At 40.0% G+C, this 241924-nt stretch overlaps 12 protein-coding genes and 1 non-coding gene across 20 annotated transcripts; 6 read left to right on the top strand and 7 right to left on the bottom strand.

Moving 5' to 3' along the window:
* Positions 1-8774: 8774 nt before the first annotated feature.
* On the top strand, positions 8775-93643 carry LOC146568566 (zinc finger protein 385B-like). Of its 2 annotated transcripts, XM_085284667.1 has the most exons (9): positions 8775-8902; positions 45671-45946; positions 79502-79656; positions 81754-81861; positions 87595-87778; positions 90475-90846; positions 90955-91163; positions 91349-91447; positions 91726-93643. In XM_085284667.1, exons 1-9 carry the CDS (start codon positions 8860-8862, stop codon positions 91954-91956), a joined length of 1677 nt encoding a protein of 558 aa, XP_085140793.1. In that variant the 5' UTR covers positions 8775-8859; the 3' UTR covers positions 91957-93643. The 2 variants fall into 2 exon arrangements, with proteins under 2 accessions (XP_085140793.1, XP_085140794.1); XM_085284668.1 differs by lacking the exons at positions 8775-8902; positions 45671-45946 and adding an exon at positions 58876-59354.
* Positions 93644-94825: 1182 nt separating this feature from the next.
* LOC146568565 (dnaJ homolog subfamily C member 7-like) lies at positions 94826-105677 on the top strand. Its single transcript, XM_085284666.1, has 14 exons — positions 94826-94957; positions 97922-98010; positions 98420-98544; positions 98654-98767; positions 98894-98968; positions 100017-100135; positions 100218-100371; positions 101080-101244; positions 101382-101473; positions 101568-101641; positions 101729-101875; positions 102156-102311; positions 104231-104305; positions 104392-105677. The coding sequence occupies exons 1-14, from the start codon at positions 94887-94889 to the stop codon at positions 104427-104429; spliced, it is 1494 nt and encodes a 497-aa protein (XP_085140792.1). The 5' UTR covers positions 94826-94886; the 3' UTR covers positions 104430-105677.
* A 673-nt stretch (positions 105678-106350) lies between these two features.
* aclyb (ATP citrate lyase b) lies at positions 106351-123642 on the top strand. Of its 4 annotated transcripts, XM_085284662.1 has the most exons (31): positions 106354-106503; positions 107038-107150; positions 108047-108228; positions 108779-108901; positions 109709-109771; positions 111060-111250; positions 111842-111921; positions 112095-112225; positions 112424-112542; positions 112733-112869; positions 113161-113222; positions 113679-113796; positions 113932-114086; positions 114527-114620; positions 114866-114922; positions 115535-115564; positions 116499-116640; positions 117477-117645; positions 117728-117832; positions 118472-118668; positions 118807-118888; positions 118979-119089; positions 119184-119311; positions 119401-119494; positions 119589-119743; positions 119825-119975; positions 120153-120296; positions 120453-120566; positions 121328-121410; positions 122228-122304; positions 122386-123642. In XM_085284662.1, the coding sequence occupies exons 3-31, from the start codon at positions 108070-108072 to the stop codon at positions 122478-122480; spliced, it is 3366 nt and encodes a 1121-aa protein (XP_085140788.1). In that variant the 5' UTR covers positions 106354-106503; positions 107038-107150; positions 108047-108069; the 3' UTR covers positions 122481-123642. The 4 variants fall into 4 exon arrangements, with proteins under 4 accessions (XP_085140787.1, XP_085140789.1, XP_085140790.1 ...); XM_085284661.1 differs by lacking the exon at positions 107038-107150 and having other exon boundaries at positions 106351-106503; XM_085284663.1 differs by lacking the exons at positions 107038-107150; positions 114866-114922 and having other exon boundaries at positions 106351-106503.
* A 1162-nt stretch (positions 123643-124804) lies between these two features.
* On the top strand, positions 124805-131291 carry klhl11 (kelch-like family member 11). Its single transcript, XM_085284660.1, has 2 exons — positions 124805-126551; positions 128628-131291. Exons 1-2 carry the CDS (start codon positions 125992-125994, stop codon positions 130210-130212), a joined length of 2145 nt encoding a protein of 714 aa, XP_085140786.1. The 5' UTR covers positions 124805-125991; the 3' UTR covers positions 130213-131291.
* On the bottom strand, positions 127705-127787 carry trnal-cag (transfer RNA leucine (anticodon CAG)). The gene has a single exon. It is a non-coding gene; the product is annotated as a tRNA-Leu (tRNA).
* A 1272-nt stretch (positions 131292-132563) lies between the features above and the next one.
* LOC146568561 (7-methylguanosine phosphate-specific 5'-nucleotidase-like) lies at positions 132564-140365 on the top strand. The gene is made up of 11 exons (XM_085284659.1): positions 132564-132745; positions 134133-134207; positions 134445-134543; positions 135112-135181; positions 135298-135344; positions 135451-135536; positions 135686-135775; positions 136162-136324; positions 138879-139079; positions 139165-139253; positions 140127-140365. The coding sequence occupies exons 1-11, from the start codon at positions 132743-132745 to the stop codon at positions 140362-140364; spliced, it is 1161 nt and encodes a 386-aa protein (XP_085140785.1). The 5' UTR covers positions 132564-132742; the 3' UTR covers position 140365.
* A 498-nt stretch (positions 140366-140863) lies between these two features.
* Positions 140864-146461, bottom strand: fkbp10b (FKBP prolyl isomerase 10b). The gene is made up of 10 exons (XM_085284657.1): positions 146265-146461; positions 145867-146012; positions 144485-144674; positions 144104-144249; positions 143555-143744; positions 143272-143417; positions 142784-142973; positions 142534-142676; positions 142268-142431; positions 140864-141333 (listed from the first exon to the last, which is right to left on the bottom strand). Exons 1-10 carry the CDS (start codon positions 146459-146461, stop codon positions 141139-141141), a joined length of 1707 nt encoding a protein of 568 aa, XP_085140783.1. The 3' UTR covers positions 140864-141138.
* Positions 146462-148007: 1546 nt separating this feature from the next.
* On the top strand, positions 148008-151903 carry LOC146568559 (cartilage-associated protein-like). The gene is made up of 7 exons (XM_085284658.1): positions 148008-148492; positions 148889-149038; positions 149672-149843; positions 150049-150177; positions 150274-150419; positions 150506-150589; positions 150796-151903. Exons 1-7 carry the CDS (start codon positions 148031-148033, stop codon positions 150940-150942), a joined length of 1290 nt encoding a protein of 429 aa, XP_085140784.1. The 5' UTR covers positions 148008-148030; the 3' UTR covers positions 150943-151903.
* On the bottom strand, positions 151730-183804 carry adam11 (ADAM metallopeptidase domain 11). Of its 4 annotated transcripts, XM_085284654.1 has the most exons (27): positions 183412-183799; positions 183108-183259; positions 178325-178401; positions 177832-177898; positions 171338-171420; positions 166502-166559; positions 164411-164474; positions 163642-163781; positions 162517-162591; positions 162336-162407; positions 159807-159973; positions 159645-159729; positions 159462-159552; positions 159102-159153; positions 158872-158971; positions 158641-158712; positions 158417-158509; positions 157949-158029; positions 157812-157862; positions 157655-157718; positions 157375-157480; positions 157139-157258; positions 156776-156944; positions 156545-156659; positions 155584-155674; positions 154484-154501; positions 153613-153758 (listed from the first exon to the last, which is right to left on the bottom strand). In XM_085284654.1, exons 1-27 carry the CDS (start codon positions 183467-183469, stop codon positions 153743-153745), a joined length of 2337 nt encoding a protein of 778 aa, XP_085140780.1. In that variant the 5' UTR covers positions 183470-183799; the 3' UTR covers positions 153613-153742. The 4 variants fall into 4 exon arrangements, with proteins under 4 accessions (XP_085140778.1, XP_085140780.1, XP_085140779.1 ...); XM_085284652.1 differs by lacking the exon at positions 155584-155674 and having other exon boundaries at positions 151730-153758; positions 183412-183804; XM_085284653.1 differs by having other exon boundaries at positions 153616-154501.
* Positions 183805-184338: 534 nt separating this feature from the next.
* On the bottom strand, positions 184339-191024 carry dbf4b (DBF4B-CDC7 kinase regulatory subunit). The gene is made up of 12 exons (XM_085284651.1): positions 190574-191024; positions 190058-190252; positions 189432-189605; positions 189168-189218; positions 189000-189069; positions 188536-188600; positions 188306-188345; positions 188168-188213; positions 187191-187322; positions 186849-186990; positions 186607-186734; positions 184339-186516 (listed from the first exon to the last, which is right to left on the bottom strand). Exons 1-12 carry the CDS (start codon positions 190691-190693, stop codon positions 185091-185093), a joined length of 2589 nt encoding a protein of 862 aa, XP_085140777.1. The 5' UTR covers positions 190694-191024; the 3' UTR covers positions 184339-185090.
* A 522-nt stretch (positions 191025-191546) lies between these two features.
* Positions 191547-203415, bottom strand: LOC146568556 (gap junction gamma-1 protein-like). The gene is made up of 4 exons (XM_085284650.1): positions 203319-203415; positions 203157-203219; positions 202317-202397; positions 191547-194078 (listed from the first exon to the last, which is right to left on the bottom strand). Exon 4 carries the CDS (start codon positions 194024-194026, stop codon positions 192662-192664), a length of 1365 nt encoding a protein of 454 aa, XP_085140776.1. The 5' UTR covers positions 194027-194078; positions 202317-202397; positions 203157-203219; positions 203319-203415; the 3' UTR covers positions 191547-192661.
* Positions 203416-211466: 8051 nt separating this feature from the next.
* LOC146568555 (putative phosphatase phospho1) lies at positions 211467-216147 on the bottom strand. Its single transcript, XM_085284649.1, has 2 exons — positions 216027-216147; positions 211467-214410 (listed from the first exon to the last, which is right to left on the bottom strand). Exons 1-2 carry the CDS (start codon positions 216037-216039, stop codon positions 213623-213625), a joined length of 801 nt encoding a protein of 266 aa, XP_085140775.1. The 5' UTR covers positions 216040-216147; the 3' UTR covers positions 211467-213622.
* Positions 216148-224286: 8139 nt separating this feature from the next.
* Positions 224287-239735, bottom strand: LOC146568554 (NADPH-dependent quinone oxidoreductase VAT1-like). The gene is made up of 6 exons (XM_085284647.1): positions 239025-239735; positions 233481-233688; positions 229232-229402; positions 228994-229083; positions 226469-226707; positions 224287-224693 (listed from the first exon to the last, which is right to left on the bottom strand). The coding sequence occupies exons 1-6, from the start codon at positions 239526-239528 to the stop codon at positions 224511-224513; spliced, it is 1395 nt and encodes a 464-aa protein (XP_085140773.1). The 5' UTR covers positions 239529-239735; the 3' UTR covers positions 224287-224510.
* Positions 239736-241924: the final 2189 nt, after the last annotated feature.

The following is a 241924-nucleotide window of genomic DNA, read 5'->3' as shown; positions in this document are numbered from 1 at the left end:
GAAGGATTATATTTCTCGACTGGCCTGGGAATGCAGGTGGACACGGAGAGGGAGATCTGGGCTTGTTTGATCTGGGCTTGTTTGCTTAGTCTGCTGCCCCTGTGACCTGGCCCTGGATAGGCAGAAGAAACTGGATTGTTTTTTATTTTTAACAAATTTACAAGAATCTCAAGCAAACTTTTTCTGTTTTGTAATTATGGGGTATTGTATGTAGAATTTCGAGGTGAAACATTTATTTAATCCACTTTGGAATAAGGTTTTAAAAAAGCATATGCAGTATACTTTTTCAAAACAAATATAAAAACCTCCTCATGGGCCACATTTTGCAATGCAAAGAGAGTTTTAAAAATGATTAGAAGTCTAAAAAATACACCTGTAAAAACTTCACCACAGACATGGCATAGTAAAGATTTCTGAACACTAGATGGCAGCATTGCACTTAAAAAAAAGCTAAACTATCTTTAAACAATCAGAATTAAAGAACTATTGTTAAAATCGATTCAATATTAACGTAATATTTCTTGCAGAGCTACTAAGTTTACATGAAGGAAAGGATGAACTCTCACCTGCTGTTCACAAGGTGAAGAAATTTGCCATTGTCTGCATTTGTCTGCATATTATACAGTATATATATCGGCCATGCAAAAAGCCATTAATGGCAAAGTGAGGAAAAGTCTGTCCTGCAGAGGAAGGGCACAGTATTGGTCTGCTTTAGCTGTGTTCACCTCTTTACTCCACAGCTACTTCAAAGCTTTGGGTTAATGCTGCAGTTCACTTTGTTGTTATGATTTCTGCCCTTTAACAGGGGGTGCCTAGTGCTCTTTGAGGTTTTAAAACTATTAGCAAAATATAGATGCAGTAAATGGAACAAGCAGGTCAGAACATATGACACTATAATATCTGATAAAATAAATTTTTTTGTTATTTTTATTTTATCCCAAAAAAGTACTGTCATAGTCTAGAGCCAATATGTACTAAAGCATTGACTGAAATGTTGTGTTCAGTTGCTGTCAGCTGAGCACAACACAGATTTTTTGTTTTTGTTTTTTTAGCTGTAGAGTTTTGATTCTTGAATTCGAAGCTTTTATTTTGATAGGACAGTAGAAAGGAAAATCGGGGGAGAGTGAGGAGGAATGACACACAGGAAATGGTCCAGGACACATTTGAACCAGCCCATTCAGCATTTGGGTTACCTGCTCAATCAAGTGAACAATAGCAGTCTACCAATTCAGCTGTACCATACCAACTTTCTTCATGAAGCACTTTAAAAACAGTTACAGGAGATTAACAAAAAGTGCTGTACACAAAAATCAACAAATACACTGAAAACAATGGTAAGTAAAAGCACCAATAAAAACAACTACAATGCAATAAACGCAAGTCAGAACAATATCTCATGCTGGGTCAAAGGCCAAATCAGTATAATTGAGTTTTAAAATGACTTTTTTAAATGGACAATGTAGGGGACTGTCTAGCATGCAAAGGTAACTCAGACAGTATTGCAGGGGTAAAGCAGCTCAGAGGTAAGGTGGGGTAAGATCATTTCAGGATTTAAAAACAACAAGTGAAGCCAGAATAGGTGTATAATTATAATAAAATGCATCCTTTATCAGGTAAATATTTTGAGGGCACTGGCTAGCAGGTGACTTTGTTGGTTTGTAGCTAATTATCTATTATTAAAATATATTTTAATAATTCCTGCATTTTTTCTGCTGTCACCTTTTCAGTTTTTCTAATTATCTTCTAAATATCCTTCTGTCAGCACAGAAATTGTGACGATGGCATCTTTGTTGTCCTCTCACACAACGTTAAACTACAGCTATGTAAAGAATTGTATTGTAAAGTGTCTTTTTTGTTCCCTGACCTGCTATTGTGGTTTTGATGCCAGTGAGAACCTTACATAAAATGTACTTTCAAGCTCGTGTGCACACACACACACACACACACACACGCAGTCGTGCACTCGCCTCAGCATTTCTGCCAAAAGCAGGCGTCTGCTCTGTTCACAGTAAATGATTTCTCATTTGTTGAGCTGTCAGTCAAGATGTGTCTGTCAAAAAAGAAACTAATTTCATGCTCGGCCTCTGTGAATCATAATGGCCTGAGAGCCGGGCTGAAATTGACTGTGTTTATAGGAGGAGATTCACAGAATAAAGGAAATGTGCCCTGAAAATAAATTCCCCCCCTCGTATCTGTTATGTTTGCACAACAAATGAAAACAGGTAATGTGTCCAAAAAGGTGTGGTTGTCATAACAACATTTTTTGGTAGGTTTCCCCCCCACCCCCCCACCCCTTTTTTTTTAAAATAATAAAAAAAAAAACAGTGCCCCAAATCTATAGCAGAGCCCAGCTTAAAAAATACAGAAAACATTCACTCTGATGGATCCCCTCTATCTCCGTGGACAGAGAGAAATGTCATTAAATACCAAGGGCACGGGGATGTGGTATCTGGACTGCATTCTGTGGTGAGGTTTGAGATTTTAGGTGATAGCGATAGTGCGTGTGATGTGCTACAATAATTGTGTCTTATCTAAAATGGAGCATCTAGCTGTGTTGCCACTGGAAAGGATGCTAGTGAGGAGATGACTTAGGAAAGCACAGAAAATGCCCTATAATAGGGTGATTTTTAAATGATCTTTGTGTTGCATTATTTAACATGCTGAACATTCACATTTTCTCAGTAACACCCATGTATTTTTAGATTACTGCTTTCAAAGTATAAATACAACAATTTCAGTTGGGCATTTGATTCCTTATCAGCTAGGAGCTGTGTCTCCCCAATGGTTCCCAACCAAAAAGTAAAGTGTAAATGTAAAGTGCCTTATTTCTTTGTATGTCTAAAACAATCAAGATATACAGTGGTATTTTGTGAGTTCAGGCTGGTGGTTTAGATTGATTTTGTTCCATTTGGATAGAAGCAGGTTAGCTGTTTCACCCTGGTTGTAGTCATTATGCTAAGCTTTGCTAATGGCATGCTGGCTGTAGCTTCAGCCAAGGGACGACCTCCAGGGCTGAAAAATGAAGCCAGTGTGGGAGTGAAAAATCTGAAACTTCCTCTAATGGCCACTTCTCTGCTGGAGTAAGTCCTCATAGAGTCCAGTGTTAAAATGCCCAGCATTACAATGTAAAAAATAAGAATAAAATAAAAACAATTCTGGACAGTGTGGAATTTTTATATTACTCAAGCATTCAAATGGGCTTTAAGAGACCTAAATTTATAGTGGTTAGTTCAGGGCGTTTACATGGCACATGGGTAAAATTTTATAATCTAAAAGAGCATAAAGCAGGAGTGGGCAATTAACTACCTAAATAAATAAATAAACTGTAAAAATAAATGTACATGCTTTTGAAAATGCATCTCAAACTTCAATGCTAGTATATCTTTGGTGGCTAGCGTGTTGAGCCGCCATTGTGGTTACAAAAAAGGGGGGAAAGAGTCAGTTGGAGTGAACGGAGATGAGGGGACTCTTCCGTTCAATGGTTCTGGCTATGACAAGCAAGAATTAACTTTCCTTTTAAGTTAACAGTAAATTATGACTTGCTAACCGTCGTGGTGGGCCTGATCTCTGATAACAATGAGACGGCCTACCTGAAGGAGATTAGGAATCTGGAGAACTGGTGCCAGAGGAACAACCTCCTTCTAAACGTTAGTAAGACAAAGGAGCTGATAGTGGACTTCAGCACTAAGCAGGAGAGGAACTACCAGACCCCGTCATCAACGAGTGCCCAGTGGAGAGAGTGGACAGCTTCAAATACCTCGGAGTTCACATCACGCAGGACCTGTCATGGTCCTGTCACATCAACACCGTGGTGAAAAAGGCCCGTCAGCGTCTCTACCACCTCAGACGCTTGAGAGACTTCCAACTGCCCTCCAAGGTGCTCAGGAACTTTTATTCGTGCACCATAGAGAACATCCTGACGGGAAACATCTTAACCTGGTTTGGGAACAGCACCATGCAGGACAGACGAGCTCTACAGAGGGTTGTGCGGTCAGCTCCGAGCTCCCTGACCTGCACTCAATCTACAGCAGGCGGTGCTGGACCAAAGCCAGGAAGATGGTGAAGGACCTCAGCCATCCCAACAACAGACTGTTCTCTCTGTTGAGGTCAGGAAAGCGATTCCGCTCCCTGAAGACCAACACAGAGAGACTGAGGAGGAGCTTCTTCCCGCAGGTGATACGGTCTCTCAATCACACCACCACACAGTCCTGACCCACACATATAGTTCTTACACACACACTGGACATTCTGGACATTGTTTTCACTTCATCACTTAAATCACTTTAAGCATATTTGCACTGCACAAGACATAATGTCGATTGCACAACACTGGTCACTATATTCTTCATTTCCAGTTAATACTTGTACAGCTGCTGTTATTGTGTATATATTTATTTATTTATATTTCTTCATACATTCTTATATAGTTCTATACTGTGTATTGTGTATTTTGTTGTACAGTTATTTTATTTTCAACTTTAATTTATATATTTTATCTTATTCTTTCCCAGTTAAATTTACCCTTCATTCTAATTTGTGTTGTACAGTTATTTCATTTTTAACCTTAATTTATATTTCATTCCTTCCTAGTTAAATTTACCCTTTTTAATTTTTCATATTTATTTCCTATCTTATTCATAGCCTTTTCCTTTTTTTTTTTCTTTAGGTCATGAGCAGTTGTCCAAGCATTTCACTGCATATCGTACTGTGTATGACTGTGTACGTGACAAATAAAATTTGAATTTGATTTGAATTTGAACCAAGCTAGTCCATAATAGCATTAGCTAACAGCTAATCGATTTTACCTTTTTCTTCAAATATGGTCTTAAATAGGCTACTAAAAAAATAATAATAATAATCTTGAAATCAATGGATGACATCACTTATCTAAATTGGATATATATGGTTAAATAGCCTTAATAGTAATTATTTCCTTTTAATAGATCATCCTCACAATTCTCCAGGGATCAGGAGGACAAAGGAAGACGGTATAAAAACATATTGATGCACATATTCTTGGTTCACATTTCTATACCGAGACCTTCAAATCTTCACAACATTGTCTGTGGTGTTTCCATTAACCATGAAATCAACATACTAACTTTTGTATTACTCCAGCAGTGAATATCTTGTCTTCTCTTTTGCACTCCTTCAGTAAATCATCACCATCAAGACTCAAGTGGACTTCAAGGCAGTGTGTACAAGAAAAAACGGTCACAAGTCGCAGCCACATGCAGTCATCGGGTGGGTAAGATTTGCTCCTCTTACCCAGAATGCACCCTGATCTAATTTTTGATTGGACTCTTTTCTAAAAGGATTTCACCATCTTTCATTCTCAGTTTAAATGCTCCAATCTCTCCCTGAAAATGTTTATGTATGATGTGGGAGAGGAGTGAAGCCATGCCTATTAAATTAGCACTGGGACATACATGTCTTTAATGCCTAGATAGGAGGTTTTCAAAGTAAAAGAAGAAAATACAGTAAGTCAAAGTCAAAGAAATGCTTATAATCAAGTGAACTAAATTAATTTCTTCTGATATACATTTTTTTTAAAGTAAATATATACTGCATGTGAAGTAGCTTTACACTGAAGCCAAGTTTGAAATGACCAGCTTAAGCCTAAATCTCCAAAATAAATAAATAAATAAATAAAAAGATTAAGATAAGATTTTAAATGAATAGAGCAAAAACCACAAGGGGGAATTGTACATAATAATTCTAAGTTTGGATAATATTGGCTACCCTCCAGCTCAAAGTAAACTCAATACCCACTCTCCTTCCTTTTGTGGGTCATAGTTTTACACACACACCCCAGCACACATTCAAATAGGCCATTAATCTATTTGAAAGCGTGATGGATCCTTTCATACTTTTGTAAGATATCAGCAGTGACGATCTCATAAAAAGTCATTTAAGAAGACTCATGTCTTTTTCATTTGTCTCACATTTGTCACATAGTTTACATTTATAGCTGGCTTCAGGCCAACAGCTGACATGAATTCATGTTTGAATTCATATTTTCAGTAAGTCACATGCAAAGACAAAAAAAAAAATCACTTACATGGTTGGAAAAATGATCAAAACGCTACTTGCTGCAGCTGCAGCATTGGATTAATAACTAGACCTGCTGAGTGTCAAATTGAGTCAGAGGGTGGATATTGTTGTCACGCTCAAATACTCCTCACCGCTGAGGGTTACACTGTGAACTGCAGCCTTTATGTGACTCGAGCCTTCACAATGATGCCATTCTTTTCAATCGCATTTTCCCTCCCATCTTTTTTAAACCAACTACTCACGTCTGTCAATTCCAATATTTCAATGAGACTTTAAAGTCAAAAGTCAAAGTCGAGTTTTTCTTTTTAAACGCATTGCCATGGTGACCAGGTTCAGCCAAAACATGTGGCTGCGACTTGTGGCCGGTTTTTCTCTGTGATTCTGGACGCAGCAGAATAAAAATGTCCTTTAATGAAAGCACTCAAGATAATGATGGAGCTGAGCACTGGCATTAACTTTGATGCTGGGAGCATGTTGATTGGGCTTGAGCTTCATGGAAATCGAGGACCTGAATATAACTTTCTTGTAATCCAACAGGAGGCTGTGTATTGTTTTCCTTTGTATTTGCACGCAGATATGAAGACACGAGAAGCATGATATCTTACACCCTTGTTTCTGCGTCTATGTGCATCAAGCACATGTGCTTCTTTATTTTTAGAGCGGCTGACTTGCGCTGGGGTCAAGCAGGGTGTCAAAGGACTTCAGTGAGAAGGACATACCTCGAACTCCAAGTATGTTTCCAGCATGCATCCATCACCCTCCAGCTGACAGCTGATGCGAACGCACACAGCGAGGACGGCCACAGCGCACGAAGGCATGTGCCTGTGTCACTATATGCTCAAATTCATCTGCAGGGATCTGCTTTTGAACAAAGCCCAACTATGTTAATGAAAGGGTCTACAGGGGGTAAGATTGGGGGATGATGCCTGATGATAGGCCCTGCTGCACACAGAGGTAGTGATGATTTGACATGTCAGAGGGTTACAAGATTTTCCTTTGACCTCTCAAACATTTAATCTTATTATAAGTGGCCATTATGTGGAAGCAGGTTTTTTAATAGAAGTGTTTATGGAAATACATTATCGTTGTTTCAAGGCTGTAAAAACACCAGCAGGTGTCTCAGTGTTGCAAAATATGACTTTTCTCTTTTAATTTCATCATACCGAAGCTGCCTTTAGGTAAAATGCACAACATTGAATTGATTTGTCTTTTATGTATGTTGTGCCAAATCACAAAAGCAGTCTTTATGGTAGTTTCTACTGGCATTGGCTTTATACTGTAAGGTAAGAAAACCCCAACAATCAGGAGACCCCATATAAGCAAGCACTTAGCAACTGTGGGAAGGAAAAACTCAATTTTACAGGAAGAAACCCCAGAAGAACCACACTCAGGGAGGTGCAGCCATCTGTTACAACTGGTTGGAGAGTAAGACATACTCATTCATTGCAGCCTTGAACTTTGACCTTCTTTTCTGCTCTACATATAGATGACACAGGCTTGAGGGTTAGCATGATCTCCAAAGTATGCTTGGTTGCATGTTACAAATTTCAATGCAATACAATAGGATATGGTCATGTTTTAACATGCTGCTTTTGAGTGCAGTATATTCGGATATGGTAAATCGTTTTGTGTATTGAAAGTCCATCTTTATTTTAAATGTCCTCAATGATGATATAAGATCTTTTATGAGTGCACTTCTGTATGACAGTCACACCGGCCTCTGTGAAAATAAAACAAATTAACTTGTAAAAGCAATTTGCAATGCAGAAAATACCACACTAATGAGACATTTCATTAGTTTTATTGTCTGCTGTTATTTCCACTTTTATAGAGCAAAGTCTCTGTCACGATTTAAAAGTTACATTTTTGACTACACACTATGATGTAGGCCACATGTATAAGACTATTGTATTTACATTTTATATATAAAGAAGGTGCTTATTCATGTAAATACAATTAATGAACATAACCAACTATTTCTACTACTCTGATATGATTCATAAATCCAACTAAAAGCTCAGGATATGCCCCCTATAAGCTCTTCTCTCTCAGTACACCATTAATCACAACCACTGGACAGGTTACCAGACTTCTGTTAAATAATAAAACAATGCAAATACAGCTGTTGGCCCCAAGTTTTGTTATGTAACTGTATACTGCTATAATGTAAGGGTTGTCTAATTGTCCTATGAAGACACATTAAACATCAAGTGTATAGTGTATTACTATGGTGTACCTTCTCTTATGGTTGTCTGATGTAAGCGTTACAGTTGTGCACATGTATTTGCTGATGTTTATGTTTACATTTGATTTATTCTTGACTTTGTATCTTGTAGGACAACTTGAGGAAAGTTTTTGTTGTGGTTGTGTAAAAAGATGGCTATACTGAGTTTGTTTGAATAAGGCCCTATTAAATAAAATCTGTTATCAGCCAATCAGTTAAGCTAATCAGTCACAGAGTAGAATAAGTAGAAATGTCTGGGGAAAAAAACGCTCTACACTTTCATTGAAATTCTTTGGGTTGCTTCATAAAGTAATAAGAGTAGCCCGCTCTTATTAACATTTTACATTTCAAACAGTCCCGTGCCACTGCTGCTCCAACCCTGTTTTCACGTCGACTGATTTCATTTGGCCCTTTTTTCTTTTCCCTCACATCCTCGCGCGCAGTGATTCGGTATCTCTGTCGCGCAGGCGGCGGTGCCACAGCGCGCGCGCATTACCCTCGTGGTTTTATCTTTTCTGGACTCGGTCGCGGGACTGAAACGCCTGCTGCTGAGCTCGCGCTGTAATCTGTGACAGCTGGAAATGGACAGTAGCGACGCAGGAGCTGTGCAACCGTCTTACACAGGTAGGAATGTTGTTTAAATGTTGTATTCCGAGGCTGTTTGTGTGTGAACGTCGCTTTGGACACCTGCGGACTGCGCTTTCATGTCGACTAAATGTTTCTACAGTGTCTTTCTTTTGCGTTTGATAGAAATGCATTTGCTATTTTTTCTATTTAAAATTATAGTAAGTAAGTAAGTAAGTAAGTAAGTAAGTAGTAGTTAAAACATTCTATATCAATTTAAAAAACATGGATATTTTATTTCTTTTCCTGGTGGATAAGGGTTCCAGTTTTGTGTTTGGTTTGTCGGTGTGTATGAAAAAGTGCTAGTATTTGACAAAAAAAATCATGTTCTAACTTTTAAAATCTGAGTGTTTTGGAGGCACAAATATCACATGTATTAATTGTCGTTGGTTATAGTAGTTGCCTTAGTCATATTTAAGAAGAAATAATATCCTGACACATACCTGGTGGTGTTGATGGAGGTCAGAGGCATACCTGGGTTTGTGAATGAAGTTATTTAAACCCTGGAGCTCAGGGATTTTTTTTAGGCATTTCGAGTGTCTCAGTGCACATCGCTGAATCCCTGTGTGTGTGTTTCATACCGTAGTTGTGTGTGTGCAGACCCTTAAGGATGTCGGCCACTATTCTGTGGAATAATTTTAACATTAAATGAAGATGTATATGAAAGAAAAAAGAGTCAACCCCATATGCGTCTTTTCTTCCTATGCCCTATGGCTATCCTATATTTGGAGCTAACCCAAATATGCTTTCTCTTTTCAAACTTTTTTATTTTAGTACTAGCAGGTGTAGTGCAGGTGGTCCTGGCTCAATCATCTTTGAATAAGACTGAACCCCAAATCTAAAATCTCCATCTGTTAGTATATGTGGAGGGGCCAAAAACGCAAATCACTGTGGATGAAAGGTTCTGGAAAATACATGTGTTGTATTGTTTTCCCAAGATGAAAATTGAATTCGCTGATTACTGGCTGTTTTCTCAATCAGTGGACTCATTTTTTCTTGTGTGAAATACAAAAAAAACTAGTTTTCAAAATGCCATTTGCTGTTTTTTGTTTTTCATCCAAAGCATTATCACAAGTGGCGAATATTCATCTGCAGCTGACACCAAAACAGATGATTTTTATTTATTTATTTTTGAGTACTCCCTGTTAAATTTAGGGTCTAATCAAACGATAAACTTGCTGGCTCTATACTGACACGTGTGTGTGCTCATCGTGTCATTTACTGTGTTGAAACCTCAGCTGTGCTGCTTGAGGTTCACTTCAGTCTTCCTATAGATGTGAGCGTCTCACTCCATCATTACCGTGAGTGCGGCCCTGGCATACTCAGCTGCTGCTCAATTCAAGCAGAGTAGACACACTTAAACACCCAGCACTGGCCACATCATCTCGTTCTGCATCCTCTTTCAGTGACCTTGCGCGCCTCCGTCCCCCTCTGCGTCAGCTTCAAACATAAATGGCTCCAAATGACGCTGCATCCCTGCCAAGCTCTGGCGAGGAGATGCTCTTTCCAACTGCATGGAAGCCAGTCATTTTCGCTGTGAACAAAAGGTCCTTGATTCATCAAATCCCACACCTTCTACTGCCCGCTCCCCTGAGTGATGCTGTAATTTTCACTAGCACTCCTCCGGTGTGAGGCTGGTAGAGTTTCTTTTTTTTAAACTTTTTTTTAACACCAAGTGCGATTCTGTTGGGTTCTTAGGTGTGTATACAGCTGGGCCAGACTCGCTCTCTCCAGTCTCAGCATGAAAGCAGTCATTTAGCTAAATTTGTATGTAGGTTAGTTCATCCAGAGACAAACTCAGTGCACATTATGTTAAATATACATGTGGGAAATGGACTGGCAGCAGTTTCTAATGACAAGCAGTACTTACAGTACAGAAAGGCAAAAGGGTAATTGTTATTCGATTTCTTTTAGAAAAGAAGAAAGTCTGAAATTATCATAAGGGTAATTTCAGTAATGAGGAGCAAAGGTAATGAGAAGTTTGGTAAGTTAGCAGCTTTTAAGACAATTCAACATATTATGGTGCAAGGCCTCCCAATGCAAAAGCCATTTGTGGAAGAGGGGAAAAGTGTTTTGCACAATAAATGTGGTAAGCTTGGAGAGAAGAGCTGCTCTTTAATTCACCTTTTGTTTGTCTTATATGATGGTAAACTCAATAATTTGGAGTTTTGGATCTTAATTGCTTAATTGAAATAATAATAAAAAGCTATTAATAAATAATTGAACTCATTATAAGCTAATTTTAACAAAACAACATGTGCAACTAGGGACAAATGCTGCTCTATGAATTTAATAGATGGGGTAAAGATTTTTTAGATTCCCACAGAATCTTCATTTCTTTGGTCTCTACCTGCACTGGCACCTCATCACTAGTGCATGTTTCCCCCTCGCTTCTTCAGGTTCAGATTAGCACCCCGTCTGTATATTCAAACCCAAGAGCATCTACCGAGACACCACATCTCTCACCATCCTGCACGGTGGAGAAAGGTCACATTCACAGATTGCTACCATTCCAAACATTGGTGATGAAGTTGAGTGACCAGCTTATCTCCCTACCCCCTTCTTTAACTTTTTCTCCTACCTCGGAGCTTTCTCTTCTGTACTTTGGCATTTGGCCGGCGCCATCTGTCTCAGTAAAAACCATCAGCTGTGAAATTGAGAATAATCATGTGGAACGAGATTGGGATGGGAGCAGCTTGAGCTCCAGCCCTTAGCTGTCAATGGACTCATGGCTCCTGCTGATAAAGTCCAACAAAGATTGAACACTCATCTACAAATCATTCTTTGTTGATATGTTGGCAATATTGCTTTTCTTTTTTCTTCCCGTTGGTGTGACAGAAGATTTTTTTAATGCAGGGAGACGCCACTCTCGGGCCTTTAGAGTCAGGGTGGTAAAATGAACAGTGTTTTTCCCTGTGCTGTAAACAGAGATTGATGAGATATCCCATTGGTACTCCTGAATACTATACAGCTGCCATGGGGTGTGGCTTTCCTAATGTGTTTTATGACTAATGGCTTTGACAGCCAACTGACAGGCAGAGCTCGCTGCCTTTATTTGAAGAGCCTCTGGAGCCTGAGAGTTAAAATGCAAATAAAGTAGGAGAAGACACTAGCATCAACATGAAACAGTTCCTCGTACACTCTAATGAAATGCATTAAAGCATATAAAAATGACTGGTGAGTAGCTACAACAGAGGTACTGTCAGAATACGGTGATGTGTAATTCCACAGTCTGGACTGAGAAACATCAGTCATCACAGAATATTTATAGTATAAAGTACATAAAAGAGCTTTTCAGAGAAAAAAAAAAGTTAGGAGTATTGTGTTGATATTATTAACATGTCACCAAACTCCTTGTAAGGATAATGCGGTAAGAATATGACTCATAAAACCTTTTTGTTTTAATTAAATTATTTCAGTGCTTCTGACAATTTTTCCCCAATGAAACTAAATAATTAGGGCGTCAGGTCTATTTAAGAAACAAACATGGTTTCTTATTTTGACAATAAACATTAAGATAAAAAAAAAAATCCAAAATAATAACAAACAGACAAAGGTTAAATTGTCAATGCGAGAATTTTAATTTCAAAACATTTCAGCCATAGACAGTATAAATATGGATGACATCATTCACTGATTGTGGAGTGAGCATTCTGAAGCCTCAGCGTTAGCATGTTGACTATTTCAAGTTGTCAGCTATTGCTAACTAGTGTAGCTGGCAGGCTGCGGTCATAACTGACTGCATGGGTGCAATGCAGGGAGGTGTTGTGTGAAGCTGTGTGTCAACTGGAGGACAAGAAGACAGGACTGTTGGTATCAATACTACTGTAAGTCAATACCTAATGAGATAGTATTTTTTTTATTGCTACCAATTATTACCAATTGCTATCACAGTAACAAGTTTTTTAGCCTACTCTGTACATTGTCCAAATCTTGTAAAATATTTAAATAAACAAACAGAACCTTATTATTAGTCTAATTAAATAAGTAATTAATAAAAAGTAGGATACAATGTCACCATTACATTATGCTTTTGTTCAGAAGAGGTGCAAATAATGATTGGTTTTGTTAATAATCTTTTCAGATTTTCTCAGTAACGCTTAGAAAATAAAAAAAATTTGAAAAACTATTAATAATAACGAAATTAAACAACTGTTTTTTTAAAGCAGTTTTTTCTGTGAACTACATCTTAAGGATGTTTATAATTAAAGGGAGTATACATCAAATTGAAAGGTGAGTATTGTAGTAACATCATATAGTTTTTGCTGCTTTTGTTTGGAATTGCTTAAGAAAATTAAAACGGGGAGTACTAATGTGGAGAAAAGCGCTGTATGCAGTCCACATTGCCAAAGCCACAACACTATAGTCTATCAGCTGTGTGGCAGCCATTTTCTGCCCTGGATTTCATTGTTGCAGCGGCTGCTTGTGGTGTTAACACACATTCTCCCTGCAGATGTCCAATAGCAGCATGAAAAAAGACTGCAAATGTTTAAACAAAACACTTCTGTCTTCATTCGGTGTGACTAATCGCATAGAAAAAAAACCCTCTGTGAAGCATCGGTAATAATTTGAAATGGACTGTCGCTGAAATGACTAACCACAGTTATCGTCAAAACGAAGCTTCCACTAGCAAATTGCAGGTGCAGTCTACACCTTATCACAATAGACTCACAATAGATTGCTCTTCCCAACCCCCAACCCCCCTCCCATCCGAGCCTGCTTTTCCTCAGACCCTCCGAAATGGATTTCTGCTTAAATCTCCCATCAAAGACGTAATGGCTCTTTGGCTGTGTCATTACAAATCAGATGACAGTCTCCTTCACAGACTGGCAGCTTAAACCTGCCTCTGGACTGATAACAGTGATCTTTATTTGGCTGCTCAGAGGTGAAGACAGGGCAGAGCCACCTCCCCGATTGTCGAGCGAACCCCATAACAAATTTCTATCTGGGTGAAAATGCAGTCCTTCAGAGCTTGTACAAAATGTCAAAACACCCACAAATGATCGATAGAAGGCACATTATGACAACAAGGTGGTCAATACTCTTGTGATAAACTGAAAGCTGAAAAAAGATAAACCCTGTGCTTACGATGAAGTCAAATGGTCGGTTGGTTACATCTTAAATTGTTTGCAGCTCATATAGAGCATTACCACATGTATACTATGGTATGCATTTTCTTGCATGTGGCTGGATCATCTGCTTCCCTGGTGTTTAAAAAAAATTGAATCGCTGTCAGAAACATTCACTGAAAAACAAGGTGCAAACTTTCCTCTTTTTCACATGGAGCAGGCTAGTTTTTAACAAAAATGCCTCCTGTCATCATGTCATGTAATCACATGGCAAGGTGTACACAGAAAGTGTGAATAGTGATTTCTTAGCGTCCCCTCCTTGTTTTTGAAAGCAAACACGCTGCTGCCGCAGTGCTTAAAAAATGTTCTTTGAGCAATTTTGCCTCCACATGCACCTTTTATTTCCATTTAAAAACACAAACATGTGTTTCTACACGCAAACGGAGCCAAATGTTAAACCAGCTCAGATGGATAGTAGCTCCTCGAGTCCCCTTCATCTGGACAGAGGGATGCACAGACATATTAAGGGCTGTGTGGGAAGTTGAATTTTCGCACGGCCCATTACCTCTCCATTCCCCTGTGGCTGCATTGCAGGTACAGATTCAGCACAGCAAGAAGCTGTGTGAAAACGCTTTTCTTTGTGTGTGTGTGTGTGTGTGTGTGTGTGTGTGCTTTGTGTATATGTGGGTGTTTACGCCCACATGTGTGTGATGACAGAGAAATTATTCTTCATAATGGGCTGAAGGTCATTCACAAGAAAGACTGGTCTCCATGTTTGAATAATTTTGCACCATTTAATCCATAAAAGGTTACACTTGGTCATGTTGCCGATCGTCACATAAAATTCATCAGGATGTGGCCTTCAGTTGACTTTTTACTAAAACTGTGTGGATTTTGGTTACATTTTATTTATATAATGCTAGATCACAACAAGAGTCAGATTTTTTGTTTTCAGTACCGATATTGGTATAGTCCAGTTTTTAGTGTCATGGTTTAATTCAGAGTTAATAATCTGTTGAATTAACAGTAAATGACAAAAATTTATATTTAATCTAACTGCAGCTAGCTGTGTTATGTTGCAGTTGCAGGTTAGACCTGAGATTTGAAGTTTAAGACAGTGTATTGATTGGGTAGTTTTCAGGTTTACTGGAATTGGCTGTGGCTAAGTTGGCCTGTGGCACACAAATCATTCACAAATATTTTGCAGAGCTAATTCCCAAGGTTCCCAAGTTCCTGCCTGAATTGAATGACAACATGAAACAAACCTTGAGTTTATGTGTTGGTGTGTGTCCTTGTGGGGGAGCACATTTGTTGATGAAATACAAATGTTACTGACTACTCCTACGTGCAGAGCAGTGTCGTTGGTTTGTCTTCTTATACTGTAGTTCTCAGAACTAAACCCCAGTTACCAGTGTGGGAAATTGAACTTAAAGAATAAACATGAAATGCATTTTCTCCTTTTGTGTTTCTTACTTACATCACGTTTTGTGTGTGTGTGTGTCTACGTGTGTGTTTTTGTCACTACACTGTAAGCTGGGATAATTACTAAAGGCACCATCTGACCAAACAGCTTGATTTTAGGTATTGTCATGTCTAAGATTCTCTATAGTTCAGCTCAGAATCGACTACATTTTTGCTGTCATACATTCTCTGCAGTCCCTCTGTGCTGTTTTACTGTATGTGTGTGTGTGTGTGTGTGTGTGTGTGTGTGTGTGTGTGTGTGTGTGTGTGTGGCAGTGAATGGACAGAGCGAAGACAATGTTAGATGAGCTGACAACAAATCGTTATGTTACTGTAAGTGCAATTAAAGCTGCTGATAGTAGTGAAGCTAGTCCTGGCCAGAGCACTTGGAGCCCTCCTGCTGATAATGTTACAAGCGCACCCCCCCTCTTACATGCACAGGGGGACATGACTTGATCCAACACTCCTCCTGGCATTACAAGGCCAATATTGGTAGGGTTAGATGCAAGAGTAAACACTCTGTACAACCTTGTAGCACTCAATCAGACTCAATTTTTATGGTAAATTGAACTGTTTTTTATGGTGCTTTTCTAATCTTACTAACTACTTAGAGTGCTTTTACAATACAAACCACCTTCACTCATACAAACACATTTATAAAGGCTTTCTCTATCAAGCACAGACACAGTTATGGACCTCTAAGGGGCAAATTGTGACTCACTATCTTGCCTAAGGAAACTTGGACATGCGGACTATACGAGTTGGGATCAAACCATGCTGTATCTCTGAATGTATTTGTATGGAATGACCAAACTAAGCAAAACACAATAAAGAGAAAAAGCAGATAAGGAAAATTGCCACCGTTGTTCTAGCTTTGGCCTGTCCAGATCCTCAACGCAGTCTGCAGATGTGTTTTTAGTCTAGTTGGTACATTTATCCTTTCTATAGGAATGCACGAGGACAGCCTCTGCTCTATACAGCCTGACAAAATATAGGCTTTGAATAATCGTGTTAATGAGAAAATGCCCCGGCCTTACAACTCTTGTAGTTGTAGTAGATTCAGTCGGAAAATAAAGCTGATGAAATTTTTGCCAAGGAGGTAGCACTTCATCCATTTGAAACATTTTCGGTCTTTGCTGTTTCTCCTGAGATCAAAGGGCTTTTGCTTCTCGCCTGACTTGTCATGCAGCTTCTTATACTAGGGCTGCTCGATTATGGCAAAAATGATAATCACGATTATTTTCACTGAAATTGAGATCACGATTATTTGACGATATTTATTTAACCCTTTAAGACCTACTATAGAACCAAGTCCACCAGAGCTTATATATTTTTTTTTTACATGCTGTAGTGCCATTTGTGGGAGCATTTCAAGTTGCTATACATCAATACAACTGTTATAGCCCATATTTTAATAATATGTATGCATTAAGTCCATAGTAATTACATAAATTGCAAAAAAGTGCAATAAACTACAAAAAAAATTGAAAATCGCTTTTGTTTTGTTTACATATATTTCTACTTGGAGAAATTTAAGAGGCTTATCCCTCAAAACTTTAAATACAATAAAGTTGCAAAAAATAGTTTACAACAACAGGAAATTTATTTTGAGTGTCTTCATAGTTTTATTTTGGAGATACAGCAATTTTTATATACTGCAGGAAAAACAAAAAACAATCCTATGATGCAGATTTGCAAAGAAAACAGCATGTGCATCATTTCACTGTGGGAAGTGTTACGAACAGCTGATGGATCGGCAAAGCGTGTTTCTGGAATATTATGTTTTTGTTGCTGCAAGCGCTTTTTATGCAATTTTTGCAAAGCTATATGTGGAACGAAACCGTGACCGAGGACAAGCTGATGGCATCAGATGTAAGTACAACTCCTCCGGTTTCATATGCAAAACAAATTATTGCGCTAGCTTACACGGTTCAGGTTCTACAGGGATTTAAAAATAGTTACGCAAAACGGAGCGTGCTGCTCTGACCGGCTTTAAAGGGTTAACAATAACTTTAAAAAAATAATATAAAATAGTGTGCAACACCACTGAAGTTTTTTTTTTTTAAACTCTCTTTTCAACCAACGGCAGTCACTCTCCAAATAACTTCTGCTTAGCTTTCCGAGCTTCCCTCGGGTCCTCTTAATCAGCGGTCTCCAACCTTTTTTGCGCCACGGACCAGTTTATGCCCGACAATATTTTCACGGACCGGCCTTTAAGGTGTCGCGGATAAATTAGGGAGGGGCTAATAATCGGCTCAGTCATTTTTAATGATCGTTGAAAGCCCAGATCGTAATCGTGATTAAAATTCGATTAATTGAGCAGCCCTATCTTATACTGAAATAATTTTGCTCTTTGTTCCTCTATTAAATGCCGTGTTATATTCTCTCCAATGGCTATTGCTACTGTGCACAAAAGACCACTCAAGCAGCCAAAATTAAATGGCCGTTAATTGAAAGAGCCATTATGGCATGTCTCTGCTGCTCGGGCTGTCTGGTTTCAATCATGACTGAATCATAGAGAGTTGATAGTGAAGCTCTTGGGCTGTTATGTCTACTAAGTTATGATCATTAGGCTCATGTGACTCAATTTCATGATGATAAATTACTCTTGTTTACAGGTTTTATGGAGTGAATAGTAGAGGAAGAATGCTTTGCACTCTACTGCTCAATCTCATGTGGAGAATTTAGCTCAGGTGACAGATGAATATTTCAGAGTAACAGCTGATGAACATGTTTCATAACGTAAGTGGTCACAGTTACATGGTCAAGGCAATTTTTTGAAAATTATTTGGTTGCAGTGATCAGTTCAGAGTCATTTATGAAAAAGAAATCTGTAATTTAGCTTGAATTATCTTCTATAATTAATAAAGTAGCAACTAATAGGTAACGTGTTGCGTGCTCAGTCTTAACAAATACAACACAAACTGCATATGGGAGCAGGCACAGACTGGATACATTAAACCACCAAAATTACCTGCCTTTTCAGTGACACATATACGCATGGACAACTTAGCCAAATGAGTAGATGTAAGAGTGTATGCCTGACAATGCAACTGTGTTGGGGGTTTTCTCACTGACCTTTCTTACATTAATGAAAATAACATCAAGCAAACCTACTCAGTGTGGTCTCCTAGTTAGGACTGAGCAAAAATGCAATGTTTCATAAATACTTCAGCATTATTTCATTGGGTTTTAGAGGTAGGTGAACACCTTTACCTCAACTGGCTTACGCCTCTTAGACTTTTCGTAAACATAATTTTTTAGACCAAACTTGTGAGACTTTTAAAGTTCTATAAAATGAGAAAAGTGAGATCTAATGGTGCAAAGGGTTAAGCCCATAGCTGTCATCTGGAATGATGGCATTACAATCACATGTGAATCCAAAACAGTGACTTGTTCTTAGCTCCTATTCTTTTTGTTTTTCTGTATGGTTTTTCTCACTTTGAGTAGATTTCCCCTACTGGGCTCATCACATTATATGAGCAACATACTAAGCCGCATACAGATAACAACTACAGGAGTTCTCGGCACACAGTTTTTATGCTGATGTTAATGCCAGAGGAGGTGCTGCAATTACTGAGTCAGCAGAGGCAAGGCAAGGCAAGTTTATTTATATAGCACAATTCAACAACAAGGTGATTCAAAGTGCTTTACAGAGACATTAAAAAACAAAAACAAATAAAAAGCATGATTTAAAATTGATTAAAAAACAGTAGATAAAATCAGAACAGTAGATAAAATCAGAACAGTAGATAAAATCAGTAGTTAAAATGTAAGTTTTGAAATTTAAGCTTAAAAGTGTGGATTTGGTGCTTTATTCAAATGCAGCTGAGAATAGGTGAGTCTTCAACCTGGATTTAAATAAACTGAGTGTTTCAGCTGATCTGAGGCTTTCTGGGAGTTTGTTCCAGATATAAGGAGCATAAAAGCTGAATGCAGCTTCTCCGTGTCTGGTTCTGACTCTGGGAACTGATAAAAAACCGGATCCAGATGACCTGAGGGATCTGGATGGTTCATACTGGGTCAGGAGGTCACTGATGTATTTTGGTCCTAAACCATTCAGAGCTATCTATCAAGTCTATCCTTTGACAGACAGGCAGCCACTGTAAAGACCTCAGAGCTGGACTGATGTGGTCCACTTTTTTGGTTTTAGTGAGGACTCGAGCAGCAGAGTTCTGAATTCACGCACGATGCCCCTCAGAAACTTGGCAGTCTGTAACTTTACGTGGTCTCGCACTTAGCTGTGTTGCTTTGTGTCTTAAACACTTAAATTCTGTAATAATACCATTTATGATTGATCAGAAATATATTTTTTCCCATGTTGCAACAGTCACACCCTACACTACCACACTCGTATTCAGTGAGCTCTGAAGATCCACTCATTTTTTTTCACTAATGTTTGTAATGACAGACTGCATGGCTAAGTAGCGCGGATCAAAACACCTGAATTCAAATATTAAGAGGTGTGGCCCAATACTTTTTGTCAGCAGGTGAAATCTGCAGATGATATCAGAACATTCAGGGCTAAGCCCTGGGGCAGAACTGCCACATTTGTAAATGTAGCTTATTCTAGTAATCATAATCCTCTGGTAAGCACAATTATTGACTTATTCATCAATTAAAGCCATGAATGACATTGTGTTTGCTATATTGTATCAGCCTATTTAGAGAATGTGATTAAAACTAGATTTAGCTAGCTGGTTTATTTGTCAGAATGAACAAGTCTAGACGAGTTTCCTAACCAGACAGCATTAATGGGATAACAGGATCATTCAGCGAATCAAACCCATTTTACCTAGGGAGTGCTTCTAATTAAAAGTCAATCCAATTTGGTCTGTCAGGCTTCCAGCATGAGTCAACACAGATAGTAACTTGGAGGATGGATGATTAGAGCAGAAAGGGAACAGTGATCTTATCTGCAGTCATCTGTCAACATTGGACAGTGGGCTCTAGAAATTAAACACTGCTCAATTCCTGCAGTCTGCGTTTAGATTTACATCATCCATTCTAGCCGATGACTCAAGGTTATTTAACCTAAAGTTTGGCTGGATAGTTATTTATGCAGGTAGCTATTTTGTTCATTTATTTTGATGGTGGTTATGGATTCGCCAGTCAAATCTGATAAAAGCAACTTCAAAAGTTTGGTAATTTTTACCCTAAAAGAAAGTTTTAAAAAGCCACCAACCACCATCTTTGCTTTGCTGAAATTAGTCTTATAGAATCTCTGATATTACAAATTATTTACATTATAAACTCTAATTTGCTACTTCTGTGCCAACTGCTGCACATTTGATTAGCACTTGGATTTTTTTTTATCCATCTTATTTTATGTTCATTTTTTGTAAGTTATAACATACAGGCTATTTAATAATAGTTTAAATTAAATGCCTATGACATTCAGATCTACTTTGAGTTAAATGATGACCTAGCTTTGTCCTTGAATTTTTTTCGAGAGTGCATGTGTGAGGTCAAGCAATGGCTCCTGGCAAATACTCTTATCCTCAATGATAAGAAAACTGAAATTGTGGTCTTTGGCAGTAACGCTCTCCGTGCCAAACTTCGTGATGCTTTTGGTTTTCTCACTAGTTCCTTTTCCGACACTATTAGGAATCTGGGCGTGTTACTTGACAGCTCTTTTAAACTTGATAAACAAGTGTCTGCTGTTGTTAGATCCAGTTTTTACCAACTCCGCCTTATTTCTAAGGCCAGGCAGTATATCCCACATAAAGACCTGGAAAAGCTCATCCATGCCTTTGTAACTTCGAGACTGGATTACTGCAATTCACTCTATTTTGGTCTCCACTCTGCCCTCCTTCATAGATTACAGACAGTCCAAAATGCTGCTGCACGCATTCTAACCAAAACTAGGAAGTTTGCCCACATTACTCCCGTCCTAGCTGATTTGCACTGGTTGCCTGTGAAATACCGTATCCAATTTAAAATTCTGCTGTTTACTTTTAAAATCACTAACAACATAGCACCGAGCTATCTTAAGGAACTCCTAGGCTCATATGTTCCTGCTAGGGCTTTAAGATCATCCTCACAGTTACTGTTGGTGCAGCCTAGATCTCGGCTGAAGTCTAGAGGTGATCGAGCGTTTGCTCTGGCTGCACCAGAGTTGTGGAACAACCTTCCGATTGGCATCCGGGCGTCTGACTCTATTCAATCTTTTAAATCACGGCTCAAAGCGTATTTGTTTAATCTTGCTTTTTCTACCGGTTAAATGCTGGCCTTGTTTGCAGTGATTTATTCTATTAATTTTCCTATCATGCTTTTATTTGCGCTGTGCATGTCATATCGCCATTGTGTTTTGATGGCATAGTTATATTGTGCTATAGTTATGTGCTATAGTTATACTTTTTTCTATTGGTGGGTTTTTCCTGTGAACATAATTTTACACTTTTATTTTTTGTTTTTATGACTTTGATTATACTTGTGTTAATTTGTTTTATGTTAAGCACTTTGGCATGCCGTTGGTTTTTAAATGTGCTCTATAAATAAAGATTGTTGTTGTTGTTGTTGTTGTAAATTTACAATATGAGATGATTGTAGAGATAATTCTTTGTCAACCATAAGTGCTAATGTGCGCATTTTAAATATCTCCTGTATATTTTGAATCAGCAGTTGTTACACAGGGGTCTCACGATCGACTCCACTCAGTGTATATTTATCAACTTATGGGCCAGACATGGGCTAGACAAATGAAACGGAAAACCACCCTGAAAACATCTTAGTCATCCTCATTAGTCATCCATACATCCCTCCTCCCACCCTCTGCTATCACTCCACATGGAAAGCATATGTCACTCCTACGAATGGAAGTATTTTATTTGCTTGGCAGGCGATCAGTTAGCATAAACATTTTTTTAAATGTTTGCTCAAGTTCTAAAAGCACTGAGTCTGTAACTTGGAGCCAAAGATAAAAAGATAGAAATAAGGTGCATGTGTCTATGATTTTTAATGTTCTTAGTCGCAGCTTCGGCCTGCATTACCATTGTTGTGAGAAATTCCTGGAACACAAAGTGAAAACTGTTCAGGGGTCTTTTCCAAATGTAAACTTGTGAAAAGTTAATTTAATTTTGCTCTTCCCCAAGTCGCTTTTTGTTACTTTTAATCCTACACCTCTATCCTAGTTTATTTTCAGAATTTAAAATGTGAAAGTAATAATCCAGCCAGCTTCAACCTACAGATCAAAACACACATTTGGCATGCCAAACCGATTCCTGGAGGAGTTGAGCTAAGTTGGAAATCTAAGTTAAAGGTGAAATGGTTACTTAAAGACTAGATACACTTGTAGGGCAGAGTGTTGTAAAGCCTGAAGGCAGATTGAATCTTTGAAGACAGTGTATCAGACATTGAAACCTTTAAATGATTGAAGACAGTTCCTCCTCCTCCATGAAGACTGCACGGGTTATAGAAAAGTGCTTTTAATTTTAGACTCCAAAAACATTTGCTGGAGTCAGAAAAAACAAAAAGGCTACCAGCTGAAACTGGCCACAGACATTTTATTCTCTAAGCCTCCCGAATATCTCCCTTAAATCAGGCAAAACTGCAGGAGCTTGCCATTGGCTGCTGCAAGACTCAGCAACTGGGATCTGTGTATCCAGAGCTTAATAACGAAAGTAAATGATACGTTGAGGAAAAGTGTCGCCCGTCAGTCCTGTTATAAAACATCCACAGCATCTTTAGTCAAGTACAGTACTTATGATACTGATCTCACACATTTCATATAAAATAAGAGCTCATAAAATCTTTTGGATTCACTTGCAGTAAGTAAGCGTGCAGGTTTTTTTTGGGGTTTTTTTTATATCGGAGATACATTCATCTTGGCTGCACTGCTAAGCAAGTTAGCCAAGTGTTATGCAGAAAAAAACACAGTGATGTCGGCATTCCATTAATATCTTCCAACAATTCTTTATAAATTCCCACTTTGTTGGCATCGTGCAGTAGGCGCCCATGGTTAAACATATCTAAAACTGTTAACGAGAATTTAGGTCAAGTCTTGTTTTGAGTGTGAAGGGAAGGAAGAGGCGGATTTACAGTTGACTGCAGGCCAATCCCTTCCAACAGCCCACATCTAACACAGTTGTCCAAACTAATCTATCTCTTTATAATCAGCAGTTCCTCTCCACATTTTACTGGATGCCTCTCAATCTGCCAAAAATAAGCGGTTAAATATATGGTGACATGTTAGTTAGTAAATGTCAACTCGTCAAAATTATTTTAATTTAGCATCAGATTTTAACCTGAAGCATTTTAAAGATTCTTTTTGAGTTCATGCAGTCTTATAAAATATGCTTATTATTTATTATATCTGGATTTAGTGGTTTGTGTGTAGGAACTGTACCAAGTAGCATCATATTTGGAAAAAAATACATAACAAAAACAAAATAGTTTAACTCTTTAAAGTCGGAACCATGAAACAATTGCCAGAAAAATATTGAAACTTATTGTTTCAAAATGCTGTGTTTATTGAACCTGTAATTAATGTTAATTTGCACTATATTTGCTACATCTGGTGTGTTCTTTAAAAATGTATTATGCAAATCATTTAGCTTTTTCAGGTGCAGAAGTCTCAAAAACTCACAAAAAGGGATACAAATATCATCAAATATGACGCATTTGGCTTTAAAGGGTTAAAGGAATATTCTGTATTGTTTCTATTGAGAATAAGAAGAACAATAACATCATCTCACCTGTAATCTTATTGCCCTATACATTAAATGTAATTATGATTAGGTCTGCGTTTAACTTTTTCAGTCAAAACTGAGATATAGAATTTTAATTCTCACACTTTATAAGATAAAAAGGACTTCATGTTTCTTCTGTTCCCTGTCCAAAGTAAAGAGTGTGTTATCAAGTCTTACATCCAGCTCTCTTCATGAAAGCTGTTCCTCTCAGAAACTAAACAACCATAAACAGTATTTTAAAAACACCTCATGAATTGTTTAATTTACTTGGTACATTTTCATCATGATTTGAATGCTGCAACATATTTTTGCATCAAATGTTTTGACTCATTGGATTGTTACCAAGTTCTAATTTTGTACTTAAAAAAAAAAAATCCCTGTTTGCAGTGCGACTGCATTTTCTGTACTCTGCCTTCGTGGTCAGGTCACATTTGCTTTGGTGCCTACAGTAGCCTTGGGGCTCTCCCAGATGGCCCATGACAGATGCCCACAATTGCTGTTGCCCTTGGTTGAAGAGCGGTCCCTCCCCCAGATTTAAAAAAAAAAAAAAAAAAAAAAAGTTATTCCTAAGTTCCCAAACATCACAGTTTTCCCATTTGGCTTACCCTGCTTTTACTCATGATTTACTTCCCATTATATTCTGTCATTTACTGTCTGCTGCCCTTATTTTTATTTAAATAGCTCTGTTTGTTTGACCTCCCATTTAGGGTTTCACATCTCCTCTCCTCTCCTCTCACTGCACCATTCTTTGTCCTTAACTTAATCCCATGTCCTCTGCTGCTTTTTCATAGAATACCTGAATGCATACGAAACATGTCAATGAGATTTTTATATCCATTATTGTTGCTCATGATTATGTACATACCAAAAACATTTTTAACCTTTCATGCAGATGTGGCAATAAATGACCTGATAAATCTCTGCAACAAAGTAATACTAATGCTTTATACACTGGGTTGCATTATATGGTTAAGCTGTAACATTTTGCTTTACATATATATTTCTAGTAAGTTTTTCGTCAGATCCATATACTCAAATGTAGCTCCAAAAGCCGTTAATGGATAAAACAAAATAATACACAAAACAGTGAATACATTTGGGGTCTGAAAGCACCAAAAAGGCAACAATAAAGTAGGAAAATGACTCACAATAGTTTAACACTTTGCCGCTATCAGGAATTTAACTGGTAAAATCATAAAACAAATGTACATCTGCTGGATTACTATTGTTGGGAACAAGCATCCCATTTGTTCTCTTATCCATATTTGGCCAGGAACACATCGTCACTCTATCAATTATGTTTCCTGGAAGTATTACCGGTGTTGACATTAACTCTGTCTAAAATCTAAGATGAACAGACTAAAAGGAGAGAGGAATAAAGGAAAAACTCAGTGGTACCCACAGCCGATTCCTCTCCACTGTCTTTTTTTCAATGAACACCTTGATCTGTTTTCCCTTTACAAGCTCAACTTAGCTTAGGCCTCTGTCACACAGGCCTAGACCCAAGTTGGGGACAGCATGGCAACCTGTGGTCACTAGGAATGTGCAAACCCAACCAGTTTTGATGCCTGGAGATGTGCAATTAGTTGCAAAGATGGTACTACACCAAAACCCTCATTGTCATTGCTTTGTTTGTTAGCAGATTGGCACACTTGCCTGGAGTTTGCATGAAAGATCCTGACTTATCTGCAAACACTTGCCAACTACTGGCTGAGTGTTGACACTTGAAAAGCTGGACAGAAATGTAAAATATTTGCCTTGAAAGTAGAATTTATGCCTTAATGCTGAAACCAACATGCTGCAAAAGGCACAGTTGTTTCTTTACTGGTCATTTGGCCAGTGGTTGCCAAGTGGTTGGCAACTGGCCTCATGGCTCGTGCGACTGGGGCCTAAGACAGCTACTGTCATATCTTTATGACACACCCTCTATAACCTGTAGATCTGTTCAAAGGGCAGATCTGCAGATATCTTGTAGGTGATGGAAGAAAGATGTAGAGTCTACATTTAAGTTAATAGTAAATGTATTGAAAGATACAATAAACTTGTGTACTACCTTGAGGACAAAACACTGTAACTGTGAAATATAGTAGGGCACATGGAAAAGAATACATTTTTCTGTGCTAATTGGGTTCTCTGGCCCGTCACAGTTTCTCCGTATTACAGGAAACACACACACACGCGCGCGCGCACACACACACACACACACTGACTGCCTGGCCATGTACTGGTAAGCACTTCAGTTTGAGAGACTCCACCTGGGCGACAGAGATTACATTTTGTCATTCCTGGCTGTGGCCTACCTCAGCAGTATTTGCACAGAGCACAAATGATCTTTGTGTGAATGTGTCAAGGCTGAAGGAAGATTAAGTGCAAGGACGGGGATTTGTTGTAATAGGCATGGGCACTGGGTCCCTCCGATTATGGAAATCTTTAAGAGTTTGTGCCAAGATGTGGATTATATTTACATTGCTTCTGTTTCCCTCCCACAAAGTAAACGTATTTAAGAAAATTGGCAAAATGCTAAAAATTTAAACAGTGCAGTATTCAAAAATTATTAAAGTTTAAAACAGTTACATTTTTATGATGGATATGTTATAAATCAAATAACCAAAAAGTCAGTAATAACAGACTTCCAAATCTTGTTCTACCATACTGAGAACAGGATCTTTGCTTTCCAGTGAGCTACTTTTCTAAAGTTCACAGGTCACAGAAGGACACCTGCTCGCTTGCACGATTCTTTAGTAAAGTGTTGACATAGTGTCTATGTCACTGCATAGACAGTTGCCCACACCTCATCAATCAAATCCGTCGTGTATGGAAGTTAAAACAGGCAGAAGTGTGATATGATTAGGCTGAGCATGTTGAGTGTCCAGCAGTAGTGTGTTTTTATTTTTCTGGTGGGTAAATAATGCACGATTTAGGTGATTGAGAAGCTAAATTGGCTACAGATGAGGATGTGTGTCATCCTTCTGACTGAACAAGTAACCAGTAAATGTAGAGATTGATTACATTACCTATTGCATAACTTCTCACATACCCACAACCACAATTTCACTTTGTAATCCAATACTAAAACCATACCAGATTATCTTAATTTAATGGCTTACGGCACAGAAAAAGCTAAGGAAAAAAAAAGACATTTCCAAGCAACTACAGCTATTTCTTTTCTTCTTTTTTTCACAGTTATGCTCTGGAACCTGTAAGGTTTGTCTTCAACAGCTCCGTGCAAAAGATCCAAGGGTTTTTATATCAGCAGCATTTTTACAGAGAATGTGGATACCATTGCTATATCTGCGACTATTGCAGATATTCAATCCAAACAGATTTTTTTTAAAGAGAGCTGCAAGATCAAGGATTTGCCACAGCTTGTGAGTTACTTTGAATTAGGAGAGGAGACTGAAAACCTGACGACTCTACTTTTGTAGGCCTAGTCATTTATGTTCTTTGTAAATCTGAATGCTTTCTAAGAACGAGCAGTGGGCAGCTCCTATTGTGACGATATAGAAAATGACCTCACAGCTCAGTTGATGTGTGACCCAATAACTATTTCCCTGAAGATTTTGTGGTGTTGATTGTTAGTTTCAAATCTTGTATTTTTGTTTTGTTTTGTTATGTTTGTTTTTTTTTTAAGAAAAGTGCTTAAAATAAGGTATGCTTTGGGGCGACCAATACCATATGGTGTGCAGTGTTCCTCAGTCAGATACATATGTAACTCATCCTGTCCAGTTTCAAAATGCCAGAATGGAAATGATAAAAATATTAATCTCGAGGCTTTGAAGCTTTTTTTTTTATACCCCTGTCCTTTATGCCCCAGTTTATCAGTGACTCATTATTTTCACTAACCGTAAACATTTTAGTAAATTTTATGAGTCAGAGTCCACTCAAGGAGAACATTTCAACAGTGGAAAATTAAGTACTGACCCCAGATCTAAACATTTTTTTAGTGTTCTCTAGATGCTACTGCACTATACTGGATGATGTGACCGATTCGTAGATTTCAAGAAACAATAGAGTCACACACAAAGGGTTGTTCATCTGGACGTAGCGTTTTCAGTGGCAGAAATGTTTTGTCACTCATCTAAATAACCCAAAATGTGATGTCCACATAGCTGGACGCCAGGTCCTAGGAGGTTAATATGCAAATTGTCATGACCATTGATCAACAACCACTGATCAAACCCCATTGATCAAAGACCAATGATCAGTGATCACAGAATCACGCCACCAACTCAATACACATTACCAAATATTTATTACATTATTTTTGTAAGTCTGTATCAGTGGTGTAAAGGGGTGCATTGATGAGTTGGCAAGGGTATGTCAGAAACAAATTATGATAACTAAAAAACAAAAACAAATGGGGATGCTGTGACAAAGAGATGAAGCAAAGGTACGATTTAAATGGCTCTGTAGAACACTGGCCGGTCTTTTGCATTTCCTACAATTTCCTGTATAGACAGGTAACCACAACACAAAGTACACCCACACACAGCAAACCCTGCAACAAGGCCTGGGATAAAATTTTGTTGATAAAAATAAATGAAGCACAATTTTCAACATTTTCTGCCCAGCATTACTTCTGTTTATATAAAATCATGTTTTGTTTTGTTTTGTTTTTTTTAAAGGAAAAAGCTCATGTGTTTTAAATTCTCCATGAAGGAATATCTCCTGATCTGTTGGCTTTGTTATTAAACCCGTAACAGTGTGCTATGCTGAGACGAAATTTAATATACTACAGTATGTGGATGATAATGCTTTAAAGTTTATACATTTTTGTTGTTGACCATCTTATGAATTTAAGATGTGTTAAATCTTAAATTCATAAGATTTAGATAGTTAGTTGAATTGGCCATGTCTTCAAATGCGGTGCAATACTTGGATAAAGAGATGGCATGCCGGGCTGTCTAGTCACTTGGAGCCTCTGAATACATCAGTGAAGGTGACAGCTGATTGGCTCATATCTCTTCGTGGCAGTGTTTCACTGTGAGAAACACTAGACAGACAACTCTGATTACATTTAACACATAACGTGTGTGTGTGTGTGTGTGTATAATTCTTATCTTGTGGGGACATAAATACATTTATATTTACACTGTGGGGACCCACCTTCCTTGAAGGAAGTCGTCATCAATCATTAAGTTTTTGTGCAGACTTGCAACAAAGGTTAGAATAAGGTAAAAGATGCATTTTGGATTGGTTTTTGGTGAACCTTCTGTAAGTCAGTGTAATGTCCTCTAAAATTATGGCTGAGTGCAAGTTTGTGTGTCTGTGTGCGTGTGTGTGTGCGCGTGTGTGTGCGTGTGTGTGTGTGTGCGTGCGTGCGTGCGTGCGTGTGTGTGTGTGTGTGTGTGTGTGTGAGTGAGTGAGTATATCCTCAGATACCAGTGGTCTAATTAAAGAGCTGGCATGTCAGAAACCTGCTCTGCCTCTTTGTTTAACACTGAACCTAATCTCGCACCACAGACAGTAGCATGTGGGCGCATGTGTATGTGTGTGTGGTCCTTGCTGTGAGGTGTGAACAAGATCGATGCCAAACACGTACATTTGTTGGGAATCTGGCAAAGCCGCCTTAGAGAAGCATGTGTTTTTATTTGTTTCTATTTAATTCTCTCTGACTTTATAGTTTGACTACGTCTAATGATGCTGTTATATTCATTAATACTTCATACTTCATAAATACTTACCCATCCATCAGTTTTCTTCCCCTTATCCAATTCAGGGTCATGGAGTGGCTAGCACCTATACCAGCTGTCACAGGGCAACAGACAGTGTAAACGCTGGTCCAGGCTTTATTCCATTACTATTATTTCACACTCTATTGATACCCAGAAAAGTAGTTAATGTTATTTTGATATCGCAGCAGAAAATGGTGCTGATAGACTGCTCTCAGTTTCAATCTGGGACTGTGAGGGGAAAAAATGTCATACTGTTAAACATTGTCTAACATAACAGATGAGCAAGACTGATGGCAGTGTATGCTGCTTAGCTTCTGCACTGACATTATGATTTCATTATTACCTGCTGCCCACTACCTTAACCCTTGTGTGGTGTTCGTATTTTTGTTACTCAGCCAGTGTTCATGGGTCTGGTGGACCCGCTAGAGTTTTGGCTTTCCAAATTAACACTATCAAACAATTTTATGTTAAATTACTCAACAGATGTTTACTTCATCCCAATTACAAGACATATGAACTAGAGATGGACCGATCCGATATTACGTATCGGTATCGGTCCGATACTGACCTAAATTACTGGATCGGATATCGGAGAAAAATAAAAAATGTAATCCGATCCATTAAATATCACGAAAGCACCTCACAAAACTTGCAACACGCCGTAACTCACCTCAGAACGTTAGCAGTCGGAGCAGTATGCATCACGTGATAGAGCAGCTGTGGCATGCCGGACCTGTCGGTGGTCTGGATAGCATGTGGAGCTTCGCTAGCAACCTGGCATTTCATCTCCGACAAAGTTATCCCCGAGAGAAGTAAAGCAAGTGTGTAAGTCCATCTCTGAATGTTTGTAAAGCATTCCCACGTTAAGCTTAACAAGCGACTGCCTCTCGCTCTCCGGCTGCTACTTCAATCGTGAAACTGATCAGCTGATCGGCTTTTCTGTCGCGACTCCGTCTCTCTTGTTTGTTTTTGGCCCACTTTGCACCAGAAAGAGGAAACCAGCGGCTGAACAACAGCAGAACGTTTAAGCTTGATAAGCTGTTGTTAGAATTTATTTAATATTTCTTTCTACACCAGGATCTTTTTCTACGCAGCTGACGGCTGTAACTGTGCAGGGGCGGATCTAGCAAAGTTTAGCCAGGGGGGCCGATAGGGCATGAACAGGGAAAAGGGGGCACAAAGACATACTTTTCTTTCTTATTCTCATTTAAAATGTCGAGCTTTTAATAAATAATTATCTGACACCCAAAGTTTTAATTTGATGTAAAATGAATAGAAGTCAATTACTGTATATAGTGACTATTAAGTCTAATATATACACCCTAGTAAGCTATAGTACTTTTTACTTTGGGAAGGTACCATCTGTGCAGTCTGCAATTTTGTTGAAGAAAGATGTTGAATCTATTTAATATTTCTTGAAAAATAATTGATTTCTGTGCATTTTTTTTCACACTGCATCAAATTAAGGTTGATTACGTCGATTAAGCATCATGAGGTGGCGCGTGAGGGGTGGTTCTCTATTTTTTATTTATGTTGTTGCTGGGAGTTGGAACCCTGTTAGTTAGGTTGCTTAATATTTACGCTAAGTACTCTTTAAAATACCAGAATAGGGAGGATGGTGTAGGTTTAAGTTTATTAGATTGATCAGTATTGCTGAACTATGAAATATTTTTTTTGTATACAGGTATAACAGAATAGCTTTAGTGTAGTTGTTGTTTTAAACTTGAGTATGAACTTGCAGACTTGCAAAATGCAGCAAGATATTTTAAAAAACAGTTTTGTTGATTAAAAAACACTATATCGGATTCATATCGGTATCGGCAGATATCCAAATTTATGATATCGGTATCGGTATCGGACATAAAAAAGTGGTATCGTGCCATCTCTAATATGAACAGCAAACATGGTTAATTTTTTCCCTTTACCTTTGTTAGATCACATTTATGAATTAATGTGCTTCTCGTTTTTCTTTTATATAAAATGTTATAAATAAATCAGTTATAATCAAGTGGAGTGAGTGGAAAGACACAACACATTTACACGTGAAAAAATAATTAATTGTTTAATTTTTCTTTTGAAAAAAACTGAACACGGGTCTCACAGACCCGAACACCATACAAGGGTTAATAATAGCATATGGCTAATGTGATTATCAGATAATTGCTAATATATAAATAACTAATAATAATGTTTGTGCAAGTCAGATTACAACGCTTATGATAACCTTTTTAATACTAAAATGTTGAAACGGGAGCTTTACTGACTGCTCATAATTGCTCTTAACCTTCCTGCCTTCTTGGGACCTTTTTGTGCCACTGCTATGTGTTAAATGGCTGCCATTTCCACTGTGTTCAGTGGAATATAACCAAACTTGCCACAGGATAGTTTTTACCTGTCAATGTTAATATTCCAGTGTGAATTCCTTAAATCAGCCTAAAATGGCTGAGCAGCAGAAATCCCCACACCCATCACCCTGGGGACCATTTTCTGCCCATTGACTTCCATTATAAATGCTATTTTTCAACCCCAAATTATCATCATATGATTTTATTTTTTCTTCTTTTCTTGGATGTCAATGAAGACTCAGGGCCTTGAAGTTTTAATTTTTAAATTGCAAAAAAAATGCAAAAAAATAATGGCAGGTCAAAATGTATGTTGGTGCCAATCTTTGGTCCATCTAAAGGCCTACTTATAATGACAATCACATATTACTTCAACTGGTTTTTTGTGGAAATATTTAGTTTCGTTTTTTGGTTTTTGGGGCTTATAACACAGGGCGCTCATGTAATAACACTGGGATTTGAAGGGTTAAAACAACGAAAATATAATTAAAACTTTACATGAATATTTCAGGGAGAAGTAGTTTTACAAGGTTGGCTAATTTAAAGTGGAATAAGATATGGATATATGGTCTTTTTATGGCGTGGCTGAGAATGGTCCCTAGGGTGATGGGTGTGAGTTTTTTAAAGGATGGCAGGAGGGTTAAGAGTGGAGTGTCAATCCTTTAGACACTTGGGCAAGTTTGTTATTCTACTGTTCAGCTGCTAGTGTGGGTGCGCGGCTGTGTTTAGCTGCCAGTGAGGGGAGGGGCTGTGTTCAGCTAAAGCTGGGCATACACTGTGCAATTTTCTTATTCAGCTCCTGCTCAAACTGTACGATTGAATCTCAGGGGTGAGAAGTTCATAGGTCACGATCCAGGGTCTCACACTATACAGGCCTCACAAAATTATTATACTGATAATTTTGTGAGGCCACATCGAGCTTGCCAAAGTTCTACAAGTTGTGCCTCCATCGCTTGTGTCCAGATCACACGCTGCACTTCCATGCTACTCCATCTTTCTACTTCCATTTCTGTTTGAGTGTGCGCTTTGTGAGAGGCTGCGTTGACACCCTCACGACGGCCGACAGGATTTCAAACAGGTTTGATTTTCTTGCGACCATACAATTGATGATTGGGAGCTGGTCGTGAAGTGTTAATCGCTTCTCGTTACCCCATGTATACTACACGATGCACGACATAGATTAAGGCGAAACTTGGGCCGATCCCCAAAACGGTCGCACAACTGAAAAATCTCCTCAAAATGGGCCAAAAATCGCACAGTGTATGCCCAGCTTAACAGAGAGGGGAGGGGCAGTGTACCTGTCTATGTGCAGCAGTACTGTGTGAAGCTGTGGAGGCAAAGATAGCACTGTTGGTATCAATTCAATTTTAAATAAGTATCCAATATTTATTTATTTATTTTTTTGTGCAACCTTATGTTGGACAGACCGCAGTTCTGTTGCATTAGCATTCACATCTATGGCCAATTTAGAATCACCCATTAACCTAAAATTCATGTCTTTGGACTGTGGGAGAACCATAGCTGAGAACCCACATGCACAGGCAACACATGTGAAGACACAGAAACATAGAAAGGTCCCAGTCAGGATTAGAAACCAAAAAACTTTGAAACATTTGTATATTTTGTTAATAATCAGACTTCACATGCGGTACACTAAAATATTTTGTGTTGCATCAAAATTTGGGTGGGAACAACACTGTCAATTACACTTAACCTGAGTCTTAGTAAGTAAGTATCTTCCTGTAAAAATAATAAGTTAAATGTTTGATGATGATTTTTGAAGTCAACAGATTTTATTCAGATGATATATATTGTTTAAATCTATTCTTATAATTTACTGCGTGTCATCTCCTGCCAAGAGTAGGGAAACGGTATGATGAGGTAACCATTTTTCTGTAAGTTAAACTGAAACCAAAATTTGGAAAAATTTAAATTTCGAATTCATATTACAACCAAAATACTACATTTATATTTTTATCCACACAAAAAAAGTTTATGGCTTCATTTTGGTTGAAGTGCGATAAGAGATCCGTTCCAGTTTTATTACATCATAGTTGTCCCCAGTAGAACATTATATTTTACAGTTTTAATGTTGCGTACAGCAATATGCACGTGCTCATCATCAGTGTCCCAAGTTCCCAGTACCAGCTGAGTCTAAAGGGAAATGTAGAGACTAAAAATATGCATCCTACTAACAGCTCCCACTCACTTACCTAACAGAGTGAATCACTGCATTATATGAGTGGAACATTTGCAAATGACCTTGTCACAGAGATCTGACACATACCACTCATGCTCTGGGATTATGTACGCCAACACAGTTGTGTCTGTATGGCATACATACATACATACATATGGTAAATGGTGTGTACACTTTGCTGGTGTTTCTTTGTGTGCGATGCCCACTGTGTTTTTTCAGTGGTGTGTTTGTGTAACTTCACTGCATTTAAACTTTGAGTCTACCAGGTGAGTCATGTATATCTTTAGACTCCTTTCTTAATAAAGACCTCACTGTCAAGGTTTGTTATATTTTATGATAAATGTATCATTTTATTAACCTTTTTAACTTTTATTCTAATCGCAAACCTTAACTAATTTGTTAGTTGACTTGTGATAGAGTTGTATTGTTGATTGTCATTTATGCTTAGAAACATTTACTCATTTATGCTTAGAAATATTTAACCATAGATGCTTAGAAGTGTATAATCAATTGTGTAGTGATAAGTTGTGTGATCTTTAACAGGCTACAGAGGCCTGGTGTGCATTCCACACTGGGAGCATGGGAAAGTTCGTACCTTGTTTAATTGTTATGGTAGGATTAACGTAGTTACATTTGTTTTAGTTTAAGTGCTTTTTGTGTATAAATGAACTGCTAGACTTCCTTACTGTGTTATCTAGGATGAGGGGGGGTCTACCCTCTTCCTGACCAAGGATGTTTGCTTGTGTGCTTTTATGACCCTTTGATCAGCAGTAACACACACACACACACACACACACACACACACACACACACACACACACACACACACACACACACACACACACACACGGTACTCTTTGTGTATGTAGACGTCATATGTTAATGAACCTATGCATATTCATGTAACCTCAATAAAAGGACAGTGATACGGGAGAACGGACGAGAGCAACTGGGGCCAAGCGAAGGAACGGCGTTTGTCCGGTTCTCTCCCGTGCACGAGTAACATGAAGCTTGCCTACTTCGTGTCTTGCTTTGCGGTGTAATTATATTGCCTTCAACGTTCCAGCGAATAGGTTTATGCTACAAACCCATCAACTTGTAATTGGTTCAGCTTTGACATAAACTGATATACTGACTACAAGTAGTTATAATTTATTAGATCCCTTACTTTACCATCATACTGAGGTCAGTTAGTTCATCCTTCGTCTTCATCTACTTACCATAAACAAAATTTAAAATACCTTTTTTTTTTTTTAACTTACTCTCCCTACCTTGGTCTCAAATCAGTTGGTTAAGATTAGATTGGGGAATTGGTTTAATATATAAAAATAAATACAAATATTGACTTAGAGGGAGGGGTAATCGAGCTAAAACTACTCGCTTCAGGCAGGTGAACTAAGGGACAATGTAAGTAAAATAAGCAGTTTGAACCATCAGTCATTGAAAGGTACTCTATTAGAATCCTACAAAAAAATACACAGAGCTGAAAATCAGCATGATAACTTCCCTTTAGTCTGTCTAGACAGTAAGCAAATCCTGGTCCTCAGCATCATGTCCTTTAATGCACCTTTAATGCCCATAGTACAAAGCAATTACCACACAAGGACCACAATACAGTTAACAGTTTCATTCCTCTATTAAACAGTTAGTATTATATAAATGCAATTCTGAAAAGACTGCACTGGTTCCTGAGTTTAGGTTTTGAGGTTCAGCTTACAAAAAACAGTTGCCAGCTTCCTTCCACAGACTTCAACAGCACTGAATTAAAATACTGATCCCACTATTTTTGACTCAGTATCTCAGTTTTCTCTTTATCTTTTGGGGCACAAACTGGAACCAGAAGATGGACTTTCAGTGTCAGAGTTGTAAGATGTAAGGGGAAACTGGCTGAAAGTGGTGACCAATCATAAAATTTCCCCATTGTACCAAAGCTGAGGTAATGTTGTTTTGTAATCTGATGTATCCAGATTCAGCACAGTGATCAATAGATTGCATGCAATCAACGGCTCCCCTCTGACTCCAGCTGGATTCTGAGTGTGGGTTACATTTGGTTTCTCACTCCTCGTTCAGAAAGTCCTCTCTAAATCTTTCATCCTCAGTCTCAAAGCTACAGTTTGCTGGAAGGTATGCAAAGATATGGTAGCTCAGTCATCCGTGAGTGTAGCTCACTAGAGCTATCATAGCAAAATAAAATCACTACATATTTCTTTGAGCAAATAAAAACCAGACCTCTGATAATAGATGTGTCTGTGGTTTGCAAGAATAAATAATTGACAGCCTCTCAATGTTGCATTATCCATGCTATTTAAGCATATGTTGCATGAACATTTCTACCAATTTATTTTAATACATTCAACAGGAAAATCCTGCTGCTTTCCAACGCTTTAGTGTTTGTGGTTGCATTTGTTTTTAATTCTTATTTATTTTATTATTACCTCTTGATTCAGTCCAGCTGATACCAATTCCAAACTGGATTCAGATTCATGAAAATCCCATTCCTACCTCCAGCTCTTGGAAAAATTTACTGTGTTGCTCATGCTTTTTCATGTGCTTTTCTGCAGAATGTGGGTTTTTACCAATTTTTTTTTTTTTTGGCCTTTTCAGCACAAATTACAGCATAATTGACCTGCACTTTGTGTGGAAATGGTTCAAAGTCATATTCACACAGGATGAGCATGGTTGCCTAGCGACACAACTGTAATTGTAGTCCCTCTGTTATTCATTTACTTAATATTTATTCTGAGTGTCAGGACTGAAAAAATGTGTCTGATGGTAGAAGTAAGTTATGTGAAAGCTGTGTAGCTCTGGAGGCTTCACAGGGTACAGTACACACCCCTGAAAATGATTCTCTCATCAGATATATTGTATGTAGTGATTATTAGAAACATCATATTCCGCCACGGTCCAATTTTTCCATTGCAGGCCAAGTGCTTCGTCTGCTGACGTCTGCTTTTGATGTAATGGAACAGTGACAGGTGCTGCAGTGAGAGAAGGCATCTTGGCATCAGTGTCTGGTTTAATGCCATTTTTAAAGAGCATATGCATGCACCAAAACATCCCATTCACAGCTGCCTTGCGTAAAATAGCTAAAGGCCTTTGTCCACCTCTCAACACATCTCGGTTAGGTTGCTTATTCCAAGAAGTTTCCTTGATCGCAGACTAAAAAGAGTGCCCAGAAGTTCAGGAGGATTAGCTGCCTGGAGGGGTGTTGCATTTGTTCTGTCTTAATGTTTAAAGGCCAGTCTAAATAGGGGACTTAGTTCCCTGGAAGATATTCCTATGCCACCTTGTAGTTCTATGCGATTATTATAGATTTAGCTGTATATTGACAGATATGTGGAGGATACAGTCGAGGAATAAAAGCATATCACCACATAGCCTTTATAATGTAATAGATATACAGCATAATTGCAGGGAATTAAGTGCAGCTTTATAGAGAGAATAGCCACGCTATACAGTGACACACTGGGAAAACACGCTGTTATAACACACATGCTGATGATGAACTCTTTTAAAAAAATTAAACATTAGTCAAAATGAAAAATTGTTCTCTGCAAGCTAACTGAAAAGCCCTCATTTGTCAGAGCTCAGTAATAAACATGTTCACCCCTGGTGTGAAACAACGGCACATCATACAGACGGAGAGAGCAGCTTGAGGGAAACAGGCTTAACAGGTTGCCAGTTTTATAGCAGTCTGTCAGCTCGGGATCCACCTGGCCGGAGTTTGTACAAATGCTGCTGTTAGCTTTTAGGCTCTGTGTAACACCCCACAAAGCCCCTTTAACCTTTCAGAAGCACTGATACGATACTATATTTTCCATAAAAAATAAGTCAAATATACTAAAATTGTGTCTTACGTATACTTTTAGCACTCTTTTGGATTTGTCACAAATAAGAGCTTCAAGCAGGGACTTGTAAAGAGCCATTTACATGTCAGGTTGAAATGAATGATCCCTCGTTTATGTAGGCACCCATGTGGAGAACGTTACATTGCAGCTACAAGTGTGTCCCTTGATGGAGTAGTTTATGAACCTGACAGGTCATTTCCATGCAGCTGTCTCAGGCCATAAAACAAAGACACTAAGCATGAGTGTTAGACAAAGGGATGCAGGGGAACTATTTTTTATATGTGGTCTATTGATTGAGTGGTGACAGAAGTCATTAGGTGGAATTCTTTAACAACAGTCAGGCATGACAGCAATGTAGTATTTAATATTTGAGATTATGTTTTTTAAGTTAGCTAAGCAAAGTTGTTCCGGGTGGCCACATCAAGTCAGGGTCAAACGAATAAAACATTCATCCATTAATATTCTTAACTGCTTACTCAGGATGCAGTTGTTGTGGTCAGAGGTTTATATACACCCATGTGTCACCCATTGTCCTGTTGAAACACCCAGCTGTGTTCAAGTTTTAACCATTTAGCTTTTGATTTTAGGTAAATGTGAAGAATGTATTGGTGGTCCTCCTCCTTCATTATTCCATCAGATTTGTGCAGTGTACCAGTGTCATTGGCAGCAAAACAGCCTCAGAGCATGATGGTACCACCACCATGATTGACAACTGGCACACTCTTCTCAGGTTTGAAAGCCTCAGCATTACTCATTCAAACATACCTCATCCCATTGTGGCAACAGCATCTCAATGTTTGTCTCGTCTGACCATAAAACCTTTATCCAAAAGGTATTTGGCTTGTCCATGTGGGCAGCTGCAAATTTCGGTTGAGCTTGAAGGTGTCGATTTTGGAGCAGAGGCTTTTTTTTTTATTGGTCAGCGTCCTCTTGGGCCATGGCAAAGTATAACTCATTTTACTGTGAACAGTAATGCTGGTGTTCCTGCAGTTTCCAGTTTATGACCATCTTGAGCTTTGGTGGTTCCTAGATTGTTTCTGAACATCCTAACCACGTTCCTCTCATCTGAGGGTGACAGTTTGTGTCCTCTTTCATAACTTAGCAAAATGGTGCCACATCCAAATAACTTGTACTTTCATAACATTATTTGAACAGATGTTTAGAAATTGCCCATTAAGCTTCTGGAATGACCTTGCCAAAGCCCTCACCTCAGCCCTTTTAAAATCTCTGGACTATTGGTCCTTGCCAGAAAACCAGCCGATTTAAATGAACTTGTGACAAGAACAGTCGTCTAATATTCAGCTATAATTGTGCCAGAAAGTTGATGGTGTCTACCAAGAAGGGACATGTAACCAATTATTAGTTTGGATGTATATATGTGAGCCTGTATATGTACGTTTGTGGATCTGAAAAAAATGAAGACGCAGATGGTGAAGCAGGTGATGAATGATAAATGGAAAAACAACTCTCAGTATTGAGAAAGCTAAAATGAGCTAAAAATCAGGAGAATACAGGCTAAGAGAAAATACAATAGCCTGGGTTACCAACAGTTACTTCATTTATTTCCCTCTTTCAGAGTATTGGTTAGAACACAAAAATGAAGGCCCTTTTTTTTTTTTTTTTTAACCTCAGGGACATTTGAGGTCCTAATAACTTCAAACTGCAGCTTGCAGCTATTTAGCATCAACTTAAGAGTATAAAATGGCTTTTATGATCAGCCATGACATTAAAACCACTGACAGGTGAGATGGATAATGTTGAACATCTCATTATAATGCAGTATTCCCGCCAATGAGGATGGTGCTCCCTTCTATGCGTCAAAAAGTACTTGGGAGTTGTTCAGGGAACAAAGTGCACAAACCACTGACCTGACCTCCAAACTTCCCAGACTCCAACCTGACCAAGCAGCCATGAGATCTGACCCCACATTTCACAGAGACCACTGGAAACCCTCTGGACCTGCTGCCAATATCCTGGTGCCAGACACCACAGGACACCCCCAGAGGTCCTGTATCCACGCCCTGGCAGGTCCGATAGCCGTTTTATTATTTCGTTTTTAATGGTGTGGCTGATCGGTGTGTATTCTTGGCTTCTATTAAATCCTCATCCTGGAACAACAACCAAGCAAGCTGATGAGTGCTGGTATGTAAAGAGCTGTTGGGGGAGATAGTTTACACTGCTAAAAGGATAACAGATACTATGATCATAGATAAAAGGACTAAGTTTCGGGTGCTTAAACTCCTCTCAGGGTACAGTGATACTCTAAGATGATGCTATTGGCTCCCTGGGACTTATCAGTAGCTTCTAGAGTACTACCGGAAAGTCAGCCCCAAGTGTCCAAGTGCTTAAAAATATGTTAAGAAGCCTAATAAATATGGCTATTTATTGCTATGCCAGAATGGGAAAGAAATTTCTTTATGATTTCTATTTATAATGTTACGTTGACTTTTATCATCACACCTCCCACTCATTTAAATCTGTTCTTAAATCACAGGGTCTCAGCCATAGTGTGGATTTTTAAGTAAATGTCAACATAACTTAGTAATAGACATAATACATATAATCTATGTAGTGGATCCAAATGAACATCTACAGGACAGTGAACTTTGCATCCTTTTTACAGCTCCATCATGAAAGGGCAGGAAATCCAACACGTTTTATTTGGCTCAGAAGTTTTAATCTTTTAGCAGTAGTGGAGTTTTGCTAAATCACATCATAGCACATCATAAATGTCTTTTATTATTTTTAGAGTAAATATTATGGAAAGTGATGTGATGCAATGTTGTTTAGTGCTCTGACATTAATTAATGTTGTAATGTCATAGAAATGTATGCAACAATCGTATCCCTGTTGAAGGGACGCTATTCTGTTTTCTATGCTAAGACCAACTATTACAGTCTTTATTAATTCACTAATCAGATAAGAATTTGTAAAAGTAGTCTGCTGAGTTTGTAAACTTTCTATAAAATAGGTTTTAAATCAGTTGTCCCAATTGTTTGTTCTTTCATGAATCATAAAGGACTTAGAGTGAGTGAAAGGTGATTCAATTGTAGAATGAATCATTTATACGTGATGTTGTAATAATAGCTACCACATGTATCTAATCAGGCCCACAGGTGTAACAACTCTATGACAGAACCCGAGGCAGATATTTCGGGTTTACCATCTAAGATTCTGTCTTTGTCTCTCTGTAACACAGAGACAAGTGGAACAGATAATATCATATAACAATAATCAATACCAATATAATCATCCCAGCTTTTGACCAGAACTACAGACAATAACTGCAGTCAGAGGTTGGGGGAAGAGACATATTTATTTGACCTTATGCTATAAACACTCGTTTTCATCTTTAGCTAGCATAACTACCACAAGCCCAAAACAGATTAATCCATGTTAAAGGAGCCCGCTAACCACAGGTGCTCACAGATTGACTGGATGAAACTGTATAAAAAACAAAACAAAAAACCCAACCACACTGTTGAATGAACAATTTACAGAATTCTTCATCTAACACTCATTTCCAACTGACCAGCTTCTAGATGTGTCACATACACATATATATGGCAGTAGTCATATTTACAGTATAGAAGCTGTAACAGTGTTTCAGTACTTTACAAAAACTTGCACATACTACTACTACGTCATCTTTCGTGCACTTGGCAAAGTCACTGTCCTTTCTCTCCTTGCTATGTTTGCTAAAAACTAATTTAAAATGCTCATTTACCGATACTCTCTGATAAACTGTTGCACTGTTGACCGTCAGAAAGTACAAGTAATGTATGGAAACATGCCTTTTTCAATCACAACTTTCCAAGAGGTGCCTTTTCTTGCACCAATTTTTGCACTTAACACTCAGTTCATAAGGAAAATAAAGCTGGACTTCTAGGATTTAATGTAACACATCAGACGTACATTCTGTATGAGGGGTCATCTGATGCTCTGGGATGTTGTCCCAACTGTCCCATTCCAAGTTACATCTTTGATGGGGCTTAACCACATCGCCAGAAATTAGTATTTTATGGTAAATAGCAGCTCAAAGTTTTTATGTTGGGTTGCCACTTTCAGCTGCAGGTGCCACAGCTTGTGCTGTGGAGCACTGGTCACTTCAGCCATTTGGTCCCCAGTAGAAGACTGGGCTGTTTGTAGCTGCCATCTCTGGTGCCAGACAGGCAGAGCAGCCCAAACTCAAGTGCCAGCAGGAACCAGCAGCTGCTGGCCGGCAGGCAACCTGTTCAAAGTTGTTTGTTTTAATGGGGCTGTTGGTGCTAAGTCCAGCTGACCACATCAAGTTGAGTAAGAGGAACTGCTAATGTAGTTCCAGGGTCCTGGAGGGTAAAAACACAGACTAGTGGCATCAGTGTACACTATTAGACATTAGCAAACATGAGCATCTGAGCCATGCTTGACTTGGAATAAATATGTGTCAGTACTTTAAACCAGCAGTTTGAATAGCATTCCCATTCAGCTTTTTGGTAAATGACCCTCTAGGGGACTGTAATTTATGAATCTTTTGTATGACCTTTTGTATATATTAGGAAGGAGTATGAAAAATGTTAGAGTTCACTTTAAATGTTGTTTGTTTTTAGACAACTCATTTATCATTACTGACACTAAGTGTACCATTGTAAATGTGCTGTGGTTAGCTCAGCAGCCTAAAGAAGTAGCAAAGTGACTTCTGGCGCTTGCGTTTTGCTTTTAATTCCTGTATTTGACAAAACAAAACCATTAAAGTGACTTAGCTGGTGCAGCCCTCCCCCGGACTGACCGCGTCAATTGTCGTCATGTCAGTACTGACTTTCAAGGTGAAACTAACATCTGAGCGCTTATCCAGCAGCACTCAGAACAGTAGAGACATATTGTACCTCAGACACGCAGAGAACAGCAACTATGTACCTGAGGTTAGGTGAAAGCAAACAAGTACTACATCATGACATTTTTAACGTGATGCATTTAGTGTTATAAACAAATAGACATTTAAAAAAGCTGAATAATTAAATAAAATCTATATGTAGAGTTTCCATTTTATAAATCACTTTTTGGGGGGAAGAGTCATTCTAGTGTCTCACTTTGCACAGTTCAATTTTAGTCCCCACCTAAATTTCTGGATCTAAAATTAAAGGACTGAAAGTGGGAAATTTAAATATTTGGCTGTGCCAATTATGCAGGGTGGGTTTTTTTAGTTTTTAGTTTTTTTTTCCCAGAACAAGCTTTTTTCTTTGTTTATCTTTATGTCCATTATTTGCATCTCTGTATTTTATGGCTTTTTAGCCCATCAAGCAGCAGCAGGAGGTCTGATTGGCCTGCTGCTTTTTGGCAGGAGTCTGGTCCTGTCAGCACACTGGTGAATTATTATTCAAACTGCTCTAAAATGCTATGAAGGGGTTGTTCTCAGTCCCTCTGTTTTAATTTATGCACATACCTTTTTCAATTTGAAATGTCCTTCTGTCTTTTGCAGGCGAGTAAAGTAAAACCAGAGTAAAACACAATTACTGGACAATTCAGCAAAGCCAGGACTTATTTTGAAATACATAGTTTAACACTTAAAATATGAAACCAACAAGAATAAGAATAATCATTATCATGTTTTCTTTTGCATGAATTTTTTTGTTCTTTATTATTAAAAAATATTACCTCTGTATTGTTTATGCTATGATCTTTTTTTTCTTTTTCTTTTTTTGGAAGTAATCCAAGTGCTGTGGTTAGTTGAGCTCAAAGAAGTAGTAAACTGACTTCTGGTGCTTTTACTTTCCTTTTAATTCCTGTATTGGTAAATAAAATGCCCTTACAGTGAGTTAGCTGGTGCATCCTCTGATGACTCTTATTTTAATTACTCCTATTGTCGTCATATCAGTGCTGATTTTCAAGGTGAAAACAAGAGTCTGAGCACTTATCCAGCAGCACTCAGAGCAGAATAGTTCATCATTTTTACTAAAAAATAATCTTTGTTTAGTTTATATTCATATGTTATGCTCTCTTTTTTTGGAATAACTTAAGTCCTTCACCAGATTTGCAGAGTTGGGAGGTATACACTTAACCTAATGCAAAGTGCTGCTGCTGTATAAACAAAAGCAAAACAATTGTTTGGCTACGTTATAGTCACTGTAAGTAGATACTGTATCATATAAGCAGACATTAAGAAGAAAGGAAGCATTTCTCTGATTAATTTCTCCATTACAACACCAGCAGACAAGAGCAGATAGATTTATTCTATAGTTTTTTATATATATATATATATGTATGTCCTTCATCAACCCTATGACGAATAGGGCTGTTTCCGATTACCATGTCAGTTAGGATGAAAATTTCCCTCAGAAGTCTAAATCAAGCTTCAGACTGACTTCAGAGGGTCAGAGTGTTTGGAACAGTTTTGCATAACAAACTGTGTAAAATATACATATAAATGCATATTTTGTTGTGAGGAGGGAGAAATAAAACACTTTAACAGCCTGGCCAGAAATCACACGGCATTCCTGTTCTACATGTTCCCTTTTTTAAAATCAGTCTGTACGTGCCGTTTAGCGATTGTAATGGCACTGAGTGTAACGCTTTCTATGTTTTAATCGTGTTTTGAGACACTTTATTCTAGTCACCGTCTTCACCAGTTACTCATGTGCCAGCCCGTTGTCACACTTTTATTCAAATAATTGCGGTGATGGGCTGCAGCTTTGAAGTCCGTGTTGCTGGTTGGAAACTGATGACTTCCACTCAACGCATTTCCATTCCACTTTCATGTTGTCAAGTTGAATTTTTAGTGGGGCAGCTACCATTTTTATTGCAAATGGTAGCTGCCTTGGGGGGTGGGGTAGATTCAGGCAAGGCAGCGGATAAAATGCCTGACATCACGAGGGCTTAATTGATGCCATTAACATATGAACAGAGGCAAAACAAAGAATTCACTCAGGCTTTGGGTGACATTTCCACATTCATAGCATGGCTTGTGTTTAGCTGCAGCTTGATTTATGCTGTCAGTCTGTCATAATCGCTAAGCCATTACAGGTATTAGGGCTGCGTGCTCTCACAAAGCAGCATGTCGCTTTGTGTTTCCCCTGGGAATCTGCTTTTATTATCTGATAAATAGAGAGATGTTGGAACAAGATACTTATCTACGGAGTGTTTTGAGTCCTTTAATGCGATGTCAAAGATTTTTAACACATGCATCTGTTCATATTGACAAATTGTACAAAGGATGTAGATAAGTCCAAGTGAAAAGTGTCCTTTGTAAGCTGGAAAAATCCCTTTGTGCATTTAAGAATCAACCAGTACAATAGCAATGCACATAAAATTGCATAAAACTGAAAAAGATCACTAGTCATCTCCTCTGATGAAGTCATGCTGCTCTGTTGCCCCCCTGTGGAGGCTTGTACAACATACACATAAAAAGAAAAATATTTAAGCATTTCACATTCAGACAATTGTTTCTAATTTATATAAGTCATTACCTCTTTTGATTAATTACCTCAAATCTTTATTCTATTGCCAGATATGAAGCGTCCAAAAACCAGTGACTGGATGGAGAGCAGCCCTCCTCCGAAGAGCCATGAGGGACAGGAGGAGGAAGAAGACGAAGAAGACGAAGAAGAGAGGAGGATGGGGGCTGGGCTCAAGGCCAAACGGGAGCGGCGACAGGGCAGCGGCAGTGCCACTGTGTGTCAGGTGTGCAACATACAGCTGAACTCCAGTGCCCAGGCACAGATCCACTACAGAGGGAAGACTCATCAGAGAAGACTCCGCCGACTGGCAAAAGCTGTCAGTGCAGGTAGGAAAGATTCAAGACTCGAAGAAAACACTGACATGTCCTTTTTGAGGCCATTACAGAATATCTAAATTTCACATTTGAAAAGCAAATATCTACCCAGCTCGGTATTTGAATGGTAAATTGTAAGGGCCCAGCCTTTTCAGTTTAAAAGTTAGCTCAGACTTTTATACATCAGCATTTCAGTGTTTAGCTTCAAAAATGGGCTCATGCAGCTCACACAGGTTGTCTCCACAGCAATAGACCACAACAGAGATTCTAACTTTGTCATAGCAGGAAAGCCACAGGTTCGGCTAATGAAATGAATGATGACTTTATTACATTTAATGGTCCCAGCAAGCCATGCCAGTGGGACATCATGCAGAAAACCACAGCCCTGGAACTGGAGCACCTAAATAGGACAGAGCCATCAACAGTTTCAGTTACACTTGAGGTTGTTTTTTTTGTTTTTCAATGACAGGTTGAAATGTGCTTTATTTTTTTATTTATTTTTTTTAAAAAGGGTAATTTCACAATTGTGAGAAAGTGACTGAAAATTTTGATTAAAGAGGATAATAATGGATTGCATTTATATAGCGCTTTTCGAGAACCTCAAAGCGCTGTACAATTCCACTATTCATTCACTCTCACATTCACACACTGGTGGAGGCAAGCTGCAGTTGTAGCCACAGCTGCCCTGGGGCAGACTGACAGAAGCAAGGCTGCCATATCGCACCATCGGCCCCTCTGGCCAACACCAGTAGGTGAAGTCTCTTGCCCAAGGACACAACGACCGAGGCTGTCCAAGCTGGGGCTCGAACCGGCAACCTTCCGATTGCAGGACGAACTGCCAACTCTTGAGCCACGCTCGCCCTTAGCGCCCTTAGGATTAGCATGTAGACGCTGCAAAACTATGAAAAACTGAGTGAAAATCTCATATCTTCCACCTGCACGACAAACTCTTTTAAATTTATTACACTTTGATCACCAACTGTTAAACAAAAACAGTAAAGAAAATCATTTTTTAATCCATTTTTACTGCAAGGCTGTTGTATTTCCAGTGATTATTTTCTTTCAATCAGATCTCCCAGTGTAGTGCGTCTGGCTAACAGAAAAGAAGACACGGCTTAGTTTGTGAGTCTTATGCATTGTTTTTCTTTGACAAGTATCTGCTAACACGATACTGTTGCATCTCCTGGCATAATAAGTTTGATATAGTTTTCTTTCTTTTGCAGTTCATTGCTAATTATGAGGTTTTGAGCTACTCTGATGTTCAGCATCTTTTCCATAAAAGTTGCTCTGTTTGGTGCTTTGTGGTTAATGTTCACATCTGCAAACCATGAGCTGCTTTGCATTGAGAAATATATTTATTATTCCAGTGGAGCTCCCCACCATTTCCAAGTATTTTCTCCACACCTGTTTTGATGAAGGGCCATTAATCACCTTCACTCACCAACACCTGTGTCACTCTGCTGCGCTGACCAGCTTGATCAATCAGTACTCAGCCTCTAATGAACAACTGGCCAATAAAATGACGCTTTTATATGTTGATTTATGAGACTCGTTCTGGCTGGTGGCATGTCACACACATTTAACTGTACCAGTCTAATACAGAATATTAAATTTAAAAAAATTATATCCATTGTTCCATCAGAACGGTATTGACTTTTTCTATATCAGATAATAGCCTCTGCAGGTCATCATTCATACTTAAGAGTGTGTGACTGATCCAGTGCAAAAGGTGATTATGAAACATTTCTTGGCCTCTTCTATTTTCTGTAGTTTCTTTTTCTTTACTTTCCAGTGTCCAGAAACAAACTATTATTTCCTGATTCACTCAGGAATCAGTTAAACCTCCAACTTGGTTGCTTAACAGCCTCTGACGTGACTTGTATGATAAGGACTTGGGACAAGTGCCTTTCCTCAGTGTTTGTCTTCTGCTCCCAGAGTTGAACAACACTGTGTAATATTAGCTTAAAAACTGAGTGCACTAATCATTATTGTCAACAAATGACTGGTTCAGAACACACAGGCTGCACATAAGGACAATAAACAATGAAATGTTGTGACTTTAGGTATATCTTTTTGAGGGACAACTGCAGCAAGAACATAAACTAAGGTTAGCCAGCTTGCTGCTAAGCTAGGTATCAAGCATCTTATCTAGCAATTTTCATTACTAGCAAAGTCAGTTTTATTAAAGGCCCCAGTCTCACAGACCTAGAGACTGGTTAGTGATCATCCGTAAAAGTGTTTATTCCAGGACTGGCCTGCAAATCATTTTTGGAAGTTGCTGGGTGATATTGGTCACAAAAAAGGTGCTAAGCTAAAAACCTTGCAGTTGTTTGCTATGTTTTCTGATGGAAAGAAACACTTGCAAACAACTCACAAGGTGGCAGTGAAAGTGTGAAGAGTACGATGCAAACCAGCAACAGAGACTGCCAACTTTCAAAGTAAAAGTTGCAACTTTGAAAAAGTTGGGCATGTTGGTTACAATGGGAAGGCACAACTTTTACTGTGAAGACAAATATTCCAGTTTATGTGACACTTTTTCCAGACAACCAGAGGTTGCCAGGATATCGCCAGTCATAGTATGCATTTGTGACTGAGGCCTAAAAAAGCCCAACTGGCCAAGCAGCTATCAGGGGGAAATGGACTTAATGTCAGCAGGGCGTTCAGTTATCGTTGATTTTTTTTTTTTTTTGGATTCAGATTTGATTCTGAGCTCTCTTTCTTCTGACTAATGTTGCCTAATGTTCACCGTCCTGCTAACACTGAAGAACTGCAACTCAATTCATTCATTCAACATCATCTTACTTGCTACGGTTTAACTACACAACGTGTATCTGGTGAAGTGGTTGCTTTGTTGGATTATCAAACAGGGATGTCTGTCTGGCCAAAACTTATGAAGGATTCAAATTTGGCCCAGTGGATAGTTTTGCACAGTGTAGAATTTTTGGGATTTGCAGATTAAAGATACATTTAACTTTGATATTGTTTACTATGACAGATGATGAATGCTGAGTCATTATTGGTAAATGTTTTGTGCTTTTCCTGTAAAGATAAATCAACTATTTTAAAACGTGAACAAGAGGCTTGTTTGTGGTGCACTATTAGATGTGGTTTGTCGTTTTGTCACAACCATCTCATCCACTAATTGATGGATAAGATGAGAGTCACTCATCAGTCCCTCCGGGTAGAGGCCCTCTCGATTTTTCACAAGGGGCACAGGCTGATTTCACACCTGCCATGTTTGAACGACTTAAATGAACCCCACAGCATCTGACCTCATTTTGTTTGAGCTGCTGTGAATTGAGCAGTAAACAGCGAACAGTTTCTCCACCTAAAATTATTTATGAAACTGTTTATTTAGGACAAATCTGCAGGATCTTTTAATGTTTTAAGTTGAACTTAAACCATTAAAAGATCCTGCAGATTAAAATATATAGCAATTAATGTCTTCCATTGCCAATTTTCCCCTCAGATAATTGATATTGTATGGTCAATAAAATGTCTGAAAACAATTAAAAAATGCAATCTGTATTCAAAAGGCATCGTCTCCAACTGCTTTGCAATGTCCAGTGAACCAAGTTATATTTAATGTATCCTCAGAAGACAAGGAAAAGCAAAAATGTTTGTATTTAAAATGCTACAAGCAAAATATATGAACAATAACGAACACAAAAAATCCATCATAAGAATAGTTGATATTCTGTGGATGAAACAACTGATCATTGGAGTTTTACTACAAAATAAATGTGGCACATGCACATACCTTAAAAATAATAGCAAAAAAGAATAGTGAAAAATTAGTGAAGCAATAAAAATTCAACCCCATAAAGGGATTTGTATGATCTCTCTCACACACCTGTGTCAGGAAGCCATTCTCTCTGTTGCCTTTCCTGCAGAAAAGAGGAGAAAAAGAGGACGGTCTGAGTCAATTAAGGTGACTGTTACTATAATTCGGTCTGCACTGCAATGAAACCAACCTAATAATACCCGTTCCCTTCTCGCAGCTGAACTGTCTTTGCCTTTATTTAGCTTCATGAAGCGATTTGCTCAAATGAAAAGAGATTTTAATCGGGTGTTTCTCACTGGGGGCCGTTTGAAAAGGGAACAGAGCAAAGCACTTTCCACTTGCTACACTGAACTACAGGACAACGGTGGACTCGTTTCAATTCAAGGTTATCGTTTTAGGATTTCCGATATAACGTGTGTGCTGGTGAGATATAAGTCCCTTCAGACAGGCTCATTATGTTAATCTGACAGCAATTTACATGTCGGCCTCAAGCAAAAATATGCACAATGGTCAGTTTGAGGTGTTGTGACAGTCTTACCAGGTCAGGTTAAATGTGAAGGAAGAGAAAACTGTGGGCATCTTGTGCTATTAGTTATTACTTCTTATGCATCATATCTGTTAAATACACCAGCAAAACTGAGGAAAGGTGCTGCAGAGCATTGATCTTGTTATATCAGATCTGTCTGTCCCCCCACCACGATGTTGCCATAAAGGACCAAGGGCGTTCAGTTTCTGTTTGCATATTTTCAAGCCAGCTGTGGGGACGAATCAGCAAAGGTTCCCCAAAACACTTTAAATGCAGCATGTGAATCCTGACTTTACAGGGATTGTGCACTGTTGGATATTTAAAGAAAAAAAACCATGCAGCATAGACAGAACATCCTGAAATTGAATAGAAAATTGATTTGTACATTTAAGATGTGGAAGGAAGCATTTCTGCTACAAAGGTTTGTCTGTGTTTAGAGGTAAATGGTACAAAACAGCGTTTATACTGCTCTTTAAAATTTCGACATGAATTATTCTGCTTTATTGCTTTCACACACAGCTCACAGAGTTTGGTGCTTGATCACTTTGGTTGTTCAAAAAGTTTCTCTCATTTTCTCCCCACTGTCATTTTTTGTCATTTTATCTTTGTTGAGAAAAACAAGAATAAAAGAATTCAAACTATGTTCAGTTTATCTGCCTCATGTTTATAGTTGCAGATGGAGGCAGGAATGGTCAGGTACAGACCAAAACAACCACAACGAGACCCTTTGACTTTGTTTATGATGACAACTTGATTTAACCCTGATCTGAATCAACTATGTGGTGTTTCTGGAATATTGTAGCGTACCAAACTATAGCCACTAGCAGCTGTTAGGAGTAAACGCTCCATCTTATCCACTAGACTGGAGCACAGCACCTTCTTCTTGTATTTACTTTTGTTGTCCCACCTCCGAGACATGATTTACAATGATGCATTTTGGTTCTGCTGTTTGGAGTTTTCTCTGTTAAAAGAAACCAAACCACAGGAAGAAGCTACAAGTTTACAATATCAACAACTGATTTGGGCTGGATTAAATTAACTCTAGTCCTGAAAACAAACCCAAAAGACACCCTAAGTCAGAAATCTAAAAGAAAAACACATAAAAAATGTATGTGCACTGGCTCATATATTACCTGTATATAAATGTCACTTCTGTGTGTAAGCTAAATTGCACCTTTTGCTAAAAAGTTACTGTTTCAAACTGTACATGGATTTCTAGTCTAATTTATTAAAAATCTTTTCAAGTATATGTGTTTAAAGCAAAGACAAATGATTTTCAGAGTTTTTCAGAGACGTGACCTCCAACATTTCCTGCACCGTTTATAACAATTTAGCCAGTGAAAGGAAAGATGAAGCTTTTTGTCTTCCATGAGCAAAATTTCCCCTCACTAATGGAAAATCTCTAATTTTCTCAGACGGGGCTCCACTGGGGATTGACTTGGCTTAATGCTTTTCTGAAGGTTGAATTATTCCTGTTATTGTATACCAACATATGTTAGAGACACCATCACAATAAATACAGGGAGTATCGTCTATATTTACTACACACAGTCTGCTGAAACAAGCTTTATCACCTGCAGTTTTTCACGGTTTTTTTCAGATGTCACTTGATCTGTCGTAAGCTACTATTCGCCACGCCGTGAAAGCCTGGACAGGCAGCAGGGGAGGGGGGCATTTTGGCTTGGTTTTTGACTCGGTGTCTGGCAGATGAAGCATCACAACCCTCAGGGACTGATAGTGTTAGAGGAGACACCTGTTTTACAGTATTCCCAATAGCTTTGAGGTTCCAAACCCGAATAAAACAAGTGAGTAGTTTCCTGTTTGATATTCTAGATGGTAGTAGATTGGTGTGTTTGCGAATGCATGAGTCATTTTTCTGCATGTGTTGAATAGTCAGTGAATATATCTGAATAAATGAAATTCAATATAAGGCATGCTGAATTTGTGTTATTTGAACAACTGTCACTATTTCAGATAGCTTGGATTGATAAATAAGTATAAGCTAGTAATTAAATGGTATTATAGAAATTACAACCTGTGTATGTGGTGAGCTTTGCTGTTTTGTAAACCTTTTGTTTCTCTCCCCTGCTTCCCCCCAAACCCTTTCCAAGTCTATGATTTCCATAAGTAACGTGGCATGTCAGTCACACACACTGAGACCATAAATAGAGGCATACACAGCCAATGTTCAGTAGGTCCATGGCGAGCTGAAAGCATAATGCGCGTAGCCGACATACGATCATTGTGCTCGAGGCCGTCTCCCTGCACTTTCATTTGAATGCTGCAGCCTGAAATCAAGTGTAAAACTGTCAGGATTTGTCAGTGTTGTGCTTCCACGCCACACTTATTTGAGTGGACAAGGAGCCAGCAAGGAGCACACGGGGCAGACACAAGCTCTGTGTGTGTGGTTGTAATACTCATGTTGTGGGGACATAGATCTGTTCACACACTGACATTGTGATGACCCAGAGACAAAAAGCAGGACATCGTAATGTTTTCATTAACCCGAAGACTGAAGATTTGATTCAAGGCTAGCTATAGTTTTGGGTAGACAGGTAGTGGTTATGGTCAGGTTTAGAGTAAGTCTATAGGACATGAATGCAAGCCACTGAGGTGGTGTGTGTGTGTGTGTGTGTGTGTGTGTGTGTGTGTGTGTGTGTGTGTGTGTGTGTGTTTGTTTTAACACTTGTGTAACACTGGAGGCCACAGTTTCAGGCTAGAGACTGTGAGAATAATCGTGTTTATCTGAAGTGATTGTGGTGACTGCTGAATGAATAACAATGCAGTGTGTACAAGCCATTGTGTTGCTTCTGCAAACATTCAGTAGAGTCAGATTTTCACTGAAACGACGCCCCTCTGTCCAACTTAAATCACTCAGTGGCCAAACTTAAGGCTAATGCATACTCTCTAAAGAGGGATTAATATTTAAAATCACAGTAAAACATCCCAGCAACATGGATAGTTCTTACAGCCTATTGAAAGCTGTTATAGGTACCTAGAGTGGGATGGAATTTGCAGTGCCATATTCAAAGGTACTGTTACAAGTATTATTTCATTTATTGCTGCAGAGGTACTATATAGGTTGGTGTAGTAAAAGTTGCAATATTATTAAGAGATGTAATGAAAGAAAAGGCACTTGAGGACAAGTTCAAGTAGAGACAGGACGTATTATGCAGACATAAACAGACTTTAGAAGTGTGAAATAGAATAGGAGATAAAAATAAGCTCAGCTAGACGAAAGGCAGATTTAACCGAAGAACGAAAACTACTATTCACCAGTGTCGACAGTGGTAACGCCAAGATTGGGCTGTGGCTGATACAGCGCAACTCAAAAGAACCATTTGAGGTAAATATCGCATAGAAAGCATATAAAGTGCTTCATTCAAGCTATAAGAATCGCAGCGGAGCATGACAGAGCAGCGCTGGATTCAGCTCTGCTCTACAGTGTGTCAATAGAGTAATCATCAGAAGATTAGGCAGGAAAATTAGCCAGCTATTCGTTGAGCAATAATCTATCCCACCTGCTCATTAAAATAAACACTGAATCTCAAATAGTTTAAATCAGCGCTGAGTGGAGAAAGAGCTGCACCATCAATATGCTAAGTGAGCATCTCGACTTCTCAAGCAGAGTTTTAAGTCGTTTTGGAAAACTGGGGTGTTTTTTGTAATGGATCAAAATATGCAAATGAATTATACCTTTGCATAATTATATTGAAATACAGTACATTTGCATGGCTACAATTTATTATCCCTCATATCGTCATTTACCCCGTCTCAATTTTCTGAAGAAATTTGCATTAACTCATGCTTAATTTTTTTCTGTCTTTCAAATTAATAACTTTATTTGTAAAGCAGTTAAACATGGCTTTGCTCAGTTCGCCAGGGTGTTCGCTGCAATAGTATTTGTTATGGTAAGTCAAACGAAGTAGCATGTGGTGGCTAATGTTAGCAAATGTTGATGTGTCGATTTTAGATGAGATTCGATTTTTAGATTTGGCTGCGGAGCTGTTTGTGTAGTGTTGTGAAGCAGCGTCCTGTCACACACACACAAGTGCAGGGATGTCAACTCATACAGCCTACCTTTATCTTAAGTGTGACCAACCAATAAAACTCCCCTTTCTGTCAGTGTAAAAAAAATAACTTTACATTTACTCCATGAGATATTTTAATGTAAGAAAAGAAGTGTCACGGCTGCCGAGGCGAGCCGTGTGGATTTAGAAGGAGGACCCAAGATGCAGGCAGTGGATGAGATACCGGCAGAGGTGGGACCAAGTCATTGTTTTGCAAGTCTCAAGTAAGTCTCAAGTCTTTATCCTCAAGTCTCAAGTCAAGTCTCAAGTAATGTCAGGCAAGTCAGAGTCGAGTCTCAAGTCACTGGTGTAAAAGTCCGAGTCAAGTCACAAGTCTGAAACTTTGAATTTCAAGTCCTTTCGAGTCTTTAAAAAAAAAAACGAAAAAATAATGTTGCAGTTATGCTAAATGTAAATATTAGACCATGTAATTTTTTAATCTGTGTTTTTCTCAACACATGACAAAATAGTGAACTTAGAAAATATACACAAATTGTGAAATTGCACCTCTTTAAAATGCAGCTCAATTAAACCTAGCTCCAAGAATAATTTTCACCGACAGTTCTGAGATAAGCTGCATGTTATTCTTGGATGCGGTTGTAGGACCGGCCTTAAAATCGCATGACAAAAATATCATACACATTAAAAAAAACTGCATCACCAACGTAGCCTGGAAAACATTTGCTAGTTAGATGAAGTCAGCTATCTCATCGTAGCATATTTATATGCACATTTATAATCATACGGTTCTTGGAGTGAGTGCATACACTCATGAAGTTTAGTAACTTCAGGTCACTGCAACAAGCCCAGGTACAGTTTACCGACGGATGGGTGCAGGACCTTGAAATGCACCGTGTAGAACGAAAGACCATCGTACGTATCATAAGTTTACCAGTCTCACAAATCGTCATCATAAATACACATTCATTAACCGTTTATTAATAGGACCTTTGAGCTCAACGGTAATTAATTAGTAGTGGAAATAATTTCTGGTACCCATCACAGAAATGTAGCAGTGACAATAATACTGTATGCTGTAATCGTACTGGGCAATTAGTGATACAAAAAACCTGTTTTATCCTGTGAATAAAAGTATATGTTTTTGTCAGTGTACCATAATAACAGAAGCGAAACGCAATATTGTGTCAGGACAATTCACTATTTATGCACAATAAACAAAGGAGCATAGCGCGACCATTTCTGTTCAGTGCCAGACTTGCTTGTAACCTATATCACCAATTATGTTATGAAAGTGACGTATTAAGTACTAAAAGACACTGACCTTCGTGTAAATGCTTGGAGCAGACTAACCTGTGAGCTGGAGTGTTCTGGGACGTTATATTTGATCTTTGAATGGCTGCAATCCAGACCATCCGTCGTGTCTTTGTTACTTTGGAAACACGGCTCGAACAATTTCTCTTCAACGACGTAATCCGATAACAACCGATCTCTTTACCCGTCGGCTTCCCGTGGCTGTCATGCGACCGGCTATTGCAGTTAATAATACAACGGCTTCTTGACATTTTTGTGTTTCTTTTTATCGCTGTGTGACTGATTTTAATTGAAAGCCTGCGTGCGCTAGTACCGCTTGCCACGAGTTCCCAGAATCCTTTGCGGTTCTACCCGTGAATGACGTCACATTTTCAATCTCTATATAATATGCATGTTAAATTTTATATTTGGGGTAAAATATCAAGTCTTTTCAAGTAAACCGGTTCAAGTCCAATTCAAGTCCCAAGTCATTGGTGTAAAAGTCCAAGTCAAGTCACAAGTCTTAGAACATTTTTTCAAGTCAAGTCTAAAGTCATAAAATTAATGACTCGAGTCTGACTCGAGTCCAAGTCATGTGACTCGAGTCCACACCTCTGGATACCGGTGGTTTTATTTACAGAGGTGTAGTGGCAAACAAACAGTGGGGCATAACAAACAACTAAAGACACCTAAACTGGGAGAACTAAAAATAACAGACCTGGGAGCATATGACAACGGATGATGAATAGCAGAGAGACGCAGACGAGGAACAGGACACCGTGGACCACAGGGTCACAGACTGACACGGAGGAACACAGACGAACCAGCAACAGGCAGGAGAACACACAGGGCTTAAATACACACACCAGTAATCAGGGGATGAGAGACAGGAGGGCAACACAGCTGGGAGGAATCTGGGCTGACGGGACAGGGGAAACGTAAACTGATCACACTCACATACGACACGGACCTTCACAATAAAACAGGAAACTCAGATACATGGAACCAGACAAGACATTGAACTAAACAGACAGATTCACAAACAGATGGGGAGACACCATAGACAGACAGATACAGACGCAGACTCAGAGGCAGATCGAAAATAACACAGAACTTAAACAATCATCATCTAGAAAATGATAACAAACTAAAAGCGCTGGGTCACCGACCCAGGACCATGACAAGAAGTGTCATTTCAGCAGGACGTCACAGTTTTTGTACATTATAAAAACAAAATGCTGTTGTAGTAAATTAAAGAAACCCGTCAGCATGACTCTTTGGGCTCAAGTTGTAAGAAATAAATGTGTAAAATTACAGAAAAAGCTCTGGCTTGTGGTTATTATAAAACCGAACATTTTTGTTAATTCACAGAAACCTCCCTTTTTTCTTTTGCTCTGAAATTAATGTAAAAATTTGTAAATACTGTAAACTCTAATAAATTTCGATCTATTCAACAGTGAAAATAAAACGACAGCAACTTTTCTGTCATCACTTAATTACATTGGTTTAGTATGAGTGGCTATGGGGGAGGTCTGTATCATTAGGAAAAGCTGCAAACTTGTTCAAATGCAGTTGAAAGTCCAAAGTATATGCTGTCCTTCATATTTTTCAAAGGAGTCCAATGGCCCAGATTGGTGTTTTTGCTGGGTCAATTTTGGTCCTCAGGCCTTATGTTTGACAACCCTGCTCTAGCGCAACGTTATAGTATCAGATGCAGTAGATACATGTGTAAAAGCTGATTAAGAACACTTAAAAAAAAAAAAAGTAGAAAATTGTAACACAAGGTGGTTTGAATGCTTCTGAAGCATGTTTGAGCTAGGGCTGGGTATCGTCACTGATTTCTAGAATCGATTCAATTCCGATTCACAAGGCCCCGAATCGATTCGATCCACGATTCGATTTAATTCGATTCGATTTAAATCTGGGAAATTTTGACAGTCAGAAATATTATAATTCAGATCAGTACATTTACATATTTTTGTATCAATAAAAAGGAAGCTGACACACGCAAGACTTTATCACAGGTGTGAGCATCACAGCAGAGGCCTTTGTGTCAAAGTAGCTGAGGATAAAACACAGAAAAACATGAAGGTGATTTTCCTGGCCTGGGATTTTATAAAAATATTCTGCAGTACATCAAAAACGAAAGAAAACCATTAATCAACATATGAACATCACCTCTGAAGTTACAGCGGTTTTATTACAGACACAGCGTTTTGCATTTTGAATAATTTTAAAAAGTTTAAATTTGTTCAGTATTGAACAGCAGAAATGAGGTTTTCTTTTCGGAAGAATGTAAAAGGGAAAAAACAGCGGCCGACAGCCTGTAAACAACAGTAGACTTGTGCGTAACAAGCAAGCGAATAATGAAGAAAGGGAAACTGTTCTTGAAGTACAGAGAGAGAGCTGTGCATCGCAGTGGAAGCAAAACAGTAAAAGTCTGAGTGAATTCATGACGATGTTTATGTGAAGCGTTTGGATCTTCTTTTGCTGCTGGTTCGGTCAATATTGTTTGGAGAGAGATCAAACTAACAGCTTTAGAATCGGCGCATAAAGGGCGTGCACACAAAGCGCAGACCCGCCGACAGATCAGAGTCAGCGAGCTGTCGGCTTTCAGCCCCGACTGTGAGAAAAGCGACATCTAACTGATTCTGATCCGCGGGTCCCGCTGTGTGTTTAAGTCTTTGTGCAGAATCCGTGTTCCTGCTCTCATTTACTGTCTTAACTGTTTGGTGGTTCTTGAAATTTTGTGAGATTTCACCTGAGATTCTGGCATTTTGGGCAAAATAAATTTATATTAAAAAATCGACTCAGGATTTTAATGAATCGATTTTACGTTATCCAAGCCAGAATCGATTTTAATCGATGAATCGATTATAAGAACCCACCCCTAGTTTGAGCTGAGCTCGGCTGTTTAATTATGATTATAATGAGTATGTGCTGCGTGAACTCTGTGTTTAATTGAATCCTCTCCACGTACAACCTCTTGGAAATGTAAAGCTAGAGTGAAGGACTAATTTACTCTGATAAACCGGACTGCACTCTGCACATAAACACTGTATCATCTGGATATGGATGCACATTTTAAAAATATTTTACCCACAATGGTAACTTACGAACAACATAGCAGGGCTGCATTTTAAGCAGACTGAAAAGGACCAATGATAAATGACGCCTATTGTTGTCAAGTAATGCCAGGAAGGAAACTGCCTTTGAGTGCCCTTAAGGGAGCATGCAGGTGTGAACCTTGAATAGAAAACGCTGCTGAGAAGAAGAAGAAGAAGCAAGGAAAGGGGGGAGATGTGGGAAGTTCATGTTGTTAACAGCCAGTCCTCTCCCAGCTCCCCCATCTCTCTCTCTCCCCTCTTTCGCTCTCCCTTACATACTCATACTGGTAAAAGAATACACACTTGCTCTTCAGACACTCTCAGCCTCCTTTCTTTCTCCTCCGCTCCTCAATCTGCCTCGCTTCTGTCTCTCCTTTCGTCTCATAAAGGGCAGCGCGATCAGCAGAGCATGACACTTTTAATTGAAGCACACATGTGCCGTGCTTTCGCTGCGGCACTTTGGATCATAGCCAAGACGTGTCACTGACTGCGAAAGGATCGTCACGATCAAAGTGGAGAGAAGAAAGATACAGTAAAGAGACGGAGAAAATTATCTGCGACTTTGTTGGGGTTTTTTTGGACAACTTCTGTGATGGGAGATCAGCCAGCAGGAGAAGCCTGAATCAAGAGCAGAAGAAAGTGGCAAACAGAGGAAGCTTAAAACACGTGGAGATGCTGTTAGGTAAGGCTGTTACTTTTAAGATTCGTGCCAATACTCCTAATTTGTGGGAAAGTAACTGAGGACTTATCTTTTTTCTTTTGTGCCTCCATTTGCCTAAATGCATGCGAGCGCTCTGCTGTCAATGTGTGTTTTACAACAATGACTTCACATCACAGCTCAAGGGCAGGCTCGGTCTCCTGCCTACCATCTGCCCTCATTCAGTTCCTCTGCATCCAAAATGAGTCCCCGGCCTGTTTGTTTTCATAATTGACCCCTTTTGATGGAGCCAAGTGTGGAGTTCAGACCAATACAAACCTGCCGTTCCCAGATGTGTCAAGTCATTTTAAAGCCACACAAGAACATTGCTGATATCACGGTGCAGATTGCTGGCAATTATGTCTTTGCGTCCCCAGGGAAATATGCCCAGATTAGCTTGCATAATTGGAGCCTGTTAAAGATAAAGGCAGTGTGGGGATTTTTAGTCATTTGTGTTTGGGGTTTTTGTTTTTTGTTTAGATAAGGCATCAAATTTATTGCATTTAAAGTATTTGAATTCAGGATCTGTTTGGTGCGATGTTAAAGTCCATCTGATTTACCATCTGATTTTTAAGTAGGCAGAGGAACTTACCTTCTCACGTTTTACTTGACCTGTTAATAAATGTGTTTATTTTTTTTAATCTACCTTAGAGCTTATTATTTCAGTTAAAACCAAATTGATTTGCAAGTCTGTCTGCGACACGAGGCTCACTCATTTGTGGGTTTCCCCGCAGCACAGAATGCCAACACAGTCCTTCACAAACTGTTTATTTTAACGCACACACTTGCAACACATTCACAGAGCTGCCGCTTTACAAGCCCAGCTCTGCACAAGCTTTCTTAGCAGTCCCCTTTCTCCATGCCGAATTCTCCCTTTGCCGTGTTGTGCACTCCTGTTACTGTCCCCCCACACCCCAGCATTCTGCTAAAATAAAGAGAGAGGAAGTGATTAACCCATGCACAATAGGTGCACCATTCACCCCAATTGACAATGCCTTCTGAGCCATCAGCTCCACCTCTTCCATCTGTACCCCTTACTACTTTTCTCTTGGTTATTTCTGGGCAGTTTGAGGTAGTTTACACTATTTTCTCACAAGTAACATAACTCATTTCCTGCCTTTTGTGTTTATAATAGCTTTCTTATCAGGATGAGACATAATTCTTTAGCCAATAGAATTACCAGGAAGGCTACGTTTAAAATTATGTGTATCCACGTATTTTGGAATTTCTGCAGCTTATGGATACACACAACTCCGTGGATGAAAATGCAGAGCATGTCTATGTGGTTGCTTTAGGCTCTTTCGCCTTTAAACAGCAGATTAAGGGGATCAAAGGGAAACAGCTGAAGAGACGATAACTATGAGAGTTTTGCCTGGTGGCCATACTGCATCTGTTCTTGCCTCTCCACCACTTGTCAAAAGCTCAGATTTGAGCTTGCAGTGACATCCTGTATGTGTAAATCTGATCTCTGTGCACCATTACATCAGTCTGATACAAAATCCTAGAATAAAATTTTTGAATTTTTCTCAGCTTTCAATTTTATGATTATTACTTTTCTCTGAGAGTAGTAGAATATATATAGAATATAAAATAATCATTTTATCATTGCAATAAGAACTTGTGTAATAAATATACAAATGCAATGAGTAAATTTTTTTTTAACTTTTTACCTTTTAAATAAAGAGGATTCTACTGATACATCCAGCAAGCTTCACCCTGACCATCGTTATGATTTTAGAGGATCCAACATCCGACTGATACAATCTCATGTTTAAAACCTTCATGGAAAAAATAACATAGTGTGAGCTCAATAGCTAATATGTACAATTCAATATTTGGTTATTTAGTGCGCATCATATCATAAATGCTAAACTGAACAATATTTTCACACATTAAGATTTTATTGATTTCCCTTAGGCAGGATTGACATACTCTATATGGACAGACGTACTGGGCCACTTACAGATTACAACTGCAGGAACTGTTGAGCCATGGAAGTCCAGGCACACAATTTTTGTGCTGATGTAAATACCAGAGTGGGTTTCCTGTGGTTTCTAAACAATAGTTTAGTCATAATACCACTTAGAGTTGATTGTGGAATATCTAAGAGGGAAGAAATGTCATGATCTCACTTGTTGCAGCTGTGGCATCTATTACAATACCGCACTCAACTTCAGTGAGATCTTTACAGAAGTGTTTACAAAGGCAGATTTCATGGCTAGCTTCTTTATTTTATACAACTGTGGTAATGTGGCTGAAAACACCTGAATTAAATGGGTAAGTTATGACCTATATCGTCTACTTATGGTATCACCCTGCAACAATCCAGTGCAATAGCACTGGTCCTTGTTTCATACCATATAATGCAGTTGTTCACATACTTCTTATAGTAGAAAACATAAGACAATCAACTAATGAGCTACTCAGGTCATGCAATAAAAAGGCTGATAAATCTTTGGTAGAATTAGGGGTGCACATTGCACATACCAGTTTATATTATTGCACTGCCAGAAAGTAGTCCTGTGACAGTGAAACTATTGTATTATTAGGTTTGTCCCCTACATAAAGTGTTGGAACACAATAATCAAAGTGAGAAAAGAGTCCCTGTGGTGTTTAGTCTGCACCTGAGAGCAATGACTGTTTTGCTGCATGTGCTGAAAAGTTTCTTGAGCATCTTCCCATTAGACTCACCTCCACCAGCTCCCAGAACAGAACTTGGGATCCTAATCAGTTTAAGTCTGGGGTTTGCTGCCTTTACCCTGCTGATGCAACTCAAAAAGACCACGCTCACAACCCCACTGTGTCACATGCTGTTGAAGGACCTTTATCAGTAAATGGAGTCGATTCTGCTTCTTTTTGAATCAGTGTCTGTCTCCAAGTACGTCTCCTCCCAGCTTAACTTTATACAGCCAACAATTGCTGTGTCTTCACAGAATTACTGCAAATATAACAACTGTGATCATTCCTTGATGCTCGACACACACACAGTGAAAAGGAAGGGCGTTAAAGCAGGCCCCTGCGGTGCTGCTCACTGTGCTGTCAGAAGGGCACCTCTGCAGCCGGACGTACTGTGCTCTACCCTCAAGGAAATTTGGAATCAAGGCTAAAAGTATAGCACCCACCTTCATGTCTGAGCTTTATAAGAAGTCAGATGGTATTTGAAGTATTGTAGAAGTTGCAAAATTTGACACTCGCAGTATTGCCTGCCACACGTTTTTGTTTTTAATGTACTCTTAATTTGATCTGTTATTGTATATTTTACACATGTTGGTATGGGATATTGTATTTGTTTTAACTGTTATATACTTATGTGGCATGTGTATTTTGACTTTTGTCGCCATGATGCCAGGTCTTTCTTGGAAATGAGATTTTTAATCTCAATGAGATTTTTTTTACCTGGATAAATAAAGGACTAATAAATTCAGATGGTGAATGATGCTCAGCCATAGCCTTGTAGTCATAGAGGGTGGAGAGATTCTTTAATTCTTTAAGCCCGGTTAGTTCTGATATTTTATTGTCTCAATTAAAATGGTTAAATATGTTTATTAATAAAGTTTTTTTTATGTGTAGAGTAGTTTGGCTACAAGCTACCATGATGCAAATTGGACTGCTCTACGTCTGCACAGCTAAAGAAGTTTCTCACTTCACCTTTCCTTTTAATCACTGGAACAGAGAAATTCCCATTCATGCAAATTAAGCGTGATTTTACGACGCATCATATTAGCTACGAGACATTAATCTGTGTTCTGTGTGGGTGGCGAGATTCAAAATAAGCTAGTCAGTGTTTCTTTATGTTACAGGAAAAAGTTTCTCAGTATGTTTGCAAAGCTCGGCGTTCGGGAGTCAGTTTAAAGGGATCATTAATTTTCCTGTTGGGGGACATATTCAGAATCCAGCAGTGATAATGACCTATTATTATAATCGAAGGGTAATGAGTATGGAACAGTAAGGTTTTAACTGCAGTATAGATTGTCTTAGAGAACAAATTTAATTAGTCTACTGTACTGACTTGATACCTTTTGCCATTGAGAGCATTTTAATTTGCTGTAGCTGATTCACAGCAATATTTGAAGCACTGTTTAGAGCATAAACAGCTTGATTTTTATATTTTTATATTTTGATTTCTTTGATTTTACTTTTATGTGTGTGAAAAAACTCTGCCAAATCATATGTAGCACATGAAAGCAGTTTTAGACATGGTCAGGATGGTGTGCTGAAGTTCAAACTGGCATAATTTGGCATGGTTGTGGGTGCCACACAGGCTGGTTTGAGTGTCTCAGGATCTGTTGATCTACTGGGATGTCCCTACACAAACGTCTCTCAGGCACAGAGGCTGCTCTAAGATAAAATATCCATTGAGCTGTGGTTCTCTGGGTAAAAATGCCTTGTCAGAGGACAATGGCCAGACTACTTGAGCTGATAAAAGGGCAGCCTTAAGTTGAAGAACCACTCGTTACAACCCAGGTGTACAGAAGAGCATCTCTGAATGCACAACATGTTGAACGTTGAGGCAGATGAGCTACAGCAACAGAAGAAGAGCACATCTGTGCCACTCCTGTCAGCTGAGAACAGTAAACCGAGGCTATAATTCACATGGGCTCACCAAAATTGGAAAGTAGAAGATTTGAGAAACACTGCCTTGTCTGAGTGTTGACTTCTGTTGCGTTATTCAGATGGTAGTGTCACAATTGGGCATTAACAAGAAAGGATTTGATCCTTCCTGCTTTGTATCAACAGTTCAGGGTGGTGGTGTTGTGATGATGTGGAGGATATTTTCTTTAGGGCACCTGTCACTATTCTTCTTTGTTTTCTTTTGCCTGACCTTGTTTGAGTCAGTTAAATTTGGTTCAAGAGGAATACAGTGTAGTATTCATCCTAATGTTTTCAGGGTTAAATTGGAATCTGTGTGTTACACAGAATAAAAAAAAAAGTGTTCTGCTTTAGTAACAGTGCATGCGTGTTATTTTGCATGTGGTCACACTGGATCTGTTTTTCTGTTGTTACTAAAGAATCTTGCCACGTAAATGTGGCAGGTTGTCTAAATCTGTGTCAACTTCTGCATGCGTGTACATTTCATGTTTTGGAGGGGCAAAGCATGAAATGGACACGGTGGATCGGCGTGTTTATTACACGCTTTGTCGTGATACTGGGTTAGCTAAATCACAGGCTGGTGCAGTAAAAAAAAACAAAAAACTGGCACGCATCTAATATAATATAATATTGAACTTTTAGCTGTACATGAAGAAGCTTAGGGTGACTCACATCCTGCATCATCAGGAGGGCAATTTTTTCCAGATGTATCCTGGGAATGGTGCTGCATGCCAAGACCAACTACATTAAGGCATTTTAATGGCTTAGGCACATGCCACGGATTTCTGTCATATTCTGGATTTGCCAAAAAGTCATGCACCCTCAGGATATCTGCTTCTGCAACCAGGCTGTGAGAAGGGGACGTGTGCGACACACATCACAGGACTCCTGAAGGCCTTCTACTGCATTACATCACCTGCTGCGTGACTCCTGTGATTCAAGTAAAATCATATTTTTTAATTTTTTCAAATAATTACCTTCAGATTAAAAGTGACATTTAAATCCCATAGAGTGTGTGTGTGTGTGTGTGTGTGTGTGTGTGTGTGTGTGTGTGTGTGTGTGTGTTATCAGAAATAGCATGAGTGACGCAGGAACTGTTTTCTAACCGTCGGCTACCAATACATCAGAGAGGCTTGAGAGTGATTAATCATGTTCTTTTGATTTGAGCCTATTCTTGTGTAATCTAAGGAACATTTTTTATTGCTGTCAGCTTTATTGAAAATTCACTGGAAACGATTACTGCTTACCTACGTAATTTCTATTGGAACTACACCAACTACAGATTACTGGTTACTGCCCGTCTTCAGACAGTCAACAGACAAAACATGACAGCGATTCCTGGGTTTTCCATTTTATTTTTTTATCTGCATTTATTGGGTTATATTTAAATAGAAGTATTTACAAAATATGGATTTTTTTTGTGTGAAAAATGAGTGAAATTTAATGAGTTCTACATTTTGGTTATGCTGCCCCTATGAATAGAAACAGGTTATCTGAGGGTCTCTGGTACTGTCTGACATGACATAATTGGTAGTGTAACAGCTGGGCCTACTCCAAACAAGGACCCATGGGTTGGTGAATAAACATATAACTAATTGGTGAAGGGGAACAGGTGTGAAAGGCACCACAGGTGAAACTGATCAGGCGGTAAGCAGTTAACAAGAGAAACCTCCAAAGCAAGTAAAACTAACAACAATCGACAAGAGCCAAAGATTACAAAATTTATCAGGAATTAACCAAAACAAAACAGCAATCCAGTAATTATGTTTGTTTTGTTTTGTTCCTTTAGCCAGTTTTAGTTTCCCTTTATTTGACACGATAGTATAGAGCAGGGGTGGGACATCAGTGTTCCCTATTGATCGTTTATTGGCATGCAACACTAAGTTGAACTCAGTTCTGCTCAATATTCATTTTATCTATTTATAAACTGCTACTGGTAAGAACTGACATTTCTATTTTGTCCAATTTCAGCCCGGCCTTTCCAAGCATGCATTTAGCATTTAGCTTGAACTGTCATACACGCTTTCATTCAGCGCATCGCAGCCAACTCCTCCATAATCTCAAACTCTTTTGCTATCCCACTTAAAGAGATTAGTAACTGGGGTGTGTCATGCACATCACAGCTTTCATCCAGGGACATATCCCCAAATGCTTCTTTTCTTTCAGGGCAGAGTCCAGCAAGCACTGTTTGATAAACTCCTGATCAGAGAAATGCTTACTGTTTTTTGTGATTTTTGTGGGAAATAACAAATCTGGTCTTTACTGTGTTTTACTGTGTCTTGGATGTGTAAAGCTTGAAAAAGTCTTTGTTTTTTTGCACCGTTGTTAGCAAAGATTCAGATGTCCCACTCTGCATCAGTTAAATTCTTGTGTTACTCTGCGTGTTTAGTTTCATAAAAGCGATTCAAATTGTAATCCTTAAATGCAGCATTCTGCTCTTTAAAAACTATGTGCACCACTTTACCTGTGACCAGTAAATGAATGAAATTTGTGATTTCCCATTGACGCACAGGCCAGTTGTGAACAACCAATGGGCTACTTTGGCTCCAAATCTGTTATAGAGAGTAGACATGCACCAGGAGCAGGGGCAAGGTGGACACACCAGAAATGGTCTCAGTGGGGCTCAAACTGAGGCCCCCCTGCCGTAACCATAGCGGTCCCCAACCCCTGGTCCACGGACCCATGCCGCTCCGTGAGTCGTTTGGTACCGGGCTGCGAGAGTTGAGGCTCAGGTGTGAAATTTTTGGTTTTCAGGGTTTTTATGGTTAACTCTGTTTCCCTGGGTCTTTTCCCGTGTTGTAGTTGTGTGTCTTATTTTGAAAGAAATATTTAAGCGTTACCATAGCGACCAGAGAGCATTAAGGGGCAGAGAGGAGGGTGTTACTCTTAATGTTGTTGGTGCATTTCAGGAGGACGCTGCTAATAAAGTTACACAATTACACAGTGAATTCGCGTTTATTATTATATTTACAAAATACCACTGTTTTTGTCTTGGTTGTATCATTTTATTTTTTGTATTTATCCACGACACCTTAAAGGCCTGTCAGTGAAAATATTGTTTGACATTAAACCGGTCTGTGGCGCAAAAAAGGTTGGGGACCGCTGCCGTAGCCTTTTGGTTTCCTACTCCTGTTTTTGCTCAGGCCGTGTGCTGGTGCTATTGGTCTACATTCATGTTTACGTGGGTGGTATGTTCACATGCACCCGTTTTTTTTTTTTTTTTTTTCCCCAGCAGAATATTGGGTTATTTACTTCACCAAACAATGGGTCTACTTTTGTTGCTGATTTGCATAATTTGATATTTGTTGTAGCTTGAAAATATTAATGAAATTCTGAATGCAATATTTACAATTTAAGGCCTTTTTTAAATTTAATTTGTGGTGGATATTCATGCTCCAACAAGGACAATTGATTAGTGGTACTGTATCACAGCTGTTTGGTTTTCATTTACTGGCAAAGTCTGGTATTCTGCCAAATCAAGAAATGCAGACAGTCGGTCTCAGAGTTATCCAGCACTCTGAAGCTAAATAACAATGCACTCTGTTTTCTTCTCTGTTGTCCGTGACTCTTGAGGACATTTGCATTAATACACCTTCCGTGCCCTCAACACAGCAGTTGGTATTATGTGGTTATGCCTTTGTCTGAGACCTACATAAACTCTAAGGAAATATATTTTAATTATTTTTAAACTACTGCTTGGGTGTGAAACTAGAACAACCTTTTCTACCACCCACTGGCTACTGCTCATGTCTGGTTGCTGTCTGAAGACATTTTCTGTTTGTCTGTCATTGGGTTTTTTTTAAACACTTCATTTAAAGATACAGCACACATGAGCGCACAGTAGCAAGTGAACACACATACACACACTCCAGGCATTTTGTCAGCAAAATGGATTAACGTTTTGGTATTTTGCTGAAATGCTGACAGGAATGAAAATATTGTGTCTCCAGTTCTGACAACGTGCCTTGGAAATCAAGCAGTGAAATGCAAAACTTGCTAAAATATGCAGCTGCCAGGAGACATGACATTGCCCACAAAAAAAGGTTGACTGCAAATTAAGATACTCTCTATCTGAATTCATGTAATAAACTGGTACAATTTGTGCATGATTAGGTCAACTGCAGTGAAATGTAGTGGGGGAAAAAAAGCATCACATTGTTTTGAAGCATCAAGTTGAGCTGAGAAGCAGCCATGTAACCTTCATAGGGATAGGCCGCAACTCCCCTTCATAGATATTCTATTAATGAAGTCGGGTACAACATAAAAGGAGGGGCTGGATTAGAGACTGGTAGCAAAGCTGTCTGCAAGTCAAAGCAGTATGAATAGTGGACCCCAAATGAGAGTCATCCACACATTCACACACTGGTGATGGCAAGCTACATTGTAGCCACAGCTGTCCTGGGGCGCACTGACAGAGGCGAGGCTGCCAGACACTGGCGCCACCGGGCCCTCTGACCACCACCAGTAGGCAACGGGTGAAGTGTCTTGCCCAAGGACACAACAACTGAGACTGTCGGAGCCGGGGCTCGAACCGGCAACTTACTGATTACAAGACGAACTGCCAGCTCTTGAGCCACGATCGTCCCATGTTTATATTTTTTACCTCAGCCACTGTGCATGTGTGTTATTTAGTGTTACTGAGCTGCAGCCCAGGAGGTAGAGCAGGTCATCTACTGTTCAGAAGGTTGCCGATTCAATCCCTGGTTCCTCTAGTCTCTATGCCAAAGTATCAATGGGCACGATACTGAATCATAGATTCCCCCCTGATGTGAATGTTGGATACAAAAAGTGCTTGTATGAATGGGTGCTTTGAGAGCTCAAAGAGAGTAGAAAAGTGCTAAGAACCAGTCCATTTATTCACTGGACCTGAGCTAGATAAATTTCAGTAAAAATCATAAAATGGTGGCTTTGTAAAAGTTTTGGCAGGTAGTTTTCACATTCTCTCATTTTTCAGCTGTTCTTATGTGTAGCATTACATATGGATCTTTTGCAAAGTGGTAAAATACTACAGAAGTACTGTAAATGTGTATTTTGAGCATTTGTTTTTAGCTTTCACGTAAGCAGATTTGCTCTCTTGTTTTTGTGTTTTGGGAAGGCTAAAGAAAATACATCAACCTTTACATTGCCAACTGAAGAAAGCCAAAGCTTGTCTGCTGCAGTTATCAAGTTGTGACTCTACAATGACTGTTTAGTTGCAGGGACTCATTTTCTGTGACAGTTAACTTTGCAGCATTGTTGTAAACCTATTTCCTTTTAATTAAAATAAACAGCAAAACCATAAAAAATATTACAATAGATCTGTAATAAATTCAGCTGCCGTCTTTAATGCAACATTGATGAAGATCTCTCGAAGTTAGATTGTCCTCTCTGAAGCCACTAAGGCATCAGCCTTCAGACTCACTCCATCAGGCAGACACCCACATTTACTGCAGCTCAGAGAGGAGCATCGAGATAGAAAGCTGCTAATTACTAAGTTCATGAGGCGGATAAAGCTGCGCGCAGGCTTTAAATATCAATAAGTATGTGCTACACATTTGCTAACTGCTATTCAGCTGGTCTGATTGGACGGAAGCTTATCTCAATTCAAGCAGATGGTGGCAGTTTATTTGATAATGATGTGCAGAATGCATTGTAAAGGGCAGAGGGTCAGTGAAGGAAACAAAACACACTGAGCAGCCCTGATAGTGCAATCATGTTAATTTCCCTGTAGATTAGCTTTATCTCCTGGTGCCTGTTTATCTTTCGTGGTTATTTTGTAGAATACATCATTTAAACAAAGTCTGTGACGTAAAGATAGCAATTCAAATAATCTGTCACCAAAAATTAAACCTGTAATAGTCAAAATAATACCCACAATTCACCAGAGACCCTGATTAGTTATATGTTGCTGTAGTATTAACATTATACCAAATAAGATGCAAAAAATCTCAGGAAGTGAATCAGCTTCAGTTAAGTTGTCTGATGAAATTTGCTTGCTGGTTTGCTGCTTTGTGGATTAAAAGGTTAAAAAGGTTATGGAGACATTCTTTTTCTTTTTTCTTTTCCACATGCGGATTTTACATGCTGTTGAAGCTTCCACAACGGTATCCTGTGATTTTCCTTTGACCAGAGGACACTAGTCCCGAATTTCACCTTGAACAAATTCAATAAGAGTTTACGGACCCTGGGGTGAAAATGGGCCCACAGTGGTTTAGCTGAAAGTAGGACAGATTACCACGGGGAGCCTGATCTGGGTTGGATGGTGCCCTGCAGGTAGAAACTCACATGAAGCCGCTGGCTCTGCCAGCTGCGTCTGTATGACTTTAAATAGACGTTGACAGCCAGCAGGAGAACTTGCCTGTTGGCTGCCAGTTGTGGCCTAAATGTACTTTGTCACAATAAAGATGATTTATTTAAAAACCACACAGAGCATGGCGGGGGCAGTATTTCAAGCCATCATGGAAATTAGGCCTTCACTTTCCACTTTTTGTTTCCAGCGGCGAGAGCTTAACGGAGCTGTCAATGGCAGTCCTAATGGATGCTAATTCATCCTCCAGAGCTCATCATAAATACCGAGCTCTCTGCCCGTTGTGTAAGCAACGAATGGCATCATCATTACTGCAAAAGCGCAGTGCACTAACCACTTCTGTTTTATGACTCAGAAAAGCTGTGTGCTTCGTGCCATTATGGACTGGAAAACATACCATTCAATTTTCATTATTTGACAATATGTTTTGCAGGCTTGCAGCAAACCTATCAACAGAGGATACTTTTTTTTTTTTTGCCTTTTTAGCTACACATTCCTAATCCTGCCTTTTTGATTAAACTAATGTAATGACAGAGTTAACTCAAAGATTAATGTTAAGTATAGGAAATGTCTGTGATTTTAAGATCCCACCATATAGAATATGAAGCACAGCTGTGACTGTAATGTTTGATTATATGTATAAAAGGGGCCATAGTGATATAGTTAATTATGCTCAAAGATTTTGTGTTACACAGGAGATGGTGGTCACCATAAAAGTGTTTTAAGTACATTCATTTAAATTTAATATGTTTGCAAATGCTCATGTTATGGTGTCAAACACTCTGCATAACAACGTACAAAGTGTTGTTATATATGTTATAAATGTTATATTATTTTAAATTATTAACTGAAGCACATTAAGTAGTGCGCCTGTCATCCTGCTCAACAGTGTGTTAAAATTTAACTCGGGTAATTCAGATTTATGATGTGGCGAGGTACCGATGTCTGGAACAGGTATTTGGAAAAAAATGAGGAAACGTGTAAATTGCAGGAGAGATCAGGCCAAAAGACACAGATGTATCAATTTAAAACAGACAAATAACAGATGTGCAGCAGAAACTCACTCCTTGTACCAGTTCAGAAAGTGGACCTGAACGCAGAATATGAGTCAGAAATGTGTAGCCATTTTTTTCTTGTTTATTTTTTTTTAAGAGAATAAAGATGAGATAAAATTTCAAGCTCACCTTTAAAAAAAAAAAATTCTCTGTGTTTTTTTTTCTGTTTACAGACACAACTATGTTAATATGGATGATGTGTTAGGAACAAAAAGATAACAGAAATAAAAATTATCATCCCACAGCGGGCTGAATTCAAAGACACCCCAAAAACCATAGTGAAAAAATGATGTGCAAGGCTACTCACAATGGTACTTAATAGTTTGTATGGCCCCCACGTGTTTGTATGTATGCCTGAAAAGTCTGAGATGCAACCTGATGGTGTTGGACAAAGCGAAACATAAAGTCCCAGAGGTGGATTTAGGTGGATTTAGGTCAGGCGAGCGTGGGACACACTGCACCAGGGAAAGGTTTGACAATGGGCCCAAGAATTTCATACCAATTCCTAATGGCAGCCAGGGTGCTGTTGTTTAGCCTGTAGAGGTCAGTCCATGCTACCTGTAGTGACACTGACCCTAGCTAAATGCATAACTAGTGAAAAAACAACAATTTCTTTTCAAAAATGTAGGTGTTTTGGAAACTGGAAGTGCAAAGCAAAAGATGGATCTATCTGAGAAACTAAGTGAGACTGCACTCTCATATGGTAGTGAATTCTAGGAAGCCCCAATCTAAATCTCAGTTTTCCTCCATTTTGGCTCTAATTGGGGTCATAATTAACAAAAACAACATTGTTTCATTCAATAATCTATAACTCTATAATTTGTATAATCTAGCAACTGAGATCTTAAATTCAAACGTAGATTAAAAGAACAGTGGGTTAATTTTCCTATAGACTTAGGTAGTTGGCCCTACTCTTCAAACAAAAAAGACTATTCCACTACTAGGATAGGACATACAAAGAATAAAGCTACACAAAGAAAGTGTTTACCACAAGAAGACACAAAATGATCCAGCAGACACAAACACCGAGGGGAAAATGGACAAAGGAAACACAAAGAAAATAGGAGGGAGGAGATCTTACAATAATAAGAATAAGAATGAGAACAACAACAAATTCCTGAAAACCACGGCAATGCTCAGTTCAAAAATATCTCCAATTGAATTTTCAGATAAATGAAGGGATTGAGTGAGATTTTCAGAGCTAAGACAAATGACTATTCTGTTTAGCTTTTAAAATGTTTACATTTTTGAGATGCATAGTACTTGATAATTGTTTAAACACCACAGCTGCATACTGTAAACTACATTTATCCAACTTAGAAATAATAAAGATCACCAAGAAAGCCAATCTGATTCATCATGACCCCATTAATTTAAGGGGTGAAGATGACTTTAAGCTCATACCTGCAAGCTGACGTCAGGACAGTTCAAGTTTAAATTTTCAGCAGTTTATTCCAGTTTTCATACCTCTTTAGATTCAGCTCACAACAATGACTCTGGTCTCCCTAACCAAATCAGATGAAAACAGTCTAAAAGCCTCCATAATCCATTAAATGTAGTTTGAGAGTGGTAAAACAAAGAAATCTGTGCTTTTTGAATTAAATGTTGCTAAATTAGGAAACAGCCCTAATTCAGCCGTTAATGTCACAAACCATTAATGGCACGCAGAGAAGGGATGTTTTTTTTTTTTTTGGTGTCAGGAATGAGAGCGTGCCTGCACTCCACCATGTTGGTTCAGAGTGAACACAGAGAGTCTGGCTCAGACAGATAATCCCAGGAAATGCGTTTGCCATGAAAAGAGCAAAGAAGCCTTTCCTCTGATGCTTTTACTGTGATTTGCCTCTATGGAAGTCTCTCACCCCTTCCCCCTTTTCCTCCACTCTTCATGAAAAGATGCCATTCCCCCCCCTCTGTGATTGCTGTGATATTGAGTCACCCAGAGACTAATCTTGGAAATAATAGAGATTAAGCTTTTCCTCGTTTTTTTTCTTACCGTGCTGTAATTTCTTCAGCTCATAATCTTTTATCCTGTCTCAGTATGGGTTGGTTGGCTGCTGTGACCTACACTTTTAGCTTTCCTGCATAGAAAAAGAATGTGAATGCTGATTAGCGAGCAGGGATTGGTTCATTTCGAAAGGTGGATTTACATTTATAGTATCAAGAAAGGAGTGAACAATACTTGTGTCAGTGTTGAGCTTTGAATTTCTCCACATGCTGCAGTGTATGTGTGCACAAGGCTATAGGAGTGAGGCCCTTCATTTAAGGATTTAATTTGGGGAAAGGAGAAATGCATACCAAGATGCTGCCCGACTCCCAAGAACAATGCTGGGCTGTTTGATGCAACAACTGCTGCTGTCATTAGATGATATGCACTCACCCAAGAAGCATTTTAACTAACCACAATGATAGGAAAAGGGTTTAAATGAGGGAAAATGTTCTTTTGAGTGTTGCAAATGAAGCAAGTTAGTTATCAAATTTGACCAAAATGTTCTAGTAACACTCGAAAAGCTGTGAAGAGCAATATCGTCACTTTATTTCACTCCATTCATGTGTAAACACAAAGATGGCTCATTTGTTTTCTGCCTTGCATGTTCCCGATGCTCTTGGCCAATAAGATGCCAATCCTCTATGGTCCTCTTTATGCCTAGAATTGCAAAAGCATGAGGAAAATACACAGGGGAAGCTCATAAAGCTTGTCTGCATACATGCTGCTGATCAGCTTTCATTTGAATGAATTCAATTTTTACTCAGTATATCCATGATCAAGTTTAAGGGTATATTCCCCTTACTCATAGGTGTGATAAAATAATTTAATCATGTTTTTTGGTTTATGTAAAATCTTTTGAAAGCTTTCCTGTGGTGTTTGTCCAGGCAGACAGTACCACCCTCTTCCATTCTGTCAAACAATTCAATTTAATTTAGTTTTATTTATATAGGACCAAATCAGTCATCTCAAGATTTATATTGTAACAGTAACAGTATATTGTAACAGTAATAGGGAGAAAACCTCAACAATCAGACGACCCCCAGTGAGCAACCACTAGGTGAGAAGGAAAAACTCCCTTTTAACAGGAAGAGACCTCCAGCAGAAACAGGTGCAGGGAGGGGGCGGCTATCTGCTATGACCCGTTGAAAGTGAAGAGGGGGTGCCAGAATTTAATAATAACAAATGATTTAAAGCAAAGTGGTGTATGAACACAGAAACGGTGAAAAGAAAGATTCCTGAAAATCAGAATCTGAATATTTTGTTAATCCCAAGGGGAAATTGCTACATAATAGCCTCCAAATTTAAATATGACCGATAGAAAAAAATATGTTAGAAAACGGTAGTATAAATATGAAACCCAGAAAAATATCAACTGTAATATTTTGAAATAAAAACTGCAAAACTGTATAAAGTTAAGCAATTTTATTTGCAAAACATACAAGATAATGTAAATGAAAATAATTCAGGTGTCAGTCTGTAATCATGACTGGAGGACTTTTAGAGTTTGACAGCTACACGGTATCCTGTGGCTTCGTGGTGGCATGAGTCTTCTGCTTAATGTGCTCACAGCACAGCATGGAGATGTTGTGAAGGGTTTTCCAATATTGTCTGCAAGCTCCACCCCCAGTATGTCACTGGCCTTTTGTTGAGTTTGTCAAGTCTGTTGGTGTCTGCTGCCCCAGCACACCACAGCATAGAAATACTGGCCACCAGAGACTCCTGCGAATCCTCAGGAGCTGGCAGATTATTAAGTATCTCGGCAGCCTCAGAAAGAGACCCCTATGCCCCTGCTTGTACAGGGCTTCTGTGCTTTTTATGAAGGCCAGTTTATTGCCCATGTGAACACTGAGGTATTTGTAATCCTCTACTGTCTCCACACAGACCCCATGAATGGAAATAGGTGTCACTGGTGTTCTGGTCCACCTCATCCTCACAACCAGTTAACAACAAGGTCATCAGTGCAATAACTGCACATCTTAAAATCTGCTAATAAGTTGTATGTTCTTCAGACCAGAAATGCAGACTTTGGGGTCGATCTCGAGTCTGGCTACCTGGTTTGTAAAACACAGAGCTGATAGGGTTTTAAAAAAAATGCTGTTTAGATATCAAAAGACTTATTTTGTATCATGTAAGGGATATATGAATATTAATAGCATATTAGTGCCAATGTAAACATAGTCACTGGTAATGATGCTTTAACTGTGTTTATTAGAAGTGTTTCATAAACTAAATTCTTCTCTGCCCAACCTAATTACACAGTAATTGAGTTCACGAGTTTAGGGTTGTAATTTTAAAGTTACGGTGTTTTATTTCTTAACGCTTACAGAGCCATACTGTTTAACACATTCCCATTATGACCGGATGAAACAATGTGAACATGGCATTCGTTTGTTTTGTCCAGTCTGCCAGAGTGAATCTTTTGAGATGCTCTCTGGACGTAAATGAGATGGGTAATTTTGAAACAGACAGGTCCCGTCAAAAGCACGTTCTTCTTGTCGGCAGATGTTGTACAGATTCTCACAGCTGATGGCAGTTTCTAGCTTGTTCAGCACCAAACGCAGTTAATTAAACGTCTCGCCCTGATGTGTTTTGTGAATATATGCATAGGAGATTAATAAGATCAATTACAGATTTGTGTAGGAGAGGGAATCGTTGTCCCCAAAAGTCATACTGACAGGGAGATTAAGCACATCAGTCTACTGGAGGGGGGGAAAGGGTCTGTCCTCTGCCTGTGATTGCCTGTTACTGTTCTTCTTTCGCTCTCTCATTTGTTGCTACTTTGTCATTCACTCTCAATACGGTGTTAATTCAGTTCAAATCACTTTATTGACACCAGTGACACAAACAGTCCTGGTGGAGCATGTAAATGAATTTGGAATTAGAAAACAAAAGTGTGTGTTTTATGCATGCATGATATTCAGGGAGATTAGCACATTAAAATCGCAGGATCAAGTAAATAGTGACAATCAGCTCTAATCACTCCTTATTTCAAATTCTAATTCCAACAAATACCTGGCGCAGTGGAGTGGCTGCAAAGCATCAAATAAACAGAGGGTGTGGTTGGTGGTCGTTGTCAAATTTTATGTTCGTTTGTTGGCTTATTGTTGATTTTTTATTTTATTTTTTTTATTGCTAATTCAGTGCTAATTTGTGCTGCACCTCTATATTTGTCTCAACACGTGGAGTCATTTGGTAGCCAAGACTTGCTATTCTCTGCATCTTTACTGAGTTTATTGTGTTCACTTCTCTTTATGTTTATCAGTTTCAGTTTGTTTAGTTGTGTTTCTGTCCAGCTTGATATTGCATAAGCATCTGAGTACCTCAGTAGCTGCTGATAAGATGTGGGAATTTAATCTTTAAGCAATGTGGTTATCATTTTCATTTCAACTTCATCCAGGCGGGGTCCCCCTTGACAGGTCGCCATTGTGTTACAGGGCTAACACAGAGAAACCATTCACATTCACACCTGTGGGCAATTTTCAGATTAATCATCAATTAATCTAACTGTGTGTCTTTGGACGGTGGAAGTTAGAGTAACTGGCCAGATGGTGGATTCAAACCCAGGATATTTATGCTGTAAGGCGACAGTGCTGCCCCATTTTTAATTTTATTTGTTATTATGATAATAATTTCAGTTTGATGCTTCAAGAGGGGAAAAAAGTTGAGATTTTCTCAACTTTAAGGCAAACAATTGAAGCAACTACCAATGAGAATGAAGGACAATATTGATTGACATGTGATGGGGCAGTAAATACATTAGTGTTATTTAATGAGCCATACAACTCTTCATTAGCAGCCAAGCAGCATGTGATGACTGGATTGCCTTCTGTGTGAACGCAGTTTATCAAATGGGTACAAATATGCACATCATTTCATGCTCTGCTAAGATCATGAACAAAGACAGTGTTTACATTGTCACTGTGAGCAGCTGACTTTTTAATTTGATAGGTGGTACCTGCACTACATGACACACCAACATAAGCAAGAATTATTGTCATTATTGGAGTATTGTTGCATTGTTGCAACACCCGCCAGCCATCGAAATTTGCAAATAAATGTTCTGATAGTTTTGTTTGGTTTGTTTTGGGGACTGGAAACTTTGTGGTTTCTGTGATCTGTTTGAAGTCTGAGTTTGAGTGAACAGTCATGTTTGAGCTGGCTTTGGCTGAAAAGGGTAAAAAGTCTGTATGGTGAGCGAAACAGAGATTGCCAAATTGATATGATCTGAGAACGATTTAGTTGAGATTGCGCGGTCTCTAACTAGGCACCGATTATCCAGCGCACAAAAGATTTCCATGAAGTCTTAATATGTTTTTACATTTGCAGATCCTGTTGTGTGCAGCACTAGCTGGCCCATTTTATCATGCTTCTGTTACTGTCCAGTCTTCATAGAAACTACTGCTTCCACAGTACCACAGAACAAGTACAGTGCATTATTAGAATTATAGTATCATCTTGGGCCTCAAGGATTTCTTCATGAGACCTCCCTGCAGCATGCAGTGTATGTGCAAGCATGAACTTTACTCTTTCACGTGTTTATAGCCTTCATTACTTTCCTATAAAGTATCTAATTATATCCAAACAAATTCTGGCAGGTTTCTTTACTTTAACATTTTCACAGTAAGAAGAAGGTGCCCCGAGGCTTTTGCAGTGGCAGGCAATGATAAAATAAGACAGGCTGTGGTGTCCACTGCTTCTTTATTTTCTGCCGTCTTCATTAAACACTTGGGCACCTGTGCAGGACAATAAATCACTCCCTAAACTCTCTTTACATGCCTACTAAAAGCTTTCCTTCTGCAGTATTAGTCATATCATTTCTTTTCACATATCATTCTCCAGTTTGTTTCTCTTTCCAGTCTCCCCTTTGGTTTCCTCTGCTCTTCTCAAATACTTTAGAAAATAGGACCAGATTAGTAAAAGCATGCTAATGCTCAAGGACTCTCAAACCGCCTCATCCCCAGAGATAAATCCTGAAATTTAGACTTAAAAGAAGCAGAAAATTGAGGAAAATTGCCTTCTGGTTGCTAAGCTTTTACTGAAATATAACATCATTAAACTCCAACATTATGATTGCATCTATTTAGAGAAAATGTTTAGGTGTTTATGAATAAGAAATTTTAAGGAAGTTTCTTTTGGCGTTATGTCACAACAGTCACTCACATTACATTTTATATAATTGCCATTTATTTAATTCCTTTCTTCAGATTCTCTGTCATTCAAAAAGTTATGCTTAATATGTGTTATCATCATGTGCTGGAGATAAGCCTAATGTACATTATATTTTACTTTATCTTCTCTAAATCCATAATTAGTCATTTCTCTTAATCCTCCATCCTCAGTCGTGCAGGTTGATCATTTTCAGTCCTACACAGGCAAAGCTCTCCTTTTTTCTTACGCTATATATAAAAATATTGTGTTTTTAATTTTGCCTTTTTTAAACCTCTTTGTCAATAACATGGTTTATTTTCATCACAGGGTAAAGTTTCTGTAACAAAGTTCTGAAGCCAGTTTTATATTACATTCTAATATTTTACACACAACCTTTTTAGCCGAACAACCTCCGGACTTTCCATACACAGCCACGACAAACGATCTGTAATCACCATGCTTATGTAAGAAACTGTGGCTATTAATGCGAACACACTAATGTTACTCTGGGGCTAGACAAAGGTCACTGCCATGTTGCTCTTTAAAGAATGTGCAGTCTTAAAGCATTTAGGCCAACTACAGTTAAGTGTGTTGAGACAAGAGGTCACGTGGAAGGAGATTTTAAAGCAGAAAGTGCTGGTGAAATTCCAGTGAGATGTAAAGTAATGTATGCATAAGATGGTGAACGTGTACATCAAACCTCATTACGATTCTTTTTCTCTGTATGTTGACTGAGCTGTTTGCTTGTTCAGACAAAGAACCGAGACAATCACAGATACTAAAGGGCAAAGACATTTGTCAGGATAAACTATAGACTTGTAAAGCAGGAAAAGGCCACACAAAGCATTTCATCATTTGTCCCTCACTATTACTAAAGTCATTAAAGCTTTACCGAGTGAATCATTCACTGTGGATAAGCGTCTCAGTCTCAGATATGTGCTAAAATCACTCTTTATCCTAGTTTGTGTAGAACGATGTGCAGCTTTGGGGGCCTAAAATGAAAAAGGCTGAAATAGAAATTTGTGTCTTTTCAGAATTTATTCTGATTTAATCATCCCTGCTTTAGGAGCACTATCCCAGAACCAAGTCCACCCTCTCTTGGGCTCCCTGCCCATGCCAGGTCGATCCCTTCAGCAGCACACTCATGCCCAGCTGGAGCACTTCTTGCCGCTCAGGGTCAACGGCTCCTCGCCGCTTAGCCTCTTCCCCAATTTTAACACGGTAAGAACCCATTCTGCTTTTCTCTCTTACATGTATCACATACTGCAACTTTGGCTCCTTGACCATTTACATCTTTAGGTTTATCATTTACCATGCATTTGTTATAGAAACAGTCATTAGTCACAGTTTGCACATTATATTTTATGATGTTGTAGACAGTGCTGGACATATGCTTATTTGCCTTCTTGCCAAAAGTTGCCTGTACACCACCACAGTGGATTTGAAATCACTATGTGATTGAAGTGCAAGCTTTAAGCTTTAGCTCAACGAGGTTAACAAAAAAAAACTGAAATCATTTTCAGGAATCGACTCAAACGAATATTTAAATATAAAGATTATTTTGAATATTTAAATGATAATCCCCGCAGTTAATGACTGCATGAAGTCTAGAACCCCTGGACATCATCAAAGGCTTTTCTCTTCTCATCACTGCAAGTTTCTACAAGGTGCAAGTTAATTTTGATTTTATATAACCGAAATAATCATTTTTACAACTGTGCGGGCTCTTTTAGAGAATTTTGGAATAAGTCTAATCCGACCAGTGCTCTGCACCTTGCTGTAAACCCTCTGTATGTCCATTCTTGCCTTTTTGCTGTCTTCTGTGGTCTTTCTGATTTTGGTTCTTCAGCCTAATGATGATGATGGCCTCCCTTATTTACACTGATATCAATTTGAGCCTTATATTAAAAATGACTATTTAAAGCTATAAAATACAAATTCAGTACTTTGAATCAACTTCAGATATTGTGTTTGTTTTATTTGTTACTAAATAACAACGGGACAGGCCTCACATGAGTATGAAGCTGCTTGCTGGGCAATTGTAAGATTATTTTTAAGGTTCTGAAAATGTTGGACTATTTATAAAAAGTTAATGCTAAATTTTTGTAAAAACCCTTTGAAATAACGGTGAGAGTCTGCACTTCAGCCACACTGAAATCATGTATACAGAAGCACTACAGAAAATGTTTTTTCTTTTTTGGATCTAACTTTAGGTGGATTTAATATCTTTGCTGCAGACAAATAAAAGGGATGAACTTTTATGTAATTATTCACAAGAAAGTGAAAAAGTGTATTTTTTCTACAAGGTCTGAATATAACTTTTATACTTTAAGTAAAAGTCTGCAAAAATTTAGAAACTCAGGACAGCCACTTGTGATGTCAGCATACAGGAAAAAAGCACCAAAATTAAGATGAACAAATACATTCGGATGATTTTTTATTTACCATGTTATCATTTTCTATGTGAAATACTTAACATTTTTTAACAGTTTAAACAGTTATGTGAAAGCTCATGTCATCATCAGGTCAAATCATCAAACATAACTCAGAATTCTAACTGAATTTTGCTTGAGCTTCACAGCCACGTTATACTTTATTTTTAACTTGCAATCATAAACATACATGAGAAATTCCAAATATAAAACCTCTGTCTGGCACATAAAACACGTGTTTTTTGGGGGCGGCTTTTATAGTCACAGCTTAAACCTGTAATGAGTAAAGTCTGAGGAAAGTGCTAAATGTATCAGGCAGGTGGGAGGCTGGATAAATATTCATCTCTGACAACTAAAGCTAAAAATATGGCTGAAATATCACAGCTTTACTGTGGGGATTAAAAACATGCTTATATTCAGCTCGTATTTAGAAAAATATACACAGTTTGCTGCCTTTACATAATTTACACAGAATGTTAAAAACAGACTTACAGCTCTTTCTATCAGAAATCTACGTTTATCACACGCGGCACAGTATTTTTTTCAATCACAGGAGGACGCTAAGCAAAAATCTACAACCTTATTTAATCAAAGTAATCAGCAAAATCAGCACTGATTCATAGTTAATCTGAAATACGGAGGTAGAAATGTGGGTAGTTATTTTGTACATCTGTGCAGATTTAAATCCTTGTTAAAGGAACACATTTTAACAACAAATAAATATGCTCCATTTTGCAAATAAGATCATTAGGAATGCCACCTTTTAAAGGAAATATGCAAAAACATATTTATTTATATTTAATTATTGCACATACAAAACAAAATCTCAGGTCCTGGATTATAAAATTCAATAATTTGGTGTATATGTGTATGTTTCACCTTATAGATGGACCCAGTGCAGAAGGCAGTGATCAACCACACTTTTGGCATGACTCCACCCAAGAAAAAACCCATTATCTCCTGTAACATCTGCCACCTGCGCTTCAACTCTACTGTAAGTGCTGTAACTCTACTTTTCCTCGATGTCACAAAGGAAAGTTTGTTAGCATCTAGAATGCAACCTTAAAATAACCTGAAATCATCTCTCGTGCACCACAAGAAGATAGAAAATCTCCTCTGACCACATAGCTGGAGGTTTTTTTAGCCATTAAAGATAGTAAATCATATAATTTTTTGCAGCACGAAAATACATTTATGCCCATAGCTTTTCCAAACACTCCTCTGAAGTTCTTCTTTTTACCATTTTTTGCAGTCAACACAACATCTACATATTTTCAAATAATGTAATATTTTTTGCATCCCAAAAATGATCTTATTCCTGCCTATCTGTCTTATCACTCTGCTTGTTACATTTCTATCCTCTCTATTTTCAAATCACAGGCCACTTTAAAGGAAACCAGTCTGCTAGTTCTATTGCCTTTTATTCCTTATCACATTTTATTCATATTCATTTGACTCCAATGCCTATGGAGTTCATTTATACATATTTGCATTTATATTGTTAAGCGGTAACAGGGAGAATGACAATGACTCTGCTTTTTTGTGAAACTTTAAAGAAGCAGGACACTGGTCCAGGCTGATTATCCTACTACTCTTGCTTCCTAATCTCCTTTTTCTGTCTCTGCTCTTTACTTTTGGGTGCACAGTGATGGAATCTGTTTTCTAGCTAACAGGCTCTCTCCTCCCTTTGTGGTACCTGCAGCTGTGCTGAGAGTGCTGGTTGACCCAGGAGTTGGATGCCAGGTTGCAGGCAGGTACCGGATCCCAACAGGGGGCAGAACAGTCCAGCAGGAATTTGCACTTCACAATTAAAGAGAAAGTCCAGAATAGCTGTGTAGCACTTTTTATGCTCATTGTTTGTGTAGTGCTTAAAAAAGTTACAGCTGAATAATTTTTTGCAGTTTTACATCCTACTTTTCATGCTGGACACACAGCTTCAACTTGCCATCGGAAAATGGGATTTAGCCACACCCAGTTATGCTGGTTAAACTGTTATTTTTACTTGCAGTTGAATTTCTATTGTTTTACTGATTAGATGTTGCAGTAAATTGATAACATCTGCTAAGCTTTGTAGCTTTTCATTACCTGTGCACGTCTTAGCATCTTTTAGCCCATTGTTTTGGTTTTCTAGCATTTTGGATTGCTCTTAACAGTTTCATATTGTTTTTTTCATACAATAACCTTTTTTAGTTAACAAAGAGGCTTAAAGGTCAAGATCTGCAACTAGCTTGTGGACATGGCGGTGTATTCAAATGCTAGAGCGCTTTCTCAGGAGTTGGTGGAGAGAATTCAGTGTCTTATGGTTCCTATGTCCTTCTTTTGCACACATTTCATGGTAAGGTCTTGCTAGTAGAGCGGCTTTTTAGCACTAATGAGGATGTGAATGTATCCCTAATGGGAAGCTCAAGCAGTTTGTCCAGTATGAAGTCAAATAAGGATGACTGTGAAAGTAAAACCTTTGTGGGATTGGTGTAAAAATTCCAGATTATTCCTTTAAAGCTGCTGAACTCACTAAAAAGCATGAAGGTCTGACAGATCAGCAGATCATATATGATATGACCTAATTTTTCTGCTCCGTAGACAGTTGCTTGTTGTGTGTGAAGAGCATCACTGATGTGACAAATGCATAAAGCAGCTTGAATGAAGGTCATCGGTCTCCTTCAGGTGTCTCTAACTGAAGATCTTGGTCTTGCAGTCCTGGGATTCTTATTCCATGCGTTTTTCTTTCAACGATGCTATGGTGGAACATGGTGAACTCATACTACACTGGCATGCCAGATAGTATGGCAGTATGCAGATGACAGCAGAGTCGTCCGCCTGACTCAGTGGAAAATCACGCTGAATGGTTGGTGTGCACTGACATTCAACGTAGCCAAAGGGCTTGTATACCCTTTGCTCAGCCCTCCATTCCCAACCACACACTTTGACCCATGGTGCCACCCTTTCTGTTTGTGTAGGAGTCCAAGCTTTATGCAAAGTGTTGACAGGGAGACCTCTACCCCACCACTCTATGCACAATCTGTGCTCACCTAAAGATCATGTCTGCGCACTATGAATTTGAATGTGCATTAGCAAGGGATGTACAGTGTGTGCCTTGAAACTGGTATGGATAATTTGAGCAATTACAAATTATCTAACAGCCTTGTGTGAAGCCAGATACTTGAAGTCTTGTCTCACTGATTCTCCGTTCTTTAGGAAGTGCACTCGTGTCTTTCTTATACAGAAAGGCACTGGGGTTGCAAAAAAATATGTGCTCTTAAAGGATAAGTGTGGTTATGTCATCATATTTTTCTTATTGTTATATAAGTCAATGCCATGAAAAGAACAAAACCATTAAAGGTTATTTAACTCCAATATCTCAGCACTGACCCATGCAGTTTCATTCTGTCCTTTTTAGAAAAGGTTACTTAAACAGCTTTTATTTTATAGAGTCTATTTTTATTTGTTGTATTAGGTATATTGTATTTAAAACACATGGTATGCATACATAAAGAGAGAAAAAAGGATTTTATGTCTCATATTATCATTTACTCATCTAAATGCCAACTTTTAGTATATTCTTATGCAGTATAATTATAAGAATTAAGTATGAATCATGTAACTATTATGCTGCATGAGGAAAATGGCAAATGCAGACATTTAACCTGTTGAAAGCCTACTAGAAGTAACCCTTGAAGCTCTTCTCTGAACTGAGAGGTTTCGGTCATATTTCAGGCCTGCTTAAGGAACAAAATGACTCCATTTGCATCAGAAGTTAGTGAGGGTGGTCCCTGCCTATGCAGCTACCCTTGGAAAAACCCAAGAAACTATTCTAACTGTGGTCAAACCATGTCTTTATTGATATACAGTGGGGCAAAAAAGTATTTAGTCAGCCACCGATTGTGCAAGTTCCCCCACTTAAAATGATGACAGAGGTCAGTAATTTGCACCAGAGGTACACTTCAACTGTGAGAGACAGAATGTGAAAAAAAAATCCATGAATTCACATGGTAGGATTTGTAAAGAATTTATTCGTAAATCAGGGTGGAAAATAAGTATTTGGTCACCTCAAACAAGGAAAATCTCTGGCTCTCACAGACCTGTAACGTCTTCTGTAAGAAGCTTTTCTGTCCCCCACTCGTTACCTGTATGAATGGCACCTGTTTGAACTCATCATCTGTATAAAAGACACCTGTCCACAGCTTCAAACAGTCAGACTCCAAACTCCGCCATGGCCAAGACCAAAGAGCTTTCGAAGGACACCAGGAAAAGTATTGTAGACCTGCACCAGACTGGGAAGAGTGAATCTACAATAGGCAAGCAGCTTGGTGTGAAAAAATCAACTGTGGGAGCAATCATCAGAAAATGGAAGACATACAAGACCACTGATAATCTCCCTCGATCTGGGGCTCCACGCAAGATCTCATCCTGTGGGGTCAAAATGATCATGAGAACGGTGAGCAAAGATCCCAGAACCACACGGGGGGACCTGGTGAATGACCTGCAGAGAGCTGGGACCAAAGTAACAAAGGTCACCATCAGTAACACACTACAACGGCAGGGAATCAAATCCCGCAGTGCCAGACGTGTTCCTTGCTGAAGCCAGTGGATGTCCAGGCCCGTCTGAAGTTTGCCAGAGAGCACATGGATGATACAGCAGAGGATTGGGAGAATGTCATGTGGTCAGATGAAACCAAAGTAGAACTTTTTGGTATAAACTCAACTCGTCGTGTTTGGAGGAAGAAGAATACTGAGTTGCATCCCAAGAACACCATACCTACTGTGAAGCATGGGGGTGGAAACATCATGCTATGGGGCTGTTTTTCTGCCAAGGGGACAGGACGACTGATCCGTGTTAAGGACAGAATGAATGGGGCCATGTATCGTGAGATTTTGAGCCAAAACCTCCTTCCATCAGTGAGAACTTTGAAGATGAAACGAGGCTGGGTCTTCCAACATGGCAATGATCCAAAACACACCGCCCGGGCAACAAAGGAGTGGCTCCGTAAGAAGCATTTGAAAGTCCTGGAGTGGCCTAGCCAGTCTCCAGACCTCAACCCCATAGAAAATCTGTGGCGGGAGTTGAAAGTCCATGTTGCTCGGCGACAGCCCCAAAACATCACTGCTCTCGAGAAGATCTGCATGGAGGAATGGGCCAAAATACCAGCTACTGTGTGTGCAAACCTGGTAAAGACCTATAGTAAACGTTTGACCTCTGTTATTGCCAACAAAGGTTATGTTACAAAGTATTGAGTTGTATTTTTGTTATTGACCAAATACTTATTTTCCACCCTGATTTACGAATAAATTCTTTACAAATCCTACCATGTGAATTCATGGATTTTTTTTTTTCACATTCTGTCTCTCACAGTTGAAGTGTACCTCTGGTGCAAATTAATGACCTCTGTCATCATTTTAGGTGGGGGAACTTGCACAATCGGTGGCTGACTAAATACTTTTTTGCCCCACTGTATACTCAAGTGTCAACACATGGGAAAAGGGGAGGTCGTCAAATGTCATCTTTATCAGGGGAAGAGGTAACAATTAAATCACATAATTATTCCGTTCATTTTCTTCCACTTATTCAATTCAAGGTTGTTGGCTGAGGGGATGAAGGGGTGAGCCTGTCCCACCTGTCATGTGACCAAAGGCAGGTACACCCTGGACAGGTCCCTAGTCTATCAAAGGGCTAAATTAAATTACACGTTTTTAATTTGACATGTCAAGAAAAGTATCGGCTGTCACCAACTTATCCTTTGAGTACTGCTTGTTCTGTATTCATGATGTTTTGGATTGTTTGGTTAAGTTGCTGAAGCAATATTTTGCCAACTAATCTTTGGTAATTTACCATCATATATATATTTCACAATCTATGTAAATGACTCACAGTTAAATTCATAAATAAATAAAATCGAACGAAGTTTCTTTTGTCTCTATTCAAAAAATAAAGTTTGCAAATCAGTCGTCATGGAGATGGCTTGGTTATAAAAGATGTCATGTAAATATTCAGCAGGACACCTATATAAGATTTATTGTATTTATTAATGAAATAATTAGCAAAATTGTTTTTTTTCCCTTTATTTTGTTTCCTAAAGATAATTCTTGTATATTAAATACTAAAATTTAATGTTGTTTGGACGTACAAGTTTTTTTATCCTGCTTCGGCTGTTTTCACTGTTGGTATACTCTGACATGAAGCTGGAAGCAGATCTTCTTCCGTAGAGCTTTGTCTACAGATATCCAGAGTCATATGGGGATCACACATATCTGCATGTGTCTGCTGTCTCGTTGCCACAAATGTGTTTTCTCTTACAGAGGGAGGCACAGAGGTCATTTTGTGTCACAGTGTAACGGACACGGGCCATTTTGTGTCAGAACGAATCAGTGGAAAGATGAGCCAGTGAGCTCAGAGGATGCTCATGAGATGCCATTAGTCCAACTGATGCTCATTTGTGCATCATCATGACAATGATGATTATCAAAATGGTGATGTGATTCTCCCTCAGAGTCAAATGCTTAAACGCATATTTTTTCCCCTAAATTTATAAGAGCATGTGAAGTCAAAGCAGTGGAACAGATGGAACTATTACAGTTTACTGATTTCGTGCTGTCCTTCACTAATTTAATCAGTCATTCTGTGCATATACTCTACGCTGACTTTCCCCTTTGCTTGTTTTGCCCTTGTGTGAACATTCCTCTGTGTGTGTGTGTGTTTGCGTGCGCCTCTGTGTGTATGTGTGATTGCTAGACCCAGGCAGAGGCCCACTACAAAGGTCACAAGCATGCTCGCAAGCTAAAGGCCTTGGAGACCCAGAGGAATCGGCAGAAGAACGGACAGAGTCAATCAATATCAAGCAAAGACAGAGATAGGGACAAGGGTGTGATGGGAGGAGTAACTGGGCCAACAGACTCGCAATCGAAAGACAAAACAGGTATACATTTTTCTTTTCTAAAGCCAGTCCTCTTGCCACGCTCTGAGTAATTAGATGTAATTGGGGAGACGTAAGCACTAAGGCTTGGTAGCTGCCACTCAGCTGGTTAATTACCAGCTATTACCTGTCCTACTATCATTGGATCCGTCAGACAGGTAATTACTCCCATCAAGCTAAGACATTCGGCAAGATGAGGAGCCTTAAAGCACCTCAGCAGAGATTCCATCTACAGAGAGATGTGGTAGTGTTACTGTCAGCTTTTTATTCAACAGTGATACAAGTCCCACATCCAAGTTCCTTATTCCTGTTATTTAATGAGGTGCTGTCACTTTGGACATGTCAAACAGTGTAGAAAATTATGGAAAATCGGTCAGAAGTACGGGTAATATTTGCCCACGAGTATTCTTTTCAAAATCAAACAATGGTCTGGATGTAGCCAGCAGTGGTGGCTAATGGATGTAGCAAAGAATAGCATAGCAGGGTTTCATTTCTTTCCAGCTGCTTTTTTTTTTTTTTAAGATTTACTGCATAGATGGTAGAATTGAAATGTGTCTTTCAGAAAATATTTTTTTTTGTTTTGTTTTGTTTTGTTTTGTTTTTCATATTTTTGCACTGAAAATGGGTTCTGATCTGATTAATTAACTTATTTGTGCTTCAGTAGATCTTGGAGTTCTTCAATGAGAAGGCCAGCAGAAATCATTACCAATTGATCTTTTTTTCCCCCTGTTAATTTTTCACTTATTTCTTCAATGAAATCCACAGACCACAAATCCCCAGAAAAAATATGGGGACATTAGTGCTTACCATTACTGACCCATGTCCTTTCCATACTGTTAACTTTATAGCTATTGGCTGTATAGTTGCATTAACAGCAAAGACTAATGACTTTGCTATTTGCTTTTTTACTTCTTTCTAGTCATTAGTCACTCAACTTCTCATTCTTCCTGACTAAAAACTCACCATCTTTTTTTCTCTCCTCTGTCGGTTTTCCTTTTCATTACTGATCCTCTCTCTTCCATTTTCTTCCAGCGCCTATCAATTTCCCTCTAACCACATAATGATAAGCTTGTTACATTCGGTGGTTGCCATGGTTGTTGATTGATGGTGACAGAGGGAGCTTCGGCAGAGAGAGCGAACGAATGACAGCGAGACGCAGGGACAAAGGAAGAATGATTGAGATGGCAGGGGGGAAAAGCAGAAAAGATATGAAAATTAAAGAGAGATGAGTGTAATATAAGTATAATAGCAGGATTATATGAAAGGATGAGAACAAAGAAAAAGTTGCACAGGGAGGTCAGGGCCTGGTTCTTTTCTAAAGAAATAACTTAAGTCAAGAAAATGCATTATTCATACTTTGACTGTGAAGAAATCATGTTTCATGTAAATCAAATAATTCTGTAAGTTTAAAAATTACACGAGGTGTGGCCATAAATGCATAAATAAATTTACAAAAACATCTAAAATGTATTTGAAATTTAAAAACAGTGAGTCTAAGCATGAAACCCTCATGAAAATGGGATTTTAGTGATACCTTTACAGACTGGTCTCAGTCTGTAGCTTAATCTGCTGCATTTAGTCTCTTATATTACAATAAAAATATATCTTAGCATTTGCATTCTTTGTAATTAGTGGTAATATACTCTATTTTTCATACCCCCCAGAAAAAGTCTGGACTTTCTGTTAACTGTCTGTTTAAAATCAGATTAACATTCAATTAACATTGGATCAAGTTTAATTTAACATTACAGTATGTGTTATCTTATAATTATTTTGCTACTTCTATGTAAAATTGATGGTCATAATGAGAAACCAACAGAGACGAGAGAGTAATCACCTGCCCCTGCGTGATAGCAGTGCAGCTCTTTGAAACATTTTGACTTCTGGCATCAAAAAGGGGATTGACCCCTCATTTATCCTTTCAGCATCTCAGTTTACAGCTTTATGGACTCTATAGGAAAGTATTAGTGCCAAACAACAAAAGATGTGCTGCAGAGAAGAACTTACATTTTCCTCTATAAAATACATTATGCTTGTGGTCTAAACCAGTATTATTTTCATTTGCATGCAACCTTGAGGCCTTTGGGAACAATTATGTGATGCTTTCACTGATAGGAACTTGAATATAAGAATCAGCGCCAGTATTTCTGGTTTTCATGTTTCTGAATTTTGGGGTGTACAAAATCCACTGTAGTCCTACAGCAGTTTGCTGGATAATTGCAGAACTCACATTTGTATTCTCATAACAAGGTCAGCAGTTGTCGCCTGGCAGTTTGGCCCAAATATTAATTTAAATAGTGTGACATAAGTCAGGGAATTGTATTTAGTCAAAATGCTACTGTACTTCCATTTGTATCATTAATGCATAATGAAGGGGTGAATCTACATAATAATATTCACCCCTTTGCCGTTCTTAACTTCCCCTTCAGTCACCTTGTCGTGGTACCTTGACTGCTCTCAACGGATTGTTTTTGCCACATTAGGCAGCTGTAGCCTCGTAATTAATGACTCTCCACTGGAAAGCAAATTAGATTCTAGTATTTCCTTAAAAAGGCTAGTTTGGTCAGTATACCCATGATGAAAGGCTTTCTTCTTATGTTTATGTTCATTTTGTATAACCTGTGCAGCACTTTGGTGAATTAAAGTTGTTTAAAATGTGCTATAAAAATAAGCCTTGGCACGACTTGATGTGTTAACAGGCCCAGTCACGTCATCCACTTCTGCACAGCAGCAAATGGAAATCAGCAAAGGGAGCTCACTGGCTGCCACTCCCTCTTCACAAACTTCATCCACGGACTGTTCGTTGCTAGCCTCTCCTCACCTATCCCCCCATGTTTCCCCGGGCTCTCAGTCTTCTGACCTTCCCTCAAACGTTCCACATGTGGAAGGGTGCAGCTCAGCCACCAGTTCAGCACCACAGTCTGAGCCTCAGGGAAGCTCCACAGGAGGCGAGGAGGAAACAGTGAAGGTGGAAGAGGTTAAAGAGTCCAAGAGCAACAAAAAACATCTCCACTGCCCTACATGCAAAGTGACGGTCAATTCTAGCTCCCAGCTGGAGGCTCATTGTAGCGGTAGGTAGTTCATCTCTTTGTTTTTTGCCCTTTCAATCTTTTTATTCTTTATTAATAATATTATTTAACATTCTGTTCTTCCGGTCTGATTGGTACTGATTGAATCAGGCTCTAAGCACAAGCAGATGCTGGACGGTCAGAATACCAGCCAGCCACAACGTAGGGTCAAGATGACATCATCATCCAGACCCACCTGTCGAATTAAGCAGCGAATGGGCAGCAAAGCCAGACCAGCAAGACCAGTTGGTGTAAACAATCAGCCTTTTCACTGTGAACTGTGCCAAGTGTCTGTCAACTCAGAGTCACAGCTGAAACAGGTACGAATGCTTATCCTACTATTTTACTTTGCTAATTTTACTGCTGCATAAACCACCTGTCAATGTCCAAATGCTAAAAATGCAGGATGACTACTCTTTATACTCTACAAGGTAACTCTTTGGGAGTTTGTGTGAGCTGTCTTGACAAAATGACTTTATTCCTTCCTTTCTGTCCTTTTTTTTAGCACATGAACAGCAGGAGACACAAAGAGCGTTTGGCTGGGAAGCCTGTCAAGGCGAAGTTCACCCCCTATAATAAACTACAGCCCAGTGCTGTCTTAGCGGTGAGAATTTCTCTCTCACACAGACACATACAGACACACACACACATTTGTCCACTTTTATTTTTGTCTAAATCACAGATGGCCATCCAAGATCACTTACAGCACAAACAAAACATACACAAACTTGTCAGATGCAAATTAAGTGCTGTCTCTTGCACCTGTCAGCATTTTTTGCAACAATGCTGACATGTGCATTTAACTCTGAGCATCACTGTGTGTAAGTACAGCTTTACAGATGCTTGTTCAGGCTGAACACTTTTTCTTGTCTTTGATTTCAGACTAAACTGGCCCTACAGAAGCAGCTATCCAAGGCCCTGCCACCGGGCTTCCTGACCAGCCCCCTTAATCCAGCTGCCCTGTGCGCCATGGCGTCTGGACCGTTGGCACTACGGCTGCCACCGGGCCCTACAGCCATAATCCAGGGTCCCCTGATCAGCCCCACGCTCTTCAGGCCTGCCCCAGGACCGCTGAGGGCCACACATGCTCCTATTATCTTCTCTCCTTACTAGCAGGGAGCATGATGCTGAAGGACCAACAGCAGAGCTGACCTAACCTAGCCAAAACTGGGAGAAAAGATTAAACTGGTCTTCTGAGAACAAATCACAGCCCCCTCTGAGTGACAAGGACACTACACAGAGAGAGTGGGGACAACATATTATGTCAAGTTTGCCAAGTCATAAGAGCAAAAGGCACAATCCCCTGGTGTGGATTGAGATTTTGGCGCTGACTGACCAGCGTCTCATACTTAAAAATGGAAGGACCATTGCTCAGCTGTCTCCTGTCAGCAAACTGTTGAGTGCATGTTCCCCGGGGTCTGGACCCCTCTGGAAGCCATAAGAATAAGCATCCTCTAGTTTTATTTATAAAATGATAAGAAACTAATACACTAGGGTGTTTAAGTGTTACACAGTGTTTGTTGCCAAAAAAATTCTTTAATTTTGGGAAGTTGTACTCTGGGAGAAGAAGAAAAACACTTTATCTTTGCTTAAGTTTTCATAACTAAATCTGAAACTCCCAGGAAAACTGTTGATTTCCATATGCCAACATATGACAAAAAAAGTGCAGATCTGTAACTTGTCAGGCTGAGACGACGACAATGACGACAACGAACCCTGACAAATGTTACAATTTTACAGCCATCAACAAATACAAAATGCCTTTTTTTTATAATTTATTTGATACTGAAGGTTGTAAGAGTGCTGTGCTTGAAAGCATTTTACATGGAAAGTGTGCACTACTACCGTCCATGTCTTACCATTATACATCAGAGCAAAGGATCAAGGGAATGTTTCTTTAATTGAAACTCTGTTCTGGCCATACTAGAAGAATAAATCTTCATAACACTGACAAATACCAATAGTTTAAAAGTTCTAAACCAGTTAACCACCATCCTTTGAATATACACATAAGTGTTACAAGTGTTTGACACGTCGGTCTTTACTGTGCGACCCTCAATCATAGATTGGCTCCCTAAATTGGAACTCGGTAATCCAAAACTCTGATGACAGGAGCCACTATGATGCATGTTTTTTAGGAGAATTTTAGATGGCTTCATAGACATTAACACTTAAAGTCCCCAGAATTACGGTAGCGGGTATAAGCACTATTTAAACATAAATGGTTTAAAACACACTATAATGTAGTTGTATTTAGATATAAGAGTGTTTTGTTTTAACAATAGTGCAGTGTATTTGTAATAATCAAAAATCAAAATTAGAAATCTTGATAAATACAATCCATTGAACAACACACTCCTTATATCTAGCAACTTATCTAATGTTTTTTTTTATGCTGCCTTAGAAAAGCTAAAGAAGGGGACTTCAAGTATTTCCAGTGAATTAACAAACTGTAGCAGCTTGATGCTGTTTGTGCAATATGAACAGATGGATGGATGTGTGTTATTCATCATATCAAAAGGCTTTATCCACAAGTTTTTAAAGTGTCTTTAACATTATATTATAATTATTATTTATAGAGTGTATTTAAAAGAAAAACAGTGTCCTCTCATTATAGAAATCTCTATCCTACATGGCTGTGCTGAATCACCCTAAACAATATGTATTTTTAAGTGTCACCCAATACAATTAATGACTAGTGTAACTGTGCATCAATTGCAATAATGTAAATTATTATGTGGTAAAAAAAAATGTTGATACTGTATTCTATATGAACTTATAAATAGCCCTGGTTTTTAAACCGTTGTTCTTGTGTTTTCTTTACAGGCAAACAAGTGTCTTTTTCTTCTTTTTATAATTTCATAGTGGATACATGTCATAAAATAACACAGTCGATTGATACAAAACGGGGTTCAGAATTATTGTATTTATAATCAAATAAAATGAATGTGTCATATGACATGAGTCTACGGGTTGTAGAAGAAATTACACATGTGGTGAATTATTGACCACTGAGGATTTGAAATATTTTTACCAGATTAAGTCGCAGCTGATCTGTTCCTTGTGCCTGTATTTTAATAGCTTAGTGCCCTCTAGTGGTGGGCAAAAAAGTATAAAATAGTGTAACCTAAGAGTACACAGATGTTGGTACCTTTTTTTGACATAGATTGGTTTAAAAAAGATTACAAAGAACTGTGGCTATCGGGATTTTTATAATGATGGCATATAATATTTAGAAACGACATCTAATTACTGGTGCAATAAAGTATTTACAGTCATTCTTGTTACCTAGACCTTATAGTCTGGAATAAATGCTATTGTTTGCATATTGAGCACTTTCATAAGCAGATTTATAAGATAGGAAAATCCATATCCACACGTACAGTTGTGGGTTATTTTATCTGGAAAAGTCTGCATGCTCCCGGGTGAACACAAAGAAATAAATTAATAAGTAAAATACAAGTGAAGGTATATAGATGATTTGAAGGTTTAAAGCTAACAGCATCATATTACTGGTTAATTTATTTTTATTTTTATTTTCTTTTTTTACTTTTGGTAACATAAAAAGACTATTTTACTTTTAGTATTGCCAGAAAATAACCTACATTTAGACACATTGATATGTATGAATGTTTTTTCGGCACTTCCTAGGAATATTAACGAGCCCACTCCTGGAAAGTGTGTAGGGATGTGTATATATTGTAAATACAAATAAGAGAATTAACACTGATAACAGCAGGGAAGCAAATAATGAAGTTATGAAACCTAGAATAGGACGTGCCTATATACATCCTTCAAAATAAAAGTCCAAACCACCAATCGCACCGAATTCTCATAAATCTATAACATTTTGTTCATGAAATAAATGGACATCATTACTACTACTACTGCTACAGACACGTATCCCGCTATAAGAACTAATAAAACCTCGTGTTGTACATTTTACTGTTTTCTTTTCTTTTTATGGTGACCTATTTTTTTAATTGACACAAATAGCCATTTCCGGAAATTACGTCAATTCACAGCAGTATTTTCCAGAAAAAATGGCAGCTGTTGACATCGACGTGCCGGTAGAAACAGAGCCACAAATCTGCAACCAGGAGGACCTTGAACGGTAAAAGTATACCTACTCGTCGGGTTTCACTGTGATGCGTGTGTGGAGTGAAAATAACCCGAGTGATATTAGCCGGTTAGCTGACAGAGCTCGGAAACATCAGTTCGGTCACCCCGGAGCCAAGCTAACCGTGCTAGCTTAACGCGACAGCGTTCTTAAATCTTGCTTTTTAGAAATTTCGGGTATTTGCTTTGTTATTGTTTGGGGAATTTACATTAAAAATAAAATTGTGAACTCAAATTAGACAGCCGGGCAGCTCGCCAGATTGTTCGTTAAGAGAACAAAACAAAACCAGGTGAACTGGCGTGCTTTGCCATGGTCAATGTGAGGTATCCGATAATTCACGTGCGCCTAACCCCTTTGGGCGTCATTGAGCTGTATGTCAATATGTGTTTAAGTCTCATCCTTAAAGCATCTTATTTATTGCACACTAGCAGTTCCAGCTTTCATATTCGAGAAACTTCCATAACAGACTGTCAGGTATGATCAGCAAAAGCCTTCATAACCTTAATTTGAAGTGATTACTTGTTTTCAATACTTTCCCGAGAGGTTTCATGCCATTTTACTGTATTCAAACGGTAACGAGACTATGCCGAAGGTTCTGCACCTAAAGGGAATCGAGCATGAGCGCCTCGCACCCTCAGCTCACCCGGGTGAATCGCATCGGAAACGAGTCATCAACGTGCGCTTTGCACGCAAACATGTTTTTTTTTTTTGGTCTCCTTTCGTGCAAGCGGCCTTTGTTGCATTTCCGCTTAAATACACCGTAACGCACCTGCGTGGGATAATAAAAGTACTGTTAGGTGTTATACCTTGTCTGGCTTACGTAACGATGGACTTGAAAGATTAAAATGTAGGATTGAGTGAGACCTGGATTAATCGTACCGTAAATGTAAAATGTGACTTCAGTGTGCGGGAGGAAATTATTTTCAGGATTGTAATAGAAATATTTTTGACCTGTTTTTAAGTTGGGTTTCTTTAACTAAAACTTGTAACGCATTATTGTTATCAAATGGTCACAAGAGGAAGCTCCGTGGACTTTATATCGAACACAGTAAAGCCACCTGATTCCCTTAATGATTTGCGGGCATATTAATGAGCAAAGTCACTCCGCAAAGCCTAATTTTGCTTTAGTAGAATTATCCTAATATTAAAGTTTGATAGGAAGAAAACCGATTGGGCAAGTAATCCTTGGAAAATCATTTATAACTCTTGTGGCTAAAAAAGTTAAACAAAAAAATAACTAACTGTTGCCCATCGTGTCTTTTTCAGAAATCTAAAATTAATTATTTGGAATTTCAAAATCGGGGATCAAAGTAACCAAAATATTTGGAGCAGTGAAAAAGAGTGCTGGAAGGGTGGAGCAGTGACAACAAAATGGTAGTGAGACAGTGATGATGTGTGGTTTGGAGGCGGTGGCACAAACAAAAGAAAGGAGGCAAACTTAAAGCTGGCAAGATTTTCACTGAGAATGATCAGAATGTACAGGAATGAGTACACAGGGACAGTTTAGGTTGAGCGATTTGAAGTTAGACACCAGGTTTATTCACGTAATTTAAAATTTTGAGTTGATTCCATTTTCACTGTTAAACTGCAAAAATCCATAGCTCAATTGAAATGGATCAAATTATTCCATTGTTGTTGTATGCCTCCAAGCTTCTTTTTTTTTTCCTCACAATTGCAAAACTGTGACGTCAAACTCGGAAAGAATTCAAGCTTTTTCTACATTGTGTAGACTCAGAGATAATACAACTTTTATGTTTTCCCTATATACAGACCATTGTCCAAAAATAAATCAAGAAATCCATTTAAAAAGTAGGTTCTATAAATATCTATATGGTCTTATTAGTATCCATCGCTATGTTGGACTGTTGTTCACAGTTAAGGCATGCAGGTTTTCACAGGAAGATAGAAACGCCACAGGTAGAACTTAAACATAACTCTGGTTTGGTGGGATCCTGGCTTTAACACATCACATACTTCTAAAGAATTTTTTATATTTCATGAAGACATTTAATGGCTTTGCATTATTTCTTTTTTAAAATATAATGCTATCCTTTTTCTAAATGAAGAATAGAATACAGATAATTGATTTTATTTTGAATTTACACCAAATAAGAATTCTCATTTGTGTTTGTTCACTTTAAGTGAAACAACAAACTGCAGACACTATCACTTAAAAAAAAAAGACTAAACCCTAACCCCTAACTTAAAAATAATATAGTAACTATAGCAGGCCGTTTGAAAGTAATTATTAGTTTCTGATTCCTCATGAAACCTAGTTCATTCAGGTATGTGTGATTTGTGGTTGATCCACTTGTGAGTCACCTGGACTTGTTTCATCTCAGTTAAAGTGGTTTAATATTGTTTGCTTGAGTTTGTTGCATGTTGGGTTTTTTGTGTCTGCATTCTTAGGTGTGGCTAACAAGTGTCGCAACAGCACCCACATTTACTGTATCGGAAAAGTACTTTTATTGTACCTGGGTACATTTTGGGCTACATAAAAACTGCTACATTAAGTCATACATGAGAATCAGTATTGAGTTCTCCTTTAACACTTGGCACTTATGAAAAGACTGCAGCCGGTGAATTTCATGGCTATGTTTAGTACTTGAGCTATCAGTAGTCAGGACTGTATGTACCCAGATCTGCTGTCCTAGTTCTAGGTGAAGCACAGTCGAGTCCTTGTGGACACTTTGCAGGCTGGAAATTCCCTGAAAAGTGAAAACTGGTACTAGAAGTATCACTGTTTTATAGTCAAGGTCATTCATTCAGTTACAGTCAGGAATTTCAGCCATCAGTGGAAACTACAATAAAAAGGTTTATAGGGGGGTTCGGGGGGACAGTAGTTTGTTTAAACGCTTCCTGTATATCTCCACCTTCAAGGGGGAAATTAAGTGGTTTATTAGTTTTCTGGTTTATTGAGTAGTTTTAATTAATTATGTCTTTTTCTCCACTCTCCAGTCTGGCTGAAAGTTTCAAAGAGCAAGGCAATGCATACTACAGCAAGAAGGATTACTCTCAGGCTTTCAACTATTACACCAAGGCCATTGGTGAGTATACTCGGTGGCTTGATTTTAAGTTGTCACATTGTTGACTCTAAACACCCAACGACGCCCACTCGACATTTCTTCATACTTTGCTGTTGAGAAATGCTGCCAGTGAACAGTCCCAGTAAAGGCCTGCGGTACAGTCATGCACTGATTGTTGGCACATGATTTTAGTTTGGCAGTGGCTGATTCAGCTGCACACCATCCTGTAATCATATAAGTTGGGACAAAAGAAAAACAAAAAATGGGGAAGTCAGAGTTTACCTTCTTATTTTTATTTTCTGATGATGCTGAAACACTCCAGTTGTCAGTGATGGCAAGCCCAGATGTTGGTCTCTGATATGCACCTGTATCATTTTGTTTTTGTCACATAAATGATTCTTTTTTTTCTTTTCTTTTTTTAAATCTGAAGATGCATGCCCCAAAAATGCCAGTTATTATGGGAACAGGGCAGCCACCCTCATGATGCTCTGCCGCTTTCGGGAGGCTCTAGAAGATTCCCAGCAGGCTGTGCGTCTGGATGACTGTTTCATGAAGGTGAGTTTGAACTGCTTGTGACATATCGAACATCACTTGTATTGTCCGCTTCGCACATCATGCAGTGCACGGTAATGATGTTCTGAGAAATGTCCGTTCCATCTCATAGGGGCATCTACGTGAGGGCAAGTGCCACCTGTCTTTGGGAAATGCCATGGCAGCCAATCGCTGCTTTCAGAAGGTTTTGGAACTGGAGCCGAGCAATAGAGAGGCCCAGCAGGAGGTGGGAAGCTTTAATCATTTTATTTAATTACTATATAAAAACAAGCATTGAGTAGGATCACATGCTGAGCTAAATATTTGAGTGAATCCATTGGTTAGTAATTATTGTTGTTTTTATTAATTTTAGAAAAATAATGCAGCAACACTGTTGGAATATCAGCGGATGGCAGATTTTGGCTTTGAAAAGCGGGATTTCAGAAAGGTAATTTATGCACTTTCTCTTGTTTTTTAGCATTCTTGTAAATTATAAATTGAGTTTTGTTTGCCACTGTATGAGTGTGTGGTTGTCACCAAAACATAAATATGCTGGAAAAGGATTTTGTCATATGTCTGTGTGATTAGATAAAATTTTAGCGTTTACATGTTGGACTTTGCTATTACTCATATTTATATGAAAAGTACAATTTTGACATTAAATGATTATGAAAACAAGAAAATGGGCTCTCATCACAAAGCCTGTGCGTGCGTGTGAGTTTGTGTAAATCCTTTCCTTTTCAGCTCTCCCTAAACACTCAAACTCACTCGCTGTTGAGTACAATATGATTCTAACAGAAAGCCTTCAGGCAACAAAATCTTTGTAGAAGAAACAACTGTCACAGTTTCTGAGGTGAACCTGTGGAAGTATTAACAGTTGCCTCTGTCTCTAGATTACTCAGTGTCACATGCAGACTGATATCGGTGGAATGCGACAATTGGCTGGCGACTCCGGCTAGCTACCTTGCTGGTCGCTGAGGCACGCAAGTCTGCTGCCGCCGGGCCCCTCTCTACGTTCCCATCTCCACTGCAGAAATCCCGCGGTGGTGGCAAGCCAGCAGGGACCGGCAGTTGCACTTGCGAGATGTGCTATAGTGCCAAATCTCAGAGTCAGAGCCTAACTCCGACCGGATGAACCTGCGTCCTCCACCACCTCCACATCGCTTTGTTTTTATTCATTTATTAGATTTTTTTCATATAAATTTTAAAGTTAAAGAAAATCCCTCAGTCTTAAAGTTAAATAACTTGTTTCTTCAGGTAATTAAATCAAATATTGAGCAAAAGAAATTGCTGTTTTTTTTGTTTTCTTTTTTATTTGCCATAATGTTAGCTTATTACAAAGACAACAGCCACTGCGCGCTGTGATGGATGGTGACCTATCCAGTGGATGCATGGATTGTTAGTTTTCACAAAGCTCCAAATATTTCAGTTTTTCCAGTTTCTGAATGTAATATGGGGGTATAACTGTGTAGTATTTGGTTGTGGCCCTGATTCAGGTGGTGTACTGCATGGACCGGGCCTTAGCTTTGGCTTCTGCCTGCCACCGCTTCAAAATCCTCAAAGCAGAATGTCTCGCTCTGCTTGGACGCTATCCAGAAGCTCAGTCTGTAGCAAGGTAAGAGCAGCTGTGATGGACAGTCATTATTTTTTATTCCACTTCTTTGTGCCATTCTTTAAAGCCAGCCTTTTCTTTACAGTGACATCCTGCGAATGGATTCTACAAATGCAGACGCGCTGTACGTTCGAGGCCTGTGTCTTTATTATGAGGACTGCATCGATAAAGCGGTGCAGTTCTTTGTCCAGGCTCTGAAAATGGCACCTGACCATGAAAAAGCCCGACTGGCCTGCAGGGTAAGATTGTTGATAATGCCACCTACAACTCAATGTTTGCAAGTTCTTTTTGTATTGAAGTTCCACAGTTGCAAACTAAGAATGCAAGACAAAGTTAGAGAGGCAAGCTGAGATGGTCTGGACTTGTGCAGAGGAGGTATACCGGATAAAGGATGTTGCCAGGCAGGAGGAAAAAGGGAAGACCTCAGTGGAAGCTTGTGATTGTAGTGAAGGGGGACAACCAGATGGTTGATGTGACAGAGTAGGATGCTAGTCATAGGGTGAGATGGAGGCAGATGATCAAAAGAAGATGATTGATTAAATTCAAGGAGCTTTGCTTTAAGGTAAAACACCATATGACCTTTTTCAAGGTCCTTCTAAATGGGTCCCCATATTTCTTTCTATGTGTGTACAAGCACAAATGTTGTTGACACTATAGACACTTCAGGTGATTATTTTGCAGTCATTTGTGACAAGATAAGCAACCTTGGCCGTGTGTTTACACGGCAGAAGAACAAGGGTACAGAGTAAAGTAGTCGGTGCTAAATTTAAAATATAATCCAAAAATCAGCTTTCAAAGGATGAAAAATGATCTGAGATGTTTTTAGACTTCAAGTTTGCACACAATATGTTTTGAAAAAAACATTGAAAATACAAATAGATTAAAGGATTTTTAAGAATGTTAAAACAAAAGGCCTGAAAAGTATCGGTGCCTTCTTTGCTCACCAGAATGCCAAAGCATTAAAAGCTAAGAAGGAGGAAGGAAACCAGGCGTTTAAGAACAACAACTATGAAGCTGCCTATCAGCTTTACACCGAGGCACTCGCAATAGACCCCAACAACATTAAGACCAACGCTAAACTCTACTGCAACAGAGCCACAGCAGGAGCAAAGGTAAAAGCTTGTTTCATTATACCACAGTTTCCTCTCGTTGTTAGCTATAATTTGCTTAATATTAGTAATCGTAGTATTCTGGGTCTTCTGGTTCTTTGTATCCTGTCAGCTCACTGTCATTATCTCTTCATCAACAGCTGAAGAAAGTTGATCAAGCCATTGAAGACTGTACCAGTGCAATCAAACTAGATGACACTTACATCAAGGCATACTTAAGAAGAGCTCAGTGGTATGTTACAGGCATTCTGAGTCAGTTTTCCATGCTTTGTGTGTTTCGTTGTTCAGCATTGTAAAGTTTGTGTCTGACCTTGTGTTACCTGTAGCTACATGGACACAGAGCAATATGAAGAGGCCGTACGGGACTATGAAAAAGTTTATCAGACAGAGAAAACCTCAGGTGAGCTGCTCTCCTTGTTTTCCTAAGCTCTGATTGAATTTAATGTTCAGCTTTTCTCACATGACTTGCATTTCTCTTTCCCTCCAGATCACAAGCAAATGCTGAAGAAGGCACAGATGGAGCTGAAGAAGAGCAAAAGGAAAGATTACTACAAGGTGCTCGGGGTCGGGAAGAATGCTACTGAGGACGAGATCAAGAAAGCGTATCGCAAACGAGCCCTCATGCATCACCCAGGTAGCTGTCCTAGTCTTTCCACACAGTTCACACTAGTACAGCTCACAGTAATCAGGGCTCTGCCTAGAGTATTGGTCAGATTTAAGTGCAGTGTGCACACAGTAGGTCAAGGCCTACCAATGACAAGACAACGCATCACTTTTTCTCTGTGCTTTACACATTACAATAACCAGTGAATTAGGTTAGGATCATGAGCCAGCTGAGCTACAACATCACTTAACAGTTGAGTCTAACTTATCTCGAGGATTTATTATAGACAACCGTTGAAATTGTCTTGCAGACCGTCACAGTTCAGCAACACCAGAGGTGCAAAAGGAGGAGGAAAAGAAATTCAAAGAAGTGGGTGAGGCCTTCACTGTCCTCTCCGACCCGAAGAAGAAGGTCCGCTATGACAACGGGCACGACCTGGAGGATGACGGCTGTTTTGATGGCGGAGGTACATTTATATTCCCTCTGTGCTCTATCGGCTTTTGAAACGGGTGCATCTAAAGAGAAGAGTAACCCAGAAGATATTTTGACCTGTCATAGTGGGAAATAGCAGTGGCTTTGTCATTTATTATAGGGCATTTGTTTGTACTTGGGTAATTAATAAGACCAATAGATCTTTTAGACCTAGTAGGAAACCCAGGAGATCATGATTGTCTGAACGATGGTCGTGTTTACATTTGAAAAAGGGCAAAAACCTTTTTAAGGGTTTTGGGTTTTCTGTAGACTTCATATATGATTATTGCCCAGTTTTACATGAGAAAGTTCCAAGATTTTTTGGGATCTCATTTAAATTAAACACTGAGACATGTCAACACAGAAAAAAAGTACAAAGTACAATTTAATTTCCATAATTTAGTTTCTAGAAACTCATTCCATGTTTCCATGCAGCAAGTCCCCGTGTCCCTGACTTGCTGTCAAACTGTCAAGACCTAATGGGACGCTTTAACAGAACACGGGCAAATTTTCATACATTATTAACCATTTTCTGCAATGTCAGTTAAAATGTCTGCTTGTGTAAGAAGGCCTTTTATAATGTGGCATCCCATGACAGTCCCTACAAAATCAAGTGTCAGTCGCCTTTAGGTGATGGGACTGAGTGATATGGCTAAAAAAAACAAAAACTTTGTATCTCAAAACTAATATCTGTGTGCCTAAGAGAAACTATAATATATACTACAAAATAAAATCGTTAAGTTTATTGTTAAAGTTTTACTACTAATTTTTATCATAAAAACCTTGTTTCTCAACTAAAATGAACAAAATATTTAAATAATTAAAAGAAATGGTGTAAAATATGTGAGAAGATGTGCAGAGACGGTGGAGTGCTGGCGAAGTCCCTTGGCTTTGTTGGCCGTTGTTATTGGAAGTGAATGACATACTCTCCATCGCCAGTTTATAAGAAGCTGCAGCTATCAGCAGTGATTGAGTCGCTGAAATCAGCCGCAAAGCAGCAGTAAAGTAGTAAAGCTGATTGGTCCAACTCACGCAAAAATTTTCAACCTTTTCTCCTCCAGAAAAGGAAATAAGATGCATTTATAGCCAAAATGCAGACAATTACAACATGTACGTGCTAATCCACATAGAAACTATGAATCAGCTTTTACAAACACGGTTATTATATATATCTTCCACCTCAAATAGGTTCCACTGTTTCTAAGTCTCATCTTAGAGCATCACTGTATGTGATTAGAAAGCTGTGATCCAGAAAGCTGGCTGTAAAGTTTCAGAAGATATTAATTGTTTTGAATATTTCTCACAGAATACAACAAAGAGCAACATACCTTGTGAAAAAAGCAGAAGTCCAATTCATACTGTGACGTACACGATTTATCAGCAGGCTGAAATTACTGGCTGATACTGGCTAATTGCTGATCAGCTGGTATCACATATATAACAGCTGAGATGGAAGAAACCCTTTGACAAGGTTAGGAGTGTTGATGTTGCAGTTTGTCCACCAGAGGGCGCTTTGCAACTTCAAAAGAGCAACAACCAGCTGATCAAAGTAGAACTAAACAAGTAAATGTTTGGGAATTTTTTTGCATTGTGTGTCTGAAAAGGAAAAATATTGGCTGATATCTGATTTTTAAATCGACAAATATCTGTACTGTTCTAATACTGGTTTGCCAGTATGAGGCTGTACATTTAAGTCCAGTTATCTGTTACAGATTGGACCTGTACTAAAAAAAAAAATAAATAATAATTTTAAAAAACCCAAAAAAAAAAAACACTTGTAGTTCCTGTTTCTCTTTAAATTATATGTGCAATATATCACATAAATTGTTTTCCTTCCTGTATTTCCATTCTTTTCCCATCTTTGGCTTCCTTTTATCCTCCATGTTAACCTTGCTCTACTTCCTGTTTCTACAGATTTTGATGCAAACAACATCTTCAGGGCTTTCTTTGGTGGCCACAGTGGAGGATTCACTTTCGATTCCAGCCCAGGTACGTTTTCTCTTCACTCCATGGTTTTTATATATACATAGGTTTATTGAACACTAACTGAATATTTGTTTTGTGATTTATTACAGACTCTGGACCTGGAAATTTCTTTTTCCAGTTTGGCTAAAGCAGTGGAGCATACACTGGACAAAGTCAAGTCGGACCCACAGTCACCTCATGATGCTCATACTTATGAGTGTCCTGTTAAAATCTCACTTAAAAAAAATCTTCTTTTGAAATACCGCATACATTCCTAAATTAACTCCCTTGCATTGATGCTCAGCCTTTGAGAAGGATTCAAACATTGATGAAGTCTTTAAAAAGTCTTTTAGATGCAGTTTGCATCAGCTGGGCAGAGCTTGTCTCTATTGCCAAAATTGACATTTATGTTCTATGAAATTTCATGTTGTTAAACTGCCTCAGTCTCTATGAAGGGGATGAACAGTGAGGACATACTGGCCATCATGTCTTGATTATTTTGAGAAGCGTAACGATGCATACGTGTTTAAAGTTCTCCTTGGACTGCACGTCTCTAGTGGAAGAGCTGATGTTCTGTGGAAGTTCAGTGACAAATCTGACCTCAGGACAGCCTGTTAATGACAACGCTGTTCTCTTATGAGTGTGCGTCCAGATTTTACCGGCTCTCTTGCCAAATACAGAATCCAGTTGCAGGGTTTTTATTTCCTCTCCATTCTTCATTGTATATTTGACTCGAATGTAAAACATTATGTGTCCACACATTGTCCTTCAGTCTTCCCTGAGTCTATTTATATTTATTGTACTGTATATCCTAAAGTGTATGCAGCAAAATCCCAGTGATGTTCGTCTTCCTTTGTTTGTAAATGTTTTTGACCCCATCCTTTTCACTCATTTTTCACCTGTCTGAAACGGACCCACATAGGAATACATCCACACTTTGTTTTTGTTTTGTTCTTTTCAAAGCAACTTCACAAACGTTATCCACATGTTGCACTGCCCCATTCAAATTCAAGTGGTGCCTTACTAGAATCAGTGAAGCGTCCTAAATAAATCCACATACTAGTTCAAAAAAAAAAGGCAGATGTTACACTTGTATAGCAATTTTTTGGTTTTATGATAATCTGGAGGAAAATCTTTTCATCTTGGACCTGTGTCATCAGTCACACTTTGCTGTCATTCATCCATTCATCAGTACAACCCTTCCCCTACTTGTTCCACCTGTTTAAAGGGGCACTGATAGCTTCCACTGTTAACTGTTCTGTCACTGATGTGTACATTACGTTTAAAAACTTGCTACGGTATTAACAAGACCTTTTTTTTTTTTTTTTTTTTTTCTTCCTTTTTTTTGGACTTTTCTTTTTTAACTGGTAAAATAAAGGCTTGTCTTTTACTGTAATGAGTTTTGTCTTTGACTTTGTTCCTGATGATTACTTTTAAAAGACAGGATATCATCTTGTCCAGCAGGTATATGTAATCACTTTGATCACTTACAGATTCATATCACACTGCATATGAATAACGATTCACTGCGAAAATGACTTTGTTTACAACTCTGGTTTCACTGAGTGCTGAAGTGAAGCTCTGAAAAAAGGAGTGGTGTTAAGAAAGTTCCTCTTTCTTTTATAAGTTTCACAGGGACTTCTTTTTATAACGATCTATAAAAATTGGAGACATTCAAGCTTGTTGAAAGCTCCTCGGCACATTTTAAATCAAATAACCAGCTATAGAATGACTCGAATAAAACCCCCTTTTGGGTTTTTCTTTGTAAACTTTAACCAACGTGCTTTTCACCTTTGTTATTGATTTCAGACTTCCCTGGTAACTCCAAAGGAAGTAATTTTTAAAATCAATATTTATAAATATTGGCAAATTCTGATTTTTTTTACTATAACTATTTGTAGTGCAGGACCTAAAATAAGAGTTGTTTAAAGAGAAGCGGGGAGGGGGCGTCAATAACATTTTCTAGGTTGGCCAATTTTTAAAAAAATTTTTTTTTTAACAATGCCTTGGTCGTGACTGACGTCACCACGTGACCTGTTTTAAGCCAATCAGGCACTCGTAGAGACGTGTAATCGGTCGCCAGATTATGGTTCGACAGGAGCGGAGTGAGGTGGCAGGGACTGGCAGCAGTTGACTCCGGTATAATAAGAGCTGGCTGTTTAGCTGTGTCATTTTTTGGCCTGGACACGATCCTTCAAGAAGGTGTGATTGTCACTGACAAGGTAACAGCTTTCACTCAGCTACTTTCTACTCCAGCGTTAGCCAGCTCTTCTTTGTAGCCTTTAACTGGCAAGTGTCCGCACCAATGCGAGGCTACAGCAGTTAGCCGTAGTGTTAGTCTTCAGGGTAGCGGATGTGAGATGATGTGAGGGCTGTCTGCCAAAACTGCAGCAAAGTGCTAGCTCGGCAGAGCAAGAACAAGTATGGTCTTTATTGAAATTTTGCCCAATTGTTTTGCTTGAAAACAGCATATCTGAAGTGATGTGCTTTACTTTTTCAGTGATAAAAGCAAGCTAGCTTATCCTTGCATCATCCGCAGAGAGGGAGCATCCTCCTGTTTTATTCCTTATCGTGAAGGTTTTCGTACTGCATTTATTTCTTCTCTCCCGGAAGTTCTTTCTCTATTTACCCAGAGTGAGCTAGCTAAAGTTGTTGTCAGGCTTGCCTGGCTGGCTGGTTCAGGAGTGGGTGTGGTGGCTGCAACAGGAGCTTCATTCATAGGATAAGTGATGCTAACCCCTGAGTTCGTCTGACAGCAGCTGTGTCTGAAGCAGCACCCAACCCCCCTTGGTTGCCACTCTAACAGCTGCCATCAGGTCCAGCTTCTTCATCCCACAAGCCTGGACAGCACAACTAATTGCACGGCAAGGTAGCTTCATATAATACACTGGACCGGTGGATTAATCTGGCTAAATTCTGGACATCCGTCTCTAAAAGTGGAAGGATAGCCTGCTGTGATGAAGCTGTTAGATTTCTTGATTTCTCTAAGCGCTGCCCCTCCTTAGGTTACCAGAAGCTCAAATATAAACCACCATAAAATGTTATCAGTGACCCGGAGGTAGAGGCGATAAGATCCACGTAATCAAGGCTCATTACTGCTCATTACAACTTTGCTTGGTTGGTGGGTGACTTGGTAAATGTACAATTTTTAGGCTTATTAATGCATTTCTTTTTTATACACCATAGTGTGCTGCATCTTATTATACTGAACTTTAGGCTATGAACCCAAAAAAACAGTCACCTAAATATTCATGATTGTGTATATTTGTGGTGAGGCAAAGTTGGTTGAGCACGCCCAACAACTTCCTGGGATGTTAAAACAGGAATGACAAGGTCATCAGTGCAGGCTGTTGTGATAATCCGTCACGTGTTTACTGTAAGATTGAGAAACGAGTTTGACTGAGAGCTTGTTTAGTATTTGGTTTATATACATTTTTGATTTTCTAATAACTTGGTTCTCTACTTTTGTGTTTAACTGCACTTAATCTGCAAAATAAGTCTTTTTAGATGTGTGCATACAGAATTTGACACTTATCATGGGCATGAAGGTCATGGGCTTTTAATGGTTTATTTGAACTGCTCCTTCTCCACAGTGGAATTGTTTCTTTATTGACATACACCCCTACCAATATTTGGCTAAATGTCCTTTTGCAAGTTTTACCTAAACACTTTTGGTATCCATCAAAATGCACCTGTGCATTGTTTTAATTTTTAACTTAAGTTTGGACTCTATTCCCAGTTATCAGTTTTCGTCCTTTCCCAAAGGTCCTGCTCTATCCAGCGCTGCCATGTCGGCGAAGGCCATCTCAGAGCAGACAGGGAAAGAGCTGTTGTATAAGAACATCTGCACCTCGGCGGCCGTGCAGAACCGTTTCCATTATGCTAGTGTAACAGCTGAGACTGACTGGGCCCGCCTCACACAGGACCATTCATGGCTGCTGACAGAGGTAAGACTGTTTTTGTCCAGCTCATGAAGCCTGATTACAACCTTCAAAAGTTAATTTACCTACATGTGCTGTATTATAACAATCAGAGTGATTTGCATAGACTGTATAAAAGATGCACACAGCTTTCAGGTCTGAAAGGTGAAGCCATTTTGCACTGCCTTTAATGGTCACCAGGGACACATTAAAAACAATGCAGGTTTTAGACATTTTGCTATCACAGATTACAAAAGATTTAAAGTCCTAACCCTCGTTCTCAGTGTTTCAAAACAGGACTTTCACTCCAACCAGTGGGTTGTGTCACATCAATCTTTTATAGTATCAGTGGTGACTGACTGGACACATCTGAAATGTGTCTGAACCTTTGCTGTGCCCATGTGTCAGTGCAACAACATGTCTGGCTCATGCGCTTCCTGTTTCGGCAGTTGATTGGCTCTCTCACAGCAGGGCTGGGAAACCCTACCCATCTTTATTGTTTCTACCATAGTCATACCACACTATCATACCAAAAAAAAACCCCACGTGTGTCCTGTTTCTTTGCTCATCCCAAAAGAGGCTGGTGGTGAAGCCAGATCAACTGATAAAGCGGCGCGGGAAGCTCGGCCTAGTGGGCATCAACAAGGACCTGCAGGGCGTCCGGGAGTGGCTCAAAGACCACCTAATGAAGGAGACAACTGTGAGTTAACTGTACTCTCTCTTAGTGAGCATAAAACCCAGCCATGACTGTCTTTGTGGCAATAAAGCAAATCCACGTGCTGCAGTAGTTGGAACCACGAGAAACACATTGCATCATTTTCTGAGGAGGTATTTGATTCGAATGCAGTGACTGTTGCTAAGTAGAACATGACTGACGTGCTGTTCATGTTTAAAACGTCATCAACCAGAACCATATGTGAGGATGACTTTGCTTTGCTAATACAGGGCTGTTGTTGAGCAAGTTAGTTCAACATTTTTGTGAGATGATCAAGTGTCTTTTTTTTTTTTTTTTCTTTCCCTGCTCTGTGTGTCTAAATACACTTGCTGCATTGTCCTCACACAGTAAAGTTACTCTGAACCTAGATTAACTGGTTATTTATCTGTCTTGAACAGCCAGAGCTGGCAAGTCTTTAAATAAATCAACATTTAAAAAAGTAATCCTCACAGAAACTGTAGTATTAATACTATATTTGGTCTCTGAAACACCACAAAGGATCCTCATTTTGATACGAGAAGCACATGGAGGATTTTGCCTCAGTTGCCCTGCTGCTGCCTGTTTTTATTTGATATTATTTGCCCTTCTCTACTCGTAATAAGCTATTTGGATGTGAAATGGATGAACTAGAACTTTGAAGGTAGTTTGTAATGATGACAAGACCTAGTAAATGACAGGTCAATTTACATTTTTTTTTATGTTATTCTTAAAGTTTTACTTTCACTTTAATATATAATACATGTAGTTTTCCTCTCAGTGTAGTGTTTGTGACCAGGTGTTTTTCTTGAATAGGTGGGAAAGGCAAAGGGTGTGCTGAAGAACTTCCTCATTGAGCCATTTGTCCCACACACACAGGTAATGTATGCCAGTATCTTGTCTTTCAGTCTAACACTCTCTAAGCTCCTCAGTTTGGAGAAGTTTTGTGGAGCAGTTCAATTTGTGTCATCAGTGGTTATTTTTTCTGTTGTAACTTGAATTTGCTGAATGGTCTACGGTTTCTGTGGTCTCAACTTCACAGCTAATCCCTTCTTGTCATGTCTTGTGTCTTGTCAGCAGGACAGATCCTGTATTTACATAAATGTTTTATTTTAATTAAGATTTGGTATCATTCTGAATTTCCCTGTTCAAACCAGGTTGTCACAGCAATATATAGTTAAGCTCAAAAGTTACGGTTATTTTTAGTTTAAAGTATTGTGTAATGGTAACTTTTAGTGTCCCTTTACACTTTCGTAGAGGTAGCCTTAAACTTCTATCATAGGGTATAATTCACACGTGTACTTTGCACCTTTGTATTAAGAGCCAATGTGATATTTCCTGCAGCTGCCCTCAAAGAATTCTGAGCAGAATGAAAGTATTGCATCACAGGACCTCTGATGTGAGAAGAATTTGTAAAAAATAGCTTCCTTTATTTTAAATGAAGCACACTGCTGCATCCTGTCAGACTGAAAGAGGAAAATGGGAATCAAATGCTTATACAAATCTGCTGACGATGTTGGCAGGTCATCAGCTGGGGTCATGTCTGACCCGGATTATCCTCCCCCCAGATGATTAATTAAATTACCTTGTGGCGTTTAAAAAAAAAAAAAATTGGTCTGTAGGAAAACCCTTCATACCTACTTTAGAGAGTATTTCTTGATTTTTTTTTTTTTTTAAATTTATTTTTTTTTCCTTGGTGTGCTGTGCTTCTTTAAATATATAGTAATAATTGATAAGCCCCAAGTCTGATAAAACTTAATTGCAGTGGAAAGTCAAGTTGTTGTTGTTGTGGTAATAAATAATAAACCAAACTACAAGAATCAGTTCCTCAGACTGGGATCTCCGTTGCCTCAGCCATTCTCATCAAATCCTCTCAGAAAAATGAAAAGGAGTAGAATGACTTAACCAGGATCAGTGCTTCCTGGTTGACCCAGTCGATCTAGGACCTTATAAGTGAGAACAAGCTCCAAGTTATGTGTGTTCTGTCTGTAGGTCAGTGTGCATTTGATTAGTTTGTTGATTTTTCTTAATAATTTCTCGCAGAGAACTGAATGTTGAAACCACTTGTTGGCCTTATGTAAATATTGCGCAGCATTTCCAAACAAAATCAGTAAAGACGTATTTGCGTGTCCTTGCATGTGGCTGAACTCCCTGTTTACTCACTCAGGAGGAAGAGTTTTATGTATGCATCTATGCCACACGTGAGGGCGACCACGTGCTTTTCCACCACGAGGGAGGAGTGGAGGTGGGTGACGTGGATGCCAAGGCCCAGAAGCTGATGGTTCCAGTGGATGGCAAGCTCACTGAGGACCTAGTCAAAGAGCAACTGCTTACACAAGTTCCCGACGACAAGAAGGAGTACGGAAACCTTTTTCTAAAATTGTCTTTATTATTTAAAGACATATAAATTTCATTATTTAAATATTCTTTTTAAGTATAAAACAAATGGTGACATTTGAATCTGAGTCATTTTGTGCTTTGAACCTAATTGGATCACTTAGTAGTTCACAGTAGTAGTAGTTAGTGATCAGGCTCTCTGTTAAAACACAGAGACATTTGAGCAGAGATGTGATTAGCCAGATATTGAATGAAATATAGAAAATAATACAGGAATAACTGTAAAATCGCAGTATATTTAGTTTTCGCACCTTCTTGTTGCTTTTTATTTTCTTTCTTAACCAAAGAGGCTCTCTGTATTCAGAAAATCTTTTATCCTTTGCTGTTTTGACCTTGACTAATGTTTAGCTTCTTTTATGTAAACTTAGCAGTGTGCTAAGTAAATACTCTTATCTCTTTTAAACAATAGAAAGAAACATAAGATACTCTCTAAGTATTCAGCGTGGCTGCTTAGCAATACTCTACCATTTTGTTCTTGCCTAGTGAGACACAAAGCTTCACAAAAGTTCTCTTATGTGCTGATTAAGTCTAATTTTGTTTCCCTTCTCACAGTGTTTTGGCCAGTTTTATAGTCGGCCTCTTCAACTTGTATGAGGACCTCTACTTTACCTACCTTGAAATCAACCCTCTTGGTAAAGCTCTTTTATTCTGAAATATTACACTCTGCTCATTATGTATTGCAGAAACAAAAATGCTGATTTAAAAAAAAAAAAAAAAAAAAAAAATCTAGATTGCTACCATGCTATGTTAGTAATTCATTGGTGGAAAACATACAAATTAACTCAAAATTTCTGCCTTTTCACAGTCGTCAATCAAGACGGAGTATATGTCCTTGACATGGCAGCCAAGATTGATGGCACAGCGGATTATATCTGCAAGGCTAAATGGGGGGACCTTGAGTTTCCTCCACCCTTTGGCAGAGAGGCGTACCCTGAGGTGAGATTTGAAGAGCTGTAGTTGGACAGGCTGTTTGTTTATAGTTCTCTGGATCCTTTAATTTTCACTGATTTGATTTAAAATGTGACTTTAACTTAGATCTACTCATATGTACAATGATTGGTCAGTCCATTTCTCCATCCTTGTGCACTTACTGACCACAGTTTGGTATTCACCACTCTGTCTTGTTACTTGTAGGAGGCCTACATAGCTGATCTGGATGCAAAGAGTGGTGCAAGTCTGAAGCTGACCCTGCTGAATCCCCGAGGCAGGATCTGGACCATGGTGGCCGGAGGAGGTGCTTCTGTTGTCTACAGGTAGTCCATCACATACAGCATACATTTGAACTCTATACCACTTCTTTGCCTTTATGGCTTGAAGTTTCAAAGCTTGTTAGACTGAAGTTTTGCTTTCTAACAAACCCCAGCTTGACTTTTCTGTTGCCAGCTTAATATTTTTTTTAAGGTTAATTATAGCTGATAGAATCGCATCATTTCTCTTCTTCAGCGACACCATCTGCGATCTGGGTGGGGTGGACGAGCTGGCTAATTATGGCGAGTACTCAGGCGCACCCAGTGAACAGCAGACCTACGACTACGCAAAAACCATCTTGTCTCTCATGACACGTGAAAAACATCCTCTAGGTGGGTGAAGCCTGGACTTGATTACATTAGAGCTTATTTTCCTGAACGGGATGAAAAGCTGGTGGGAGGAGGAGGCTACAACTGTCAGATAAAGTCTGCGTTTGTTTGCTGTGTCCTTGAAGTGTAGAAATACTTGGTGGATCCTTCCTCTGCTGTGTGAGCTAATTGTGCTGCTTCGGTGTGACACACTGTTCACTATGTGGGGAGTTGCCAGCAATAGACTTCATGTATGTTACTCGGGTGTTGAATTTCAGTCATGAGCATTTCGTAACACCTTTCCTTATCCTACAGGGAAAGTGCTGATCATTGGAGGAAGCATTGCAAACTTCACCAACGTAGCAGCCACATTCAAGGTGAAACGCACTGATATTTATGATATTTATCTGAAAATCTTCTGCACAGTTATAAAGAATCACTGTAATGTTTAAAGAGGAAAAAATGGCTTATACACAATATTTAATTTCTTAAACTTTGAAAGAATGATGTCACTGTATTTTCAGCAAGTCCTGAATTAGCAGAGATTTGTGTTATGTGTAATATCAAAACATTTATACCCATAGCTGCTCATACATGCAATACACAAACTAGACTGGTTCCTAATTTATGTTCAGAAACATGTTAAGGCAGTGTTAGCCCTACCTGCCTTAACATGTTTTCTCAGATTACTTTAAAATCTGAAGGCAGGTCAGAGTAGAAAGCCATACTAATGCTTTGAATTATTAAATGGTCTCAATAAAATTTCACTCTTCCTGGTTGATATACTTGTACTTTTTGTGCATAACAAAGCTGATCTGCTTGTCCTTCCTCAGGGCATTGTCAGGGCCATTAAAGATTACCAAGGCCCTCTGAAGGAACACGAGGTCACCATTTTTGTTCGACGTGGCGGTCCGAACTACCAAGAGGGACTCAGGGTGATGGGGGAAGTAGGTGAGTAAGACTGGACTAATACTCGGGCCTAACTCGTGAAATACATGACATCCATCCAGTATACATCCAAGTCGAGTTCTTGGATCTAGATTAAGGAGCTTTTTTCCTTTTTTTTTTTTTTTTTTTTCTATGCAGGGAAGACCACAGGGATCCCCATTCATGTGTTTGGAACTGAAACCCATATGACTGCCATTGTTGGGATGGCACTGGGCCACCGACCAATCCCTAACCAGCCCCCGATGGACGCCCATACAGCCAACTTTCTCCTCAATGCTAGCAACAGTGCAGCGGTATAATTATTCACTAATTCTTGGGTCAATATCGGATGGTGTGTCAGTCAGTGCCCACTCTCTTAAACAAATTAGATGTTAGATGGGGTTTTGTTATAAGTTAAACAGTAAGTGGTTCACACAAGTACATTTCAGTGTTTGAGAAAGGAGAAGAAAAGGGTTATTGCTCAAAATGACATGTATTTATACTGTAGTTGTCTCCATAATGCAGGGTCATGACTAACAAAAGGGTGTAACCTAAATTGGATTTATTTACTTTATATGCAATTGAGAGTGACGTGTTTAAGCTCGTTTAGCGCCTCTATAGTGTGTGTGTGTGTGTGAGCTGTATGAACTTATGACCTCGTTGGGGGTGAAGCCACTGTTTCTAACTATGCTATGCATGCTCTTTGGTAACCTCTGTCAGCCTGTCCTGTAAATCTTTCCCTTTTCTTTGCCAGACTCCAGCTACAACAAGGACTGCTTCATTCTCCGAGCCCAAGTCGCCCACTGATACCTGCCCGGCCAAGAAGTGTAAAGCAGGGCTTCCAACAGGTAACGAACAGTCATTCATGCTGAACTGCTTCCTATCAGCAAGAGCCCATATTTACTCATGCACCTCTGCTTTTTTTTTTTTTTTTTTTTTTTTTTTTTTTCCTTTTTTTCCCCTCTCATCCTGGCTTCTCCTTTCCTGCTGAAATACCACCACCAATATTCTGCAATTTATTTTCCTTCTCTTTTCCTCCTTTTCTTATTTCACACCAACTTACATCCGCCCTTTTCATGCTTGTTTCTCTAAGACTCGCTCCATTCTATACTGTGGCCTCTGAAGAATGTGGTCACAGGCGATTGGAAAGGTAAGTGATAGGTGTGCCATGGCCTCACTGCTCTGGGCTTCCTACACATTCATCACTGGTTTGAACTTTTCCCCCCTTGTTTGCTGCTCACCTTTCTAGTCTTGGTGTATATGAAGGACGTATGTTCACATCACATCAGGGCATCATATTCTTATGAATGCTGCATACTTTTTTTAATATGCTTTTTTTTTTTTACTTTTTATAATGAATAAGTATGGTTTGTAATAAAAACTAGAAATTAAGTTTAAGCATATTGGGTTTTTTTGTTTTTTTCTAAGGCCTCTTCACACTGGATTTTGTGTTCTTTAGGATTAGTAGTGTTGAAGTCAAAAGCAGCCATGCAAACATGAAGTTTTGATTACTTAACTAAACTGTTCATATTGCCTTTTACAGCAGTACAGTAAAGGCATGCTCCATAGCAGCTGAGCACTGCATGGTCTCTTCCTCTGCTGTGCTTCTAACGCAGTGTTTTCAGTGATGACACATGGTTGCAAAAATGCGGTGAAGTGTGTTGAGTGAATAACTTGCAGCAAAGACTCAATTTTTGTTCTCTTCTTGTGTTTGTGCCTGTTTTTTGTTGTATTTTGTGTTTCCGTCCTGTGGGTGTCACAGAAGCTCAAGCCTCTTCAGGCTGCAGCGGAGGTATGGAAGGGTGTGAAAAACCTGTTTTCCTGCCCTCTCCGTCCTTTGTCCCTCTGCTTTCCCCTCTAACGTTTATCTTCTTTACACTCTTATGGCTTACTCGTTTGACACTGCCTTGTAATCATTATTTTAAAAAACGTAAAGCAAAAACCTTGAGCTATAACTGTTAGTAGAAATTCTTCAGTTCAAGACGCAGGCGCAAGAATCAGTTCTGTATTTAAAATATTCTGCACATCTCAGATGTAACGACAGAAGGCAGAGAGAGAGACTTGGAAGGACTGGAATAAGTTTGAGAATGTATTTTTACTAAACAGTAAGAGTTTTAAAGCACATGCACTAACGTGATCTCTGCTTTCAAGAATTTGTTTTTCAAAATTTTCAGATGCTCTGAACCTTTCTTTGTAATGTAATCATTACAAAAAATTTGATCTTTATCGGCAGTCAAGGATCTGTCAGACAGTATTTTATATTTCCATGTGGCAACATACCACAGATAGCACTCTAGTCTTTTGCCGAATACTTCACTTTGAAAATGATGGCCGTATACTGCCAGCAATGGAGGAAGTGAAGTTGCTGGTTTTCTTATCCGGGGTAAAAAATGGCAGCTGCATATGTGGTGTCCATATTCTTTTCATGCAAATGTCCTAGTTTTTAATGATGTTACATTGCAAATTAATGTTGTTAACGCTGTGGCTTGGAGAGAGCGGACAAAATAAATCGTGCAGATCCTGTGTGGGGTGGTATTTTTCTCTTCCTGGTCCATCTGTCCTCAGTGAATCCTGTCTTTATTCTAATTCTTACCATCCCCATTCCTGCTGTTTCCCTGAGCCAGAATTCCCTCTTCATCTGTGAATGGGTTTTAGTTCAGTTTCCACTTCTGACTTGTCTCTGTGTAATTTTTTTTTTTTTTTCTTCTTTTTTTTCTTCCTCTCAGCTAAAGCAACCACTCTTTTCAGAAAAAACACCAAGACCATTGTTTGGGGCATGCAGACACGTGCCGTGCAAGGCATGCTGGACTTTGACTACGTATGCTCCCGGGAAGAACCCTCTGTGGCAGCCATGGTCTACCCCTTCACGTAGGTTGCGCTATTTCCCTCTGAATTAAATTAGAAGAGTGTGACTGTAGAATACTAAATAGAGTTAACTGCACAAATCAAATGATTTTTTTTTTTTCTCTCTCTGCTCGAAATCTCTAAATCTACTCTTGCTGGTGTTTAGTTGTTTCTGTTTTTATCTTTGTCATATTTGTAAAATACTGAGCCTTTTTCTAAAAGCGTATTATCAGTTTAGGCAGATTGTAAGTCGTGTACACATACAATAAAGGCTTATAACCTTCCATGTTTCCAAGTGGCAAATTCTTGTAGAACATCTTAAGCTGCTTAAGTCTTCCCAATGTTCCTCTGTATCTGTAAGCCACTTTGCAACCCACTTTAAGCCCAGCTCTTCCTTCTGATCTGTCAGAGTTTGTCAGTGTTGTCCGTTGCCATTATCTGATCTGTGCTGCATGGGCATCGCCTTTCCTCACCTATAGAGGTGTCCATATAGTAAGTGATTCACAGTGATGCAGCAACCAAAAACCAGACTTATCAATTGAGCTGAATTTGAGTTAAACTTCTGTTTTCAATAGGAAGCCCCAAACACAAATGATAAACCTTTAATTGACAGGGTTTAAGGAACTGACAAGAATTCATTTTGCAGTTGCAAAGTATCCATTAGTTGTACTGAATGGAGTTGGGGAGTGTTATTGAATTTTATTGTTTTATTTATATTTTGATATTGCTAGGGATGATGCAATGATCGGGGACCATTCTTAATTTTGTTGTTCCTGTGACAATGACAAAGTTTCTGATTTTACTGCTGTGTTTCGAAAAGTTCTTCATATTTTGCTGATATGTTTCTGTTTGTTGCTCAGCGGAGATCACAAGCAGAAGTTTTACTGGGGCCACAAAGAGATCCTGCTGCCGGTCTATAAGAACATGGCCGATGCCATGAAGAAGCACCCCGAGGTAGACGTCCTGATCAGCTTTGCTTCGCTGCGCTCTGCCTTTGACAGCACAGTGGAAGCCATGCAGTACCCACAGGTATGAAGAGCGACTGTACAGTGTGTTGAGCTTCCACTAAAATTTTTCAGAGTGGACCCAGTTTATTTAATTGTGTTTTCAGATTCACACCATCGCCATCATAGCCGAGGGCATCCCCGAAGCTCTGACTAGGAAGGTGATAAAGATGGCCGACGAGAAAGGAGTCACCATCATTGGCCCTGCCACGGTACAGAGCTTCATCCCCCTGAACATCTTTGTTAAAAACATTTACACTCCTGCAGTCCTGCGTGCTGCACAACAACATTGAATATTTAGTATTTACTGCTGTTTACACTTAGCTAGATTAATGCGATGGTGTTGTGTTTAGTATGTTGCTTTGTTTTTTTGTTTTTTTTGCTTGTTTTCTATTCTTCTCTCAACAGGTGATCCAGGAGATTTTTATTTTTATTTTTCTCCCCCCCCCTTTCTCACTGTCCCTCTCCCCATCTGTTTTTCCTTTCCTTCCTCTTTCTTTCTCCCTTTCCTATCCCTCACTCATGTCTGTCCCGTCTGTAACATCTGAAAATAAAATATAATAAATAATAAAAACAAAGATGGACCAATACGGCAATGCCACGATGATCCATTTGGCAAAGTAAATCCATTGGGTATCCTTGTTGGTCTTCAGACAACAATTCTGATGGCTAAAGAACCAAATGGGACAGGCAAAAAAAAAGGAAGGAAACAAACAAAACATTTACACTCATCATTAACACGGCTATAAGTTTATAGACTGTAGTGTGGTATTTAATAGCCCAGCTAAAAGGGCTATTAAATCTTTCTGGTAAACATGGTGGATTAAATGCAGATTATTCTTGTTAAATAGGTTGGTGGCATCAAGCCAGGCTGTTTTAAGATTGGCAACACAGGCGGTATGCTGGACAACATCCTGGCTTCTAAACTTTACCGTCCCGGAAGTGTGGCGTATGTGTCGCGCTCTGGGGGAATGTCCAACGAGCTGAACAACATCATCTCACGCACTACAGATGGCGTCTATGAAGGGGTGGCCATCGGAGGAGACAGGTACAAAAACTTAATTGCAGATCATTTACTTGAGAGAATTTTTTCATTTAAAAAAAAAAAAAAAAATGCATAAATCAATTCTTGACCAAAAAAAGATTCTAGTTCCAGAAATGAGTGCTTACGTTTCTCTCTGTCCAGATATCCAGGCTCGACCTTCATGGACCACGTCCTACGTTATCAGGACACTCCAGGAATTAAGATGATTGTTGTACTGGGAGAGGTGGGAAGCATTTAATATCTAAATTATTTGGTGTGTGCTACTTGTACTAAATAGAATCTTGTTTTTAATATGTCCTTTACTTTGACACAGATTGGTGGAACAGAGGAGTACAAGATCTGCCAGGGCATCAAGGAAGGCAGGATAACAAAACCTGTGGTCTGCTGGTGCATTGGAACCTGCGCCACCATGTTTGCCTCAGAGGTCAGTTAGCTCTGGAAATCCTGGCTTTGGATTTTATTGCTGCTCTTACCTGGAAGAAATTTTTTCCAGTAATATGTTTTACTGCCATCTTCAGGTTCAGTTTGGCCATGCAGGAGCTTGTGCCAACCAGGCTTCAGAGACAGCGGTGGCCAAGAACCAGGCTCTGAGGGATGCTGGAGCTTATGTACCAAAGAGCTTTGATGAGCTGGGTGACGTCATCAAGTGAGAAATACTTTTCATGCTAATTTCCTAAAGTTTGGAACTGACAGGTTTCCGGGTTCCTCACTGTTATTGTGTTTGTGGTGAAACAGGACTGTGTATGATGAATTAGTGGCCAATGGTACCATCGTTCCTGCCCAGGAGGTTCCTCCCCCAACAGTACCTATGGATTATTCCTGGGCCCGGGTAAGAACTTTATAATAGTCCTTTGTAAACTTAGAAGCCAAGAAATACTGGATATAATGGTTATTTGTGGAATTTGTTGGGGTTTTTTTTCCAGGAGTTGGGCCTGATTCGTAAGCCAGCCTCATTCATGACAAGCATCTGTGACGAGCGAGGCCAGGAGCTCATCTATGCTGGCATGTCCATCACTGAGGTCTTCAGAGAAGAGATTGGTATAGGAGGAGTGCTAGGATTGCTCTGGTTCCAGCGCAGGTCAGTATGATGTCAAGAACACTGTTAGTTGTTAAGAATGTAGGATCAATTTCACACTTTTTTTTTTTTTTCTCTGTTTAGGTTACCACGCTACGCCTGCCAGTTCATTGAAATGTGCCTGATGGTGACTGCTGATCATGGGCCTGCAGTCTCCGGCGCTCACAACACGATTGTCTGTGCTCGTGCGGGCAAAGACCTTATCTCAAGCCTCACATCCGGCCTGCTCACCATCGTCAGTACTGCTCACATATTGATCAGTCATTGATCATGTCATCTTTTGTTGTTGTAGTTTCCCCCCCCCCCCCCCAATCTATCTTGTATTTTATGAGCTGCTCAGCTGACAGCATGATTTCTGACAAACTGGCCATAATGTTACGGAATTGAAACGCAATTTATTCCTAAAAATCAGGGGGACCGTTTCGGAGGTGCTCTGGATGCGGCTGCAAAGCAGTTCAGCAAGGCATTTGACAGCGGCATGATCCCCATGGAGTTTGTCAACAAGATGAAGAAGGATGGCAAGCTGATTATGGGTATCGGCCACAGGGTCAAATCAGTAAGCAACACTCTTTATACAATAAACAGTGCTCTAATCTGTAAATGAGCCTCTTATTTATCAGTGTTTTGACTCGTATTTGTTAATTGCTTCTTCTGAGTTTGATTAAGATGGACACGCAGCCATTGTTTTAAATGGAGTTTGATTCGGTTTCAGATCAACAACCCAGACATGCGAGTGCAGATTCTGAAGGACTTTGTGAAGCAGAATTTTCCTTCCACCCAGCTGCTTGACTACGCCCTCGATGTAGAAAAGATCACCACCTCTAAGGTATTTTACACAGAGTGAAGTAGACGATGGAAACTTGTGTGTACAAGCAAAACAGTGAAATGATGAAATGAAATGGCAACAGAAAGCTGCTACATCTAAAGAACCTGATGACTGCTTTGACATTCAGGATTCAGAGATTGGGCTTTGCTGTCAAATAATTTGGTTAAACACTTTGAACAGAAGATTTTTCATTTATTTTTACAGCAGGCAAGCAATTATTCTCAGTTTTCTGCACAGGTGACCACACCTGCAGATTCCATGATTGACAGTGGAATGTAACCAGAACGAAGACCTGGATTTTATAGTTCTATAAATAATATTAAACATTAATCAGGCTTTTTAATCTCATTTAACACTTTTTGTTCTAATTTGTGCTGTTATTCAGGGACGTGTGTCAGAACCCACACCCAATGAAAACTTGTTATATATTTTTTTTAATTCAATTTAACCAGGAAATTCAACTGTTGAGCTTTTAGACTCTGCCAAGATGGAGAGAAATAACTTTTTTTTTTTTTGATAGTGGGTGAAGCTGCAGCTACCAGAGAAAACCTGTGACATACAAACACCATAGCAGAAGGTCCTGAACATTCTTTGTGAGGCAACAGCGATAACCTCTGAGCCACTATTAGATCCAATAAAAAGATTGATAAGATCTAGAAGAGGCTGTGTGCTCTCTGCAGCTTTGGACTGCAAGTCCTTTCCTCAATTTCATGTTAAAATAACATTCAAGCATTTTGATTTTGATTTATTTTTTTTCCCAGAAACCCAACCTGATCCTAAATGTAGATGGCTTTATTGGTGTTGCCTTCGTGGACATGCTTAGAACTTGTGGAGGCTTCACACGGTAAGAATACAAGACGGCATCGTGAGGTGTTACTTCTGTAAGCTTTGGTGCGTGTGCTTTGATTGGATGGATCTTATCACCAATATCTGTTTGGGGTTTTTTTTGTTTTAATTACAGCATTACAAAAAAGAGAAATACTGTATAAAGAAATGGAAGCCAATAATAAAAGGGGCAGACAAAATGTGCATGGATTTGCACTTTTAATATCCCTTCATTTCCCTTCTCTCTCTCTCTCCCCCCCCCCCCCCCCCCCCCCTTTTCTTATCTCCCTCTCCCTTTTCTTATCTCCCTCTCCTCCTCCTTTCCTTCCCTCCCTCCGGCCATCTTTCCCTTCCTTAGATGGAATTACGCAAAAGTGTTATATGAGCATGTAAACACATGGCCAGGGATGATTCAAGTATTACACTTATTAAATTTGTCAAAATGAATATGCAGTGGGGAGAAATAGAACAGTAAGAAAATCAGATAAATAGATGAATAAATAGAGACACCACTACAGGGGCCACGTGTTGTTGGTATTCCTGCTCTTTTAGATTGGCACTCTAAGGTAGTGTAAACGAAATGTAATGAGTAAAAAGAGAAGAATACTACGAAATATTATCGGTGTCAATATTATCACTGGGTGTTACAGGAAGCCTGTAGTTGTTAACAGAAACCATAATAAACAGCTACATTATTTAGATTTAACCAAAAGTGCATGTTATTCGATGGCTTGTGGAGAATTCAGATGGCTGAGATGCAATGTCTGCACTGTTGCTGTGTGTCGAGGGGACACTGTCCAGTATTGTTTCTCACATGAATGTTGAACTGTCTCCAGAGACGAGGCTGACGAGTTTGTGGAGATCGGTGCACTAAATGGGATCTTTGTCCTCGGCCGTAGCATGGGCTTCATTGGTGAGTTCCCTTTAAAATGGAGCCATGATATTCTCTGTGACAACCTTTAAAACGGTCTCTAACCTGAGTTTGTTTTGTTAGGCCATTACCTGGATCAGAAGAGGCTGAAACAGGGTCTGTACCGCCACCCATGGGATGACATCTCCTACGTGCTCCCTGAACACATGTCCATGTAATTCCCTTGTCACAGAATGGAAATCGCTTCCAGACGAAGATGTCAGGCGGTATTACACATCTCATGTAACTTGTATCTCCTCTCTAGTTATGATAGCAGCTGCCAAGGGGGGGTGGAACTGGGCAGGGTTACTTTGGAAAGTGGGAAGTACTGTTTATCTGAGGAACCTGGGTAGAAGTTTTCAATCTAGTTTTTATGGAGGAAAAAGGGGAAGTATATTTCTAGGCTCAGTTTTTGAGAACTAATTTAAAAGGTCTGAGATGTAACTTGTTTAGTTTTTAACAAAGAGCCACACCAATGCAAATCTTAGCTGCAGGAGCACAAAATCACTTGGTACACAGAGTCAAAATTGAGAGATGGTTATGCTTAGTTGGGTATAGGAGCAAGATCCAAGCAAAATTTCAGTCCTTAATCCTGCAATGCATAGTCCGCATAGTAACCTCTGTTAATGGCTGCAAAGCATTTTTTTAAAATACTTAATCTGCCTGGTTTAGACCACAAGAAAAGGTGCTTAAATGTGCTTTCTGGCTTTCCGAGTGCTGCAAATTAGTTTAAACACTAGATCCCTTTTTAAACTCCTTCACCATGATTCACTCCTAACAAAAAATAGTCAATCTCATCCCAAATTAAACCAAAGTTATTTTAGGGTGTTTTGTTTATTTAATTAAAAAAAAGAAAGGGGGGGAAAAAAAAGCAAGATGCAGTGGTAGATGGTACAAATGTCATGAAAAGGATACATCATTATGGAAATGAGAGGAATTAGACACAAGTCAGGAGTCTCTCCACCATTTGCCTTTCATGAAACCAGCCCGGGTTATAGTTAAGTTAATCAGTTTGTTAGTATTCTAATAACTGTAGAAAAAAAGGAAGCTGTAGACGCATCAAGAAGAGGCGAACAAATGCTTCATGAATGAGCCCTGTGAGTCTGGAAAGCCTCTTTTGGTGAGGGACCATGAAAGCAGTTTGCTTTACTTTGGAAACTTACAGCACATAATCCGGATGTTCTCCAACTTCCAGTAAAAACTCACAACACTCTGTAACAGCCCACTGTAATGTCTGCTGTGCTTAATCTGTTTTTATTTAAATGTGAAAAAAGCTTTTTTTTTGTTTTGTAATATGCTGTCATAAAGTAGTAAAATAAAGAACTTATTGTTTTTCTTTTATTTTGTCATCTTTTATTTATTTATTTTTATTTTATTTATTTTTTTACTTAGAAGAAAGTTTACTTTCCTCTTGAATGGAAAATCCTTAAACTTAATTCTGAACATTTATCTCTAACATGGGCAGTAATTACATTTAAATACAAAGCAAAGAACTAAACACCCGCCTTTACCAGCATCACTGTCCATCGGCTGTATCCTGAGCTGCTGATGAGGAATTGTTTGCTCTTCTGGACTTTAAAACTTCATTCTTCAGGTCATACCACAGTATATCAATAAAAAGGTAAATTGGATGTAAATGTGTATTCACATATAGATATATAGAGAAAGATGGATATATTGGGATGTCATTCAGACTGCAGAAGTGTAGTCGAATGGTAACGAGAGGGCAGCATTACAGACATTGAGAATGGCTACAAGTACCTGGGAATCCCACAGGCAACTGGAAATCATGAATCTCCAAATACCTGTAAAGAGGAGGAGTCAGCTCCTTTGGCCAGCTTATCTGGTGATTGGATAAGCTGGCCAAAGGAGGAAATGGAAGGCACAGACATCAAGACAGGAAATGTACTGACCATGCATGGAGGGTTTCACCCCAAATCCAGCACCCTGTGACTGTACAGTAAGCGGAAAGAAGGAAGCCAGGGACTACTGAGTGTCAGAACCACTGTCCAGGATGAGACAACGAACATCCATGAATACATCAAGAAGATGGCCACAAGCAACCGTGTGCTTGGTGAATACCTCAGGCGACAGAAACCCAAGAAAGAAAAGCTCCAGGAAGAGAAACCATCATGGAAGGACAGGCCCCTGCACCTTACATCAAGAAATCCTACCAGTGGCTGGACTGAAAGACAGCACAGAGGCACTAATCATGGCAGTGGATGAACAAGCTCTGAGCATAAGATCCATAGAGGCTGGGGTTTATCACACCAGATGAGACCCCAGGTGCAGAGATGCCTCTCAAACAATCCACCCGCCAGGATAACGACCTTTCGCAAGGCAAGAGGGGGGAAAAAAAAATAAATAAATAAATAAATAAATAAATAAATATATATATATATATATATATATATATATATAAAATAAATAAAAAAAATAATAATAATAAATAAATTCACAGTTGATTAATGATTTGTGTTCCTCTCACTTTTGTCATGGTCAATGCAAAGGTGTGATTTTGCTGTTACCCTTGGATTCTTTTTCACTTCTGTCACTGCTGCATGTTATGATCTCTCCGAGGGAAAGTGATGGAAATAATCCTGAATTTCCATCCTTTTTTAAATAATTTGTTTCTAAGACCCAGGAATAATTTGCACCAGTTAGTTTTTCCTTGAGGCGATAACACCTTCTCAGTAAGCAGACTGTGTGGGCTTTTATTTTTAAGGGAGGGGCACATACAGAATTCACTTTGTTTAATTAGATATGTTTGTCTGACTTGGGTCAACTAAATGAAAAAAAGACACAATTTTACTTTTGGGTGCACAGACACTTGTTTTTTCTGCAGTGACTGTAGGTTTGTTTGTTTGTTTGTTTTTTCATTTGGACTCTTTAGATTTCATTTCAGTTTAGCGTCAGTTAGTTTCCAGAGTGTATTTTCGTATTTTAGATTAGTTTTCGTTGTTTGAAAATGTTTAGTTTTATTTGCTTCAGTGTTAGTTTTAGACCTTTTAATTATTAGTGTATGGAGAGCATATGTCAGAGGCAAGATTTTGCAAAATCTCAAACACTTCCATCAGGCAGGTTGTGCTACAATTTAGAAACAGATACTTAAACTGAGGAAATTTCCTCTGTATTTTTATTTGACTTTATTTATTCCAGGTTCACTGAAACGATTCAGTTATCCCCAACCCCAAAGACTAGTTTTAGTTAACCAAAATGTTTTTTCCACCATCTCGTTAACTATAAAAACCTGGTTTTGTTGTTACTCAAGCTGAAACACAGTTTTATTATTTTATCATCCATGTATAGCCTAACTCAGGCATGAATTCTTATTACCAGTTTAAAGCGTTATACAGTTATGACCCTGATGTTACCTCATCACAAGATGCCAAAGTGCACATCACCGGCAGACGGATAACGGGCAACACGCATGCGCGCAACAGCCTTAAACAAAGGTAAACTTATCTTGAAAAAATAAAAATAAATAAAGACCCTTCAATACGTTATAACGCCACATCAATTAAATACGTCACACATTGCACGGTTTGCGTCAGAGATGTGGATGTGTTAGCTTGAATCTGAGGACCTCTCCCTGACAGCCAGCTAAAAATCACCGCACCTTTGGAATATTCCTGAAGACGGAAGTGAGCGCTCCTGTTTTCTCACCAAGCCTCTGAACGCAGCGCATGCATGTCAGTCTCCGAATGCTTGTTTACATGTGTTGGGTACACCTGTGAGTTATTCCCGAAGATAGTTCGGAGCTGTCATTTGCCTCTGAGTATCACCCCGTGCGGTATGGCAGCAGCAGCGGAGGATACGGAGGAGCGTGGCCGCAGCAACAGCACCAGCGGCGGGGCGGTGCAAGGAGCGCTAACAGGTGACGGCGAACCTGAGGAGGCCGAGGAGTTCACCTGTTCGGCCTACTGCTCGGAGCTCTCCCGGCGGCAGAACGAGCAGAGGAAAGCCGGGCTGTTCTGCGACGTGACTCTGGTGTTCAGCTCGGGAGCCGTGCCCGGGGTCCAGACGGTATCCGCGCACCGCTCGGTTTTATCCGCGGCGTCGCAGTACTTCATGCTGCTGCTGTCCGGACAGTTTTCAGAGTCCCGATCCGGGCGAGTGGAGCTAAAGGAGTGGAGCTCGGGCACGAGACCCGACACAGACACTGTGGAAAGTGTCGTACAGTTCATGTACACGGGAGAAGTCAGGGTGACCACTGCCAATGTGCATGAAGTGTTGGAACTTGCAGACAGGTGATTTATTCATTTATTTTTAAATTATTCCGCAGGTGAATCAGATTGTGGATTTCACTTTGCTTATATGCGGAAGTATGTAAGTCACACCAGGTGGCGTGACTTTGTATGCTGTCATTACAAGAATTAGTTAGCAGGGTCATATTAAAAACTGACGTCCAGTGAGGGGGCAAACAACGACCCAGTTCTCATCAACAGAGGAGTATCTAATAGGCTCCACAAACTGCGACCCTGAATTAGAAAAGCGGAAGAAAATAGATTAATGGATGGATGGATTGATTGATTTGAAATTTTCCCTAAAAAATAAAACAAAAAACAAAACAAGGATCAAACTGATATATTTAAATTTGTTTTGTACAACCAATAAGCGGATATATACAGCAGTTTGTTATAATAGAGGGTCAAGAAAATTAGTAACAATCATTCTCGTGAAGCTGGATGTGAGTTTTGGCATTTTGCTCAGTAATAGATGACAAATTAAATTCTGTTTCATTAAGAGGAAAAGCAAGAAACCAGCTTATCTCTTTATAGTAGATGTGGTCCACACAAGCATCTCTTGCACTGTTTTTTGGCCTTCGGGTGTGGTGGACATATTATTACTGTCATTATCAGGGTTAAGTGTTTGGAAGTTGCATGGTTGACAACTCCTATGTCGATGGACTTGTAAGGGTGTGGCAGCTTGCGTGGTTACATCTTTGCTATTATTATTTACTCTTCATTAGAGCTATTATATCCACAAAAAATGTAAATGTAACAATTTTTAACCTTCAGATTACAAAAATCATCATTGTAAAAGAACTATTGGCTTAATTTTGTTATCTGCTTCAGTTTCAAGGTCCTGATGTGGTTTATGGTGGCTCCTTGGCGCTGTGTTATAGCTTACCAGACAGCTGAATAGAACAGTGTATCGTGGTATTGATTTTATCCTGGGAGTCTGTCTCAGCGAGGCTGTTTGAACAGGTTGTCATATTGCTATCTAACAAAAAATAATTTAAGATACATTCACAGAACTCCACAGGCATGAAGCTTGAGTTTAAAGTTGCAGGTGTGGTTTGATCCAATAGTGCTGAGTAATTAGACCACACCTTTCTATTCAAAGTGCTTCCATCACAAGTCAGGACTTAAACTATTATCTTTGATTGTTACACTTGCTTGTCAGGAGTGGGATTTGAACCCACGCCTCCAGAGGAGACTGCGACCTGAACGTAGCGCCTTAGACCACTCAGCCATCCTGACACTTAAGAGTTATTCTCGTTCAACCCACAGATTTTATTGCCTGTGCAAATTTTTATACTGTCATAAAATGCTTTACATAGAGAGTCAGTATTTTTTAATTAATTCAATGAAATTCATCCATCCATTCGCTACCGCTTATCCTTTTCAGGGTCGTGGGGGGTGCTGGAGCCAATCCCAGCTGTCATAGGGCGAGAGGCGGGGTACACCATGGACAGGTCGCCAGTCTGTCGCAGGGCTAACACACAAGGACAGACAACCATTCATACTCACATTCACACCTAGTGGCAATTTGGATTATCCAATTAACCTATCCCCACAAACTGCATGTCTTTGGACATGCAGCACGGTGGCACGGTGGTTAGCACTGTTGCCGCACAGCAAGAAGGTCCTGAGTTCAATTCCACCATCAGGCCGGGGTCTTTCTGTGTGGAGTTCGCATGTTCTCCCCGTGTCTGCGTGGGTTCCCTCCGGGTACTCCGGCTTCCTCCCACCGTCAATGAAATTCAATTCACTTTTATTTATACACCAAATCATAACAACAATCGCCTCGAGGCACTTTGTATTGTAAAGTAAAGAGCCTAAAATAATACAGAGAAAACCACAACAATCAAAGGATCCTCTTTAAGTAAGCACTTGGTGACAGTGGGAAAGAAAAATTCTCTTTTATAGCAGGAAGAACGGGAACGGGCAGCTATCTGCCACGACCGGTTGGGAGGTGGTGGGAGGAAGACGGGATAAAAGACACATTGTGGAAGAGAGCCAGAGATTAATAATAAGTTAATGTGGCAAGGAAATATAACATTTTTCGTATGCTGTAACTTTGATATCTCACTCTGTCAGGTTTCTGCTGGGGCAGCTGAAGACCTTCTGCGGAGAGTTCCTGATGAGGAAGTTGAGCATGTCCAACTGCGTAGCCGTGCACAGCCTTGCACACATGTACACGCTGAACCAGCTCGCTCAGAGAGCCGCCGAGACGATCAGGAGAAACTTTCACAAAGTCATTCACAACGAGGAATTCTTCACACTGCCCTTTCACTTGGTGCGAGACTGGCTGTGTGATGCAGAAATCACTGTGGAGTCTGAGCAGGAGTTGTTTGAGGCAATCGTGAAATGGGTCCACCACAACCCAGAGGAGCGAGAGAAGCATTTTGAGGACCTGTTCAAACTTTTAAGGCTGCCACAGATCGCTCCTACTTACCTGACGCGTGTCGTGAGGAAGGAGCCCTTAGTGGCAAACAGCGCGGCTTGTCTGGAGCTGGTGTCCAGTGCGCTCGAGGTCCACGCTGTTCGTTATGAGAGCCCCAAGAAGGCTGATTCAGATCTCGGTGACTCCTACGAGGCGACGATCCAGCCTCGATATGGTCAGAACATGGATGTGATCATGGTAGTGGGTGGTGTTTCGGAAGGAGGAGATTATTTGAGCGAATGTGTGGGCTACTTTGTTGCTGAGGATCGCTGGGTCAGTTTGCCACACATCCACAACCACCTCGATGGACATGCTATTGCTGTCACCGAGAATCACCTTTATGTGGCGGGCTCAATGGAGCCCAGCTTCGCCAAGATGGTGGAGCGCTACAATCCTAACCTTAACTGCTGGGAGTCGGTCAGCAGCCTGACCACACGCAAGCATTCGTTTGGCCTCACGTGCATCAAAGACACACTCTACATCATCGGCGGCCATGGCAACTTCAGTCCAGGTTTCAAGGATGTCTCCATTTATGAACCTGAGCAGGACATGTGGCTCAATCTGGAGCCAGCGCCAAAGATCCTGCGAGATGTAAAAACAGTGAGCGTGGAGGATCGCTATGTGTACGTAATGGCCAGGACCCCCGTAGATATAGACAGCGATGATGGGCTGAGCACGGTGACCACCTGCTACGATACAGAAAGCCGCAAGTGGCAGGAAGTGGACTCGTTACCGCTTATTGATACCTATTGTAGTTTTCAAATGGCTGTTGCATCCAGCAACTTCTATCACACAGCTTCCTGTTGCCCCAAGAACTACACGGTAACACATGAGGCCGCCCAGCAGAAAATAAGCAGAAACATCTCAGAGGACATCCTCGACAGCCTCCCGTCAGAGGTCCTCAGCCTGGAGGGCGCAGCCATTTGCTACCTGGGTGAAGACATCTTCATCATTGGCGGGTGGAGGAACAGCAACCACGTAGAAAAGCAGTACCGCAAGGAGGCCTACCGCTACTGCGCCAAGAGGAAGCGCTGGATGCTGCTGCCGCCCTTGCCCCAGCCACGCTGCCGTGCGGCGGCCTGCCACGTTCGCATCCCGTACCAGTACCTCTATGGCTCCCAGCGTTACCCCGTCCCCCACAACCTGGCTCGCCAGCGAGACCGCATGCAACAGATGCAGCAGCTCCATCGGCGCACCCTCAGCCTGCGGAGGCAAATGCAGTCTCAGATTGAATGTTAAGAATCAGATATTCTGCTTTAAGTCATTAGCACTTCATCTGCTGATAAATGCCTTGCTGTCATCTCAAGACTTTGTTTCAGTTATTTTATTTTATTTTACCTTAATTGAGGTGAAATGTTTGCGCCATTTTTTCTTGAAGCGGGTTTGCAGTGAAGGAAGCAATGAGTCTAATCATTTTTGGCCTCATGCCTTACTTTCTATCATGCCAGCAAATAAGACTGCTGTTGGTTTTGTTTGCGAAACAAATCACAGCTCAGCTTTTTAAACCGCGGCCTTTGTTAGCATCTTAGATAAAGGATGTCAATGTTTCCTGTGTGTGCAAAACAAAAACAACAAAACTGTCATGAGAAAACTTTGTGTCAGGAAGCATACTTGGCAAAGTAAACGATGTCTATTTATTGTGATGTATGTTAGAAGGAAATCATGAATTACAAAAACTAATTCAATAGCTAACTTAGAAAAGAAGTATCAGCTGCTTTAACTGTTTGCTTTCCTTTCCGTTGTTGTCATTGAGGGTTTTTTTTGCACAGTATGCATTGGAATAGTGATGATCGTATACTCTGTGCCTAAACAGACAATCACAATTTCGTAGCAAGGACTGAATGTTGACAAAAAGCACACGCTGTGCGACAGCTTGACTTTGGATGTGTGTGTGTGATTTATTTTAAGCTGGTCAAAAAAACAAAACTCTATTTCATATATACGATTTCTGGAAAGATGGACTAAATACCACAATGATAATCCAAGTATCGGATTTTGTGTTTAAATACGACGCTTTCCCATTTCACATCGCAAGGACAACCGCTAACAGATCCAGCCACTGACAGCAGTAACTTTGTGAAAATGTTTGGTTTGTGGGTTTTAATGGATTTGTTTGGTGTTTGCTCTGCATTTACGCTTCTGGCAGAATCTGTTTAGTGTTTTTGTCTCGGTGAATGAAAGCACATATGAACATTGCACTGTGGAAAGATTTTTAAATGTGCTTAATACACTAAACCAGCAAGACGATGTGTTATTTTTGTGAATGGTTATCATTTCCCCACTGTGCCAATAAAAATAAGACCTGTTCCTTAGTGACACCATTGATTTATTGTTCTTACTGCATTAAAGGACCTTGAATGTTAGCTTTACTTCTGAAGAGTGTTCCTTTGAGTTTAGTGACCCCCTCAAACATACCATGCTGGGTGTAGTGAATAAAGAGAAACTCATTCAGTATTTTTGAAGCTGTGTTTAGATTTTTGTACCAGTTTGGTCAATTTTAGATCAAATGTAATAATAATGGATTGCATTTATATAGCGCTTTTCGAGAACCTCAAAGTGCTGCACAATTCCATTATTCATTCACTCTCACAGTCACACACTGGTGGAGGCAAGCTACAGTTGTAGCCACAGCTGCCCTGGGGCAGACTGACAGAAGCGAGGCTGCTATATCGCCCCACCGGCCCCTCTGGCCATCACCAGTAGGCGGTGGGTGAAGTGTCTTGCCCAAGGACACAACGACCGAGACTGTCCAAGCTGGGGCTCAAACCGGCAACCTTCCGATTACAAGACAAACTGCCAACTCTTGAGCCACGATCGCCCTGTGTGACATGTGACACATTTAGCTGTCGTGTACTCTTGTGTAAAATGTCTAAAAACAGCACACTTTTATTCTGAAGATCTCCAAATGTTCTAAATATGGAAGAGTGCTCAAATACTTGTCATGTACTTTCAAGTCTTTTTTTCTTATAAGTGAACTATATTTACACTTCAGGAACTCTTAATATCCAGTCCCTGCGATCAAAGTACTTTGATTGTAGAATTTTGCACCTTTTTAAAATGTAAAGCAAAAGTCTTGAGGCACCCCTCATTTCTTTATATTTTGCTTCTCAGGTCCTTCAGAAGAAATTTTCTCTGGCCGCTGGCTGATTTTTTTAATTTATATTTATTTTTTTACTCTTCTTCCGTCCAGCTCTCGAACCTGACCATTTCCAGAGGAATGGTATTTATGATCTATGAATCTGTGATCTATGAAAAACGTTCCTAAGTCAGTGGATGAAAAATTATGTGTCTGCACATAGCAGATAACTTGGCAAACAACAGATGTCTGCTTAAAGAAATTACAGAAAAGCTTGACTAAGACAGCAGATGGTTCAATAAATAAATCGCTAATATGTTTCCCATTTTCCTAGCAAAATATAAAGATTTTTTCTTCTATCGTCACAGTATCTCTACCATTAATAACTTGGCCTCGATATTCGTCTAGTGAAATTCTAGTACTGTGACAGCTCCCTCAGTATATCCTCACCATCAAGTAGGAACAAATGCATGTCGGAACCATGGTTAGTGTGGCGTAGACGCGGGGGAGCTCTATGTCTGTGACAAGCAGAAATGTAAACAATTGAAAGCAGCAGCGGAGTGTAAACTGCATATAATTTGATTTTGAAATATTTTCACATAGATATTCAGACGTTTTTAACACAATGTGCTCTTAACGGTCCCTCTGAATAGTCGATAAAACGTCGCTGACGCCTGAGCTCTCCGTGAGAAGATGGTAAGTTGTAACTGTCAGCGGTTACGTAATCGCGTCGGTAGTCGCTGAATCGGCTGTTAAAGTTTAACCGGTTGTGTTATGATAACCTGTTTTTGCTGGCAGCATAAAAGAAGTCTATTCATTCAGATGCAGCTCATATTTGTACGGCATTGTCAGCAGGCTGGTTATGAGCTGTAACCACAGTCTGAAGTGCAGTTTGGAAACCAATATTTAGGCCCAATTTATGCTTTTATTTTGAAAGAAAATAGGTACATAAGGTGTATGAGCTGCTTGAAAGGAAAACAGGAGTTTTATCGACTACTAAAACTGAGGGCTGCTCGGTTAAATCAGCTTGCAGCCACTGTTCGCTTGTTATGAATAAGCCCGAATGACAACTTTCCAATACAATGTTTAGTAAATAGCGCTATGATGGTGGGAAGCATGACTAAGAACAAAGGGGTGTTTCCACCTCACATTTCCTCCTCCATCATCTCGGTTTTGTCTAAAGGTAGTATGGTCCAAAGTTTAAACTGCTGTGAAATTTTCGCTTCACATATCAAACACTTTGCCTTGGACTGACTTTCAGCATATTTGTTTGTTTGTTTGTTTGTTTGTTTAAATCTGAGGGCATGCTTAATTCACATCAAGTATAAAATATCGAAAGGGGTACCATGTGGTCAAAACAACTTAACCTTGCAAGGCTACTCCCATGGAACAAATGACCTGTTTCATTACTCTTAATTGTCTGAGATATATACACCGTCCACTGTGCTCAACTTGGGGTGATACCATGCATGGATGGTCAGGACCTTCTGGGTCATGATTTCACTGGCTTCTACTCTCCTCCTTTGGCCAGCTTATTATCCTAGCAGCATACCTGATGACCCTCTGCAGGTACTTAGTGGTTGCAGCTTTCGTCTGTGGGATCCCCAGATACTTGTAACTCTTCGTTATCATACTACTACACCTCTCCGAACAACACTTTGTATATCCTGGTGGAGTGAAGCGATCCTATTGGCTTGAAGTTGTTGTATCTTATATACTATCTATGAAGTTGGGCCTAAAAAAAAACTTTTGAAAATTGTAGAGTTTTCTCTCATCAGTGGGTGATGATATCTGTCATCCTGGCTCCCCCTTGCCATAGCATGTGTGTTTTACCTCTTCAATATCTTTCATATTTATCTCTCTCACTCATGTCTGTGGTGTCTTACTGGATGCAGACATCCCCAGGCAGGAATTAAACTTGCAACTCCCACTCCAAAGACGTATAGTCTTACCACTACGCTGGGTACACTATAAACTGATTGACTTCTCCAGAAATTAAACACTTTATCTTATCCAAAACCATAAACAAAGTAACTCACTAGGTGTTTTAGGTAAAAGTAACCTCTTATGGCTCTGCTTGCAGATATATCACGTTCCCTGGATCTATACGCCAGTGCGGACCGTTCTGGCAATTTGGCACCAGCTGACGAAAACTGAGGTGAGGAAGCTCCTCTGAAAATTACCATGTGATGGCTGAAATTATACGGAGCAAAATAAATAGTTTTCTTTCTTTTGTTTGTTTTTTTTATCATAAATAACCTCCTGTGTGTGGGTGTTGGCTTTTCACTGAACTAAAGAGTAATGCCTCAGTGTAGAAATGGGTCCGCATTGCAAAATAAAAGAAGCTTAATTTATAGTGAGTGTAAATTGTAAGTCCAGAATCTTTTCTGTTCAGATCCCGGAGCTGGCCAAGTGCTCGGTGCTGATGAGGGAACGCAGCAGAGTGGAGGAAACGATCCACTGCATGCAGCGAGCAGGTGCAGGAAACCTGCAGGTAAGTGCGCTGAGTGCAGGTTATACACACAAACACTCGTTTGTAAATGCTCATTTGAAGAGTTTTGATTTCTTATGTGAAGATTGCAAACTCACTACAAGAGTCTTACAGGATCGAAAAGCCTTCACTGCTAAAATCATAGACTTTTGCACTATGCCGTAGGTGTTCTTGACTTAGTGAGATGTTATGAAGTTTTTCTTAAAAAGTGAACGTACCAGATTGTAGACCTCTAAAGTTTTTGCGATTCCACTCATAGGTTTATTTTGGTTCAACACTTGGAATCAACTCGAGATCCTTTAATAATAAGGGAACAGGTCTCACCTGACCATGAAGCTGCTTACCTGCCAATTGTCCAATTACTGAAAATGGGGAATTATGTCTAAGAATGGCTGTAAATCCTAAACACTTAATGTAATACCTAAAAGCTGAAGGTCTGCACTTCAATCACATCTTAATTGTTTGATTTTAAAATCCTGTATGATGGTGTACAGAGGTGGAATTACAGTGATTCCCTAAAAGCACATGGAGCTACTGTAACTGTGCATTTATGTGTCTGCTGTTTTCACAGGTAATCTCAGACTTTGACATGACACTGACCAGATTCGCTCACAACAGCAAGAGAGTTCCCACCACTCACAGTGAGCACAAAGACACTGAAAGTGTTCCCATGATGTATTCCAGTATGTATATACAAATTACTGGATGGATAATGCAAGTTTTACCTGTGTGGTTTTTGTTTGTGTCTTCTTTTTAGACATCTTGGATAACAGGCTGCTGATTAATGAAGACTGCACTAAAAAGGTAAGAGCTTTACAAACACATGGGTTAATGTGTTAACTTTAACTATGTTTGTTGCCATGTGGATTGGATATAATATTAATGAGTGTTCTGTTGTTGTTCTGTGTAGATGAGGGAGCTGTTAAACACTTATTATCCCATAGAGATCGATGCTAGCCGGAGTGCTGAGGAGAAACTTCCTCTCATGGTTGAGTGGTAAGAAATAAATGTGTCAGATATTAACTCATTTGATTCCAGTGCCTCCTCAGAGCATACTGAATAATATACAGTGAATTGTAATTTATATACACACTGATGTATGTTGTTAAATGGTTGATATCTTGTATTTATTCTGCTCTCTAAAGGTGGACAAAAGTCCACGAGCTGCTGATTCAGCAGAAGATCAGAAAAGACATGCTGGCCCGGGCTGTGAAGGAATCCAGTGCCATGCTCAGGTACGCACAGCTCAAATTACACAGAACTGATTTATACAGAGAAGAATGTGTTTACAGTTACAGCTCTGTTTACAGTTATGAAGCTTTTTGTCATTTAAAATATTCTTCGAGGCAGGTGATGTCTATACAAATCAATTTATTACACTGTCACAACAAAGCTAATACATTACAGCTGCTCTGCAATGAAAACATTCATTTAGAGGCGAAAATACTTATTAAAAATGAGGTGGGAACCAGTAACATCAGCTGTGTTTGGGTTTCAGATACTTTCAAAAGCAATGTTTAACACTGTAAAGATTATATGAAACATTTCTATTTAACCTCTGTGGTGTTTCTTCATGTTTCATGGTCTAATTTAGTCATGTTTGGTGTGTTTCTGTCTTAAGGGAAGGGTACAAAGTATTTTTTGACCATCTGGCTGAGCACCAGGTCCCTCTGCTGATCCTCTCCGCCGGGGTCGGTGATGTCTTGGAGGAGGTGATTCGACAGAACCACGTCTTCCATCCAAATGTCCACATCATCTCCAACTACATGGACTTTGACCACACTGTGAGTTTAACCACACTCAGCCTCACACACGTGTCATGTGATGGACATGACTGTATACATTTGTAATTTTACGTCATATAATTACTAATATATTACATACATATTAGTGCACAAGTCCATGTTTTTTTGTTTTGTTTTTAAACACAAAACATGATTCGCGGCTAACTGAGAAGAACAAACTTGTCTTTATATTTAACAAAAGCTTTTCACGCACATTGTTTTCCTTTTAACTTCTCTAATAAACATTAATCATCATGCATTAATAGGCATGCAGGAAATATAAGATTTATTATTAATATTTTCTTAAATCTATGCTCTTATAATTGCTTATTTTTGCACGTTAGCTGACTTCTGTCACATCTTGTAAAGTCTCATCATCAGTTTGTCAGTCGTCTGTGAAACACCTTGAACTGCATGTAGTTTGATTGACTGGTTCAGTACAATGGATGTAAAAGCTTGGATCACAAGCTTAAAAAAAAGAATCATTTTGCCAGGTTTAAAAGCTTTAAGCTTCTAGCCAAACTAGTCAGTTTAGACGAACCAGCATCGCACGAGGAATTACTGGCAAGTAAGTTTGCAGTTGGATACGTTTGAGAGGTGTGACAATACACACCTGGTTAGTTGAACCACCTGCCACGTAGTTTTTTGAAAGGAATTTTCAGTTTTTGTTTTGTTTTTTGTACAAATTTTCCTTACAAAGAAAGAAACTGTTACAGCTTTTTAGAAAGGATCCTTTCTGTGTTTCTTACTTTTTACTGAAAAACGTGTCATATTTCTCAACTGTTACGTGTAGTCAGTACATTCATGTTCAAGTTTCGCTCTGCTTTTTGCTAAATGCTTGCTGAAGTTGGATCCAGCCAGTGCTGTGCAATTAAGCAAACTACAGTTGTACAATAATTTACTATAATTCAAATTCAAATTCAAATTTTATTTGTCACACACACACACAACCATACACAGTATGACATGGGGGTGAAATGCTTGTAGCTGTACAATGCCCGACCATTAAATGACAGAAGAAAAGTTTTACAATATTTACAATTTACTACAAAAATTTACAAATTAACTTAGGAATTTACAGTAAAGAATGTGAAAATAGCAGAAGAGATTATAAAGATAAGGATTATAAATTATAGGAATTATAGGATTATAGGAAATGTGTGGTGGTGCGTGTGGTGACGTGTGTGAGAGTCCAGTCTTATAGTGACGTGTTTGGGAGAGTCCAGTCCTACACCTGGTTCAGGGCCCGAATAGCCTGGGGGAAGAAGCTCCTCCTCATTCTCTCTGTTTTGGCCTTAAGGGAGCGGAAGCGCTTCCCAGACCTCAACAGTGAGAAGAGTCCATTGTTGGGATGGGAGAGGTCCATCATAATCTTCCTAGCTTTGGACTTGCACCGCTTGGTGTAGATGGACAGCAGGTCAGGGAGCTCTGATTGAATGATGCGTTCTGCCGAGCGCACCACCCTTTGCAGATCTCGTCTGTCCTGCTTGGTGCTGTTCCCAAACCAGGTGCAGATGTTTGACGTCAGGACGCTCTCGATGGTGCAGGAGTAGAAGTTCTTGAGCACCTTCAGTGGCAGATGGAAGTCTCTAAGTCTTCTGAGGAAGAAGAGACGCTGACGGGCTTTCTTAACCAGGGTGTTGATGTGACAGGACCATGACAGGTCCTGAGTGATGTGGACACCCAGGTATCGGAAACTGTCCACTCTCTCCACTGGCGTGCCACTGATGATGAGGGGTTTGTAATTCCTCGCCTGCTTTGTAGTGAAGTCCACGATCAGCTCCTTAGTCTTGCTGATGTTTAGGAGGAGGTTATTCTCCTGGCACCAGGTCTCCAGGTTCCTAATCTCCTCCAGGTAGGCCGTCTCGATGTTGTCGGAGATCAGGCCCACAACAGCAGTGTCGTCAGCAAACTTGACAATGGAGGTGGTGTCGGATGTGGCTACACAGTCATAAGTGTACAGTGAGTACAGCAGGGGGCTTAAAACACAGCCCTGAGGCACTCCAGTGCTGAGTGAGATGGAGGGGGAGACTTGTTTTCCTACCCTCACTGATTGGGGTCTGTCTGTGAGGAAGTTGAGGATCCACTGACACAGTGATGAGCTGAGTCCTAGATCCGTCAACTTGGTGAAAAGCTTAGAGGGAATTATTGTGTTGAATGCTGAACTGTAGTCCACGAACAGCATCCTAACATAATTCCCTCTGCCAGTGTCCAGGTGACTCAGGGGTGTGTGGAGCAGGTGAGATATGGCATCGTCTGTGGAACGATTAGTCCGGTAAGCAAACTGAAGTGAGTCGATGGTGGGAGGAAGTGAAGAAGAAGAAGTGTCTTGAATTCTCTTGTTTTGCATTTTTAGCACATTTCATACCTTTATAAAAGTCCAAATTCACACTTGCAAGGTGGTCGTCTATCTTGCTGGTCAAGTTATTCATTTCCCAGCCTTCCTCTGTAACTGTTGTCATGAGCTGTCATGCATCTTTGTTGTATTGGTCTTTTGAATAGATGTGTGATAGCTTACTTACCTTATTGTAACGCAGCATTTCTTGCTATTAAGGGGGTGCTGCAAGCCTTTAAAGGTCAACTGATTCACACCTTTAACAAGCGAGAAGGCGCTCTGTCACATGCAGCCGGCCTCGGAGAGCTGCGGGGTCGACCCAACGTGCTGCTGCTAGGAGACTCACTGGGAGATCTGACCATGGCCGACGGGGTCTCTGAGCCCCAGAACGTCCTCACCGTTGGCTTCCTCAACGACCAGGTCAGACCGGTGTAGTGCTGTCCTGGGATTTGTTACTTCGACACGGATCAGTTTTAAAAGCTCACTTGTCTGTTTGGTGTTTCAGGTGGAGGAGAGGAAGGAGTCTTACATCAACTCTTTCGACATCGTCCTGGTGAAGGACGAGACGATGGACGTTCCAAACGCCATCCTCAGGTACATTACCTCGTCGAGAGACAACAAGTAAGGATCCGGACTGAAAAATGCACGGATTACCTCATTTACTGCATTCACCCTGTCGCATGCTGGACAATCTCACAGCCTCACTGACCTCATGACTGAATATTTGAACATATTGAATCACTCTCTGGACCCGTGTTCACTGTAACGCGGTGCAGATGTTTAAAAACGTACCGTTCTGGTTTCACAGGCACGGGCTGGGCTCCGATTCAAACTGTTTTCTAGTGTTGCATCTAACTGGCCACGTGTTACCTCAGCTTAACTCACCGAGCTGCCAGAACATTAAAACCACAGACAGGTGAAGTTGATAACACAGGACTCCGCATTCTCAGAGCAGGACTATGCACTCCACTAAACACTCCACTCAAGAACCAAGCCTACAAACACCCAAGATCCCAATCCACTGAGGTGCTAACTCCATAACCCACAGGATCCAAACGATCCGCTTTATCAGCACATCCTGTTTTTATTTGCAGGCTGCCCTGCGGGTAAAAACAACAACAAAAAGAAAAATCAGTCTGAACCATTAGCCTGCCAGCCCATTTTACAAGTGTTCTTTAAATGACTAACTTTGTAACCATTTGTGCTAGAGACAAAATTCAGACTGTGCCAGAAAGACGAGAAGACAGATTACACTGGGATATTTGGTCTGAACACAGACAGCACTTCACATTACCGCAATTCCTCAGTCATGTTGGGATACAGAAAATTGGGATATAGAAAATTCAAATGATTCCTGAAAGATAAGAATTTTTTTTTTTTAAATTTTACATCTAAAGTTACAAAATAAGTCCAGGCAGCCTGTTTTTCAATCCTAATAATTACCCTGTGATTTATTTGTTTTTTTAGGAAGAAGCTGTGTTTTATGTGTACTGCGTGTTACCTTTGTGTACGCTGTGAGTACTTGAAGTTCAAGTCTAAACATACTGTGCACATGAGTTTCTTCATAGCATGCCGCTATGACAGTGCAGCGAACAGCCTTTTACCTCTGTGTTTTAAACGTTTTGGGTCTGTGACAGTGGACACAGACACATTAATCCTGCTATGCTATGGCAGTACTTCACAGCGGGTTGTTGCTGTATGTTAAATGCAGTAAGCTTGTTGAGCTTTCTCAAACATATCGTGCTCAAAGATAAGAAGATGTACATGGACTAGCAAGCGTTTATATTTAAATGTACTGTATATTCTTTTTCTTAAATCCAAAGACAAAAAGGATTTCCTCTTGATTTTCTATGCTTATTAACTATCATAAAGCAATAATAAGACCCTGTAAGTCTAATAATAACAACAAATGCAGTTTTATGTTGTGAATCAGTCCTGCTGTAGCATTTCTTTCTATTAGGTGTCTAATAACTCCTTTATTAATATATATTTTTAAATTGTTAACAATAGTTTGCAAGAAATTGAAACTAAATCGGTGCATTTTAGTCTTAACACGTATGCTGGTGCTTTTCAAACAACGTTTTTACTGTTTTCTTGTCTGTTTCAAAGATTCCCATTAAGGTTACATCTATTATCTGGTGCAGAAAGCAGAGATGCGAGATCACAGTGAGGAAAGAAACAACAGATTGTAAGAAAAAAGGAAATGGTTTTTCTACAAACATTTTAATGAATGTGGTGTTCAGGGACAAATAAAGGTGCTTGTTTGTTTACAGCAATCAAACAGACATTTGTAACACACACAAAAAATGATAGTGAAAAAGATCTTCTGCGCTTTGTCATTTCAAAACTTGAAACCACTAAACCATGACTCCGTGTGGGGGAAAAAGTCTCTTGTTGCCTGTTTGTTGGTTGTTGCGTTTTTTTTTTGTACTGTGTTGGAGGTTTATCCCTGAGAGAGAACCAAACACTTTTGTCCTCATCACAACTCCTCGTGCCTTGCCTGTTCCCACTCTTTGTCCTCATCCACTTTAAGTTTTAGCTCGTTGGCTGTGATCACGCCGTCTTTATTTCGGTCCTGGTTTTGGAACATGTCGGTGACGACCTGCTCCATGGTCAGCCCGGGCTTTATGCGACCTTTGCCCTCTGCCACCTGCAGCTTGATGAACTCCGCAAACTAAAGTTACAGAGATCGAGAACCATCAGTCACAAATTAGTCAGTGATCACCGTTCACTCGCCTGTTCTAACGCCAAAGAAAAACCCTTGTTTCACTATGTGAAAACAATATCGAACATGAATAATAATTATTTAAAATTACAATTTAAAAAAAAAAAAATCAGCGTTGTTCTTAGTCTCACCTCCAGATGGCAGTAAAGTAAGTTGGGTACGTTTCCGTGAGTCGTCGTTTATCGTTAAGAAAAATCATGATTTCACAAGAAAAAAAAAAAATCTTACAAAGTACAAGAATCAGTATTTTGATACATAAAACATTAACAGTAACTAATTGTATAGTGTGGGAAACAAATGCAGGCTTATACAGCCTAGTAAGTGCAGGCTAAACTGGCTTGCTTGCATCTTGCCATATACAGAGGTGTGCCAGTCCGTGCAGTCGGGGGCGGAAAAAAGTTATTAGGTTTAGGAAATTGCTTTTTCACTAGGATCAGGTAGATGTGGACATTTTCCCCCTTAAGAAATAAGTTCAACTTTTAAAAACGGCATTTTCTATTTACTTGCAGCGTCTTTGTCTAATGCTAAAATTTGTTTGATAGATCTCAAATATGTTAGTGTGAGAACTATGCAAAAGACTAAGAAATCAATAAGAGGGTCGAATACTTTTTCACAACACTGTAGTTTGCGTAAAGAAAATTCAGTAAATACTTCATAAATCATATCGTGTTCAGTGAGCCTGCAGACTAAAAAAAACAGAACAGAGTTGACAAGCATGAATTAAACTAATGTTAAATAATAATGTGATTATAAAGGAGGAACTCAGACATGATGTCAGTAGACATATTTTAAAAAATCCAACGGTTACTTGGACTACTGATGTTGCTTTTCCTCACTGCCTTTTTTTAAATCCTACTATGTGAAATGACAGTTGTCTACGTACCTCCTCCTGTGGCACCTCTGCATTCTTGTTTATGTCCAAGGCTTCAAACAGGTCTGTAGGAGTGTCCTCCAGCCACACAAACAGGTAACCAGGCGGCACGCCCTTCTCAAAGCTCAGCAGCTCTATGTCAAAGACCAACACGGCGCTGCTCGGCACACCAGCAGCTGGCAGAAAGTTAAAAACACAACTGTCAACATCTGTAAGATGGCAACTTTTACTGGTGCTGTGGCCATAAACAAGCATCAGTCATACAGCAGAAATCTCACCTCCCCTTTCCCCATGGCCAAGGTGAGGTGGCACCGTTATCACCCTCCTCTCTCCCACACACATGCCCTGCAGGCCCTGATCCAGCCCGTCGATCACTTTGTCTGAGCCCAGGACGACGTCCTGAAGGCTGCCATAGTTGTGTCTGAGTACAAGGCCAGTTAGGAGACAAAACAAAAAGATGACTTATGCTGATCTAAAATTTGAATCGCTGTTAAAAGAGATGAGGATGTGCGTATTTGTGTGACCCACGAGGAAAAGAGCAGCGTCCCGTCCATGAGGGAGCAGTTGTAGTGGTAGCGGACGAGGTCGTTCACTTCTGTGGTCTCGTTACACACTTCGGGTCTGTGGATGACCTGGACAGCCACCGTGTCGTTGGGGTTGTGGAAGTCGATGACGTGGATGTCAAAGACGAGCACAGCAGAAGGAGGGATCACATCACCTGGTGAGACCATAGAGAGGTTTCATTTAACGAAAAACGCACATCAACTATGACCGTCCATGAGCCAATGATGTGATTTGTTATTGGTGTCTAGTTTTTGTGTCGTACTATAATCTATACATAAGCCAGGATAGGATTTATTAGGTATTATGTAGTAGCTTAACACTGCCATTTTACATTTTTATTATGCACTGCATTGACACCCTTAAGACATAATAGGATTTCTGTCAGTTTGAGTTGGTTTTATTTTCTGGAGGAGAGAACTTCCCTGACGCTTGGAAACTTTACACTGACTCACCTGCTCCGTTCTCTCCATAAGCCAGATGTGGAGGAATAGTGATCTTCCTCTTCTCCCCAATGCAGAGTCCCAGCAGGCCCTGATCCATCCCCATTATTACGTACCCCATCCCAATGTAGGTGTTGTAAGTGCTGTTCCTCTGGTAGCTGGGGACAATAAAAAGGCCAAAAATGAAAGTTTATGTTTAAACCTTAAGCTGTATTGGCAGTGATGCGACAGCAGTATTATTTCACATATAAAATGAAAATTAAGCTGCAGCCAAATCAGCAGAGCATGAGCTGACCTGGTATCAAAGGTGACTCCATTCAGGAAGGTGCCGTTATAGTGGTACCGAATGTAATCTCCGACCACGGACCTGCGAGTGCATGACTCCGGCACCACCTGGTTCTCAACAGTGATGTTATCCTTCGGGTTGTGGATGTCCACCAGCAGGACGTCGAACACCAGAGTCGCCTGAGGGGGAATCTCGTTACCTGGCAGACAGAAAAGTGGAGAATTTTGGATGTAACATCTACTAGTTGCAACATGCAAGTGGTTGGATATAAAGAAGAGTTTCATTTTTATTCATCTTTGATTTATTCAAAACTGCAAAGAATAAAAAGGTTTGTGATACACCACAAAAAACGTTTAACTTCTGGTTTCACAGAGTATTTTGCAGCATCCTTAAGCATCAAAATCACGTTGCCTACCTCGGCTTTAATGTTACCGTCTCAATTATTTGACTTATTCTGTTTGTAAAAATGATTTCCCTTCACAAATACATTGATCAGCCACAATCGGTCCCTTCTTGAATCAACATTTCAATCTCTTTATGAAATTCGGAGTTCCTCACCTGATCCCTTTTCTCCGTAGGCTTTGAACGGCGGGATGACGATTTTTCTGATCTCTCCCACACACATGCCCAGCAGGCCCTCATCCATGCCCTTGATCATCCAACCCTCACCTACTAGGGAGTTGTGTGTCTGTTTCCTGGTGTAGCTGCGTGGGGCTCATACAAGCGCAAAGTCAAACACACAACTTCACACAGACAACATACCTGGATGACACAGCACAGACAAATTAGAGCTGTGATTTGGATTAAAGATTTGATGACTTAGACTTAGGGATAAAATTGCCTAAAAATATTGGTCCCATTCAACTCATGCTGGTTTGAAGAAAGAGTCAATAAACATCTTATCTTCTTCAGAAAACGGTCACCAAAGTCAGAATTCACCTGGAGTCAAAGACTGTGCCGACGAGCAGAGTGCCGTTGAAATGGTAACGCACAAAGTCAGTACGCATCACGGAGCGCTTGCAGTCTTTCGGAGTGGTGATGGTTGTGGTTACAACCAGGTCGGCCGTGTTCCACAGATCGAGCAGGTGGATGTCAAACACGAGGGTGGCGTCTGGAGGAACAACGTCACCTGAAAATAAGGTTGGATGACAGTTAGGTGGAAGCTGCCGACAGATATGGGTGGAAGCAAAACAAACAAATAACTTATGGTCACTAAGGCTTTCACACTGTGCTCCAAAATCCACACAAGCATTGATTTTACATGCATTTCCGTAAGTGATACATTACAGTTGAAATGGGATGTTGGTAATTTAGTTTCCGGTACGTTAACGACTACAAATACAGAAGAATAACTCTTGTTTAGATACATTTTGAGTGCCATTAAGTTTGCATTTCAACACTTAATGATGATATTATTATTATCAAGTGTTGTATGACCCCCAAGCTGTTATTTTTGACTTTTCTAAATGTCATTTTGCTGCTACAGCAAGCCTTTGCATTTTTTATTTTATTTTATTATTTTTTAGGGCCTTTTGCAGCCGAACCACCACAGAACAGTGAAGCCACCTTAACTCTTTACCCCTTGAAAGCCTACTAGGAATAACCCTCTCCTGGCCCTAGTTCAAAATGTTAGTGAGAGTGGTCTCTGCCTATGCAACCACCCTTAAAAAAACAAAACAAATAAACACAGAAACTATATAATGGTACAATGGGTTGCCAAATAGTGTCTTTAAGGGGGGAAAGTTAGTAAGCCTGCTAAAGAAGCAACAGGCCTGTCTACAGAAACCAGAAAGCATTTCTATGCTGGACAACTGTCAGTTTGTGAAAACGTGATTACACAAGTTTGTTTGTAGATTTGAATCACATACGCATGACATCTGAAATGCAAACAGCCCACCTAGGGTAGCCAGGAAAACTATAGGCTATTTATGCACACTCTAAAACAGAAGAGCCACAAAGTAGCTGCTACGGAGCCAAGTTGAAATCCTGGATATGAGCTGTTGGTTAGAGTGGAAACTCTCTTGTGTGCTATAAAAACATTTTAAAAAGATCTAACTAAACAAGCCCAAATCATTATCATCTATGCAGTACATTGTTTTCTCTAGATTCACAGCTGCAAACTCTTTAATCATCCCACAGCCATATTGCAGTCCAAATTATTGTATGTGTCTACCCCCGTCTGCTGTGGGTTGCATTGAGTTGAGCTGAGTTGGGGCATTTTTGCGCTGTACAAGTCTACAATGGGTATCAATAATCTATTGATAAAAACGTCCTTTGCAAATTAGTGCCTAATAATGTTCACACATGACCTCTGCACTCACCTGCCCCGGTGTTTCCATAGGCCAGCTGTGGCGGGACGGTGATTTTCCTGCGCTCATTCACACACATGCCCTGCAGACCTTTGTCCATCCCCGCAATGAGCCGACCCTCCCCGATCAGGCCGACTTTAGCTGCTCCTTTCTGATGGCTGTGAAGGAAACAAAGGAACGTCACAAGTGGGTCAAGAGAGGGCTGCCTCTGCTGAATGTGCATGTAGAGCCTCATTAACGGAATCTGCAAACTTGCTTGAACTTGTAAATCATTATCTCGGTATTTTTGACATTTCTAAATGTCATTTTGCTGCTACAGCCAGCCTTTGCATTTTGGGGATTTTTTTAGGGCCTCTGCAGCCGACAATGAAGTAAAAACGTAAATTATAGCGTAATGTGGACCGACTCACCTCGAATCAAAAGTTTTTCCATCGATAAATGTTGCGTTATAGTGATAGCGGACGTAATCTCCGCTTTTCACTTCTCTGGCGCAGTCTTTGGGGATGAAGTATCTGTCCACGACTACATCTCCAAGCACAGGACTGGGGTTACACTCCACGAAAGAGCCGGAGATGAGAAGGAAAAGGGCAATGCAAAAGGAAAACATTGTTTGCAGAATAACTTAAAATGGATTTCAAATAAAAACGCCAAAAAATTAAAAACATAAATCAGTTTAAGCCCTGCGTTGGAGTGCGCTCTTCACAGCGCAGAGGGGCCGGGCTGCAGATGTGGAGCTGGGCAGCGGTGTCTGAATGCTGTAAACGTGGACAACCTCCAGCTCGCTGTACAAACTTTTTTTCTTACCATGGTGGAAGGAATGTGGGAGCTGGGAGAGGCAAGCCCCTCCGTCAAACTTACCACAATAAGAAAAGAAAAGAAAAAAAACATGAACTCCTTCAAAATAAGATATAGCGGTAACTGCGTTTTACTGGGGAAACCACAAAGTAAAAAAACAGTAATGATAAACATAACAGTACACAAGTCCCCGGTCATCACGTGCTTTTTGAAATACAAATCACTCCAATCGCTTCCCACTGAATGTTTTCCTCACATTGGTTTATAATTTAACCAAACACAGGCTTTGAAAATTGTTCCAAATCTCCTCATTCTGGCCTTTGCTTAAACATTATCTCTAATGCACAAAATGTCATCTTTTCAGCATATAACCACTTTGAAGTCTGTCAGTGCGTCTGGATACCTAAAAAATGTAACGTTTGCTTTTTATTTTGAAATTAACGGCGCCTGTTCTTCTAGTGTGCTTTGACTCCTCAGCACCGCTGCACACAGCTGTGGGAAAACCGAATCGCCTCTTTGAGCCGTAAAGTAGCCCGAGAGCCTCAAATGTTTCAGCTTTTCATTAATGCCGTGAAGTTCTGGATCAGTCCAATTCATCTGGTGCTCACTTCCTTTACGTTGTCAAAAAAATCTCAAAGAAACACCAACAATATAGCTCTTATGTTTTGAAAACAAAAAAGATGTCACGTGTAGTGAAGTTTTATTTATCTGTACAAATGAAAACGAGCTCTCTATAGATTATATGTACTGCTTATTGCGTGATATTACTTCAATTTGAAAACATTAAATGGAACTAAAATGAATGACTTATGAAAACGTCACCTTGGTACAACACAGAGTAATCGATGGAAGTGATTTCAGATGTTTCTGTGTAGTCAACAGGATCTATGACGCATCCGTACCTACATTATAATTAAGTATTTTCGGCTCGCAAACATTATTTTCTAGAACTGTGATGTTGTATTTGTTGCAATTTCTTCTGCCCTCTTGGCCAGCTCTCTTGAAAAAGATCGTTTCAAAGATCGGAATGATCTCGAATTGATATCGGTATAAGACATGTTAGACAGATTATAGGCCAATAAGTCATTCACAACAGTTTCAGTATTGACAATCATTTCATAACCAATGCTGGAAGGGATTGTTTTTTTGGCAGAACGCTTTTGGGTATGGCAGGCGCCGAGGGCGCACTGGAAATCCCTTTTACGCACGCGGCGACTATAGTGACAGCTGTGGGCCTACATTGAGAAACTTGAGACAGCCGCGGCTGAAAGGCCCAATCCATGAATTCCAACAGACCCCTAAGCGGTTCAGCAGACCACCACCACACAGTAAACGGTAAAGCATTAAGACAGAAGACGGAGGACTGCGATGTGACCTCACCATGGTCACATTATGCGCAAAAGTAGACTCGCTGGTAACACTGCTTTGTGTGACCTTTGTTTTAATGACAAAGGCACAATATGAAAACTACAATTTTCGAAATTTTTCCGGAGAGGACCTCATGCCCCTCACCGCTGCGTACGGGAAGGCGCTGGATTATTACGCAGCGGGAAACTGGACGGAATCGATCCAGTACTTGGAATTAAGCCTACGTTTGCACCGGCTTCTGAAGGACAGCGTGAGACACTGCGCGAGCCACTGTAACTCGAGCAAGCATGACGACGAGTCTTTTGCTGGATACCCGGATCTCCGCGTCTACTGGAACGTTATGATGAAGGCGACCTGTCAGAAGAAGTGCAGGGCGCTTTTCCCCGCGTTCCAGCTGCCTCCTCCCGGCCGAGAGATCCTGGAGGATTTCAGCAGAAGATCTCCCTACAGATACCTGCACTTTGCTCACTCACAGGTCAGACAACCTCCAATAAATTCACCACACCCATTTATCTAGAGGTATTTGCAATATGTTAAACTACTATGTTTTTTTTAAAATACTTCCGTCTGGTTTGGATCAATATATACATTCTGCGTGTAGACTAATGACAAATTAAAGAAAAATAATAGGTTGATTTCACTTGGACGCGCAATAGAGCAGAAAACTTTAAACGGAGCCATGTGTAATATACCTCCAAATATTCCACTCTGTTGACTTTCAAATGTCGGACAAAAATAAATAATTCTAACTCCTGCAGCGATTTTTGCGGTGATTTTTAGTTTGTGCGATAGAAAAAACAAAACAAAAACAAAAAACCCCACAGACCTCTGTGCGCTATTTCACAACATCCAAACTAATTTGTGTGCACAGCTGAATGACCTGCAGAGGGCGGTACCATGCGCCCACACCTTCCTCCAGAGGAACCCTGAGGACCAGCAAATGCAGCAGTTGATGGAGGAATACAAGAGCAAGTATGACCTGAGCGGCTACCTCATTGACCACGAAGAACGACCCTACGAGGTGAGAAGCGCTCAGCCATTGTTCTTAAAGTCTGGAAAAGCCTCACTTGCAATCTCTTAAAAAAAAGAAAAAAGAAAAAAAAAAGGAGTATGAAGTCTGCAAAGCAACATCTGCTTAAGTCAAAAACAGTTTGGAAATTGTTTAGATAAAGCAAAGAATGGGTTCTACTAAACACTGACTGTATTTACTACATTGATTGAGTCAGTCCAAAAACTGTCCTGATGGAAAAGTCATTATGTTTTCAGTTTCAATGCCCCAAAGCAGATCCAAACTCCACTTGGAAAAAACCCCAGAAATACAAGCCAAAGCTTTTGTGTTGGCTCACACAGACTCCTGACCCAAACATGAAATCTTGACACGCTATCCTGCAAGAAACTACCTCACAAGTTGAAGTTATCTGCAAGGATGAGTGGGTGCAAAATTTGTATAAAGCTTCCCAAACTTATGCATTCATGTGTTATTGGGGCTAACACATACAAATCAGAAAACAATGAAATACTTCAATGAGACTGAACTGCTTGAGATGTAGAAGGTGCTGTATTGGGCCTTTCTTTTATAAGTAATAGAGTGAACAGACTCTTTACTTGGATTATTTACAATTTGCCAGATAATGGTTTCTAATTTTGTTTCCAGACGTCATTTCTGAGAGGAGTGAAACTTGTGGGTTCGGGCGACTACAGCAGCGGTGTTCAAGAGTTGGAGGAAGCTCTGTGGCTCTACTTCCAGGAATATGACCTGTGTCAGGCCGAATGTGAAGGGATCACTCAACTTTTACCAGACAGAGACTTCTATGCAGTCATAGCAGGTTGGTGTGTCATATTTTAAAATGTCCAGATTATCAATATACTCACTAATGAGCATCTAAACGACACTAAAATCTTCTTTAAAAATAAATCTAAATGTAAAAGCTGTGATTTTAGAATCAGAAATGATTCTGGATCCAGTGTTTCTTCTGTTTTTCAGCACACTTCTAGTTTCATGTAATCTGAATTCTTTCTGCTTGTCAACAGATGCCTACATTGACACATTAAGGTGCAAACTGAGGTGCGAAGAAAACCTGACACCGAATATTGGGGGTTATTTTGTAGTGAAATTTGTGCCCACTGTTTACCACTACCTCCAGTATGCCTATTATAAGTGTAAGTTCAGCATCATCACAGATTCTGAATATTCTTTCTCAACACTTTCTGCTGTTGAATCTCTGAGTGTTTGTGGTCTGTGTATTCTCTGCACAGTGAACGATGGACGCAGTGCCGTGCCCTGTGCGCACAGCTACTTCCTGTTCGAGCCTGAGGACCCAGTCATGAAGCAGAACCTGCTATATTATAAAGCCTACAGTCAACAGTGGGGGCTTCAGTCCAACCACTTTACCCCCAGGATGGTAAGATGAAAATTGGAAAAGTTTGTTGCAGAATAAAGTTGAATATCGCTCTATAATAATCATGCCACCAATCTTTGTCTTAACAGGAAGCTTTCAAACACTACAACCAGACAATAATGCAAAAAAAGATGTTGGCATTTGCAGAAACATACTTCGGTCTGTCTGATGAGGTGAGCTTCATACAAAAACAGCTCATTCTTTGGCCACATAAGAGCTTAGATTGCCTGAAATGCTGAATGAAATCCCTTATAAACATTGATTATCCAATATAATCCAGTATAATCAATCTGATGTTTATTGAACATTCAGGGAGAAGTTTTGTGGCTGCATGTTTTAGCACTTTGTAATGTAATTGCGATCTGGATGGTTCTTCCAGGACTTTCTAGGACCAGAGGAGGTTGCACGGTCGGCCCCAGACTCTCCTGATGCTGAGTTTGAAGGTATTGGAGATTATGAGGAGTCAATTTATGCAAACTGGAAGCAACTGAAGGGCAAAGGGGATGCTGGCGAGTCAGACATCTGACGACTTTCTGGAGTTTACAGAGAATAGTCTGACTATAAGACTATAAATAACCACTTGTTACAACCAAGGTATGCAGAAGAGCGTCTGTGAATGTGCAACATAGTGCCACTCCTGTCATTAAGAACAAGAAACTGAGGCTACAATTCACACAGGATCACCAGAAGTGGACAACAGAAGCTAGACTGGAAAACTATTGTAGTCTGATGATTCCCACAATCCGGGTTTCTGCTGTGACATTCAGACAGTGGGGTCATAATTTGGCATTAACAACATAAAAGCGTGGATCCATCCTCCCTTGTAGCTACGGATCTGGGTTAGGATTATGGTTAACACATCATGTCACAAAGCTCAAATCATCTCAAACGTTTCTTGAACAAGACGATGAGTTCACTGTACTCAAATGGCCTTCACAGTCACCAGATCTCAGTCAAACAGATCACCTTTGGGATGTGGTGGAATGGGAGATTCCCATCATAGATGTGCAGCAACTGTGTGACAATATGTTGATAGACCAAACTCTGTGATAAATGTTTCCTGCACCTTGTTGAATCTATGCCACAAAGAATTAAGCATAAGCAGTCCTGAAGGTAAAAAGAGACCCAACCCTGTGCTAGCAGTACCTAATAAAGTGGCTGATCAGTGTAATTAGACTTTAAAACTAGTAATATTGTAGCCGTCACAACAAACCGGGTCATTATGAATTATGAACATGAAACTGAAGTAGCAAGTTAGTCAGCGTTGCACAGATGGTCAACCAAATATTTACAAATTATCAAATACTTTCAAGCCAGATTCAGTACAGTTTAATACAGTATATTAAGCAAGTCGGTAACATTGTATTAAAATTGTTTAGCTGTAAACTTCATCTAATGTAACACAAACAATCAGCAACAAAAGTTTAATTATATCTGGATTCATAGCAGCAGACACTCATGCAGTGGATCACAGAGTCACTCGAGTTCAGGTAGGTTTTATTATGGGTTTTAATATACAGTAATATGAGTATTTACACTGAGAGCCAGGTTACCTAAAACTAGACAATGTTGGCTTTTAATAGTGAGTAGTGCCAAAGTCCTTTTAATAAGTCAAACTACAGTATGCGATCACAGCTACAGTAAACATGGTGTGACCTGAGCTTCCAGCACACTCAAGGACAGACATGTCCTAGAGATTTTTTCATGTTTCTACAGCGTTTATGGGTGAAAGAGTCCAACTGTAATTTTAACAGATATGTTAACCCTTTAAATGAAGCCTGTGGTGACAAATATTGAGCACGTGTGACGTTATATACTGTTAAAAGTCTTTTTCTTGTCTACAAAAACAATTTATTAAAGTTATTTTCAGGAGGCAGGAACCCCTTGTGTGATGGACTTCAACTCAACGTATCAACACTCCTTTAACGCTCCTGTAGGTTGGCTGGCAGTGTAACTCGGATAATTTCTTCTGGCACCTGTGCCAACGACTCTTAATGCTATTAATGATAAAATACAGCTTTGTGTGACAATCACAGGAGTATAAGCCTCTTAACCTGATCGACACGCTCTGATACTCAATTTTTTAATGCACTTATATACTGCTCATTATGTGGATCTGTTCAGTCAGAAGTATATAACCTGTAACCATTTAGAGACAAAGCATAATCAGCTAACCTTCAGAAGCCAAATTAATAATTCATGTACATTTCTGGACTTGAGGGAGATCCTGCGAGACATCTGTGTTGTCTCGTTATCATTTTTCAGTATGAAAGTCTAATACTGGCATGTATAAAACACACGGCCGTAGCCTGACTGAGAGCCAGTGACATTTCTGAGCATTCAGAGAAGCTGAGATTTCCCCTAAGATGCAAAGATTTACATCTCTTCTCGCTGATTAAATCATCCAAAACAAGCAGTTTCAGGCGGTAAGACTGTTCTCTCTTCAGGCTTGTGCTTCCAGTCAGAGCGGCAGTGAGTCACTGCTGTCTAAAGGGTCAGTACATTATATATAAACAGGACCCATGTTCAGCATACATGTATGCATACAGTATAGTTTGTATGCGGATTACAGGATCATACAGCGGGATGAAACATTGGGTGCATACATGTGCAGCTGGCCATCCAACACCATCCCTCGCAGGTTGGAACTACACGTTCATACATTAGCAATTATTATGTAGAAGCATTGATTTAGGATTAGGAAAGGAAGCATAAGGGGAGAAATTATGGCTATTACTCTGGAATGTAAAGGTCTACAAAACAAAACCCTCATCTAGACAGACAAGATGTCAGCAGCCTGATATTTTTACACTTCTATTACAGCTAAAGTCACACTTCTGAGAGGAGGTGGTTGTGCTCTCCACGAGGTTAAATATGTAACTGTTCTCTAATACAAGGCTTCATTAAACAAGTCAAGACTGAGCGAGGTGCATGGCCTACCTTCTGTGAAATCATTTAAAGGGGTGAAGCTTTTTAACAGTCAGTACAGCAGAAGACCTGCTGTGACCTGTCGAAGCGAAAAAAAAAAAAGAAAAAAAAAAAAGCTTCTGTGTGTGTCCCAGACAAAAAGAAACAAAGATGTGGCAAAATGAAACAGGAGGAGGTGACGGCAGCAAAAGTGACTCAGACAGCTACAGCCAGACTTTATGGTCTGTAGGAGTGCCCTCAGAGCTTCCATACTCCTGATTTATTTTTCCAGGTGGCTTGAGTACCAACATAAGAAACAGGAAAAATCTGAGGGCCAGTAATGGAAGACATCTTTGTTTTGTCTCCTCAGAGTGGACTGCACACAGTGTAAGGAAGATAGGACAGCAGAGAGATATGACTCAAACTCCCTTAGATCTGGAAAGAGAAGAGGAATGGGGTGGAGAAAAAAAACAAGAGGAGAGGATAAGGAAGATAAAGAGGTGGGAGAAGAAGATAAAGATTGAGTCCCAAACTGAAAAGCCAAAGACGAGCCTTTCAGTTTTCTACAATGTAAATGACACAGAGGCAAAAACTGAGGAGAAGCAATCAGCAAAGGTTTATCTTTGCTCGAAAAACTGCTTTAATGACTAATTTAAAAACAGCTGCCAATTAATTTTCTGTTTACTAATCACTAAAGCAGACAGAAGATCAAAATATTTTTTAAAAAAAAAACTTCATTAATAAAAAGTGAACCTTTTATTAATGAAATGATACAAATCAACACAGAAGCTATATGCTAGGAATGGCAACCAACTCTGAAGCGGCACGCAGCACAAATAAAAATGAAGCAAACTAGGATAACACAGTGAATAGGAGTTTGTATATTTTATGAATGGGTACTGCAATATGCACAGGCTATATAAAGACTGTAGTATGTGGCATTGCTTTATGCCATTGTTTCTATACAAATACACATTAATAAAAAAAAGGATCATAAATGAGGAAAAATAAGAATAAAGAAGCAGGTAACACATACAAGTGAGAGTCCTTAGAAAAAGGTCAGATGATTCTTACAAAACAGATGGCAATACAGTGATATAATCATCAGTGGTTTAATGATGTCCCAGCTTTGGGATCAGCTCTGAAAGGTGGGATCGTACCTTCCTTTCCGGATATTTCTGGAAGTGATGCAGGAAAAAGATAAACAGGGACAGCAATATTATCAACTTTGGTGTTCAAGGAGCAGTGTGATTAAAAAAACAAACCACGCAGTGCAGAAAAACTGGCATTTACTTCAAATCTCACATCTTCATCTTTTGCTATCAACAAAGTAAACTCTACTGCCTGCCGGTGCAGGATCTGTCCGGGTAGATACAAGCTATAGTTATGAGATGAAGGCAAAAGATTATGACGAGCGCATCCGTTCCTCTGCATACTGCAGGCGTGCCACGGCAAAGCTAGCATGAGACAAGACAAAGCGGATAAAGCAGGCAGAAGAAAGACAATTGGGAGTCAAATCCAGCTGTGCACACTGAACTATGGAGAGACGTGCTTTCTAATAAGGGATTCTAATATGTGCACCAGTATGCCAGAGAAAACTTCAAAGAGCGCCTCACCAATGCAGCAAAGCACTCCTAACATCACTAAAGTGAGCTGTTGGTGCCATGCAGAGAGGAGGAGAGGGCTGCAGAGGTCTGAGCATACCCAAACACACCCATTGAATTGCTGAGGTCAGTCTGACATGGGAGCTTACAGCAGTTTCACTATCTTGGACAAATTTACCCGAGAGAATAGCAACTAACTGTTGATTAATAAACTGGGGTTTTTTTTCTTGAATTAACTGTATTAAGTAGAAAAACATGCCCTCAACAAGTTCCTGTCCTCAAAAAGCTCAGCCAACAAGCCCAACCCTAATTTTGTTACTCTTCTTCAAATAGGAGTCAAATTCTAATCATCATCATCTCATGCCATGATGCAAGTTTCAGGGAAGATTTTATGTAAACAAAGCAAAACAAAACAAAACAGCAAGCTACTGAAATGCTTTCATTCGTGCCAAATCCCTCGACATACCCACAGATGGTGAACCATCTACTGCACATCCACCCGCTTTAAGAAGAAACCCACATGCTCTCTTGTGGTGAGTATGGATCAGGCTGCAAGCAGAGAAGCGTTCAGCAGCGAGCTGCAGGCAGGCATCTACGTTAGCTGACAGAAGGAACACGGCAGGCACACACAGACGGAGGTATGCCAGAGCTCTTACTTAAATCCCCAACCAGTTCCCCCCAGGATTATCGCCGCCAGCAGAATAGCCCCAGCAACCGAGCCTATGATGATATTGGTACCACTGGGACCTGTGGGAGCGAAGGAAGAGGCATATAGGCGTGCTGAGAACCAATAAGTCACTTTTTGGGTAGTTAATATACGCATTATGTACATATGGAAAATAAAATAGGCTTCATGTTCTGCACCACATACAGTCAGGTCCTTAACTATTTGGACAATTACACATTTTTTCCTCCTCTTGAAAATGAGGTGCTGCATAAAAATGGCTCCAATTTCCAAACAGTAAATCCAATAGTTTGCTAAAGTTGACAGTCGGCACTTCAATTAAATCTTGATGATTTAATTTAAATTAATCTGGTAGTGCACAGAGGTTATAAATTACAGAAAGGGTAAGGGTGTAGGTGTGTATGTATTTGATTTTCTGTTTTAAAACATTTTAGTTCATGTTCATAGATCAAAAATGAAACTTTAGAAAATCCTAGTACAACTCCAACCAAAGCTTAATTTTTCTGTTTGTTTATTTTAAAAAAATTAAATAAGTCTATTATTACTCCTCCAAGTTTTATTTTGAAATTTTTTTCTTTGTTCTGTCTCCTTTTTTGCAACCACATGTTGTTAAGCTCTGCTGGATTCACTGTAGCTGCAGTTTGTTGTTGAAGAGAAAACAAATGCACTAATTATTTATAAAAAAAATTTTAAATTAATTGTCGCATCTTTTCAATAAATTATTAAACAACTAAATATTATAAAAAGCACATCATTTTAAACAGCATGAAAGGTATGAACTTAAGATACGGACTTCAGATACGGACTTCAGATACGAAACCGACTTCTGCAAATGATTAGATGATCAAAAAGCAAATGAGCTCTGTTACTTTAGTGGAGCTGGCGGTGCGGAGTCTGTCTGATGAAAGGACTAAACTGCTCTGTGAGGTTACCTTTGTACTTCTCTGGGCCATCTGGCGAGGTGGGGGTTGGGATCGGGTCAAACACACTGCAGTCCTTCCCGGTGTAGTCTGGATCACAGATACACTTCACCTCGTTACTGCACGTCTGCAGGACACAGAGGACGAACATAGTCAAAGCTTTATAAATGAGATGACGTTCTAAAGTCCAAATTTGAAACAAAGGAAGCTCCGAGGTGGGACAGATGGCGGTTGTGGACTCACCCCGTGGTGGGAGCAGATACGCAAGGATGAGGATCCAGGGCAGGTGCTGAGGTTGAAGGTGGTAACGGGGAGGCAGCGACGCTCCAAACACATCATGTTCGGCCCACATGGTGTCCCATCTTCCACATAGCCCAGATCCAAGCCATCATCCAGCACTGCGTGACCACCCCTGTGGGTCAGACAGTTATGTCAAATCATGCTTACCTAATATAATAATGTCTTCATGTGCAATCTTTTCCAAAAGGCTAATTTTCTGAGTGCATTCATCCACTACGGACAAAGAACTAAAATTTAAAAAAAAAAAAATAGATGAAGCTGATATTTTTTCATGCCGAGGTTTTGAATTTCATCAGGCTGCCTCACCTGCAGTCCAGGTATCTGCTCTGATGGTGGATGGTCAGGCTGGTGACCTTTCCCTGCAGCTCGCCAAATCTCGGTCTGTCTGTCAGATTGGTGCAAAGCAGCAAACCACACAGAACATCCCTGATGCAGGAAACCGAGAGAAGATGGAACAATAAAAGCTTAAAAATATTCCAGATAATCTAATTAATTATAGGTCACAGTTCTGTTGTTATACACAGAAAGTTATATTCACTGACTGTTTATTGCACGGCACCCATCCCTGGCCACTGGAGTGTGGACCACAGTTTCCTCTCTCTGTGCCCTCAGAGTTCAGCTTTTCATAGCAAAATCTGTCAGCTGAGTCTGGGAAAAGAGAACAAACTCGCATTTATTACAGTGAGTGTTACAATTAACTTATTAAGAAGATGTAAAAACACAGAGGTTATGGCCAAAGAAAAGCGTTAGCATGAATAGCTATTAAAGGGCAATAAAAAAAATAAATCAAGAAATAAAGCTCATTATCAAATCCAAACCTACTGAAGCCCCACAGAGTCTTGCACTGGCTATCTCTGGTCTTGCAGCGACCTCCATAACAGCGACCCTGGCAGGGAAAAAGAGAGGAATTAAAGATGCAGAGCAGATAAGAGAGGGGGGGAAGAATGTGCTATTAAATATAACTGTAATTGAACTTTACTTGGCCATCTTCACACGTGTAGCCATCCAGTTTGTGGACATTATGGGGACACTGGAAGAGAAATAACATCATCTGCCTTTTTAGAGTCACTGTGGGTGTTAGATCTCTGAATTTCTCTGCAGGGTGCTCTTTTTCACCTGGCTCGAGTCTCCCGTGCAGGTCTCAGGAATGTCACAGTCATTCACAGCACTGCGGCACGTCACCCCTCTCAGCTCATACTGCAGCAGCAGAGGAGAACACAAATGTGAGACATGTGGAGGAATGGTGCACGGAAAATGAGATGGACACACAGTCAATCTGTGCTATCTAGTTAGCTCCTCCAAGTCCAAAGCTGGTCTACAGCTGTGAGCTCTGTCAGCCTCCCCACAGAAGTCGAGCTCCATTTAAATATTTAATTTTGCCTCAGTTATGGAGGAAATAACAGTCCTCTGTTAATGAACCAGCAACACTGGCTGCACCTCTACCAAGATTTTATATCAGTTTGCACCATCGTAGCATTTCCAATCAGCCTGACGGAAATGCAACCTTATATTCTCAGATAAGGTATCAGCACAGGGATCTTGGGGATGGAAAGAATTATGGTTTAATGCATTAAAACAGCTTACCTTACAATCCCTGCAGCAGAGCCCATTGCTGCACATGGCATTATGGGTAAGAGTGCACTTTTTGCAGCAGTTGGCTCCACTCAGGGTGCACTCCTGCAGGGAAAGAGTGTTTTCTTTTAGGTCCTCACATCCCAAACTCATAACTAATACCTACACTTACAATCTAACACAGTATAAAGACAAAACTAGTTAAACCATCGTTGAATTAATTAGTTTATGCTCACCACCAGTGATCCACAGTCGCATTCCTCTCCAAGCTCTACATACCCATTGCCACACTCTGATGGGTCTAGGAGCTACGTGGGAAACAGACGGTAAAAACACATTTCTAAAAGGCACAATGTGAATCCATTCAGTCTATAGCAAGAGATGAGAGTTTTTCTTATATTTCTATCCCTACAAAAGAGATTAATCTTGACCTTAAGAGCCTCTGATAGTAACTGACTATCTCTCACCTTTGTGGGCTTGTTGAAGAGGCAGCTGCCTCCACCCTGCTGGAGGAAACGCAGATACTCATCTATACTACAGCGAGAGAACTTCCTTGGCAGGTAGTAGCTGATTAACACAAGAAACAGAAAATATTTAGCAATTTATCAATTAACTGAAAAATCTGTTGAAAATCAAAAGACATCTGTTTTTGCTCAGAATTCTTACTAAATGTACAGAAAGCTTAATTTATTGTTACCCTGTATCCTCCATGATACAGCCCAGCCACGGATCTGGACACCTGCAGTCACCTGGAGAAAAGAAAAACAAGCCTGTGCTGAAACTGAGGATGTGCTTGTTATACCTGAAACAGTGAGATGATGCGTTTGCTCAGTGATAAATGTATAAGAATAAGCTCAGTGGGCAAATTAAATGAGTGCTGTTTATTAGATTTCTTATGGTGGTGGAGGGATGATGATTTGGGCTCGTTTTAAAGCCACAGGATCTGATTATCTTGCAGTCACTGAGTCTAACATGGTCTCCTCTGTATGCCAAAGTATTCTAATCTCAAATGTGAGTCTTGTGCAAGACTTTAGTTCAGCTCTACACTGAGTTTTACCAGCAGCTGTTCGCTCTTTGTTCCTTAGCATGCCGATGTTCTGACCAAGACTCTGAGACAATGTGATGGCCATAGGACCCACACTGCCAAACTGAAGAAACACACAATCAAACACGCTAATAATTATCCTCACAAATATCAATATTTAGAAGTTTAGTAGACAGTAGAGAGCACAAATGTCACCTCATTGATCCCTCCACCCCGAGTCAACGAGCAGATGCCCCCAATGTAGGCTGCCTCGCTGCGGCTGCTCATGAACGTCCTCCCACTGTGGCAAAGACAAGACTGTTAGGAGAGAAGGAGAGCAAGCCGGAGGAGGATGAGGACAAGAAAAGGAAGACTCACGAGAAGAGATGCACAGCATCAACGCGCTCCTTGATGCTCTCCTTCCTGTACTTCATGAAGTCACGCAGGGTGAGCAACGGGTCATCGCCGACAGCGACCCTGTTTTCAGACGACCAGGTTTCCATGGCTACCAGGACGATGCGAGTGTTGAGCTGCTCCTTGTAGATCTAAAAGAGATCATCAGCACGTGATTGTGCATCCTCACCTGGTATGTAATCAATCATTTAAGTGCCCAATTTCTGTGAACAGTTGCAGTAGACCCCTCTGAAAGGAAGAGGGTGCTGTGGGATAAGGCTGTGGACTAGTTCCTTCTTTATAATAGAGTACAACAGCTCAGTCTCAAAGAAAAATAGCTCGTCTTAGATGGTTCTGTCTATTCTTTTAATGACAGCTTCAAGAAGCTGTGTAAATTAAATTTCCATATAAAATCTTTTGTCAAAGCTAAATTTGTCATGGTTTAGGTAGGAGGTCATTCAGTATTCATACATATTGGAGGAATATGCAAATCACTAATATTCCCAGTGCAGCTGATTAAAGATGCTTCAGCTAGACCGTAACATGTAAACCATCTTTCACTCATCCTGGCAACGTTTCCAATGTAACCTTTTGCCGTCTACCTAAAAATCCCTGTCAGAGCTGGTTAACTCCAGATCAACCCTCCAGATAATTCCATCTGAAATCTTTGGATGCAATCTGTTACGCTTAAATGTGCTATATTAATTCATATTTATGAATAATAATGATTTAAATTGTGCAATATTGCATATAATGGAGACAGTTGTATCCATCTACTTCAGTGGTGAAGAAGGAAGGCAACAGCTGGTTGCCACAGAAACCGTCACTGTTCCCAGCCAGTGAAGGGTTTCACAAGCTGAGGACAAAAGCATGGAGTGATTTTTTTTTTTGCTCTTCAATTGGCTGTTTTAGAGGATAATCATATGCAATCAGCTCCATTCCACACACAGCAGGAAAAAGGTTTTTATATAAATGATACAAAAGGCTCACAGTGAGTGCTCTGAGGTTTCTGACTGTAAAGGTTCATCGCTTTACTCCGTTCATAATAAACATCTCCAAAATAATTCATCCTCCACTATAAGCACCATTTGTCCTACTTAAAATCTAAACATGCAACATTTTCACTTCTGTTTGATGTGCAATACTCTGCAAAAGTCTTGGCTCAGCCCTCATTTCTTCATATTTTAACAGGAAAATGGGAAATAAATGGGCCATTTATTGAAACATGTGCAAATACACATGCAAAAATAGTATAAAAGGTAAAAATAAAGTTTGAGAGTGAATATGATTATCTTAACTCTTCAACACAGGCTGAACTCTACTAGTCAAGCTTTCCTGTGATTTCTTTAAGTAGCCTTCAGAAATTTATCACCAGGCTCATTGAGGACAAAAAAAAAAGCTCCTCTTTGGATGTTGGCTGCTTTTTGTTCTATTCTGTCAAAAAAATTCCCATATTGCTTAAATAATGTTGAGGCCCACTCTGTGGAGGCCAGTCCATGACTGATGGTGCTCCTTTGTTTGCTTTTTCTATCCAGGTATGCTTTTGCTGCACTGACAGTATGTTTGGGATCATTGTTATGCTAAGAATTTAGGCCACTGTCAATCAGAGTAAAAAAAAAAAAAAAAAAAATAGCTACAAATGGCTGTAGACACTCACTGTTGTAGCTCTCTCCACCTCCTCCGTACATACTGATCATATTTTTGGTTCAAATTAACAAGATTGAATTCATCCCATTTCTTAAAGACATGACTTCCACATACTGTGGCTACTTCTTTTGTCCTCCACTTTTCCATGCCAATCCCATTTTTCAGTTGGCAGCTCTTTGAGAATCACCTTGTTGGTGCAAAAATACTATTTTATGTCTGTCAAACTGATATTTTTGACACTTTTAATAGATTAAACTAAAGAAATTATAACAAATTATGTGCTTTAGCAACAGACTGCTAGTAACAACATGCCTAAAGACACCATTTAAGATACCTCTTTGGTTTTTTGCTAAGCTGTCATGTGTGTAGACACATCCCTTGATTAAGGTGCCATTTTTTATGCTTGAATGGTTTATGGGTGTTAAACATTCCTCTCAAAAAGGTCAGATACATGAAAAAGAGTGAAAAAGCAGCCAATGTCCAAAGAAAACCTATTGCATTTGAGAAAAAGAAATAATAATGGACATGGCTTAAAAACAAAGTCACAGTAAAATGGCTTGTAGGACTTTCCCCAAATACAAAACGGCAGCTGTCCAACTCAGAAATGTTTCATCTGCCAGAAAAGCCTCTGAAATGTGGCAGCAGCCATAAAGAAAGCTTGAGAGCCCCTGATTCAACATGAGGGAAGCCATGCTTAAAGAGAAAACAATCAAAACATCAAGAACTCAAAAACATTTAAAAACTTACAGATTTTTTGTTACATTTATACCATCTACGCCTGTCCTTTAAGCACTGAACATCAAAGGTTTTATCTGCTGCAGGGCTTAAAACTATTCTTATTAAAAAATATAAAAATAAACTCCTCACCAAATCTGCCATGTTCACCACCGATTTAGAAAAAATCTTCGTCTGCGTGGTCGACCGGCGTAACTGCACAAACTAAAAAGAGAAGACCATGTTACTGCAAGACTCACAATCAATTATTATCACTCCTGTTACTCAAACAAGGCAAAAGAGAACTTGTGGGAGCTGCCGGGTTCACAGATACCAGTTCATAATCGTTGACCACCATCAGCTCGATGTACTTGGTCTCAGTCTGGACGGTGCGTTGGCCTCGCCTCACCTGGAAGAGGGCAAAATAAAATCCACAGAGCCAGACGTTTGAGCGTGCTGTCACTTTAACCTTGATACAAGATAAACAGACAGAACACCACAACACACACACATCACAAAACCAGCAGGTGGAACTATTACTCACACTGCATGCGTGCACACATGCTGACACTGATGAAACTCTAGAGTGTGTCCTTGAAAAGGCAACACAACATGGAGATCATTCATTCATAAGCAGATTTTAGTTACTTGTGCCTGAAAAGATCGACTTCAGCGTGAGCATGATTGCTTTAGATGTTTGATAGAAAGAAAAAAAATGGCTCTGAAAAATAAATGTGCTCAGGTGGGTTTTCTTTGTTTTTTGTTTTTTTAAATACTCAGACCTAAGTACAGCATGTTGAGCAAACAACTGTCATCACATTTAGATTCTAACTTTATTATAGTGTGATTAGTCCAGAGAGCACGAGACTGACTTATCTCAACTGAAACCAGCTTTGCACTCATGAAAGAGCCCATTGATCACAGGTAAAAATGGGGTTTGCTGCCACTGAAGGTCATTTTTTAATTTGTAGTACTTTGGATAATGTTGAAAGATGAAAAGTTACAGGCAAAAAATCATTTTATTACAGTTGTTTTTAAGTCTGCTCTGAGTTAGCCTGAAGGATGCATACAGACATCTGTGCAAAGCCAAACATTCACCCTGTGAAGGTAAAATTAATGAGGAACCATAAAGGCTGTCGCCCAGACAGACATCTCTTCAACTTCACACCTTCACTTCTTTGTACGAGTCTACAAGTCAAAACAGAGTTCAAATTTATTCCAGAGGTGTTGCCTCAGAATTTCTCTCTCTTTTTTTTTTTCCTAGGACTGTTTTTAATCAGAATTAAAAATGAGTCATATCATCATCTGACTTATTTGTAAAATATTAATTTCTCCTCACTGATGATTCTCTGTTGGTGACTCTCTCAGCATTGCTGCTGCCAACATGATCCCAGCGGGCCAACTGTGTGTTTGGAGGTGTGTGTGCAGATGAAGAATCAGAGCTTGAAGGAAAACTGACTTGTCTTCTTGAGCGTCGAAGACCTTCTGTGAGTATCGGCTTTTCTTCGGTAGACCAGTTGACTTCATCGCTTAGCTCGCCATCCTCTTCGCTTTGCCTGCGTGACTGCATCTTAGCCTCTGTGCTGTTCATGGAGCATCCTGCAACACATAAGCAGACACCACTGAGAGGGAAAAGTGGCTGTTATCATTCCAGTGATGGATGCAACCATGTATTTTAGTCCAGTGATCTGCAGGAGAAATCAATATCAGAGCCCGTGGTAGGGAGAGCAGAAAAAAGGGGAGCGCATGAGCACAAATGGAGAGAGTTAGGGGTGAAGAGGCACAGAGGAACAGGAATGAGCGGGGAGGTGACTCCAGAGAGGAAGAGTAAGGGACAAATGGGTGAGGTGGAGAAGGAACGCAGCCAAATGAGACGTTTAGGAAGGACGTGGAGGACAGATGGACAACCTGAGGACTCTGAACGTGAAGGGAGTGAAGAAGCAGAACCAAACAGGGGCTTGCATTACAGAACATTTGACTGCATTAGATAACTGTCAAGGACAAAAGTGTCGTCTCCAAACAAGGAATAGCACCAGCCTTTGAGGTTTAGTAACAAACTGCGTCTCGTCAGGGTTTCATCAAAATAAGATCCAGATTTTTAAATGTATCTTTTTCCCCACCACTAACAGCTCCTCATAGTGAATTTCTCTATCATTAAACCAATGAGAGCTTATATGAATACTGACATTTGGAAATTACTGTACGAGAAAAAAAACGAGAGGACTTACCTGGACAGGGAGGTGGAAAAAGGTCAGTGTTAGGCATTCGAAACACAACGTGGTCATTTTTCTCCTGGAGGGCGACAGGGAAGAACACAGAGGGAGAGGAAGATGGAAACAATTTAATGAATGTCAATTTTTTTCTGTAGCTGAAATGCAGCAAGGGAAGCCAACAAAGAACAAAGAACCACACACAAGCAGCCAGTCTTTTTCTTGTTTTGTCTAGTTTACTTTTTTCACTAATCAGCAAAATCCTTATTTTAAAAGAAAAAAAAAATATTATCGAGGGCTGAAAAACTGCCTGAATCTTCTTTGCAGAGCCAACTGGTCTCAAAAAAAGAGGAGACGTAGAAACAAAAGGTGCAAAAGTAAATGATGCTAAATCATTAAATGATTCTAAAAATCTGGAGAAATCTGTGGGGAAGTTTCCCACCCCACAATTAGTCCTGGATGCCTGTGATCTTCATACCCTCAACCAGCACTGCATTAAAAACAGATATGAGTCAGTTAAAGAAATCACTGCATGGGCTCAGGAACTCTTCCAGAAATAATTGTGAGCACAGTTCATTGTGCCATCCACAAATGCACAAATGCATATTAACACAGTCCTCAGGACTAAAGAGGAGCGGGACCTCTTTAGTTGTTATTAGTACTCAGTTCAAAAGCCTGCATCCCTGATGCTATAGGAGTGCATTAGTGCCTATGGATTTGGCAGCTTGTACACCTAAAAAGGTATATATAGGGTTTAGAGCAACATATGCTCCCATCCAAATGGCGTCTGTTTCAGTGAATGTCTTGCATATTTCAGCAAGACAATACTAAATCACATACTGCATCCATTAAAACAGCATGTCTTTTCAGTAGAAGGCCTAACTGCAGCCCAGACTGCTGAGCAGCTAGAATCCCATGTCAGGCAAATATTTGATCTCATTACTCTTCCAAAACTCCAGCAACTGCTCTCCTCAGTTCCCAGATGTTTATGGGATGCTGCACAGAAGTAAACATGTTCTTTTATGACCAGGGAGGAATTGAGCTTCAATCAGGTACTCAGAGGACCTGTGCTTATGTGTATATGTCACTCATCTTGGGATTTATGTGTCATAATTTTTAATGTTAAAAAAAAAAAAGCAAAAAAAAAAAATTCAAAGTGAACCAGCAGCCGGTAGAGATTTGGAATAAGTGGAAATCTAAGCCTTGAAAACCTGTACTGGGATTTGATCGACAGACGTGAAACTGCAGAAAGCATTCAGTTAATGGATCTTAATGCTGCTGAAGTATTAAATATAGTTTAGAAAAACATATGCTTAAATCATAGGAAACATGAATGGACTTCTCATTGTGAACTTAAAGCTTCTGTGTGGAAAAAAAAAAAAAAAGTAGAAAGTGCTGATGCATATTTAATCAATCACAGGGCTGTCATAATGGCAGCAACTCCACTGGACACAGTGGTACACTTGAGCTGGGGATAAATACTTTATGAAAATGACCCATTTGAGAGAGAGCTGAGGAGAGAGGAAGAGAGAGAGTGAGGGAGTTTGAAGATGAGCTGAGAGGCTATTGATTCATCTCTCCAGTCTATGTAATTGAGCTGTACTGCGATCACTGAGCCTTAATGGAAAAAATTTAAAAAAAGGCTCAGCCTCTTCCTCTCTAAACACTTTTATCCCACTCACATCAGTCACTCTGTTGAATCTCCATTTATTTTAAATGCAACTCTTTTAAGATCAAAATCTGAATATTTGTAAAGGGCCAAACTTTCTTTTTGTCAACTTTTCCTTCGCTCACCTGCCTCCAGCAGATAATCTGCTTCTTTTCAGACACTGGAAATGTTTCCGTGGTGGTGGATTGTGTGTATATTCAACACTTTCCACTCAGAAACTCAGAGATAGAGTAACACTGACGGTAAGTTATGGAGAGCGGAGATACTGTGAGAAAGTGAGACCTGACAAAGCAGCTCCCAAACATGATTCAAAGTCCTCTACTGAAAGAGAGTCTATTACATGTGGCCTGCTTAAATAAATATATAAATAAAAGTGAAAGAAAAAATATGAATGCATTGTCTTTTCACATCTTTTCATGGCGTCGCCGGAAGTTACTTACCGCTCCAGTGCCAAGAGGTTCGATCCCGTAAGAGAAGTTCCCGTCAGAAAACATCCCCCTAAATAAAACAAAACGATCATGTATGATAATTGCTTCACCACTTCTTTTCTAAAATGTGTTTCTATTTATCAGAAAACAAATAGAAAGGTGGATCGGAGGAAGGTGAGACTTATTTATTTTATTTTAAACATAAATGACCCTTCAGTCTTTAATCTTGGTTCAATAATGTTGAGCTCCAGGCTCTGGGGAAGCAAATCCATAACTGCTAATGTTCTACTGTAGATCTATGTTTTTATTTGTGGTATTGCATTGTGGATAAAAATCCAATCACACTTTTCTGCTTTCATAATTAGTTAAAATTATGAAAGCAGAAATGATGAAGCCTCCAAAACCCCAGCAGAGCCTCTACCGTGTTTTATAGATGGCTGTAGAACAATGTTCCCTCTAATTTTTCATGTGTCTGAGCAAACACACAAACTCCCTGAGCAGACACTTGGACCACTGTGAGCAACAGCAGACGTGTGCACTGTGGTCACGCCAGCATCGAATCCATCCAAGTTACATGGTTTATTAAAATAATCAAATTACAGCATTTACATTTTATGTTAGACTACTTTTAATGCATATTTAATTACTCCTCCTTGAATCGCTACCTTATCGTGGTGGAGGGGTTTGTGTGTCCCAGGGATCCCAGGGGCTATGTTGTCTGGGGGCTTTTGCCCCCTGGTAGGGTCTCCCATGGCAAACTGGTCCTGGGTGAGGGACCAGACAAAGAGCGATTCAGAAGACCCCCATGAAAAGAATATCGAGGGAACAGTTTACCCTGCCCGGGATAGGGTTACCGGGGCCCCGCCCTGGAGCCAGGCCCGGGGAGGGTGCCCGAGGGCGAGCGTCTGGTGGCCGGGCCTTAGTCCATGGGGCCCGGCCGGGCACAGCCCGAAGAGGAGACATGGGCCCATCCTCCCGCAGGCCCACCACCCGCAGGAGGCGCCATAGGGGTCGGGTGCATTGTGAGCCGGGTGGCGGCCAGGAGCGGAGGCCCTGGCGGACCGACCCCCGGCTGCCAAGACTGGCAATAGGGACATGGAATGTCACCTCTCTGGTGGGGAAGGAGCCTGAGTTGGTGCGTGAGGTTGAGAGGTACCGGCTAGATATAGTTGGGCTCACCTCTACGCATTGTCTGGGCTCTGGAACCAGTCTCCTGGAGAGGGGCTGGACTCTGTCTCAGTCTGGAGTTGCCCCTGGTGAGAGGCGGCGGGCTGGGGTGGGTATTCTTATATCCCCTCGGCTTGCTGCCGGTACGTTGGGGTTTTTCCCGGTGGACGAGAGGGTTTGTTCCCTGCGCCTTAGGGTCGGGGAACGGGTCCTGACTGTCATCTGCGCTTATGCGCCGAGTGGCAGTTCGGAGTACCCAGCCTTCTTAGAGTCCCTGGGGGGGGTGCTGGAAGGTGCTCCACCTGGAGACTCTGTTGTCCTGCTGGGAGACTTCAATGCTCACGTGGGTAACGACAGCGAGACCTGGAGGGGCGTGATTGGGAGGAACGGCCTCCCTGATCTGAACCCGAGCGGTGCTTTGTTATTGGACTTCTGTGCTAATCACAGTTTGGCCATAACGAACACCCTGTTCGAACATAAGAGTGTCCATAAGTGCACGTGGCACCAGGATGCTCTAGGCCGTAGGTCGATGATCGATTTTGTAATCGTATCACCAGACCTGCGACCATATGTTCTGGACACTCGGGTAAAGAGAGGGGCTGAGCTGTCAACTGATCACCACCTGGTGGTGAGTTGGATCAGGTGGCGGGGGAGGACGCTGGACAGACCTGGTGCACCTAAACGCGTAGTGAGGGTGTGCTGGGAACGTCTAGCAGAGGCCCCAGTCCGCGAGATCTTCAACGCACACCTCCGGCAGAGCTTCAACAGCATTCCGAGGGAGACTGGGGACATTGAGTCCGAATGGACCATGTTCAGCGTCTCCATTGCCGAAGCTGCTGCATTGAGCTGCGGCCGCAAGGTGGTTGGTGCCTGCCGTGGTGGTAATCCCCGAACCAAATGGTGGACACCAGAGGTGAAGGGAGCCACCAGGCTGAAGAAGGAGGCCTATCGGGCTTGGTTAGCCTGTGGGACTCCGGAGGCAGCCGACAGGTATCGACAGGCCAAGCGGAATGCGGCTCGGGCAGTGGCTGAAGCAAAAACTCGGGTGTGGGAGGAGTTCGGAGAGGCCATGGAAAAAGACTTTCGGACTGCCTCGAAGAGATTCTGGCAAACCGTCAGGCGTCTCAGGAGGGGAAAGCGGTGCTCTACCTGCACTGTGTATAGTGCTGGCGGAGCGCTGTTGACGTCGACTGAGAAAATTGTCGGGCGGTGGAAGGAATACTTCGAGGACCTCCTTAATCCCACTGACACGTCTTCCGGGGAGGAAGCAGAGTCTGGGGATGAGGGGTGTGACCCACCGATTTCCGGGGGCGAGGTCACTGAGGCAGTTAAACAACTCCTTGGTGGCAGAGCCCCTGGTGTCGATGAGGTCCGCCCCGAGTTCCTGAAGGCTCTGGACGTTGTAGGGCTGTCTTGGTTGACACGTCTCTGCAATGTTGCGTGGAGATCAGGGGCAGTACCTGTGGACTGGCAGACCGGGGTGGTGGTCCCCATCTTCAAGAAGGGGGACCGGAGGGTGTGTTCCAACTACAGGGGGATCACACTCCTCAGCCTCCCCGGGAAAGTCTATGCCAGGGTGCTGGAGAGGAGGGTTCGTCCGCTAGTCGAACCTCGGATACAGGAGGAACAATGCGGTTTTCGTCCTGGTCGCGGAACACTGGACCAGCTCTTTGTCCTCTCGAGGATACATGGGAGTTTGCCCAACCAGTCTACATGTGTTTTGTGGACCTGGAGAAGGCATTCGACCGTGTCCCTCGGGGCGTCCTGTGGGAGGTGTTGCGCGAGTATGGGGTGTCTGGCCCATTGCTACGGGCCATTCAATCCCTATACAACCGTTGCAAGAGCTTGGTTCGCATTGCCGGCAATAAGTCGGACTCGTTCCCGGTGGGTGATGGGCTCCGCCAAGGCTGCCCTTTGTCTCCGGTTCTGTTCATAATTTTTATGGACAGGATTTCTAGGCGCAGCCAAGTGGCGGAGGGCTTTCGCTTTGGTGGCCTCAGAATCTCATCTCTGATTTTTGCGGATGATGTGGTTCTGTTGGCTTCATCGGGTGAGGGCCTCCAGCTCGCACTGGAGCGGTTCGCAGCCGAGTGTAACGCAGCGGAAATGAGGATCAGCACCTCCAAATCTGAGGCCATGGTTCTCAGCCGGAAAAGGGTGGAGTGCCCACTCCGGGTCGGGGATGAGTTCCTGCCCCAAGTGGAGGAGTTCAAGTATCTCGGGGTCTTGTTCGCGAGTGATGGGAGAAGGGAGCTGGAGATCGACAGACGGATTGGGGCTGCGGCTGCAGTAATGCGGACGCTGCACCGGTCAGTCGTGGTGAAGAGGGAGCTGAGTGTAAAAGCGAAGCTCTCAATTTACCGGTCGATCTACGTCCCTACCCTCACCTATGGCCACGAGCTGTGGGTAGTGACCGAAAGAACGAGATCGCGGATACAAGCGGCGGAAATGAGCTTCCTCCGAAGGGTGGCTGGCCTCTCCCTTAGAGATAGGGTGAGAAGTTCGGCCATCCGGGAGGGGCTTAGAGTAGAGCAGCTGCTGCTCCACATCGAAAGGAGCCAGCTGAGGTGGTTCGGGCATCTGGCAAGGATGCCCCCTGGGCGCCTCCTGGGCGAGGTGTTCCAGGCATGTCCCACCGGGAGGAGGCCCCGGGGCAGACCCAGGACACGCTGGAGAGATTATATCTCTCGGCTGGCCTGGGAACGCCTTGGTATTCCCCCGGACAAGCTGGAGGAGGTGGCTGGGGAGAGGGAGGTCTGGACCTCTTTGCTTAGGCTGCTACCCCCGCGACCCGACCTCGGATAAGCGGATGAAGATGGATGGATGGATGGATACTTTTAATTAACTGCTTTAGCCCACTTACAATGAAAATGTAAAAAAAAAAAAAAAATCTTGTTCATGACCTGTGTAGTATGTTAACACTACTGAAGGTAAAAATAACTCAAACTCCAATTCAGCAGTCGCCTCATTGTTCTGACACACACAAAACTATTGACTACACTACACACTAACTACACAAGATTTGCGCAAATCTCTCACATCTCAAAACACGCCGTCATTCCTACAATTTCCCCCTTCCTAAACAATAAATGCCATGTTGCCATACCATTTTTTGATTGGTCGACATGGTACATTTTTCGACCAATAGGAAAGGGTGGGGGTTTTTTGGTTTTGTCTTTGCTCACAGGCTTTCGAGCGTTTTCCTTATAAAACGCCGTTTTTACCGTTTCTTCCTGCAGTAAATATGAACAACGATCGTATTCAGGAAGAAAACCAAACATTGCATATATTTATATCATAACTCTGGTTTTACGTGACCTATCAACACAATTTAAAAACTGGTATAAAGTCCACTCTTTTTCCGTCAATTGTTCCGTTTTTCCTGCTCACACCTCCAGTGGTTGTACACGTTGTCATTAACGTGGCTTCACTCTTTTTTAATTTGCATTTATCACTCAATAAGATTAGTTTCCACTGATTTTCAGGGCGTTTCGTGCATAATTTGGCATAGAAAGTCTGGCTCATTCGAAGCAAATATAAAGAAATGTGGCTCAAGACTTTTGCACAGTATACTGGTGTGTGTGCAATTGGGTTTGATTTTAAACAATTAAAATCATTGCTTGGGTTCTCATTTGTTGTAGTGACTTAATCTGAAATGTAGCCCCACAGCGTTGGACTCACTGCAGGCCGTGGCAGGTTGACAAAGCAGCCCAGGACCCCGGCACTCCTCGTATTCGCCCGTGGTAGAAGCAGTGCTCCCCTCCCTGAAACCAAACAAGAGGTAATAGTGAGACACTGATACTGTCATCATCCAGTAACATGTACATGTCAAATTTCAGAAAATGAAGCCAACACCGTCTGCGAAGCCCTCGATGCCACTGATCTTTTGGCCCATATATACATAGGTAGGTATTTTCTGTCAGCGTGAGGCCTATGATCAACCAGGAGGGTTGTCTGAAGGAGATCAGTGACTACTGTATGATTTGGTGTCTGGGGAAACCTACACCTGCTGCAGCTGCTACAGCTGAGTAGAGTTTCAGCAAGGGAAAGGAAGTGTGCATAACAGAGTGTGAGTGGGTATGCATCAGAATTTCCTAATTCACTGGAAGATAGCGTCAACTACAGCTATCTGAAGCACAAAATTCATTAAAGTCAAGGTTGAACCCATTTAAGTTGAAAATGAACAGGTGTTTTATAAGGAACTGCTCAAGTCCATCAGCTGGGAAGTACACAGGATCTCAAACTGTACCCATCACTCACACAGACACCTGACATGGGCATATTAGACAGACACAACGTCAATGATGTATTAGTTCACATGCCTCTTGATCCATTACATTTCACAGGTTACTGTAATGTGTAAAATACAGAAAGAAAGTGATATGCTTTTCTGTCTTTTTGTGGCTGTAATGTACAAATTAATGAGAATTAAAATCCACCAAGAAGACTTAAGACTTACAAGCGATCCTATCCAGAACAAATGAATCTTGTTGATCACCAAATGATGAACTCCTTCCGTTCAGGAGTATCATGACTTAGCACTTTGCTAATGGTAAATGGACTCAAAGCACTTCCTACTACAAGTCTTATTCACACTAAGCACACATATATTCATACAGTGTTTAAATAAATGCTTAAGCAGTTTAGCTCAAATTCACATGCACACTCTCTGATGGATGCATCAGGGGCAACTCGGGGTTCAGTATCCTGCTCAAGGATAGTTTAACACATAGACCGGAGGAGCTGGGGATCAATTCGCTGACCTTCCGATTGTCAAACAACCCGCTGCACCACCTGAGCCACAGCTGCCATGAATATGGAAGTTAATATTGTTCAGTACATCAGGCACAAGTCTTAATAAAGGTTACACCGTGAAAACATGCTTTTAGTACTGATGGTTTAAGTTTTAAGTTGACTTTGTGCTAAGCTAGCCGTTATGCTAGTTGTTTGAGACAACTATGAAAAGTATTTTTTCCCTTTTTGGCTCCGTATAAATGTCAGTGATTGCAGATGTCCTGGACATGTGCTGTGGTTGTGAGCAGAGCAGCCCCACCAACCGTTCTGTTTGCAAGCAGCATACAATGAGAAGAAAGTTTAAAGGAAGGGACAGTAGCAGGGTATGCAGCAGAGGGTATTTTAATGAGGAGAAAAGCGGTCACTTCATGGAGCTGCTTTGAAATGCAACTCTGGAAAGAGAATTAATGAACTTGTCATTTTAAATCATGTGTATACATTTTTTTTCCTGCTAAAAATAATTATAAAAAAGCTATTTTGAATTGACCCTAAAAATCACAAGAACCTTTTTACCCCATTGTAAAGAATGCAATGATTTAATAAACTGAAGATAATAATGTCTCTAATTTCTTAATGCATGTTCATAAAATTAGAGACTTCAAATTTGGAGCTTACAAGAGAGATGGAAAAAAAGGTTATATTAACACAACAGAAGCAGAGATATCTGATTTTCAGTCACTGGATCCTACATATTCAAACATGCAACTTTAAAGTGTTTCTCCAGACAGTCTGCCTGATAGACCTATACATTACACACCATCTATCAGTCAGCTGACACCACTTAATTTTGTTGATTCATCTGGAAAAATCCCCCCCAAAACTACAGACAGAATCTACAAGAGGTACAAAATAAAAAAGGTTCTAAAGGCTGATGAACTGCTTGTATGCCCCTCTAATAAAGGATAAAATTTGCTCTGATAATGAGTGACTGTCTCAATCCATAGCCAAGTTGGCAGAACCACTGGAAGGAGCAACCTGTACACCTCACTGCCAGGTAACTCCACCTGATTATTCATAATCGCCTAAAAGGATCCAACTGAACGATCATGTTTTGGACGTAGTGTTTGTAATCTGCGTCTCGCAGTACAGGAACGATCAGATTACGACAATCTGAGAGGAGACTGGCTACTGTCAGTCAAGTGACACGAGCATGGTTTTAAATGTGCGAGCTCAAAAAAGTTGAAGGAACAAAGAATTTCACAAATAATCATGCATGCTTTAACAGAGACAATGGACATTAAAGTTAGGTGTTTTGTTTGCAAATACCTGGAACTCAGGTGTGCGTGTGTGCGCGCGTATGCATGCATGTGACTGCGAGAGAGTCAGTTTCAGGTGTTTGTAATGAACCCCAATAAGTCATGTCTGCTACCCGATCCTGTTGTCATCCAGCACGGCCGACAGATCAAAAAGAAAAAGGGGCAACTTGGAGCTGCTGTTCTTCATGCTTGGCCGACCTTTATCTGAGCTCCAGCTCAAAGCTGAAAGCTCACAGAGAGATCCTGTCATGTCTAAGTTATCTCTCAGACACATGACATCCTTGTTACTTTTCAAAGACAAAGGGCATGTGTAATGTATTTTAACTGACACCGAGTATTACTTTCACTGCAAGGTCATTTCAACTGATCTTCTCGAAGGTGGATTAAATCTTCACAGGTACATCTGCACACACAGTCGGGCTACTGTTGATGACAAATTAATGATCAGTCTGGTTGTCTGTCAGCTACAAAATCATCATTCAGTCCAAAGTCAGTCACACGTGTCTCTTTTATCCCTCGCCACACATGAGCTTTATATGAGGCTCGCTCTCTTGGAGCAGAATGCTGTCTGGCATTTTATTCTGATTCAATTAAACCAAAGAAGGAATGGAAACTGCTAACTCTTAAAGGCCAACAGTTACGTGTGATTAAACTAAGATGAGGTCTCCATGTAAAAAGTTGTAATCTCATAGTGTTCTGACCAGATTTATTCAAGGCTTCAGAAAAGACATTAGCTTAGAAAAGTTCTGCATCAACGTAACTAAACTATCTCGCCGTTGTCTTCACGAAACCATAGAAACACTATATATAAATAAAATTTAAAGGAAAGAACATGTCTAGGGTGGGTCCACAAGGTTAGCCATTTTATTATACTGCATGAAATGTTCCTCCCACAGTCCAAATACATGCATTTAATAGGATATGGTCAGCTGGTGATTCTACATTGCTGGGACTCTTATTCAGATTGAGTTCAGGTTATTGATGCAGCCCTCCACAACAGTCACAGTTTCTCATGCAGATCACTACAACCGCCCCATGAAAGACTGGGACTGCACCAATAAGCTTAAAAAAGGCAAATAATTAATTTTAATATTGAGCGAAAGTGAATCCAGGTTATTAGAGAGGGATTTCACAACAGCCACAGTTTCTCATGTGGCCTGCTGGGAAAAATTACGGCCTAACTCCTCCCCTATTTACAACACCATAAAAAAATCAGTCAGTCAATCATTTTCATTCGACAGCCAACAGCACGAAGAGGCCAAATAATGCTGTAGCATGGGCATGTACTAAGCGCAACTTGGGCGTTTCACTCACATGTAAACATCATGGTAGTGCTAAAAGGAAACATGAGAAATGCCGACTTCACTGGCAATAATAAGCTAATAAGGAACAGCAGCTTGCTATATAGATTTATATCCAAAATTAAGGCTGTGAAAATCAACATTAAACTTTTACACTGATATATAATTTCAGAGATCAGCTCAAAGCTAACAACAATAAATTAAACAGTGCTTCCTTCCAGACATTAGAGTAAGTCCCAGTATTTTTATGAAGCTTATTTACATGCGGCATCAGTTCTAGTCTGTCGAGGACTAAAAGAACATTCATCATTCATACCGAATAGTGAAGCAACTCACAGCACTTAGCAAGTTAATAAATAAATAAAAGGTAGGATTACGAGACTAAATGGAGGAAATCAAATTGCCTGACACAGCAGGCACACACTGACTGTCAGGGACTGAGGATGCTTTTCAGAGTTGCACTTCACGTGATGTCCACTCACTCTTCCATTTAAACCACACTGAAATTTTATTAGTGCTGGAAGGACAGCGACAAGTGAACTATGACGTTAAAACCGAGAAATTGTATGAATGAAAAAGGAAAAGAAAAAAAAACAAAACTGCTTGCACTCACAAATTGAGACAGTCATGTCCTGCAGAAACAACCGTACTGAACTTGACATAATCAGCTGTAACAGAATTAGAAAAGCTGGAGTGCTTGATGTCTGGACTCAGCATTGTTCAGAGTCTGAGAGCAGTGGGTGGGTGGCGGGGTATGAAATAATAGGTACTAATGTAAAGTGAAAAAGAGGACTGGAAAGAACAAAAGCATTACGTTTTAGAGTATTTAAAATCATGAGGAAAAACAATTTCCTCCAGATACGTTAAGCATCTGGTGCTGGCAAGAAGAGACAATTTTACAGTATTAGGAGAAACATTAACCGACTTAAGAAGAAGGAATGCAAATCAATCTAAAAGACTCCCCATTTCTCCCTGTGTTTCAGAGAAGCTAATTCATCAGTCTTCAGGGTTCATTTCACATGCAGTGTTGCTAGCTGATAGTCTGTCGTAGCCCGTTGTGCATTAACATTTCATAACATTTATTGACTACAGACCAGACAACTACTACTACTGCTAATAATAATAATCCCGCCTTATGTATTATCATTTATAAAGGGTACCAAAAAAAAAAATGGTGGAGCCGCTGGACAAAATAAGAAAAAAAAAAAAAAAAAAAAAAAAAAAACGAATACATTTTTTACCATATTCATAACTCTTTTATGGGCTTTTCAATAACAATAAATGGCATTAAACCTGTTTTTAATCTAAGTGTATTTCTAGATTAAATTCTAATGTGATTATTTTACGGTGTTCCCCAGGGATCTATTACCGGGCCACTATTAATCAAATTAGTGCAGTAATTATTCAACTCCATTTCTCTCATTCCGTGCTCAAATTGGATTATTATTATAAGAATTGTAATTTTAACATAGTTGGTAGGAAAAAAAAAAAAAGTGTAAACATGTAAGGTCTGTCAGACTTTGTATCTTTGGGGTCAGCAACATTACCAAAACTCAATTATTAATATTATTATTTTTAATAAAGTCAAAATCAAAATTATAAATTGAATCTTTAAAAAAAACCCAAAACACTTAGAGTATGACATAAATTTATTTATGGAATACTGAGTCATTTAAAAAGTGATAAATGACATCAAACTAAGAGAGACATTGGTCTGGCTGTGTGGTTAATTTAATGATCTTACTTCATTTTGATTAGTGAATAGTGTTTCATATTGAGACCATTGATAAATCTTTATGCCTCCTTCCTGCACTATTTAATTATTTGGCCTTTTTATTTCTTTGATTTTAACCCGTTGAAATAATCTTCAAATGTAATGTCTGTGCCCGGATTATCCAAAGGTCATGGCAGAAGGTGGCTGTAAAATCTGATTTAATCCTTTCTGGAAATGCACATGATTTGAATTCCCCTCATGACATAAAGTAGGCCCACACTGGTACTGCTGCTGTCTGCTGGTTTCCATGGCAACCGTCTACCAATTGGTCAGGTGGTTCTTTGGCAGAGAGGATACAGACAGAGAGACACCGTCTCGCAGAGGCTGTCGAGAGTCAAGCTGTCTGCCCGTCTTGGATTTATTAAAGGCCATTTTGCTCAAATTTATAATTCATGACAGAGAGGGCCATGTCAACAATCTAACCATCAGGGCTCATGCAGCTGTAGCCAGAAAGGTGTTTTTGGACACCTTTCCACAGGTCCAGGATAACGTGTGGACCTGATAAGCTGAAGAGTTGTTATGGAACAACACATCTGGGCTAGCACATATTTTGCAGTCATTTACACTTATTTCTAGACGTTCAAACACATGCTTTTTAGGCATTTCTGGACTGGACAAAAAAAAAATAACGTTGTGTCACTCAATTACTGATTCTGCTTGGTTTAATTCAGGTGGAATACTCAAAACTGGGATGGAGAACCATAATGTTTCTACAAACAGCCACAAAAATCATTTTCAGCCTCAATTGTTTGATGTGAGAGCGTTTACTGTCAAAGCCATTGTCAGCAGGATGTTAGTTTGCTAGGTTGCAGGAGGTTGAAGTCAATCCCAGCTGACACTGGGCAGTCAGTCACATGGCCGACACAAAGACAGAAAAGAGTCATGCTCACATTCACACCTAGTACCAATTTGGAGCCATCAAAAAACCCAACCTCCAACTCCTTGGACTGTTTTTTTTTTTTTTTATAAATTTCAGGGCAGGTGTAACTACAATTATTATTAATTATGAACACATTTGCCACGGTGTTAAAACTGTTTCTGTAAACCTACCATATTCTGTGACAGCTGGCCATCTTCCTCAAAGTGACGCTCGACATAGTCTGTAGACAGCAGATTGCTGGAGTGTACAGATTGAGAAATATTAGGAGCAAAAACAACAAAAAGTGCTTAGAAATGCTTAAAAAAAAAGGACCTAGTACTGAAGTAATTCTTTTACAAGGGTTTCGATTTTTGCTTACTGGTCCTTTCATAGAAATAAATAAAATCAGTGTCACAATAAGTATTAATAAGTATTAAAAGAGGTGTGATGTGACTTGTTGTGACTTAAACCTCACTACAATATTAGGACACTTTACTTCAGTGTATTGCTTGACTAGGTCTGAATATGGCTACACCATCTGTTATTTATCAATGTTTAGCCAGCACCCACTTCGTGTAATATGATGTGTGAGTCTGAACATAGTTATGTCAGTAATTGCAGTGAACCACTTAAAGTGATGTTTAATGGACCTGAGGTAAGCTTTGCAGGTGTGCGGTGACTTACTGGTTGAGCTCCAGGTCGAGTATGAAGGCTGTACCAAAGGCTTTTACCAAGAAGCTGCTCTGGGCCAAATGGATGGGCTAAAAGAGAGTGAGGGAAGGGGAAGGAGGAAGGAGTGAACACCAAAGAAGACATAAATACTGTAAAGAAAATGACGGCTGCAGTTAATAACTGAATTTAAAATCATTTCTCATTTATGGTGCCTTAAAGAGAAACAGTCTGGAACACTGCAAACATTTGATCTTAATTTCATCACTCTCAACATACATACATAATACTCTGTACACAATTTGTGCTGCCCTGTAACCCCCCCCCCCCCCCTTTTGATTTTATACCAACAAATACTAACATAATAAAACTGATATTTTATGATCATTTTACAACAACACGCTAACGTCAGTCTGGTTTTATTACAATGTAACAGCATCAGTCTGTTGTAGTGTTGTAGTTCCACTGTGACGTTCTAACACAGTGGCCACAATACTCATGGCCATTGATCAATGCTCTTTGAGGAGTAGTTGTAATCAATGGTCATGACAATTTGCATATTAATGAACAAGAAACTGACCTCACAAACCATTGTTCGCGAGTGTTGCTAGTTTCAGTCATTAAGCAAATGTACTCTTTCTAAGGCTGGGGAAACCTGCAGTCAGATACGCCTGAATGAGTCACTTGGATGAGTGATGAAAAATTTTTTCAGCGGCTTTCTCCCACTGAAAACGTTACATCCAGATGAACAGAATCAACTCTTTGGGATAGTTAATAGAAACGTTTTTACTGCTTTTCACATTTGGTGTGACCTAGACCCAATTTTCACCCAAATTAAATCAGTTGTTTTGTATTTACCGTCACACAAAATTTTAAATGACATCTTGAAAACTGTGGATGTTAGCCTGCTAACAAACAGACAAATCAGACAAACAGAACAGATTTCATGCTCCCTTCCTTTGGGCAAATCCAGCTTTTATGAAGCACACAGCAAAACACTTGTCTCTGTAGTCATTAAGTCATTACTCTGACTTTTAAGAGTCGACTGAAAATGAGGCCAACCACGCAGGGCAAATGAACCAAAACACAAAGCTCAAGCTAAAAGATGCTGAAGCCATCTTCCCTGTGGTTTCATCACTACATCAGTGGACACTGTCACTGCCACATTATTTTGGGGGGGAGGGGGGGGGAGAACCCCACTCTATTGTATAATTACATCAGGTATTCTTCAAGTCACCATGTGAAGTCATAGCCATCATTACTGTTGTAGAGTTGTTTTTTTATTTAATGAGAACCCAAATCAGTTTGAATGCTTCTCAGCTGATTAGCAGTGTGTCAGTGAAAACAGAAGCTGCCATACTGCGCTAATCATGATGGGTTTAAAAAAACAACAACAAAACAAACCCAAATGCAATGTTGCTAAGATCTTAAAGATCTAATTGCTCTCATAAACATAATTCTGCTCGTTCAGGAGAGCCTCTCGAGTCACAAATGTACTCCTTTGGATGAGGGAACGTTCTCAACACCGCAGAGCGGTGGCAGCATCTGAGCCAGTGTAGCACATGTGCACATTATTCTACCCAATTAGGAGAATTGGATGAATATTGGATCTGATCCGACCAACTAATTAGCTGACCTCTACATTTGCTGATCTTTTAGTAACGTGTGCTGATGTCAAATTTAGTGTGCAGTATGGGCATTTTTCTTCTTTTTAACTTTAAAAATATGGTCAAAATCTAACGCAGACACTTTTTGCTGTTTCACAAATTCACCTCGGAGGGTTTTACATTTCAAACGAAAGATGATACCTTATAGACCCTGGATAGAGACTAAAACTTGCTTACAATAAAAGGATTATCCTTATAAGTAGAGCGGATATGCAGCAGAAGTTACAGGTGGCAGAGGAAATATAAGCAGCAAAATTACAATACGAATATCCTTTTTTACGAATGTTTTCCCAGAGGAGACATCTTATCCACCCAGCGGCGTTTGGATAAAATTCTGTGCTGAGGGCTCACTGTCTCCGTCTAACCTTGCTCCAAGGTGAGCCCAATCCATATTAAAAGAGAGTTCTGTAGTAGCTCCCGTCAGTGCTCACTGGCCAGCAGCAAGGCAGGTCTCATTAGTAATACCCTGCACTCTCAGCAAACCACTTAGTATCAATCTAAACCTCCACTGGGTCCATATACCATACAATAAAAGACCACAACGGGGCTTGTGAGCAGCAATACAAATGCTCCATTAGCACTCTCACTATTATATTTTTCTTATTTAAATTTTGATCATAATTCAGGCCACACTACAGTTTAGTTTCACACGTTACATTGTTGTCCACAGATACAAATGGACCCACAGTTTTTTAAAACTCAGTACTTGCACCAGACTATACAGTCACACTAAAAAGGTTTTACGTACAAGGGAATAACAAAAAACAAAACAAAACTAAAATAACTTAGCAGGTCTAAAAATTCAGTAACTACAACCTCAGATGAACTGAGAAAAACAAAACAAAAAACATAACATTAGACTAGAGTGGAGACGTTTGGCCGTAATGCACAAAAACCAAACACAGCATATCAACACTAACACCACATACCACAAGCACAGTGGTGGAGGGGTGATGATTTGAGCTTGGACATGAGGCAATGAGTCGACCGTGAACTCCTCCGTATACCAAAATATTCTGGAGTCAAATATAAGGCCATCGGTCTGGCAGCTAAAACTTGACTGAAATTGCATCAAATGACAATGACCCCAAGCACAGCAACAAATCTACAATAGAATGGTGAAAGAGATCAACACTGAAGGTGTTACAGAGATCCAGACCTCAAGCATGACCTTAGGAAAGCCGTGCATAAATGAATGCCTGAACTTCAATGGACTGACCTACCATTGTAAAGTTAGGTCAGTTAAGTTATTGCATCTAAAGGTGATTCTACAGCAACTGAATCCTGGGGTGCACCTGGTCTTTCCACACACTGCTTCTCCATTTTGGCTTAGTGTTTCTAAACTGGTTTTATTATGTCCTCATACGCAAAACCTTAGAACTGAGAATGACTGTGTGTACTGTTACTTAAAGTGGAGCTTTACTCATTAAAAATATTCTCATACTTTCACTGGATATGAGCACTGGATTTCATAGCTATGACTCACAGATCAAATAAGAGTTTTTCATTAGGAAGGCCCACATTGTCCAAAGTCAAACTCAGAGCATCAGGTCACAAGTGCGATCAGCACTTTTAAGACTTATTTTTGGCTTTTATTGGCAGCACAATAGCAGACAGGGAAGCAGAGGAAATAACATACAGCAATTGTAGCTACATTTTGTACCCACAATTGAAAACCGCCCTATTGTAAGTTTTAAACCGGCCACTTGATCTGAACGCCAGCATTAACGTTTTTCTAAACTGGGAGAAATCCCAGACTAAAATCTTTTTTCCAGTTCGTAATTACAAATTTAAAGCTGGGGACAGTTTTACAGCAACATTAAGGGGAGTCTGCAAAGCTTTTCCTTGTTTTTGGTTTTTTTATGCTGTGTATATACTTCAAATACTCACGTCAATGTGTGTACAGGTAAGAGACTAAAGGTCAGACTTCACACGGGTCTAAACATAGCAGCCCCGTCCACCTGGTGTTCAAACCTTCTATTTGAGAAGGGCAACCAGCTCAAAGTGTGGAGCTACACCTGCACGATTCAGACAGTTGATGAACTAAAGGGATGCACAGCTGCCTGGTATAAGTTAAATAAAGATTATTTTGAACTGAGAATCATGCAAAGCTACTTTGGTAGAGCCCAAGACTGAAAATATGAAGCTGGATACAGGAATAATAGGCCCACTTTAAATCCTTACGATGCATAATCACAAAAAACAATCACTGTGCAGCGATCGGCAGCTAGCACAGTGTAAAGTAAGCCTGCTGATTGCATCTCATATCTAAATTCAAGTCTAAGGGCACCTCTGGTATCAGCAGAAAGAGATCACGAGACAACACGCTGACCACAAGGGGCACATCAAGGTCAAACCCATGTCATATCCACTGACCTGACAGCCGCTGACTGACAGCGTTTACAGCAAAGGCAACAAAAGAGGACAGGTAGAGGTGTGAAATATCATCTGATGAGGCCGAAAGGAGCAAAAGGCTGAAGTTGAGGGGGTGGGATGTGTTTTATCTGCCTTTTTAATGCCCTGGTGTGTGTGTGGGGGGTGGGGGTGTTAAAGAATGGTGTAAATGTGACAGACAGATGACTTCAGGAGAGAAGGCATAGAGGGAAAAACAAGCTTGACAGAGAGCAGATTTATTACACAGTTTCCATCTTTTCTCTGTAGCAAATAGCAAAGGTTGGTTTACACTGTCAGTGTCCAGCTTTATGCACAGTAAACTAATCTGAAATTAATACAGCCTGGTTACATATCATGAAGATGACCCACATCAGCAAAACTATAACTAAAAATGTGAAAATTTTAATTTCAGTCTGCTAAGAGCAGTTAACAGACACGCTTTCTACTCTACATTTTTAAGATTTTCTGCATCATTGATGAAACTGTTCCTGCTGGATGTTTGACTAAAGGCAGTGTTAGAAAACATCTTGGTTGGGGGGGGGGGGGGGGGGGGGTGTCTACAAGGTCTACTCTTGATGTCTTTCTTGTCTTAATCTGATCTCAATGTGGGGAAAATGTAGAAACTAATATTTATGGAAATCTAATGACGATAAATGACGTGTTCAGTTCTGATGGTTTGGACAACAGGTGTAAAAACAACAACAAAAAAGGCGGTAACAAAAGCAGGCAAAGCTCACCTGCTCACCGGCTGGGTGGTTCTTGACCCGGGTGTCCAGTCGGCTGTGCAGGAGCTCTTCCTCAGTGTGGATCTGCTGCAGGAGTCGCTTGGGCTGAACGACCTCCTCCGCGGGCGGCAGCCTTCCCTCCGGACTCCCCCATTCTCTCAGAGCTGCAGAGGACACGCACACAGGTGGGGCGAAAAGGTCATTTATAAGTTTTACTTACCAGAATCAACAACTGGCCGTGAGCTTCTTGATGTCCCTACTTATTTATTACATCGCGAGTATTTGGCTCTGTGTTTGAAGCGTGGGAACCTCTTACCTGTCTCGGCGTACCGTGCGTACACTGTAGCGAACAGCAGGCATCTCACCGCGAGCATGATGCTCACATAGTCCCAGTGATTTCTTCCGTGCAGCGCCGTTAAATGAACCGACACCAGCCGTGAGCGGAGCTGTAGCAGGACTCTTGTTGTTGTTGTTGACAGTGAAAACAAACACAGCAGCTTGGTGCCTTCACGTTGTACGCCCGCATTTCTCACTCCCTGTCCGCCTGCGGCGCTTACAAACACCTTGAAGGGGCTCCTCCTCCTCTAGGCTGGGGTAACATGGTGTTTGTGTGTCCGTGTTGCCCTGAGCTGCTTGGCTTCACACACCTGTCTGCCGGCCTCGTTACTGAGTGAGGCTGCGCGAGGAAACAAGCGGCACGTGGGGCGTGACGGGACCACCCACACACTAATGGATCCAGCACTCGGGCCCGGGAGCCCGAAGGGAAACACCTGATATCACCGTCAAGATTCAGGCATTATTTTAAGGACTTCAAATGCATGCCATCCATCTAATGCACTTCAAACAGTGGTTTATTATTTATAATGCAGATGAGCTAAGTGTATTTTCTTTGCCCTGTCGATTAGAATAATAAATACATTTTCTTATAATTAATATTGAATTAAAGCCATTATCCCGAAAGAATTATGTAAATGAATATATTTGAATTATATATACGCAATAATATGATTCACTTATCGGTTGGGTGAAAACTGGGCAGTTAGTATTAATGAAAACTGGGATGAGGAGAACATATCAAATACTGTTCATATCAGCTGGTCTGATGAGCCAAACGGGACACATCGACTTGCTGCTGCCCTTGCTTCATCCATCACTTATTTAAGTTTGACATACAGTCAGCATTTATAAAGTCTTCACCACACATGGAAAAAAAAAAGAAGCTTTTTAAAGCACACAGAGGGGGGATATTTATGAATAAAAACATTTATTAAAAAAAAAAAAAAACACTGTACAAGGTTTCAATTCACATTCCCAGAGACAACTGACATACCTCCATATGCAAAAATCATGTTGCATTCCCTTTGTCACATTGTGACCTTTTTTTCATGTTTAGAAGCAGCAGTGAGTTCTGGACTTGATAGACCATTTCATCATATCAAAGATGTCCAAAAATGGTATTTATTGGTAGATGACCTCATACTGTATATCTAATAAACCTGACTTGCTTCTCCTTGACAAAGCCAGTCCTCTGGCCCACCCTCAAAATGCAGGAAGAGCTTTTTGACATTAATCAGGTGATTTGGCTCACAGTTCGTCAGTCCTCCACCCTGTGAACGCCTCGTCTGTTTGACCATCAACACCAGCATATGTGGGACCTGATCCAGGCGCAGCACTTACAGTAATTGAATAATGCCCCCTTTCAGGAAGGCCTCATTAAATTCTCAGTATCGCCACAAGTTCCCGAACAGAGCTGCCTGAGCGACTGCAGTCAGCACAACACACAATACTATTAAGGGGACTATGCACAATGAGGGTTCAAGAGGAACATGATCATCAACAGGATTCAAATTCTTGGGAAGATGCAGGATAAATTAATCAGCATGTAATGCAGAAGACAATTAAATCTGAAATTAAGCCCTAATTTTAAATATTTATTCAGTGTACAAAGGGCTTTTGTGCTTCGCATCTTTCACAAAAAAGTCAAGAAAATAGCTGTCAGTGCTGAACCTCTACAATCTGTACCACAGTCCTGCTAAAAGGGTCCCTTTCTTCCCCGCACATTGAGGCGGATGGGGTTGATGGCTTAAGGACAGTATGCAGGTGTGACTCGTAGCTGGTGTTGTGCATCCAGGGACACGGCCTGTGGAGTAGTTCCTTGTCGAGCTCACAGTTCTGTTCAGTGGAAGCCAGAGGTGTAGCTGAGGTCGGGCCCAGCTGTGACAGCAGGTCACAGTCCCAGTCTGACTCTGAGGATGATGGAGAGAGCTTTGCCAGGTCTGGGATGAGGCCTGGCTCGATACAGATTGAGGTAGAGTGAGATACTGAACGCTGAGATTCTTGACTAGAAATCCCACTGTGACATTTATCAGTGTGGAAGTCGACTGGTTGAGTGGCAACCGGGTCAATTTTGACAGAGGATCGAGCTAAATTCTGTGCACTCGGAAAACAAAACGTACTACAAGTCTGTTTTAAATCAAACATATCCACAGTAGTAAATGTTGAAGAGACAGTTGAACTGAGACAAGACTGAGAGATTTCATAACGGAGCTTGTCCAAGAGTAAAGCGCATTCACTCTTTGCTGTATTGTCACTTTGTGGTTTTGGTGGTTTAATATTTTGTCCCGTCCAGCTATCACTGTTACCAGTCTTTGTTGTCCTCATCCTTTTACTGTTGCTACATTCAGGGCTGGCAGATCGACTGCGCTTTTTGGAGTTTACTGCGATTTCTGACTGACGAGGAAGGGAACGAGATCTACCAGAAGATCGCGTGGTGCACTCCAAATCTCTGTTAGAACACACAAGCCCAGCAAACTCAACAACGTTGTCCGTTTTTGCTCTTCCTGCATTGGTCACAGCCCCAGAGGTAATTGGTGGGGTGGAGAGAAAATCTCTGAATGCTGAGGCAAATGTAAACACACCATCCTCAGTTGATCCTTCCACAGGCTCCTCTGTGATGTATGGTTGGGGACTGAGGACAGGGGGGTCTGAGTAAGGACTTTGAGGATTTATAATGTAGGAATAGGGGACTTGGGGGCTGAGGACTGGAGGCAGGGAGAAAGGGTCAGAGAGGGGACATGGAGAGAGACGCTGAATTTCAGGCAGTTGATTGACTGAGTCCTGGGCTTCTACTTCAGGTTTTAATACAGGCATGACTGGACTCAAAGCCTGAGGATGCATATCAGGCAGCTGGCAGTTTGTCACATGATTGAAAGACTGAGCGCCTGGATTTGGGACGGTAAACTGAACTCCTGGTGATGGACTGGCAGGGCCTGGACAGGAAAGAGGACCCCTGGTAGGGCTGGAAAGGTGAGTATTTAATGATGAACCTCGTCTCCGCAGGGCCTGAACAGTATGCTCCGTCTCGGCATCAGAAAGAGGCTCCAGTTCACAGACATCATGGATAGGCAAAGGAGTTGGAAGTCTAGAGAAGGATACAGACAATCAGTTGAAAACAGAAAAAAATATATATATAAATAAATCTATATCAAAATATTTCATAATCCAAGCTGACCTGCTCAGTTCTTCTTGCTGGGGTGGATTGGGATCAAATTCTGGAAGCATATCAACCACAAGCTCATCCACCAAGCTGTAATTCAAAGGATCCAGCACAAATGTGCGGTGCTGATTGGACTGCAAGTGCTTCAAGGACAAAAAAAACAAAAACAAAAACCCACACCATGAAAATGAACAAAATCACCCAAAGGAACCAACTTCTATTTGCTTTAAATAATAATTAAAAAAAAAAATTCCTACCTCTTCCAGATTTGTGAATGATTGTTGGCAGCATTCACAGTAAGAAGGGTCCTTTTTGCGTGGTCGCCAAGGTGAAGGGTTACAACTAAGTGGGGATTTACTTTGGGATTTTTCTTGAATGCTACTTTCAACTTTCTTGACCCTAATTAAGAAAAATACAAATATTATGAACCCTCAAAATACTTTTTACACAATAAAACACTTTCTTCATGGAGTGCAATTTATTTCCACCATCATTTCAACCATTTATTCAAAAATGAAAAATAATCAAACAGTTTGTAATATATATATATATATTAATCAGTATTATTCAAACAGTTAGCCAACCACATGTGAACAAACCTTGTTTTGGTTTCCTCCATCTCTGTCTTCTTTTCAAACCGAGGAGGAGGAGGACATTCAAAGGGACTGAATCGACCAGCGTAGTACAGATCTGGGAAGGTCATAGACTGCATGTGCAAAGGCTTGTATTTCCTGTTTACATGGCAGAATAACAGAGGGAGGAACAATAGAAAAAATGAAAAACCAAATAAAAATGTCTGTATCAATGTTTCAACATTACAACACTAAGAATATAAAGACTGACTCAGTAATACAGTAATTATATAACTGAAGCATTTTGAAGCTATATTAACCACTTTTCAAAAACTTATTTGAGATAGACTGTATCTAGCAGTCCAGATGCCATGGGTTCTATGTCATAGCAATGGCCCATACACATTAGCCAGATCACATCAATTAACTGAAATGAGAGCGCAAATGATGGGCTCTGTTAGCACACAGAGATCCCCTGCAGGAAGGGGCAGTGGAGCTTGCAAAGCCTCATCAAATAGAAATCGTATCCAGTTGAGCTCTGGCCTCCTGGGGAGCTGCCCCAGTGGGAGGGGAGCTCTCACATTACAAGAAATTCAACTGGGCTGAAATACACACCTCCAGAACCAGCACCCAGTGGGGCAAGACGGGCAGAAACAATGGGATAGATCACTGCCCCCCACTGCTGCTTCACTGTCAGTATGCTTAACCCTCTAAAAAAGGCTCGAATCTGACACCGAACCATTAAATGAGGCTTTGCAGGCCTTGGGGGAGAAAGAAAAACCTTCCTTTGCCTTGCTAAATCCCAACTTGTCTATCTTTACTGACTAGGATTTAATTTGGGGAAGAAAAAAAATTAACTTAAAACATCGGAGTATCTTGTTATTTTAAGCTATTCTAAAACTAGGCGTGACTGATTTCTTTTTTTTTTGACTGATTTCTAAAGGAAAGAAATAAACTTTCTCTTCCTTAAATATAAACTGAACTCCTCAAAAGAGGGAACTCACCTGCTCAAGTCTTCAATTTTAAGATACGGGGATCTCAAAGCCAAAGCTGTTGACAGCAGATTTGAGAAGGAAAAGACAAATAAATTAGCCAAAGTACAAATGTGAGGAAACTGAATCAAAACATAACCACAGACTTACCCTTGACAGCAGGAGAGCCTTGATGTTTAGTGCCAGTCTTCTGCAGTAAAAATAAAAATCATCAATATGAAACCAACATCAACTATATCTTTTACTTCATTCAGTTTTAATTGGTCTCCATCATGTGTTTGCTCGCTATCGTTACCATTTTCCAGCCCTAAAATCTAAAAACCGCTACAACAGGAAATCTGTCAAATGATGTGAAAAGATAAACAGCTCAAACACCTCACCTCTGCCCTCTTGTGTTTAGTACTGAAGCTCTCTCGAGTTAAATGTTTCAGATAACAGAGGACATCTGATAACACATTAAGGAACAACTTTCAATGTGCAAAACACAAATAATGTTTATTTAATCTGGGCACTGAGTTTAAAACAAAGTACAAAGGACACTGTAGACATCTCTCCTAAAAAGATACTTTTGAGTACTGAAAATAACACAATAGTTCAAGTCCAGCCACTTTAGGAACAGTCTGGATTTGATGTAGCGCTTTGCCAAGTTTCTGATTGTTCCTTGGACAAGATAAACAGCCACAAACTGGTACACAGCAGACAACTCCAATTAAAAGCCGCATTAAAATAGCAGCATACAAGAAAACATGAGCAATCACACAATGCCATCTGCTGTGAGCATAGGCTCACTGCATGTTAATCATGGTGTGTTGTGAAATTCCATTAAATTTAGTCAAAAGGATACCATCCACATGCAAAATCTTGACTCCCCATGATCGAGCACTGGACAAAACACTGCTTCCCTGCAGTCGTTCCTACAAGGCAGATTCATCAAAAAAGAGACAGTGAAGAATTAAAATATCAAAATACATCATCAGTACTTATAAAGAGAATTTTGTCTTCATTGACTTACATTGTTGCGAATGGCTTTTTCGAGCAGCGCTTTCCCTCGACTGCTGCAAGCCTATAGACACAAATGCAGTGCAGTTATACAGTGTAGTTCATTTTAACTTACACTAATGCCTAATGAGTTTGATCTTTTTAGTGATCTTGTGTTAGAATGTTTTCAGAGTAGCTTTCCAGGTTTCAGGGCAGTAAATCATCTGCCAAAATAGATTTTTGGTATTTGATAGCTAACCAAAAGCCTGACTGAAAGTGATAAAAGGAGATAAAGTACCATTGGCCTGGGAGTTCCAGGTCGCTGCTTGATGAGGCCGTTGTCCCGCTGCTTAATCAGTTGTTGGGCTGATTGACTTGCCCCACCCTTGGAAACAATACTCTTCTTGTCCAGGCCTTCTTTGTTTCCAGTCACAACAAAGTTTACATCCTTGTGTAGAAAACTCTCGACCCTCTTCAAAAGAAAAAAAAAAAAAATTAAAACAATATCCATGTGAGTTTCTGATGAATGCAAAATCTAACCTCAGTCCAGTGGATGTACTGTAAGTGTTCACTGACCATTTGGACTTATCAAGTGTTTATCAACAGTAATAATACTTTGTTTTCTAAAGAAAACAGACACGAGTACAGGCAATGACATACAAAAGAAAAGATCAGATCAGTGAGGACGATCAATATATTCGTTATTAGGGTTGTATGCGTGCAGAATTCAAGACTAAATCCATTATTCAAAGGTTTAAAAGACTCAAGATTGATGCTTTTGTCATCTATATCAAAAAGTGTCTGTCTTCTTACAGACACTTTTGAAGATATATTTTAAATACAATGCGACAGCCTTTAAACAACAGCCTTTTAAGCGCCTGTAAAAAAAGGTTCCACTGGCAGGCTATCTTAACATATGCTTACCCCTCCAAAAAGAGAGATGGATTCCAAAAGCAGGACTGTTGGCTGTTTCTTCACATTGTCCAGGTAGAAGGTCTTTCCCTCCAGCTTTTTTGGCCCAAGACACAGCTTCCCCAGGAGCCCATATCCACGTTCTTTTGAATACTGCTGCTGTTGCATGATCCTGGTGCAGTAAAGGCTGTCACAAGCACCAGGAGCCTACAAAAATTAAAGGAACATCTGTCAAGATCCAAATAAGCTTTTAAGTTACAAAACCGGCAAGAGTATAAATTAGCTTTCTAGCAACTATGTTTACGATTTTTTTTTGAAGTGCAGCAGTTTAAATTTCGGTCACGTAAGATAACCACCAAAACGCAACTGCGCAGTTCAAGTTTCAGCCTAGCCACTCTGCTAGTTAGCTTTAGCCGACTTGAGCGAGGTTAGCTCTCTCTAACAACAGCCAGAAACCATTCAATGTCGGCTAATTTAACCCATGTTCTGCTTCTTTGTGACAAAAAAGAGAAAAGAAACACGGCTTACTTGTGTTTTGTTCCTGTGCTGGAGAGAAGCGAAAAAAAACCCCACTGCTATCGCTTCGTCAACAAGCCGGCGAAGCTGTAACCGCCGCTTTTTCAAAAACACTGGAGGACGTGCGGACATGAAGACGGCGTAACATCCGGTCTGACGCTGCCTTCAGGTGCTTTTCAATCAGTGTGAAATCAAAAGTTGAAACGCCTTCCCATTTTAATTTAGCACTGACGTCAAAAAAGAAAAGACTGTTTGCTCCTGACGCTGCCCTCCACATAACCTGTTGACTGAAACGTGAGCCCTGGCTTTCATTTTCAAATATACCTTTTAATATATATGAAATATATTATGAGTTAATGGTAAGGTTCTTACAGTCACTGGTACAGTATCCTGAACCCAACACAAAAGCACCCTGGTTATCAATTTTGGCCCTTGAAAAAGAAAATAAGACAAATAACTTATGAAATTCAAGAAAACAGACAATAACAATTAATGAAAAGCAACTTAGCTGTTTAGTTGATGCTTGATCTGACACTTATTGCAACTGATTATCAGCATATCAGCGGGTCAAACACAATGACTACAGAAAACTACAATCACTGGTTAAACACATTTCCAGAGAGAATCCCCAAGATTCATTTTTGACTACGGTATGTTAAATTCTACTTGCCATGTTAGTTTTAAGGAGCCATAAACTAAATATTTCACCACAAAATATATTAGATTTCTCAGTGATGAGTTTTTCTTTCAATAAAACTTCCAACATATGACAGATTTCAAATATAGACACAGAAAAATTTTGGTAAGCTTTATCTACAGGGATCCCACTGAAAGAGACATAGAACTATTATATTATTCCCTCTTTGTGCCCAGCAGAGGGCAATGCAAGCTTAAGCTGACTACCAGTGTAAATTACCCACATGCTCAAATATTCAGCATTAAATTAATAATATAGATTTCATTCTAGACTGACAATCAAACCATTGAAAACAAGACAAAGATTATGAGACAAATACAAACTCTTTATTCAAAACATGCACTTTTTGTTCCTAAAAATATTTTTTAACAAAACCAAACACAGTAACAACAAATGACAAATGGCCTTTCAGACTGAAAATATGGAAATCCAAGTAAAAGATTGATAAAAGAAAGAAACAAATGAAGCATATAAAAAGCTTGATACACTCGTTCTTTTTAATGTATACTACTGGATGAATGGTTGAAAAAATAAAGTATGTTAAAAAAAAAGGTAATACCTGTACTATAATATATGACTTTTTTTTAAACTTGCCTCTCGAAACAATAACGAAAACTTCTCTTTTCTTTCTAAAAAAATAGTGGGAATGCTTTTAAAATACCAAAAGAAAATATGGTGAAATTACCAGCTGAAACATACTGTCTGTTATTTTTTTGTCAGCTGTTTTCAAACACAACTTCTAAAAACAAATCATCAGAATTAGACCAGGACATTGTTGTTTTAACTTACATAAAACAGACAGCAGGACATTCCAGTCAGCTGCATTTAGACTATCGGAAAAACTCCCTGTGGTCGTGAGGAGGGCACTGCCTGACTATAGCGTGCAGGAGGCAGGAAACAGGATGACCACTCATTACCTGTGAACTCAGCAGAATATTCGCTTCTCTATTCTTGATTTTGCACAATTAAACATCATGCATTTTTTACTAGAGAACTGGCATGTTAAAGACAATATCTAATGATTGATACGGTTTAGGGCTGCAGTACATATGTGAAAACAGCCTTTTTGTTGCTTGTGGGAAAACGATCTACACCAAAAAGAAACTGAAGAACAATTTTGAATATTCATGAGCAAAATTATTCAAATCTTTAACTGTGGATGGCAATGAAAAAAACATTAACTCTGTAACATAAAGGGTTGCTCAGTTTGAATGAAGCTGCTTTTAGATGGTTTAAGTAAGGCACTTTCAATTGCAGCATTAAAGTCTCTGCTTAAAGAAGGTAAACAAAAACAGGGTACCAAAATCTTAGCGCAAAAGGTATTCAAGATATTATTTTCCTGCTATACAAAGCTTTTTCACTGAACTGAGCTAAATAGGTAAGCTGTTTTACATAGTCGTGTTTCAAATCCACTCTGAACCCTTTATGACTCCATATTTGCTGCTACTGCTGCTGCTGCCTCTGTCTGTATCTGCCCTGCTGGAGGCGTGTCTGTTGGTCTGCCGGTGTTTACGTTCACGGTGGGGCTTGCTGCGGTTGTTAGTGTGGCTCTGCAGCTGGATGTAGGTCTGATTATCACCCTCCAGGATTTTCTGAGGTCTACCGCTGTCCTTATGAACAGCCCTGGGTGCATCTCCCTTCCCAACTCTGCACTGGTTTTCATCATTAATGCCGTTCTGTTGACGCTCCTCTTGGGGAATGTTCACGTGATTCTGCTGACATGCCAGCTTGGCATTAGTGAGATCAGTGATGGGTAGTGGTTGGTTGTGGTTCCCTAGAGAAGGTTTGACGGCGATGTTGTACCCAGGTGGAGGCGCTGGTGCATTCCAAGAAAATGGGTAAGAGCTGTAGTCTTCCTCACTCAATCTCACCTCGTTAAGACGGCCTTGTCCTCTTGCCAGCCCGTAGAGCTCCTCATTGGGGAGCTCCGTCTTGCGGGAGTGTATTATCTCATACATGGTACCAATGCCCAGGTGAAGCATCTCCCATATATTGAGTGCTAGACAGAGCAGGGAGACTGTGTACATGATGAGGAGAAAGATTGTCTTCTCAGTTGGTCGCGACACAAAGCAGTCCACCTTATGAGGACAGGGCTGGTCTTTGCATACATAGGTGGCAGGAACGGAAAAGCCATAGAGGGCATACTGACCACAGAGGAAAGCAACCTCCAGCAAGGAGCGCAACAGGAGTTGGACGACGTAAAGGCGCATCAATCCATCCTCTTTGATACGATGACGCCCATCATGGCGTACTTTGGCTTTTTCTTTTCTATCACAGCTGCCTCCCTTTTCTGCTTCACAATCGTCGTTCTCCACCTCTGCCACTTCATAGATCATCGGGTCTTCCTCGTCGTCATCCTCAGCCTCTTCAATGCCCCTGTGCTGCTTTCTGCCTGCAAGATAGTGCTTCTTGGGTTTCTTCTGGGTAAATCCATTCACTCCCCCACTTTCTGCCTTCTCCTCTGCCCGAGCAATTTTGTTGACAGCGTAGCCCAGGTACATAACTGAAGGGGTGGCCACCAGGATAATTTGAAAGACCCAGAAGCGGACGTGTGAGAGTGGAGCGAAGGCGTCGTAGCATACGTTCTCACAGCCTGGCTGTGCTGAGTTGCAGACGAACTTGCTTTGTTCATCGTAGTAGATTGACTCTCCTCCTACGGCTGTTAGCACAATGCGGAAAACAATGAGAGTGGTGAGCCAGATCTTGCCCACAAATGTAGAATGGTTGTGGATTTCTTCCAGCAGGCGAGTCAGAAAACTCCAGCTCATGGTAGTGGTGGAAAAACTACAGCAAGAGGCAACATACACGTCCTCTTACTCCCTGTGGAGAGAACAGAAAGCTTTGGGTCATGCATGCAAACTTAAAAGGCAAATATCTACATTGATTCATTGAACACTAAGGTGGTTATGTCATCTCTTTTCGAGCTGCCAAGGGTAACAAATGAAGTCAGAGACAAAAGAAGAAACTAAAGGTTTACTCCCTCCAGGATTCGCTGCTTCTACCATAACCGAGTATGGCTGCCCCCATTCCCCTGCTGGCCTGTGCTCCAGTTTGTCTCTTTTGCTCCCCTTTTAATCCTTCTCCCTGTCTTTTCTATGTCCTCAACTAAAAAGAAACATCATTACTTCTACTTCTATCAAACATGGTTTAGGGAGTGACGGCACACTGTCTTCTCACATAGATTTATCGGTTGGTTAACTTGGCATTTTTCATTAGTGCTACAGGTCACATGAAAAGCCATTACAGGGATCTTCTAAAAGGAGGTGGAATTGCTCAGAAAATTAAACATTGTGCATGCCATATATATATTACACTTTGGCCTGAATAAGGCCACAAAGGTTTTTTACACATTCCTTATAACCTTTACTGCAATTTAGCTTATTGTTCTATTTGAAAACATATAGTCAACCATGGTGCTACTGACATAATACAACCACAATATGTGCATTAAAGATAAAATGAGCTTCCTGAAACAAAAAAAGCAAATAAAAAAGTTCCAAAACTTTGTATAATGCAAGCAAATTCGTTTAACTCACTGCTGTACATCCACCTGAAGGACAAAAGGATACTCTGAGGAACAGGACTTGACACATATGCTCTTGACATGCCCTCCAGGATTACAAATGTACATAACTAACACACTTTTTCCTGCCTTTGACATATTATTTTCAATTTGAAGACAAACTAAGTTCAGCACAGAGCTCTTCTTGCCAGAATCTGATAATACAGAGTAGGAAAAAAATGATTTCTTACTCTTTCCATTTTTGTATATCTCTCAATTTGTCTCTCTTTTTCCTGACACGCAGAATGAATTGCTCAGCTTTTATTTTACATATAAAGACGCCACACACTCTTCTACTGTACTCACTATGTGTTTTGTTTAGCTCCATTTGTTTGCATAGATGGGTATGAGCACTTAGCTCTTCTGCAGAATGCACACCTACCTCCTGATTCGAAATAAATCACAGGCAAGTACTTTGTCTTTCCTATACATGGTAATCAAATAGTGTATTTCTTCACAATAACAACACTTTCATCCTTCAATGATAGCTGTGCCTTGTAGCTCATGTCCAAACACATCCTCAATATTAGTACACAAAGGGAAGAGTAATGAAGCAGATGGAACGCCTAAGTGTAATTGCCATCGTAATTTATATTACACCTTAAAAACGAAAAGCCATTCAACGTTGATTTGTTAATTTACAACAATATACAATATATTTATTTGCCTATTATGGTAATGAATGCACTCCGCATTAAAGTCTGATTGATATATTGGCTATCTGATATTACTAGCTGCATGAAATACATAACACAATGCAGAAAAAGATGCATATAAAAATGCTGTTCTCACACAGAAAACTGCCATTCACCTGTTTGCTATTTAAGGTAGGACCTGACCTTCAGAATTCACCTGAGTGTTATCTAACTGTGGTATTCTTCATCTTGTCTCTTTGTAAGGCTCTGTGAACTGGCCGAAGACCTCTAATGTGCTTCTTTATGTGCTTAGGACGTCCCAGCGGAGTTCCGAGACTGTTTGTTACTTGGCGGAGTTAGGAGATTCTGTTCGGGGATTTTGATTCACAGAACCTTCCTTCCATTAGATTTTGTACATATTGGACTCTTAAACCGAGCACTTCAAAAAGACTTTGTATATAGCACTATCTACACCAGCACTGTAAATAAACTCACCGCACTTTCATTCCTGAGTCCTGCATTTGAGTCCGGCCAGACAAATCATGACAGCAGAGTGTGGATCACAGAGCAGTAAGTGCTGCTTAGGCATTCAAAGTAAGCAAAGTAGTTTTTAAATATGTGTTAGAAATGGATAAAAACACTGACTTATCATTTTCTTAAATCTAATTGCTAGAAATTAATGTTGGCGTAAGTGCTGAAAATCAAGTATATGTGCATTAACCTTTTATCCCTAATCCAATGATAATTTACATTTAAGTTTAGCTGAAGTAAAGCCATTCATTGATGTTCAATAATGGCACCATTTTATCATATTAATGTAAGCTGTTGAGACCCAAATGTACTAAGCAGTACATATCAGCATGATATTGCAATTAAAAAATGTTTTGATGGGTACGGAAAAAGAACACAGTTCATTTCAATGGTGATCAGCAATTGGCAGAGAGTAGAACAAATTAATGAGCCAAAAACAGGCAGACCTGTCGCATGGGATTTATGTAAGAAGTTTTGAAATAGCATGACGTTTCATGAGATTTCAGTCAATGAGAGGCAACTGAATTCCAAGATCTAAAGAGAAGCTCTAAAGGGAAGAGGGGGGGGGAAGGAAGGGAGAAAAAAGACTACAACAAAGTTATTTTTTGTGTGCGCACTTCTGAGATAAAATACACAGACATGTGTACTGATCTCTGTGTAGAAATGTGACTAACAGCCTGAAAAAAATGCAAACGTCTGTGCTCACGGTAACTTGGTCACTTGTAACCCGGCTGCCTATGAAGATGCAAGTTATATCCTCGTACGCATCTTTTATTGAGATTTTTCTTGTCCCTCCCTCCAATACCCCACGTCAAGTTCAGTTCAGTCAGTTCTGCTACATTAATATACCAGTATTACTGAAGACCAGAAATATGTGAGACTCGGCTCCAAACTCCGTGAAGAGCTACAGGAGAGAGCTCACAGCTTTGAGTCATCCACAATCGGCAATTACCCACTAGTTCTGATAACATCTCCAATTTCAAAACCCCCACCGGCAGCTATCACAACCACATAAGGCGAAAAAACTAAGACAGGCCTTTTTGTGTTAAAGTTGGTGCAAATTATAGTAAACTGTGTGCCGCAAACCTTAGTAAATCCTGTTTGTGTGAGTCATTTAAATATTTTCCTCCTAAAATTTCTGGAAGGCTGCAATAAAGCTAGCCATAAAAATACCTGTGTCCACGCCTTTCAGTAAATGGCCTGCATTTGTATAGCGCTTTTTCTAGTCCATAGGACCCCAAAGTGCTTTACACTACATTCAGTCATTCACACACTGGCGATAGCAAGCTACATTGTAGCCACAGCTGCCCTGGGGCGCACTGACAGAGGCGAGGCTGCCGGACACACTGGCGCCACCGGGCCCTCTGACCACCACCAGTAGGCAAACACGGGGTTAGTATCTTGCCCAAGGATATTTGGCATGCAGCCAGGAGGCAGCCTGGGATCGAACCACCGACCTTCTGATTAGTGGCTGACCTGCTCTGCCACCTGAGCTACAGCCACCCCGTCAGTCACAAAACTGACAGTGCAACTTGTAAATACCAAAGGCAGCTTTTTTAAGAGGTTTTAATATAAATCTAAAATTTTATTTTCAATTAAATTAATTTCAGTTTTGTGTATATAGTGCCAGCAATACAAACTTTGTCTCAAAGTGGTTTCTATCGTGAAGTAAAGAGCCTACAATATTAGAGAGAAAACACAATAGATCAGACAATCCCCTGTGAGTAAACACCTGGTGACAACAGTGAGGAAGAGCTTCCTGTTACAGGAAGAGATGTCTGGTTAAACCAGGCTCAGGGACGCCATCTAACTCCAGGACATGTGGGTAAAGAGAAGAAAAGGAGAAGAGCACTTTTTTTCACTTATGCACTACTACTAAATACTCTACCTAACCCCAAAAAACCTCTAAGCCGAAGACACCCATTTGCTCAAATCTAGGGCTGCAGACGCCTAAAGTAAGTAAAGTTTTAAAGATCTAGACTTCTGTGGGGCAAACTTTGCATGTGATGTGCCTGACTTTAGAGGCTTCCTAAGAAGAGTTTGTATTCAAACAATCTAGCTCCTGCTCTACTACTTGTAACTGTACATGACAAGAGGAGACAGAGATGTGACACGGGAACATGACTGAGATTGTGCTGGAACTGCTGATATATGGAATAATTTATTTTACCTCGCTGAATAGAGCATTCATCAAAAAAGCAATTCTTTAAAGCTTTATCTTTACTTGGTTCATTTATGTCACAAGAAAATAAATTACAAAAAAATCAATCAATCAAAAGACAAATCAAATGGGTTAAGGCACTATATCTTTCATCTGTAATCTTCAGGACACCACGCTGCAAGTGACTATTACATGCTTCATACATAATTTGAATATAATAATTGATTGAGGCGACTGTTGTTGTGATTTGGCGCTAGGGCTGTGCGATATGACCAAATTCTCATATCCTGATATAAGACATCTATCGTCCCGATAGCAATATAAATCACAAAAATGTAACATTTTCTGTAAATTCTGTGAATTCTCGGGCAGCTCGTCTTGCGGGAAGTGTTTCCAGCTGTGTGTCATGTAGCTGGAGTCGAGTGTTTTAACCGATGCATGAAACTATACATTTTTAGACATAAGTTGTAAAGGCCGCTGTTTTCTTTGTGAGTATTTATTACACGGCGTGCTGCGGGGAAAAGCCTGTTCTAACGTTTGAGTCTAAGGTCTATTTTTTAGCACCTGGCGACTCTTTTTTAATTCTCATCCGTAAATAATCTGCTCTTTCACGTGATTCGGTTTATTTTGAAAAGTCTCAACAGGATATTGAGCTTTATTGTGAAAGGTTTATGTGGACCATAAACAAGCGGACACGCGACGGTGTTACCGTCGTTGTTGCTAACCACAACGCATAAAAACAGGCGCTTGTCCATCCGTAGTGTGGTTATATTAAATATAAGAGAAAGAGAGAACTTTAAGAAATTAATATAGCCACTACAGTGACCATCAAAATGATGAAAAAGTATTGCTGTAAACAGTTTATTTTGCGACACCACAAAACAAACGATAGCATAAAATGAAACGATAGACGTTTTTATATCGTCATCCGATATATATCGTTATATCGAACAGCCCTATTTAGCGCTATATAAATAAAATTGAATTGAATTGTCAGTGTATTTTGAGTGTGTGTAACTGAATATAAACAATACCTCATCAGCCTTTTACAACTGAGGGGTAAAAACTTCCAAGTATGACGAACTATGTCAATTTCAACTTTACATAGTTCTAATTTAATCAGCTTTTAGTTTTGATGTTGATATAATCTTAGAAATGGATTCTGACATGGTATTTGTTATAGGTAGTTCTCAGAAAAGATTATTAATTAAGAATATTCTTTTTAGAAAGCTGCCAAAGCTTTTGGCTGTTTTATATCATTGTACACTGAATGACACAGCAATTCACTCACAAATATGCTGATAACTGAGACAATTAGAGGTTTTCTATATTTTTCAGAATGCGTCACTTCAACAGCCCAGATAAAATGTGATATAATATACACCACCTATTATACAAGTTCAAATGCAGGGCTCTATACGCACACACACATACTGATTCCATGCCAGAAGAATTTCCCACTAACGCTATGTAATAATAAACACAGTGACACACTGTCACATTCAGTAAGTATGACACATTAAAAAAATGTCCAGCTGCTAACATAAGACTCAATATTCTTCCTTCCTAATGTCTCACCATGAAGAAAAGAAGTTCTGAATGTCTCATTAAGAGTCACGTGCCCTCCAAACCTGCACATCTGGCCATGTTGTGTAATGTACCATTTGGAGGCCCAGTAGCACAGTATCACCACTACCCAAACACGAACCTTACCGACGGCATGAAACTGGGACAATCCTTCACATTGCTCATTTTTTAACTCATGATCAGCCAGGATACGCATGCAGTGTACAGCAAATTTAAACATAAAAACAACAACCTAATGTAATTAATGTAGGCACACGTCTCACTTAAGCATAGCAAGATACATATACAATAGTTTTAACTGATCTTCTTGACTCAAAGCAAAGAATGAAGCAAAAATAACTCAAAATATTCCGAATATTTTAAGCTTGAGAGTTCCGTTTTGATGAGAGGTTCCCAATATTATTTGCATTTTGCATCAAATCCATGTGTTTTTCTGCACTAAATCAAACACTCAAGCACAATAGACATTTCAGTATATTACATGATCAAAAATCACAAGGAAAACTGTAGATTCTTGTCAAACAGAGTAATGTGGACTCAGTGCCGCTTCAACACAGACTCATTATGCTTACTTGTATCACAGCCCTAATCTGAACAGAGAACCTGGGTCTTTATATTTAAGCTTTATTCCCACGGGTCTTGATAAAAGGTTCCTCAGCAAAAGATTTTTAAGGAGCATATTTGGGTCTGATGATCAGCAATCCTCCAATCCGAAAATATTTATTTCAAAATAAAAAACAGAGCCGTATTTTCACACTTAAAGAAAGGTGTGAATGAACATCTGTTTAGATAATTACCTTTCTGTGATTATGACCAGACTTTGTGATAAACACGGCATCCACATTTGTTAAACACATATGCACCAGACCAGAGCCTGCTGTCAACACTTTTTTGCTTCCATAAAATCTCTTAATTCTATGGTGGGAAGACAAGAAAATAAACCTCACAGTTATGTCTTCATGTAAAGCCACCTAGTCCCTAAATGTACAGCTCCACGCCCCCGGTTACTTATAGTGCCACACTGAAAGCTTTCCCCAGATGTCTCCCAGACCCAGACCCGCCGCCTCCTGCTTCCTACACAGCTAGTAAAAGAACTGGGGTTGTACATGCCTATCTGAGAAGGCTTCAAGCTGTGGATGTGAAGGTTAGTGGTTTCCTTCAAAGCTGTAAAAGTGATGCTCAACCCAAAATCTAACTTTGAGCATGAAACAGTCAACAGCTATTAACTTAAAAGGGAACTGTTAAAAGTTTGTAGATTGCTGAGACTGCTCTTATTTTTGGAGCGCGTTTCTTCTTGATGAGATACACGTTATATACACAGTAGAAAGCTGAATTAAAGGAGGGAAAGCATGCATCCCATGCTCCCTGCCTGGACTCAAACCAGGCATTCTCTTAAATGTAACTAACAACCCCTTGCCCTGGCATTTAGACAGAAGAACGAGAATTGCTTCCACGCTGTGTCCCAGAGCGAATAAGTCAACAACAAACAAGAATTCATAAGATCAAAGAAGCAAGAGGCAGGTTTGTCGGGGCACTACACCAACGCTAATGAGGATGGAATAAAAAAGAAGAAAACAGTGACAACAGCCGGCAGAAAAAAACCATGTCTAAGCTAACGTACATAAATAAAATAATGACCACGTATTTTTCCCAAGGAAAACAACAGCGGTGTAGTTAAACTAAATTAAACCATCAGCATTTCTTATCTCTGTACCTTGCCTTTAAGAGGCAAAGCCCACGGGGTATTTCCAGGGTCACTTTATGAGCCATCCACTCAAAGATGTCAAAACACTCACTATGACACAGCATGAAGCGCACAGTTTGATATGGACACGAGCCTCTAGCTTAAAGAGTTTGTTTGCCTACCTTGAAAAAGTCAAGACAGGTACATTACACAGGCGTTCTCATAGTTATTAAAAATTTTGAGGCCAAGTAAAGAGGTTTGGACTTCAACGAAGGGAAAATGAGAAGTACTGTGATAAAAAAGATATTTTAACTGTTTTTTTTACGAGTGGGAAAAGTCCCCAAATTGGATAAACTGAAGAAAATTAATGGAGAAATATATAAAATACCTTAAGGTAATAAGGTAACACAGACCCTCTGTCTTAAAAATATGCTGAGCATTTGTGGTTATTCACATAATTAAATGTGAGGGGAAAACGTAGGTTTGTATATTTTCAAAAAAGATAAAGAATAAAATTATATCACTTATATTAATATTGTGTAACATTGCATACATAATCAATTTCATTCATAAACTCATGCTTGTGTACCTGCAGTGCTGCATATGTGGCATTAGTTCATGTGAACAGATGATTAAGAAATTCCTGAACCAACAGCAGCTGCCGTTTTGCACATTTTGTTACGAGTCTGAGTAAAAAACAGCTTGAACAGTAAAATTGCTCTAATTTTAAAAGACGACTTATGAATGATCTTTATGTCATATCACTCAGCCGTCATATCATCCAAACTATGATCTAGGATTTTAGTATTTTACTTGGTTGAGTAATTTAAACAGCCTTAGAGCACAGGATCAAATTCATTTAAAAAACCATTCTCAGTATTGTGATGAATCTTATTACCCCCTTGCTTTGTGCTTTGATTCCTTTCGATCCTTCCTGTTATTCCAACCAGAACTCAGAGAGACTTCAAACCCCATGTGCCTGTAAAATAAATAGAAATATATATTTTTTAAAACTATGTAGTTAAAGAAAATCTGACAGGTTTTTAGTCTTTTTAAAAAATATTTTCACATATCTGTGTTTATGTTTTTAGCTCCTATAACTGTGCCTTGCCTAGCTAGAGAACTAAACTGTCTTTCATTAAACAAAAGAATTTAAATTAAAATAGTAATATTTGGACCCACACAGCATGCTCTTCCAACTACTAATTTGGTTCTTAGTTGCTGAAGAAGATCCACATGTTAGAAAAAAAAACTTATTCAGGAAAAAGAAAATATTTTTGCTGCATACAGACTAAAATAAAAATTTCCTAACAGGAGTTTAAGGGATTTATGCTAACTTTATGCTAATGCTAAAATAAGATGTCAAAGTTTCAGATAGGGTTTTCTTTTTTGGGGGGGGAGGGGGAGTCACCAAATATATTGTACACACTTTTTAAATATTTGAATTATTACAAACAACATTTGTGAAATTACGGTAGTGTAATAACCTACAAAATAGTCGGCTAACTAAATCTGCAACCAGGTAACCGAACTTGCTAGCAAAGCTGAGTAACTTGCTAAACAGGCTAATCTAACATTATAGCTTCTTAATCAAAACACAACAAAATTGTAAGAAAAAACAGGAGAAAGTCAAGTCTCGTGGTCTTTCTAGTGCCCTAATGATTCATTCCAATCTTTTAGTAATAATTCCCTCAAAACAATTTTCACAGTTACTCATCATTTATTGTAGCCACCTCACCTTTTTTGGCAGACTTTCGCTGGATCAGCATTTGAATCATCAACCAGCAAGATGTGGTACTCCCTGTATGCAGAGAAATACAGTCTTCACCACAAAATTACACCACAGTGGTTAATAATCATCTCCATTCACATAAAAGCTGAGGGTGAGTTTAGCTCTTACTGTTTTAAATGTAAAAGTAGCTCCAGCAGGCTGAACCAAAGACGGAGGGAGCTTGGTTAGAGCAGAGGAAGGCAAACTGGCTGAAGCGGGAAGGAGGGGTTTCTGGGCATGTGTGTGTGTGTAGGAGAGAGAGAGTATGTGATGCATTATAAGGCAATTTTCCTTCTTGATTTTTCTGTTAAAATCAAAAAGATGACAGTTAAATGCCAGGGTTCTGGTTTATCTGCCTTTAAAGCCTGACAGCATCATTACCATTTTAATTTACACATTGCCTTTTTCTGTCTACATAAATTAGCTGGATGATCACTGGCTCTGATTTTAAGTACTGTATAGTGTAGTCTTTTATTTCCCCCCAGTCAGGATCTGATGTCAGATCTCGGCCAAATCAAACAGGAAGATCAGAAGTGAGAATCAGGAGCCGATGTATGAGTACCAGGACAGGTATGCAGGGGAGAGAAGGAGAATGAGAGTCAGTAGAGGGAAGACAGAATACGTGTGTGTGAATGAGAGGGAGATAAATGGAAAGATGAAGATGTGAGGAGTAAATGTAGTGAAGGTGGATGAGGTCAAATATCTAGGGTCAGCTATATAATGCACAAGCGAAGTGAAGAAGTGAGTGCAGGGAGTGGGTGGAGATGAATGCAAGGGTTGATTAGTGACAGGAAAAGCTTTCAAAATGGTGGAGAGACCTGCAACAATGTATGGTGTGGAGACAGTGGCACTGACAAAAAGACAAGAGGCAGCTGAATGTGTTAACATTTTCACTAGGAGTGACCAGGATGGACAAGATTAGGAATGAATACATTAGAGGAACAGAGGTGTGTGAGGACATGGGCAGAGGAAGGATCGTGGCTCAAGAGTTAGGAGTTCACCTTGTAATCGGAAGGTTGCCGGTTCGAGCCCCGGCTTGGACAGTCTCGGTCGTTGTGTCCTTGGGCAAGACACTTCACCCGTTGCCTACTGGTGGTGGTCAGAGTGTCCGGCAGCCTCGCCTCTGTCAGTGCGCCCCAGGGTGGCTGTGGCTACAATGTAGCTTGCCATCACCAGTGTGTGAATGTGTGTGTGAATGGGTGGATGACTGGATATGTAAAGCGCTTTGGGGTCCTTAGGGACTAGTAAAGCGCTATATAAATACAGGCCATTTACCATATATATTAGACAAAGGATATTGTAGACCACGGTGCCAGGCAGGAGGAAAAGAGGAAGCCCACAGAGGACATTCATGAATGTAGTTAAGAAGGACATGCAGAGGGTTGGTGTGACAGGATGCTAGGGATAGGGGGAGATGGAGGCAGCGATCCTTTGTGGCCACTCCTTTATTAGGAGCAGCTGAAAAAAGCAGAAGGAGAGAAAAAAACAGAGTAAATGAAGAAGTAAAGTGAAGAAGTAATGCCTTGTTAAATCACAAATTCACTGTAATTAACTAAATTTTTTTGGAATGCGTGATGTAATTGATAGAGCCATGAATTCTAATCTCCTCCAGAATATCCGAAAGGATAATCTCCGGCCATTAGTTTGTGCCCTGAAGCTTAAGATCACTCAGAATACGCAACAGGACAATGACCTGAAGCATACTTGAAAGTCCATCAGCAAGTCTGAATGATTCAAAAAACAGAATGAAAGTTCTGGAGTGATTTAGTCAAAGTCTTTACTTTGATTAAGATCCTTTGGTACGACATTAGACAGGCTGCGTATGCTGGAAAACCCTCCAGTCTGGCTGAATTTACATTTCTGCAAAGACGAGTAGGCCAAAATTCCTCTACAGCGATGTGAAAGACTCACTGCCAGTTATTGATGGCAGTTCTTACTGCCAAGAATAGCACAACTAGTTGTTAAGTTTGGAGGGCAATTACTCTTTCACACAAGGGATCGTTTATTTTATCTTAACAATTTAAATTATTATTTAAAAACTGTATTTAGTATTTACTCTGGTTATCTTTGTGTAGTATTAAAATTTGTTTATTGGCAAAATCAAAGAAATCATGAAGGAGGCAAATACTTCTTCACAGCCCTCAAAAGCCATGGTGATGTGCTGCAGACCATTTTCTATCCCTTGTCCCATCTGTCCCATGTTTATAAAAGTAAATGTAAGAAACATGCGGCTAAAAAAGAAGATGTGCTGATCTTTAAATGCAAACCCACAGATGATGATCAGACAGATTAGCAGTTGAAATAATAGCTTTAACAGTAATCAGGATGGAAAAGGGAATATGCAAGTGTGCAAAGACTATAACATAAGACTACAAAAACACACTTTTAGCTTTAAGTCTGGAAATGCAAATACAAGACATGATCAATGCCAGACCCTTACCCACAGTTTGCACGTATTTAACTACTAAATGTCAAAATCTGAGACCATCCCACCTTGGATTTCTTACTTCTTGTTTGTAGGAATCTGGTGACCCTGCTCAACCATACTTATGTTACCTTTTATATCTTAAAAAATACTAAAGGAACAACTGCAAGTTCTGCTGATATTATAAACATCACACAGTCTCAGTCCTTTGTTTTGTCATGTTTTTATAGGGTTATAGGTATTTCTCGCTTATCTTTGTCTTTTTCTTCTCATGGAAGATCGGCAGCGATGAAGGACTTTACTCGGTTTTAATGCGCATGATGGATTAGGTGCGAAATATTCAGCTCAGCAATGAACGGGAATGAATGTGAAAAATGTGCAGCTAACAGATCTGTCACCTCCACTGATATGTGGAAAAGGTTAATCGCAAACTGTCTGGGTTCATCCTTCTCTTCTTGCTGCACAAATGAAGTCATGAGCCAGGGCTTCATGAAAAGGGCAAAGGCAAGTGTTTTCAGACACATGCTGTATATGGTGCAGTCTGAGACTGAACAGACACCCACTGTTTGTTTCAACTTTGTCCGCTGGGCTTTGGTTACACAGGATAAAAGCTTCCTTAAAGAGCCACTGAATGTATTTCACACATAAAGGTCTGTTTGCTGCACTTCTGGAAGAGAAGACCACCCATACTTGAAAAATAGGTGTGTAATGCCATCTACACCTTTGGTAAGGTGATACTACGATCAGATTACAAAGTAAAAGGAGGTTTGAAAGATGGGGGACAGTTAAGCTGTAATTAGGGGTGCTGTGAAGTTGCGGTGAGGGAGTCCAGGGTGGAAACTATAGATTACAAAATAGGATATTTCAATTGCTGCTATGAAAGCACACTTTCTTATATTGCAAACACTGCCTGGCTTCTTGTCAGCTTCCCTCACACTGGCACACATTCAGCAGATAACTGAAAGCTTCTCAGTGCAGAGAAGATTTTTTTTGTGATTTTTAGCATCTTCAAGGACACGCAGACACAATTCAGACATTGTTTTTTCTCTGTGGCTGACGGTCTGCAATGAAGGACTCTTGTTTTTATCTCTACAGCTCATCTCAAGGACGTTAGATAAACGTCAGCTCAGACGGCCCACAGTTCCCACTCCTTTCCTTTTCTTTCTGTTGCTAACTTTCTTTTTAGGGAGGGCCACCGCCTAACGCTATTAGCATGACTTTTTGGCTCCCAGTGTTCTCTTAAACTATCACTAGAAGAATCAAACGCAGAGCAGTCAAAATGCTTACAAGTCAAATCTGCCTGATAGCACTTTGGCATAGAAAGCTCACATCCTAATTCAGAGTGACCTCTTACAAGGCCGGAGCCTCTTAACTGAGTTATCTCTCACCTCTGAGGGAGTAATTGAATGGAGAACAATCAATGAGGTTATCCATAAACGCAATCATCTGGCAGCACTGGCCGTTTAAAGCACTTCAACAGTTGAGTGTCATCTCTTACTGGTGGGAGGAAGGGCTGTATCAGCTGATGTATGGAGCTACAACAGGAGGTTGTCATTGACCAGTTTGAGATCCTCAAATACGATTTGTCATCATTCTCCTCAAACTGATGCTAATTGTGTTTTCTATCCATTTATTTACCTCTGGAGGTCAACCAAAATGGGCTTGGACTACAGGCTGTCTTTTGTTAATTTGACTATACAGACAATACATGTCGTCTCTCCTTAATACCAGCTCAATATGACCTCTATTGAAGAATCAATTCTGGTAGGATCATTTGTGCTGAGAGTTGGAAAAGCCCAGAACTGGCAGACATGTTTTTCAAAGTGTGATGGATAGATCATACAGAAAAAGGAACTGCAGAACAACATATAGGCAGTGATAGTGAGGGCTACAAGTGTCCTGTACAGTCAGCTTTTTGTTGTGTCATTATCATCGGGGTCCTGGACTGACAACAGAAAATATGACGGTAGACAACAACAATGACATGGAATCACCCGAGGCACGGAGTGACAGGATAAATCAGAGAGAAGAAATCAGATGTGGGGAGAACAATGTCCAAGAGAGTGGGTAAAAAGATTGATCACACAGACTCGTCTTTATGTAATCTGACAGAAGTCAATCCACAGAAGAAGAATGGAGCGTAGAGAGACAAGAGAAGAAGCACTGGTTAAAAGGCAGCAACAAGGTTACAGCAGATTAAATATGAACAAAACAGGCCATACAAGCAAGAGAGCTGAATCAACGAATTACTTGGCAGACTTCAGCATCATCTTAAACTAACGTGGTGACATGGAGCGCCTCATACGCCATCTCCATCACTGCAGCCTAGAGCCTTTACTGTCATATCCTGTGAGCCATGTTTCATGAATTCACATCAGCACTGCTGTTTGTGCCAGAGGAACCCTGCTTCCATTGATGTCACTTTGTTTTCTTATTAATCTGTGTTGGCTTAAATAATTGGGATAATGTAAGGACTTGCCAAAGTCACATTCACACTGGAGGGCACTCCTGAGCTGATTTAACAGCGACACAATAACTTGGCGCCATCTTCTGGTGAAAAGGTGCCTTTTCATATGTGATCCTGGGAACCTGCCCTTGACAAGAAAAAGTCAAATCACCCCTTTTTCACAGAGCCGAGGTGTTAGCATTTAGCCCTTGCTTGTTTCTGAAGAAGTAAAAATTTCTTTAGGCTGGGACACATCATTTAAATTATACTATTTAAACTTCTAAAAGTTTCATTTCAAAAATTCTTAATCATTTCTTTTAGTTTTGCAGGCAAAAAATGACTCATGGATTTTCATTGTCTGTACAGTATTTCTCAAATTGACTGTAAAAGATGTGTAGTTCATAGTATAGTAGCATATAGTAACAACCTCAGTAAGGATTTAATGCGCTACGAGTTAAATCCAATACAACAGTATTGTTTGATGTTGTCTGTAAAAAGCTGAGTGAATGTGCCACAAACACACACTTGGGTTTACAGGAGTTTCTTTTGATTCAGAAAGTTTCTAAACACTAATTAACCCAACAGCCTTTAAACTGGATAAACATGTTATCCAAATAGTGCTTTTATTATAAAGATGTCCCAGAAACTTTGCTGTTTAACTGTTTTCTTTTTCTCATTTTCACACACAACAACGAATCAAATAATTTTTTAGCATTTCATCTCTGTGTCTTGTGCTTCTGCTACAAAAGTGGTATTATTCTTTCCTCCTCTTGCGCCTCATGATAAATAAACATATCATCTCCTTTGAGAAGGAAGATTAGATCTCCTGTGCCTCTGAGATGCTCACCGTTTCCTCCCCCACATCACTCCCTCATCTTTTAATTTCGGCAACACAGCTTTGACGTCATCTCTCCCTAAATATAAACTTCAAACCAACAACATCAACAAGTAACAATTACAGACTCGTACCACCCCAAAGTAAAACCAGACTTTACTGTTTTGGTTGCTAAAAAAAAAGGAAAAGGAAAATAAAATCTTCTCTTAGTAAATGCAATCTTGACTTAATCTAAATTCACTATTTTCAAGAAATTGAGTTTTTCTCACAGCATAATTTAATTTTGAAATGTATCCTTATTTGGGAACAGCTGTGGACAAAACAGTCTTTTGTTAAAGTATTTTTCTTGGCTTGATGCTCTCTTCCAACGAGGATCCAAATTATAAAGTCCAAGTTCAACTGATCAGGCACAACCTTACGACCATGTGCTTATTTTGCATTATCCTGTTGAAAGAGGCCACAGCCATCAGAGAATACCATTTCCATGAAAGGGTGTACATGGTCTGCAACACAGAGGTTAGGTAGGTGGTGCGTGTCAAAGTAACATCCACATGGATGCAAGGATCCAAGGCTTCCCAACAAAGCATCTTGCCTTCTTCCCGTAGTGCATTCTGGTTTTCCTGTCTGTTGAGTGAGACAACTTTTAATAGATTCTCACCACTGCAGACCGGGAACAACACACAAAAGCTTTGGTTTTGAAGATGCTCTATATAATCAGAAATTTTAACTTACATGTGGCAACAAGATGTTCCTTTTTTCTCCATAAAACACTATCCGGTTCAGTTCCTTTAAATTTGTATAGTGCCAAGTCACAAATGTTCCCCTTTATAAACTGTAACATAAAGATCCTACATAATTAGAGATAAACACGAATCTGATCATCCTCTATAAGCAAGCAGTTGGTGACAGTGGGGAGGAAAAATCCCTTTTAACTGGAAGAGGCTTCAGAGACTGCTACAACTATTAGCAGCTATAAAATAAACTTTTAGGTTTAGATTTTAGTTTAGAATTTTATTAATATTTTAGTTAATAATTTTGAATATCAGTGGTCAGCTGATTATAATGTTTAAATCATTTTCATTTTTACATCTACGTATTAAATAGGAATGGTTCTTTAGAGGAACTGGAGTCTAATAATCTTTAGTACAAACACTTGTGTACTTAACCTCCCTCCTCCTGTTTTTGGTTAGGGCTAGGGATGGGTATTGATAAGATTTTCACGATTCCGATTCCAATTTCGATTCTGTTTAACGATTTGATTCTTTATCGATTCTCTTATCTATTCTTTTTAAAAAAAAGGTGAACACTAAGGTCGAATAGCTTAGAACTTTGTTTTATATCTTCTCTTTGAACAAGATAGAAATTTAGGAGTAACATGGCCTTACAAACCCAACAGTGAGATCTTAAGAGATCCACAGCCTACGGCTCTTCAATGGAGCGTCACAGGGTCCCCAGGAAAAAACATTGTAAATGTAAAATAATAAAATAAATATTCTTCTGTAGCAATAACAAAGTATAACATAAATTATTCTGTAGCAATTACATAAGAATATCCAGTAATGTCCCTGCCTACAATTAAACACATTCACTTCCTGAAAATCGGGGGCATCTGCTGTGGCAAATAGGTGCAAGCCTTTTACCATAAACGTAGTCACTGCTCGGTGACATTCGTCTATCCTGGCCTGAAAGGAGACGCTACCGGTAGACTGCAGTGAGAACTGCCAGCATCTGAGCCAGCCAGACTCTGTCTGTCTGTCTCATCATGGTCACCTAAATGCACAGTAATGGCAGGTTTTGTAATAAGGCAGATCGCGCTAACATAATATGCACTGTTAGTTGATTATTTACCTGCCGCATTAACGGCAGAGGACGTACAAACGTCACCGCTGCTGCTGGGTTGAGATTCACGAGTCCGGAGCGGAATTAAAAACATGACATTCATTTAAGGTCATCGCGTGTTTTGTGAGCAAATGCTTTTGCATATTCGTAGTGTTTCCTCCCTTAAATGAAATATCTACTTTTCAAGTATTGCAAGTTGCCCTGTTTCTCAACAAGAACCGGGTTTCAATACCCATATTTCACTTTAATCCCTAACCGGTTTGTTTGACAAGCCTTTCCTCAAAAGCCTTAAACTTCAGCTTGGTTTTGATTCTTTTCTTGAACTTAACTTAAAAATCAAACCAGTCGTTAAATTCATCTTGTCAGTCAAGACTTCTACCTAAATTTAAAGCATGGGTTTCTATCAATGACCTTGAGGAGATCGTTCATGGTTTCATCACATCCTGACTAGGAAAAGGCAATTTGTTGAACTAAGAAAAACACTAACACTGATATCATGATTGCAGTTGCTGACTGGTATAGAAACCCCAACTGAAACTATACTTCTTCTCAAAGGCCATTTCAGCTTAAGATGAATTATAACTGTGTTATTTTCTCCAGTATATTTTTTATACTGTAAAAAGATTTGCTGTGCTCAAGCTCTGTGGTGTTTTTGCATGTGCTGTTATAAATTAGAACTCATCTTTACGGGGTGTTGATTTTGTGTCACAGATATAAACCAGACAACAAAAACACATTGTCAGGTAATGGCTTTATATTCCTGTTAATATGATACATTACACGCATAATAGAACTTTTGATGTAATGAATATACAACAAACCGCAAAATCGAAAAACAAGACCTTTTCTTTCCCCCCCATTGTTGTAATATAAGCATGGTTGTCTAAAAATCGCAATATTGAAGTGATCTGTGGTTGAGTAACACACATAAAAATATCACAAGTCAAGTTTTTCATCCAGTATAACTTCTCTGTATAGAGCATTTAGTTATTGCACCAAATCTATTTTAGTTTTACAGGTACACAGATTTAAAGTAAACTAATGTTTTTACAGTCTTAAACCATGATCTCTACAATTACAGTACGATACAGAGGAACACCCACAGCATATTTGTAACACAGCATTGGATAAGAATTAGGTTTAGAGCTCAGTGAATTTCAGAGTCAGACTCATGACATCTATAAAAGTTCACAAGTAAAATTTGTTTGGTTGAAATTCAACAGTACAAAATAAACAAATGCTGCTATATGATGTTGCTCGTTTAAGTCTCCCTTCCCTGAGAAATAAAAAAAAACACCCCTTAAAGTAAATTTCCAGCACTTACACAACAATTTGTCATTTGTTAAGGCTAAAAAAATGTCACCAGTTTTACACACTACTTTACCGTTTTACTTCTTTTCATTAGCACCCACTTTTCCCTTTACAAACATGGACTTTATTCAACCAGGAAACAGAACTCTTGAGTATCAAATTCATCTTGGTAAAGACAGACAGCATTAACCTAACATAGTTCAATATTAGCTTTTCTAAAGCTGAAACCAGTCTCACAAGGGATTCAAGACTTAACAGATGTAAAGTATTGCTTCAAACAAAAAATGAAGAAAAGAATACCCTTCAATGCATTAATTAACTCTTCATAATCAATACCAAACAATACTAAGTATATATTTTTCCCCTGTTGCAAGTTTAGTGAGGAAGAAATGAATTTACATGCTGATTTATGCAGATATACTGAAAATCATCAACTGGGAAAGCATTCAAATAGAAAGAAGAACTTCTTTATCCTGACCCAAAATGAAAACATCTTATCAGTAAAAATAATCACTAGAAGTTTTTAATATGGTATGATTCCATTACATTAACCCTTCTAAAATTGGTAGTGTGCATTTGGCTTTTTTCCATTGTTTCAGAGGGACAGGGAATAACGTTAGACCGACCGGCAGCTGTGTGTCTATGGCATGCCTGGTGTAAATTACTGTTGTGCAATCAAGCCCAGATTAAGTATCAGTAATGGGAGGTGGGGAGTGCACAGGTACTGGCGTATGTCATCTTATCTCTTATCTTTTCTGACCTTGTCCTTGGCCAACATGGTCATATGTCCCAGAAAGTTTCATAACACCTGGCCCTACTTATGTGGACGTAGATGGAGTTTTTTTAAAGGAAGCGTGACAAAAGAGAAAAAGTTTAAATCTCCCCATGAATGAAATCTCATACAGTTAAGAGGAGAAGCAAACCATCAGAGTTCGCATTGCTCAAAAATGTAAACTGCACGTGTACTGAAGGGGATGGTTGCTTCATAAACGGCAACTTCAGAGCACGCATGACAATTTGGTTACGATGTTCTCTCCCATTTATCAGACTTGATAAGGAGAACAAAGTGCATAATGAATACTGCATATCTATTATTGATCAAATATCCTTGCTATTGCTGGCTAACTGAATTTTAATACCACGCGATTTACAATGCGGCATACATGTTTAATACCAGAGTCATTGGGATGAAATAGCCTTTTGCATGAGGCTAGAATTACAGCAGTTTAAGTGTCTTGTCAAACATTATATTTAAAAACCATTAGCACTATGAGTTAACCATTTACTGGCTAGCTTATCGTAGCATAGAGAGTGGAAACAAGGGGAAACACCTGGCCTGGTACAAAAAGGAATCTTCTATTTAGAACCTCTTACTACCACATTTGATCATTTTCAATTAAGATTTCACAAAGTTGAAGAATAAAAATAAAATAAATCCTACATCTGTAGGATGGTCTGGTTGTTGCTCGGCTAAAATCATGCATAACCTGCCTGCCAAGTGGACTAGTGTTGGCGCACCTTTATTGCACTTGTTCCCCTCTTACAGACCTTCTTTCACAAGTACAGGCATGCAGTTCTCATTTCTCCTCCACTATTTTCTTCAGGCAGTCTACTATGTCTTTGCCACTGACCCAAGGTTCAATGTTTGTTTTGAACTTGGCAGACTGCTGAAACTCCTTTAGCAGCCTGTGCATTGGAAAGTCTTTCCTGGGGAAAGCCGTGTCCCGGGGCCCCAAAGCCAGACAAGGGCAGGCGTCATTGGCCCCATCTCCAATATAGAAGACCCTCTGAAAGGGAACGCCGCCACGCTCCTTCTGCCGCTCCGCCAAATACTCCCGAAGGATCACCTGCTTGCACATGTTATCAGGACAACGGGGGCATGAGTGCGAGTGGAAAGAGAGGAGCACAAGCTGACCAGCCGCATTAAAACTGGATGGGTTTGTGAAAATCTTTCTGAAAAGGTCACGCACCCCAGCATGCCTAAGCCAGGTTTCAATAAAATACATGTTGGCATCGGAGACCACCACAAGCTCAAAGTCCTGCTGGTGGCTCTGCAGATACTGGAAGAGATTCATGAGGCCTTGATTTGGTGGGATCTTCTCCACTGCTGAATGGATGGAGTCTTTAGAGACGCCCTGCTCAGCCATGTAGGCCAAAATCTTCTGCGTATTTTCATTATACTGCCCCTCCCTGTAACTGTTTTTCAGCCAAGCAGGGAGCTCTTTGTCTGGCAGAGTACGCACCAAAGCATCGTCGCTGCTTTCGCAAATGATGGTCTCGTCGAAGTCAAACAACACCAAAAAGCGTTGATCCTGTGGTGCGGCAGGCGTTAAAGGAGCTGTCATCTTTGGTGAGTGATTTCTTTCTGGGGGGGGGAAAAAAAGCAGAGGTGGAAGGAATGAAACAGAGAGCCCTTTTTTTCTCACCGTCAAGGACAGCAGACTCTGAAGCACACTGTTTTATAGCATCCTGGTGTAAAACTTTAATGGCGAGAAGCCAAAAAAGCCATCAATCAGAGTTTAAATCACAGAGAGTTCAGGGTTAAATTAAACTGAAGCACCAGAGGAAAACAACAACATGCATTAAGACTCTTAATGAGGCTATGAGCTGAAGGGGAAATGTGTGTTTACAAGAGTAAAGGAAGGGAGTTTAAATGAAACAAAAGTACCTCATAAACAGGATGTTCATTACAATTAATGAAAGAAATGAAAAAAACAACAACAACCCCAAAGAAGGGCAAATTGTTAAACTCTTTATCTAAATCTCTTTCCACACAAACATGCCTTCAGTCCTTTTTAAAATCATTTATTTAAACTTAGAGGCCACATCTTCCAGCAGTGCCAGTCTCTTGTTTACATAGCTGATATATAGCACAAGGCTTCCCCTTTTACAGGCCTGTTGTAACTCCAGCGAAGAGAGGGCTGATTATGTCACAGACGTTTGGTGGGATGTTAAATCTACTGGAGTAGTTACTGTGAAATGTAGACGTTTTTATGAAAAGAGCTATGATTCCTCTGAATTGAAGATGAACAGGAGTGTATATTTTGAAAAATGTAAAGCTTTAACAATTTTTTCCCCTGTAACCTCCTTTTAGTTTTCATGCCAAGTTTTAAAACTTGACATAAATATGTCATATTTGCAGATATGGCAATTAATCTTTAGACACCTCATAGCAGAAACGAAAAGCAAAGGTGCTAACAGTGGGATGCATTCCACTTGTCGGGCGTGTGTGTGTGAAATGAGCCATTATTAAATTCACGTGAGCATTTTCCCGCCAAGGTAGGAAACATTAAAAGTGGCAGATCAGAGAAAAGAAATGATTTGATAAGAGATGTCACATGTCATCTGCATCACTACAGAAAACAAAACAAAACAAAATCAAAATTATAAAAGAAAATTGTAAAATAATCAATGCCAGTGTTTCTGACACTTTTGGATGAGTAAACATTGACCCAGGAACATAATTGGTGTTCCTGGAAACCAACATAACAGGAGTGTGATGGATAACGAATACGCCCTAGAAGGCCAGGCTGATTTTACAAGCATGTTATTAACCCAGTACTGCAATCTAGCTGTACCTGTGACTGCGACAGAGGGTATTGGGTGCATACAGAAAGTAAAACAACAAGACCTGACTTGATCGATTGTTAATATTTGCACAACATTCGTAACATGTTATGCAGGCTGCCTCCAGGAACTAAAAATGACATGCAACCTACAGCTTTGGTGCACACATGTGCCAAGTGAGCACAAGCCTGATCTCCCCAGCAGCCACTGCGTTATTAATAGCACACATTTACACACTAAGCTATCTAATTTTAACCCCGGCGAACTATTTCTGTATGAGAGGTTACCTCTGAAAGTCATAAGCCGGTCATTGCATGAACGGAGCAGAATAAAAGGCTGATGTAACTATTTAAATGTGACACACGTTAAAAATAAAAGAAGAAGAAAAATAACACAGAGAGGAAAACGGCCTACCGGTGGAGGGCATATATAAGCGGGGATGGTCGGCTAGGTGTCCGGCTCCCAGATCCGCATCCCAGTGACGCGGTAAGATTTTTTAAAGGAGACTCCACAGCGGATCGAGGGTATTCCCATTTAAAGCCGTTGCGTCAAGCAAGCCGACGTAAACACGTGATTTCCGCCATGACCTTCCAAAGTAAAAGCTTCAGCGAGTAGCTTAAGTGTACTTGGTGAACCTATATTAAATGTATGGTACACTGTTACGGTTATGTAAACAAATACGACAGAAAGTGATACCATGCCGAATGTGCCCAGGTATTACTTTTTTGTCCTCTACAAAGTTTAAGATGAACTAAAATTGTACATTTTTGCAAATACAACAGTTATTATAAACGTACTAGTAGCTTAAATCTCATGTGTGGTGAATCTACTGAAAATTGTCCCATTTTATCTCATCCAAGTACTTCATAATACATTCTTACTTTAAAACATGAAACGCAACCTTTAAACAGACAGGACATTATATAAAATTGTGAAATGTCTGTGTAGGTTCTCAGTAATCCAGGTCATAGTAGTTGTAAGAGCCTCATCCCAATCCGATTTACTCCCTGTTAGACCTCTGCCTTACCATCACATATTTGAAATACAATAAGGGTTGTGTCACTCAAAGGTCAACATCTTTAAAGAAGAAGCTCAAATAAAGAAACACCTACTGGTTTATTCAAGATGACACTTGGTTAAAAATCAAAACACAAGAGGTAGAGGTTTCATGAACACATGAGCTGAGTGGATGAAAACATCAAGTTCACCAAAAAATAGATACCTATTTGATTCCCATTGGAGTGGGTATTGTAGGTCAAAGGGTAGGTCAGAGGCCTACCACCCACTGGAGCATAAACGTTCCCTATGAGGCTGAAAGGAAATAAAAGGAATACACATGTAAAGAAATCTCTTAAAACATATGATGGGATAGAGCAATATCTCAGAGGTTTCACCCCTCAGCTGTGATGATGTTAATGATCATTTTTCACACCTTGGCTCATGTGGCGACACACATGATCAATAGTGGGTTAATGACAAGTTCAGCACATGGAGTTATCTGAGCTTAAGAAGCTTTTAGGGGTCCTTTTGCTTTAAAATTCAATTCAATTTTCAATTCAGTTTTATTTATATAGCGCCAAATCAAAACAACAGTCGCCTCAAGGCACTTTATGTTGTAAGGTAGACCCTACAATAATACATACAGAGAAAAACTCAATCATACGATCCCCTATGATTGAGGCATTCTTAACAGTATAGCAGCTGTCCCCATGCTGTTTCTGGGTCTGGCCTTAGCACACCCTGTAACTGGACTCTGTACCTCGGTGTCGTAATTTACAGAGCTGGCCTACCGGGTTTAAAGTACATTTCAGTTTATACAACAGTACTATTAGCTGACCTACTAATAACTGACAAGTAAACTGATAAATAAACTGCTTTTTTTCCTTTTACTTTGCAGGTGACGTGTTGCAGGTCGGAAAAAACTCAAGCTGTCCCTTCGCCTGATGGTGGAAATATCCCTCTAAAAATATACAGAGGCATTCTTGTATCAGCAGCAGTCACGAGTATGAGATTGTTATATACAGCTAACAGCTAAGGGTTAAGAGGTTTGACGTTCATAAATCCTAAAAGATACATTGTCATTTTATTCCTCTGCATGTGTGTGAATGCTTCTTCTATAAGCCTAGATAAATTTTTGCCTACATCCAATTTGTCGTATGGCTACTAGAATAACTTGTAGTTTAAAACTATGTACATACAGTCATATGAAAAAGAAAGTTTTAATAGGACTTTATGAAAAAAAAGATTAACTTGTGTCTTTGGCAGCAGTAGCTTGTTATAAGCATTTTCTATATGACTTGCCCCGTTTTACAGCATTGCTTTAGGTCATTGAGATTTTCACACACTTGTTAAGGGTTTTTTAACGACCCTTCACTTGTTAAGGGTCTTTTAACGACCCTTCACAAGATTTCAGATGGGCTGAGATCTAGACTTTAATGGGCCATTCCATTGCAAATTTGCTTCTGTGCTTGGACTCATTGACATATGCATGCCCTATTTTAGGCCAAGCTTTAGCTGTGAGGTTGCCTCACATTTGACACTAGATTACTCAGCAGTTTCTCAACACCTTAATTACTTCTTAACACAGAATAACTGCTAGGATGCCTTCCAGTCAGGTTTTAGACAGAACCACAGCACCGAGACTGCTCTGACCAAAGTGTTTAATGACATATGTCTGAATACAGACAGTGGAAAAATGTCTGTTTTAGTTTTACTGGATTTCAGTGCAGCATTTGATACAGTTGACCACAACATATTACTCAAACGACTGGAGAACTGGGCAGGTCTTTCAGGAACTGTACTAAACTGGTTCAAAACATACTTAGAAAACAGGAAATACTTTGTATCAATGGGTAACTTCACATCTGAGCAGACAAGTATCACATGTGTAGTCCCCCAAGGTTCCATCTTGGGACCCCTTCTGTTTAACATTTACATGCTCCCACTGGCACAGATTATAAAGAACAACAAAATAAACTATCACAGCTATGAAGATGACACACAAATATATCACAATGTCACCAGGAGACCGAGGCCCTGTACAGGCTCTTGGTAAATGCATTGAGGAAATTAATGACTGGTTGTGTCGCAATTTTCTCCAGCTAAACAAAAACAAAACAGAAGTAATAGTCTTTGGAGCCAAAGAAAAATGATTACAGGTCACCAGAGAACTTCAATCTACACACCTAAAAACCACCAACCAGGCGAGAAATGTGGGTGTAGTGATGGATGCAGGCCTAAACTTATAAAAACACATCAAGACAATAACAAAGTCAGCTTACTATCACCTCAAGAATATTTCAAGGACAAAAGATCTGATGTCTCAACAGGACCTGGAAAAACTAGTCTATGCATTCATCTTTAGTAGGCTTGATTACTGTAACAGCATCTTTACAGGTCTACCTAAAAAACCAGTCAGACAACTACAGCTCATTCAGAACTCTGCTGCTCGAGTCCTCACTAAGACCAAAAAAGTGGACCACATCAGTCCAGCTCTGAGGTCTTTACACTGGCTGCCTGTCCGTCAGAGGATAGACTTTAAAGTTCTGATGCTGGCCTATAAAGCTCTGAATGGTTTAGGACCAAAATACACCTCCTGGATCCGGTTTTTTATCAGTTCCCAGAGTCAGAACCAGACACGGAGAAGCTGCATTCAGCTTTTATGCTCCATATATCTGGAACAAACTCCCAGAAAGCCTCAGATCAGCTGAAACACTCAGTTTATTTAAATCCAGGTTGAAGACTCACCTATTCTCAGCTGCATTTGAATAAAGCACCAAATCCACACTGTTTTACTTTTAAGCTTAGATTTCAAAACTTACATTTTAACTACTGATTTTATCTACTGTTCCTTTCTTTCCCCCCCATTTTAAATCATGCTTTTTATTTGTTTTTATTTTTTAAATGTCTCTGTAAAGCACTTTGAATCACCTTGCTGAACACCTTGAATTGTGCTATATAAATAAACTTGCCTTGCCTACTATAGATTAGGTGTTCCCTGTGCTTGACATTTGGTATGAGGTGTTGGAGGTGTGGTTTTTACCAAATATGGTTTTGTAGAGACAAATTTGCTGGAACCCCCACTCCTGGGAAAGTTGTGACATTTTTGTGGCGTTAACACAGCTGAATGCTGCAGAACAACAAACTGTCAAAACGTCTGCTTTTACAGACAAGGTGGTGATCGGTTAATAGCAGCGCTGACTGCTACTTACTTTCTCAATCCTGTTGATGTTATTTTCTGTCCTACTGTAGAATATCATTAATGCAATTTTAGTATTTGAGGTTTATATAAGTACCATTTATCTGAGAAATTTTTCTGTGAAATAATTTGATTAATTTTCATAGGTTTATCAAATTAGACTGTATATTACTGCTTACTTCAGTTTAAAAAAAATGTTTTAATTTATGCACATTTCCATAAGAATACGTGAGTTTCCTGTAAGTGTCATGTAGGCTAATGCCCAAAGAAGGGAGCTCTTTGAATATATTTTTTCAGCAACACAAAAATAAAGTTGCCAATAAATAATCTGTCAGTGTCATCCATGGTGGATGGTCATAGGCATATCCACTGGCTTCGTGGTGAGTAAATGAAGCTAAATCAAAGGTTACAACAGTATGCAGGACGAAGAGAAGCAAATATGTTTCTTCATATACTGTCCATCAGTTTCATGTTAAACCTACCAGGGATCAAAACATTACTGCAAATAAATTTCTTTCTGCTCTGTATTAATGTATGATGTGTCATAAATGAGCAATGATCTGTAAAAACAACACTATGATCTCTTACCATTAGCGAGCTGGAAACAGCGATCAGCCTCTGAAACGCTGCTCTTAAACATGTACATACAGCGACCCCTGCTGGTTGCCATATATACTTAAAAATCAAAATTCATCTTTGCGGTCAATTGATGGAAATAAAAAAAAACAGCAGCACAGTACGGAAGCTGTGATCAACTGTCGTGCAGGGCGGTTTCATCGTCAAACCTAGTGATTCAACAGCAGTCTACAGGTAGAGGTCATTATGGAGTCAACTCAGTCACAAGATGTGATAATCCTTTAATAATACAGACATGTTAGTGCCATATGAACATAGAAGACGTTTGTTTGAACTGTGTATACAAAGAAAAAAGAAACAGTAACACATTAAATAGTTTTGGAACAACACTGTCACACAAGCAATGGAAGTAATTACACTGCAAATTAGATGCTGATAGATATGAAACATGGTTTAGGATAATAATGATAATAATGACTTTCAATTGTTGAACTGAGATTTTTAATGAAGCCAGAATTTACAAAGAGCTTTTATTTATTTATTTATTTTAAACAGACAGGACCTCTTTGGATGTTGATGTATGAAGCATCTGTCAAACTAACGCAAATACACTTTAATTAGAGCCGTCTGTGCAAATTAGCATTTTTGTGGATGAATTCCTGTTTATTTCTTAATATGAAACATTTGATAACAAACGCTACAGTACAGCTTCTGAATAGGCAACATAGTGGAGAGCTGCAACTCTCAGTGAGCACTATAGGTGTCGTTCACTGCACGCACCAGTGTGTGTGAATGGGTGGATGACTGGATGTGTAAAGCGCTTTGGGGTCCTTAGGTACTAGTAAGGCGCTATACAAATACAGGCCATTTACCATTTTTAATTCTGCATCAGTTTATGCATAACCAACAATCACGGAGAACATGAGCGGACAGTTACTATTGATCAAAGCCTAAACACTGGCTCAAACCCGTTTGTGTCTCCAATCACATTCATTTTAGCAAAGCTGCTTGCAGAGAGGAATTAGAGGGCTAAAAGAAATCACTAAACTTGACTAATTTGTTTATTCAATGTTGCTATATCGCTAGGTGGTTAACATTCATCCGTCATGTAGGGACTGGGCTTGTGGGTTCAAAAATGATACAAGTGAACAAAGCCTGAAAGACTTCTACGTGAACCTCCGCTGGAAACATCACAGAATGACAAAGACTCCAGATCCCACTCAAAAATCCACATCACATCTTATTTCAAACTAGGAGAAGGAATGCTGGCCAAACTTAACAATACTAGTCCAAGTCGCCTAAAGAAATGTCACAAATGTAAATAACATAAAACACTGTCTGTGAAACTTTGTTACAAGTGCTCTACAGAAACCGGCTCTGCTGGAAAGGGAGGTGCAGTTTGAGAGTTAAGCTCTAGAGACAGAAAGACACAAAGCAGCACTGAGAGGGTGGAGAGAGGAATGTGAGGCGCTGGGATGGTGTGGACGGAGGGAAAACTCTTCCTCTTGTGCTCTGGATCCTCCGCTTCGAGCATTGAATTACACCCACATCTGGACAAAACATCTGCACTACTGAGCCCCAACGCCACTTATATAGGTCATCCATTCAAAGGAGCAGATATGCAAGCAATGACCAAAAGACAACATCAGCAACAACAGAAAAAAAAAGTATAAAATGCATCAATGCGGAGACAAGGAATTGCTAAGTAACACGCGCTGTAATCCTGTAAACTTTGATTGTAACGATGGCAGTGAAGGATTTAAGAACGCATCTAAAGCACAGAAGAAAACTGAGGAAAGAAACCTGCCTTGAAACGGTTCGCCAAACCGTTTCAGTGGGACATTCTTTGGAAGAAAACACAAGAGTGACTGCCAAGGCACGGAAGTCCCTCTAATTGTTATTCACAGTTGGCTTGACAGCAGTGGTGAAAGCTGGTTTCAGATTTGGCACAAATAAGTGAGGAAACTGCAAAAGCGACACAATAACACACCGACACAGGCTTTCCTTAAACAAAGATCTGTGTAACAACATTTGTCACTGCAGAGTAAGTGGGAGAAGAAAAAAAGGCATCTCATCATTACACACATTAGTAGGGCAATAATCACAAGTGTTATTCGTATTAAACAGGAAATAATTGATTATTGTTATTAATTCACATAATTATCAGGATTAATATACTTAAAAAAAAAACTATATTTAGGTGGAAGGTCTTTCTGCAGAACACATGAGCTGTTTGAACCCTCAAATGCATCCAGATAACATAATTATGGTCTTTTTTTTCCCAAAATTAATAACAAATGTTGAAAATTTGGAGGAAAGTGTAAAAGTGAATGATCAAAATCATAAATTACAAATACAAAATTCTTTTGTTAAATAAACTTGCCAATCTTAATGGAAATTCTTCTTTTAGGGTGATCACAAAATTCTCAGAACATGCAAGCACCCCACTTACTTTAAATTGAAACACTGTCCTTATTTAAGTTGAGTTTTTACCCTGAATAATACCCAAAATGACATACGCTGACACTGTATGATTGAAGATCATTTTCATGCATAATCCAGCCTGTGTGGAGTTAGATATGTAATTTTTGCCTGTGTAAAGACAGGCGATTGTAAAAACCAAACAACTGAGGTGCAAACTTTCCGCTTTGATTAAAGGGATTTGACAAATATTTTGGATGAATTGTTTAGAAATTAGACATTTTCAGAGCCTCAAAATTAATTTGACAACATAGCCAAGGTGAGAGCTGTTCACTTGTCATTAATGACAAATGAAGTGGACAGAATATCTGAAGTGTTGAATTTGTATTGTATAACTTTTCATTGTAATGTTAAATATGAACCTCAGAGAGATTAGGCTAGAAAAACAAAACCCACCAGTGAGGTAGCAAAACCCTTAGGAATGGTCAGATCAACAATCTGATAATTTCTAAAAATACGTGCTGACCAGGTAAAAAACACCAAAAGCCCGCTGAAGATTTCCCCCCCCCCCCCAATGATTTAACCCCCCCCCCCCCAAAAAAAACCCTACTTTGAACTACTGAAGTCAATAACACCCTTGAGGCAATCAAGGACTACAATCAAGGGATGGCTTCATTAATGGAAATGCAGAGGGTCTTACAACAAAGTGCAAACCTCTAGTTACACTCAAGGCAGCCATAGACTTTGCCAGAAAGCATCTAATAGCCTGCACGGTTCTGAAAACTGAGAAATATGGGGAAGGAACGGCTCATGATCCAAAAAATAAATAAATAAATAATAATGTCAAACATGAGACAACTTTGTCCCACTAGTGTATTTAAAAAAAACAAAAAAAAAAAAAAAAAAAACAACCCAAAGGTCCAAAAATGTTAATGTAAATTTTTGTTAAACCCCTTAAATTTATGCTGCAAGTTTGCACTTCAGTCGAGTGTTGATTGTTTGATTTAAAGTCCACCATGGTGATGTGCAGGGAAGAAAAAAAAAAAAAAAAAAAAAAAAAAAAATTTTTTATTAACATCTTGCCCAAATGATCTTAACTGTATATGCAGCTGGACAATCTTTATAATGCACGTTGTGATGTTGGTTCATTGGTGTGCCAATTTTGAAGAGGCACTGTTGGCAGATTAGATGCTGTGGTAGACACGATTGTAGTCTGAAGGCAGCACAGTCCCATTTAAACATTGGTAAAAGTGCAATTTTCTGTTTTTAAGCAAAGCTCGTCAGTCCTACTTTTCAAAGTGATTAGTCAGTGTTCAGTTTTATAAGCACCAGCCCTGGTATGTTGTTATCACCAGTGTTATGTTAGAGCTGCGATCAAGCTGTTGTCATAGGAAACCAAAAAACAAACAAATGCCGTCTTCTTTTACCAATTGTGAATTTTAACAGTCCGTAATCAGAATGCATTTTCTTCAGGTGATGTATCAGAATGCAGTGACATTTTATTTAAAAGTTACAAACAAGTGTTCCAGACAAAGACACCACAGTATAACCATATTGCACAACAAAAATCCATCAACATTTCCAAAAAAAATACTGACAAAGAATTCATGACATCTTGCTTTTTTCCTTCACCCCGCCTTTTTTTTTTTTTTTTCCTTAAACAGCAGAGCAAAAAAGGAAACCCTCGAAATAAACACTCTTACTCAATCCTTTTCTGCTTCAACTTCCTCTTCTTTCTTCTCGCTGATGGCAGCATCATTTTTTTCCACATTTTCCCCAGCCTCAGCATTGGACTTTGGCTTCTCTTCCTCCTTCTTGGGTTCAGGAAGAAGGATGACTTTTCCAATATTTTGGCGTTCGTGCATGCGCTTCATGGCTTCAGTCACCTGAGAAGAGACGGGGGAGCAGAGCAGATGTTCACATTGGGCAGTAACTGAGCGCATCAGCCATTTAAATGCAGCCAAAAACTATTTGCGAGTCACTAAAACCCCGATAAACACAATCTGCTGTAAAGTTCCTCTCTGGGCAATAACAAAGTTCTTGTTTGAATGTTTAAGGGATGGGGGGGGGGGAGAGAGAGAGTCATACCAACTTGGCCACATATGGCACAACAATGACTTGCAGTTACCTTACAAAAGTCTTATTATTTTCAGCTAATGGATGCATATTTACACATCAAGCAGACATTGAGCCCCACACACATACACACCACAACATGTATAGGGTGCTTTGCTTCGGCCCTGTTTTGTGTCCACTATTTCTAGAAGGAAACCATCGGCTTTTACAACCATCCGTTTCCCTACATTCATTTCCTGCTTGCTAAATTTGGTACTGGAAACCTAACCTATATATTAGAGAACTGCAGGAAGGAAGTGCAGCTGATGAGTGAAAAGGCAATAAAAAGCAAAAAAAACCTGACTGTACATAGCAGCAAAAGACTGATCACTGTGGAAGATCTAAGTCCCCCACTTGATTTGAGCAGCTTTAATTGAAAGGTGAACAAAGTCTGCCCCATGCTGAATTAGCCACTGCCCAGCCAAATAAGTCACAGGCTAATATTTAATTCACCTGCCTTTAGGCTTGATGATGGCGCATGCTTAGACAGCATCATTTGATGAGGCTAATCAAAGTCACATTTATTTCTATCCAGGGTGGCATTCATTTTTTGCCAAGATCTTGATTTGATGAGCAGAGTCTTCGCCAACACATCCCAAAGATTCCCAGTGGGGTGAAATTCTGGACTGTGGTGAAATTGACATGTAATGTTCCCCAAACTGCTCTCTCATTGTCATCTCGGAACACGTCTGTATCATCAAGGGAGAAAAAGATGGGACTGATGGGAAAACCTGGCCATTCAGTGAATTCAAGCAGTCAGACAATTTTTATTTTTTTTTGAATAACATCACTGAATGCAGACCAGACTAACTGAAGTACCACCAGTTCACAGCACTGACCCTGCAGGCTCATATGGTAGGCACTAAGCATCACTTCATTCACCCATCTTCTTACCCTGACACTGGGGAACAGGGTGAATCAGAATCAGACTACAAACCCTTTCAGTTGTTCCAGTATCCTCATTATGCTCTCTAGCAAACTAAAGCTTCTATCCCTAGCTAGCCTACCTGACTTTTCTTAAGGCTACATGCTTAGTCCCAATCCCTTGTTGTCTTGTGCATGTGGAAGGTGCTCTTATCTTGACTAGCAAACAAAGCTTTCAGGTTGCAATCTCTGATCACAACCATTCAAGATTCTTTGCCTGCACTCCACCCATCCCCACCAACATTTCTTCCTCAAAGATAAAGTTTCACTATTCTTCTAGATATTAATATTGTTTTGGGCCATTATCCATTACCCATCTAAAACTGGAGCAATGCCTTTTACACAACCCAAGGATTTGTCTAAAACCCGACCCTGATTCTTTAAGAAATGAGAAGCTGCGTATGGCATCACTGATGAATAAATAACTTCCTACCAGCTGAAATGCATCAATGACTACGATAATTATCCAGAGGAAGGCTCTTACCCATTCGAGAGCAAGATAAATGTCAATGTATACTTCAATATGCAGTAAAGTAAATACAGAAGCAGTTCCAACAAGCATCTTCAAAAACAAGGAATTGTTTTATTTATTTTTTTACACTGCAAACCCGATCAGACTTACCTCCTCAAAGTGATAGCTGGAGTCAATGCGGGGCTTGATCTTTCCCTGCTTGTAGAGCTCAAGCAGCGTAGACATAGTCCTGCCGAAGAGCTGCTCATCAGTGATGTATCCCAGGTGGAAGCCGCTGACAGCTTTGTTGGACTGCATCAGTTTCATGGTGTTCAGAGAGAGCTGGTTATACCAGGTCTTTGCCATGGCCAGCAGGTTCTTCCTCTGGCCCGTCACACAATTGGCTGCACCTGCAATGTCAAACAGTGATTAAGGGAACATTGAAAAAAGGCAGAAAAACCCCCAAACTTCACAATAATCGTCTCACTACCTTATCACAACCTCCTTTAACTTTACTGCGTTGCAAATAAATGTTTGAGCATCAACTCTGATTTCAATTCAGTTTTATTTATGCAAGGCCAAATCACAACATCAGTCACCTCAAGGTGCTTTATATTGTAAGGTAGACCCTACAATAATACATACAGAGAAAAACCCAACAATCATATGACCCCCTGTGAGCAAGCACTTTGGCGACAGTGGGAAGGAAAATCTCCCTTTTAACAGGAAGAAACCTCCGGCAGAACCGGGCTCAGGGAGGGGCGGGGCCATCTGCTGCAACTGGTTGAGGTGAGAGAAGGAAGACAGGACAAAAAAAAAAAAAAAAAAAAAAAATGCTTTGGAAGAGAGACAGCGATTAATAGCACGTATGACTCAATGCAGAGAGGTCTATTAACACATAGTGAGTGAGAAAGGTGACTGAAGAAGAACTATTCAATGCATCATGGGAATCCCCCACCAGCCTACATCTATTGCAGCATAACTAAGTGAGGATTCAGGGTCACCTGGTCCAGCCCTAACTATATGCTTTAGCAAAAAGGAAAGTTTGAAGCCTAATCTTAAAAGTAGAGATAGTGTCTGTCTCTCGAATCGAAACTGGAAGCTGGTTCCACAGATGAGCGGCCTGAAAACTGAAGGCTCTGCCTCCCATTCTACTTTTAAATACTCTAGGAACAACAAGCAAGCCTGCAGTGCGAGAGTGAAGCGCGCTAATTGGGTGATCTGGTACCAGGTCATTAAGATAAGATGGGGCCTGATTATTTAAGACCTTGTATGTGAGGAGCAGGATTTTGAATTTAATTCTGGATTTAACAGGGAGCCAATGAAGGGAAGCCAGTACAGGAGAAATGGAATTCTTGAATTCTTCTTGTAAATTGCATGAGACAGACTCGCCATTAATCACGTGCATGATGTCAGTGGAGAAGATGCATCAGGGCCAAACTACCCCACAAGAGAAGGTAAACAGTTTAATGCCCCATGTCTTTGTGAGTTTGAACCCAGCTTCATTTTGTCCCCAGTTTGGTCATATCTCGAAAATATGTCAAAGCCAAGGTTTTCAGTTCAGTTTAATTAAAACAAATCTTAAAGTCATTATTTAAAACTGTTATCAGGTTATAATTTTTCTATGCTTTCAGATGGGTCAACTAACACTGAAGCATGCTAAGTACAGGGAATTCTGCTGTGCAAAGCTACCGACTTGCTTAACAACAGTGGTGAATCAGCACAGACTTGCTTTGAAAACATGGTCAGATGAGAGCATTTTAACCTAGGACTGTAATCCCAAATCCTGAACCTCTGATGTTCCATTCATAAGGAGAAAAGCGGCACATCGACCTTTCAAGATTGAGCCATTTATTCCGGCAGTTAGAGGAGCAGATTACACGTGCAAAACATCCTCATGTTTTCACAGCTGGACTCACCCCACGCCTACGGTGTCTGCTACCTTAATTAATGTTTACATCTGCCGAGCATCAACTCAAAGCTGGCTCCAAACCTGTTGATCCATGTCAGAGAAGCCACAGGTGTGGCTGCATTTTAGACTACTACCAACAAGGCTGTTCACCTCAATTTTATTTATACTGCACTAATTCACAAGAGGCACCGTTTATAATTTAAGGAAAGTGCAATATTAGAGAGAAAACCCCAACAATCAGATGATCTCCAATCAGGAGGCACTTGGCAACAGTGAGGAGGAAGAATTCTTTTTTTTTTTTTTTTAAACAAGAAAAGACCTCCAGCATAACCTGGCTCAGGAACAACATGCAAGACTGCCTTTAAGATATTAGCTTCACTGGCTCCCTATTAAATCTGAAATTTATTTAGAGTCCTGTATGATCATGCCCCATCATACTGCATCTTAAAGTTCTTTTAGAGAGACGATCCATTGCCTTTTAGCACTGTATCGAAGAGCAACAGTTTCCATCTTCCTGCTTTTGAAGCTGCTGCATGTTATGGAACTTGGATACAGCTTTAGCCTTGAACAGCTCGGTATTCATTGCATAAAAGGGAAAGAAAAAAAAAAAATGAGGCCGACATTACAATGACAGCGTGTGTAGGAGGAAAACAAATTATACACTCATTTAAAATAAAATGCTACTTCGCCAACCAAGTGAAATAAAGCTTTAGTAGAAACACCAAAGATCCCCCCCCCCCCCAAAGGATGTCTACACAATGCATTTTTTGTTTGTGCGTCTTACCAAAGACTATAATCATGCCCAGGGGCTTCAACAAACTATAGCCTTTTTGGGTGTCAGAGCCACCAAGGGGGTCGAGAACGATGTCCACACCTGCAGAGACAGAAATAAAAGGGCAAAGCTTTGTAAATTTCTAGATAACAGAACATGACAATGTTCAACACAACGAAAACATGAGGCAAGGATTTCCATTTGTGCAGTAGTAAAACAAGAGTATTTTTTTTTTTTTTTTTTTTTTTACCCTTCGGGCTGATTTTGCGGATTTCCTCCACGTAGTCTTTGGTGCGGTAGTCGATGGGGTGAGTTACCCCGCCTTGGGTAATAGTCTCATGTTTGGAAGCCGACGCCGTGCCAAAAACAGTCACATCCTGCACAGTTTGACACAGCTGGGTAGCAGCAATACCCACACCACCTACAGATGTGCAGACAGCAGCAAAGACCGGCATGAGAACAGGAGGAGCAGGTGTTTCACTTTCAGCAAAAGAGGTTCTGTGCGGTCTCTCTCTGAACCACTCAGCAATTTTCTCAAACATTCAAACTATGCTTGCTTTGAATGTTGAGTTAGTACTCAACCGGGCTCCTAGTAAATACATTTTAAGGGGAAATTTAAATGACGATACTGTTGTTACCAAGCAACTGTAGTGAGCTTTTACAAATCTAATGACTAATGATTGAGACAAAACACTTTACAAGATATCAACTTTGCCCATCTGAATTTGTGTAATCAGTTAATATTTGCATTTGATAAAAAGATAAAGCATGAGAAGACCGGTAGATTCCATTCTTCACATGTGGAAAGTTCTGCATCTGTTGTATAACTCGTTTTGACCTTTTACACGTTTTGGCTTAAACGTCCTGTATGCGCTGTAAATAAAATGCTAAGTGGTTAAGAGCCAGACCGTACGTCAATATGTAGGTGTTGTTTCTACAGCAGCATAAGTAATGCTGCTCCAGGACCATGACTGCAGCTGATAAATGATGTCATGGCTTTGCAATCTAAGGGTAAAGGTCACGAATGGGAGACATTTGTCTTTCTAACACCTGTTTAATGTTTTGTCCATTTTGACTCGAATTATTATGTTGTCCTTAAAACTAACCACACCCACACACACACCCACACACCCCCACACACACACCCACACACACACACACACACACACACACACAAAAGAAAAAAGTTACACTTCAAAAATTACAGACCGTCTCACACAGGACACCAACCAGAGTCTCCTGGGTGTCTGTTTTGCATTAGGCCCTCTCATTCATCACAACCTTTTCCAGGCCTTGATCCTCTTCATAAGACTTCTCTCTACCAGAAGAGCTTTGAACAAATGTTGAATGGAGCTTCAGAGTCTGAAGTCAAAGCACAAGTGCTTTAAATAGTCATTCTTTTAAATGGTCAGGAGGGAGTGGTACTCGAAAATCTCAGTACAGTCTCACTCCTTGCAGCCAGAGATGTGACCTTAATGTTAACTTGTGCACCATTTTGGGCCTAAAAATCATAGTGACATTGTAGGATCAAGGAATAAAGGCCTACAGACCAAGCCACAACAATAGGTCATGAGTAGGAATGGGAATCAAGACCTGATAGCTCAATTCCTTTTAATTATTCCGTTGTATTCTACTCTATTGCCTGTCAATTACGCTCATCGGTTCTGCTTCCACTTGTGCTAAAATCAGTCGATTTCAGTTCGTAGAGGAGGAAAATAGTGACGCAGTCTGCAGCGTGGATATAACTTTAATTTTTTACTGCACAGTGAAACGACTGTATTATGCTATTATGACAACAACTTCAGCACAATGAGAGCATGGTAACGCTAAGCTAGCCAAGAACCCAGAGTGAAGTTGGGTTGACTGGATGCTGACCCCAGCCCAGCAGCCAGACCCTGAACTTCACCAAGCAGTCAGGCTGCAGCGTGCATCTCTACTGGGTCACGTTTCTAAAGTAAAAATCACTGCTTTAGTTAAAAAGCATTTCCCAAGTGGTTGCTAGACGTTGATGAAGTTAATGGGAAAATTATTATTTAAACCCCAGTTGCACAGGCCTACAGACTGGTCAGTGACCCCTCAGACTGGTTTTCAACCAGTTGGGAAATGCATTTTTCCCCTAGTAACTGGTGATTGAATCACATCATACTGAGGACAACTCTTGAGCAAAAAGGTGATGAGAAATGAATAAAAGGTCTATGGGAAAATTATCCAAGTAAAAATGTTAGTCGAGTTAGTTTCTTATCAAAATATTACCACTGAAGTCACATTTACTTCTTAAATTATGATCCTCATTAGATTTAAATTGGCAATAAATTAATGCTTTAAGGTGGAGTCATCATGTGGAGTCATCACAACACTGATTAGCCAGCGATTGTTTTGGAGCAACATTTATGATTTTGTAGGAAATACACCAGCATGGGCCGGTATTAAATCGGAGCTGGTCAGATTATTACTGCGTCATCGCCTCACCTTTTCCCCCTAATGTCCTCTCGCTCTCCACATCACACCCAATTCCACGGAGAGCGTAATTTAGAGATGCGACTTAGGCTACGTCCACACGTACCCGGGTATTTTTGAAAACGCAGATTTTTCTATGCGTTTGCACCTTTCGTCCACACGTAAACGGCGTGTTTGGTCACTGAAAACGAAGATTTTTAAAAACTCCGTCCAGGGTGGATATTTTTGAAAACTCCGTTTTTGCATTTAGGTGTGGACTAGAAAAAACGGAGAAAACGCAGCGTCAAAGGTGTGCGCATTTTTTGACGTCACACTGTGCGCCACGTTATTGTTTCGGTGAAATGAATTTCTACAATACTGTTACTTCTACTCTCTGCAGTGTTTAAATGCTTACATATACACAGTTACTGTCCCTCCACACATGGTTCTGCTTCTATGCCCCAGCTTTGTTTACTTTTTCCCCACCGAGGCTTCTAGACTTCTGATTGGCCAACATTTCTGCACGGTTAGGAATATATCGCCACCTGCTGCTTTGGCATGTTCATAGCAGCGTTTTCCTTCATTTCTGCCTTTACGTGTGGATGGGATTATTTTTTAAAACGAAAACGGAAAATCTCCGTTTTCAAAAATACCCGTGTACGTAGCCTTAGAGGGTGGAAACCTCAGAAGACAGGTGAACAAAAGGCGACATAGAAAGCAGTGCTTTCTGATCTCTGTGGCCCATTTCCACTTAACAGTGAAAGGCTTTTGAAGATGATGACCGCCTGGGCCTGCAGGTTCACCAGTAATCCTTTCTGCCCTCATGATTCACACAGGTCAGCTGACACCCATTCACCCACTCAACAGTGATGAGCAGCCTTTGAGAGGGAGGATGCAGAGGAGCAACTGAGCATCACAGTAACTGTCCTCTATTCTTCGACTCAGTGTAGGGGGATCAAACACGCAGATATTTGTGCTACTGTGACAACACAACGTAAAATCTTTGAATTCAAACTGAATAAAGTGCAAAGCTAAACACACACACTTCCTCAATTCTCTCAGCTCTAACTGGATTATACCACATGCTCATAACTATCACAGCTATATTATATGCTGTGCAGCTGTTTCACAAGTTCAAGATATTTTCAGTAACAATGTGAAAAATGTCATCACAGCCTCATAGCTGAAGGTGTCAACTGCACATGCACTGCAAACTTTTAGTTTTCCTAATAAGAGTGTGGTGATCTCTATTTGATCAAAGGCAGAAGTGAAATGTCACACTAGCTGACCCTATAACTGTGACATACAGCTAAGAAAGGCCTTGGTTTATAACTCCTGGACATGCACACTCATTACAGATGGTTTTGTGTAAGAAATTTGCATTTGAGAAGTGTTGCCCAAGCAACCATTTGTGATAATAATCCAGTTTTGTATGAAGATGTTTTGACATAACACACCTCTTCACTGCTGATTTTAAGTCTTTTAGCTGATAATCCTTGAGCACAGAAATGCAGCTGCATTCAAAGAGCTGATTAGCAGGAGGGAGCGTGCTGTGCGACTCTTTACACGTTACCCAGGAGACTGACAGAAGGTTTGTTACACCTTCTAATTAACTGATAACGAGAGTAGTCTTGTCACACAACATTGGGGATGCTACTGAGCTAGTCTGAGGAGATCCTTCATTATCTATTCCTCAAACTAATTTTCACACTAAGGCTATGCGTACGATTATAAAAATAATCAATTAACTGAGTAATGATTTGATGTAACAAACAAAAACTGGGTCATTTGATAATTTTAGGATACACATCAAAACAGTGTTTATCATCTTACACCAGGGTGCAACCGCTGTTTCAGCTCCTCGCCACGTAATGTGCAATTTATACTTCTGCACTGTGTGGACTCTATGGTGTCGCCTGCACGAGTGGACGTCACTATTCTCAGCATTTATAGAGCCTCTGTTGCTGTGCAATCTCACATGTGAGAAACGAAGAAGAATAAAAACAAGAACTCCTCACTAATTTTATTTGGAAATTATTTTCAGGCGTCTCCACGAGTCTTACCTGCTGCCATGTGTATAAGAACGCTTTTGCCCGGCCTAAGATTGGCCATCTCAAACAGCATCATGTAGGCGGTCATGTAGTTAATAGTTAAAGCAGCACCTTCCTCAAAACTCATCTCCTCGGGCATAAGGAAGGTGCGGTCAGCGCTCACGACAGCTACTTCCTGCCACATGCCGCTGCGGGCCAATGCGATGACACGATCGCCAACCTGAGGGAAGGAAAGAGGGGGACAGGGAGAAGGTGTTGTGAAGTCAAACTAAAACAGACGTTCACAGCTGTGGAATGATGCATTTCTTCATATCAACTTAATACGGGAAGCTTAAAAGTTTGATTTAACAAAATTATAAATCAGTAAACACAAATTACACCTGATGCTAATCTGAAAGTAAAAAACAAAAGTGGGGAAGTTAAATTAGTGCTTTTTAAACTTTCCTGTCATTCAGCTTAGTTTCACTCTGATTAGTTTTCCTCCTGTGGTCATCTATGCCCCACTTTCAGCAGCTCAGTGCCCCACATTTTGAAACCTGGCGTTCTATTGATCTTTGTAGAAAGTACAAAACAACTGCATATTTCCACTGTGGGGGAAGAAACCTCAGACTAATATCTCAAAGGCTGAACAATAACAGGCAAAGTCTGTAGAACCAAAAGTAGGGAAACTGAGCGCCTGTAACTTGAATAGGCATAGTTTCTAAAAAGATAAACGGTGAAAAGAATCGCATTTGCTCCATTTCTCATACAGTGCTGTGCAAAAATCTTCAGCCACCCTTTATTTCTTTACATTTTTGCTCTCAAGGACTTTATTATTTTGTGGTCTCGAGCAATAGTTCTCCAGGGTTTCTGGAGGTCTTTCCATGTTTTTCTTTGGACATTGGGTTTTTTCCCCTCCAGTTCTAACGGGAAAAAACCCCCAAGTCAGTCTTGTGATTATTAGAGATTTATATTTCATGCATTCTTTCCAAAATACATTCTCACTACATTGTCTTTGAGTCCACAAACTTCTGTGCCTCAGTGAAACTCACAGCACCCTCTCAAACAAACTAAAACCATTAAACAAGACGACATTTTAACATTCATTCTCTGGTAATGGGGACATCAGATATGGGGGCTTATGGGAAATGCTGTTCATGTTTAACAGCCTTCCCAAATTCAAAGAGTCATATGACCAATGTTGCGAAAAGTTCCAAAAATGTGAGGGGTGCAGGAAAGCAGCCTGATCTGATCATGAATGCTGCAGTTTCCTGCTAAAACAGCTTCAAGAGCTGAGTCACACCCACTTCCTGCTGCACACAGCCCATGACAATAGACAGATGACACACACAAATATTTACACTCGTAAACACACACACTTACTTGGTATGCGTGTGTGCCCCAATTTTTGGCGAGTTATTGTAAAAGCCTCAACTTCCACCTCAGATGACACGCTCGATTTCTCAACCCCTGCACTTGTGAAACATTAAAAACTTGCAGGATCAACTCAAAAATTCATAATAGCCTGTTTTTCCCCTTTCTTAAAGAAGGGCTGAGTTCATTTCTTGGAAGGTTGACATAAAGTGAAGTCACTGCAGAGACTACAGAGTGCAAATAGGACAGTGAAAACCTGCTGCTCATTTGAGTCAGTCGTGACAAAAACTAGCGCCACGCCTGGTTTTCTGCAGCTCATTTTAGTGCATCGAAATCTGTCTTTGCCACTAAAGCATCTCAGTAGCCGAGAGAAAGAGCAGATCTTCATCCATAATTCAGAGTCGTGTGAAAACAAAAGCACATCCTCTTAATTCTAAACTTTTCATAACAGGGGAGAAGCAAACCCAACCCCACTGAGTCAGAACCAAAGCTAGCAGCTGTAGCTTGACAGTCATTTGCTGTATGACTTTCAGTCATCACAGCATTTCAGTCAGGTTGCAGTCTGAACTTTGACTTTGTCATTGTAAAACCTCGACTCTTTTCCTCTTTCAGACAGTTTGTTGCAGATTTGCTGCCATTCTTGAGATCGTCATGTTGCATGACTCGATTTGGGCCAAGCTTTTACTCTCAGACAGGTAGCTTCACATTCGACTAGAATATTTTGGTATACAGAAAAATTTGTGGTCACCTAAATGACTGCAAGCAACAAGCCCAAATTATCACCTCTGCCACCATGCTTGACAGTTGTATGAGGTGTTTATGGTGATATGCTGTGATTGTTGGTCACCAAATGTGTCGCTGTATATTACACCCAACCTTGGTCTTGTCTGTACAAAAGGCATTATCCCAGAAGTCTTTGCAAATCTCAGCTGTGCTGAACAAGCCACACTTGCTCAGTCTTTTTCATAATTATACTGTCATCAAGTTTAACAATTACCATGCTAACTGAGGCTGGTAGAGTCTGAGATGCAGCCCACTCCCAGTTTCTCCAAGCAACGGTAAAGCGTGACCTTGGCGAGTTTGCTGGGACCTCCACTTTTGAGAAGAATTGTGGCATTGTGCTAACATGCACCTGAATGCTCAGACCAGCAAATTGCCAAAGACCGTTTTTGTATACTTTTAAACATGCAGAGCTCAGTTAATGAAGTGAATGTGATTAGCAGCACCTGGCTGCTGCTGAGCCTGTAATTCTATGGAAGCAGTAAAGGTGTAGCTAGTTTTTCAAACGACTGCATACCATTCTGACCGTTTGTGCATTTTACAGCAGCCAATCATACAGATTGTTTTGTTTTTACATTCAAGACTAACACATGCTCTAAACCAAAAATCTGCAAAATCTACTTGAAAATGGAAAATGTGTGCCTTACACTAAGAAAGTTTAGCGAAATGGTTCCCAACTCCCTCCAGTATTTACGTAATTAAATGTTTATAGTATAGCATGTAAATACTCCTAGGACAGATTAAATGCCTTGGAAAGAAAATGCAGTTAAGTGCATCGATAGCTTCACATTTGCACCACATGCACCAGACCAGAAAGCATGCGCTGTGCTGACCTAAACACATCATCGCTTCGCACATCAAGTCAATTAAAGACCATATTTGTCAAACAGGTGGCATCTTGCATCCTTTCTCAGGCAGTCAGCTGGAACGCTGGAACAAAAACTGCTGCTCCCATCTTCCTGAAATAGCAGTAAAGGTGTGGGCTACAATCGTATATATTGTGCTTTTATTTTAGCATCACTAACAAATGGAAACTGGAAAGACAAGAGAAGCTGCATAACAAATCTAAACAGTCTTCTTATGAAACAGCCACACCCTGAAGCGCTCTCATCTGGAGCCTCGCTCCAGCCTCTCAGTATCAGTCTCTGAAAACACTCTGGCATCCCTAAATGTTATTGTCTGCACTGCAGTCCCACCCACATCCTTACACTAACCTTAACCAACTATCTCGCATGTTAACCTTTAAATTCCTGTTGGGATTTCTCACTGCTTCCTGGACTGCTGCGGCTGGTGCTTTGTGGTGTCTTGTGTTTTGATGCTTCCTTCCAAAAAGGAAGTGTTGGAATGAATATGATCCACAAAAATGGAGGGAATGGAAAGAGAGGAGGAGAGCAGTAAGTGGTGAAGAAGAAGGGGGAGAAAGAGGAGGAGGAGGGAAATTCCATGCTGACACTTCAGGATTGGGAGGACTTTCAGTGATTCTTAGAAAATACACATAATGAAGCCATCATGCAATTAACTGCATGGATAAAGAAAGAAAAGCTGGATCTGGTGGAAGAATATTCAAGTCCTTTGCAAACAAACAGAAGTAACCTCACTGTTAGGCCTTCTCTAGTTCACACACACTCCTATCTTAACATCTTATTCAAATGAGGATGATACAGAATACAGATGCGCCCCAGATACAGAAACAATAATGAAAGTGGATTTTACATAATCAAGGTCCCTTTGCAATATTGCGCTGCTAATTTACAGGGATGAGTTCCAAATTGTTTAAACCACTAGAATAGATTTCATCCAAGTTTATGATTACCTTTCATTGGCAGTGTCGTGTTTTTTGTGCACTGCTAAACAATCAAGTCAAACACACAGCAGTAAATCTGCACCTGAGCCAGATACATGCAAGACTGAAGATTAAAAACGTGTGCAGAGCTGCCTTTTCTGTCACACAGCAGGTATCGGGACCCTAATGATAGAATCAATAAGGCATCTGACCTTTAAACAGACTCGATAGTGGTGCTGGAATCCATAGAAACCTAATCTACCATCTTACTTTGTGTTCAAAGAGCCTGCAAATGCAGTGATCATTCTTGTTAGACAAGAATCTGAGCTATGAGACCTCCCTGTATGACACAAGCTTTATGACTCCAACATGATGTCAGTACATAACAAGCATAAACTGGGGCACTGATTTACTGTGCAAAACTCCCAGAAAGGTCTCATTTTCCTTCGACTCATGCAGATCTTAAAACAAGCAGTTTCTTTGTTTCTGATGTCAACATTAAAAATTTTTTTTTAAAGGTTAAGATCAACATTCATCCACAACTGCTGCCTGGAAGTCATCCATTGCCAAGACTTGCATACAAACCAAATAATGCACCTACTGAACCCAGTAGGCTGGCTAAATAGTGCCGTTGGTCATGTGTGAGTGTTTTCCACCTTCCATTAGTGCACACAGAACATAAGAAACTCTTGTTAGATGGGGAAAAAAAACAAAAAAACAAAAACCCTTCCTCTTTTAATTTCTGTGCAAACAAATCTGAACCAACAAGTGAAAAGTTACAGAACTTCTGCAAAAGGCATTAGCATATAAATCCATGAAGGTTACTTGCGATGAGTCACTTAGACGTTATCTTACACATACCACTGTAAAACCAAACGCAGTGCATAAAAGCAATGACCTTCGGCCACTGAAAGAGCTTTGTTACTTGAGTATGTGTTTAAACTGTGCCATAATGTAGCTGTGAGGCGCATGCAAGGTTCAAAGAGGCTAAAATCAGCAGCTCTCTAAATATAATCGAGTATAATTGCCAACATCAGGTGTTACAGCCTACGAGTTTCCATCAGTTTCAAGAATTTAAAAGGAGGCACACACTCACTTGGTTTAGAAATGCGCCTTTTCATCAGAGAAGAAAATACACGTAGCTTCTTTTGTGCAGGGGAGAAAATGTTAAAAACGCGTCAAGGCCAGACTGTCACTCAAACACCGTCAGTTTTCTTAAGTGTCACACTTTCTAGCAGCTGCTCAAACGAACACACTACGATTAAGGTTGTTTATTGAAATGTCGCTGTTTGAGTGCCAAAGACGAGTCTGTGGTACACAGAAAGGAAACAGCCAGTCCAAACTCACGTCAGCTAGAAATCTGATTGTGCCTTCTGAGATTTGAGAGGAACTAAAATTAACAGCTATTAAAAGATTTCAGTTCACGGTTTTCACTAAAGAAACGTGGAAAGTGATGACAGCAGCGCTCTGGGTTGGCGTTTGGAAAAGATTACACGCGTCACGCACTGGCAAGAAATGCAGAAAAATTAAAGGCTCGGATACTTTGCTTGGCAGCTACGGAGCCGCTGATCTGACGCTCTTTCATGACCACAGTAGAATTTTGTGGGTGTGGGGAAAGCATTTAGCAGGCCTTTACTCACTTTCCTGTCATTCACATCCTCCCCGACCGCTTCAATGACCCCGGAGCCCTCCATTCCCATCGTGACGGGCGGGGAAGGCAGCAGCTCGTACAGCCCCTGCCTGGCCAGCAGCTCGGCGAAGTTCAGCCCGCATGCCTTGACGCGCACCAGGACCTCTCCTGCCTTCAGCTTCGGCTTGGCCATCGTCTTCACCTGCAGCTTGACTTTGTCGTAGCCCCCATGTCCCGTGAGTACCAGAGCGCGGAAGGAGAGCGGCTTCTCCTCAGCGGCTGGTGCTGCAGCTGGTGGTTCTGCTACAGCTGCTGGTGGTTCTGCTACAGCTGCTGGTGGTGGTTCTGCTACAGCTGCTGGTGGTGGTTCTGCTACAGCTGCTGGTGGTTCTGCTGCAGGGCTGCTGCTGCCTGACTCCTGCTGAGGTGCATCCGAAGCAGCTGAGGGAGGCTCATCAGGCTTTTTCTCCTGCTCAGGCTGTTGCTGCTGAGTTGGACCCTCTTCGCTAGACATGATAACCACGTTCTAAGTGCGCTTTTAAAGCTTTTCAGTTTGACAGTTGCGCCTGTTTGAGCGTTTCTTTCCAAACACTCCAAGAACGTTTAGTGCAAATTTTCTAGTATAAAAATGTGAAATAAGAGGGTGTTTCCTGCAGAGTCGAGTCCTCAGTAAGATGTGCGCGGTTTCCTGTGTATGCGCCTAGATCAACAAGTGCCCAGAGTCAAGAGCGGCGTATTTTATACAAGTTCCCAGAGTGATTTTCACAATAAAATACGGATGCCAATTTACCAAAACGTTTCTTTTCTTTTCTGTTCTTTCTCATTTTTGATGTGGCAGCTAAAATTGAATTCACCAATCCCGCAAGATTTAGATGAGTTTGTTTCAGGTTGTGCAGGTTAAAAAAAGAAGAAAAATTATGGCACCCATGAAGACCTGTCGAGAACTGATTTTAAAAAGTCTAAAAAAAACCAACTTCCTCAGGCAATGCATTCATGTCCAATATTTTTCAGGGGATGAAAATGCTGAACACGAAGATTTTCCGACTAAGTAACATAAAAATAAACAATTCATTTCTAATAATATCCGCGTTTTCCTGCATGAGGACTTTAAACACACAAGCATAACAACATTGGATCTACACAACACTTTTTCGGGTACTCAGAGGCGTTAATAGACAAAACTGCTGCTCTTTGCATCCACTGAGCTCCACATTTAACCATTTTTATATTTCTAACCCAAAAATTGGCAGAGATAAGTATAAAAGCGATCTTTATAATCATGTTTCTGCAATGTGTCAAATTTCAAATGTGCTAAATATTCGCTGTGGACATGATCATGGGGTGTTTTTTTCTTTTCTTCTCTCTGGAGTTTATTTTTATAGTCCATCATCAAAGTAACTTCCGGTTCACTTCTGCTTCCAGGTGGCTTACTTGACAGAGCTCAAAACGTGACCGATATGTGTCGTTGGCAAAAAGCTCAGAGACAAGAGCCAAAGAGCCGTGGAGAGCGTCAAAGCCCGGACACTGGAGCCCTGGAAAGAGAAGTGGGATTATTAAGATCACATAATAGTCAGGAGTTAATAAATGTGAATAAATTATGTTCTCAAATATAAGTCAAATGTTTTTGCAATACAAATTACTTTTAAAATGATTATTTAGCGGAATTTGAAAGCTATAGGAACCAATATGCCCCGGAAGCTGGTAACATTTGAGGTTATACATGAAAAAAAAAAGCCTTACTGTAGAATAAACATGATTCTAATGTATTTAAAGCCACAGCTCTCCCCTCCACACACACTTTGTGCACACTCACACACTCACACTCCTGTGGTTGGTACAGACAGGAAGTGGGGACATGGTGAGAAAGATAAGAGTTGCCTTTTAAAGGGGCAGAAAAGTCAAACCAAACACTTTGCAATATATGTCTTGATGCCTTCTCAATCATCCAGGAAAGTAAATCTCCAAAAGTTGATTCTGTTCACCTGGACGTAGCGTTTTGTGAGAGAAACGTTTCGTCACTCATCCAAGTGACTTCTTCAGTCTCAGCTGACTGTAGTTTTCCCCAATCTTAATCATTTCTTCCACAAAACGCTACGTCCAGATGAACAGAATCAACTTTTGGAGACTTTGCATTATATATCTATATAGACATAAGGTAGGGTACAGCCTTCATACCATAGACATCCAGTAAAAAAAAAAATCTGGGGCGACTGAGTCAGATTCATTTCACTCAATGGGCCACATACATCCCAGTTTGATCTCCAGTGGGTCAGACAAATAAAAGGCATCAAGTTCAGGGACATGTTCTTGTTAAAGTATTTTTGAGCAACTTCTTAAGGCAATAGATGAAAACAGATGAGATATCTTGAAGAAAGTGATTAAAATTACAACCCTTAATCTCACTGGGGATGCTGGGATTACAGTTTACAGATTAGGCATAAAACCCTCACATGTACAGTTTCTTTAACAAAACAGTGAAAGTATTTTATCTCAACGCCTCACTATTTACACTCCTGTGCACAAGGTTAATACTGGCATCAGCAGGCTGTGTGTTATAGTGTATTTTGTGAAAAAGCAAAGTACTTAATGACTTCACTGCAGCTTTCACACTGGGTCTTTTCTAGCTGAGAACTCTGGCCTTGTACATAGCCTCACACCACACGACTGGTGCAAATACGATGTTAACTGAAAACACAAAGAACTGTGGTTGCTAACTTTGATGTGAGGGGAAGTAAGCACTCTCAGATGTTCTGTGCTTAGACTTCGGTTTTACACCCCCTCACTGCTTAAAAGCTATTGACTACTATAGTTTAACTGCCTTTTCAGCTTTGCTGAAGCTAAAGTAATCAGTCTCTTCTCCATCTTCCAGCTGCTCCCTTGTCACAGCAGATTATTTGCATCCATCTCATC

Source organism: Mchenga conophoros, linkage group LG8 (assembly GCF_057382185.1).
Source record: "Mchenga conophoros isolate Kocher_MC1m ecotype Shallow Benthic linkage group LG8, M_conophoros_male_GT1.1, whole genome shotgun sequence".
Lineage (NCBI taxonomy): Eukaryota > Metazoa > Chordata > Actinopteri > Cichliformes > Cichlidae > Mchenga > Mchenga conophoros.
The sequence above is the reverse complement of the archived record's forward strand: the minus strand, read 5'-3'. Positions and strand labels throughout refer to the sequence as shown.

Excerpts from the sequence above, each read along its gene's own strand:
- aclyb (XM_085284661.1), top strand. The coding sequence starts at position 108,070 with ATGTCGGCGAAGGCCATCTCAGAGCAGACAGGGAAAGAGCTGTTGTAT. Across the intron at positions 113,797-113,931 it reads CAGGGTGATGGGGGAAGTAG|GGAAGACCACAGGGATCCCC; the intron begins GTGAGTAAGACT and ends TTTTCTATGCAG. Across the intron at positions 117,833-118,471 it reads CCATCATTGGCCCTGCCACG|GTTGGTGGCATCAAGCCAGG; the intron begins GTACAGAGCTTC and ends CTTGTTAAATAG.
- LOC146568554 (XM_085284647.1), bottom strand. The coding sequence starts at position 239,528 with ATGTCTAGCGAAGAGGGTCCAACTCAGCAGCAACAGCCTGAGCAGGAG. Across the intron at positions 233,689-239,024 it reads AGGATGTGAATGACAGGAAA|GTTGGCGATCGTGTCATCGC; the intron begins GTGAGTAAAGGC and ends TCCTTCCCTCAG. Across the intron at positions 226,708-228,993 it reads GGGCATGATTATAGTCTTTG|GTGCAGCCAATTGTGTGACG; the intron begins GTAAGACGCACA and ends TTGACATTGCAG.
- LOC146568561 (XM_085284659.1), top strand. Across the intron at positions 135,537-135,685 it reads CTTCCTCTCATGGTTGAGTG|GTGGACAAAAGTCCACGAGC; the intron begins GTAAGAAATAAA and ends TGCTCTCTAAAG. Across the intron at positions 139,254-140,126 it reads GTTCCAAACGCCATCCTCAG|GAAGAAGCTGTGTTTTATGT; the intron begins GTACATTACCTC and ends TTGTTTTTTTAG.
- LOC146568559 (XM_085284658.1), top strand. The coding sequence starts at position 148,031 with ATGGTCACATTATGCGCAAAAGTAGACTCGCTGGTAACACTGCTTTGT. Across the intron at positions 149,039-149,671 it reads ACGAAGAACGACCCTACGAG|ACGTCATTTCTGAGAGGAGT; the intron begins GTGAGAAGCGCT and ends TTTTGTTTCCAG. Across the intron at positions 150,590-150,795 it reads ACTTCGGTCTGTCTGATGAG|GACTTTCTAGGACCAGAGGA; the intron begins GTGAGCTTCATA and ends TGGTTCTTCCAG.
- LOC146568566 (XM_085284667.1), top strand. The coding sequence starts at position 8,860 with ATGGACAGTAGCGACGCAGGAGCTGTGCAACCGTCTTACACAG. Across the intron at positions 91,164-91,348 it reads CAGAGTCACAGCTGAAACAG|CACATGAACAGCAGGAGACA; the intron begins GTACGAATGCTT and ends CCTTTTTTTTAG. Across the intron at positions 91,448-91,725 it reads AGCCCAGTGCTGTCTTAGCG|ACTAAACTGGCCCTACAGAA; the intron begins GTGAGAATTTCT and ends CTTTGATTTCAG.
- klhl11 (XM_085284660.1), top strand. The coding sequence starts at position 125,992 with ATGTCAGTCTCCGAATGCTTGTTTACATGTGTTGGGTACACCTGTGAG. Across the intron at positions 126,552-128,627 it reads GTGTTGGAACTTGCAGACAG|GTTTCTGCTGGGGCAGCTGA; the intron begins GTGATTTATTCA and ends TCACTCTGTCAG.
- fkbp10b (XM_085284657.1), bottom strand. The coding sequence starts at position 146,461 with ATGTTTTCCTTTTGCATTGCCCTTTTCCTTCTCATCTCCGGCTCTTTC. Across the intron at positions 144,250-144,484 it reads GGCACAGTCTTTGACTCCAG|CTACACCAGGAAACAGACAC; the intron begins GTGAATTCTGAC and ends AGCCCCACGCAG. Across the intron at positions 142,432-142,533 it reads TGGCCATGGGGAAAGGGGAG|CTGCTGGTGTGCCGAGCAGC; the intron begins GTGAGATTTCTG and ends ACTTTCTGCCAG.
- LOC146568556 (XM_085284650.1), bottom strand. The coding sequence starts at position 194,026 with ATGAGCTGGAGTTTTCTGACTCGCCTGCTGGAAGAAATCCACAACCAT.
- LOC146568565 (XM_085284666.1), top strand. The coding sequence starts at position 94,887 with ATGGCAGCTGTTGACATCGACGTGCCGGTAGAAACAGAGCCACAAATC. Across the intron at positions 98,011-98,419 it reads CTATTACACCAAGGCCATTG|ATGCATGCCCCAAAAATGCC; the intron begins GTGAGTATACTC and ends TTAAATCTGAAG. Across the intron at positions 101,876-102,155 it reads AGCCCTCATGCATCACCCAG|ACCGTCACAGTTCAGCAACA; the intron begins GTAGCTGTCCTA and ends ATTGTCTTGCAG.
- dbf4b (XM_085284651.1), bottom strand. The coding sequence starts at position 190,693 with ATGTCCGCACGTCCTCCAGTGTTTTTGAAAAAGCGGCGGTTACAGCTT. Across the intron at positions 190,253-190,573 it reads AGCACAGGAACAAAACACAA|GCTCCTGGTGCTTGTGACAG; the intron begins GTAAGCCGTGTT and ends TAATTTTTGTAG. Across the intron at positions 189,070-189,167 it reads AAAAAGCCATTCGCAACAAT|GAACGACTGCAGGGAAGCAG; the intron begins GTAAGTCAATGA and ends TCTGCCTTGTAG.
- adam11 (XM_085284652.1), bottom strand. The coding sequence starts at position 183,469 with ATGCTCGCGGTGAGATGCCTGCTGTTCGCTACAGTGTACGCACGGTAC. Across the intron at positions 183,260-183,411 it reads CGCACGGTACGCCGAGACAG|CTCTGAGAGAATGGGGGAGT; the intron begins GTAAGAGGTTCC and ends TGTCCTCTGCAG. Across the intron at positions 166,560-171,337 it reads TCAACCTGCCACGGCCTGCA|GGGGATGTTTTCTGACGGGA; the intron begins GTGAGTCCAACG and ends TGTTTTATTTAG.